Here is a 233,045-nt window from a genome sequence, read left to right as displayed (position 1 = left end):
ATAGCTGGACTGGCCATCGGGCATACCGGGCATATGCCCGGTGGGCCGCTGGAGATTTTTTGTTGTTATGGGCCGATGGATTTTTTATTTTTTTTAATTTTTTTAGGAAGGGTATATATAATGAAAGGTGTTGGATTGGCCAATTGGTCATGATCGACTCTGGGCTGGACCAATTACAGCCGAGGAGGCCGGATGGACCCTCCCCCTTGTTTAGCAATCACGTGATTTTTGCGCATTGCATGCCGGGAACTCGTGGCAAAACAATCCAAGTACCGCATCAAATGCCAGCATTTGCAGCACCGCAAAACGTTCATTCTCCGGTTCCAATGCCTTCTTGTTTTTTCTTTGACGCACAAAAAAGGAATGTACAAAACAAAAGGAGAACAATGCCGGTCCGTACAAAGACAGACTCGACGAAAAGACAAAGAAAAGATACGAGGAAAAAATCAAAGGAGTGAAAGGGTCAGACCCTTACGAGCACACAGAGTGGACAAAAGACGTTAGCGTGTTGCCCAACTTTCACCACGCTCAGATTTATAATTACACGGTTCTTGGAGTGAGTGCATACACTCATGGAGTTTAGTAACTTCAGGTCACTGCAACAAGCCCAGGTACAGTTTACCGACGGATGGGTACAGGATCTTGAAATGCACCGTGTAGAACGAAAGACCATCGTACGAACAAAGGTAAGTTTACCAGTCTCACAAATCGTCGTCATAAATACACATTCGTTAACCGTTTATTAATAGGACCTTTGAGCTCAACGGTAATTAATTAGTAGTGGAAATAATTTCTGGTACCCATCACAGAAATGTAGCAGTGACAATAATATTGTATGCTGTAATCGCACTGGACAATTAGTGATACAAAACAACTGTTTTATCCTGTGAATAAAAGTATATGTTTTTGTCAATGTACCATAATAACAGAAGCGAAACGCAATATTGTGTCAGGACAATTCACTATTTATGCACAATAAACAAAGGAGCATAGCGCGACAATTTCTGTTCAGCGCCAGACTTGCTTGTAACCTATATCACCAATTATGTTAAGAAAAATGACGCATTAACGACTACAAAACTCTGACCTTTGTGGGAATGCTTGGAGCAGACTAACATGTGAGCTGGAGTGTTCTGGGACGTTATATTTGGTATATCCAGACCATCCGTGGCTCTTACTTCGGAAACATGGCTTAAAAAAATTTCTCTTCAACGACATAATCCGATAAAAAAAACCGATCTCTTTACCCGTCGGCTTCCCGTGGCTGTCATGCGACCGGCTATTGCAGTTAATAATACAACAGCTTCTTGCCATTTTTTGGGTTTCTTTTTATCGCTGTGTAACTGAGTTCAATTGAAAGCCTGGTGCGCTAGTACCTCTTGCCACAAGTTCCCAGAACCCTTTGCGGTTTTACCCCTGAATGACGTCACATTTTCAATCTTTATCCTGGTGGGCCGGTCTCCAGTCAAAATGCCCGGGCCGATTTTTTGTCCCAGTCCAGCCTTGCCTGGCACCCACACAGAACAACCAGGTCCCCCCACCCCTTCCTGTACACCACCCTCACTACTTCCTGCAGCCCAACCAAACATAAATCTTAAAGGAACAACAACAGTGTGCAGAGAAAACCAACATGTCACTGTCCAGTAACACTTAACCATCGTTACAGTAGTTTTAAACCTTGTGATCCACAAAACAGCATAACAGTAAAAGGAGAACTGACTGCCTTACAGTCAGTGCAGGAGCAGCGGATTTGCAGTTTGGACGCATAGGTGTTAACGTCTTCTGCCCTGATAGCAGCTGGGGAAGGACTATCCTCCGCCTGTGAGCGCCTTGGCACGGGTGAGGTGCCCATGGCAGTACCGCTGCTTATTGAGAGTAAGAGCGATACGCGTTTTCACGTCAAAAAGTCGTCATAAATAAGTCTCCAATAATACCAGGAAAAGTCGCCAGATTTGTCGCTAGTCGCTTTTTAGAAAAAAGTCGCTAAGGGGGTCTAAAAACTCCCAAAATATAGAGACAAAGTCGCTAAGTTGTTAACACTGCGCAGGCTTGCTGCTGCTAAAATTAAACAGAGCTCCCTGAAAGGCACAGCCAATCACATTGGCCATATTTGTCACGTGACGTAGGACTCCAGTAGCGAGCGTAATTTAACTTTTTCTGCACCGCTGGGTGAATGAGACGTTGACAGATCGTTTTTTCTTTCTACCGGTTTTCTTTTTATTTACTCGAAGAGATCAAATTATTGGTGGGGACAATTCAATCATCACTGGATATTGGTGGGGACATGTCCCTTCCGTCCATGCCAAATCTACGCCCTTGCTTTGAATACACAGGGAAAAGAAAACAAACTGGAGGCTGGCTTGGCTGCAAGTCTCGAATTGGAGGCTGGCTTGACACAAGTCGGTTTTGCGCTATACAAATCAGCCCTCTTAACACTGTGACCTTTCCAGGTGAAAGAAACGATAGTGATCACAGTGAGTAGAAAACCTGGGTGAATGTGGCTGGCTTTATGTCGGTTGAGGAATGTTGCTGAAATGTACAAGTTAACTTTGCGGAAAATGGTGCTCAGAACGCGGATAGTCTGGGAATCACATTTAAACTTAATAACTAACAGACCGCATTAATTAAAATAATGATAATTACGAAACACCGTAAATGTTAGTCTGTTTTAACGACTGGTCATCCTCAATAAATATTTTTAATGCGATGCATTTTTGTCAAGCACACTGACTTTCGAAGTTTACAATGGTGAAAAATGAGGAAGTAATATTGTCTCTTTAACGATGGAATGAAATTGCAACTGAATTAGAGAAGAAAAAACCCGAAGACGCTATTTGAAATCAAAACAGTGCATTTCCACTGCTAAAAAAATGAAAGAAACATATTACAATATATTAATTTCGTGACAGAAGTCATGCCGGTAACTTTTTTGTTTGTTTGTGTTTTTTCAGATGAGGGTGTTCTGCTGCTGTACTGCTTTCCTGCTGCTCATCCTTATTCCCACAGCCTGTGAAGGAGGCAACATTTTAGTCTTTCCCTCTGAAGGCAGCCACTGGGTAAACATGAACATTCTACTAAAAGCTTTACACTCCAGAGGACACAACATCACTGTTTTACGTCCCAGCAACAGCTGGTACATAAAAGATGACTCATCCTATAATACCATTACAGTTCTAGTGGAGAATCTCTTGGATCAGAAGTTCATCACAAGACTTGTGTCTGACTCCATACAATTTGAACGAGGGGCCCTCCCCTTGACGAGTTTTCTTCAAATGAGTGGAGGGATGATCAGCTTAATTCTTGATGTTCATAAAGCTGTAGCTAATTTTGTATCTGCAATACTAGATGACAATGACTTGATAAGAAAACTAAAAGATAGCAAGTTTGACCTGTTGCTTGCTGACCCCTGCTGGGGTGGTGGAGTCATTGTGGCCAAATATTTGAACCTTCCTTTGGTTTATAATGTTCGCTGGGTATTAGGTACAGAGGCTCATTTTTCCATAGCCCCGTCACCATTATCTTACATTCCTGTGACTGGAACTGGCAATACTGTCGAGATGACCTTTTTTCAGAGAGTTAAAAACATGCTTTTACACATCATAACTCAAACACAGAACAGCCTGGCGTTTAAACTAGTATACCAGAAAACAGCTGACAAATATCTTGGGCCTGGTCATGATTTTAATGAGTTAATGACTGATGCAGACATTTGGCTGATGAGAGTGGACTTTGTGTTTGAGTACCCACGGCCCACAATGCCTAATGTTGTTTATATCGGAGGGTTCCAGTGCAAACCTGCTAAACCTCTGCCTCAGCACTTGGAGGACTTTGTGCAGAGTTCTGGAGACCATGGCTTCATCCTCATGTCTCTGGGAACATTTGTGACTGAACTTCCTTCTGACATGGCAAATGAGATCGCTGCAGCTTTTGCTAAACTACCACAGAAAGTCATCTGGAAGTATAAAGGTGACAGACCAGCCAATCTGGGTAATAACACTTTACTGGTGGACTGGATGCCACAGAATGACCTTTTGGGACATCCAAAAATAAAACTGTTTGTGGCACATGGAGGAACTATGCTGCTTGTGCTTTTAGCAGTTTTTTTCTTTATTAAATGTTTATACGCTGCAGTGTGTAAATATAAAGTGAAACGTGAGTGATAACGTGAGGTATTTTAGTGGGGTCGTGGGCTGATCTTGACTTCCTGGTTTGCCTGAACTAATGCCATGTTCAGCTTTTTTGTAAATGATCATTAGCCATAATTATGATATAAAATGCAGCTGCATCTTTCTTTTTTGCGTCTTCTGCAATTTATTCTAACCTCAGCTCAACAGTATTGCAATAACAAGTTGTATTTGTCAGTTTCGGAAAGGCTCATTTTCTCTCATCACTCAATGAGTAAAGACAAGAAGGATTAATCCATACTGTAAGGCACCATTTTGTCTTAAGCTGAATAAAGGCAGAACAAAAACTGATATTAGTGCAATTTAAATTCCATTTCATATGCATTCATGAGTTAAACCAAAAAAATCCCCCAAAGTTCCACATATCATAGGGATCACTGTAAATAAACTGCTCACCTCTGGGAATTTAAAATATCTCCTGAGTTTGGTTACCTACTGCTTTCTTTGATGCTTGAGCAAAACTACTTTAAACCCTCTTAAAGGATAACATGGAGAGATTTACAAGGCTACAAGATAAGAATACAAGAAAGCCACTGGATACCTCAGTCTTCTGGATATAGTTTTACCTGAAAGCAGAGTCCTAACATACCCTGGTGTTCTTACCACTTTGTAGATATAGTTTTGTTTCTAGTTGGAATCATGCTGCTTGTGCTTTTAACTGTTGTTTATCTTGTAATGTGATGAAACACTGCATTATGTACAAATAAAAAGAAATATGAGTAATCAGAAAGTAAGGATTTTCTTAACTTTTTCAATTTTATATCATCATTTCATTTTCTTATGATATTTCAGCAAATTTAATAATAAATAAAACACTTAAAATTATTCATGGCTAAACCACAAAATTGAGCTTTTTTTTTAATGCAAACTCACCAGTGCACTCACCTGCCATCGTCTGTTACTGCTGTTTGGCTTACTGAATCTAATCCATTGTACAGATAGAAATGTGTTTCGTTATAGGAAGGACCCAAAGGTTTATTTTTTGTGTAATAAATACATTTAAGTCAGATTCACTGTAGTCAAAAGAACATTTCACACTGCAGTAATTAATGTGAAGTGTTGTGGTTCTGTTGTGCTCTGACCTACCTGCCCCTCCATGTAGAAACATGGAAAGCCTGAGGCAGGGAGATGGAACAGGTATCAACAACAGATGTGACCCTGATCAAGTTAGAAGGCATGAAAAGAAACAGCTGGGAAGGTGGTGGGCTGTAAAGTGGTCAGCACATGTGCCAGAAACTGTAGGCAAGATAAATCAGCTTGAACCTATGTGTAATTATCAGTAAGATCATTAGAAAGATACTTGGTATGGCAATGGGGAGGAATTGATGTCAGCTGTTATCATCTAGCCTAATGGGATTGTGGGTTAAGCCTGTCTTCGTGGGCTGAAGTAGTGGTATGATAAATTTGTTGTTCTAAAATAATTTCGGCTCAGAGAGACGAAATGTGTGCGGAGCTGGCGGCACCAAAACACTACTTGGTTTTCTGAGAGGCTCCATTTGATTACCATCATAAAACATAATAGTGGCATAAAATGCAGTTGCGTCTTTCCAATTTGCTACTTCTCCAACACATTCTAACTATAGCTGTACAGCATCGCAGTCACCAGTTGCATTTGAATGAAGAAAAGAAGGATTAGTCCATAAAATGCCACCAGCACACCGACAAGTTCTTTTTGTGTTCAGTGAAATAAAGCCACATTAATTTTAATCAGAACTGAAATGGCATCTCATGTGTTGCTTGTTCTGTATTCCATTATTCATTGCTAATAAATAAGGAGATTAATTTATTGTCTTCTTATAAGGAGTTTTGGGTAATATTTTTTAAAAATGGGGTAACTGTGATCTAGAGTTAGAGAACAAAACACACACAGTCACATCTAAATTTCATTGTAATGATTCAGTCAATGTATAACCTCATTATCGTATCACTGCTCTTTGCACACAGATTGATACCGTTATGCACTTTGCCTTACAAGGGTCTACTGAGGCAATCAGAATCAGAATCAGAATCAGAATACTTTATTGATCCCTGGGGGAAATTATTTTTTGTTACAGTGCTCCATTTTAAACCAACATTAAGACAAGACAGACAATACGCTAACTGAGAATAGTACAATATATACATATATATACATACATACATACATAAGTCACTTATAAATAAATATTTGGAAAAGAAACATGTGTAGTTGTAGCAGCAAACAGTGTGTTAAGTGGATGCGTTGTACAGGGAGATGGCCACAGGCAGGAATGATTTCCTGTGTCGTTCAGTGGTGCTTTTCGGTAATCTCAGTCTCTCACTGAACGAGCTCCTGTGACTGACCAACATGTCATGGAGTGGGTGGGAGGTGTTATCCAACATTGTCTTTATCTTGGACAGCATCCGCCTCTCCGACACCACCTTGAGGGAGTCCAGCTCCATCCCCACAACATTGCTGGCCTTACGGATCAGTTTATTAAGTCTGTTGGCATCTGCGACCCTCAGCCTGCTCCCCCAGCATGCAACAGCATAGAGGATCGCACTGGCCACCACAGACTCATAGAAAATCCTCAGCATTTTCTGGCAGATGTTGAAGGACCTCAGTCGCCTCAAAAAATAGAGACGACTCTGGCCCTTCCTGTAAAGTGCTGTGGTGTTTTTAGCCCAGTCCAGTTTATTGTCAATGTGTACTCCAAGGTATTTATAGTCCTCCACAATGTCAACACTGACCCCCTGGATTGAAACAGGGGTCAAGTGTTTCCTGGTCTTCCTGAAGTCCACGATCAGTTCCTTGGTCTTTGCCACGTTGAGCTGCAGATGATTCTGCTCACACCACGTGACAAAGGAGTCGACCACAGCCCGGTACTCTGTCTCATCATCCCTGCTGATGCATCCAACCACCGCAGAGTCATCAGAAAACTTCTGAAGATGGCAGGTCTCTGTGCAGTGGCTGAAGTCTGTGGTGTAGAGGGTGAAGAGGAAGGGGGAGAGGACAGTCCCCTGTGGTGCCCCTGTGTTGCTAATCACCTTGTCAGACACACACTGTGGGAGACGTACATATTGTGGTCTTCCTGTCAGGTAATCAACAATCCAGGACACCAGAGAAGCATCCACCTGCATCGCTGCTAACTTATCACCCAGGAGGGTCGGCCTGATGGTGTTGAAAGCACTGGAAAAGTCAAAAAACATGACCCTCACAGTGCTCGCCGGCTGGTCCAGATGGGTGTAGACACGATTGAGCAGGTAGATGATGGCGTCCTCTGTTCCGAGACGAGGCTGATAAGCGAACTGAAGGGGATCCAGGTGTGGTCTTACTATGGGTCGCAGCTGGTCCAGGATGAGCCTTTCCAGGGTCTTCATGATGTGGGAGGTCAGTGCCACGGGCCTATAATCCTGGGGGCCACTGGGACGAAGCGTCTTTGGTACAGGGACGAGGCATGATGTCTTCCACATCACCGGGACCCTCTGCAGACTCAGACTCAGCATAAACAGTTTATGAAAGACTCCACACAGCTGGGGGGCACAGGCCTTGAGGACAAGGGGACTCACTCCGTCTGGTCCAGCAGACTTGCCTGAGTGAAGTCTCCTCATTTGCATCTCAATGGGCAAGCACACTGACTTTCGAAGTTTACAATGGTGAAAAATGAGGAAGTAATATTGTCTCTTTAACGATGGAATGAAATTGCAACTGAATTAGAGAAGAAAAAAACCCGAAGACGCTATTTTTTTAAAAATGGGGTAACTGCCCATATGGAAAAGATATATATAAATCTTATAAAGTTTGTATCTGTCTTGTGTGAAACTTGTATGAAAAGCATACAAGAGTGAAAACAGATATAAGATCCCTTGAAAAATTATATAATGAAACTTGTATGTTTTGGATACTTACTAAAACAATGTATGAAAGTAATGCGAAAGTGGCCACTTTCATGAGTAAATCATGTAAGCCTTATATGATTTACTCATAAAAGTGGCCACTTTCATGAGTAATCACATATAAGTTTTTACTATTTCTTTTCCGTATGGGTGTGATCTAGAGTTAGAGAACAAAACACACACAGTCACATCTAAATTTCATTGTAATGATTCAGTCAATGTATAACCTCATTATCGTATCACTGCTCTTTGCACACAGATTGATACCGTTATGCACTTTGCCTTACAAGGGTCTACTGAGGCAATGGGCAATAGTGCCTTTTGCATGGTGGCTCAGCTCCTCCCCTCTGGAGAGTACAAATACACACATGTCACGTTCAACATACTGGTGCTTTGAACAACAGTTCTCTTATCACCGTGACCTTTGCTGGATAAAGAAACTATTCATATTACAGTAAGTAGAAAAGCTTTCAGACTCAATAAACTGTTTAAATGCAGCACTATGCATACATTTAAACATATTAACCCTTTTATGTGGGGGACTGACTTTCAATACAAATAGTATTCTGTAAAAAAAAAAAGTAACATTTGCTATAATAAAGTGAAAGCATACCATGTTTTTAGCAGCAATTTAAAAAATATAGATTTTATTTTTTATTTCTTGGAATGTTCATTTTAAAGGTAGGAAAATGCTCTCTAAAACATCTTAAACAATTATTAACAACCGTTTTACAATGCCTAGCAATAACATTGTTTGGACACGGATTTAAAGTTAAATTTTTCTTTATTTTTTGACATTTTTTTGGCCTTTTTTGGGTTGGGGCTTCTACTACACTTGAATTTGAATGAGACCAGGAATACACACTGGGCATATAGTCTACCCACAGAGATAACACAGAGAGACAGATAAACATTCACACTCACATTCTCACCTACAGCCAATCTAGAATTTCAAAATAAGCCCTTTGTTGTACCCAGAGAACCTATAGAGGCACAGTTAGAATTTTTCAAACATTTTTTTAAAAAGATTAGGACATTATAATCTGTTTTTCTGTTTGAAAACTTAATTCGAACTTGCAGATAGTGTTTGCAAATTGTGTGAGAACATCCCTGTCTAGCTATCTTTATTTTTAGGTAGGTAGGGTAACATATCACTACATTTACACTCTGATTTTACAAATGACCTTCTTTATGCCAGTAAGTTGATTTTGAATTTCAGATGAGGGTCGTCTGCTGCTCCACTGCTTTCCTGCTGCTCATCCTAATTCCCAAAGCCTGTGAAGGAGGCAACATCTTGGTCTATCCTTCTGAAGGCAGCCACTGGATAAACATGGAAATTCTACTAAAGGCTTTGCACTCTAGAGGACACAATATCACCATTCTGCGTTCTAGTAAAAGCTGGTACATAAAAGATAACTCATCTTATTACAGTGCCTTTACAGTTCCAGTGGAAAACACCTTGGATCAGACATTCATCACAAGGATTGTAGCTGAGATCATAGAATTTGAACGAGGAGCCTTCCCCTTGATTAGTTTTCTCCACATGAGTGTGGGAATGTTTGGCACATTTATTGATGCCCACAAAGGCGTAGGTGCAGTAGTAACAGCAATGATGGATGACAGTGAGTTGATGAGAAAAATGAAAGACAGCAAGTTTGACCTGCTACTTGCTGACCCCTGCTGGGGTGGTGCCATCATTCTGGCCAAATATTTGAACCTTCCTTTGGTTTATAATGTTCGCTGGCTTATAGCTGCAGAGTCACATTTTTCCATAGCTCCTTCACCATTGTCTTATATTCCTATAACAGGAGCAGGGAATACTGACAAGATGACCTTTTTGCAGAGAGTTACAAACATGCTTTTGCACATTATAACCCAAATACAAAATGACCTCTTAGTTAGACTAGTATACCAGAAATTAACTGACAAATATCTTGGGCCTGGTCATGATTTTAATGAGTTAATGACTGATGCAGACATTTGGCTGATGAGAGTGGACTTTGTGTTTGAGTACCCACGGCCCACAATGCCTAATGTTGTTTATATCGGAGGGTTCCAGTGCAAACCTGCTAAACCTCTGCCTCAGCACTTGGAGGACTTTGTGCAGAGTTCTGGAGACCATGGCTTCATCCTCATGTCTCTGGGAACATTTGTGACTGAACTTCCTTCTGATATAACAAATGAGATCGCTGCAGCTTTTGCTAAACTACCACAGAAAGTCATCTGGAAGTATAAAGGTGACAGACCAGCCAATCTGGGTAATAACACTTTACTGGTGGACTGGATGCCACAGAATGACCTTTTAGGACATCCAAAAATAAAACTGTTTGTGGCACATGGAGGAACAAATGGAGTCCAAGAAGCTATTTATCATGGAGTCCCATTTGTGGGTATACCTGTGTTTTTTGACCAACATGACAACCTGCTACGTCTGAAAGAGAGAGGAGGAGGCAAAATACTTACATTAGCTACAGTGGACAAAGACTACAACTTCCTGAAGGCCATAGAGGAAGTCCTGAATGATCCCTCGTACAGGACGAACATGCAGAGACTTTCCAGGCTACACAGAGATAAGCCAGTAAAGCCACTGGATAACGCCCTCTTCTGGATAGAGTTTGTCATGAGGCACAAAGGAGCAGCTCACCTGAAAGCGCAGTCCTACAGAATGCCCTGGTACTCCTACCACTCTGTAGATGTAGTTTTGTTCCTGGCTGGAGCTATGCTGCTTGTGCTTTTAACCACTTTCTACCTTATTAGGTGTATATACACTGGGATGTGTAAACGTAAAGTGAAACATGACTAATGATCAGTGCACAGATGGATTTGATAATGCATTGTGTCATTTTAACTTCTCATTCTTGTTTGAGTACCTCATTCATATGAGGTTGTTATAAAAAAAACTTCATCATTATTAAAAGTCTGTGTTTCAAAATAATTCTGAGTGGATTAACTCTAACAAGATAAACATAATCAATGAAAAAAAATCCATTTTGTATCTTTACTTGAATATATGTAGTTTTGTTATATTTTGCCTTTGTTTAAAAGGGAAAACAACTGCCTCTATGTTTGACAAACAATACATATCTTCTTAATGAAGAGATTTGAGAGGAATTCTCCGTTGATGGGACTTTAAATGATAATCTCATGCCAGGCAAATCTGAGTAATGATCCCATTTGAATTACAGAAAATGTTCTATTTAATTTGTAAACGCTGTCAGATCAGTCACTTATTAATGCCAAGAATGACAGAATGGCACTGGCATAATGCTCTGGACACGCGTGTTTTTAGTCTTAAGAGAAAATGAATCAATGAATGAACAACTGAATGGTTGTCAGTTTTACTTTAATCGAATGCAGCATTCAGTTGAAATACAAAAAATGTCGGTGTAAATGTAACTTAAAATTGAATCAAGACCGGTCATGTCACATTGCAGAGTAACGCATTCCTCTCGTCACATTGCATTTTTGTCATAACTCATTAACGTGACGCGTTACAGTACTAAATTCGGTAATCACATCGGGTAACATTTAGGCCTTACTTTGGTTACAATGATTATTCAGTACGCCGAGCGAATAAAAAGTGCAACAAAAAGCACAAAACGTGTCTTCTTCCTGCCCGTTGACACTATGATTTTGGTTCCTGTGTAGGGAGGAGGAAATGGTGGAGCCATAGACATACATAAATGTATGTCCATGGGTGGAGTAGTCTACAACTTTTGAGGAGTGGAGGTTTGGACAATATGTTTCATTTTTAGTTAAAGGACAAGCACGTGATTATTAAGAGCAACAGGACGACATAAAACACTTGTATTAGATTGTCAACACAACATCGGCTCGTTCCAAGCATCTGCAGTGACAGCATGCTGGCTCAGAACTAGCGAAGATCTTCAACAGGCAACAAAGGTAGTAAGGAGCACTCTGTAGCCTCCATTTCTACGTCTTTTTAATAGTAGCTTTGAGGTTTCTTTAGGCTGGTATTCAGCTTTGTGTTGTCGGTTTTGTGGTCATGCAATCAGTAAAGAAAGCGTGTCTCTCTCCCTCTCTCTGTGCGCGTTTGTGTGTGTGTACAAATAAGGAGCAATGTGTAACGCTTTACTTTTTATGAGTAACGATCCCAGCACTGGTCAGGAGTGTGCACACACATGAAGCCTATCAGCTTCAGTATGAAAACATCGAATCGCGGAAGAATAGTAACAATAAAGCTAAACAATAAAGCGAGACTCGGGTTTGGATTACACAATGTATTAGTGACACAAAGAAAGCGCAACATAGGAAAATGTAATCACTACGGCCAAGGCGAGAACACTGATCAGAAGAATAAAAAAATTAATTATTTCTTAAATAATTATATGACCTTATATATTTTGCAAAAGAACTAAAGAAATTACATTACTGAGTATTACCGAGTATTCAGTATCAGTACCCGACTCAAATGTTTTTGAGTCGGGTTTGTTTTCCCACAGCTGGTGGCGGTAATGCACCAATTCATAGTTTTCTAACCAAGACGAATTTCAAGTAAGTTTAAAAAGAAGAAGTGCTGTATGAAACTTGTGCAAAGCTTAGTGGAACGCTTGTAGTAACTGCAAGGCTGTTGTCACGCAGTAAGGCTTGTTAAATTGAAACTGAAGCGCTTATACCCATTCTTATTAAAGTTAAAGCTGATTAAAGTTAATTGGATAGATGGGTTGGTGATTTGATAGATTGCGCTCAGGCTAAGTGGTTAGACATAGTGATAATGACCTTTTTGACTTTATAAGCGTGACTTATTGAATACAATAAACATGCTTCACAAGTGGAAGAGTCTCTATTTACAACCGTGCACAGGTCTATATGAACACATAATTCTTGGATCAGTGCCTGCCTTTTATTCTAGAGCCAAATTCAAGATAGTCATTTTAGAGATAATTGTTTATTTTTTAGTGTTAATGTGTTAATATTTTGCAGACTGGTTAAAATCTCATCGTTTCAGATCAGCATAGTTATTAATATAATATATTTTGGGTTGAAATGTCCAAAATGCAACTTCCTTTTAAACAGACAAGAACTTAACCGTCACAGGCTTTGCACAACTGCAGGGGTGCGGCCAAAAAAAGACAAAAAACACAAAACAAAAAAACCCAGAAAGTCTTGTTTTTTTCTTCCACCTTCACTTGTTTCAACTTAACCCACTCCAACTGTGCCTTGTCAGTTTGAAGGAGACGTACAACAAAACTAAGAGCATTTAACTGTAAGTTAAGTTGTTATTCATGCTATTATTTGGCTGTGTTTGTTTTTTGTTGTACTGATTGAGTAGGTTTATATAACACATGCAGCATGACTCGCATTATATATCAAACACACAGCACTAACTGCCGAGAACATTTTAGTGAGTGTCTGTATGTGTGTGTTCACACAACTGTCATTGCTAAGATATGCTTGACAAGTGTCAACAGTTACCCTTTTTTATATGCTTTGTTGGTTAATCTGCTATCTAAATTCTTCAATCTTTGTCAATATTTCAGTGTCATTTTTAGAGACGTGCATGTAAAGGAATCACTTTTTAAGTGATTCCTTTACATGCATGTACTGGGGGTTCTAGTGCACATGGGCCCATTGGGTTTTATGAGACACTGTTCACTTGCTGTGAGAGAGACAAAAATACCTAACCATATCTACATAGCTACTGTAAGTCTTTTTTTCAGTTCAGAACACTGTATCTCTGGCTCATTGCATACTTATCTGGTTAAACAGGAACACCTGAAACCAAAAAATCATCAGTCATCTTCAATGACTTGCATTCAGTGCTTTTATCTGGGTCACAGCACTTTAAAGAGACTTCTTTGTTGACATGCCAACTAAGTTTGTGATGTAACCATAACATTTATAGCTTTTGTTTTTGTTTTGACACAAAAGAAAGTGTGGAAAACTACCCTTACCAGTTTTTTTTGTTTTGTTTTGTGTGTGTGTTTTCTTTTTTTTCTTTTTTTTGTGCTCCACTGCCAGATAGTGCCATGACAGGTAGTGGCGAGATTATAAATCTCCTAAACTAAATCCAAACATTTTAAAATATATAAGAAAACAGATGCATTTGATCTGTTAAACATGCAGAGATTACTTAATTTCTTAAGAGGAAGATGCCAAACATAGTCACGCTTACAAAATAATTTCTGTTCAGGGACACTGGGATCTGACACAGAATGCACGCAGAGCTCTTGGCACCACACAGCACTCTAATTTCCTGAGAGGGCTCCATGTGCTACATACACGTGAGGGCTGTCAGAAGGAATTTTCTCATGCAAATAAAGAGACAATTGAATATAAAATCACTGCAGCTCTCTGTTATCCTGATATATCATTGGCCACTGTGCACACATTTGCTGTGATATCATTGTAACAACTCTCTGATATGTGTGTCCTGTTTTTCACCTCTGTTTCTATTTCAGAACACAGCGCTTATGAAGATTTGAAGATGTTTTTGTCACTGGCTTCCATCCTCTCTTTTTTGACTGTTTTTATTCCTGTCGCACATTCTGGAAAAATTCTGGTATTTCCACATGATGGAAGCCACTGGGTGAACATGAGAGTACTTGTTGAAGAGCTCCATTTGCAGGGACACAATGTGACAGTGATTCGGAATGCAGACAGCTGGTACATCAGTAAAACGTCTCCACGTTACAATGTAATCACTGTGGATGTTGATGGTGGTGGAAATGAAGATTTTTTTCGTGCATTTGTCTCTGAGGTTATTAAAATTAAGCGAAGCATGGGGTCTGCATGGTCTCACTTTGCTTTACAAATGGAGTTAAAAGACAAATTCTATGAACTGCACAAAAAAGTCTGTGAAGTGATTGTGTTCATCTTTGAAATAGAATTAAATAAAAGTGTGACCAAAGCATATTTGTACTGTTCATTAATTTCTGTGCTGTGGAGAATCTGCTCTCATTTTCTTCTAATCATCTGACTTTACGAGTTTAGTGACTCCATGTGACTTCACTCTGTTCAGCTATCTTTGAAAGGTTTTCTTAATTGCAGTGTTTTCCCCTGCTGTGGTCTGGAATCCTATGCACACTACAACTATTACTAATGGGAATATCTGGAAAAACACGCATGCATCCATTTTCTGAACATGGATGCATGTTAAGGAAATCATCACTTCAAGTTGAAGGGATGTTGGAGCCTATCCTAGCTTACATATTGCGAAGGCAGGGTACACCCTTGACAAGTCACCAGGGTGTACCCAGGGTAAGCGCTTAGAGACAAACAACCTTACAATCACATCTATAGCCAATTTAATCACCAATTAACCTAACAAGCATGACTTTGGATCATGGGAGGAAGCTGCACCTGGAGGGAGCCCACACAGGCTCAGAGGAGAACATGCAAACTATGCACAGAAAGGCCCCAGTGAACCAGAAAAGTTCTTGCAGTACTAACCAGTGCATCACGGCACTGCTCTTGTAGGTGAGGTTTCATAACAAACAGCTACACCATTTGCCATTTTATCACTGAAATTACTAGACGTTACAAACCATTCATCCTGTGTAAGGCAAATTTACCACTCGTTTCAACAAAAATAAGACGGAAAGAAATGAAGTAGTTTGAGATTCTTAGTTGTGTGACTACATTAGTTGGCCAATGAATATGACATCCTGCTGTGTCTAAGAATGAGGGGAGTGGATTAGATAAAGGCAACAACGTCCTCAGGGCCAAACAGGAAGTTTTGAATAAGCCATCCCTCAGGATGAACATGCTACATTTTCAAAACTTAATAGGTTTAACTGCCACTTGGGGAACATTTCAAAGCGAAAGAAAATACAATTCGCAGCTAAACTACTGCTATTACCATCAGCTTTGTGAGACCTGGCTAGATCTTCACGCTGCAGAGGTGCACCAGTCTTTAGGATAACAATTTTCCAATTGCTTAATTATTCATTAAATTTGACTAAAGTCCTAAAGAGTAATTTTACAACAGCATTTTTTAATTCAAATAATATATTTTATCTAGCACTACATAATTTTTGTAATGCAAGCTCGAGAGATGCTACGTTTTATCTTCAAGAGCCAATCAAACTGAAAGACAACTCAAATTCTCAAGACCGCAGGTTTATAAGGGCTATGACAAATGACCATACAGAGTATTTTACTTCAATAAATAAATTTTTTATTACAAAAAGATTAAAAAACATACAGGAAGTATTGTTATAGAAAGTATGTAAATGGGAAACAGGTGAAACATTAAGAATTTCACTTAACTCTGAATTTTTACTGTTACCAAAAAGTAAACATAACGGGGGTCTAACATCTTTTGCTACAGGAGGGAAAACAAGAAGTGAAGTTTCAGTTTAGAGAAGTGAAATTTTCACATTCTTCTTTTAGCAATCACACATTAAAAAAACAATAGTACAAGTCAACTAATGTTAGTCGGATCAATATTAGCTGCCTGGTGGATTTCACTTGTGTTAAGATAAAAACACAAACAAAAAAAAATTTAAAAACTTGATTACATGACAAAGTGAAATATCAGTTTTAAGGGCAAAAACAAACATGCTAAAAATTAAATGCACATACGTGTGCAGTAAAATAAGACTGGGGTTAAGAACTAGCTAACTAAGGACAAAAATTCAAAAAACAAAGAGACGTTTTATTGAAAGTAACGACGCTTAACAGTTTCTCTTCCTCCTGGCTCCTGCCTTGTCATCAAGTAGTCTAATAAAACAGATGAATCAGCTGAATTGGCGATCGATGTACTAATCCATTACTTTATGTAGCTTTTGCAGACAAGACACGAAAAGAGAACCATATTTCTCAAAACACACCACAAAGTTTAGGTAAAACAAACCCCCCCCCCCCCCCCCCCCACACACACACACACACACACACACACACACACACGCACACAATACATTACAGGACAATAAGAGTTTTCACTAATATTGATATTATATGCATATTTATGAGGCTTCATTTGGCAGCATCAGTGGCTATTCAAAGGCACTGTATATCCCGCTTCCATGAGGAAAATACTCAAATGGTACAGCAGTTACAAAAACTTATAGTAAATGTCTGTTCCAAGTATTTACAAGTATCCGTGCCAGCAGGGCAGGTGTGGTGGGCGGTGTGTGTCCCCTCAAGATGTCCGGGTCCTTAGAGAGCTCATCCTGAGCACAGTGAGCTCAGCTACATTTGCATCCTGCATCTCCACATCTTGTTGGCAGCTTTCTCTGATTACATACACTATGAGACCCATACAGATGAAAATGAGGAGGACTATGCCTATAACCTAGGGTACAGAGGAGCACCACTTTGTTTAGTAAATATCAACATAAAAGGCATCATGTTGGTCAATAATCTCTATTAACAAAGCTATAAGAATGTTCACAGATGTAACAGCAATTAATATGTTCTATAGAGTGCATACTCAGAGATAAGTGCTCTCATTGTGTTCATCATATGCAGTGGTTTATTAACAAAAAAGTAATCTACTCACCTGAGAAAACACAAACAGCTGTTGTGAGCGGAGCATTAGTTCTTGTGTGGTGACATCTCCCTCTCTAATTGGCTCACACCATTTCTGTGGAGCTGCCTTGTCAACTAGTACAAATCTACCCTCCCAGTCTGTCATAGCACAAGCAAAGTATTGGCCATCGAGGAACAATAAAATCAGCCACACGATAGCGGGAACAAAACTGGAGAGGGACACAGTTTTCCTGCACCACATATCACATCTGCATCCTTGAATGATCAGCATCAAAGTGAAGGCCATGACGGCAGGAATGATGAAGAATGCTGATGAAAACAATCCGTTCCATTTAGGACTGCAAGGACACTCAAACTCCAGCTCCACCAGCTTCTCTAGTCCCATGAGGATAAAGCCAAAAGCCACATTTGATACCAGAGGACTGTTACTAAGTTCATTTTTCAGCCTGGTAAGCCATTGTTGTCTACTTTCCATACTAGATTGACCAAAGAATGAAGACAGTCGTTGTAAAAAACCCAAAAGAGGATCCTCCGTTGTGAACACATTGGCAACAGCTAAGTGATGCGTAATTAACGCATCCAGGGGTAAGTTTTCCCCTCAGGCAAAATGCCACACTTCCACTCTGATTGGTTTTGAACAAAAGAGGGTGTGCCGTCTGCTCTGACATTTCTATAGCTGATTGGGCTTTGTGAAGTTTCAGGTGGGGTTACTTTTTAAATGTGGTCTTCCATGGACAAACTGGAGGGAGGGCTGTAAAGTGGAGGGAAGTTTGTTCTGCAATTGAGCAAAGATTGGCATTTTCCAACAAAACACCCATGAAGGGGTAGCCATATATCCAAGGGCAGGCTTTTACATTGAAGAATCAATTTGCAATCCCCAATTCACACTGCAACAAAACAAAAAGGAAGGGATTTCAAAATGAAAATCATATTCAGCTAAATAAAGGACACATAATTTACCACACATAGCTACAGTTGTTAGTGCTTGAAGTCCTCAAGCGTTTCCCCCATTTGCTACAAGTGTTTGGAATTACAAAAATGGATGCAAGTTGACACTTTTCTCTTTACCTCTACTGACCACGGGAGGTCGCCCATGCAGCGGGACAGCGCAGATTAAGGATAGAAGAGGATTACAGGAGGCCATGTTGAACTTTCAAGGGGATGTGGTACATACAGCTCCAGAGCACCCAGGCTAGGGATGTGATGACATAATTTATAAATGACCTCAGTGAGCTCAAGAGCATCACCATAATCTCCTCACGTTAAAACCTGGCAGTATTTAGGCGCAATGAATAAAGGTCAGGAAAAACACCACTGATAAAAACTAAATTGCTTTCAGCTGATCTTCATATACACCTCAACTTATTTATAAAAAATCAATTATTCATACTCGTGTTATGGCAAGCACTTGACTACTGACCTGTCACTTTATAGGAGACGTTAATTTTGCAAGAGTTGTGGAACAGAGTTAGGGAATCATTTAGATTCAGACTGTAAAACAGTTATAGAAATAACTCTGAGAGGGACAAACATCCATTTCTAATGAGACACTATGAACACGAGCACCTGTCATCTCATAGAAATAATAATAATAATAAACTGTAATGGCTAAAGAGGCACATAATTACTGTCTGAGTTGCCAACACCATCAATTAGCTACATAGGATGTGATTTTGTGTATTCGTTCACGGTCATAAGCGCACTGGGCACGCGCAGCCTGTCGTTGCTGTCGTCGGTGTCCTACCAGCATCTGTTCCTCTTTTGGTATTAAAAATAGACCGGTGCTGATAACAGACTTATGTTTCGACTGCATCATTTGCCGTCGGGAATCTTTTGTGCGCTACTTTCATTTTAATCACCGAGCCGTGACCGCGAGAGCGCAAATGCGCATCGGTCTGCGCATCTTTGAATCTTCAGAACCACACTGTGGACAATCTCCCTGACATCCAAAGACCTCTCCCCCGCAATCCTACGAGGCTTCTTCGCCGTTTATGGCCGCACATCGGCATCCCTGAGCCGCCGGCCTCGTTCCGGACCTTTCACTCATCGCTGCTCTCAAAAGCTCTCAGAATCAGGGAGACATTTCTACACCAAATTGAAACCGTCCTCGGCTGGCTATTTTTAAAGAACCCGGTGCGATGCTGGGCCCGTCTCTCTAGATCTTGTGATCACTAGCCTGCACGATCTCTCCTCCCACATTCGTCCGATCAAGACCCCGGTACTCTGATCGAGCCCCAACGATGCATCGTAACGCAGTGATGCTGGCTGTGGTCCTTTTGGGGAACTTGATGCTACCTTTCATCTCTGCTCAAAACGGTAAGCAAACAGCTGTGACCATGACATTACTGTTACCATCGCATTGAGGGAAAGTGACTTGGCTTGTGTGAGGACGCGGAGGGAATTGTTTCTAAAGAGGATTTTGAGACCGCGTTAAAGCCATAGTTTCACACCAAGACTGCAATTAGACAGCAACATATATAATTTACTTAATGCCACGTTAACAAACACAAATACGACTGTGTTGACGTTTTTACAATGTTATTTATTGCTGTATTGAGTTTTGTTGGCGTGTTTGTAGGAATAATTTACTGTCGCAGATTATGCTGTGGAATACTAGTAAGTTTTTTTTTAGTTTTTTTTTTTTTACTAAGGTCTAAGATTTGCAGTTTACCTTCACTGCCCACATGAGGTAGTAACCTATGGCTGTCAGTTTTAAGTTTGTTTAGTCAAAGGGGGAATTGGTAGTAAGAGTATGTCAGGCAAGACTAACATGCTCTGGATGCTGATCAAGTGACATTGTCAGCAGCAAACACAGGCAAAAGATTCACCTGATGTGTCTTGTAAACACTACAAATACCAGGCCCTTCAGTGTCAAAGATGTGACTGAGCTTCTGATTGACTGAAACTGTTCTGTGTTATTCCACATTTTTTTTGCCATGCCAGCATAAATGATCATTTCTTGTGCAAATAATTCTGTCTGTGGGAAATTCTATAGTAAAACAAATAACAGTCCCATTTTTTAACATCAGATCTCCTACCAGATAGCCACAGTAAAATAAATAAATAAAAGTATTTGGCTGATAAGTATCATTTACGAAGAGATGAAAGGATACTTATTTGGCAGTTTTTGAAAAAATCAGTGTCTGTTAATCATAATAAAACTAGCATGACTTGGTTTAAACAAATGTCAGCAACATGCTGTTGGGTGTTCCAGGCTGTCGTCCTCTGATGCAGCATGTCCTGACTCCAAATTCTGTTGAATCACATCACCCAGAGGGTCTCACATATCAGCAGCCATTCATGAAATCAAGGTGGAGTCTTTATATTTTTAATGTTTTTAATGTTTAAGTATTTCTTTAGTAAGCGTGATTATGAAGACAGCATTAAGATGATATACTTCTGGAAACAAAGTGTTTAATCTCATAACTGACTCTTTTACGAATCTGATGTAGCCACATGTCAGAACCCACGTGCTCACAAACGAGTGACACTTAATCTGCTATCACAGAAAACTGTGGCAGAGAATTATGATGCATACTCATAATTTTAATGCTTAACGTCCACCTCGGCTTTGCTGCGGGGGATAATCGAACACCCACTATGCAAGAATTAATATAACATGTGTTTAGATGGTTGTTTGAGAACACTGTGAAAATTCCAGCTCTGTGGTTGCTAATTTTGCAAGTATTTCAGATCGAACATTTTCAACATTAGCTTAGTCTAATCAACATGGGAATAACAGCTTGCACTATTTTTATATAATACAAACAACAAAAATGCTAAAATAAATAAAGTGCTGCAACAAAAATCATGATAGTTTAAAAAAGTGCAAAAACAACCTATGTTTATTTAGCTTGGGGTGGACAGGAGACTCAAATACCAACATAGTTATATAACAAAATTATTACTCAAATTCTTGTCTTTCTTTATTGTTAATTTCTTTGAAGTGCCTGAAGTGAGTGTGCATACTGTGAGGCATTCTCTCATCTCGCTATCTGGAAAATCAAATACACAATAATTCCTCTATTGTTTGACAAAGCTCAAGTAATGTCTTTCCAGACACTTCCTCTGGTCTCTGCCCAGTTTTATTACCCACTCACTGAGGTCCAGTTCACACTACAGAAACACTCACACACACAATAACATCCAGTGGTCAGTGAGAGGCAGAGCTATGCCACTCAGGCTGTCTGTTTCATCTGTATTATGTAGAAATCACAGGTTTGGTAAGTGCAGTGATAAACTACTGTTAATACCAAAGGTAATATTTGCTCACATTGCATGCAAAGGCCATTTAATTTCTCTCACACAGTTCAGATTTAGGGTAATCGGTGCATGGCTTCTTATGCAATCCGAAATTTTCCTGTGATATTACAGAGTTCAGACAGTGATGTGGGGACAATAATAATTATAAGTGCATGAGATGTAATCACTGTATCTAGGAAGCAGAGGGAATTCAAGTCATTTCCTCATTCCCTGGGAAAAGTAGGCCCACATAGGTGCACAGTTTCTGTGACAGAAATTTGGAGGGACTGTAAATAGCATCCGTCCATTCTGCCTCGTTTCTATTTTTACCACCGAGACACAGCACTGAGAACTGTGGCTTTAAGGTCCTTTTGTGAAAGTGAATCCATTAACTCTTAATGGATGGCCTCCTTGTGCACAGCTGCCCGGCCCTCTAAAGAATCACTAGGTGGCTGTGGACTATTTAAGCTGAGAGATGATGTGATCTTGATGCAAAGAAGGTACTGGCTGTTGAGAAGGTAACTAGAGCTGACCTAAGGAAATGCCTTTGCCTCTTACATAATTTCCCCCTACGAATCACGTAGTCTACTCTTTTTTTGTTTTGTTTTTGCATCATCTGTGTTTGCATGAATCAAAACGTGGAGAAGGCATACTAAGATATTTTAAATAATGAACTGATATTATCACTTACATGTTCAAATGTAAACACTGTTTTCTGTCATTGAGGGGCTCAGTTAAGACTGAGCATATATGGCATCGAAGATGGCTTCTTCTTTGGGGTTTACTATCTACGTACAAAGATAGGAATGCTGACAAGCCACACCTAAATGCATTCCAACATGTAAGCAACAACCCTCTCAAAAAATGTAATAATAGTTTTCTTTGTCAATAAGTGACCTTCTTTTTCTGCTTTATGTCACTTAGGCATTATCTTCATCTGAAGCAAACAAAGCATTTTAAGATGGTTCATTTGTGAGTCTGGAAAATATGCTGTGGGACGGAAGCCAAACTCGTACACTGAGTCATGCCTGCCCACTGTGAAATGTGATATGGCCTGTAGTGATTAGGAGCACCATTGCACTTTATTAAACACATTGCAGGCATACAAAATAATGATGCACATCTGTAACACACACTGTGATTAAAAAAGAACAAAACAAAAAAAAACCCCAACATATATATATATATATATATGTGTATATATATATATATATATATATATATATATATATATATATATATATATATATATATATAAAAACACCCAGCACGCCCCTGCGGGCGGTTTATCCTTCAAGCTCGGGTCCTCTACCAGAGGCCTGGGAGCTTGAGGGTCCTGCGCAGTATCTTAGCTGTTCCCAGGACTGCGCTCTTCTGGACAGAGATCTCCGATGATCTCCGATATATATATATATATATATATATATATATATATATATATATATATATATATATATATATATACATATACCACCCTGCTGTGCATTCAGATTCACTCCTGGCATTTCCGCAGTTTAGCTTCTGGCCTCTGATACTTACTGGTCTCGTAGCTGGGAACAACCCCAGCTATGTGTGCTGCACAAGGACTCAGGGTCAGAGAGAATATTCAATTAGGATGTTACTTTGATTTATGTGGAGCCAAACTTTCTAATGGGCATGAGTGTTTTTCAAGTGATATAGCACAACAGAAAACCTATTAGCTGATTTTCAGCTCACATTTATCGTGACAATAGTTCTAACTAAAAGTACAGTAGGAGACTTGGGAATAGCATTTGTCACCTTGTGTGGTAGACAGTACTTTGAGCACACTAGTGTAGTTCTTATTTCTGGAATTATTGTATTGTTACATCAAATAATTTAAACTCCCTTGCTTTCACTTTTGAGCAGAAGTAGGAAGTGTTTAGTGGTTTTATGGGATTAAAGAATTTTTACCCCCCGCACAAGGTTTATTGGGATTTAAATCTCATTAAACTGTTGCCTCTCGTCTGTGATCCCAATATCAGATTCAAGTGTTACCAGTAGAACTGAAATGGTGAGCCTGAGGCCTACCTTTTCTGAAAACCTAGCTTGCAAGTTTTAATTACAATTATATGTGAGTCAGAAAACATGTATTCTATAACTTGTATACTTTTTACTCAGAAATATGTGAACACTGAAAGAATTTTATTAGCATTTATACATCTTTTTATTCCAGATGTTAGTCCTGACCCTCTAGTAGCTATATACATTTCATGCATATATTCATTTTGGCATATATTAATATTTTAGAGACTCTGAAGCTTTAGTGAAGTGGTTTTAAGAGTAATTCTGTTTACTCTACTGAAGCATCCACAACCAATTAGCAATAGATTTCATATGTAGTAGTTATTTTACCAGACTCGATGTACAGAATTAATATTTGGGTTTTAGCTTTGATTTTCTAACAACCAAGCTTTTTAATGCCATATATTTGCAACAATGATAAAAACAGTTAAGTTTCAGTACTGCTCTTTTCTCAAACATGCTTCTAGCGTTTTAAAGATGAGTTTCATACATACACCACTTCGTGTTTGGTAGGTATTTAAAGCAGGACAACTTTTAGAAGTGGTTACTAGTGATGTAATATGCTGGTCATTTGGTAGGCGTTAGTGTTCAGAAACATGGAATTAGGGTTAATTAAAGTTTTAATGATCTCAGTGAAAAAATACATTCATAAAACCGATCCCATATGTATGTGGAGTCCTCAAATGTAAAGACACTGTTGCTGATCTAGGCATATGGAACTTACGCAATATCATGAGTCCATCTGCTAAGCTGTTATTAATGTTATATCTACAGCAGTCAAGAATAGCCTCTGTGCTGCAAATTTTAGTACCAGGGGATACTATCATTATCAGCTTTTACAATAAAACTGACTACAAGGCATTTCTTTGCTCCACTGAACTTAGGTAAAGTGTTGAAATATGCACCAACGTGAACTGGTGACTTAATTTCAGTTGGGGCCTGAATGGGATACTTCCCGTTTGTCTTGTTAAATGATTTATTCTAAATAGTGACTTTATCTAAATATGCACAAACTCACAGACCTGTATTTGATGTTTTTTTTAAATATATTTCTCCATTGCTTATGCTCCATGTTGTGTCCTGCACTTTATTTTAGCTCTGCGTTTTGTAAAACAGTTTTTTTCATTCATCCTACTAGATACCCAAAGCACATAGAAGCTCTTACTTAAGCCTAATCTGATGATCTCTGATGATTGCGTACAGAATTTGCTTGACAAATAGATTCCTGATCTTCCTCACTTGTTTTGTGGCACCTGTGAGGGCAGAACATGTTACAGTTTTATGATTATTTTTGATATTTGGAGATTGGTGACCTTAGCTCACTCTGAGGACGGCTAATCCTCAAATCACCCTGAAATCATATCTAGATTTTCTTTAAAAACTGGTGTTTAGATGATATATTCACACAGTTTTTTAAAATGAAAAAGTGAAAATCAAAATAAGTTATAATGTGACAAACCCAAGAAGTTTCCTGAACTTTAAAAATCCCCTTTTAGGCCACTATTGTGAAAGTTTTCAAGCATAACTGACAGGGGATTTCTAAAAATCACCCCGCAGTTCTTCAGCTGAGACACCTGAGTTAGAAAACACAAACACTGCAGTTGTCTTTACTCGCGAGGACGGTCATAGAGCGCTCGTACTCCAGACTCGCGCTGTATTACTGTCTGTGTTTTTTATTTATACAAGCTTGTGTGTGTGTACAAAGATCACAAAGTTATTCTAAGAACTCAGAGCTGAGGTTCCCCTTTTCTAAGTCTGCATGTTCTTATAAAAGAGGACGGTGTTAGTTGCTTATCACACAAGAGTTCATGTCAAAAGTCACATAGACATTTGCCTAGTCATCAATAAAAGAACACATTTCATGAAGCTGATCACACTATATACAATTTTCTTTTAACAATAACAAAGACAACCAAATACAAACACTGGGCAAAACTATGACACATTTCAAATGACCTGTATATATATATATATATATATATATATATATTTGTCACAGCATCAATTATGTAAAACAAAGTGCTCTCACATTCACAAACTTAAACGCTTGCAAATACACACACGCACACACATTATACATAACTAGTTCATTGGCCCTAGGGGGTTTCCTACCCTGTGCTTTCTCTGTCTGTGTTGTGGGACTGTGGACGGGGATCCAGGTTGTAGGCAGGCAGCTGACTCACTCTCAGGCTGCATGGCGGTGGTGTGGGGCTTGTTGTCAGTTCTCAGGGGAGCTTTCTTCTCTACCTGCATGAAAAGAGCATGTAGGCTTTAATAACTGTGACTTCCATTCAGCTTTAGACAGAGCGTGTTACAGACGACTGTAGGTTATTTTGCGATAGTACTGTACAAATGTCAAATGGAGGTTAAGTAAGCTAAAACATTTGACACTGTAGTTCTATGACATGACGGGTTTCATTATTTTTTTTAGTTTGGGATCATTTAAACCATTCAATCATATAAGATTTTGACTTTCCTGATTAAATGAGTAGAATTTGAGGTAATAAAGGTTGTCACAATAACAAACTTTATTTTCCCTGAAGGAAAAAAAAGAATATTTCGACATAGTATCAATTCATATTATTGCCCTGGTCATCCATGCCCACCTGCAGTGGTTCCACTCCCCATCAGTGAGCCCATTCCACAGTTTGAGTCCCACTGCTCATATTTGTTTCATTTAATGTAGTTTTCCTTTGAGGGTATAGCATATAAAAACATCCACAGCTGACTTTGCTGCTGAAAAGCAGACAGCTTAGGTTGTAGCCAGTTATGTCAGTTCAGCCATTTTGTTGGCTTTATAATTTGCAAAAAAGAAAAGAAATTGCAGGTACTGTTATAATGCACAACAACCTGATAAGACATTGGTGTGGGTAAGGGGAGATTGACTGAAATTAGTCACATTTAGCAACAGAGCACGTGAAAATGTACTGTGGTACATGAAAGTATAACTGTAACACAGATACCATCTCAGTTTTCGGAGCTATCTTTAAAACCTACAGACAGAATGTAAATGATACTCTAAAGATTTTTGGAGTAAACATTTCTGCAGTCTCTGCAGACCTTTCAAGTGCCTGAAATATAAGCAGAGCCTTTATTTGCATGCCTTCAGTAGCTGATGAGCAGCATACAGGATCTCTCCTCACAGACGAGTCTACTTCTTGTTAGACTTTTTTGATAGATCATTCCAGATGTCAGGCTGTTATCTACACCATGTTATATTCTGTTTTTTATTTGCATACACTGTGCACAAACAGCAAATCTGACTTTCTAATGTGATGCAAGTTCACCAAGTCCCTTGCACCAAAGTTTGTTTTCAATATTGTGTATTTTGAGGAATTAGACCACACCCAACCTCAGGCAGTATTTGTGTATAATGCATAAAATTAATTTAGACTTATTTTATTCATAAGTTTTGCAATTCTAATGTTGTTTGACTTAACATTAATAAATAACGGTTAAAAAGTTAAGTCATTTCCACATAACTGCAGTTCACACTCTCAGTTTTATATTGTTGGAACTTTAATGTATGTGCATTTTATTTTTAGTTGTGGACAGGCAGAAGTATAAATTTGAAATCATATCCCCCCAGGCTCTCAGCACCTACTTAGTAATATAAATACTGGTTATTATTACATGACTACAACAAAAATGGAATCAGCTTTGCAAAATGTGTTTATCACCAAGCTATCACCAAGCTGCTGAGATCATTCCACCAGTCATACCACCATTCTCTGTCACTTCTCGTCTCCCAACATGATTTGAAATGAATAAGTACCAGCTGGCTGCTTTGCGTTTTGTTTTCACTGCCAGTGTAAGCTCCTTGTTTAAACAACTTGAAAATTGGTCTGCTCATTGGCCTGGTGTTTGTGTAGTTTGTTTCTATGAGTATTTCTCCAGAGTCTCCCTGGGCTTGAATTTAAATTGAGTCGTCAGTTTCTTTACACCTTGGAGGACATTCATTATGTTTTTTTGTTTTTTTTGAGTAGTTATACTGTAATTTTGTGATCTCATGCATGGATGACTCTAGTTGTATGTGTCATGTGACACAGCCGGTTACTGAGAGTGAGATAGTAAGTGTTCAGTTATACTGAAATATTGCTTTAAATGTGTAGGTGGAAAGGCTAGGATTCACCCTGTGGGATAATGTGGTGAGCTTGATGGGCCCAGATGTTTCCAGAGAAAAGAAACAAATGCTAATTACTCTGCATATCTCTAGGCATTGCACATAGTTGTTGCACCTAATATCCCCAGACACATCTCTAGCAGGAAGACTGCATTTTTTTAAAGATTTTTGCTAAATTCTCTTCAAAAATTGTATTTTCTATTAGAAATGTTATTTTCGCTTGGCTTTATGTAACCAGGGAGTTGTTGGGTAGCACCCTTGAAATCATTTCATTAAATTAAATTAATAATTTCTTAAAACATTGATAATTTTTCCTTTAAACTAACAGCCCTGAAAAATGCTTTGTGTTTTGGCATTATACAAATGGACTTTTTACTCATTCACCTGTTAGTTAAACCTTAAATCAAATATTTTAAATGAAATATTAGTGGATTTATTGTGGGGGTGAATACTGCAGTTACACTCCTTCCTTGGGCTTCTACAAGCTTATCTGTTCGTGCGCCTAAGATACATAACTTTGAGGAGGACAGACAGATCTAGGAGGGCCTGTAAGCCATTGTATTTAGACACAACAAACAGTCTAGCACTCGGGAGACCTAAGGCTTTTCATTCCCATTTCCTGTAACAGAATTGAGGGCAGTGTTAAGGCAGCGTATTTTTCTAATGATTTAAGCACGTGTGGTTTACAGCTGACAAAGCTATAGGGCCAGCAGAGAACAGTGTCTGTGGCCCAGGTGATTTGTCATTAAATCGGGTTCATTAAGTTTGCCAGTGTTTTGCTGGGCTAACTACTGACATGGAACAGGGTTGTGAATCAGGCACAGATCCATGCCTATGGATGCCATGGGTGGATTATGGAATTTTTTGTGAAATTCACCATATTTCATGTTTCGTATATAACACACAAAGACAGTCAGGCAGTCTGTCTGAGCGGCAGACTTGGGAGATCGCATACCAGTATTGGAGAGATGAGGGCATATTCAAGTTTCACATTACGATGGAAAAGCTAGTTGAACTCAGACTGTGTTATACCACTGTGACCATATGTGAATTTTGAAAACCTGCTCTTAAAGTCTAGCTTATCCAAAATGTAAGCAGCCTGACCTAATTTCTAGCATTAGCAGGAAGAGCTGATATGGATGAAAAGAGATTATAATGCATACATACAGTTACATTTATTTAGGACAATTTTGGTGAAGTACTTTACATAGGCAATATGAAAATTGACAAAGGCAGATCTTTTATTTATTACTTTCCATGCTAAATGTTTACAAAATACAAAAAAAAAATCATTTCATTTACAAGCATTAGTGCTTGTTGCATTGCTAAGAGTGGAGCACACACAATCTGACGTATATTCAATTTCCTCCTACAGTTCAGTGGCATACATGTTTTGTGAACTGGTGTAAATACCCTCTGAGTGTGAAAGGGGGTGTGAATATGTTTGTCTGTCTCTATGTGTTAGCCCTGTGACAGACTGGCTGCACCTCACCTCTCAGCCAACATGTGCTGGGATAGACTCCAGCAACCTATGATCCTAAAAAAAAGATCAGTGATTTTGGAAAACAAATCGATGGTTATAGGAAACTGATATTTTTATTTATTCATGATACTTGTCTAACTAACGAGCTAAAATCTTTGTTGGAGGTAATAACTGCATGCAACGGTTAAATCTCCAATATTTTGTTATTTCGTTTGAGAGTTCAACAGTTAAATATCATTTCTTCCTCTGACAGGGTGGCATGAAAAGTGAGTTCAAGGTAAACCTTTCTTGATCATTGCGTTTGAAAAATCTGTTTTGGATTTGTTACAGTGTTTGCATTCAGTAGTACCAAATACATATAACATGATATTTTCACCTTAATGTTGTCAAATAGGTGTGATGCCCTGACTACTAGGACACAATAGCTGAAAATAGAGTTAGGTCATTGTTCAATTGGCAAACAAGCCATTAAAAAAACGATTAAGGTACATGGCACTAGGTGAACAGTTCCCCTTCTCTATATTCTTGTGTCTATGGACTGCATTTAATGTACTGATGTTGTCTTTTTGTTCAAGAATATACACATGAAAGGTACATCCCATATCTTCGTATGGTTACGTGTGAAAGAGACAAAAAGAAAAGGCAAACAAGATATCAAGCACTATTTGCAGCTGGCACTGTTTTGCGACTGGTTGACTATGACTTTGTGTGACAGTTGGCCTTAAGTGGGCCAGGGAACCTTGACGTTGAATGGACTGGATTTACAGAATCATTAACCTTTTTTTTAACCTATCAATAATTTCAGGCTTGCTGCTTTTTGATTTGCCTTTAATCATCCTCTCTTTTGTTTATATGTTCTCTGATCCTATTAATTTCCTTCTCTTTTCCTTGGCCTTTCCATGCCTTCCTTCTGCTCTAACCCTCTTCTACCCTTTCCTTCCCTGCCATCCTGATACGCTTTTCCTCTCTAGCTGGGTTTGTCAAGTCTCCACTCTCAGAGACTAAGCTTACAGGAGACACCTTTGAGCTGTACTGCGAGGTGGTCGGTTACCCCACTCCAGAGATCCAGTGGTGGTATGCTGAGGTCAACCGAGCTGACTCCTTCAAGCAGCTGTGGGACGGAGCCCGCAAACGTCGGGTATCTATCAACACAGCCTACGGCACCAATGGAGTCAGTGTGCTCGGTATCACACGCCTCACACTGGAGGACTCTGGGACCTATGAATGTCGGGCAAGCAACGACCCCAGGCGCAATGACCTCCGACAAAACCCAGCCATCACTTGGATCCGCGCCCAGGCCACCATTTCGGTGCTACAGAGTGAGTGGTCTATGTCCCATAGTATCTAGATGGTCAACAAACTACAAATCCCCACTCCCAACCACTCAAGGCTGTTAAAACCTCTCAAGAGCTCACCCTCACTGCAACAGTCACTGGCCAGGCTTGAAAAAAATGAAAAAAAAAAACAACATTATTCAAATTCCTTTCTTAACTTGATTTATAACTTTCTAACTCTTAACAGAAAAAAAATTTTCAAATTGTATAAATGGCTTTCTTTTTGTGTTTTGTTTTCATTAATATTAAATTAGATTTGGTAAATATTTCTGTTCTCTTTCTGTTCACTAGATTCCCTGTCTTTCCAAAATCCATTGAGCATCTTGTTGTAAATAACCACAAACCCAGGAACTTTACCCAGTCTCAATCTGCATTTTCTTCTTTCTACCCGCAGCAAACCTTTGTTCTTACTGTCTCATTTGTCCTTTTACAATATTTTGATCATTATCTATTTCTCTGTATCCTAATTCCGACCCATTTCCTATTCCTAAATTTATTTGTGATACTTATTGCTTTAACATTAAGCTGTGTCTCTTACATTGTGTGGCTTGTTTTGTTTACTTCAAAGACCTGCCTGCTAAATGCAGTGGAAATCTAGCGGTGCTTTGAAGTAATGGTGCTTTTCTTTTGGCTTTCTCACTCTGGGCACGGTGCAAATGGGACTGAAAGAAGACACAAGGAGGGCTCTGCTAAGGTGTAAAACAGTGATTCCTGCTGTCAACTCCTTCCTGATAAAAGCAAACATTTTCTGCTTTCAAATTTGTGTGTGGTAATCCAATAAAGGATGGAAATGTAAGGGAGCTGTGCATGTCTCTCTCCAGATGAGACAGACTTAACTTGTACACAACAGCCCCTCTGGACCTCCCTGTGCAATGTGTTACCTTGTGCCTTCTCAGCCATGAAGAGTGTGACTGTGAATCAGTAATGACATTATATCCTTTAACCCTCTACTCAATTCACTCAAACAGTCATACAAACTGAGTTTTAACTGGACCCTTCTATCCTGTGCATGCTTCAGTGCTCTGCCCACTAGAGCACAGGGACATGTGGAATGTTGTTAGTCACAGTGAAGCTATCGGAAAAGTTTAGATGAGTCTGATTTTTGCTGGCTCTTCTGATTGGACTGACATATTTTGATTCACGTGTGAGTGCTATTTGTTAGGATTGGGGCTGATCTAATTTACGCCCTCATTCAAAATGGTGAAAAGGGCACTAGGGTTGTGGTTAGCAGTTCACTTGGGTTATTTGCATGTTATTTTCTCTCCAAATCCTTCAGGTCCTAAATATATTCTGTCATTACTGAGGAGTAAATGTTTTATCCATATACATGTAGTATGCAAATATTACATGTATATTACAGGCTATACATTATAGCCTAGCAATAGTTTGTCATTCAGGAAATGTGCAACAGTCTGGTTGTCTTGTTTATTTTGGTCCCTTTTTCCCTTAATTTACTTTGTTAATGTGCATCACTCCAGAGAATATGCCAAAAAGATCTAAATATGTAAATATATATGCAGTATTTGATTTCAGCTACAAGGCTTTTTTTAATTACTGAAAAAAACGAAATCTACTGCAGATACATTTGTTATTGTGTATGTGCCTAATTAACATGTGTTTAAAGTGATACTGTACCCAAAGCTATGAAACACTCAAATATTTTTTGGGTTCATAACAAATGAATAGCCATTTGGGAAATATTGATGCCACCCATGTGACTATGATGAATGCTACAGCCAGTTAGCTTAGCTTCAAATGGAAACAAAAGCAGAAAGGCTAAAGCTGACACCTGCTTCCAAGTTCACATAAAAAGGCAGTAACTGCAACCTCATCAATTAACTGAGTGTGTTTACAAAACTAGTTATTGGTAGATAATCTTTATGCTTGGCAGCTGTCTGTAGCTTCATATATTTTACACCAACATGAAAGTGGTTTGTATATTCTCATTTGATTCTCAATGAGAAAGCGAATGAGTATATATCCCAAAATGCTGTTCTTTAACTGTGACTTACATTGCAATTCATGTAACTTACAAACCCAATAGTAAAGTTTGTCACATTGGGAAAAATATCAGAATATCTGGAACCCCCCCCCGCACACACACACACACGCCAAAATATGGCTAAATACATCAGTTTTGCATTATAAAGGACTTACTCTGCTGGAGTGGCTTGAGCATAAAAGCTGCATAAAAATACTTTTTTGTTTTTATAATTTTGACCACTACCAATTCAAATTAAAGTTTTTTTTTTCCTCTAAAAAAACAAAACAAAATACAAAACATAAATCTTTTCCATAGCATTTCAACGGTTGAGTGTTTCATACTCAGATAGCTTCACATAGATCTTGTGTGGAGTATCACTAAAGCTAACTACACACAACAAATCTCACTGGATTTTGAGCGCAGACATACTGTACACCCAGAAAGCAAGGTAGCATCCTAACTGTCATAATGGTACGAATTGCAAAGAGATATTATTATTGTTATTATTATTATTATTATTGTTATTGAGTTCTTAAGAGCATTTAGCTCCACCACATGCTCAGAATGTGGTTTTCCTTGACGGTGCACCTTTCCTGTTTTAATATGCTACAAAGAAGTTATGAGGCCTGCCCTGCTCTTTAAAATGACACAACACAACTGTGACACAGCCACTGCTAAGTTGATTAGTATGTCTAAGCTGTTAAGATTATTTGATTTAATAAATCTTGGCAAACTCCAAAGCTACTTAAAAATTAAAACAGATCTGTCAAGTATCTGCCAATCAGTTTGATCTAACCATCCAACCTCAAAGTAGCACTGTATTAGAGTAGCTGCCAGAGGAAAAGACTAGGTTTTGTGATTTGGTTACATTCTGGTATGACAATATATTATCCAGTAGTTACCAGATTTTAAGTAGTGACAAGGTGTCCTACAAACAACCTCTGGTTAAATTGCCTGTGGACCATTGTGCTGTGTTTGCTAAATGTTAATTTATGTACCTCATGTTGTGCGTTTGTACGCATGACTCGAACATACTATTAATAGTTCATGTGGCTCTGCTTGGTGGGGGAGAGAGAGAGATAAGGGGGGAGGGGAGAGACTTCCCCTTAGCTATTGAGTGTACAGGATTACAGCAAGAGGGTACCACAAATGCTAACAGAAGTCAATTGCTAGTCTCAGTAGCCCTTCTTTCCCCTCTCTCTCCTTTTGCCTTGCTAGTGGCCTTGCAGAAGCAGCCAGTAGTAGGATTATGATGCTTCTCCTCTCTGCTCCTCCCCTCGGGGGCTCCATTGTTGCCATGGTTGGCCAGCCCGGGAGGAGGAGGAGGAGGGGCAGTGGAGAGGAAGCTTCTCGCTCACTACTCAAGGCAGAGCAAAGGGCACCTCGCTCTCAGATGACACCTTCCCTGATTGTCCTTGAAGAATTGACCCTGGTATTGTTTGGTAACCAGTGTGGTTAGCTATTTAAACGTCTACATATACATTCAGCTCCATAATGTCAAAAGGTCTGTTCACTTATGTAAATTATTATCTCCGATGTCTCATTTGTAAGACTGTAGATCACAATTAACTGAAAAATGTGGCCTCATGTCATATGTTACACTTCCATAATTAAGCATATATGGTTAATGCAAACCATCTAATTATGTATATATTTTTTCCTGTGGATATGGGTTAGGTTACAAGCTCAGCAAAGTTTAAGAGGCTAATAGCTGCAACAGCTCTTAAAAAAACAGTCATACTAAGGGTTACCTCTAGAAAAAGTCAAGTTTAAGAATAGGTTAATCATGAAGCACAAACAGTTTATAACACTACTGGCCCGAGAACACTCACTGTCGATCATTAATCTGATTTTTTTTTTCAGTGATGAAGTGTCTAAACTTTTGTGCAATGCACAAGTTATGTTTTGTGATTACATGCTGGTTATGATTGAGGCCCCTGATCATCAGGTACATATAATGTGATGATGTTTTCAGACAAGTTGGCAGTAGTTTAATCAGGAATTTGGGTGGTACACCATCCAGCTTTATAATTAACCTTACTGCAGATGTCAGTTAAAACGTGTCCGTGTTAGTAGAACACAGTGTGAGAGCCACAATTCAAATTTTACCTTGGTAGATCAGTTAAGCCTTCATTTTACTGCTTAAAACAAATGAAACATTCAGGTAGTACTGTGGATAATTGCTATACACAAGATTAATATTATACGCAGAGCATCCTGGTGGTTTCATGTCCTATTATGCTTTTTGTTTATTTGTTATGTGAACTTCACTTCATAGACACCCTCCTACACAGATCATATAAAAACAGAATACAGCCTACAGCAAGTACAGCATGGGAGGAAGGATAGAAACAGATTTGAGCCTTATGTTCTGGGATAAGGTTTGACTCTCTGTCTTCCAGAACCAAAGATCAATGCCTCTGATCAGACCATCTTAACAGCAGACACCTCTAGTAAACAAGTTATCCTGCAGTGTAACCTCACCACTGCCCATACACGCCACAAGGAAAGCTTCTGGATGAAAAATGGACAGGATATCCCCAACACACGGACGGAACAGAAGGACACAATATACAGGTGACACAAAGATTTTCCTCCTAGTTCCAAGTTGGACGTGCAGCGTAGGAGAGAATAGGTAATGAGATTAAGTGATTTCGTTAATGTAAAGTAAATGAGAATTCACCTACAAATTATCTAAATGATTCATGTAACCTGAAGGTTATTATTCCAGTAAAAACAGTGCCAAGTTAATCTCGCCTTGTCATATTTGTCTCTGTAGGGGACTTGAGCAGTGCTTGAAGAGCAGCACCTTGCAAAGCCAAAGTCTTACGCTAATTAGGGTCTAAGCCTGAAAGGTGACTGTTGTACAGAGTTTCAGTTGTAAACCACAGTGTAGTGACATTTCCTGTCCTACAAAAAACAGTCAGTGTGACTGTTTGTGATGAGTTTCTGTGGAAAAAGAAGAGACAGGAACTACATTAAAATTAAAATGTACATACAGTCTTACTCAAAAATACAAAGAGACAGTATTAATTATTCTCAATTTAACTTGAGAATCCAGGTAATTCAGACTTCTGTATGTGCTTGTTTTCAAATATTTTACAATTACTTATTGAAACCTGGGTTGAAATTCATTTCTGACTTCCCATTTAAAGCTTATCACTGCGTTAAACCAATCTTAAATCATATCTCTTCGTTTATTTAGAAATGAAAAAGTGAAACCTTTATTATAGCCTAAAGTACCAACTAGTTGTTGCTTCCTGTTGTCACACAGTATAATCATTGGAGCACAAAGCTAGTCGCCCCCAAAGACATACCACAGACTCTCTCTAGCCACAAGATAAGACCAATTGGTCACTTCCTTGTCACATTACATCAGTAATACACTGAAGAGTACAGCTAAAATGCCTATGGTGCCCTTCTCTGCAGTATGCAGAGCTGCTGTTCCGTAATATAACAGCATAATGCCAACATTTGTCTCCAATGGCCTTCTGGGCTTTTACTGCTGGAGTTCAGTAAACTAATTATTAAAGTTAACCTGGAATTATTTTACATTACTTGACTGCTTACTGGTAAGTTACTGGTAAGTGACTGGTGGTATGGAATAATTGGTTTTGTTATATTTTTGTTGCAGAATCAACAAGCCGCGTGCTGACGATTCTGGGGAATACATGTGTGTTTACACATTTGACACGGCACCAAATGCCAACGCTACGATTGAAGTAAAAGGTATGATTTCTACATGTCATAAAACAAGTCAGTAAGACAAGAATAAGATTGCTTGATGTTAGCAAACATGATATGATTGAATAATGTTAGCTGACTTCCTCCCTGGTGTATTCAGATTTTGAGAAAGCACTGACATTTTAGCTCACTGCATGATGACATGGTAATGCCATTTGTGGTTTCCCATTGAGAGATGGGGGAGTGAATGTAACCTAAAAACATTAACCACCTAAAGCTCTGTAAAGAGAGCCCAAGTTTACGAAGGTGTTTGCATTCATCCAGTGCAGTCGTGATGACAGGGAGTATTCCTGAGGCTGCTGTCAGTCTTGGCTTTCACTGAGACAACACTCTAGAAAAATGGACAGGCACTGCACATGCTCTCCAAAACATGCAAATCACAAAGCCCACTTGGAGGCATCCTTATATACAGTTCACTAAAAAACTGGTTAATATTATTGTTTTTTTTTTGTTTGTTTTGAGGGTTTTTTTTTGGATGGAATCAACAGTAGAGAAAATTATGAAAATGAACTAGGTCATTAGACGTAACAGCAGGAAAGCTAACCAGAGAACAACTGTGTTGCTTTCATTCAAGCTGACAGTGAAGCCATCAACTTGAATAAAGGATTGAGTAAGGGCAAGTGAAACCCTCTTCAAGAGAAGCTTGCCTGTGTGTAGTGCTTAAGCCAATTTGCTGTGGCATGGCTATGGTGCATACTGAGCATGCCCTGCCTCTTACTCTGTGGCTGTCTTAAAGCGCTGCCTGATTGCATAACATGGATGATGACCGTGTGTGTTCTGCTTGCACTGGATCGTGAGATGATGGGACACATCACTATTCAAACTGAAGTGTCCTAGCCATCACTGGACTGCAGGCCTCTGACTTTTGAAGCTTGCTATCTGTCCTGGAAGAAAAATCAGTGGGCTGATGAAAAGACTTCATCATATGCTCATTATTATTATTTTTTCCATTCAATTTTCAGATATATCTTAAACAGCCAAACATTTTGGTGTCCAGTGTGAGTACCATTGCTGGATAAAGAATTTTCTTCAGTTCTTAACTGTTTTTGTGATTTTCTAGAGGTGTTTGAGATCTCTTGTGACCCAGGTAGCAAGCCCACTGTTAAGCAAGCCAGCTTTGCACTGCACTACTGGCAGCAGTTCACTGAGATCCCTCGCCTACAGTGTCCTTGGCACACTCATCCTTGCAGGACTCAGCTCAGAGGCAACAGATGGAGGGTTCTGTGATGTTGTAGGATTAAGGCTCTGAATCCGGTCCCAGCCATCTCTGTGGCAGGAGTAGAGTTTATTGTCTGTGACACTAAGCTTACCACAGATACATATTTGGTACCTCGTATTTCACAAATTTCCTTAAATTCTAAGCACATTTCTCCTATGAAATGTCTTAATTTGAATCCTGATCCCTTTCCTCAAGAGAAATTGACAATGCAGAAATCGAGAGTCACAATCTGTGCTGTAGGTAAAATTATAATTAGAAAGCGAACTAAAGAAAGATTTAAAACTATTTAACATCTACTATCCTGACCAACTTTTAACATTTTTCTATGACCTTGCTCTTTCTAACACAGACCTCTCGCGTTCATGTGTTACCTGTGTCTAGCACACAGAGATTAATAATCACAGTCAGGAGTGTGAAATGGAGGTTTCTGTCTGTTTTTGCACCACTCCGAGGGCTGTCTCTGTGCTGTCAGTCACTGACATAATACAGTCAGGATAAGGCACAAATGAGCATAACCACTCCCCTGCTGAGGGAGCACGTGTGCTCCATAATTAGAGTGGGATGATGTCACAGAAGAGCTCAGACCCCTCCTGCTCCATCCATGCGCAGCTGAAAAATGCTCACTCCAGGCCTCTCTTATCCTGCTTAATTGCATGGAAGGAATCATTGTAATTTTTGAGGATTAGTGAAAGAAAAAAAAGGAACAGCTATTTTCTTGATGCTGTGGAGAGTTAAAAGGAGAGTTCATGTTTCACCTTTTAGAAAGACTTCTTTTCATATATCAGTATGACTTGGCACGTGTTGCAGTGCTTTATGGCATATGCCTGAATTTATTAAGCTCATAACCCCTGTTTAATTTTCATTATCAGTTAATTCATTAGTCAGAGCCAATTTGCACATTTTTTTGTGGAATTCACTGAAGAGTTTTTTGAATGGAAACATCTGGAGGCACTCATATCATACTGATAACCCTGTTCCTTTATGAATTATATCCTACTGCTTTTTATCTGCTCCAATGTGATATTCTCTAATGCGTGTTTGGGAGTAGAGTACATGCTTACAAAATAACTAAACATCAAAAATGGCACTTCTTGATAAAAGCTGTATTTCTTTGCAAACCTCTATTCTACTGAGTGAAATGCTATTTTGCACATAGGGTTTATTTTATTGCAATGTTTGCCCAGCTGAAGAGTCACAGGTGGTTAGTTTGTTTCCATATTTAGGCTGAAAGGGTGTGAGATACATTTTCCAGTGTCTTAACAACATTTTTAATCATAAAAAAATCTAAATCCACAACGTTTTGATTGCATGGCAATGTTGTGTATGAAAAAAAAAAAGAGTAATCAAAAGAGTTAACTGGCAAATATATTGCAGATAACCATTTACCTTAGCATACCAGATCAACCGCTACTTAAGGAGAAAAATGCAAGCTTGAAATGTAAAATACAAAGTGATGTAAGACTTTTTTTCCCCAAATGTCTTCCTGTAATCTTTCAGAAAATTTCAGAAGAAACTGAAGGAATTAATCCAATCTTAGAGTACACTAGCCTCTAAATACCCAAATAGGAATCTATGTAATCCTCATTTATGCCATCTGGTAGAGGTTTAAATGTTGCATTGAATGTCTTACATCAATATTGTTTTTTAATTTATATGACCTTTTCAGCAAAACCGGATATCACTGGCCACAAGCGAAGTGAAAACAAAAATGAGGGGGAGAATGCAACGCTTTACTGCAAGTCTGTCGGTTACCCACATCCCACCTGGACATGGCGTAAGATGGATGGAAAATCCCCAATGGTATATAAATATATGTATACATATATATTGCATCTTTATAAAAATGATATATTTTTTGGACAGAGAGAGGGAAGGGACATGTAGCAAAGGGTCCCAGGTCGGATTTCAACCCAGGCCGCCGCTCTCCAGCCATGGAGCGTGTGGTTGCCTGCGGACCCACTGAGCTAAACTGGCATCGCTATATATTGCATAATTTTTAAAATGATAAAAATTGACTGAGAAACAGACCGACAGGTTTAAGAACGATGAGAAAGTTATTATAAATATAATATAAATGCAAATATATAAAGGTACAACAGGTATGCACGATAGGTAGGTTTTTGGACGTGCTTGCAGTTCAACTAAATTAAATGGTCATTATGTTTCAATGCAGGAGCTTGACAACTCGACTGGACGAATCTTCATCACCAATAGAGACAATTACACAGAGCTCAACATACTAAACCTGGATATTAACACGGATCCTGGAATATATGAATGCAATGCCACTAATGCAATTGGAAATAATGCTCAGACTACAATTCTTCGAGTCCGCAGCCATCTTGCACCACTTTGGCCTTTTCTGGGTGTTCTGGCAGAAATTATAATCCTAGTAGTCATCATCGTTGTGTATGAGAAACGCAAGAGGCCAGACGACATCATCGATGGTAAGACAACATTTGCTTTTCTAATGGCAGTAAGAATCCATAAGTAACTAGTAATATAGATACCGCATTATTTACATTCACAGTGCAACTCTGCAATTTAAAACCTGTGAGACATTTGTGTTGTTGCTTTAAAAATACCAGTAAATCAGAAGATCAGTAAAATTTCCCCATATATTTTAAGAAATGTAAAATAGTTCAGATTTTTTCAAATTCAAATTTTATTTGTCACACACACACAACCACACACAGTATGACATGGGGGTGAAATGCTTGTAGCTGTACAATGCCCGACCATTAAATGACAGAAGAAAAGTTTTACAATATTTACAATTTACTACAAAATTTACAAATTAACTTAGGAATTTACAGTAAAGAATGTGCAAATAGTAGAAGAGATTATGAATTATAGGATTATAGGAAATGTGTGGTGGCGCGTGTGGTGATGTGTGTGAGAGTCCAGTCTTATAGTGACGTGTGTGGGAGAGTCCAGTCCTACACCTGGTTCAGGGCCCGAATAGCCTGGGGGAAGAAGCTCCTCCTCATTCTCTCTGTTTTGGCCTTAAGGGAGCGGAAGTGCTTCCCAGACCTCAACAGTGAGAAGAGTCCATTGTTGGGATGGGAGAGGTCCATCATAATCTTCCTAGCTTTGGACTTGCACCGCTTGGTGCAAATGGACAGCAGGTCAGGGATCTCTGATTGAATGATGCGTGAATGATTGAATGAGTTGCAATAGGGTCAAAAGTCATCGACAATGGATTGCACCCAATTTTAAGTTACTGGAACAAGGAGACTTTCAAACATGATGTTGCATTTGCTGTCAGATGGGATCTAGAGTGGCCAGCTGATTTGCCTCCTTGCTCTTGAGTGGTGTAACAAACGGAGAATGGAAGAACATATAAGGATTATATTAAGTTGGCACATGGAAATATGGCATAAATCCACATGTAAACAACAGAGGGGGGGCAGAGGGAGGGCACAACTCACTTCAGATAGTTGGCTATTAGTGTACTGTTCTCATGGCAAACATTTGCTTGTGAAGGCAGAATACAGGAGTTCATAAACATGTAAGGTAATCAATCCATTATCAGTCCCACAGTATATCTTAACTGGTTAATTCTTGTCCCCTTCCCCTTCTTTCCAAATGGCAACATAATCTAAATGGGTGGTAAGTGAGAGATCCTGCATGACATTTTTTTTGTCATTTTGAATGTTTTTACAAGCCTACTGTCCATCCCAAAATATCATGATGCTTGATGCAGTTTTGAAATTTTACCACAGTCAGTGAAGTTGAACTTATACAAAGTCATGGTAAAATAAAATAAACAGATAAATAAGTCTTATCCATTTCCATTAGGCTTTTTAGTTCGACAGGCAACAATTCTTTTTTAATGGATATGGAATCTGTTTTGTATGTCTCTAAAGAGCAATTATTTGTAATCAAAGTAAAAGCCCAATCAGAATGATTGGAATCATACAATGTACATTACAAGCATATCTAAACAATTTATATATAGCCAAGTTTGAATGTTGTACTATCAAACAAAAGACTATTATGCGTATGTCTGGTGTGGTGTGGAAAATTTAATTCCACACCATATATATATATATATATATATATAGATAGTACCCCATAAATAAGATAATTTGAAATAAAAAAAAAAGCTTCTCCTGTTTCAGCTGACAGGCAGAACTGCTTGATGATAATTTGTCAAGATGACAAAGTCTGCAAAGCTCAAAGGGATCTTCAGTCACCACGGGTTCTGTCTGACCTCTACTCATGTAGATTTGTCTTCTTTTCATTTTTAAATAAGGCAAGAACACAAAAAAAGTTCAATGCCTCAACAGTTTCCCTGTTTATGTGAATCAAACCAGCTGGGTACCCCAGTTCTATGTTACACACAGACTAAACAAATATTGCTTCTGGGTACATCCCACTTTTTATTGACATAGTATGAACAAAATTAGATTTACCAAATAAAATGTGCAAGCAATAGTTAGAAAATAAGCCAACTTGATTAAATTTACATATATTAAAGTGTTTTTCAAAGTCTTGATTCTGTGAAGACAAAGTCACATAGAAAGTGTTGTGTGACAGGCTTATGTATTAATCCTTAGATGGGGTCCAAAACAGTATTTGTTGATGCATTTAAGAATATTTTTTTATGTCTCAGTTGCATATATAAAAATAACCAAATGTTTTAAAATGACATACTATTAGGAGTTTATTTATTTAACAAACTAGAATCTGTTATATTGTGCTTAGTAATTAGAGAAGTAGAAAAAGCACGAAAATATTTCATTTTCCTAAAGTACAAACTCATAGCACATAAGAGATATGCAACTAAACCACAAGTCTAAGTAAGCTCTGTGCACAGCCTCTAGTTTGGTTTCATCTACTGGAAAATGAAGCGATTAAGGTAGATTATATTTGCCATGTTTATGCCATTCAAATCAGGAATGAGGACTTCCAGCTCACGATACACAGCCTTTTCTAAAATCTCCTTTTAGCATCCCATATTCCCAGAGGTTGCACACAGACAGGTTTTGGCCCCTGTCTGTGTGCATTATGAATTCTGGTCTCTTGATGGCTGAGCAGTTTGAACACTTTTTTCACTACACAGCCAAAGGCTCTGATGCAGGCTGACATTTCTATCCTATGTTTCGAAACCAGCTGCTAAAATTACAGATTATGCTGTGTGATTATTTGCTAAATAACAGCCCACTTTATGTCACGAAACAAATGTTGTGATATGAACCCATATCTATTTTCTTAGGTTTAAAAATGACACTTCAACTTCCACTTCAACAGACTTGATGTGTTACCATGATTATTAATCTCACACAGTAAAAATCTGTCATTTGTTATTGCATTTGTGCTTGCAAAGCTGTAATAGTAAACATAGCTTTTGTGGTGTATACATATGAGGTGTTAAAACAGTGTTATATGCTGGCAGTTGTTCCTCCTTTAAGTACTCCCAGAACCATGTTGTTGTCTAACATTAGATCTGCCATAATTTGCTCCATTTTAATGCCATGGAATGTTGCTAATGCTGCTAATCTCAGACTTATAACTGCATGGAAAATCTCTCACTGTGACTGGCTACTTACCTGTTAACACATTTCATCTGAATGCAAAGCACCAACCCCAAGGCTGTGGAACTAACTTTTCACTCAACCCAAATTATTTTTCACAAGTTCCTCTTCTTTTGGTATTTTTTATTGTTACAATGTGGTCTACTTTACTATGTTTTACTGCACTGCCTTAAAATGAATTTTGGCAATTTTGTATGACTGACACAATTATTTTACAAAAATATATACTGCCATAAAATCTATGTTCTACTTCTTGGATTGGATAGACTCTCTATATGCTGACAGACGGGTTAAAGAAGGCGCATGATTTTTCTTTTTGCCAAATCAGCTACACTATCACGCTCATGTACCAGGCCCCTTCAAAATCACTATGAAATCGCTGAGTGTAATTAAAAGATGGCTTTAAGTGAGCCATCTGCAATCCTCCTACACATATGCTTAGCCTGAGATGAACAGGAACCCCATGAGATTCAGATGGCGTGTGAGGTTAAGTTTACAGTGTTGGGTGTTAAAGATGCTCTTTAAGGGGCAATTCCTTGGTTTTAATTCACATTTCAGTTTTGCTACTTCAATTATGTCATTGCTGACCAAGCACACATTAATGTCCAGAAACACTTTTAATGTAAGAAGCTACTTATTGCACAAAGCATATACATGCATATGAAATTCAAGCAGTTAAGCAGGTGATGCCCATATCTAACTTTCAGTGTCTTATCAGTGCATGATTCTGTCATAAAGGCTTTTAGCTGTCTTCCTGCATTTTCTGAACTTTTAACATTTTTTTTTTACTATAGCGATATGAAGAAACATGCCAGTTTTTTTGTTTTTGTTTTGATCTCGCATTTAACTTCTCTGTGCCATTTTTGTCTTCTTCTCTCCTCTACCCCTCAAAGATGATGAACCAGTTGGGCAAATGTAAGTAAACAAGTATCTTTATTGCCACAAATATAATTCATATGGGGATACTGTGATCTGCATGCCCATTACCTTTATGCCACTAAATTGTAAGTGCTTCTTTCCTAGGAAAACAAATTCAACAAACAACCACAAGGACAAAAACATTCGCCAGAGGAATACGAAATAAGCAATTTACTCAAGTAAGACACTGTTGTAGAGGATTGGGGCTAAATATAGAACCCACTGTGAGGATTATCCATAGTCACGCCTTCTCTTGAATTTCTCTCCGCAGATGAGATGGCTAAACTGCATTTTTTTGACTACGTGAAGGTGTCAGAGGTGGATGGAGCTCTGGGCAGTTTTGAAAAAAGCATATCTTGTCTCATTTTATGAGAAACAATATCAGCATAACACTGGCAACAAAAAGAACATAATGGCTGTCTTAAGCATGCCTTATTCAGTCTTAAGTGGAGATTTCAGGATGAAGAATAATGACTAAAACCACCACAGAGGTGTACACATTTTTAATGTGCTGTTGATGTCTCCTTTCTTGATTTTATCATGTCCTCAAATGAGGTGATCCCTTTTGTATTACATATCATGTACAATGCATGCAAGATAATTACAACGCAATAGGATACTCAGAATAGACATTTTCTGTTGTTATCCCTCGTGTGGCTTTTTTGCATCCAAAATTACCTTTTTTATGGAGTCATCCTTGCATATACATATACACACACACATATATATATATATATATATATATATATATTTTATTCTTGAAAATTTGTACAGCATATCATGGTCATTTAACTATATTTGATTTGTGACAAGATGTCTACTTTTAACAGAACTTTTATTGTGAAGCAAGGGCTTCAATGTCTGAAGCAATGACTTCAATGACTGGCAGTATTTAAATTTAAATGAGAGTGCTTACAGAAAATGACTACTGTGTGTCTAACTATCTTAACAAAAATAATATACGTATTATTTTTATTTCCTTTCCAGAGTAACTTAGGTGTCTTGTATATGTTGAAGTATGAGTGTTCAAATGATAGGAAAGGTGTAAAAAAAAATATTTTTTTTATAATTCCCAATTTCATTAACTGATTTTTATTTTGTTCCTCTCTTTAACTGTATAGCATGGCTATAATCCTATGCAATATGTATTCTTAAATAGATATATGGAGGGCAGTTTGTTTTACTCAGTGAAGCTTTAATATTGTGGGATCACTTGGAAGCTGGCATAGCAAAATTCACTGCTGTAGCTGCATGACTCCTCTTTCAATACAATGTATCCATGTGTGGTGCAGTGGAAATGGACCTGCATTAAGGTGGGAACGAGGGACCAGAGTACATAGCCACGATCAAACATATAAGTGAGACCAATAGTTTTTTTTTCTTCTTTTTTTTAAATAAAAAATGTAAAAATGAATGTTTGTTTTGCAAATTCTTTAATCAACAAATGTAATGATATTCAAAGCATCCTCTTTGGCCCATGTAACATAACAACTAATGTGTAATATAATTTCAAAGAACACTGGCACCAAAGCAACAAAACACTCCTCCACCAACAGGCACTGCCTACACGAACAAGTAAAAGAAAAAGAAAAAAACACAAACATGTACGTACACACGCACACGCACACACGCACACACGCAAACTTGACCTTTCTGCCTTGAGCTCTTGTTAAGATTCTTTACTCTTCAACCAGTTTCCTCAGCTCCCCTTCCACCTTCTCTACAAATCCATAAAAGGTGGGATCCAGCAGACAAACACGCAGGAAATGCTCTAAGTCACCTTGTCCAAAAGAACTGTGTTGATATACTCGAGGTAGAGTCACAGCAGTGTCTCCCAAGCAGTGCTGTGGGAGGTCCAGAAAATATTTAAGTAAAATTGGAAAAAAAGAACTGATTGCGAACCCTGTGCCAGCCTTTATAATTTAAAAGAAAAGCCACTCAACAATCATTTTGCATTTTCAAATTAAGCCTACTGCAAAATTACAACTAACATGTTGCATAGTTGAAGCTTCATTTTAATAGCAGTTAGCTTTACTGCCTCTTATGTCACAATCAATACCTGGGTAAGACGTTTGATGGACACAGTTCCTCGGACAACCTCAGGTTTAACTCCCACAGCTTTTTCCTGACAAGTCTGCTGGCACATGATGAAACACAAAAGAAGAAAAGAAGATTTGATATGCACAGCTTGACACCAGAGGGTTAAGAGACCAATCAATGGCCTTATTACTAATTGAAAGTTTTCCACCCCTCAAATCCTTTCATCTCAGCTCCTTCATTCTGTCTGTTTTCTAAAGGTCAAATTCAACCCCATAGTGGAGTCCGTTCCTTTCCCAGTCCTTCATGTTAAATGCTCTGAAGACCAGAAGCAGAAGAATTTGGTTTGCAGTTAATCATATGTTATGAACGATTTCAAGTTTAAAAATAAAGAAAGAAACGATGACTGGCTTACTGCTATGAAGGACAATGAGTATGATTGTTAAAGAAATAGTCTCACCCCTACAATAGTTCAGTATGTTTATAGAGTTTAACTTACAACTGCTGAAAGGTTTTCAGAGCATGTTTTTTGTTTTTGTGTTTTATAAATGCTGGTTTGTTTTCTTAATCAGCAATTTCAATACTAAAGACATTATCAAGAAGTACTTTTATCAGGGCTTAAGGGTCGTGCATTTCAAACTGTTAAATTCATAAACTATTTAAAATCCTTTCCTGCATTATAGTATATGAATCTGTTTAAATTGCTGTATTCTAAACCTTATCTTTTACTGTTATTGGCTAATGATTGATATATATTTCATAGTCTTTCTCACATACTGTAGTTGCAGTGTGACCTCTAAGAATAAGACAGTATTGTCAATAGCACCATCTAGTGAGTGCAATCTGGGGTTTTTATATAGATGGAGCTGACTACACCCTTGTGATACCACTATTTAAAATGCACAGAGTAATGTCTAGGTGACAACTTTAATTATGGCAATTTACATTATGTTGATATACTTTTTAAATTTACACAATAAAGGATGCTCCTTTTCCAGTTCCATAAAAGACTATCCCAGGAAAAAGTAAAGTCACATATTATCTCTATGTTGTGGACATCCTGGTAAAATATTTTAAATGCATGGACATAAACTAGTTCTGTTTTTGATGTTGAAATTGTATTAAATGAAATAGAAGCTGGGCGACCTGTACTGCTGGTGCAGGTACCGCAGCAGGGGGCTGATTAGGCTGTGGTGGGGCGTAATCCTGAGTGGTGACAGGTATGTACTCCATCAGTTTTTCCACAGCACTTGAGCACTCATTTATAGCCTCTGCCATGCTGCATCCATCAAACTGCATCCTTATCATGCGGCTCTCACCCTGCAGAAATCCACAAACTCAGTCTGTATCTGTCAGTCAAAACTGCGCCAAGAAAAACACAATCTGTGGAAAACGAGCTCGGGTATTTAGACACTTAAATGTAATCTTCAAGCAACAAAAGAACAAGGCAGCCGTCACAGGCAAAAAAAAAACAAGAAACAAAAAAAACACCTAATCATTAAAATCTGTTGCTTTGTAAGTATTCCCCTTCAATTTGTTATGATGTTGTGAATGTAATGATCTTGAGCTTGTAAGGGGTTTAAGATATTGCCATGGACGTTGAGATAAATTCTGTGGGATTGAAATGCATCTCACCACTCACCTTCACAATAAATCGAATCATCAGATTATCAGATTTCTGGTGTACTTTAATAGAATCTGAGCCACACAGCAAAGGAATTGTATCCTGAGAAAAGATAAGAGAACAAAGCAGAGGCATAAAACAGTTCGATCATTTTGACATGTTAATATATAAAGAAAAATGTACACGAATACAATTTGAAATACTCTTATTTTGTAGCCAAATGCTTGAATTATTTAGAAAACCCAAAGTACAAAAAAAGAGCATTACAATTTAATAAACCTGTTAAAAAAAATTGCTACCAAAAACTGTCTGCAGGGGTCTCTATTTGCTCAATAACCCTAAAGCTTCCGCTCTGAGGCTCTTGTTAAGATTTTTCACAAAAGCAGATAAACACGCTATAAGGAAACATTAGCCTGGTATTACTTAAAAACCCTGTAAACATACATTTGCTTTGACTTAAAAAAAAACAAAACAATGTAGGTTAGTCAATTAAGGTTGACTTAGAACAACTGCACTATATTATGGAGCAAGCGCTCTGTAGTCCTATAATGTCATCATTCTGCATTATGTAAAATCACACATGGCAAGCAATAGGAGAACTATCATCCTCAAATGTCCATGAAAAAGCATCAAGTTTTAAAAAACTGCACTCTGTTATATTAAAGGAAAACTTGAAGAAACTGAAGAAAATACTTTTTCTTAAAATGATAAAAAGCCTTTAGTTCTTTTTAGAATAGTAGTAATAGTATAGAAACATTATTAAGGTAATTTTGAACTTGCATTTAGAAGCTCAGAGTGATATTTGGCTTCATGCATCCAAAACAAGTCAGTCAAATCCCCTCACATTTGGGCAGAAATGTCAAGCTCTTCAACAGAATATTTCATATGGCCTTCATTGAACCCTTTTGTCTGGAAAACAGAATACTTTCTCAGATCTCAAAAAAATCTGCAGAGGAAATTCCACACATTTTCTCTTATTATTATGCTTAAAGTTTATTTAGAATGACATTTATACTACATCGACTATGTTATGTAAACATTTTCATCCTTGTCCATTTTAACTAAAAAAAATTATCAAAACAAAGTATTATACATATATGGAAATGTATGTAGAAATATGTACATATGCTAACCAACCACTTCATTACAGCTTGCCAGTACTGGAATTGGACCCTTTTTTCATGGCCTATTATATTCATTAAGGTGTAAAAAGTGCATATTGGTCCATATTTGGTTGAAAAATCATGGATTTTGTTCCATACTGGCACAATAGCATCACACAGAGTCTGCATATTTGTCAGCTAGACATCCATGATGTTAATCTACTGTTCAACCACATCCCAAAATTCCTCTATTAGATTTAGATCTTGTGATTATCGACTCCATTTGAGTACAGTAAACTCAATGTCATCTTCAAGAAACCAGTTTGAGACTATCTAACCGTTGCAAACATCGTCATGCTGGAAGCAGCCACCAGAGAATATATGTAGTGTGATATTATTCTGTTATCATATGTTACCTTATATATGTAATCAAAGTAGTTGAAGTATGATACTGCTGTAGATCATATTATACCCTTTAATATAGAGTGTGTGATCTGTATGTAGTTTAGTTCTCATTATACTTTTGAGTTAAAAGAACATATTCACTTATTAGTTTATTAGATAAGTGTGCATCACTCTGTATCCTTGATCTGCTGTGAATGTATTACATGCTTAATTGTTGAATCATGAAGAGAAGGTTGTAAGCAGGAGACTCTGTGTCTAAGACAGGGGAGATAGACAGACCACATTCCACACCCCCACCTTACAGAAAGCAGAGAAACAACTGCCGAGGTCATAACTGAGGCGCCGTAAGAGAGAAAGAATGTTAATGTTTGGTCTTTTACGACTAGGTGGGGGCCACTAGAGACTATAAAAAGCTGAGCAACCCGTCACCATTTTGAGACTTGCTGTGACCCTCTGCAGGCAGGTCTCCCCATCATGATGGTTCGAATGCTCATATTGAATTGTATGGAAATAAATGATTGTTGATTGAGCATTTATACACCGAGTACTGTCCTTCCTTCAGCCCAAAGATTAAAAGAATTGGGAGATTTCAACAGTAGGTACACTGTAGGGCTGCCACAAACCATTATTTTGATAGTCGACTAGTCACCGATTATTTTTGCAATTAGTCGACTAATCAGATCATGCATCCATTGGAAGTAAAACGTAACGCTTATTGCACCAGCAGCATCTGCTCTTATATAACTACCATTAGCTTACAGCTTTAAGTGTTTAAGGTCTGTGCTAACTAAAAATGAAGACAAGATGATAGTTTATTAAATTTTAATGAAATCTGCAGACTGTTTCGGTGGAGTTTAATAAACTCAGCCGTCTGCTCCTTGCTATCTAAAATATAACAGGACACCGGAGTATATTCTCGAGCATCTCACACTTCTGATAATCAGTTGTCTGCTTGACGATTATTAACCTGAGTAGCAAAAGACGGCGGTGGGTTTGAAAACGATTTGCCGGGAGTCCAGTGTTCTTACCGGCTCTAGTGAGCCTTGAACCCCGGCTAGCTATCGAGCTGGTGGGTAACAGACGTCTCCGAAAATGTCGGAGCGCTTTTGAAAATATGTGGTGTCTTGATAAATTGAGCAAATATTTGAAGTTTACACAGCTACATTCTCGCCTGAAAATATGTTAAACGTTTATTGACCCAGAAGATAGATCCATGTTTTCATGTTGTTTTATGCCAAATTATGACCCTCCCATCTAAATATTGTGGAAGAATTCAAGAGTCATCAGACTAGGAAACATTTTTTCGATCTTCTAATGTCCAATTTTGGTGAGTTTGTGTGGACTGTAGCCTCAGTTTCCTGTTCTAAGCTGATGGGAGTGGCAACTAGTGTGGTCTTCTGCTGCTGCTATCTACTTCAAGGTTTATGTGTTGTGTATTCAGAGACACTTTGGAGCACACTTTGGTTGGCATTTATGCCCAGAGAACTGCCACTAACTGGATACTTCCTCTTTTCACACCATTTTCTGCAAGCCTTAGAGATGGTCATATTAGAAAATCCTAGCAGCAGTTTCTTAAATACTAAGTCCAACCCATCTAACACCAAAGTAACTTAAATCTGCTTTCTTCCCCATTCTGATGTATGGCTTGAACTTCAGCAGGTTAATAGACCATTAACTATTGATTGACCATCACAGGCCTAAATGTGATGAGTTGCTACCATGCAATTAGCTGATTAGACATTTGTGTTAACAAGTTGAACATGCTTGCATCCTTGCAATAATTTGGGGGTAGGACAAACAACAAATAAATAAGCTGTGATCTAATACAAACAACTATAATTTCAACAACTGTAAGTGTAATCATTTTTTGATTAACATAATTTGATAAAAAGGTACACCACAATAAACATTAGTTGCTAAACGAGAACTAGCATATTTAAACATGCAAACAACACAATAAACAACACAAGCAGATTACATTTTCTCTCATTTAGTATATTTTAATCTGTGATAAGAAATCTTCCAGATAAAACACTATTTGAACACAACCAAAGTCTTAATTCTTTAGGGGAAAAAATTTAAAGGAAGTCAAAATTCAAACCTTTTTTTTTATTAGACATATCTGATTTTTTAATTATTTTATTTCAACCAATTATGAATCACAACCACAAAATATATGGTGTACCGGGATCTAAAAACTAATGTGTAATCTTTGTTGTATGTTGTGTTCACACAGAGAAATCTATGAGAAAAAAACAGTAACCTACTCTACTTACCAAGCTTTCTTGTCCCTGCAAGACCAGCAAGTGTCCAGATTCCACAATTGTGAGGACAATTTCAGGTTTGTTGTCCTTTGCCTCAAGTACCTGATGAAGAGAAAAATATTGAATTAGTCATTGCTTTTCCTAGAAGTAACTAGATATATGCATTTCTAAAGGATGCTTTTTTTAAATCAATAACATTGTTATTTTTTACTGATTAAGATAAATAATGTAGCTTATTAATATAACAATGACAGTAATGTTTTTTTGTTTCTGCTACATTTTAAGTCTTGGTTCAACAGCCCAAAGGTATGTGTACCTGATACAATTTCATGAAAATTAAAAATGTTCTTAAAAGAGATGCACTACCCAATATGGCTCATGAGTATCTGGAATAGCTTATTATTATTATTATAAAGTTAGTCAGATAAACTCTTGTAATTCAATGTTCACAACTTGCCTTTTCACTGAATTTTACAATTTGCAATTGCAATCTTGTGTGATCAATGTAAATGCGACTTAGCTCAGTTTAAATAACATGCTTTGACTCAATGTCTCTGAGCTGCCCTATGATATAGATGTACTTTGGTTTCATTCATTGGTGTCATTAAGAAATACACAGCTCTAGCTTGCCATCTAGAGTCTGGTGCAGTTAATGAAAGAAAACAGCACAAGGAATGGAGTTTTTCAAACATGAAAAAACAAAAACAAATGCAGAAACAGAAACAGAAACAAAAAGATAATTATACAACCAGTAGGTACAACCAGTGAAATACTTTTATACTTTGAATAGAATTATTTTTAAAAATGCAGTAATTATCTAAATAAATAGGCTTTTTCTACCATCAGCTGTTTGTTACTTCATTTTCATGTTTAATACCGAAAGCATAAACAGCCCAAGTACATGCTCTATTTGATTGGGAATCTGGAGAGTCTGGAGTCTGGGTCAATGCCTTGGGCTATTAGTTATGCTCCTTGAGTTCTTCTTCAGCAGTTTTTGGAGTGTGGCAATAGGCACTGCCAGGCTGCAAACAGGAGGGTCTATTGCCAAGAGGGGTTGCTTGGTCTTTCGGTAGGTGGTTCCTGTCAAGTAACATCCATGAATTGCAGCACCCCTTGTTTCCTTGCAGAAACACTGAATTTAATGTTGCGGCTAATATGTCTATATTCCTACAGAGACAACATTAGAGCAAAAAGAAAATTAATGTAAGATATGGTGCAGTTGTAGTGTCTCTGTGCCTCAGCACTGCAAGACGTAACCCAAAGTACCTCCTGCTACTAGATAGCATAATGAAGGTAGTTTTAATGTTGTTTTATGCTGCAACTCATAGAAATTAAGGAAAGGAACTTTGAGTTAAGTTATTGTTCTATTTTTAATCTGTTCCCATAGATCTGATTTTATGTCTTGAAGGACATGTGACTAAGTTTTTATACCACACAATTATATGAATATCAAAACTGAATTTAAATTAGGGAAGAACTAAGTAAACCATCAAACAAAGGTGCTCCCAGTCAGCACATATTCCATCTGCTATAAAGTGGAAAGCCAAATACTGTAAATCATTTTTTTCCCTAGTTCAAAAAAGATCTTTGATGGTCGACTATGTAAAATATGTACAGAGCCCTAAATCAAAGCAGTATATAAAAACTTTTCAAAGTTGCTTTTTCAAATATGTAATCTCATTTATATTCATACAAAACAATAAAAATATATTTATCCATAAATTCATGTTAGTATATACAATGCTGTTAAAAAGTATTTTTTCCCACCTCCAGATATTTATTTACTTAGTGTTTGTCACACTGACATGTTTCAGGTATTCAAAGACATTTTAATATTAGAAAAACATAACCAGAGAAAATGCAAGACATACTTTTTAAATAGTAATTTTATAAATCAGGAAAAACCCTCCAATGTCATTTTTTACGCATTTATGCATCTGAATCAAATCTAAATCTGGATTCTGACAAGCCCACTCCAAAGCCATTCAGTGGTAAACTTGCTGGTGTGTTTCGGACCATTGTCCTGCTGCATAACCCAAGTGCCCTTGAGCTTCAGGGCACAAACTGATGGACCGAGGGGTTTCTGGTAGAAAACAGAATTCATGGTTCCATCAACTAGACGAGCCTTTATGGTCTTTATGGTCCGCAGTGATTTTTTTTTCCACCTTGGAAGCTTATCTACGGTAAGTGAAGCCTGCAGTTCTTTAGATGTTCTTATGGGTTCTTTTCTGACCTGGATGAGTCTTCAGTGCACTCTTGGAGTCATTTTGGTAGCCCAACAATTGTGGATAATGACTCTCACTGTGGTTTGCTAGAGTACCACAACCTTAGAAAACACCACCTGGGTCTGGGTGCAGTTCCCCCTCCAGGGGCAAGGGTACCTAGACCCGGTTCGTAGAGTACGCTTGGGGAGTGTGATTGTGTGTACAGTGTCTCTTTATGTCTGTCTCCACGTTGGTTGAGTGTGGAGTAAGTGCATATGAGAGCATGAGGGTGGGAATAGATGTTTGTATCTGTGTGTGCCTGTATGTCTGTGTCTATATGTCAGGTTGGGTATCAGATGCCACCTCTCTGGGGACATCTCAGGCCCTCCAAGGTTTGGAGGCCTATCTCCCCCCACCACCACTTCCCCTGCCAGTGGCGGACTCCCTCAGACATCGGTGCGTTGGTGGTTCTTTGTGTCTGGGGATGGGCGTCCAGGTACACACCGGCTCACTCCTTGGCGGCCGCTTATCGGGGCCTGGAGCCTGGGGCTCGCTTGGGCCACTTCGGAGGTGGGGTGCCCCCGGCCTCTCGGCCTGGGGCTCGGTCACTCAGGCACAGCTGGCTGCCGGCGGAGCTCATGGGCGCGTCACTGCAACTCCCCCTGGCTTCTGCTCCGCGGCTGCTGAGTGAGCCCTCATCTGGGACTCTCCTCAGCTCTTTCTGGGACAGTGGCGCGGCTGCCCCTCTGTTGGTCTTCCTTGGTCTCTTGTGTTCTGAGGGCCTCTGGATGTCTGGAGTTTTGATCTCCTCCATACCTGCTTCATGCCCTGGAGGACGGGGCTGTGGCCCCCCACACCCTCTAGCAGATCATTACATGAAGGACCCTTTTAAAAAAACAAGCGCGTCCATGCTCACAGGTGTACACACGGGTGATCACACCCACAAACTACACCCTTTTTGGCTCCTACCTCAAAGCACACTTTTCTGTTGATCTTATGTGCTGCACAATAATGTTTAATATTTAGTATTTACTGTCATATTCCCATATATCATTGTGATGTTGTTTATTCTATTACTCTTGTTCTCTTCTGCTTGTTTTCTTTTTTCTTTCTCAGCAGGTGATCCAGGTGATTGATATATGCATTTTTTTTCTCTTTTTTTTTCTGCCCGTTCTGTTGGTTTATGTTTTTTGCCCTTCTCCCCCGTCCCTCTTCTCAGCTGTTTCTCTTTCCCTCTTTCTTTCTCCCCTTCTTTCCCCCAGTCAAGTCTGTCCCGTATTCAGTAAGTGAAAATAAAATAAACAATAAAAAGTGAATCAAATGGACCATTATGGCAAGGCTGGGATGGTCAATTTGGTAAAGTAAATCCGTTGGGCATCTTTCTTTGCCTTTAGACAATAATTCTGATGGCAAAAGAGCCAAACGGGACAGGCAAAAAAGAAAAAAAGAAAAAGCTTTTTAATACTTTTCAGACTTATGGATGTCAATGATTTTGTTTCTCATTTACTCTGGAGTATCTTTAGATTGTGGCATGATGTGTGGCTTTTTAAGATCTTTCAGCCTGCTTCACTTTTTCAGACAGGTTCTATTTAAGTCTATTTTTTTTTTATTCAGCAAGTCTGACAGTAATCAGACAGTAATCAGACCTGGCTAGTGAAATTGAATTCAGCATAAAAATTAAATCATTATTTAAAAACTGCATTTCCTATTTACTCTGGTTACCTTTGTCTAATACTAAAGTTTGTCAGACTATCTGAAACATGTCCCGCAAATATTAAAAATTAACAATACCCCCCAAAAAAAATAAAGAAAGGGGGGGCTTTTTCACAATTTTGTAGGTATTATACTATAGCTTAACTAAGGCTGGCAGATAACTTAAAATGTTCGTAGTAAATGGTTGTTATTAGAGATAATTAACACCACTCTGGGGTTTCATCAACAGTTATGGTGCTAAGGGAAAGCTACTCTTTATGAGTCACAAAATTAGACACGTTTCCTTAACTAGGAGGTGGGTTCTAAATAAAAATCCTAATGAACAATATATTAAGTACGTTTTTTTATTCGTGTGTGTATTTGGCCAATACGCTGCACTGACTAAAGTTATTGTCAGGCAGAAAGCTAATACAGCTAGGCTAGCTTAGGAAAGTTTGGCTAGCTAGGGCAAGGTTTTTTAGTAATACGTAAATGAAGGTCAGTTACCTTCCACGGTGTTACACCTGTTTCCTTGGAGCCAGGGATGAAACGCCCATAGCGTTTTAACTTCCAAATACGAGTGGAGATCATTTCCAGCAGCGGAGTAGTTTTGTTTTGATATTTTCTGTCAAACCCAACCAGCTATAGCAGAATCCAGTGCCAGCAGAAGAGCCTGCAGCGGAAGCGAATGGATGGATGGATGGATGGATATTTAGAGTTCTAAGTAATGCAGACAGGTTGTGGTAGATTTAAGTTCTGCCCTAGAGTCGGTGTGTAAAGAAGGGGTGCCAAACTCTTAGTTTTGGGCCACAGCCCCATTTGAGCTTAAGTGGGCCGGCTTGAACTTTACCTAATATCTATAAAATAAACACCTACCTACAAACCACCTGATGTGTTTTACCTCTTTCAGCGAGTCAAATCTAATTACAAAAAATTGTGCTGTACTACATCAATGAATCCATCAGCATGAGTTAATGGACTTGCACTCTTAAGAAATCTATCCATCCATTCTCTTCAGGCTGGAGCCTGTCCCAGCTATCATAGAGGAGTGTTGGGGACAGTTGCCAATCTGACACAGAGAGAGAGAGAGAGACAACCATTCACACTTACACCTATAGGCAATTTAGAAAAAGTAATTAACCTAACCCAACAAATTACATACAGTTGGACTATTGGAGGAAGCAGGATACCCAAGAGAACCAGCACAAACACATGGAGAACATGCAAACTCCACACAGAAAGGCTCTTGTGCAGTTAAACTCACAACCTTCTTGCTGTGAAACAACAGTGGTAACCACTGCACTGCCCAGCTTTTAAGAAATAAAACTGTAAAATTTGTAAAGAAAGTGACAACAAACTTGGACTTTGTTCTAATGTTACTTCACAGAAAATCAAAAAGGAAGTCGTTGTTCATCAATAATAATAAAAAGAACTTTTCTGTCATTTAATGGAAATCCTTTTCTTTTATTTAATGGTTTGTGTTTGTCGTCTTTGTCTTTATCAGTCAGGAAGCTGTAAAACTATTTCAGATGAAATGACTCAGATGAAATCATCAGTTCAGTCTTTCATGATGTGATTTATTCTTAAGGACAAAAAGCAGTGAAAAGTCCAGAATTGTACCTGCTCTGTAATTTTCACAGTTTGCAAACCCACCCATTGGGTCGGCGGGAAGTTTGACATCACAGGTGTAGAGGGAAGCGTTTCTTACACACTTTACAAATTGATAATTTATTCTTTTGTTTGCTACAAATTGTATTATTCATCTTTGCATTTTCTTGCATTTTTAGTTAAGTTGGGTAATTAATTTGCAACCCATATAACTCACAGCCATTATTATTCAAAGGACATAATTGTTCCAATATGGATGATTTTTGAAAGTTAAAGTTCTTAAAAATAGTGACCTAGTAAATGGTCTTGTTAATAGAATTGCAGAAAGGCACTGCTTTGTATTAGTGTGTCAATTAGGGGGCTTTCACCAAATGCTGTAGGTATTTGTGGCTAGGATTCATTTCATTTCATTTTATTTATTTATTTATTTTGGGTATTGGAAGTTACATTATGTAAATCCAGCATAGTAAAAGAGATTCCCTAAATTATAATGTGGCTGTTTTGCATTAGCAAATTGCCTTCTATTTTTCAGTGTCTGCAGTTCTGCAATATCCACTAGAATAGTTGATAAAAGTTTTTTGTCTAAATTTGAATATATAACCTTTCTTCAGAAACTGCTGGCATTGATGTTTCTCAGTTTAGACATTGGGGAAGTGACACAAGATAAGATAATTTGTTAATAGTGAAAAAAGGCTTGTTTAATTAATGTTTTAATCATCTACAAAATATTGCTGATAAAATTTGCTTTAGCTTTAAAAGGCTTTTGTAAGGATGCTGCACACAGCTATCCTGGGTTTGTTTAAGCTATTACAGTAACAATGTAGCTTTTGTAAAGCTGTACCGAAGACATGCGCGAAAGATGTCCTTGCAGTGAAACTGTCATACTTGTGCTGCAGGCACTGAAAATGAATGAAATGAGACAGAAAAAAGGAAAACACACACAAAACGGAACACAAAAACAAAAGGACATTCATAATGAAGGCACTGATGAAATTAAAGAATCATAAGGCTTCGTTCACAAGACAAAATCCCTATTTTTCTTTCTTTATCATCCTAGGCTGAAAATAAAAAGAACAATAAGCACAAAAGGGTGTGACATCCTACGTGTTATAAATACACGGAATTGGAAAAATAATCTTGAATTAGGAGATCACAGATTTGTTTATTTCCATCTGAGAATCCACCCGTATACCAATAATTATATACAAGAGCTTCTTACCAAATTATAGACGAGTCTATTCTAGCTTCGTTTGTATTAGTGTGCGCAAATTACGCAGTAGATCAGACTGATTACAGCGATGGCAAGCAGGGTCCTTGGTCTCTTCCAACAGAAGACAACATCATTTTTTAACAATGGGCATGTTGGCTACCTGTAGCCTTAACTTAAAAGAACGGGAGAACATTTTAAGAATGGAGAGAGCTTTCCCCTTTAAACAAGGTGGGCTGAGCTTATTTGCAGTTCTCGCTCCTATGGCAACCCAATAGATCAGCATCATGAATATTCACAATTCACCAAAACGCACCCTGACTATGGAACAGTGATGTCAGCGGTCCCTGGAATGCTTTACTGTATTTTTGCACGATTGTGTTGCGTTGTTTTATGAAAGCTGACAAGACGTCTTGTGAAAAGAGCATCCTTCGTCGTGCATGACCTTTCTCTGGTCTCTGTATCACCGTCCGTCGGCACGTCTCTCACATGCCACGCTAAGGTGACTTTCAGGCAGTTTTTCCACTTTTGCGCACAATGTCGGAACGGCACAAAGATGTACATCGAGGACGCAGTGGCCAAGCGGACCGCCCAGGCTGTGTGTGAGGACATATGCAAACTGTCAGGTAGTCTGATTATGAAAAAGAATATCCCTCATCTGTTTCAGCAGAGCCACGGCGGTCCGTGTCATGTGTAGCAGGCTTTCAGGGATTCAGATTAGCTCCAGACTGATCGCTCTCACAAACAGATAGGGAGCGCGGGGCTTGTGGCAATAACCAGTACAATACAGGCTAACAAGCTGGATTTATTTAATATTTCCTGCGTGTTTCAATGTCATAATGGACAGGTTGCACTCCTCCATGCGTAAAAGGCTCTACAGTTTGCCACAGCACATTGGACAGAAAGCATCTATAATGGGTGAAGGAGAAGACGCAGACAAGGACACCCGGAGGAAGAGCATTAGGATGAAGCCTTTACCGTCACCGTCGCCGACCTCTGGAGGAAGCTGCAAAGGCATCGGCGAGACCAAAAGTGGGGAATCTGTGATCATGGAGACGGACATAGGGAGACCTATGAAGACCAGCTCAAATGGAGATTGTCGGAGATTTCGAGGCAGCCTTTCGTCCATCACAAGTCGACATGTGCACGACTCAGACTCTGCGGAGGAGAGACGCCTCATCACTGAAGGGGATGTTACCCCGAGCGAAGAGAGCCCCCCTGGAGCAATCGGTGACGGGCAGCCGGATCAAGGTGCGCAGGAGGCCAGCAGTGGCGCTGGCGGTGGTGCCCAAAATGATTCTCCAGACCAGCAGTCAGGGTTTATAAAGTTGGATGGCATTGATCAAATTCTGCCGGACGACGAGAGATTATATCAGGCTGGGTTCATACACAGACAGTTAGGAGCAATGCTTCAACCAGGGGTCAACAAGTTCTCCCTGAGGATGTTTGGAAGTGAGAAGGCGGTTGAACGAGAACAAGAGCGGGTTAAATCCGCCGGATTTTGGATAATTCACCCCTACAGTGATTTCAGGTAAATTTAGTCACATCACACTTGCTTATTTCAAAAGGGAAACGGTTCACAAAAACATGATGTTACTGTGACTAGGCCCAGATGTTTTTCATGGTATGTCTCATTTACTGGGGCATTCCTCAGCTCAGAAGCCCATTTTTTTTTCCTTTTTGCTAAATTTTCTACTAACCACCTTTCCACCTTACTCTTTCACATTTAAAGACTGTATCTCCAGTCCAAAACATTCACTTTTAAAAAATAGAATTCTTAGAATGAACCAATTTCACAGAGTAAATCAGATTTTTTTTTTCCGCATTCATTAGTTTTAGTGTATCGATATTGCTACAGAGGCCTGCCGACACATTTAGTTCTTACAGAAAAACCCATCACATGACACAACCCAGTCCCAATTAGGATTAAACCCTTCTTATATAATAAATTCTATATAGTATGAAATATTCATTCTTTTTGGAGGTTTCTTCAGCAGTTAGAGAAAATCTCAGCATGGAGGACATTTTTGCTTAAAATTCATGATTAGGTCTTCATTTAAATAATTTCTAAATTATTGTAATGCACTTTTCTTTGTACTTTAATTTAAAAATAGGGTTATTTTATTTTATTTACAGTTAATGTAAATCATATTTCATCATATTTCAAGAGTAGTTTAGAAATGATCATGTTTGATTCCTCCTTCAGTGACAGCAAACATGAATGGAGGGAGACAGCACTCTCTTTCAGGCCTGCAGTTTACTCTGTGGTTTTATTGCCATTTTTATTTTCATTTTTTTTTATTAGCCAAGTATCCCTGATTTATGGCTACACAGAGGCTGTTAACTAACAAGTAAGACTGGCTTCAATAGCCTTTTAAACCAAACTACATTCATGTATACTAAATGATACTGTAGCGTACAGGTGTGTATGTGAGTATTGGGTGGGCTTGGTAATGTGTTCAGTCACACACGTGCGCACACATGTGTGCACGCACACACACACACACACACACACACACACACACACACACACACACACACACACACACACACACACATATATATATATATATATATATTTATTTGCAGGTATACTCTACACTGTTGATGACTTTGTGTAAATCCAAACACACTTAGGACATGCCATCAGGATGATGTGAGATATGTATTAGACAGTTTGCCATTTTTGTTATGCTCCTCCCAGCTGGTTGTGTTTTCTCTGACCCCTCTGCTCTCTTACTCACCATGTTAAATGTCAGGTGAAGGGTGATTTAGTGCTTGGGGAGACTGTCCTGATACTGAAAGGTCAGAGATTTGGCACCAGCCACTGGTTCTGAAGTGTCTTTGAGCAAGATCCTAAAACAAGATTACAAGTACTTATAAAACAAGTACTTGTTTGACTCTGTCATTGAGATCTGTCAAAATAAACAGATGCACTGAGAGAGAAGTAATTAAAAAAAAAAAAGAGGTCGCCACCCACTTGTTTGGGCTGTGATGATGGATACTGTATATTATCATAATTAAACATTTTGGTGATCTGAGAACCATTTGCTTGTGCCACGAGCACTCAGCACTATGATTTTGCAATCACTCAACTGTACAATTAAAACCACAGATGTGGCACGCAATCAGGACAGGGAAAAGCTAAGGCTATGCTTTATTTAACTCTGCATGGAGTGTTGCATATTTTGCTGTGACTAACATGAAAAAGACAAAGGACACATTTCATTTCTTTCATTTCATTTTGCTAAATTGTTTATTGGAGTCAATATCAAGAGAACCTTTTGTTTGTTTTTTTAAAACCAGTAGTCACATTTCTCAAAAAGCATTTCAGACCAATTTGGAAGCAATATGGGAAAACATAGCACATTAGGCCAGAAAGTCTGTTGCCACTGAGTCAGAGCTAGTATTTAATTTTTGACAAAGTGAAGCTGAAAGAAGACACATGAATGCCTACAACCTCAAAATCAGGAAAAAGGACAGTGCAAGATGACTGTAATTAAAGTACACAAGGAGATATCTGGGACCTTTTAATGGGCCTGGAGAGGAGAAGGGTCTCTGTGACTAGAAGTTTTAGTCACAGAGCTTTGGCTGTATAAGCTCAAATTAGAGTGTCACGAGGAATCACAGTCATCACTGTAGCGGAATTCAGCAAAATCTCCTCTTGTCAAGTTTTGTATAACACTAAGAAGCAGGGGAGGAGCAATATCCTGCAAGGGAAAAAGGCAGATTAAAAATGGCATCATAATCCAATCTACAGCCTAATTTCCAGATCCAAAGCTGAACAGCCTCCTTCGATTCTGAGCAAGCAACTCACAGTGAGCAGATGCAGTCAGTTTCCCAGAGGGTGACCGAAAAAAATAAGACCGGTTTATCAATGTACCTTTTATATAAGGAAAAATATTAATGTTGTGATGGCTGTAAAATATATGTGGGAGTTTTATAGGTTATTTGAACAATACACATGATTGGTGCTGAGATTATTGCCTTTTATGTTCCAGTTCAGACTGGATTTTTTTTAGATATCCCTTCTGCAAGTTTTTTTCTTGTCTCAATCATGAAAAAGCGATAGAGCTGACACCTATCAATACAGCATGTCCTTGAAATAAAGAGCAATAAAAGTCATAGAATATTATAGACAGGATATTTTGGTGCTTGACTGACAGAACGACATCCCTCTCACAGAATGGCTCTTCTGTCTTCTTCTTATGATGGAAACCAGATGATTATTATTTTCTTACCTGTTTGCATAGAGCCTTTTGAAAAGAGTCTGTCAATGGAACAGCATTGTGGAGACTTCTACACAACTGATGAGGTGCAATATTAGTATGCAACCTTCTGATCAAGAAGAGCCTTTTAATTATCTAGCAATTCAGGGCCCACAGGACACATCTGTTGGAAACTCTTCTACAATTCCCTGGAGAAATCGAAAAGAAGATGTCATGCATTCAAACTTTATTTCTATTATTATTATTAAGCTTTGGAACTTTACCGCCATCGCATCCTCAGAATCAGGTCGGCTGTCCTGCAGTTTCTGTCAATCAGTTAAATCCCTTTGGAACAGTAAGGCAAATCTCTTCTGCAAGGTCCACTTTTGCAACAGCCTTTTATTCCTCATGTGCATTCAGTTGTGTTGTAGACAGCAGGAATAATAAATCTGAACTGACATGTTTTACAACTTTGCTTCTGATATTCTTTTGCAAAGAACATATAAGAGAGAGTAACCACCGTGCATATTAATGCAGAAATAAAGGTAAAGGGAGTCAACTTTTAGGCAATTTACAGCCTAGATAAAATTATACTCGTTGTTGCTGAAGGCATTTGCTGTATCTTACCATTTGCTATTTGTTAACTGGTTTTGGATTCAATGCTTGAGTGAGAATTTATTGCCACCCAATACCTCAAACTGATGACAGTAGAAAATTTCGCATATTATCATCATAGCTACAGTTAAACTGGCAACTAAGAACTCAGTGTACTTGATATGAGTAAAGCTGGTAGCTGTGCTGCCTCTACAGAAACTGTCTTTACACTTTGCAAGATATCAATGGAATAAGTATTTTCATCACTGTTCACTTCATGAATTCAGAGATATTTTTAAACGTTGTGCAGTTTAGCTTTACAGGTCTTATCAAGAATTAGCAGCCTTATCAAGCACTAGCAGCCACTAACAGCTGCTGGCTTTCTGTTGAGGATACAGCATGCTTACTGTACCAGTCTGAGTGCTCACATGCATTTCTGTGTGTACTATGTTTGTGTGTTGAGCGTAAGGGATCTGATTGAATAACAGCATTCTCTATTTCAGTCAGGTTCACTACAGTTAATTTGAGACTACATTTTGCCATTGATTTGTTTGGGTCTCATGGGACCTTCAGCTTTCCATCATTGGATGTATTGAAAAATGAGATGGAGCAACATACAGTACATGATTGGAACAACGATGACTCTCCTCCTTGTGGTGAGCGGGAGTCACACTCTTGGTGCCAGTTGCCTAAGGCCTGCATTTTTGTAGCCCAGTTTAATATGTTTTTGACATTCAGAGAGCAAAGTGTAAGCATAATATGTCACCAACCATTTCTTATTTTCTTATAGTGGTAATCTACATAGAAAGGTGGGGGGAAATGTCTGCTTCAGAAAGCATAGGATAATGACACCATTTCTCTTTCAGTCTCCATTAAATAATTCCTTCTTTAATGTAGTGATGGTAAAACATGGGGATTACAGATGGTTCTGGCTTGGCCTGAAAGTGGGGTAATCAAAATAGGCTTCTGTGCTCAGCCATCAATATTGGGAGCCAAGAGATTATTACAGCACAATTTATTTAATGGAGGGAGCCCAGGGAGGATGTGCATGGCCGGTGGGTGGAAGGTTGCCTGTCATAGTGGCAGAATGATTGAACGGTGCTGCATGACCTCGCCAGGCACACTTGTGTGGGAGTGTTTAATCAGGACACATGACCACAACTGTGGAAGAATGGCCCTTTTTTTTCGCATTGCATTTTTTCTGCACCTGATATGGCATTTAATTCAGCTTTATGTATTAGTCAGAGTTTAATCTTGGCAAAGTGATGGTATTGTTGTTGAGGTGAGATTATATCGATTGTCTGGACATCACGTGCATTTTGAAAATGGGAAAGCCTGTTGGAAATAGTATTTGCTTAGTACCACATGTGACCCAGCTGGTATGCTTGACGTGGGCCCTTCCTGGTTCACCATCCTTCAATGCAGCATCAGTTTATAATCTCTCCAGGTGGATGCACAAATCTAGCCAGCCAAGGCACACTTTTCTCTTTTAACATTTCAGTGTTGTTTTTCTTGACTTGACAATTGTGATTGTTGTCCTACTGACCAGAGGTAAATACAGTCCCCGACCGCCATATTAAGCGCACCTATTCTACTGGTTGTTAATAGAAATGTTTGGAAAATAATAAACATATGTAGTGTCACTGACCTATAAGTGCATTTTGCTAAAGTTCAAATTAAGCATCAGAATGGGAAAGGAAGGTGATTTAAGTGACTGTGAACAAAGCATGGTTCTTTGTGCCAGATGGGCTGGTCTGAGTACTTCAGAAACTGCAGATCTACTGGGATTTTCCTACATAACCATCTCTAGGGTTTACAGAGAATGGTCTGAAAAAGAGAAAATATCCAGTGTGTGGCATGTCAGAGGAAAATGGCCACACTGCTTTGAGCTGATAAGACAGCAAAAGTGACTCAAATAATCATATGCTATATTCATAAGAACTTCTATATAAGAGCTTCTCTGAATGCACAACACGTTGAATCTTGAAGCAAGTCGGCTATACCAGCAGAAGACCACACTGGGTGACACGCCTCTCTGCTAAAAACAGGAAGCCAAGGCTCCAATTTGCACCTGGTCTGATGAGTCTTGATTTCTGCTGCAACATTTAGATGGTAAAATCAAAAATTGGCATAAATAACATGAAAGCGAGGCTACATCTTGCTATGTATTAGCAAGTGGTGGTGGTGTAATACTGTGGGGGATATTTTCTTGGAACACTTTGGGTCCCTTTAACACTTGACCACACAGCCTATCTGAGTGTTGTTGTTGTTGACCATGTCCATCCTTTTGTGAACACGGTGTATCCATCTGAACACGGCTTCCAGCAGGATAATTCATCAGATCACAAAGTTCAAATAGTCTCCACCTAGCATCTTGAATATGACAGTGAGTTCACTTAACTCAGAATGCCTTCACAGTCACCAATTCTCAATACAATAGAGCACCTTTGGGATGTAGTCAAACAGGAGATTGGCATCATGGATGCCAACAAATCTGGAGCAACTGGATGATGCTATCATATCAAGATGGACCAAAATCTCGGAGGAATATTTGACGAATTGAGGAAGTTCTAAAGGCAAAGAAGAGTTCAACCTGGTGCTAGCAAGGGGTAACAAATAAAAACCTAATAAAGTGTCAGGTGAATGTAAAACATTTTTGCTTTTCACCATAGAGAGAATATGTTCTTAAATGGGTGTTTTACACAAGCTTTCCAAATGCCTACCTTCTATGTAACGTATGAATTATGTTCAAGGGGTGAAAGTCAATATTTAGGAAGTGATAGTAACTCTGATGATTTACAGTGACAGTTTACTATAGTCTTCATTATTTTTATCATTCTTTGTTTTGAACGTGGCAGATTGACAGTTATTATTCAAACAGTTGTGCTCATGATGCAATCAGTGCTGTTCAAAAAAGCAGTCACCAAAAAAAAACACATTAGGTACTGTAGGTGTAATCTTCAAAGGAAACCCAACAGGGCATTCTTTACTTTGATTATAGGTAATGCAGTGACACAGCCTTGAAAAATGAAAACTCTAAAAACAAGAAATCACTTGGTTTCTAGCAATCAAGCAGACACAGCACAGTGTATTTTATGGGAAATGTCAGCATGTTTGGAATTGCTAATTAAGACTTCTTGGATTTAAACACTTCCTGTAGGCTATCACTTCTCTCTGATGTCTCCTATTGAGCATTCAGGGACACTTTTTATACAGACCTGAGTAAAATACTGTTTGCAACTGCATTTCTTAGTCTGTGCTTTTCTATTTAAGTGCCATGTGTTTCGGATTCATTAATTTTACAATGCAATGAGGTTTCAAGGGGAAAAGAAAGCCATCCTTTTGTACCCCAAGCTCAATGACTTCCTGGTGTTTTATTTTATCCCTGAAATTACCCAAAGACTTTATTTATCATTTTACATATAATGGCAACTAAAACATGAACAGTGTATTCATGTTGAAGCACCAACCCTCTCATTTCTCCTCACAGAGATTCTGTTATTTGTAGTACATACAGATTGACCTTTTAAGCCCTGCCTGCGTCCCAGGTGGATCCACCCCTCGCCATCCTTCTGAAATTGAATTGAAACAGTCATCAATGCAGTACTCTGGGGGATGGACGCAATAAAAATAATGATTAATAATTTAATCAGAGATGCTAGTCATTAGAGAATCAACTACACAGATAAATTCTGTTAACTTCAGACTTAATTAGTAGAATATGCAAAATAAAACAGTAGGTTTAGGTGGATCAGGAGAATGACCATGTAAAGGTGACAGTTATACCATAATACAACATATTATAGGGACATTCAATACGTTTTATGTCACAGAAGATGAGGGTTTGTGTCTTACAAGATCAAATATCGAGATCACCTGCGATTGGCATTATCCCATTGCTAACATAACTCATTCACTTCAAGTTACCACTATATAGTTGAAGCTTCACAAATGTATAGAAGGCTAAAGTGCTTATGAAACAGTAGAGAGGAAATACTTACCTGGATCAATGTGCTTGGCCTGGCCCTGCCACATGCTGGGTGTCTCAAAGACTTTGACAAATGGCTGGATTATGAGACAGGCACTGGTGAGAGACAGATTGCTCACTCCGCTCTGCTATAGGGTGATTTATCTGCACCATCTCACAGAAGATATCACATCCCCTTTTTCTCCACACCAGTTTTGGCCATAACAAGTTACTCAGTTTTCAATCGCACAGAGGCTCCAGCAAAGTTAGCAGGTATAAAGCTAAGTCCTGACCATGTCTGGCATCTAGAAATTACAGAGCTAAGAAAAAAACAAAAAAACAACAACAAAAAAAGGATAAATCCTGCACATAAGCCTTTGCTTACTCACGCAAACCAGTGAAAATCAGATACAATGTAGCCTCTGAGATTTAGTTTCATTTCATGCTGAGGAGTTTCCAACAACTTTAAAGCTTTATTGACTTTGGTCTTATTTACCTCTACTTTTTATGTTTCCAGAAACAAGAGCTTTAAAAAATAAAGATAAGGTGATCAATTTGCATCTATATTATGTCCTGAAGACTTGGATGTTTCCTAAAACTGCTCCATTCCCTGGTTAATCTATCTTGTTGGTTGTCCAACTGCTTATTTTCTGTCACTGTTTTTACATCTTATCTCTACTGTGTTTTTTTTGGGGGGGGGTTTCATGCTCCTATCCTCTCACCCTTTGACCTCCGAATGGAGTTAGATACTAATGTTTTTTTGTTTTGATTTTTTGTGCGAGTTTTTCTTACACCATGTTTGAGTAGCAGCTTGCAAAGTGATGAAAACTTTGGCCCAGCACTGGTGCAATCCTGCAGTAAGGTCATGAAGTAATGGTGTACACAGTGACCAGTTACAGGTATTATAGTCACTCGATTATCGTAGCATCTCATCTGTGGTGAGAGAAAACCCATTGCTCCATCTCTCTCCAAGTCCCACTTCTTTATTGATGTTAGGTTCTTGCTTGTAGTGAAAAGAGGTTTTGAATTCATTTAAGGGGACACTGGCCAATGTTTACTCTGTGTCTGGCTGTCAGGAGACTCCTTTGACATGACATTAAGGACCCTATGGGAGATAACAAGGCATCATGATAAAACACAGACGCAATTAGTGGCAGGATGACAGTCTACAAAGGAGATAGTGGCACATGCTAGTAGGATAAATGCATGCTCATGACACAGCTCATACTCATAGAGTGCTCTCTGTCCTCTCTTTGCCATTTACATCCCTGTCACTCTCTCCATTTTCTCCCATTGAAGGTCTACTTTTTTGTTGACTTTAGACCACCCATGTATAGTTCTTCTTCTTTCAGAGAACAGGTTGCACTTTTTGAGCTTGGGAAGACTCTGATCCCAGTGACACCGAAAGATAGTATAAAAGACAGACTTGGCTAAATCAGAGCAGATGTATGAAATATCTTGACTGAGCATTTTTCTCAGTGGGCTATCTGATTACATCTGGTCAGTTTGCAAAGTGGATCTGGTGATTCTGTGATTTAGTCAGAGCTTTCAAGAGTATACTTTAGAGCTATTGAAACATCACAGCAAATTTAGGCTGGACATATCTCAGTGAGTGGCTCTGGGGCATATTCTTAAATGTCTGGAACTGACACTGCAGCATTTCTAAAGTTTCCCTAAGATGCTTAGCCAGGTTAGGGGCTTTGGAATTTGAATGGAGAAGAAGTGAAACGAAACAGGAATTATTGCATTACTGAAGTGTTTAAATTCCTTTTGAGCTATTTACAGAGAATGATCGATATATATGCTGTTTTTGACTGAGGTAACCTACATTATTATAGTGCCTCTTAATTATCTCCCAAATAATGCATTGCATACTTTAAGATAATAAACTGAGCAAATGAAATATCTTAACATACCTAAACAGAGTTTGACCTATAAATGAAAAAGTCCGCACCGAGTTTGGGAGCTGATGATTGCTGGTAATGTTGATCAATACAGGGTGCGTTTCCTCATATAAAGCTAATAAATGATATCCAAGTGTTGTGAAGTGCTATTGAAAGTGTTTATCAATTTCTGAGAGCAGGCTATATTCCATTGATTAGAATTTGGGAAGTCGAGGTTACATTTGCCTGTGTCTACTCGTAAAGGGCTATAGTTCTTCTCTTTTAAGAGTTGTTTACTGCAGCAGTTATGACATTGTCTAAAGCATAATCTTTCTTATGTGTGTTCAGTAACAGTCCCAGATAGTTTTAGAGCTGAATGAAAAAATCACCCCCTGTACCCTTAGCTTGATGTCCCACCAGAAACACTACTAGCAATCTTATTTATGGATCTCTTTTAGTGGCGTAATGCTGACCCCTTTTAGTTGATTTTACTTCTCCTCTACCCTTTGTAGGCATTTAGTAAATCCCTGTTTTCTCTTAGCCTAAGTTTGGGGAGATTTGCTTCTACCTCTGATGGAATCTTCTTAGCATAGGTCTGATAAAACTGCGTACCTCACCTAAATATAGCCTCTTTTAACTGCACAGCCCCAGTGTCAATGATGTGCTTGCAGTATGCCTACTGGCTGTGCTTAGCAAAGACAGCACCGTTATGACAGTTCATTGGAGCGGGTGACAACAAAAAATAGGTTTAACCCTTTTAACCTGATTTTTTTTCTCCTAAACACTTAAATCTTGCTGTGTTTGCCAACTGGCTTGTTTAAGACCAGTGGACTATGCCTTTATGGGCAGTAAACAGGCCTTTTTTGTTGCTGATGTTGTTCTCCTGTTATTTGTGAAAGGCTTTACCATAGATTGCATTTCCCTTTGGCTAAGCATAGCTTATGATTTTTTTCTGTTTCACAAGAGCATTCACACTCCGTGTTCACTAATTCACAACTGGCAGTGGACTAAGAGAAGCTGTTGCTCTGTCAGTTATCATGTGAGTTTAAGTTTAATATATAACTGTTCTGTTAAGTTGGTCCTATGACATTTAATCACACCTAAAATACAGCTCCCCTGCTATGAAACACCTGCATTTCTTTTGTTCAGGAGAGAAATATATATATTGTTTTTCATTATTTTCAAAACCAGAAAAAAAAAATCTGTCATAGTACACTGCATTACGTTTACATTTACCAAGATTAAAACACATTAAGGACCATAGGATTTAGGGTGATCTATTTCCAGAAATTTATTTGAAGAGTTTTCTATAACTAAGGTCCCAGGTTTCTACAGTTACTCAGAACTGCCATATCAAATATTGGTCCACAAAGGCTTTTTTCATGTTTAAGCGACAGTCATTTGTCTGTATTTCTGGAAAAGGGAGAAGTGAATGAAAGACTTTCAGTGTGTTACAATCTGTAATTAAATCCTTCGCACTACACCTCAAATGCTTCCTTTATCAGACGACACTGTAGCACAAACACAATTTATTTTGGTATGTGCCCTACAAAATTATAAATTAAACATTAAGTAAGTGGATAGAAAAAAAAGTGCTCCAATGTCTAGTCTGTAGAAATTGAGAAAAGGTTTTTAGATAGCAAGTCTTGTTTCAGACTAACTATACAGAAATAAGCTTTCCCTCAACAAAATCATGGCAGTAATGAATGTTCAGACTCATGGTCATTTAAATAATAATGTTTTTCATGACCTCCAGAAGGACAATTTTTACAGTCAGAAAAATAGGTTAGAGTGGGTGGTTTGGTGGTTAAGTGGTGAGGATTAGATGATGAACACCGTGATTAAATTCTCCTTCTTACATACATTCAACGCTTCTCACCAACACAGTGATAATCTCTCACCTTAGCCAAGTAATCTTAATGGTTATATGGGTCAACAAACCAGTTTTAATATATATACTGTGGGATTAGTGGGTTTAAACTGCTTAGCTAATGACAGATTAACAGCTTCAGTGAAATAACTCATACTGTATATGAAAACATACAAACTGACATTTCCACATGGAAGAAAAATCTTCATGTTGTCTTACACACCTGAAGTTTGTATTGAAAGAGTGTATAGCTCTGCAGTAATCAGATTGGACTGATATAGGGACTGACATTTAAAGCTAGTTCCTTTTCCAGCACTTGTCTTGTCTTTACTGACCACTCAAAGTGCTTTACAGCACAAGCCACATTCACATTCACAAACTGTAGAGCCATTTATCTATCACACTCACTCTCACTGGAGTAGCTGGGGATCAAAAGCCTTCCGATTCTGACACGACAGTCAATCCGATTGTATGGGATCCATCATTTTCTCAGCATGGTAGCCAGCAGATAGATATTTCTACAATCAAAATGTAAACAGGTGCGCAGACGTGCACACATACAAAATTATGAACATTTGCTCCCTGTATATTCAATCCCATACTGTATATACTCCATTTTCGTATCCTAGCCTTGTGCCTCCTCAATTTAGATATAAGCTACTCTGAAAGGTAAGCGTGTGTACTGTAAGGCTGTTTGTGGTGGCTCTCATAGTCCCTTTCAGGTAGCCTGGCTGGCAGGGTGAGGAGAATGAGAAAGGCTTATCGTGTAGTCAGATGCACTCTAAGGGTGACAACATGTTCCTGCTGTCCCTGGTCACCCCACCGGAGAGCATAGTGGTCTGTGACTCTGTCCCTGCAGACAGCAAAATGTCAGGGCTCCCTTCATCGGTACAGTGAACTCTGAGCATCATAACAAGCTAGGTGTGAGCTATCCCACGGCTATATTTTTTAGTTTTTAAAAAAATGCTTTTCTAGACTAATTAATAAAAAATATACATATATGTTTTACACACACCCATCAGACCTGCCTTCCTGTTATTTACATTTTTTGTCATGCAATCTCTGATACTCCTCAGCGGTCATGTAATTGCTCATAAAATGTGATCGCTGGCCACATATTTCCATAATTTGCTATAAACTTATAAGGCACTTTGTCACTGTTTTATTCTTTGTGTTTTACAAAAGACTAATTCATGTAGAACTGATGTAATGGACTCAGATCCAGACATAGAAGTAGTATTTCTTTACTGAATAAAACTTTTAATTTTTTGACATTTAGAATGGATTTCACACCTTGCTAGTTTTACATTTTTGTTTGTGCTTACGTGTCCATAATAGCCGCAGCATCAATCGGGAGCACCTTAACAATCATGTAACAAAATAAAAGCACTGCTAACCTAGCAATACTAGCTGACTTCCTTTTGCTTTTATTTTAAAACAGGTGGTATCCCATCACACAGGTGAAAATTCTGATTTTCTGTGCACATACAGATATGAGATTGTTTAATGCCTTTGAAATGTCCGTCTAACATCCCAGGCTCACCCAACTATATTTATAGAACAATGTCTCCTATGTCAGGGTCCTAGTGCATAATAAAACACAGTAAATGGATCCTTGCTATGTTTAGGTGGCCTGACCTCCATTAGAAGGCAGCTACAAGACTGAAAAAGAGAAATCATGAGCATTCATTCATGCATGCATGAACAAACATGCACATAAACATAGTCTATTGATAGAGACACACTGAGATCATGGAGATTTTTACACTGCTCTTTAAAAGTAACTGCTTATCCCAAAATATTGTATTGGGGCAAAATCAATAATTATCAGAGTCAAGATTTGCTTTTTATTTGTATTTTCTTTAATCAATGATTGTATCAATAGTGATAAGTGAGGTTTGATCAGACAGGTGTCAGCAGTACTTGGACAATTATCAAGTCTATATCTCTATAGCTTGCTTTCTCCTTTTCTCTGTAGCTAAAAGATACCCAGTTAAAATTCTGAGTGCATTTACAAAGCGCCTGCTTTGTCTGGTCAAAGTCCATTGTCCATTTGCCTCATATTTAGATTTATTTATTGTGCAGCAATATTTGCTCTTAAATCTGCTTAAGCATGTTATTATTGACATTGTACAGGCAAAGCACCACTCTGGCTGAATCCAGCTTCACAGACTTATTAGTATGGCTATAGACCTTTAGGCTCAGTTTCCCAGACATGGACTAATCTTAGTCCAAGGCCTTAAACATTTTAAACAGAGGTGTTCACTGAATTTATTTGTTAGATGGTACTAATTCAAAAAGTTGTCGTAAATGTTGTTATTATGGCATGAAAACCAGTTTTCATGCATGTTTTACAAACATGGAAAAAAGAAAAAACATTTCCTTTAAGCTTTCATTCATTGATTTTTATTTTTTCCTCAAAATTATAATGTTTGATCAGTTATAATAAAAACAGTCTTGCCTTTGTCGAGGAAATGAACTCAATCTTGAATTTTAAGAAAAATTTGTGTGTCTTGCTGCACCTTCATGACAAATATAAGTAGTAAAATGAAAGTTACAAATACTGTAAGACAAAAGGAAAACTTTATTTCATGTAAATAATATTTAAATTGTTTGATATTGGGGAAACATGGCAGTATGAAGCACAAATGCCTTTACCAATGTTTGCATTTCTTCCTTCAAAGTTTTACTTGTCCTTCTGGGTTTCAGTCTTAATGTGAGCACACAGTGGTGGCAGGGTCGGTCTAAATATAACTCCACTTGACAACAATCTGGAAAAGTAGATACCCTTTTACTTTGAAGAATTCCAATTACTGTCACTGTTTCCTCAGTGAATGTGTCTGTGTGCGCAATGCACATAAAACTGAGATGTAGTGTACATATCTGCATGGCGTAGAACTGTCTAAACACATTACAAACCTCATAACTGCTTGTGCTATTTTTGAAGAAACATTTTAACATTTTCACCCAGACTGATGTAAATTCTATCCATAGATGTGTGCATCAGAGATTGTGGGCTCAGACATAACAATGAGAATAAGAAATAGGGATACTATATTGCAAACAGCAGTGATTTCCAATGTTTGCTTTTCTGCTGCATCAATAAAAGTTTTTTGACTTGTGTACAGTTAAAAGGACTCAAACTGCTGCAATGTGAAAGATCAGTGAATATATTACAGGTGTGTAATGACAATATGTGCTTAATCACACATATGTCTCATATTTCTTAGAGAAATTGTTGTTTTAGTTGTAACTGTTTATCAAAAGAAATACAGAAACAAATAACAGGACAAATCTTACATTTTTGATATTGGTATATCTAACTTAACATGATTTGGACAAGGGATGTTTTTTGGATGTGACTGTGTGATTCTGTGGAGCAGCAATTCACTGTAAACACTGGATATATTTACTGAAACATACTGAGAATAAATCATGAAATCTACCGATTTTAGCTCCAACAAAGAAGTCAAACAGCAGTAATTTATTGTTGTAATTTAGCGAGCTTTCAGTAAAAATCTCTATCCTATCTTGTTTATATATGTAGCATCCATTCTTCTTCATTTTTATAGCCTTGCTCTTGGTGTAAGTTTTGTCCAAAGACAAATTTTTATGGCCCAGTTAGAAGTGGGTGGGTAAATCACCAATCACTGCACCAATGCACAATGATTCAATTACTGAGCCAGCAGAGTGCGCAATTTATATCCAAACTCTCTGGTTTGGAAGATTGACGAGGTCACAGTACAGTTTTTAATTAACAGTTAACCTCCGCTGACCTTTGAGGTGTGATTTAGAGGCATGCCTACACACATGTTTTCATATCAGGCCCCCTTTTTGTCATGGATACATATTGGCTACGTTCATAAGTGCAGAGTTTATTAAACCATTATTACACCATGTTCATGTAAGCTTGCTAAACACTACATACATAGTAATAAAAGCTTAAAATAGGTCAGTGATGAGAGAGAAGGAAAGGCAGGGACTCTGACAGGTAAAGGGAACTGGGTGATGTTAAATGCTGTCAGTGTGTATGCCCCACAGGTTTAATATCAGAAAGAGGAATTCTAATAAGTAAGTTGGATGAAGCAGTTGAGTGTTCCAAAGGGAGAGAGAATGGTGATTGGACCATTCAGTTTCCTTTCACATGTAGGTTAAGGAAACAGAGATGAGGAGATGCTGGCTGTTTGTGAACAGTTAGTGAATCAGAAAGTGCAGAGGTTTAAGGGGAGTGACGGAGAAGTATGTATGGTTGTTATAGGACAGGTATCAGGGCAGCAAGACAATGGTGAGATGTGCTAGGTGTAACAGATGGGTTCAAGACGTGGTGGTATTATGTCAGCGATCAACTCTGATCGCCTTCTTGTTTGAACTGGTGATGGACCGGTTGACTGATGAGGTCAGGCAGGAGTTTGCATGGACAATGATGTTTGCAGATGACATTGTGATCTTTAGTCAGAGTAGGAAGCAGGTGGAACAGAGAGCCCGGAGAGGTGGAGGTATGCTCTGGAGAGGAAAGGAATGAAAGTCAGTAGAAGCAAGAGATTTTGTAAATAAGAGGGAAATTGGTACAATAGAGGAGATCCAAGACGTAGAGATATATTGATAGTGGATACACTGAACAATAAATATGGAATGAAATATGGAGCTGCCAGATGGAAGAAAAAGAGGCCACACATTCCTTTTCTTAAAGTTTTATCTAACACAGAACAAATGTTGGTCTCCTCAGTTCATCAAACATGCATATTTTATTTGACTATGCCTTATGCTGTATATGTATATGTCAGCCCACTTTAATACTCACACTATAAGTTAAAAGAAAATGACACTATCGATATGTACAAAATGTTGTCGTCTTTTATTTTGTTTGCAGGCAGTTAAATTGTGCAGTTTATAGAACATTCACTCTGTGAAAGACAAACACAACAAAGTTACCTCATATTTTTATATTCTGACTTTGTTATTCATTATATTTCTGCATTTCTCCATGTCTCTCACCAACAAGGTTTTACTGGGATTTGACCATGCTGCTGCTGATGGTTGGAAACCTCATCATCATCCCTGTGGGCATCACCTTTTTCAAGGATGAGCACACCCCCCCGTGGATTGTGTTCAACGTTGTCTCCGACACCTTCTTCCTCATGGACCTGGTTCTTAATTTCAGGACGGGTATCGTCAAGGAAGATAACACAGAAATCATCTTAGATCCGCAACAGATCAAGATCAAGTACTTGCGGAGCTGGTTTGTGGTCGACTTCATATCCTCCATCCCCGTAGACTACATCTTCCTCATTGTGGAGACGCGCATTGACTCGGATTTCTACAAGACGGCACGCGCCTTACGCATTGTCCGTTTTACCAAGATACTAAGCTTGCTGCGCCTCCTGCGCCTCTCTAGACTCATTCGCTACATCCACCAGTGGGAGGAGGTAAGAAATCATTTTCAGGCTGTTAAACTGTATGTGAACAGGTCTGAAGAAAGTTTAGTTTATAATGTGTATCTTGTGAACTGCTTTATATTGTTACTGAGAAAACAGTATTCTTCATGGAGTAAAAATTTTTTAGCATACTACATCATTTGCAGTGATCATCATACAAGCATATTAGTTCATGAAGATAGTTAAACAGACAGGGATTCATTTCCCTAAGTCCGATTGCAATTCAGATTCTATTTCTGTCCTGGGGAGCCACTGCAAAGATGTTTGCTTCCCCTTTTCTTTCAGGAAAGAAATATGGATGGGTGCTGCGTCTGATTGCATCCACCCTTGAAAAGAGAAAAGAGACTCTTTGCTGTGTACCAGTCACCAATAAGTTGATGAAGGCAGGATGTTGATTAGCATTTTCCCACTGTGTGCCCGTCCTAGCAGTGGAACCCCAGAGTCCAAAGAGGCAGTGCTGCAGTACAAGCATGATTATGATTGTGGCAATAATTAGAAAAGTTCCAATTACTCTCACTGGATGAATCTTCTTGTTTAGTCTCATAGGTAAAAGGTGCAAAGTGAAGCATCAGAATCTCAGCATGGAGTCAACAGGAAGACACTCTATGCTGCTGCTCTGCATCATTGAGGAATTAGCCATGCAAAGGAATATTTCAGCTACAAGTCAGACCGTGAAATTCTAGGAACAACAACACTTAACAGATGTGTCGTCTAAATGAAATTATCTCCACAGAACTGAAGTGTGTCTCTTTGTTTAGTTTGGGGAAATTACTTTTGTGTCCAGGTACTTTCCACTTGATCAAAGAATTATTATTATTTATTTATTTTTTTTAATTTAAAGTAAAGAAAAGTTGATAAGGCATTTTCACTGATTTAAACTCTAAATTTAGCTTGTTATGTTTAGGTTTTAAAAGTACAATTGCTGTGAGAAGTTTACATCTACTCATCATCTGCATCATTGTCATGGTAATTTAATTAAGTTGTTAATTAAATTAAGTCGTTTAATGGTTTCTTTGAACTATTCTTTATCCAGGATGGAATGAGTGTACAGCATGTATCTTTAATAACAAGAATCACAAGTTTGAATTTATTTTGGATCTTTTAAATATTTTGCTGTTACCATGACAACCATGCCCGTGATGAATATATATACGCAAGTTACTGGGAACATTCTTTTTACATATACATAAAAATTAATGCCAAAACTTTAAAATAATTAAAATAAATCTGCTCGAGAAAAGTTAATAAAAGAACATCTTATCTTTAAGAGTTTGAATAAAAGGGAAATCCCAGCATAGTGTTTTAGTTAGGGCTACAGCGTGCCATCGGAGCAGCTTGGCAAGTTGTGGCGTCACTTCTCCAAGTTTCTAGAGCTGGAGGAAATACTGTAGCTTGTGATTACTATAATTTTCATATTCATCAAAACATTCAGCAACCGCTTGTGCTCTATGTATGGGACCAACTCCACTAGTACTCTGTTTAGCTCGAATTCATTCAGAAATATCTGCATTTGGGCTTCAATATAAATCAATAAACAACAACAACGAGAATAATAATCATAATCAACTAACTAGTGAACTAACTAGTAAATCAAAGAATGTTTCAGAAATCACCTTCTTATCCAAGATAAAATCTTGAGATCATAATTTTTATTTTTGTTTATCGCTTTTTGTTTTATTGTGCATCTTTTTTTCATATTCAACTTTATCCAATACAATATTACAAATAAACACTATTAGCTTATTTGCATAGATTGTAAAATTCACCACTGGAGTGTTACTTGTTGGGTATGTTCAGCTGACTGTGTAGCAATTGGAAACGCTGAAAATGCTCACATCAATCTATATCCAGACCTTTCACCATGAATTGGGAAGTTCCTGGTTTTCAAATATTTAGCTGGATAGAGCAGCTGGATAGAACAGTGTATATAAGTGTGATGACATTAATCATGCAGAGCCTCTGTGATGCCATTTCAAAGGGAGGAAAAGTTCAAATAAATCACTGGGGGAGGATTCCTTTGTCACCCTGTGTCTCTATGCATGCCTACTGCTGTGCTTCTGAACTTAAAATGAAGGCAGGAATACATGTATTACAAGCTAACCTTGATTTGAATAGCTCGGACAGTGGGCTGTTACATGTTCAGCCTATGCAATGAGATAACAGAGAAAACATGGGGTAAGAAAGGGAGGGAAGAGGGAAAAGAATAAGGAATAAAGGAGGATTGAATAAAACATCCTTCTACCTGCAGAACTTGCTTTTAGCCATGGGCCACTGATGTAATGCACCACAATCTCAATCTAGGAATTTTGCATTACTGGAAGTATTGGAAAACAGACTAATGGGAGAAAAAATATCCATAATGATGTGAATGGGAAAAACTTACAAGGACACTGCAAGTTACTGATGACTGCAGAATCTAAAACCATTGAAACAATACAACAACAAAAGGGGGCATTACACTCACAGAGCCAGTTGCCATTTAGATTTTCTGTTCCTGTGTAGGTGGTGTATGTGTGCGGATATTGTGTGTGAGCGTTTGCTGATGAATGCTAGTTAGGCAGACAGAGTGAAAGGCCAGCTTTGCCTCAGCGCCAGAGTACTCCAGATGAAATCTCACTGAAATGTCATCTGTCACTGCAGAATAACTTGTCGCCGAGATCTCACCACCCAACTGACTTTTTGACTTTTCCTATTGGCAGCTACATTCCAAACAAGGTGTATGTATTTTATCACCATTTGAATATTTTGGTAAACATCGCACTGACCTTATTCCCCCTTTGTCTATTTACCTACATATTGAACTTTGAAAGACTATAAAAGTGGAAAGAAGCACACTCAAACACTAACAAAACAACCACAAAAAAGGTAATATTTGTCCTTGTTTACAGAATCAAGGCAGAATCCTTTTGATCCATGAAAATGTGCAATTTTTGCCAATAAGTGCAATAAATGCAATTCAGCATTGCTCGGCACTCTAAATGTGGCACGATGAGATGTAACATAGCAGAAGCTGCAGACCTGTGATGCCCCAATGTCCTCCGAAAGGCAAAGCTGATTTATTTCACTCATATTTCACAAGTGTCTGCAAGCTAGAAATAGTTCCGCACAAATTCATTTGGTTTGTTATTGTTTGAGTTTCATTTCCTCTTCTGTAAGAAGTCACGCAGAGGACATTTCTTCTGGGAAGTGCTGGATACAGCTCAGTGAACTCTACTGCATGGTTTAATGCCTTGAAGAGTGATACTGTGGGGAACAAGTTTTTAAAATTAGAATCTTTTTTCCATGTACTGAATTGCAGTGGATGATGCTTTTTTAGGAATCAGAAGAAGACAAAGGAATATAATCATACCAAAGGACATAAACAGAGGTATGGTTCAGGGTGCAGCAAAAATTTTTTTTTTAAGCGTATTAAAAGTAAGGTGTTTTTAAGACATAAAAAATAAATGGATAAAATCTTATTCCCAGAGCTATCAGATTACTTCCAGACAAATTGCATAAAGGGACTAACTTAACTAAGTCATTTATTGCTTCACATCACCCCTTTAGAAAAACCGATTTGCTTTATTGTGACCTACACATTCTCAGCAATAGAATAAACGTCATAAGTTTGTTTCATAATCCTTTGGGGACAGTTAACTATATATGGCTCAATATCATTTGTCACAGAATCATCATTTTATAGGTGACATGGTTTCAACTCAGAGATTTAAAGAGACCAAATCTAACTGACGGTTCTTATGTGGGAAAAAATGTAATTTGTAAAGTCATCTTAGCTTTGGTTTAATTAAATTCTTGACAATTCAGGGAAATAGTTCTAACTTGCACATTCATGCATGCATGTGCAAATACATATTTGGTTTAGTATGGTGCAGTCAGTATACATAATCTGTCTATTGTGAACTCCTAAACTACCCCACATAGAGAGAAAAAAGGCTTTGCTTTAGGCTTCTTTGTTTGTTTTAGTTGATTTTATTTTTAAAGGGATTTAAATTATTTGTCAATAAGTCACATTATATATATAAGTAATAAACCATGGATCGATATAATATTGACAATAAACCATGACTGTGTGAAATGATGTATTTCACACAGTTGCTGGTTTGTATGTAGATTTTCCTGTTGTTCTTTGAAATAATGTGAAATACATGCTTTGCACTCATCAATGGAATAATTAAACTGTGAAGGAACCTGCTATACTAATTTCCTCCATTATTGTGGTCGTATTCCTGGAACATTTATGTTGCATGGTTGTGCAAAACTTCATCCACTGTCCTGAAAAAGCCATTTAAACTATTTGTCCATCACCGTAAGCCCACTTTCATCTGATTGGCTGCCCATCATCTTCTTCAGAATTCTGCAGCATGATTACTAACAGGGACTAGATAGAAAGAGCATATTTCTTGTAAATTAGCTGCGCTTCATTGCTTCCCTGTTAAATCCAGAATCCAATTTAAAATTATTCTTTTCACATAAAAGATCTTGAATAATGAGGCCCGATCTGATGTTAAAGATCTCACAGTTCCCCAGTAGAGCTCTTCGCTCTCGGACTACAGGCTTACTTGTGGTTTAAAGGGTATTAAAAAGTAGAATGGGAGGCAGAGCCTTCAGTTTTCAGCCCCCTCTTCTCTGTAACCAGTTCCCAGTTTGTATTTTTTTTCTCTTTGGAAATGCTTGTACCGTACTTTCTGGACAATAGAGCGCACCTGTATATAAGCCGCATCCGCTCTATTTTTAAAAAATAAAAAAAAAAAAAGATATACAAGCCGCACCCAGCTATAAGCCGCAGATATCTATGATGAAAAAATAGATATTTACTGCATGTACAGAACAATCTTGTAGTGCAAATGTACAAGTATGTACCTGAACAGATTCTTTCCGAACAATGCCTTTTAACACGGCAGCAACTTTGCTGATTAAAACGTAACAGAACCAAGAGAAAATAACCGCTATTTATTTACCTCCATTTTTCCTGCATTTGAAACCACATGTCACTTTAATCATCTTCGCTGAAACCCATGAAGTCGTCTTCTTCAGTGTCGGAGTTGAACAGGCTCAGAAGCGCTTCATCACATCTGTCTCCATCAGTCTCGCTCTCCGTGTCACTGTCATCCTCCGGTGAAGTTGGCTCTGAAGGTGCGCCGCTCTCTTCGCGCAGCAGTCCAGCCTTTCGGAACCCATTGGTGATGGTGGATTCTTTCACAGCACTCCACGCTGTTAGGATCCACTGACAGACATCAGAAAAGGATGCTTTTCGCATGCGGCCAGTTTTTGTGAATGACTTTTCACCGCTTGTCATCCAAGTCTCCCACTCAACCCGTAGTGCAGCTTTAAATGCCCGATTTACACTGATGTCAAGTGGCTGCAAAAACTTTGTTGTACCTCCAGGAATCACAGCTGGAATGGAGTTTGTTTTCTTGATCGCTGCTTTCACAGAATCTGTGATGTGGGCCCTCATGCTATCCAAAACAAGCAGTGCTTTTTTCCGGTGAAAAAATCCTCCCGGGCGCTTCCCATAGCACTCCGTTAACCATTCCTTCATTAGACCTTCTATCATCCACCCTTTGGTGTTAACTTTGACCACTATGCCTTTCGGGAGTTGTTCTTTCGGCATAGTTATGCGCTTAAAAATCACCATTGGTGGAAGTTTTTGTCCGGATGCCGTGCATGCCAGAACGCAGGTGAAGTGCGTCCTCTCATGGCCTGTTGTTTTCAACAACACGGATGATGCACCTGTCTTGTTAACGGTCCTGGTCAGAGGCAGATCAAATGTTAAAGGTACTTCATCCATATTGATTATGTCGTCTGGTCCGATGGAGTTTTCTTGTATCTTTTTTTCAACGAATTTGTGGAAGTTTTCAACTTTTTCCTGATAGTCAGGGGGGAGTTGCTGACAGAGAGTGGTCCGTGCCCTGACGGACAGGTTTTTACGTTTCATAAATCTGAAACACCATGACGGCCCACCTTTGAAATCTTTAATATTCATTTCGCGGGCGATTGTTTTGGCTTTCAGTCGGATCTGTACAGTGGATACACCTCGGCCACCTGCTCTCAGTGTGTTCACCCATTCCTCCAGGACATTTTCAAGTTCAGGCCACCTGCTTTTATGTCCTCTGAAAGCTTTTCTCGACTTTTGGCATTGCATGAGCTCTTCCCGCTGCCGCCTCCAACGTCTCACCATAGACTCATTGACGCTAAGCTTGCGTGCAGCAGCGCGGTTTCCCTCCTGGATAGCAAGATCGATGGCCTTCAACTTAAAACTTGCATCATACGAACTTCTTCGTGTGGTTTCCATGATGAAGGGGCGAGGATTTGAAAATAATTACTAGTTGGTAATTTGTTGTGCGTGTTCTACCTGCTAAAGAAAAAGTAGTGTATTCTTCTTTGCATTGATTTTTCATCTATCTTGTTTTTTATTCTAATTCTGGTTAGAGTCCCCCTAGTGGTGGAAGAAAAATCCACAGAATAGCCGCACCTTTGTATAAGCCTCATGGCTCAAAACCTAGGGAAAAAGTAGCGGCTTATGGTCCAGAAAGTACGGTAGTTAGGGCTGGATCAGGTGACCCTGAGTCTTTTCAGTGGTGTTCATGCACCACTTTGCATTTAAGCAATAGTTGTTATTATCAGTTATTAAACTCTCTCTCCTCATCCCCAACGGGTCTTTTTCCTTCTCAGTGCCAACAAACGCTTGCTCACAGGATGCTGTCTGATTCTGTATTATTACACTTTCATCATACTGTAAAGGTGATATTACAATTACCATGTTGACAGAATACATTTTACAAACAAAAAGGTGGCTACATGCCGGTGTTCAATATTCAATACAGTATGCAGATATTCATCAGACACAGACACAGACACAGACAGAGCAGAGTGTCATTATTCGTCTCTCCTGTCCTCATCTGGTCAGCTTCCTCTCGTCACTTTTCATTGGGATAAAAATAAGACTGTGACCGGATATTCTCTTCATTGGAGTTGTCTCCTGTTGACGAACCACTGACTTGGATGAGATTAGTCATCCTGTTAAATCAGATTCAAGGCAGCGCACTAATGATAAAGCTCCACGGGCTTCCTCTCACGATGCCTGATGCCTACAGCAAAACCGTTTCAATAGGGCAACCCAGCAAATGTTGCTTTCAGTGTGGATCAAGATACAATTGTTTGTCAAAGAGGGTTTTTTTAATTGATCATTTATTTATTTATTTAGTCATCCGAGTGGAAAGCAAAAAATAATTTAAAGTAATAGAGTGTGGGAAGTGAAGTTTATCAGTTGCATCAAATGCAAGATAAATTGTTGGTATATGGTAGAGCTTTGCTAAATGTGTAGGTTTGTGTGAAATGTGTGTGTGTGTGTGTGTGTCTATTTAGAGAGAGAGAGAAAGAGGGACCGACTTTTTAAAAAAGGTCAAAAAGTGTCAGAAATTGAGTTTCTTTTACTATTTACTGCTTGGATTATTAAGATTTACAGCCCTGTGGTGGCTTTGTGCTGCAGTTTCCAAGAAACAAAGCAATACGTCAGGCATTGTGATGGAAGTCAGTTGTGTGGCTTTCCCATGGGTCTGGTGATGGAACGAAGCACCTTTCATTTCCACTCAGTAGATCTATACAAAAATATTTAAATAAGTGAAATCAACTAATCAGCTCCCTGCTCACTGACCCATTACCTTAGCCAAGGACTGGTCTTTCAGAGATAAGAAAAGCAGGAAGAATAGATTTAATGGGCTATTATTGAGTGCACAATGAGGCTTGCCAGCAACAGTGACAGGTCCTCAACACTCTGAATGAGTCTTTTGCGATATGAATACCCACAGTGGGTTTGCTTAAAAAACTATTACAGTGAAATGTGTAATTCAGCGCAAACCCAAAGGCGCACCTTGGTACAGAGCATAGTCAGGGTGTTTTTTGTGATCTGAGCCCTCCAGGCCTGTTTAGACAGATGATGGAAGGGTGTTCCCTGTGGTCCACTACCAGGCCTACTTTGCATTCTCCTCATGCTCTTTGTCCACCATGACAGTATGTATGAGCATGACATTTTGGTCGAGGCATTTACAGTGAGAAATCTAACCCCTGCCCACAGCCTGTTCCCCCGAATCTGCCATCATGCTGGATGATTAAAAATAATACAGGAGTGCAGGGGTTGATCTAGTTCATAAACTGTGCTACTGTTAACATCCAGTAGGCTACTTGGACACAATTAGAACAATTTGCAGGGACAAGACAGATTGCACTAAAACAGTGTGTTTTCACCAAATATCTGCTATCTATAGAGCATTTTTTTTATGTGTAGCTAAAACTGTGTGCCTTTCAATTGGTCTATGGCAGGGCTGCCCAATCCCAGTCCTCGAGAGCTACTATCCTGCAGCTTTTAGATGCATCCCTACTCCAACACAGCTGAATCAAATGGTTTGATTACCTCTTCAGCATGCCATCGTGTTTGGCAAAGGCCTGATAACAAGCCATTCATTTGATTCGGGTGTGTGGGAACAAGGATGCATCTAAAAGCTGCAGGACGGTAGCTCTCGAGGACCGGGATTGGGCACCCCTGGTCTATGGCATACAAGGCATGTTTTTCTGATGCCATGTCTGCAACATGGCTTCCGAAAAACAATATGAGTGAAGGATTGTGTTTTTTCTCGTGTGTCAAGATACAATCATGCCAAACATTCATCATCATTAGCAGTATGAGCAGCGAACAACAGATGCTTCAGTATAGTGCTACAATGACTGTGTCTGGACAGCTACCATCAGCACCATGGGACAAATGCATCTATTCTCTCACCTGGATCACACTCCTCTCACTCCATCTGTTTGAGATGACTCTGCAGCTGCCTTCATTTTCTCCCTGCCTGTCTGGGCCTGATGCTGTTTGTGACTGTAGTGCCATATTTGATCCTTGTGTTTATTACTTGTTATATTTGTACGTATACAAGCATATGTGCTCAGTAAATAAGTGCCATTTTCTGTAGCGATAAAATGTGCTGATAGTTTGTACTTGACAGTGGTGGTCTTCAGCAGGATTATGGATTTCAGCAATCAAAAAAAATAATTGGTTATAATTGACTAACGGTGTTAGTATTGTTTCTATTGTGAGTATTTAACTTGTTCATTTTGTGCCTTGAAACACTGGCTTTGGTTAAAGTGGCTTTTCCCAGACAATTACAGCCTCCATTTCAGAGTACTTACAACCTTTTATACCAAGATCTAGATGAATAGTCAATTATATCTGGCTGCAGGGTGGACATTAATTCCTGATAAAGGATACCTTCTAAGTAGTTCCAGTGAAACGATCTTTTTATCATTCTAAATCAATTTACTTACATAGCCTGTATCGAAAGTAGTTAACCAAAGAAACCACGGAGTACTGAAAGCCTCTGTTTACAATTTATTGCAACACATTAAGCTAACTACTAATTAAATACGAAAAATGAGTGGCTTCGTCATTTCTATTAACCTTTTTGGGGAATATGACAAATTTGATGAATGGGATGGATGCAGCTGAAGAAAAAGAAATTGAATAAATGACACTGTACACTGAGAGATTCTAAAAACTAATGTTCTTAAAGTTTGAAACTACACCACTAATGCTTTGAATGCTCCCCGCAGGGGCCTTAAGCTGTTGTTCAATCCACCAAAGCAGCAGGAGTATAAACAACGAAAGCTTAAACAGTCTGGCGGCCATTGTTAACTGTCATTTAACTGAATTCATGACTACCAGCCTCGACTATTCTCATAACTCTGATTGGACCTTGAACTCAGTGTTTCATGATATGCCACTTAATCTAGTAAGAAAATACTGTTCCACATTCAACTCTGTTTGACAGCTTTGCATGCAGGGGAACTGGTAGCTCACCATAGCATTTTTTTTATGCTCCAGAGGATGTCAGCCTGATGCGTAATCCACCGACTACTAATCGTGAGGACCCAAATGACTCACACACTGAAAAATGAAGGCTTCTTACAATGGCAAGGCCCAAGGACCCTCAATGTCTAGTTGCAAGTTTTAGGAATTATAATTCAAAATGTTCATTAAACCTTAGAGCACTTTACCTCAACCCAGGGAGTACTATGCAGTCCTAGGCTATGCTGGACTTGTAGCTATATTTCAGTTGCTGTGTGTATTTGTTTTGTTGGATGAAAAATGATTCAGTTTTTTATTTTTGTTGATACTATTTAGACTTTTTGGAATTCAGTAATAGTAGTTATGTTTGGAGGAAGGGAAATTGTGAGGATGACCCAAAGATCACCATCCTCATAGTCGGTATGGAAGTGGAAAGATTATTCTTAGGTGATGCTTTTCTGGTACAGGACAACTTCATCACATTGAGAGGCCAGTGGACCGAACCGTGTACTGTAAAATCTTAACTAGCTACAAAAAACATCTTACAGCTGTCCTTTGCAACAAGGGTTTATCCACCAAGTCATATTTTGCTTGAGTATCACATACTTTTTTCACCCAATGACATGTTGTGGATTTTTGGTTGATATCCTGTGTCTCCAAAATGAAACTACCACTAAAATTAGAGAGTGTTTATATCTTTATAAGTGAGCAAACTTACTAAATCACCAGGGGCTCAAATAATTGTTTCACCCACTGTACCTGCCATATTGATGAGTGCCTGTAGCACCAGCTGTTGGGCCATGCAGTACTATCTTTCTAATTTGCAAATCTTATCTCACTGTCAGGAAACCTACATTTTTATTTATTTATTTATTTATTTATTTTGGGGGGGGGGGGGGGGGGTGTTGTCAGTTCAGTTCATTTTCCTGTATTTTTGAAGGTGTTCAGGTTGACCTTCTATAGGTTATGTATTGCATTAGCTAAAAAAAATACAAAAAAATATGAATTTAGAGTATTCTAATGAGGATTGTGAAAACTGAAAAAAGAATGGGATGAAACTGTTGGGTTGTATTTTTTTGCCCTAATCAATCAAAGCACTCTTGCTTATGCCAGAGTGCCAGGCTCACTCTGTGTTCCTATCAATTAAAAGGAAGTGGTCAGCAATTCATCATCCTCCATGTAACATGCCATGTTGTGTAATGCTCTGTATGCAGAGTGTGTGCGTGCAGATTTGTGTTTGCTTTAAATCCTGAAAATGTACATGATTTATTTTGTACAATTACGCAAAACACAGAGTAGACTTGCTTAACTATGTGCTGTTTTAATCTAGAAAAACCATTAGAAGTAAAGAGAGGATATATACACAGACCTCCCTCTCGCGCCTGAGAATAATGATTTTTTAACCACCTTCTAACAGAACCAATCTTGGGAATAATTTTTGTCATAACTGGAAAGTCTATTCCGTGCTTGGCAGGGGTATATTTGAATTGATTACAGCTGTGGAGGGAGATAGGGGAATCACCTTCCTCCACTGACAGTACAGTTTGGGTTACAAACCGGAGATTTGCATTGCATTATCCGTCACAGTTTCCATAGGCTTTATTCTGTTAAAGTGCCAGGGGTCTTTTGAGGACATATCTACAGTAGGAAAGTAGCAGGAGTTATTGTTGAACAGTAATAAGTCATTCAGGCTGTGGCACAAGATACTGAAGGGAATCTGTCATGCTTTAGAAACATGCTGACATTGCTGAGTTTGATAGTATTCAGTATATTGACAGGTTCAAGGACAGCCTGTATAATAATAAGAGATTTGTCCCAAGAGGAAGTAGTATTGTGCACCAATTTAGATGCTTGCAGTAACAGCTGCTTATCAAGGTTATAATGATGCATTTACATGTAGTTTTTAAAGGGAACACCATAAAAATGTGGCATTATTGGTCATCAGAATTGGGGACTTAGAAGAGGTAGAAATGTGTTGAGGCTTGGATAACCTGAGGGCAACACAAACTATACATAGAGAACTGGCTGTACTGTATATTTTCAATGTAAAATTATGAAAATGATTACATTGTAAATGTTATGTCTCTATAGTATTTCAGTTCAACTTCAGTACAGTTCAAATATGGTGGAAAATCTTTCATATGACAATCTAGTTTCCCTTCATTCTAAATATCTGCTACTATAGTGTATCTTTTTTTCCAAAATGTGTCATTTGACCAAAATGTGCTTTTCTTTCACAATTACTCTCAAGGTAAAGAAGCCTGATCATATCAGACATGACAATTCTAGTCTAAGTCTAAGCAGTTCATATGCTTGTAAGCTTCATATCTCTGTCAGTCCTTCATGTCCTAGGAATAGCATGCTCCGTGTTTGAATTTGCATATGACTTTGCGAGTTTTTATAGATTTAAAAGCATCCTGTGTTTTATGAATCATCCTTTTCCTGTCTGGAATACCATTTCACAAATGAAAAATATATCAGACTCAATGCAGAAGATGGAAAGGGCTCCTCATGATTTATTCATTCACACAGAGTGAATTTAACACTTTTAATGTTACGGAAAGCCATTACAGCTCCAGCAGGAAATTTGACATCACACAACACAGCATATTAACTAACGTAACTTATTTATGGCTGTCAGCAACCTTTAACACCGAAAGAGCCATTTGGACCCGGTTTCCATGCAAAAGAAAACACTGGGAGCCGCAAATACTTTTTGACATCTAAAATGAAGATAACACTGTATATATTGTTTTTTACCTTTATGCTTTTTGTGAACAACTAAGGTGTGTTGCTTATGAAATCCATGAAGTGCTACAGAGAAAGTTACATTTTATTTATGTAATTAACACATTTTGAACTCTTAAAGAAATATAACAAAAGGAAAGACACCCAGCTGAACTAAAATGATCCATGTAGCAAACAAAAACAGTTGTGAGCCGCCACCCTTATATCGCCTTTGGGCTTTTGGAGCCTTGACCTGACTTTTAAAAAATAATTGGAAAAAAAGCACTATGCTGCTAAAAAAGGGAAAAATAGATATTTGCAAAATTCTGTCTAAATATGTATTTTACCAGGTTAAGGTGAGTGGCGGGGCGTGGTCTGCAGCGCTGCTGCAGGGGAGGCGAACGCACCTGAGCGGCACCCGCAATCACGCCTCGCCGCCTTGCCGCCTGTGCTATCTGTGCTGTTGTGTTGGTGTGTGTCGGGCTGTGAGCTGAAAAGCTACAGCCGGCTGTGTGCGTACAACAACCGTGTGTGAAACGTGGTCAATAAAGAGAATCTGAAAAGCATGTTCATGCAAACATCGTCGGGTCTGCCGTGATGTTTACAATGGGACTTCTGCTCCTGAACCTCTGCGCATATCCCATATGAGCACAGCGTCTGCAAATCGGGGCTGTATGAAGTCACTTTCATCTTTACGCAGGACTATAAGCTGTCATCTGTGAGGCGTGAGCGGTGTTTGTTTGTGACACAGTGGAGAATAGCCGCTGACATAATGTGGATCCGAAGATCCATAATTGGCCTACCTGGGGTTGAAAGTCTCGATAAATGCACGTTTCGGCGGGTATACCGGCTTCCACGAGTGTGACGCTTATTTTGAGCGATGAAAAAATAATAAAATATAATTTTATTTTTATATTTCAATATCACAATAATCTTCCAATTTAGAAGTGCAAGTTTAAAAAGAAAGAAGAACTAACATAAATAAAACACACTTCAGCTAAATACTTCTAATTTATTTTCCCAAACCACGAGGACCGCACTATAAAGACTAAAGAGCCGCATGCGGCTCCGGAGCTAGGTAAATGATTTGGCTTTACTCATGTATAAGTGCATGAGCTTAAGAAATCCAAAGCAGAACAAAAACAAAGATGAGACAGGGCTTGAGAGGAGAGGAGTTTCACTGTGTATCTGCATGTGGACAGACAGAGTGCGTGAGTGAGGATGTCTCCATCCACTTTGAGAGGAGAGACCTGGAGAAGAGAGACACGTATGTGAGGATGCTGTTTGTAGATTACAGCTCAGCATTCAATACCATCGTTCCCTCGAAGCTGGACAGGAAACTGCAGGATCTAGGACTGAGCAGCTCCCTCTGCAGCTGGATCCTTAGCTTCCTGTCTGACAGACGCCAGGTGGTCAGACTGGGCAGCATCACCTCATCCCCCATCACACTGAACACTGGTGCTCCACAGGGGTGTGTACTGAGCCCTCTCCTGTACTCACTCTACACCTACGACTGCACAGCCACTAACAGCTCCAACATCATTGTGAAGTTTGCGGACGACACTACAGTGGTGGGTCTTATCACCAACGGTGATGAGACGGCTTACAGGGAGGAGGTCAGCGCCCTGACCCACTGGTGTCAAGACAACCATCTCACCCTCAACGTCGCAAAGACAAAGGAGTTGATAATGGACTTCCGGAGGTGCAGAGAAGTACACACCCCCATCACCATCAACGGCGCTGCTGTGGAGAGAGTGAGCAGCTTCCGGTTCCTTGGCGTACACCTGGCTGAGGATCTTACGTGGTCAGTACACACAAACAAAACAGTGAAGAAGGCGCAGCAGCGCCTCTTCTTTCTCAGGAGACTGAAAAGATTCGGCATGAGCCCCCGCATCCTCAGGACCTTCTATCACTGTGCCATTGAGAGCATCCTCACTGGATGCATCACCACCTGGTATGGCAACAGCACCGCCTACAACTGTAAAGCTCTCCAGCGAGTAGTGCGGTGCTCTGAACGGATAATTGGAGGTGAGCTTCCCTCCCTCCAAGACATCTACAGGAAGCGGTGCCTGAGGAAAGCGGGGAGGATCATCAAGGACTCCAGTCACCCCAGCCATAAACTGTTCAGACTGCTTCCATCAGGAAGGAGGTTCTGCAGCATCCGGTCCCGTACCAGCAGACTGAGAGACAGCTTCTTCCACCAGGCCATCAGACTGCTGAACACGTCATAGACACCTCAGCTTCACTACTGGAACTTCAACATTATGCACTCCACACTGTATATAAATGCCACTTGTTTTGCACATATTCAACTCTGTATATTTTATATATTTTATTATTATTATTATTATTATTATTATTATTATTATTATTATTATTATTATTATTATTATTATTTTATTTTTTTACTATTTAATTTGTAAAAATGTGTATACACACACACACACACACACACACACACACACACACACACACACACACACACACACACACGTAGGAAAATATTTAGTATACACATCCAGAAATGCATACACTATTATATATTGTACATATATTTATTAGTTTCAGGTTGGCCATTCTTGTATTTTGCTCGTTTGTGTTGTTGTGTTTGCACATCTCTGTTGCTTGTGGGGCTCGCACACAAGAATTTCACTCGCATGTGCTGTGCCAGTGTGCCTGCACATGTGATGTGACAATAAAAAGTGATTTGATTTGATTTGATTTGAGGTACAATTTTCTGGGCATACCTCTGGCTTCATGCTATCTTGTTGACAGAACTAAATTGATGTGATTTGATGGTGCAGCAGCACCCACACTGACAAACATAACACCACTCCCTGCCAGTTTCTTCCTTAACAAAGCAGAGATAAAATACCCAGATACACTTACATTTCGTATGCCTTCGAATGAAAACAGAAAAATAAACAAACAAAGTGCTTTAGGATCGAATGACTCAGATTAAACTTTCGCTGACATGACATGTCTTAGCTTCATTTCACATTTTTACCTATTGCTAAACAAGAAAGTAAAAATGAAATATCCCCTCTTAAACACAACCCCTTTAAAGGCACCAAGTGTATTTTAATAAGGAGCCAAGTGGTTAGCAATGCACATAGTCTTCAGTGGGATTAAGAGGCTTTGAATGGTTGAGGCCATTAAAATCTACACCAGCCCAGAAGTCCTGGAGCGCCTTATGAGTATCATTAGGATTAACAAACCCAGCCTGTGAAAGCTCTCACCCCAGGAGCATAGCCACCTCTACCCTTGCACCATTATTGTGTTTGGCTGAGTGCCTGATAAGAGTGATTCAGCAGCACACGATAAAGCTCTGGTCCCAGTTTATCTGTTTAAGCTTTCATTTCACTGGCCATCCCCAGTGAAATGTGACAACAGCAAGATCTGCATCCACCAACTCATCTGTGTAAAATAAAAAGCTATGGTTTCTATAGGCTGAGTACAATGGCCTTTAAATCTAATACTGCAAACACATTGCATGGCATGAGCGAAGAATAGAGCCAGAAATCTTTGAAATGCTTGTGGAGGAAGAAAATCTTCTTTGTGCATGTGTGTGTGCTTTGCGTTCTAGAGAGATTTCAGGGATTTGACCATCAGCATGTTGAGTCATCATTCACTAACTCATTTCCTGCTTCCTTCCTCTTCAACTCCTCAGATCTTCCACATGACCTATGACCTAGCCAGCGCCATGGTACGAATAGTCAATCTAATCGGCATGATGCTGCTGCTCTGTCACTGGGATGGCTGCCTGCAGTTCCTGGTGCCCATGCTCCAGGACTTCCCTGCTGACTGCTGGGTGTCCAAAAATAAGATGGTGGTAAGTGCTTCTCCTGCACACAGTCCTCCTGCCTGTTCAAATCAGATTATGCTCTGTCTTATCTTGTCTGTCAGCCTCAGTAATTACTGTTCTAAAACTCTTCAGCTTCCTGGGTAAGACTGCCTTCCATATCTGTCATTTTAAACCCTAAGTCAAATATGTTTATCTGCTACATTTGTCCACATTTATTCAATTTACTGATCATTTTTATTTATTTGGAGCTCTTGACATTTGTCATTATTGTGAAAGGAGGATGTGCATGGAACATTGACTTTCTGAGGGAGACAGCTATCCCTTATCCAATATTGGCTGGATATTGACAGTTTCCAGTGAGCACACATGCTGAGCTTTAATTTTGTTGTTTTGCTGAAACAGCTGCCAGAATAGTGGGTCACCGGAGATCTCTTTTTTATTAGCTCAAGGGAGTGGGCTGCATCACCGTGGATATTCTGTTCACCCAAAACTGATGGTCTCATGTCAACTTGTGACGTTATAAAGTCATTCAGATATTGTCAGATTTTGGGGGTGAGAAGTGGTCTGATTTCAGTGAATATTCATTACCACACTGGAGCTTGACCAATATCTCAGTCAGCTGATATAATTGCTTGGTATTAGCCTACGGCAACATCAATACTGACTCCAAAAATTCACAATTAGTGCGCTCAAGTCTTCTACAGCACCTTACTAAGGAATCTGATTTCACAATTAGCAATACCACCTACCCCATATAGGTACACTAGTGAATTCTAGTAGATTATGTACTCACTAAATTCTCAGACTGTGAGACTGCAGTGAAATTTAGACACAAAGGTTTTTACTGCAGCACTTACGACTCACTTGCTGAACAAAGCAAGTGAGTAATACTGCGTGACATACCATTTGATTATTTAGCAGTTAGCATTAGCTCTGTTCCCCTGGCTCATTGAAGTGTTTTGTGGTTTTTAGTACTGACAGATATACTGTATGTTCAGTCAGTGAGCTAATCCTGGGTGTCTTTTTAAACCAATTGTCTGTCTTTTCAGCATTTACAATTTTTTTAGTATTACAATTATAATAAATTGCAGCATCTACCTATCGTTGGCTTACACTCTTACCAAACAGCCCCAGTAATGAATCAATAGTGAGAGTTTAAACTGATTTCAAGTTTCAGCAGGCTAAAGTTTAATGTGTAAGGAAATATATGTTTTCTAGACAGAATAAGTTAAATTGGTTTGACATATATATTATTTTCAGCAGAATTTGATAAATATTTACTACTTATTTATTTACTTCAATAGTTACTAATAAAGTAAACAAAAAAGGAAATATTGAATAATCATACATTTAAGGACTAACAAAAAAAATCATACACAAAATCTCAGTTTGAAATATATATATAAAGCTGCTTCAGTTCAACTGTAAGTTCAGCTCTCTATGCCGGAACAAATGTCACATAGTTGCATTGCTCAAGGTATGATCTATTTGGTTAAGCATGCCTCGCTGCCTCCCTGACATGCTCACTTGTTTCACTGAATCTGCCTCACTTATATTTAAGCATAAGAAACAGCAGATGTTGAAAACTACTGTCCCTTGAGATGTTTCATGCTTAAGATAATTTTAGCTCGTTTTCTACATGTGTCTCATTGCAGAGATGCACACTCAAAACAGTGGCTCCATTTCGTGGACAGTGTGAAAAAAAACCTTTAATCAAGCTCCCAATCTAATCAAACTCTGTGTTTAATTATCTTTTCGAGAAAAGATTGAGATTTCTGTTGCATTGTTCTCTTCCAGTTCTATAGTTTTTTTAGCCCCTCTTTGCTACAATTATAAATACATTTCACCCCCACTTTGATATTTGATACATTAAGCAAATGTGCAAGCGGATTATTTTAAGTTACATAAGGCTGAGCTGTCAGGATACATAATGTAAACTGTGGCTCGTGATTAAGGTTCAAAAAGAATGCATGCATTAAGATACAATTTAATGTCTTGCTTTGCGGCACAGAAAACTAGGATATGATTGCTGTGCTAATCTCTTTGTTTTGTTCTGAAAAACATATTTGAACTGTGTATACATAGAAAAATCCGATATAACATCACAGGCTACATAAAAACGCAACAAAGCAAAGCAGATTTAAAAGTCATGTAAAACAAACCATTCAAATTTTCCTGCTATGTGTGAGTATTTTTAGATAAATGTTATTTATTATACTTAATACCAAAGCTTACTTTTACCCAAATCTAATTTAGATGTAAGTCAAATGATTTTCAAATGTAGTAGTACCATTATCTCTCCATCTCAGTGACTCTAGCATATGACCTGCCAAATTCCTTGTCGCTAGTTGATTTGATGCAGTTCTGACTAGATTATTTTTGGGCATTTACTCTTTGTCATGTTGTTACAGCTCAGAGTTCTGTATCCATAACTTCAACTGGCTGCTTCCTAAGAAGCAGCCAGTTGCTCTGGGAGCATCAAGAGCATTACACTGGATGCTCCCAAATGCATCCAGTGTAAAGAGGCCCGGAGATGTGAAGGAAAAAGATTCATAATGTACTTACTTTAAATCCCTGTGTGAGGGATGTAGCCTCTTATTAACATCAAAATGGAGTTTGTTTTGTTTCACACAGTAAACACTGTCTAATTAATTGCATTACGTACAACGGTTTTCAATGTGACAGAATAACAAATATATTTTTTTCTGAATTAATTTAAGCCTCAGGGCAGGCATTTCTCTGTTGGAAAGCACCTCGTGTTTTTGCTCACATTACCTGGTAGAAGAAGAGGTTGTTAGTATTGATAACTGTGATTCAGTCGTGGTTGGTTTGACTCTCATTCGAATGATTACAGATTTTTTTTTTTCCTTTTTTTGTTTTTTACAGTAGCTGTCCTATTATCTTGCTAGGTTATCACTCCTTACCTTTCCCCGAGGGCACTAATAAAATTGCTATCAGTCCCGGCTTTTCCACTGTGGAAATGAGTTTGAAAGCAATTTGGACATGTCACCCCCAGGAGAGAGTTGATATTGATTTGCCATGAACCACCACCGGGAACTAAAGGAAAAGGGGCAATTTATCTACAAATTAGAAAACTCACAGAGAAATCACATTTTTCTAAATAGCTGACCTACTTTATGTCATGCAAGCCTCCAGTGTCTCATGCTCTTTCTGCTGATTCCCAGGGCTCTGTTTTAGGCAGCTACCCAAATGTCTGCTTGCTCCAAATGTTTGCATACTGAAAAGTATATTTTACCCTGCCAGCTGCTCTGTACTGGACAGAGAGAGTTTGAAATGGACATCTGCCATTAGTTTTGTCTTAAGTAATTGCATGTGTCTGTGAATGTTCATGGGCTGCCAGGGTGTTCTTTGACCTGAAATGTGCCATCAGCAGCCGTGTTGAGATTGCAAGAGAGCAAGCGAGGAAGTGTTCAGATGTTCTCACCCTAACTCACCCTGTCTCCTCTGTTTCATCTAGAATGACACATGGGGACAGCAGTACTCCTACGCACTTTTCAAAGCTATGAGCCACATGTTGTGTATTGGGTATGGCATGTACCCCCCAGTGGGCATGACAGACGTGTGGCTGACCATCCTCAGCATGATTGTGGGTGCTACTTGCTACGCCATGTTTGTGGGCCACGCCACTGCGCTAATCCAATCTCTGGACTCATCTCGACGGCAGTACCAGGAGAAGGTGAGTCAAGATGACATGCTATTGATGGTTGTGTTGTCTTGATTTACTTCAAAGAGAGGACAGTGGTGTGGATGCAGGATGCTGGCTTGTGCTCAGTTTAATACTCGTTTTTAGCTTTTAATGTAGCAAGTTTAATTTGATTGATATTTACATATGGCCCTAAACTGACTCACAGACAAATACAGTATGACAGTATGGTTCTGCTGAACTGGGGGTTTAACAGTCTAACACTGTGGGCCACAACCCTTCATAGTTAATATAAAAAAATATAGATACTGAAAAGTATGAATTTACATCAGATCTAAAGTATATATGTTTGTCTTTCTGCTTTCTTGTCTGCTCTTTCTCTCACTGTGTGGAAGTGTGCACCCTAGTCAAAAACCTATTTTTAACAACTCTGATGAAACATAATTCAAATTTTATTGGAACATATGACAAGGCTTTACTCTCAATATTAATATGTCATAGATCAGTGATAATGAGCGTCGTCTCATCATCTTTTCATTACAGAAACAGCCTTTTATTCAGGTGAGCTTTAATGGGGTTTTAAATCATTTAACACCCTAAATAAGTATATTTTAGAAAGGCACTAGATATATATTGTGTTTTTTTTCTTTGCCAGCAAAAGTGCAAAAAGCAAATTGGTTAAAAATTTGTCCTCATTTTCTACATAATGTATAGACACAGAAACCCAGATTTCCCTGGTTTAGGGAAAGGAAAGCCCTGATGGCTGCCTATGAAGCCCGAGACATGTTCCACACTGCCATGCCCTCTGTGGGCCCAGCGTGGGCGATAATGAGCTGAACTGCTCGCCTGCCACATTACCCACCGTCTGTAGCGAGTAAGAGACAGGAGAGAACGACCTCCAGGGAATGGAGGCACAGGTTCGAGAGATCGCACCTAAATGGAAGAGGGAAAATGAAAGTGAAAGATTTCAGAGAAAACAGGACCAGGCACACAGGCAGAGGAACAGCTTAGCTAATGTAATGTGTGAGCAGGACTTCTTCAAAAGGAGAGAAACTGCACTGGATAAATTAACACTTTGTGATTCTAGGGAATGAGTAACGAATAGATTAATTTCCCAGTTAAAAAGTTGAAAAATCCAAAAAAGTTCAGCTTGTAAGTTCATGACTAATACTGATCTGAGAAGCTGTTTAATGAAACGGGGGCAAACCAGCTCCCACCACGACATGTCTGCTCCTCTGTTTTTGAGATGCCATGCTGCCAAGTAGACTGAACAGCTGGTCTGCCTCAGCACCAGTCAGCATGTGCTACAGAAGCCCTTGGCTGCCATTTCTAGGATCGCCCCCTAAGGCGCCTTAAGAATCCCCCAGCCACTTGAAAAGTTTCCCCTGTGTTCCCACCGGTTCCCACAGTGCCTGTGTGCAGAAGCGTTATTACTGCCAACTGCAATTAATTTTTAAGAGTCCAGATTCTCTCATTTTATCTTTCCACAAGGCTCAGTGATAACGCATGCTCAGAGTACACTGTCACTGTGTGCTCATTTGGCTCTGGGAGCAAGATAGTAGTGATTTCTACTACACAGCACTGGACCCATTTCTCATTTCTTCTTATCAGAGTTAGTTCATTCAAAGACATAAACCTTTTTCTCATATCCTGTTGCATCAATTGTGTGACAATGGGATCTGCTTGCTGCAGATTTTCCTTTTCCCTTTAATACCATAATCCACACGCTCAAGAAGCTGGAAATCCATTGGCAATCCATAGAGGTTTGAGAAGTCTGGTGGCTGTTGGGCTGCCATGACAGGGACAGCTGTTCTTGTCTGTGGGGACTCAGACTTCATATAAATCTCCTAGCAGAGCTGCCATCACCAAAGCCAACTGCCAGCCTGCCATCATACAGGAAGTTATTCTAAACATTTTGGTTTGACTGGGTGAGTCAGTGCTGTCCCATAAGCTCGGTTGCATCCCTTTAAATAATCAGGTCAGGGTGTGATGAAAGGTATTTGCATTTTCAGTAAAATTAATTGACCTTTAAAAACTGTTCACAGTGTGAGGCTTTGAATATGACAAAGATGAGGTTCAACTTAATAATTACAAATAGTGTTAGCCCTACATATTTGCATATGACATGGCAATATAAAATAAAAAGTGGTTGTTCAGGTGTTAGGTATGACATGATAAATAAGAGGAATTAAGGGAAAGAAAGAAATAGGCAACATAAATTAGAAAATATAATGGAAGCTTGGAAATATGCAGCTGTAATATATATGAGGCAAGATCTACAAAAACGTCAACACAATAATCATAACATTCATGTTCTAATTTGAATTTGTTTTAATCACATATTCTGTAATTATAACCTGAATAAAAAAATTGGACATCATAGGCATAAAATATATTGCCATGCATGCACATCTTTGTTAACTCATCAGAAATCAAAAAAAGGACCTCTTTTACTCAAGTGTTTCGAAAACGTAATTGAAACACATTTTTTTTATCACTCAGTTTATTCAAAAACTGGCAGCGTGGTGGTGTGCTAGCTGTGGCCTGAGATGAGATTATATTAAATGATGATCCTAAAGTGGCCATAACATTGAGTCTATCTCTCAATGTTATCTCTGTGAGAGATTGGCGACCTGTGCAGGGTGTATCCTGCCTCTCGCCCAGAGCTGGGATAGACTCCAGCCCAACTGTGACCTTGAATTGGTGTAAAGTAAAGTGACACTTTACAGTCTTCTGTTATGATTTATGATAGTTTACAAAAATCTTTCCTTCAGTCTGATTCACAGGCTTTGCCAATTTTTACAGAAGCCATTTCTGTTGTTTTATGAAATCTCTATCTACATATCTATTTATGGAATGGGATTTCTAAAGCCTTTGAGTATAACACATTTAAGAGGGCTGAAAAACAAACTCTGTTACAGATATGTAGGTATGTATTGTTGGTCTCTTGTAAAAATCACACTGTTCTATACCTAGTTTGGTGTGCTGATTTAAGCGTTGGATAGCTGATTTTGGACCTAAAAACTAAAAGATAATACATTTGGATTCAGTAGAAAATGTTGCCAGTAACTTGTGTTGATTGTTTGAAAGCTGAAAAGGCCCTCTAGTATTTTTCTTTTCTTTTTATTGCTTGGAAGCCTGACACCAATATACCAGCGATGTTGTAAACTACACTGCAAAACTGCATAATTTACATGCACCAACAGTGCAAAGTACTTTGAATTATGACTTATCTCTAATGCAGACACTATGCAGTCCCATTAATCATAATGTGCTTTATGCTTCCTATTATGCAGTTGTACTATCACGAAAAGCTGGATACATGCTCTAGTAAGCAGATATATTGTACTATATAGCTATTGTGATTGTGCTGCAGATGACACTGGACCTGAGCCATCCAGCAAACAACCACATGGCAACAGCACAAATATTGCTCTCACAGTGGGGCCGAAGTAGATAGATACTGACCACTGTTTAATGATTGAAAGAAATGCAATAATGGATCAGTGTCGAGCTGAGCAGCACTGATACCACATTTACCACATGTGCTCTATTTATCAGCTGCTAATCAGTTGTAAAAAAACAACAACAACAAAAAAACAACAAAAAAACAACCAAAACCAAAAAAAAAAATAAAATAGAAATCAGACTCTTGTTCATATAGCTATATGTCCAAGATGAGAGGCCACCTGTCCAGTTGGCATGCAGGCATGATATCCAAGTAACTGGTCAGATGGACAATGATTAAAAAAAAATACTTTATGCAGGATTCTCAGAAGTGTACACATGGGAAAGAGGAAAGGATGATGAGGGGAGCTCTGCTTGCAAAGATGGTGAAAATTACCATCAGAAAGCTGGGGTATAATCTTTTCTGAATAGAATTCTATTAAATGTGGCACCATGTGATAAATGGCTGGGCTGTCAGATGCTAGCAAGCAGACTCAAATGAGCTCTTATGAAGCAGGCAGCATGTTAACTGTTACACCAAGTAGAGAGCACAGCAATTACACTACATATTCTGGGAGTTGGGGGAGCTGAATTGTAGTTTCAACTGAGACAAAAATGAATAAATAAATAAATAAATAAATAAAATAAAATATATTCTTGTCGCCAGCTGTTAACTGTGTATAAACAGATTAAGTAGTTTACATTCATTATGTGTTTGCTACTCAGCAGACACACCATATATCACATGTCAGTGGAAAAGAGATAGATTGCAGCCAACTGGAGCTGAAATTGGGACAATCTTTATCATTTCAAGTCAGCACCTGAAGGATGGTCACTGAGTGGTTTCTTCTGGATATGCATTCTGTGGTGTCTTTATTTGAACTCTACCCTCCCTGGTACAACAGTGAGTTTCAATATTGCTTGTTTTTCAGATCAAAACATGAATAATTTGCTTTATGTTAAGTTTTACAAAATTATTATTAGTATTATTATTATTAATAATAATAATGATAATAATAATAATAATAATAATAATAATAATAATAAATGGGACAGCTTTTTAATATTTTTTTTACCAGCAATTTTATGTCATTAACCTAACTGTTGTTTACTCAGTGGGTTATAAAGAAGGAGAGTGCTCCACAACTGTATATCTAACTGTACTTGTTATTTTATACATTGACCAGCTATGTTATACCACACTGTAAAACAACATGCGCTGGAATCAACCAGCCAGTTCATTTTTTTTTAAAGTGCAGTATCACCATGCAGTGTAATCACATTACATTTTACACTTAAAGAAAATTCATGGCAAAAAATAAACTGCAAGTTTATATTTTTAATCAAATAAAACAAACTGCATTAAACATCAGTGTTAAGAGGATGTTGGAATCGGAGGGGTTAAGCATCAACCAGAATCCCACAAGAACTCTCCTCTCGTGTCTCAGGCATGTTGAGAATCATTATCACACAAAGAGAATTACATCTCTCCAGATTTGGGGCACAAGATGGCTGCACATGTGACTGTGCATACAGGGTATGCCTGCCACTCCAGCTCTCTGTAAGCTGCTGCTTATCTGTCACTTTGGCTCTCTACTGTGGTAAATTATATAGTACACAGAGACGGAGATGGAGACAGCAAACAAAAGAGATAATCGTGTTCATTTGTAGGTGGCTTGTGATCTTTGTTGTCTCACTTACCATACGTAAACTTTCTGATGTTCTCATCCTTGTGAGTCTTTATACGAAAAGTTTTTGTTTGTTTGTTTGTTTTTTTTAAATATTAACTGACTGACTGATGCTCTGTTTGCTGTTGGCAGTTGGTGATGAAATTAGGGATGCCCAGGAGATAGCATGTTGTGGCATGCCAGTCCCAAATGGCTTTAGAAGCAAATGGCAATGGGGTATTTCAGCCCCTCCTTTTTTAAATCTCTAATTAACACTTGGCAAATAAACATAGCTCTTTGGGGAATAGTTAATAAGAGACCCAAAGCTGATTATTTGTGTGTATAGAGGCTCTAGAGATCCCCCCCAGTCAAGACCATTGGAAATACAGAAAACAGTCATCAGTGGTAGACTGTGTCTGTACTTGATAGAGTTGTCCAATTCCTTGGGAGGAAGGAGGAACGAGAGCAATAGCATCAGAGAAGTAGTTAAAAAAATGACAGTTTTACAGATTTTTTATATTTAAGCTATCATCCTAGCATTAACGTGGTCTTGTCCTGTATAGGTTAAGTCATGAGTTTCCCATACAGCTCAATCAAGGACAAAACTGCCAAAAGGATGGGGGGCTTAAGTCTAATTCTGCCTTACAGTAAGAGCTGTTCCCATTAGTTGGGACCTGACTGATGGCATTAATCTGAACTCTGTTACATTCCTTTTCCTCTGTCTGCCACACAGCCTTTACTGCTGAGTCAAGGAGTGTTGACATGCCTCAGAGGCGCTCTAATTTTTATTTTTTATTTATTTTTTTATTGCATAACCAAAATCAAAACTCCAACCAGTGTCAATTTACTATATATTTTATGTCACATGAAATGTATGCTTTCTGCTTTCGGATTGTGTTGTCAAGGCTGTCATTTATCTTGATGCACCACTCTTAATCACTATGTATTCCTAATATAAATAACTATTAAGAAATCATACTCTCCTGACTATGTCCCTATCAGAGGTGTTACTGGCCTCTTGGTTCCTTTTGTGTGATAGAGAGTGTGTTGATTCCAGCACAGTCATGCATTTAATCTTGGTGATTTGAATCATTTTGACATGGTGTTTACAAATGGACTGCTCTTATTCACAGAAAAGAAAAATTGAAATTTCTTAATCATTATCATGGAATTCAAAGGTATATTGATCATAAAATATAATTACCCAATCCTCCAGATTTTGAATTTCTATGTTAGTTATCTCTTAAATAAAATAGTGATTTTAGAGCATTCCTGTAGCATTAATCTCTAATTTCTCTGTTACCCCGTTTTTCATCATTATATTAGTCAGTGAACATTTTTGCCTAAATGTGTGGCAGATATCTTTTGACTACACAACTCTAGGTTAGGAAGAAGGCAGGAGAGCACAGTGGAAATAAATACATTTTTAAAAAGTATAATTAAGTAACCAATATCTCTTTGGGGGAATAAATTATTCATGATTTCTTTGATAAGAATTTGCATCTGCTTAGCTACATGAGAGAGAAAGGACTCTGGAAAATAATTTGAATGTTTATATCAGAGAAAAGGCACAGACAGAAAAAGAATATTTTGAATGGGACCTAGAAGAAATAATAACCACATTATTTTGTCTGCATCGAGATATTTAACAATATAGGCAGCTTTAAACTTTTGGTTTTAAACTGCAGGAATTAGAAAACCTCAAAAATATGTCTCCCATACTACATGTCCACAATCAAAAACACAGACAATCAGGGAGACAGACAGATAAAAGCTGTATACAAATAGCTCAATTAAAACAGAACTGAAAATCAGTGTAAGTCTCTTTCAATTAGATTCAACCAGTGATGGAAGAAAACACACAACTATTAAGCATAAGCTTAATGACTCTATAAAAAACATGTCTGTAGAATTGTTTACTACAAGATGTTGACATGTTAGATGGTTTATGCTAGCTTCTAATTAGCTTCTAATAGCTAATACAGTGAGAATAGAAGCTACAGAATGGCATTTATACATTGAAATGTAGTATGTTCATACTGTGTGTGCCTTTTTAGATACAGCTGTGTGCTACTGTATGTGGTTAGTAGTTAAACTTATTTGAACAAGCCTATTAAAAGCAGAGATTGTTACAATTATAGCAATCAGGCTACATAAGTGCAGGCAGTTGCACTTGCGGTCAAGCTGAGGTGGTGTGTGGATACAGTGTGTGTGGATACATCCCAAATCACTAAAACACTGACTGTGGCTCCAAAAATGGAAGCTCAACTTCCCTATGTTAGAATTGTGGCTTCACTTTTTTACAGTGGTAAGGAAAAAATACTCAGATCATTCATCTTTTATTCAGTCAATGTATTCATTTATTTGGGTGAAATAGAAAATACATCAAAAGTATGCACCAACCAGGAAAAGATAAAAAGTGTTTTAAATCCATCAATGAAAGCTAGCACATCAACTGTCAGTTGTTCACTCCTGTGTCAGTAAAGCAGCTGTTAAAGCTGCTATGATGATGTGTTGCAATGTGAAAAACAGAGGAATCTGAGGAGGAAGTCAAAACCACAGTTTTTAAACCACAACGTGATTTGAAAACTGCAAGCGCCCTAAACAGTTGATTTACAGATCTGTGTTTTTTGTGTGTGTCTATGTGTCAGTTTCTAGTGATAAAATGTCATAAAAGCAAATTTCTGTTTTTACAAACACTTGTTAATTTATATTAGATCTCAGTAGGTCTTTTAGACGCTACTCCTCTCACTCAGCTACCTATAGATCAAGCACGTAAATTTGCTGACTCTGAAAATGACATTGTGGCAGGTGCGTCCGCCTCCTCTGCACGGCACCGCAGGCCACGCCCCGCCACAGACATAATTTCTACTTTTTTGGTGATAAATTGAAGACTATAGAGTAAATAAAGTAAGCTCAGCTGCAGGTTAGAGATAAATATTTCCAAAGAATTTTCTGCTTCTTCCACTCTGACAGTTAACTCTGAACATTCAACCCCAAAATGAAACGTTTTGGTTTGTTTGTTTGTTTGTTTTTTTGCAATAAATCTTCATATATTTCAGAAACTGTAACGTGTACATCCAAGAAGAGTAATAACACGCAGCAAATGAGCTGCTCGTCTCAGTGTTTCTTCAACAAACAGTGCAGGACTAATTAGGTGCCAAACGTCTGGAATTTCTTTTCCTGTAAAACAAGAAGAGACAAACGCTACAGTCACTGCATCTTTAAAACAACTAAAGCTGAGTAAAATTGTCAAAAGAAACAAGTTAGATCAGGACATGGATACTCTTTTCTTTAATTCTCAATAAAGAGTTACTATAAACAACCAAAAACATAAGGAGCTTGCCAGAACAAAAAAGGTAGCAATCTTTATTAAAGGTCAACATAGAAACAACACCACAAATAATCACTAATTAATCCACTATACCTGTACCACAGTTAAAACATATTTTATTTGGGCCACATCACCTTAGACTTTTGTCATCATCCTGGACTTACCAGAGTAAAGGAAGGTGGGAGGAAAGCTAAGAAACATGAAATAATCATTATAGACATTATAAGAGATCCATATTACAGCCAGAATCTTTCTAGCGTTCAGATAGAAGCAAGGAAATCTGATGGTGAAATAATTACCACCTAAATGCAGACTGATTTGATTTGTTCAAGTAGATCAGGAGAGCAGGGATCTTTGAGCAATAGAATAATTTCCCTCCCAGAGGGGATTTTACCAGCCCATCATATCATCGGGAAAAGAATGCCTTCCCTGCCCTATCCCTCAATGCCCCCCTGCGCCCCTGATGATCAGTGTCTTTGCATCCAGCACAGTGATTAGTAAATTTGAAATGCTTTCAAGTGTGATGCCGAGTTACTCCGTGTAATACAGTTATTCATCAAAACTGCAGAAGCAATAAGACATTATCTTGCATTTGTTCACTTGACTAATACTCTTTTGTGCTGGGAGAACCAGACTGCAATATGCTACAAAGCTGTACATAAATTAGATGTTGAAAGTTCAAATAAGTTTCTCAAAGTGTTAATACTTCATGCACAAAAAAACTAATTAAAGAAATACACTGTACTGAAACATGTCTAAAGCAGAAGACAACAGTGTTAGACTAATTCATAATTTGAGATACCTCTCATCTTCACCCTGCATCACATATAGAAATGCCACCTTTGGTGCAATACTCAGCAGCGACTGCTACTGCACCTAAAGATGTCTACGTTGGAAACATCTTGATCATCACCTACAGCATTTCTGTGAAATAAGTATTATCATTGGATCAGTACATTTCTTAATTTTATGTTAAAGGGATAGTGTGGATAAAGATTCAAACTCTTACTGTCACCCACAACATTTCTTATTCATATTCATACCCTGACATTGACAGAGAGACTGGATTAATATAAGCTCCAAATCTTGTTTATGCTTTTTCAAGTATTTGACCTTCCACATCAAATTACACAGTGTTGCTACACAAAAAAAAATATAATTTACTTTGTTTGACATTCCTACAAAAGTTGTTAAATAGAATAAACTATAAACTATTTAATATGATGGAACTGGTGTAAAACATATTTCAAGCAGTTTACCTAATCTGTAATCAGTTTTTTGTCCAGGATTGAGAGTGGAGCCATGTAATAGTTCATAACTAGCTGTTCACAGTCAAAGGAGCCTTATCATCAATATTCACAGGGTCATTCTAGATTGCTTCTCCGTCTGTGAGGGATTCAAGGGCCTGGTCAAATAACTCTTCTAAATATGGCAATAGGAGGAAAGAGAGAAAGTGGTAGAAAGTGAGGAATGTAGGTGTCAAAAGCCAGTGCAGAGATAAACGATGTCACAGTCAGAAATTAAAATCAAGCAAACTAAGGTCTTAAAATATCCTGCACATTTTATGTGGGCAGAAATATTATTGAATAACATAAATTTTAGTTTAATTAAGTTTTGGATTTTTATAGCACTCTTTTAAAATTGTTGCACTTGTTTTCCTGTACAAATATAATCATTTTACTACTGTGTGTGGTAAAGAAAAGCATCAAGTTCTTTATTGTATGGATTACTAAACAGTTCAATACTTGTATACCTGCTTGTTTATGAAAACCTGAATATAATTTAACTGTGATTTTTTTCTTAGGTTTTATTTGTAAAGGACTCAATGAAGGTTTAAAAGAGCTCTTAAAAATTTAGTTTATTTTTAAAATAGTGCAGGAGCCCTGGATGTTACTAGTAGGCACATTTTGTCCCATGGTCAAGCCTCGTGCACCATATTTTGTCTTGCTCGATATTCTATACTGCGAAACTCGATTTGTTTCACCTGTATGTGTTTCTTGTAAATTGTAGAAAACAGTTCTTATTTATTTTAACAAAGCAGGAGCTTTGATGAATTCCTTTAAGATTAGCGCCAACAAGAGTAGTAGTATTGTGAGAAAACAAAGAAGAAGGCTTCTGAGGTCAGCTGTGTTAGTCAGCGGTAAGTCTTCTGGCAGCTTAGTCATTGTGATCAAAGAGCACCACCAGCGTCACCCTCTGAATGGTTAATTTCTTCTTTTTTTCTTTTTCCTTATTTTCCTTCACAGCGGGTTAAGGATTCAGCCCATTATTATCTCCAAGGTGCTCCCAGTGTGCTTTGATCTACATCTCTGCTGCTACTGCTACAGAATCAGTCAAAGGCTTTTTGACACACACACTTAAATAGTTATTTCTTTCAACAACAGAGGATATTAATCCACAAGTCTGTACTGTAAAAACAGAAACACTTTGATTGTTTCAACTGAACAACATACACTCTAATCTATTCTTCTCTGCATGAACAAAATGAATATGTATTTAATAATTTAAGATCTACATTTACTTCATATTCACATTAGCTGCTGTAGCGCACTTTTAAAGGTCAGTTTGACTTTGTACTTCATGACTGTAGCGTTCCTTTCTCTCACCCTTATCTTTTAGAAGTTAGTACATTCAGTGAACAAATATTCAGGACAGTGTGACTTCCGAGAGAGAAAGAGAGACTTTAAGAGACCTGATCTAAGACTGGAAAAGTGCTTTCTTTTTGGGTGAAATTTGAAAGGGCACGGATAGCCATCCTGAATCTGTCTCCATTTCCTTGTGTGTCTGACCTCAGTACCAGCTAGGGCTGCTCAATTAATCGAATTTTAATCACGATTACGATCTGGGCTTTCAACGATCATTAAAAATGACTGAGCCGATTATTAGCCCCTCCCTCATTTATCCGCGACACCTTAAAGGCCGGTCCGTGAAAATATTGTCGGGCATAAACCGTCCGTGGCGCAAAAAAGGTTGGAGACCGCTGATTAAGAGGACCCGAGGGAAGCTCGGAAAGCTAAGCAGAAGTTATTTGGAGAGTGACTGCCGTTGGTTGAAAAGAGAGTTTAAAAAAAAAAACTTCAGTGGTGTTGCACACCATTTTATATTATTTTTTAAAGTCATTGTTAACCCTTTAAAGCCGGTCAGAGCAGCACGCTCCGTTTTGCGTAACTATTTTTAAATCCCTGTAGAACCTGAACCGTGTAAGCTAGCGCAATAATTTGTTTTGCATATGAAACCGGAGGAGTTGTACTTACATCTTATGCCATCAGCTTGTCCTCGGTCACGGTTTCGTTCCACATATAGCTTTGCAAAAACTGCATAAAAAGCGCTTGCAGGAACAAAAACATAATATTCCAGAAACATGCTTTGCCGTTCCTATCAGCTGTTCGTAACACTTCCCACAGTGAAATGATGCACCTGCTGTTTTCTTTGCAAATTTGCATCATAGGATTGTTTTTTGTTTTTCCTGCAGTATATAAAAATTGCTGTATCTCCAAAATAAAATTATGAAGACACTCAAAATAAATTTCCTGTTGTTGTAAACTATTTTTTGCAACTTTATTGTATTTAAAGTTTTGAGGGATAAACCTCTTAAATTTCTCCAAGTAGAAATATATGTAAACAAAACAAAAGCGATTTTCAATTTTTTTTGTAGTTTATTGCACTTTTTTGCAATTTATGTAATTACTATGGACTTAATGCATACATATTATTAAAATATGGGCTATAACAGTTGTATTGATGTATAGCAACTTGAAATGCTCCCACAAATGGCACTACAGCATGTAAAAAAAATAATATAAGCTCTGGTGGACTTGGTTCTATAGTAGGTCTTAAAGGGTTAAATAAATATCGTCAAATAATCGTGATCTCAATTTCAGTGAAAATAATCGTGATTATCATTTTTGCCATAATCGAGCAGCCCTAGTACCAGCTACTCCCTGTAGCAGTGTTTTTGTGCTACAGCCCTATGGCCTTTAGATAACCTGATTGTTGTGTGTCTCTATGTCCCTGCAGTACAAACAGGTGGAACAGTACATGTCCTTCCACAAGCTGCCTGCAGATATGAGGCAGAGAATCCACGACTACTATGAGCACCGCTACCAGGGCAAGATGTTTGACGAGGAGAGCATCCTGGGAGAGCTGAATGAGCCGCTCCGAGAGGTGGGACAAGTGTTTCTGTCTTGCTTTAAAACAGCTGCACATGCAGCTCTGATGCATTCGACAGCTTATGCACTTTTCGACATTCCCTTCATTTCAATTCACATTCACTGACATTTTAGCCTTACACAAGAGCACAGTGTGACTAAATAATCTCTTTTTTTTCTTAGAAAAAGAAAACTGGTGGGGGGGGGGGGGCTTAGAGAAAGAAGAAAACAGTAAATGATGTCTACACAGTTGGCATTTTTCCTGTTGTTACTCTAATATCCCTCATGTCCAATACTTTAAAAAGTCACTGCATTTTGTAAAGCCACGGCTCTGCTGTGCTGCTGTCACTAACCACTGTTTTTAATGTCTTTCTTTTCAAACAGGAAATTATCAACTTTAACTGTCGAAAGCTGGTGGCATCTATGCCGCTATTTGCCAATGCTGACCCAAACTTTGTCACCTCTATGCTCACCAAATTGAGGTTTGAGGTGTTCCAACCTGGGGATTACATCATAAGAGAAGGCACCATCGGAAAGAAAATGTACTTCATACAACATGGGGTTGTCAGTGTTCTAACAAAAGGCAACAAAGAAACCAAGCTTTCAGATGGCTCCTACTTCGGGGGTAAGATAAGCTGCTTCTGGTACAGCCAACCAAAATCAAAGGTCACCTGCCTTAATGCACACCTTTCTGTGGAGCTTAAGTCTACTTTGTTTTGATGATAATAATAATGATATCCTTAAGCACTTTAAGAGGTTGGCCTGGGATTTAATTTTTATTTGTGATGCAGTAGCATTTGAATAGAGCTATTCTGGGTCTAATGCTAGCACATTGTGAGCTTGAAGTAGTATATTATGCACCACTTGACACCTAACTTGAATATTCAGCTTCATGGTTTATGCAGGACCTTTCCCTTAATTCACATCATGAGCTGCCTCTTAAATTTAGGGCATATCCAAATTATAAAAACCGTGCTTGCTGTAGTGCAACTTAAAAAATATGCACCCTAACGTCAAAGAGGTCAGGAATCTGTGAAATTACACACTATCAACGCCGAATGCTTAGGGCTGCTATAACCCATAGTTGTTATGCACTTAACTCAGTGTTATGTTCTTAATCAGGGTCAGATAATGCTTAGCCTTCTCTTGGTCCCAAAGAGCCTATGACACATGTAGGAGACAATGCTGCCATACTGCCCTCACCAAATACCAATTAATTTGCCCAGTGACAGCATATCATTTAGACTATACTGTTAAGTAATTAGAAGTGGTGGCAAAGCATTAACAGCACATGACCTGCCTGTGGAAGTTTAATTATGTCTTGCCTGCTCAAGTCCATCTCCATGCCCTCTCTCCAGGGGGTTCTACAGAAATAATGAAAAGATGGCAGGCAATCTGTCTCTGCACATGCCAAAACTAATCAACATTTTCAACAACATGGCCCCAGCTCTCTCCAGGGCCATTTTGTCTCAAATGTTGTCCAAAATGTTCCAGCCTTTGGGCCCTCTTCAGCGAGACTCAGATTCAGAGAAATGTTCAGTCTGCTTAAAGGCTTTTTTCCCAGCACATGTATCCCAGTAATGGCACAGTTTGGGCGAAAGCTTGGCCACTTGAAGATGCTGAGTCAAAGCTACTCAAGAGGACAATTTCACTGAAATGCATTAGAGTAAATGCATCTACATTTAGGTTCTTTCGTCCTTAAGTAAACATAAGTATCACAAGTCTAAGGAGCTTGGAAAGAAAAGCGTCTGGACTTCTTTAAGTTGCTTGAAGATGTTTCACCTCTCAGCCGAGAAGCTTCTTCAGTTCTAAGCTCAAAAGGTGGAGAGTCCCAGATTTAAACCCAGTGGGAGTTTCCCCCCAAAGAGGGACAAAGGACCCCCTGATGATCCTCTACCTAATCACATGAGCCTCATGTGATTAGGTAGAGGTATCAGCTTCTCGGATGAGAGGGGAAACGTCTTCAAGCAACTCAAAGAAGTCCAGACGCTTTTCTTTCCAAGCTCCTTAGACTACAATGACATGGATGACTGAGAACCTTCACAGACATATTGCCGTACATTTTGGGAGGAACACCCTTCAACTGATGCGGGAGTATGAAAGGGAATCAAGAAAAATAGCAGATTATAGGAACCATCTCCGTTTCAACCTGAGATGCAGACAAAGCAGAGTTGTTCCTAAGAGCCTGCAACTTGGATCCACTGTCAGGGGATACAGAGCAGACTTGATTCTACGGAGAGCACAAAATCAGCTTCTAAGTGAAAGGATAAGACAGGTCCATTTCAGTATAGATGCCCTCCAGAGCAAGATTAGCCAGACTCTGCAGGAACTGGAAACCCTTCTACCCTCTCCAATTTTAGAACAAGTTTGTGGACAAGGCTCAGCGGGCCCAACACTCTAAAGGAAAAGAAAGACAATGCAGGAAATTCCACACCTTGCTTTCAAAAACACTCACTCCTCAGTCTGAATCTACACAACTCAGAGAAGAACACACACCTGAGGACAGTCAAGAAAAATGGGTGAAGAACTTTTCAGACCGGAATCTTACTGAACCTGAAAAGAAAGTATTAGCCAAAGGACTCAATTTTGCCATTGTTCCGCAACAGTTGCCCATAGTGGACCTCATCACAGCCACAGAAACTGCCATACGGATTAACAAATTATCACAGACAGAAGCAGAACAAATCAGGATGAAAGTCTCAGCCACCCTCTCCAGTGCCAAAGTCCCCCCGTCTAACCTCACATTACAAGAAAAGAAGGCCGTTGCTTCCCTGAGCAAAGACCACAACATCACTGTTTTACCAGCTATAAGGGAAGGTGCACCATGGTCCTAAACACAACGGATTACCACACAAAGATCACTACTCTCTACTCTCTCTCTCTTCAAGACCTTGAAAGGGACAAAATCATTGACCGCCTTTACCCAGTGGATGCCATACCCTGCATTTACTGACTTCCTAAGATCCACAAGGAAGGTGTCCCACTCAGACCCATTGTCAGTAGCATAAACTCAGCCACTTACGACATCTCGAAACACCTTGCTACCATCCTAGCACCTCTTGTGGGGAACACCCCACATCACATCAAGAACTCCACCGACTTCACCGACAAGGTCCAGAAACTTACCCTGGACCCAGATGAAACCATGGTGTCCTTTGATGTAGTCTCCCTCTTCACTTGCATACCCACCACGGAGGCAGTGGAGACTGTCAGAAAACAACTACAAGAAGACGGCTCCTTGGAAGACAGGACCAACTTCACACCCGATCAGATTTGCACACTGTTAGACCTCTGCCTCACCACTACATATTTCAAATACAACGAGGGTTTCTACAGACAAAAACATGGCTGTGCCTATTGTAGCCAACCTTTACATGGAGGAAGTGGAAAGCAAGGCTCTTGGCTCTTTTAAAGGGAGAGTACCCAGCCACTGGTACAGATATGTAGACGACACCTGGGTCAAAATCAAAAGACAAGAAGTGGAATCTTTCACTGCACACATTAACGCCGTGGATAAAAACATCAAGTTCACCAGGGAAGTAGAGCTGGGCGATAGAACGATAACGATATGTATCGCGATATAACTTTTACTCGATAGAGAAATTAAGCTATCGCGATAGACCTCGCCGCTCTTGTCCTCTTTAAAAAAATAAAAAAAAAAAAAAAGGTCAGCCGATCCAAATTCAGTAGCGCAGAGCCGAACCAATCACAGCCGCAGCGTCACGTCGCGTGACTTGTTACGTACAGCACAAGTGCCAAGCCGCACGTGTGTTTGTTTGGGAAGCAGCCAGCGGGTAATGGAGCCAGCGCATAATGGAGGAAATGAGTGTGCCGACTAGAAAAATCAACCGAGCGTGACCGAAGAGAAAACAGATGATGGTTCCAATGCCGGAGAGATTGTCGAACGGAAGAGCCATAGAAGTTCCGTAGTGTGAAGGTATTTCGGCTATTTCAAGTCTGACAAAAAACAGAGTAGCGCACTGTAAATTGTGCCGAAAGCAAGTCTGGAAATACAATAAACTGGTGCATGCGTCACACTGTGCGCCACGTTATTGTTTCGGTGAAATGAATTTCTACAATACTGTTACTGTTAATTCTACTCTCTGCAGTGTTTAAATGCTTACATATACACACAGTTACTGTCCGTCCACACATACGACTCGGTTCTGCATCTATGCCCCAGCTTTGTTTACTTTTTCCCACCGAGGCTTCTAGACTTCTGATTGGCCAACATTTCTGCACGGTTAGGAATCTAGCGCCACCTGCTGCTTTGGCATGTTCATAGCAGCGTTTTCCTTCATTTCTGCCTTTATGTGTGGACGGGATTATTTTTCAAAACGAAAACGGAAAATCTCCGTTTTCAAAAACACCCGTGTACGTGTGGACGTAGCCTCAGTCTCTGACTGGAAGCGCTAATTCATCATTCGGCTTTTGTCAGACTAAAGTAACTGTTAAAACTGTTTGAAAAGCTAAGCTATACAACAAGGAGAGATTGAGAATTTCCTTTTAGTTCTCAGTTTATTTGATATTGACAAAAGTTAGTCAGTTTTGTCTGTTCTTCTGTAAAACAAACTAATATTTATTTTTAGAATTAATACTTTATTTCTAAGTGGAATTGACAATTTAGTCTGTTTCATTTGTTCTATTTTGAAACTTAAACGCTTTAGCGGCTGCCTTTTGTGTAGTTTGCAATATTTGCCTTTATTTAGCTGAAAAAGTCTCATGTTCCTTAAGTACATCTACCCTGTTGAACTTATTATGAGAAATAAATATTTAAAAACAAGCTGCTGATTATTTCACATTTTACTTGTGAGCAACGGCACATTTAAATCTTACAAATATAGTTATTTGGCTTATATCGTGATAGATATCGTTATCGCCTGAAATGAAAAAAACATATCGTGATATGAAAAAATCTCATATCGCCCAGCTCTACAGGGAAGACACAAAGGATAACTGTTTGCCTTTCCTGGACTGCGCTGTGCACATTGAAGAGAATGGCAACCTCAACATTGAAGTTTACCGGAAGCCCACACACACGGACCAGTATCTCCTCTTTGACTCCCATCACCCTCTGGAACACAAACTTGGGGTAATCAGGACCCTACACCACCGGGCAGAACATGTTCCCTCTAAGCCTGAAGGGAAAAAGAAGGAACACACACACACATGTAAAGGAAGCACTTAAAACATGCGGTTATCCTAAATGGGCGTTCTTAAAGTCAGCAAAGATGCACAGAAAAGAAGATCAGACACCAGCGAGGGAGGATAAGAAGGACAGACGCAACAACATTGTCATCCCCTATGTAACCGGTGTATCAGAGAAACTTAGGAGAATTTTTTCCAAGCACAACATCCCAGTTTACTTCAGACCCAGCAACACACTCAGACAAAAACTGGTTCACCCGAAAGACAAAACTCCTAAACACAAACTTAACAATGTGGTGTATGCTGTACAGTACAGCATGGAATGCCCAGACTTCTACATCGGAGAGACCAAACAGCCACTTCACAAGCGCATGGCACAACATAGAAGAGCCACCTCCACGGGACAAGACTCAACAGTTCATCTGCATCTAAAGAACAAAGTTCACTCTTTCGAGGATGCCAATGTTCACATTTTGGACAGAGAGCACAGATGTTTTGAAAGAGGAGTGAAAGAAGCCATCTATGTCCACTGTGAGCGACCATCGTTGAACAGAGGCGGTGGTTTACGACACCAACTGTCTGCCATCTATAATCCAGTTTTCAGTTCCCTTCCCAGACACCTTAACGCCCACTCACATCCTGGGCCATCTGACCTCAGGAAATCACATGATAGGGTGGGGCCAGGTTTCACAATGAGCTCACCCGAAACCCTGGCTGATTGGGACCCACACCCGCATTCACACCTTGGCTCATGTGATTAGGTAGAGGACTATCAGGGGGTCCTTTTGTCCCTCTTTGGGGGGAAACTCCCACTGGGTTTAAATCTGAGACTCTCCACCTTTTGAGCTTAGAACTGAAGAAGCTTCTCGGCTGAGAGGTGAAACATCTTCAAGCAACTCAAAGAAGTCCAGACGCTTTTCTTTCCAAGCTTCTTAGACTACGATGACCTGGATGATTGAGAACCTTCACAGACATAAGTATCACAACACACAAAAGTGCGAAAGCACTGATTCTGAAACCAAAATTGGCTTGCTTGCTTTAATCTTAAGCCTTGGATCCGTAATTATTTTCCCTTTCGTGTAATATAGGCACAAGGCTTTTGACTCCATTATCCTGTGAGTATTGCTGGCAGTGCCACTTCTCCTGGGGTGTAAGGGTGGGGGCTAGTGAGGTAAGCCTAGAGCTACTGGGAGTTTGTTACCAAACATGAGTTAGTCATTCATGAAATTAATTGGTGCAGGATCAGCACAGAGAGTGTGCGGCACATGTGGATTTCAGTGTGGCTGTCAGTATCAGCAAGCAGAAGTCTGAAAGCAGTGAGTGTTTTTTTTCTGAACAAAAATATGGAGATCCACCCTGCATAGATTGTAATGTTTTGTGACTGTGTGAGCAAATGAATGAGAAACAGAAACCGTCCAGTCTTCTGTCTGTCTTCTTATTGTCAAACTGTGTCATTATCAGTGGATCCCAGTTTGCAATTCAGTTAATTGTGTATGTATTTGCTCTTCTGCATCTCAACAAAATTACATACCCTAACTCATTCACTTATGGACAATCTGAATTATTTACACAATTATTTACTCAGCAGTCTACTCCAATTTGTTAGCTGTTGGATTAGCTCAAGCCAGAGAGCCTAAAGTCTAAAGTGGACACGACATGCCCTGGATGGGAGCGTCTGCTGGGCACACAGCGATCCAGATGAGAGGGGAAATGTAATGTGACTGCAGTACTAACGCCAAGGGACACATGGATCGGTGCCAAGGCTGCTCTCTGGACGCTGCGCTGGGCTCAAAAAGAAAACATGCGCCCAGCACCACAATCCTCCACTTGCCTATTTCTCTCCTTATAGTACAATATTGAATCGCTTAGTATCCAAATAGCATCTCTGCTACCCACTTAGCGACCAGACTGAGGAGGTTATTGTGTTGTTATAGTTCATCCTTTGTTGCCTGCAGTGTTGGCAGTGCAGACTGTGGTCTCACTTGGTTAGAGTAAAGATCAGTAACCTTGTGGTGGCTGTGCATGCCAGTCAGAGGTGCTTATCAAAAACTGCCTTTGATTGTGCCTCTAAGATGGCTCACTTTGACTCTCAGTGAGTGGCTTGTAGTATCTCTAAGTTGGTTGAAAAAAAGAAAGAAAAAAAGACAGAGTCAGAGGGAGGGAGGGGACTGAAGAAGAGAGATGAGTTGACTGCACACTTTTCAATCTCCTGTGTCATCTTTTGGCTGTACTCACTCTGAGTGGTTCTCTGTAAATTGTGCTCTCTAAATCCCTAGTCTTGTGAAATCCTAGGTTAAGGAACTAATACTTCTCCCATTTATTCTCACTCTCAATTCTTTCCCTCACCCCCAATCCCACTATCAGTGTTCAGAGTGGCTGTGCTATATAGCTGCCAAATGGCCACCTCGACCGAGTGAGTCAGTGCAAGGGGCTTGCAGGAGCAAAGGCCCAGGTAATCCTTCAGTCCATAACCCAGCTAACACCTCTGCAGCTCTTCTGCTGGAGAAGTTATTTGACTGAATGACAGAATGGTTGATATTATATATAGAATAACAGGTTGGATAGGATGATATATTTCTGTGTTTTCACACAGTGGAAGATTTGATACAACATAATATGTTGTGACACATGGTTGGGCTGCATCGTCCAAACACTAAAGGTGCCATGCTGTCAGCTGTGAATATGATGTAATGCTGCAATGTTATGTGTACAACTGATCAGTCACAACATTTACACCACTGACAGGTGAGGTGTGTAACACTGATTAACTCATTATAATGCAGTGTTTCGCTGGGAAACCATGGATCCCAAAATTCGCATTCACATTACTGTGATACCAGACCAAGCAGAAAAAAAGCCATAGCAACACCACCCCCAACAGCATTGGCCTCACCTAGTGGGACAATATGCCCCACCACATTACAAAGATTACCCTGGAAAGGCTTGAGGACTGCAACAAAGAATCCAAGGCACTGACCCAGCGTTCTAAGTCCCCCGATCCCAATCTAATAGAGCATTCAAAAGAGATGCCAGATATGCCAACCCACAGGATCCAAAAGATCTACTGCCAACATCACTAGGTTGCCCTGTTGTGTCTGGCACTGCAGAACAACCAAAGAGGTCCTCTGTTTGGGGACGGGAATTGAGAACCGATTCTTGTAGAAATTCTCAGTAGAATGGAAATGTTAGTTTGCCTGCCTATCAATCCTGCTTATCAGTTCTTGCACTCGCACATTATGGATCAAAGTGTTTTTTTTAATGATTTTGTTATATTGTGGTTAAGGAGTATACACTGTATACACTAAGTAGTGCTTGCAGAGTAAAATATATGCATTATTAATCCAATTGTATTATTTCCTGGTCAGTAGCAAACGATATGTCATTGCTTTCAGCAGTTCCTGCACTAGATTTCTTTAAAGGATTTGTATTTAGTACTTTATTTACCAGGCTTTTTTGAGCCAAAACAGCTGTAGATTTGAATATTTTCTACAGTACTGTACAAAAAGCCTTGAGACAGTCCTCATTTCTTTATATTTTACTTGTAAAATGGAAAATATGTAAATTCATTTACTGATGCGTGCAGACATGCATGGGAATACATTGTATATAAGGCAAAAAAGGATTTTGCACAATTCTAAGGAGCTTGAAAGTCAGTACTTTGTAGGACCACTTTTGTTTTTCAACACAGTTTAAACTCTCTCAGGTTTTTCCCTGTTTCTAAAGAACATGACTTTCAGATATTATTCATCTGCTGTAGATCTTTTGTAGGTCTGCCACTTCTTTTGTCCTCCATTTGTCCAGTTTCTTCTGATTTCTTAAGGACATTGCCTGCATATAGAAATATGTCAAGTTGACTTATTGCAAATAGGTGCAAAACATTCTTCTTTGCCTGCCAAAGTGCATTATCTTCAGCATATCTTGTAGATTCTTCTAACGAAATGGGAACAAATTATACGACTTGCATAAGGTTCCTACTAACAAAGTGCCTAAAGATACAATTTCTTAAGTTGTATGTTATGTGTAAACACACTAACTGTTCATCCCCTAATTAGGTGGTCTTTTTTATGCTTAAATGGTTTAGTGTTTAGTCTAAAACAAACAAAATAATACAAACAAGCAAGCAAACAAAAAAAACAACAACATTCTTCTAAAAATGGCCAACAACAGGCACAATAACTGGACTGAAAATAAGTTAACAGTCAGCCAGTGTCCACAGAAAAAGACCTTTAGAAAGCCTGGAGGACTATCATTACAACAAGTCTGGTTCCTTAGAACTATAATCAAAAGGAAAGAGGGGTGGCTCAAGACTTTTGCACAGTGTTGTAAAAATCATGCAGCTGAAGTTCAAGATGGTGAAAAAGAGATGATGAGATGTGACAGGACCTCGGCATCAGCCACGATACTGAAAAGAAAAAATTCCAGAAATGTTTTACCTGTCTGTGGTTGCTAGCAAACAGAAGGTGTTCGTGTGGCTATGCTAATGCTGTGAGGGAGCGAACATTGCATGTCACTGGGAATCAGTGAGCCCGTTGTGGATGTTCCAAAGGTTAGAGAGTGTCCGCTCTGTAGGCTGGGGGCTCTGTCGGGAAGGGAGATGGGACCTGACAGCAGGACTCAGAGTCCAGGTGAGCTTTGCCACACCAGGCTGCAGGACACAAATTCTTTATCGCAGACCAAGGCGGCCTGCTCATATTTATTAATTCACACTCATACACACGTACTCACACACACACTTGTAACCACAGAGAAAGACGGGTACAACCACACACATGTAAACATCATGCAGATAGATGCATACTAAGACAAACACATTCAAAGGGCAGCATTTGTATTCACCTACATTCATTAAGTAGCTTTCCTGTACCTCATGTATTACACTGGTTCATCCCTTAAATGATTTTTATGCTTAAGTGATTTGAGGTTAAGCAGCTTAACAAATAAACACAGAACAAATTTCATGTTAAAATAAACCTTTGTTAGTTTAAATATGAAACCTATTCACTTACATGCATTGACTATTTTTTTTAATCTCATCTGAACATGTTATTGTCTTGACTTGTATCAGTCTTATCTAAAAGGTTTTTTCCCCCTAATTGACTGCATTTTATCCAGCTTCCTGCATCCCTGTAAGGATGGGAAAATTATAAAATCTCACAGAGAACATAATTAGTGGACCTCTACAATGTGTATACATGTTATGGACCATGGAATATTTTTCTTATAACAATTTTTTTTAATTAAGCTGGAGATGATGAGAAGCCTGATTTCAAATAAATTTGAGATAAAAAAAAAAAGAAAAAAGGACGATACGCTGACAAAAACCTCACAAACTGCCACATGAGTAAAACCTGAACCGCTCCACAGGAATGCCTTTATTGCCAACACCATGCTTCAGACAAAGGATAAGGACACTGTGGTCCAGTGTTTTGAAAGCATTTGTGAGAACAAAAAGCATAATCATAGAATTCCTTTAGTTAATAAATAAAAAATTAAATACTTTTAAAAGTGTCAGCATTAGAGGGCTAACTTAGACAACATTTTAAGAATTTTAATACGCAGCCAGCAAAAGTAGGGAAGATTGAAGAGCTCTAAAGATCAGAGAGCTCTAAAATCAGAGGCATGCAGAGTGGGAGGAGAAGCTGCAGGAAGTTAATGAGCCAATAGGTGAGCAGGAGGAGAAGGGAGCTTGCATTGGCAGCAGGGAGTGACCAGGCAGCTTGGCATTTTGGTGATGAAGTGAGCAGTGAGCAGAATGGAGTGGAACTTAATGAGAAATGTGGCTGGAGGTGGTGAAGCCTGGCAAATAGGTGACTGGGAGCAAAGAAGGCTGGCTGGTACACAAGGCACAGTCTAATGTACCAACCTGACCGTACACCTGTGGGTTACAGAACATTCTGGCAAAGACCAGCAGGAAAGTTTGGTTTGATATAATACAGAAGTTTATAAAATAACAATGAGCATGCGTGTCAGCAGCTGAAAGGAGCAGCTACGCCCAAGAAAGAAAAAAAAAACATGCACATAGACAGACAGGGAGCTGCAGGAGTCAAGATAAAAGGGGTTGGATATTTGTTGGAAATCACAGGGACATATGTTGTCCAGGTTGGTGTTTTTTTTCTCTAGTTGTGTAGCAATCATTATGACAAGCATGCCGGGTATATTAAAAACATCATTAATGATTCCAAAAACAAGACTTGTCTTTAGAGAAAAAATATATTCCCTTTCTAGTTTTGCCAACATTTTTATACAACAGCTGTCCTGTAAAATGTCAAAAGACAGCTGGAACTTGTCATTTCTTCTACTGGCATTCAGCTCTGCTGTATTCTCATTTGATGTGTGCCATTCAGTGATGATTCAGGTTTTGATACATGCTTTTAAATAATATTACAGTATCCAGAATATTTTGGCAAGTAGACTAAAGGAAGGTCAATTTAGGTAAGCTTTACTGCACAACATTCAGCCAGTTTTCATTCGCACACATAAAATCCAACATATGAGAATTGCAAACGTTGTCGTAAAGAAGATTTTAGCAAATATAAAAAAAAAAAAATGCTTTCCAGGTGCATTTTTTTCTAGATTCTTCCTTTCTTATTATTTTTCCCACACACACAATTTACTCTCCTCTTTGCCTCTTTGAGAGCTGGTGGAGGGGCTCAGGGGAGCCATCGTTCCTGTACTAAGAGCCTGGGACACATGGGCTGCATCATCCAACAGAAGGCTATATGTATCCTGACCTTGGTGAACACACATGGGCTTCCACTGGGTGATGTCTTCATCCTCTTTTAGCAGAGAAACATCCAATTTTAATTAGGCTCATTCTTTTTTAATGAATGCATTGTCAGTTAAGTGTGAAAAAGGAGTGTATCATGGTAATGGTAAAATGTTGTGTCTTCAGCACTGGCATGCCCAAATACAGTACTGGAAACAAGAATGACAAAAGAATACTATCACCATGTCATATATTGATCACAACCAGTCAGCTGTTTTGTATGTTGATAATATTATAGCTTTGTTCATTATGAATAACAAAGCCCAGAAATTGAACCGATAAAGAACTGTCTCAGTGTTAGTAAAGACCAAACAGTAAAGGGTAATTGTAGAAGCAGAAGTCAGTTTGAGGAGAAAACGCACACCCCTCAGAGAACACAGGCAGAGCGACACCATCTAAGCTTGTTCTATGCTTTCATGCAGGATTTGGGGAGCACTGCGATGAGTCAGAGATGTGAGTAAGCAATGGGAATAGAACATTCATAAATAAATTGAATGTAACTTATGAACCATCAACAAAAGCAGCCTCAATTTGAAATGGAGTGCAGAAGTGCTCATCAGTGTAGCATAGTTTGTGTTTTACATTTTAGAGTAGGCTCCAATAGAGACCCAAAGCATTCAAATTATATAAAATGAATACAAAATATATGCATAGAGAACAAAACATAAATACAGCAATACTATAATGCAGAATTATTCAAGTTTGTATTTAATGTGAAATTTCTGACTTGTCATCACAGAGAAGTCATATGGCCGAACTGTTAGGCTATGTTGGCTATTCTTTTGCTCTTCGTGGAGTTCTTTTGCAATCAAGTTGCTACCACCATTAACAATAGATCACAATTAGATATATATTAGTCCATGACTTTGATAAAGTCATATCTCAAAAAACAGCTCCTCAGTGGCCCAAGACGCTTCTAACATATAAATATTTAATACTGACCATCAAGGTACCGTATATGCTTTTAGCATACTAATTTTGTGGCTATTACATGTATATATTTATTGAGTTATTTTTATAACACTTGGAGTTCAGATGAACCTGTGTTTGGCTTCCCTTTCTTTCGGCAAACTCAGTTACAGGCCTGATAGCTAACTGTGCCTCAATACCTGACTTCCTGCAGAAACCCACAGAACAAGAGGATTTAATACAGAGCTGTGACACTCCTCTCCAAAGGGGATTACTGGAGCAGTGCTGTGAGAAATGGACCCCCCTTCCCCAGCACAGCTATAGCCAGGGCTACCCTGCCAGCACACACTCGCAACACATCTGCAAACAAGCATTGCAAATTTGTATATAGACTGTTGTTTTACTCAGTCGTTCACATCCACTCACCTCTCTTGCTAACTTAGGTATTGTCCATTCAGGCTCTCACACACAAACAGTAAAACACTGCATATGAGGTTATTTTTACGTTTCATATATAGTACACAGTAGGGCTGCTCAATTAATCGAATTTTAATCACGATTACGATCTGGGCTTTCAACGATCATTAAAAATGACTGAGCCGATTATTAGCCCCTCCCTCATTTATCCGCGACACCTTAAAGGCCTTTCCGTGAAAATATTGTCGGGCATAAACCGTCCGTGGCGCAAAAAAGGTTGGAGACCGCTGATTAAGAGGATCTGAGGGAAGCTCGGAAGGCTAAGCAGAAGTTATTTGGAGAGGAGAGTGACTGCTGTTGGTTGAAAAGAGAGGTAAAAAAAACTTCAGTGGTGTTGCACACTATTTTATATTATTTTTTAAAGTCATTGTTAACCCTTTAAAGCCGATCAGAGCAGCACGCTCCGTTTTGTGTAACTATTTTTAAATCCCTGTAGAACCGGAACCGCGTAAGCTAGCGCAATAATTTGTTTTGCATATTAAACCGGAGGAGTTGTACTTACATCTGATGCCATCAGCTTGTCCTCGGTCACGGTTTCCTTCCACATAAAGCTTTGCAAAAACTGCATAAAAAGAGCTTGCAGCAACAAAAACATAATATTCCAGAAACACGCTTTGCCGATCCGATCAGCTGTTCGTAACACTTCCCACAGCGAAACAGACGTCAGACGAACTGTCACATGTCCGCCATTTGCTAGCCGAAACCGGAAGTGACGTCATTTCGCGGAAATTGTAGTTTTTTTTACTTGTAGGCCTTAAAAACCTATACTGGTCATGTTTGACTTTTCTGAATAGTTGCTGGGATGCTTAGAACTCGAATTGCACTGCTGGAAATAGTTTATTTTGATGCACATGCTGTTTTCTTTGCAAATTTGCATCATAGGATTGTTTTTTTCTCGCTTTTCCTGCAGTATATAAAAATTGGTGTATCTCCAAAATAAAACTATGAAGACACTCAAAATAAATTTCCTGTTGTTGTAAACTATTTTTTGCAACTTTTTTTGTATTTAAAGTTTTGAAGGATAAACCTCTTAAATTTCTCCAAGTAGTAATATATGTAAAAAAAACAAAACAAAACCATTTTCAATTTTTTTTTTTTTGTAGTTTATTGCACTTTTTTGCAATTAATGTAGTTACTATGGACTTAATGCATACATATTATTAAATATGGGCTATAACAGTTGCATAGCAAATTGAAATGCTCCCACAAATGGCACTACAACATGTAAAAATATAATATAAGCTCTGGCGGACTTGGTTCTATAGTAGGTCTTAAAGGGTTAAATAAATATCGTCAAATAATCGAGATCTCAATTTCAGTGAAAATAATCGTGATTATCATTTTTGCCATAATCGAGCAGCCCTAGTACACAGTGTATTTCTTACTTGCTTCGCTGCCAAATCATGCATTCTCTCTTCATCAGTTCCCTTGTCTCAATTTTCAAACCACTGCACACAATCATAGCCACTTCACACTCAGTGACCAGAAGAATACAAGGGCTTGTTTAGCCTAATGGAAGCCAGGGCAGTCTCTGCGCAGTAGTTTGTGAAACTCATTGTCATCTTACGTTGTTTTTTTGTTTGTTTTTGTCATATAAAAGCCAAAATTGCTCTGTTCACTCATATATTTTTTATTTCTTTATTTCGCTAACAAATGGATAATGTCACAGTGGCTACATTTTTCTCTCTATAGTGCTATATGTCTTATATATAGTCTATATGTGCTTACCAATATCTGTCACTGACAACTGCTACACCATGAAGACTTTCATTTTAGGTTAATGAGTTCCTTTTGCAGATCGTGATAAGAATAATGTTTTTGTATCTGCAGTATGCAGTATAAGAGGGTTGGGCAGGGTAAAGGAAAATAAAATCTCCCCCAAAGAACATTAGGCTCTTATGTACACCAAGGTCATGGTCAATAAAATGAACTGAAGTTCAAAGTGTTAATGCTATGGTGATCTAACACCCTGTTTCTTACTGCCATTTTTGTATTGACAATATATAAGCATAAAGGGAATAATATATAGGCATTCTAAGCTAAATTATGTTGATCTTCTGACCTGTTCTTCAAGGCTACACGAGGTCATACTTTCATAAAATATCTTTTCTTTTTAAAATTGTGATAAAATTCTACTGCCCTTGTTTGAACAGGCAACATTTAGGAAAGTATACTGATATAGGGGATTCTAGATATCACATTATAGATTGCATTCAAATACCATGACCAATGATCTCACTTTTACACTTCACAGCTGCATTTCTTTTAAGTTGAATAGTGGCATTGTAAAGCGCTTTGGGTGCCTTGAAAAGCACTGTATAAATCCAATCGATTATTATTATTAAAATATGTTAAAGAAAATAGGTTTAAAGAAAGTATTGTCCAGAGAATGAGCTCCCTAACAAGCTGTAGTTTAACATTCTGTTTAAGTTTCAGTTATTCATGTTATTTAAAATTAATATATACTATCCATTACTACTACTCCTGCATAATGTTTGTGTAATCATGGTAAACAGCCAACATGCTACCCTTGCTCCATGCTACTGCACCCCAACCTTCCTCAAGTAACTTTAAAATAAATAAATAAATAAATAAATAAATAAATATATATATATATATATATATATATATATATATATATATATATATATATATATATATATATATATATATATATATATATATATATATATATATATATATATTGCACTTATGATAATGTAATAACAATAATGTAACATGGTTAACACTATCTGACTTTACCTGTGTCTTTACTGCTCCATAAGCAATGCATGAAGGTGAGCAGATGCAGGAAGATGAAACTAATGCAACTATAAGACAGCAGCAGACAGTAGCCTAAAGAGCCTAGCGCAGATAAGTTTAAATGAATAACGACATTACATTTGTTTATTTTCTAATTTGGTTTATCTTGGTCTGTCCTCATGTGATTGGTAGAAATATTAGATATTATATATATATATAATATACATATTATAGCTTTGTTGATATTTTGATATGAGCACTAATTTTAACAGGATGAAAGAAACTGATGTGATTAGCTTTGATTGTGTCTAGCCTCTAACAAGCCCTGGATCATTGACAGCATCCATTTTACATCATGCGCCCACACACAGCTCACTTTCAATGGAGCCACATATGAAAACTTGCACAACAGAGAAATTTACATGTTTTTTTGTTTGTTTTCTTTTCTCTGTCATGTCTCCATGTTGATGAAAGAGGCTTTTGATATGTGCAAAAAGAAAATCTAACACATTAATAGATAAAATAAAAGCACATGAAAAGTAGATTTTACATTTGAGAGTCAAACTATTCTAGTGGGATTTTTTAAACAATTTGATCTCATATAAAGAAAGTGTATAGTGTGGCATTATTGAGAGGATAAGTGTCAGAATGAGCTGGATCCTGGGTTTATAAGAAACAGGCAGTGCGATACAGACCACAGGAAGGGAGATGACAGCTTGATGTGATGATATAAATGTTAAACAGACAGGATATTAATAAACTATTAATCCCATGGTATAAATGACTATTATTAATATATATGTACACAAGTCAAAGTTAATGTAATATAAAGTTATAGAATATACTATATTTTACTTATGTATACATCATTTTTATATAAGCATATTTATATGCACATAGTGTATCTTGTCTTCATATATTGCCTTACTGTCATGATCAAACACACATATAGCACGCTATATTAACATGCGTTTGTGCAGCCCAGATGCACATATATGATTATTTGCAAATTCAAACTCTTCCACAGCAATATTCCACTTAAATAAACAAGATCTGCATGCAGCAGAGACATAGTTGTACCCACACACGGGACTGTGAATTAGAACTGTACAGTAGTAAATGAAGCATTCGTTTTCCTGAGTACTTCTGGCAGATAAGGGCTGGCAGACATGTGAAAAAAATAAGTATTGCACTGCTGCACAAAATGATTTTTGCTAAAACAGGAAAATATTTTCTGTTAAATTATATGTTACAGTTTACATGCTGTATTATCAGGTAAAAAACATGAAAGTCATGAAATTATATACTTCAGAAAATAATAAATATCTGTTTTTTTAAAAAAAAAAACTAAGAATACCTTTTTGTTTACTTTTTTAAATACGTGTATTTTATGTAGAGAGGATGGCTTGTAAAAAAAAAAGATAAAATCTATAAATATATTTAAACTTGAACATACATTGACTCATTTTGATGATGGTGGTGGAGAGAGCTGTGAAATACGCTGGATCAGAATCTCTTCAGAAAGGTTTTATTTAGTTGAAATTGTGTTTGTAATTTGATAATAATTAAACATCTGGCACCGTTCCTAGTTTAGCCTTTAGTAAAAAGTACTACTTCCACGGGTATACATTTTTTAAAAATTCTGGCTATATTGCAGGTGACCTCCAGCTTTAAACACCAGAAAACACTCATGTCTTATCTGTTGTATTTTCTTACAGAGATTTGTTTGCTAACACGGGGCAGAAGGACAGCCAGCGTCCGAGCTGACACGTACTGCCGCTTGTACTCATTGTCTGTTGACAACTTCAATGAGGTACTGGAGGAATATCCTATGATGAGAAGGGCCTTTGAGACTGTTGCTCTGGACCGGCTGGACCGTATTGGTGAGAAAATCACATCCAGTCTCATCCATTTAAGCCAAAGTGCAAACCAGTACTACATATTTTCATTTAGTGAGTTTTGATAGCATTTTCCATCAAGAGAGCAAACACTTTCAAACCAGAACTGGAGCTCTTAGACAAAACTTAGGGGGTTTAAAACTGTTCTCAGTGATACTCAGTGACTGAAATTACTTTCAAAGTCATCTGCATATAAACATGCAGATAGAGCTCCGGTTTTAAAATCCCTGTGTGACTTCTCTTACTCATACAATTGATATTCTCTCCATATCCATCACTGTTCCCAGGCTCAGCCTAGGCAGATGAAAAATTCACAATGAAACGCATGCCTGTATCATCACTCAGCCTTCGCTGCATGCTGTTTTATCCTCAGCTATGTTTAGAATGGTAGATAGCGAAAATGCTTTAGGGGGTCTCTTTGTAGAAAATGGCTGCTTTGAAAAAGATGTGGTGGGCTGATAGGAATGTTTCTGTGAAATGGTCTCTTGTGTCCATCCCTTCTCCTGGGCTTGATGCCTATGTACACCATGTTTCCTAATAAAGTAACTGAAACAGGTGAAATCTGCAAATTAATTACTCTCTTGATGGACTTGGCACAATCTGATTTGAAGTGTGCAGGTGATAAAAGGTCAAGAGGTGCAAGGTCAGGCTGGCTAAAATAGTTCCAATACGTCACAGAAAAAGCTCAAGTAATCTGACACCAGTCATAACAGAAAATTGGACAGATTGATCTGGGGCTTATAGCGTTTGCAGTATCATCAGATTTCACAGCCTTTTGTTAACACCAAATTGAAAATGGCAGTCATGTAAATTAACCCCATCACTGCTAGCGCAGCCACTGAACAATGACTAATGGACTCTAGCATCCAGACTGTGCACATTTTGTTAAGAGAGTAGTTTAGCAGTTGATATGCCTGCCATAATGACGCTCACCTTATTTCTTTGACCTTGTGCACACCTCACAGGTACTTCAAAGTACATACATTACCAGAGTGAAAACGTGACGGAGCACAAAAAGCTTTAGTAAGCAATAGTTAAATGAACAAATGAACACAGGATAATTGTTATTCTAAAATGGAATTTCAGATTTAGTATTAATATTTTTTCCACATAAATTTTTTTGTTGCATAGATGTTGCATTTTAGAACAAGAGCACTCAGAGAGCACAACTCCCTCCGAAGGACAAGGACTTTAATAAAGGCTATATAGTTAGCCTGTTATGGCATCATTGTGATGCCTTAGGACATAATATTTAAAAAAAATAAAATATGTGTTCTCCTCATGCTCTTTCATACAGTTCCGATCAAAAGACCACTTGAAAAATGGCAAAAAAAATCATATTTTGCGTGTTTGGATCTTAACAAGGTTCCAAGTAGAGCTTCAACATGCAACAAGAAGAAATGTGAGACAAAACGTTTTTTTAAACATGCAATTTATTGAAAACAGTGCTTAAACTGAAACAGGCTGAAACATGCAAAATATGATGTTTTGCCATTTTTCAAGTGGTCTTAAAATTTTGATCAGGATTGTATGATATATAACCTGGTATGGTTTCTGGAGAAAAAGTTTCAAGGTCAACTTTGACCTCGGCTCTAACAATGAAGGTCAAGGTCAAATGCTTAGCCAACCTAGGCACTCATGTCCCCCAAGGCCTAGTATGTTATTGTGAAGTTTTAAGGGAATCCATTAAAAATTTTTTTTTAAGTTTTTATTAATTTTCACATTTGGTGTGACCTTGACTTTGACCTGATTTTCATCACAGTTAACTCAGTTCGAGCTGCTATTGGTATCTACCGTCACACAAAATTTGAAAATGATATCTTGAAAACTATGGACAAGAATGCTAACAAACTGAAAAACAAAAACGAATCAATTACACACTCCCTCTGAGAGGGATACCTCCAGGTTTATTGTCTTTTTTTCTTTTTTCTTTTTTCTTTTTTACAGTGTTTATTTTGTATCAAGCATGTCACCAAAATATTGTTCACCAAAGTATTATGACACAATGGTTGTTTTACGATTTCCCCTTTTTACTTATGGAATCACACTAAAAGCTAATCTAATGTTTATCCTTTTCGTTCATACCTGTTATTATGCTAGCTTCTTCTTTTAGAAAGGGTTTTTGGAATATTCTTTCTTCTCTTACTTTTCACTCTTGTTTTCTGTGTGTCTGTCTTTGTGTGTGCATGGACATGCGCTCTTAAAGGCAAGAAAAACTCCATCCTGCAGCACAAGGTGCAACACGACCTCAGCTCTGGTGTACTCAACTACCAGGAGAATGAGATCATCCAGCAGATTGTGCAGCATGACAGGGACATGGCCCACTGTGCCCACCTCATGCAGAACGCTCCACCACAGACACCGCCCTCACCTACCCCTGTCATCTGGGCCCCACTCATCCAAGCACCTCTCCAGGCAGCAGCTGCCACCACCTCTGTAGCCATAGCCCTGACACACCATCCCCACCTCCCATCAACGCTCTTCAGACCTCCAGTTTCTGTCCTCGGTTCCCTGAAGGACCCTCCTAGCCGACTTAAAAAGTTTCACACATTTGTTCCTTCATCCACATCACCTGGCTCTGCTGGGGACTCTCCTTCTAGCACACCTTCTAAGCTGCAAACTGGGATAGACATGCCATTGCTGGCGTCTTTCCGGGCCCAGCAAATTACATCAGGTTCAGGGGCAACTAGTTCAAGCCAGCATGCTTCAGGTAGCGGAATACAACGCGGACCTTGCAGGTCTGGGCCTGTGTCCAGTGGAGGAGCAACCTCCGTGTTCCCGTTTGGTCAGTTTTCATCTTCTGGTTCACCTTCATCTAGTACGGCCCAGCTGCACCCTCAACCACAAAATCAAAAATCCTTCCGCTCTGGTACACCACCTCTCTCAAACCTCTTTCACCAAGGATCTATAGGTGGAAGCACAGGGTCAGGACTAAGTGGAAGTTTAGCTGGAGCTTGTGGTGGTGCTACGGGATGGACTTTAGGTGGAGCAGTTGGAGGTTTTGTGGAAGGGGCCACTGGTGGGGACACTTCCTGGGCGGGAGAGGACTATACAACTGGGTTGTTAGAAGTGACTTCTGGTGGGCACTCTGGGTTGGGAGGAGCTAATGGTGGATCAGTAGGAGGGATCTCAGGGGAAACCAAGGTAGGAGTATCTGAGGGAGCAGTGGAAACTGTTTGTAGCAGGTTATCAGGTGGATTGGTGGTACCCAATACATGTGGGCCCATAACTGATACGGCAAAGAGATCAATTGGGGGGACTTCCAGAGGATCACTGGTAATAGCTTCCGGGGGGTCAGTCAGTGGAACTTCTGGAGAATCACTGGCAGTGACTACCACTGGAGGATCCCTGGGACGGGCTTCTGATGGATCAGTGGGACTGGTTTATGGTGGAGCCTCAGGGGGAACATTTGGAGGATTTTCTTGTGATTCAACACAAGGAAATTCTGGCGGATCAATGGGGAGGACTTCTGGTGGATCAACAACTAGCCATTTAGGTGGAGGTTCAAGTGGGACAGTTGGAGGAGTGACTGGAGGACATATAGGCAGAGCAGTAAGTGGCACAATTGGAAGCCATATAGCAGGATCTACAGCTTGTTCTCTTGGAGGAATTACTTCTGGGCTTATTAGTTCCTCTCGCTGTCAGAGCCCTATATCTAATAATTCTCTATCTGGTCAGCTTCCCCAAAACCAACCACCTGCCAAGCCTCCTCAGGTGGCTCCTCTGCAGCAGTTTGCTGGAGGAGGCAGGACTACCAGTGGATTAAACCTTTTCCAGTCCCCTCCACAAGGTTCCCCATCCTCTGGTAGAGGACAGCACAGTCAGCAGCCTGCTGAGGGCTCCCCATCTTCCCTCAGCCATTCTAGCCTGGCAGGCCTCCAGTCTGGCTGCTTACCTCACCAGATGTCACTGGAAAGGTCTGCATTGGCTTCTCTGGCCCAGTATGGTTCAGCAAACGCCTCACCCTGCCTTACTCCAGTCGCACCCAGTCCCACTGTTCAAAGCCCTGTGGCAGGCAGGACTTTCCACTACAGTGACCCTTCTAGTGTCACAGGATCCCACAGTTCTTTGCTCATGCCTCAAACTTGTTTTCCTTCACAGCTTCCAAGCCAGCCACAAAGTACAGGAAGAGATTCCCCCCTGGGACGTTTTTCTGAGGACCTAAAGCTTTTATCTAGCTCCCATTCATCCCTGCCCCAGGAGGTGGCCCAGGTCTTAAGCCACCAAACTCCTTGCTCTTCAATAGAAACTGGGTATTACCCTTCTCCATTTTCCTCTCCTACTCTTGTACCCAAACCCTGTAGCTCAGTGCCAGGGCACATGACTCCTCCAATCCAGATGTCTCCGGGGCACCCTCACCAGACTTATTCCTCCGGGGCCTCACCAGCCTTGTCTTTACGGAGGGACTCTGCTGCCTTTTCATCTGATCTAGAACCTCAGTCTGTCCGCTCTAAACTCCCTTCAAATTTGTGAGGATTGATCACACCCTCCTGTGCTCCTTTGAACTAAAACACAAATGATCTCCATTTGTGGCATTCTTTTCTGTCTTCAGACTATTTTTCACTTTATTTTTACCAAGATTTTACATTTACTGTGATTTAAAAGACACTTCATAGGGCAACTCAGAGCTCTATAGTACACTTTGTTTGATTTATGCTTTTTCCTTTTATTATTCATTGATACTGTGTATATAGATAGAGTTATATTTAAATGATAAGTTAATCAAGGGACTAGGAGGGTGTGAAAATGATCTCCATTTAAAAGACAGTCATTTTATTTATTTCTATAACTATGCCAAATTCATGTTGTGATGTTTAGGTGATTCAATGGACTACCCAATAATACTCGTTTTCTGCAGGAACCTATGCACTAACACCTGCATGTATCAATGTTTTTGTCTTTCTTTCTTTTTTTTGCGTGTGTGTGTTTAAAAATTATCTACATTTTTAGCGAAAAAACATGCTTTGAGACAGTCTGACTCTTGTATTATCTCATTTAGGATCACATATTGTTGATCCTTAAATGTATCTATTAGATTGTACTTATTTATTCTCTGTATAATCTTTTCAAAACCTTGAGGGATGGAGAAGAGATTTTAGGAAACCAAAAAGACTTTTCCTGTGGGATAATACTTCACCACTTCTTGACCCATTATCCTTGCTTTCTACCACTTTCTCAAATTACTACTGTTTTTGAAGCAGGGGTACAGGGGTTCAGCGAGCTCCCCTCCGTCTAAATATTGAGACGTAACAGTATGTGAGTGACTGGCTTTCTGCAGAGTCCTCAATCATGTCCTAACAAGCTCACTTTGTCTTCCAAGCTCATGTTGCTAATGTGTGTAGAAAGCATGTGAAAGCATATTTTTTCCCCTGACTGTGAGCAACTGTTAATGTGTGAGTGTTAGTGCTAATATGTGTGAATCAGTGGAACAGTCAGATGCAAAGCAAAACTTTTTCCTAGAATGATCATCAGAGCCTTTTTACACAAAAACTAGGACTTCCATTAGCGTGTATGATCCACTGTGTAGCACGCAAACAATTTAAAGTAAAAAATAGCCAGATGTTTAATATCCCACAAACTAGACTTTCATGTAGGAAAAACAGTATATTCAGTACACAATCTGAAGTATTTGAAAAATGCTGGAAACTAGAATACACCTTGATATTTAATTACTTCTATTTTAGTTGTTATATGCTGTCAACAAAGACATTTTTGAAAGCTACTGCTGAGTTGGAGATGAAGTTGAATGTAAGTAAGTACTTTTGCTATTGTAGATTAACTGAAGGCACAATGCTCCAGGGGGTTAAGAGACTGTTCCACCACTGAAAAGGTCATGGATTCAATATCTTTAACAGATGTTTCCAGCAGCAGCAGCAGCAGCCATTTCTACTGCCAAAGTGTCCTTTACCAAGACACAGAATAAGTACTTGCTAAATTGTTTGTGAGGTTATTGGATGTGTTACTCAGTTAGGTTCTCTAAAACAGATTACTCCTCTGCATGTGTTCCTTAAAATATTGATGCATAACTACATTGCCAAAGTAAACCTGAGAAAAATTGTACAATTGCAATATAATCTCCAATACATAGATTACTTAACAAGTAAAGATAAGAGAGATTTTGACACACACACGCACGCACACACACACGCACACACACACACACACACACACACACATACACACACACACACACACACACACATATATATATATAAGTGAAAACGAGTACACTCATTGATTTAATAGCTTGTGGAATCAGCAGCTTTTATCAGCAACTTCAAGTAATCATTTTCCACATGAATTTATTGGTCTCTCACTTCGTTATAGAGGAAATTTGGCCCACTCCTCTTTGCAATGTTGCTACAGTTCATTAAGGTTTGTGAGCATTCATCCTAAGATCTTAAGACACAGCATTTCAACCAGGTTGAAGTATGGATTTTGACCACACCATTGCAACACCTTGATTCTTTTGTTTTTCGGTCATTCTGTTGTAGATTCGCTGCTGTGTTTGAGATTATTGTCCTGTTACATGACCCAGTTTTAGCCAAGTTTTAGCTGTTGGACAGATGGTTTCACATTTGACTCTAAAATACTTTGGTCCACAGAGGAGTTCATAGTCAATTCAATAACTGCAAGGTGCCCAGGTCTGCTGTAGGTAGCAAAACAAATGCAAGTCACCCCTCCACTACTATGCTTGACAGTTGGTATGACATGTTTGAGCTGATATGCTGTGTTTGGTTTTCACCAAACGTGGTGCTGTGCATTATAGGTAAACATCTCCACTGTGGTGTTTTTTGTTCTTCAAGGACATTGTTCCAGAAGTCTTACGTTTTGTGTTGCCATGTTCTTTGTAGAGAGAAGAGGCTTTCTCCTGGCAACCCTTCCAATTGTACTGTCATAAACTTTGACATTTGACATGCTAACTGAGGCCTGTAGAGTCTGAGCTGCAGCTCTTGTTTTATTTTTGTATTTTTTGTCAGCTTCTCTGAACATTCCAAGGCCTGTCCTTGGGGTGAATTTAATAGGACATCCATTCCTGTGAAGACTGTAGCATTGTGTTAACACACACCTGAATGAAGACCAGGAAACTGCTAAAACTTGTGCTGTTGTAAAGGTGGTCATACTTATATGATGCATTAATCAAATACATTTGATTAACAGGACCTGGCTCTTAGTGCATCAAATAGGATCAAAAGTATGCTTATGTACGTTTGCAATTATTTATTCAACAAATGTGTCAGTTGATGTAATAGTCTTGTGGAAAAAGTAACTACAATTCTAAAGCCATTTTGCACTTTTTTAAAGTAATTTTAAGCATAAATAACATAAAATTATATTAATTTCAAGATGTTTGATGTTTTTCTTCTATGTGCTTCCTATTTCACTCCCAATCTTTCAACAGGATTCAAATCTGAGCTACGACTAAGCCATTCCATAACTACCCCTTTTTCTTTATTTGAGCCATTCCTTGTTGCATCTCCTAATGTGTATACTACTAGTGTGAAACTTCAGACAGCCTTTCATTGTCTTTAGGCACTCTTCAATATAATGCAGAATTCATAGTGGGATGAATGACTGTAAAATCTGCAGTCAGGCAGCAAATTCCCTCTAAACACACAATTTGGTGATTCATTCACTGACAATAAGGTTTTTTTGCTCCTGAAAACTTGATTCTGATCTGTGTCAAACATGCATATTAATATTATTACAAAAAGAATAATATTTGATTTCTCTTTTCCTGAGCACATTGTTCCAAAAGGCCTGGTCTTTGCATATACAGACAATAACATTGTGACATACTGACAGGTGAAGTGAATTAGTGGGTGGGCTATATTAGGGAGCAAATGAAAATGTTGTCCTCAAAGTTCAGAAGCAGGAAAAAATCAGCAAGCATGAGGATTTGACTGAGTTTGACAAAGGACAAATTATGGTAAATGGGAAATAAATAATTTTTTTGTATTCAGTGTTTCTACTCCAGCTGAGCTTTATACAACATGTCTCATTCCCCCATTCACACACAAGCACTTTACAAGCAAGATGATCGATGTATCAGAGAGCAACTTGGGTTTCGTATCTTACTTAGTGGCTTCCGGTTGAGCAGACACCAGCAGATAACAAAGCTAACTGCAGATCCTTTGATGAGATCTCATCAAATGATCTGCTGATTGGCTGAATTCTCTGGGGAACAATTAATAGACAAATTAGTAGTCATTTAAAGTATATTATTACTTATAAGTAATTTAGCTTACAGTGGAATTATTTATTTCAGATTGTTTTGGAAATATTTTTACAATATTTCTTAGAGCTCTTAGAGAGCTTTTCAGATATTGATACAACAACACTACACACATGGAAAGTAAATGAAGACCGGATCTTATGTCACAGGTTTAAGTGAGACAATTTCAACCTGTCACTTCCTAAAGAGTTTGTAATTATCAGAGTATCCTGAACACCTGATTCCCATTTCATGGATTTGAAGGGTACATAAGTGATGTACTTACTTTTTTCAAAATTTTGATTTTGGTATTCTTATTTTTCTTTGTTTATTTTATTTAAATGAAATGGCTGAGAAAATGGCAATTAAATGCCTCAATTTTATTTTATTTACTAGAATTATTATTAAGCAGCGTCTCAAAAAGCAACAGTTTTTTGCTTGTTGAAAACTTTTTTAAAAAGTATAATGGGATATTGTTACTTTTCACATGATCATCTATGATAAGTAACGTTTAGATAATTTAGATTTTTTTTTTACTAGTGTTCAGTCAAAAAGCACGTATCAGAGTCTGTTTGAATAAAAGTATGCTTTCAAAATCTGTTGGCACTAAAGGGAGCCTTCAAGTGGTTAAAAAACGATATACACAGCAGAGTAAGGTATCATGAAACTCTCAAAGGGGAGGATCAGTGATATGTTTCTACATGTTTGTCTGTAGCTCATCACAAAGGCAGACCCAGGTTCCACCGAGACAGCTGAGTCCTTAACTAAGTCACAGCAGTCAGCCACTGCAGTCTAATTTAACAAGACATGTCTGTAATCCCTTGACCCTCAAATACTATCCAGGAGTCACGCACATACAAAGCTACCATGCCCTCCCCTCATTACAGTCATGTAAAGTTATACTCATAATGTATAGCAGTACACATGGCATGACACGCAGTTGCACAAATGCACATTTACTGACATGCTCATGTCCATTAGATCGTATTCTCATTTTCCAAAAAAATTAACTATTTTGGATTTCCAATTTTAAAAAAATTACATTTCATGTTGTTGAAAATGTTGAGCAAATTTTACGACCAACCTGCCCAGCCACAGCAGTTTTAACCACTTTTATAATTAGGAATTAAGCACATTTCTTTTTGTATTTGACTCACAATATTAGAACAAGTTATTGTTATTATTATTTTATTATTTTGCAAGTATGCATTCACTGAGTATGTATGTGTTTCACTTATCTATAACCTCTTAAGAATTATGGGAAACACTATGACTAATGAATATTTTTCCATCATCAGCCCAAAGGGACTTTGGGGCTAGTAAATGTGGAATATAATCGAGTGATATTGTGTTAGATAGAGACAGACTGGGGAGGGGCATCACAGAGAACGTAGCGTTAATCATTACAGCAATGTATTTAAACCAATATAATGAATTTTTTTAATGTTTAAAAATAAGAGTCTTCTTGCTCTAGACAGACAGACTGGGTTACTAATGGTTATAGCAGTGCTTTGTTCACCTCTCCCACATCTAACACCTTTTTTCATTAGCAGTAAACAGCTATCTGAATGGCTCTAAAACATTTATATTGGCTTCATGGCTCAAGGAGAAGGAAACAGAGCTCTGGAACAAAATCACAATAATAAAGACACAGAAATGTTTCACATCGGGGATATTGATTATCTGATTGTGTAGGCATTTAAAACCACAATTGTTCTGTACCTGTTTCCATCATAAAGTCAGACAGGCTACTGTGCCTCCAACATCAGGAAAAAGTTCCCCATTTTTTCTCACAATATGACCTTATTAAGGTATAGAGTTGGAGGATAGTTTGAAGCCTGCCTGCAAGACAAAGGTGTAGATGTGAGGCGGCATTGATGCACTGCAGGAATGACATAGTTGGACACTTAGCCACAGGGAAGACAAGTAGTCCGACAGGCACCCCATGTGGTACTCATGTTGATGGGTTACTTGCCCCCACTTTGTGATTGTAGAGCGCTAGTGGATGTTTTTCAACATTGATTAGGAGAAAATGAGAGAAAGTTTTGAGCGGTGTGAGTGCACATGCAAGACAGTGTGCCCCTCAGTTACAAGGCAGAGTTGATAGCCAGAGGTGCTGTCAGACATGAGTGGGACATGGGTCCTAGATTGTATGGAGAGGTAAACACTGTGGAGGGACTGACAAATTGGCTAACTCAGTCTGTTCCATTATCACAGATAACTGGTTAAAGAAGAGTCTGGGTTTGTTTTTAACTGAGTCTATTAAAGTTGGTTTGAAAACTGCTGATTACTGTGAAGTAAAAGAAAATTAGCTATTGATTAATCATCTTCTGGCTTGAATTATGTAATGTAAATGACGAGGAGGTTCATTATCCTTATGGTCACAAAATATGTTTAGCTTCATTCATCTTATCCTTCATTCAGACTAAAGGTATGAAAATAGCCAAAACTAGAGTAACAAGATTTTCACCTGACAGCGATGTTTATTCTTCAAGGGGATTTTCTGTTTCCATCCTGCTAGACTTTTTGCTGCATCTGTAGCATAGTGTAGTATAGAGGCAGTGTTTTTTTTTTTCTTAGAGGAATCGTCTGGGAATTAGATTAGAAGGCTTTGAAACTTTGTGTCGTTTGAGGCGAATAAAGAAAAACAACGGTGACTCACTCGCTCATGCAGAGACCTATTTTCATTATGTCTCCCTGTGTCACCCATCCAAACATGGGAAGAAAATGGCTGTTTGAGAGCAATAGAGAAAACAGCAATGAAGGGGCAGATGAAGCGTCACAACATCTGCCATCTTTCTGTACAAACTCTTGGAGCTAGTTTTTCAGAAATCTGTATAGAGGAAACCAAGGCTGGACTGGGACAAAAAATCGGCCCGGGCTTTTTGACTGGAGACCGGCCCACCAGGATAAAGATTGAAAATGTGACGTCATTCAGGGGTAAAACCGCAAAGGGTTCTGGGAACTTGTGGCAAATTGAACTCAGTTACACAGCGATAAAAAGAAACCCAAAAAATGGCAAGAAGCTGTTGTATTATTAACTGCAATAGCCGGTCGCATGACAGCCACGGGAAGCCGACGGGTAAAGAGATCGGTTTTTTTTTATCGGATTATGTCGTTGAAGAGAAATTTTTTAAGCCATGTTTCCTAAGTAAGAGCCACGGATGGTCTGGATATACCAAATATAACGTCCCAGAACCCTCCAGCTCACATGTTAGTCTGCTCCAAGCATTCCCACAAAGGTCAGAGTTTTGTAGTAGTTAATACGTCATTTTTCTTAACATAATTGGTGATATAGGTTACAAGCAAGTCTGGCGCTGAACAGAAATTGTCGCGCTATGCTCCTTTGTTTATTGTGCATAAATAGTGAATTGTCCTGACACAATATTGCGTTTCGCTTCTGTTATTACCATGGTACATTGACAAAAACATATACTTTTATTCACAGGATAAAACAGTTGTTTTGTATCACTAATTGTCCAGTGCGATTACAGCATACAATATTATTGTCACTGCTACATTTCTGTAGAAATTATTTCCACTACTAATTAATTACCGTTGAGCTCAAAGGTCCTATTAATAAACGGTTAACGAATGTGTATTTATGACGACGATTTGTGAGACTGGTAAACTTTGTTCGTACGATGGTCTTTCGTTCTACACGGTGCATTTCAAGATCCTGTACCCATCCGTCGGTAAACTGTACCTGGGCTTGTTGCAGTGACCTGAAGTTACTAAACTTCATGAGTGTATGCACTCACTCCAAGATCCGTATAATTATAAATCTGAGCGTGGTGAAAGTTGGGCAACACGCTAACGTCTTTTGTCCACTCTGTGTGCTCGTAAGGGTCTGACCCTTTCACTCCTTTGATTTTTTCCTCGTATCTTTTCTTTGTCTTTTCGTCGAGTCTGTCTTTGTACGGACCGGCATTGTTCTCCTTTTGTTTTGTACATTCCTTTTTTGTGCGTCAAAGAAAAAACAAGAAGGCATTGGAACCGGAGAATGAACGGTGCTGCAAATGCTTGCATTTGATGCGGTACTTGGATTGTTTTGCCACGAGTTCCCGGCATGCAATGCGCAAAAATCACGTGATTGCTAAACAAGGGGGAGGGTCCATCCGGCCTCCTCGGCTGTAATTGGTCCAGCCCAGAGTCGATCATGACCAATTGGCCAATCCAACACCTTTCATTATATATACCCTTCCTAAAAAAAAAAAAAAAAAATCCATCGGCCCATAACAACAAAAAATCGCCAGCGGCCCACCGGGCAAATGCCCGGTATGCCCGATGGCCAGTCCAGCTATGGAGGAAACAGTACAAAAGCGCCTGACATGTCTGTTTTCATGCTGAATAACTTAATCAAATCTAGGTCAGGGATACCTGGTCTTTATAGGGAGGGTTTCATGAAAAATGTTTTTCTGTAGCATAATGTACAAATGCATAATGCACAAAAATAGTCTCATAGGAGAAGAGTGGAATTGCATCAGATTTAACCACTAGCTAATTTCCATCTACACTATTTGGGCAGGTCAACACAATAATAAATATAAAATAGCACAAACATGTTTAATACTTTATTGACACAAAAATGTTCATAACTTTTGGCCTGCTTATTTACAGTAGATGTGCTGTGAAATGGCCAGCAGATTTGTAAGTTGCACCTCTCTTACCTCCAGCTTTGGTGGAGTTCCACACGGCATCTCTGTACCATTTACAATTCATATTTGCTTCTGTTCAGCAGCAACCTCAGATTCTGTTTGGTGGATTTCCAATTCCACTGGTTAATCTCAGCCTCCTTCTCCCTTTGTGCTGCCCATGAATATGGGTTGGTGAATAAGCAATGCACACTAATGAAATCATTTGCTGTGATTGAGGATTAGATGTAGCAGCAGCAGAATTGAACCTGCAATTTCTCGAGGGAAAGAAAGGAACTTTTTTTTTTTCCAAGGCCCTCGTTATTCATTCATGACTGCAGATTCCTTCTACCTTTCCATAAATGCTCATCATATTGCACACACCAGCACCAGAATCAGGTGTTTGAAAGGACAGGGTAGCACGGAGTCATTTGATATGATAACAAGATGGCTATATATGATGCTTTATATATATATATATAAAGTTGTTTATTGTAGCATCTAATAAAACTGACCTCATTTGCTGCTTCTCTAGTGAGAAGAAATAAAGGAACTATAAGGTTATTCTGACCACAAAGCAGGCTGTTAGACAGTATAACCTGTACATGAACCATTTTAGGAACAGCAGGGTGCGTATAGGTTAACACACCTACAGATTACCTGAAAGATTCTGTAGGGTAATGCCGCAGTACAGCGACGTGGCAGGAGACCTTCTTTGTAGCTGTCGGTACAAAAACACTCTTTCAGGCAGTTTTAAAAGTGATTCATCTGCAAAATATGACTTGTTTCTGTAATGCAACAATATACAAATTAGAAGCTTAGATTTGGAAAATATGTGTCGCATATGTTTCTCTGTTAGTTGCAGCTCATCAGAAAATCCTGTGTTGAAGCCAAAAGTGAGCCTGCTCCTCCCTGGATTAATGTGGGCAAAACAGAAAAGGGCACATTTATATTCTATTTGGAGAGACGAGGGTTTAGATTTAAGAAAGAAAGAAAGAAAGAAAGAAAGAAAGAAAGAAAGAAAGAAAGAAAGAAAGAAAGAAAGAAAGAAAGAAAAGAAAAATCTGCCTCTTAAAGCTGTCTTTCATTTGTGGAAGTACTATAACTCCATTTAATCTAATGTTGGCATCATGACGTTGACAAGTTACTTAGTTATACAGCTATTTCCATAGGACCTATTTATATTTCTGTATTTATTTTAGACTACTTAATAAGTAATGTCAACTCCATGCCAGATTATGATAAGCAATGTTCACCAAATTGTGTGTTTGTACAGAGTTCATAACCTGTCCATGATTTTTAAGGAATTTTGCATTGTATAAGCTCTACACTTTGGTACAGCGCAGGAGTGGGACATTTTCGTTACACGACGCTGCAGACGAAGTCTTTCTATCTGAAGGCTCAACCTTTTTGTTTCACGAAGGCAGTGACTGATTCAACACTTCTTATGAGGACTAACAACCTTTTGAGGAGGACAGTATTTTGATCGCTTTGCTATTGATCAAGGGATATCTTTTTTGTTCTGCATTTAACATGGGAACTATGAAAAAAAGCAATAAGGGAACTGGGAACTGTAAATGTATGGTGTGAAAGGTAGCTACGGGACATTGCGCTGACCCACACAGCAAGCACACGTACAGTAGCCGTGGCTTGCAGATTGTGTGGCGGTAAAAGGAGTGAACTGTTGATAAGCACATATACTGGATGAAATAAAACGGTATAGAATAAAATATAAGGAACACCTGCTTTGAGTGTTTTTTTCTCTCTCTGTATATCTCTTTTTGTATATTACATGCAGCATGCTCCCAATTGTAATTCGCAAAATCCCTTAGCAGCTATTTTTTCCCTCCCTCTTGTGAGATGTGTCAATAAGCAAAAGCCTTTCACACACACACACACACACACACACACACACACACACACACACACACACACACACACACACACACACACTTTCACTCGGATGAACACAAAGAACGGTCAGGAGACAGGTGAAGCTCCTCAGAATCCTGAAAATGTTGGCAGACTGTAAAAAGGAGGGCAGTCGGCGTCTGCCCCTGTGAGCTCGCAGCCATCTGCTTCATTAGAATTCCCCCTTGAGGTAACCTTCCCTTCTAGAAGAGGAACTCATCGAAAGTGAAGGGCTTTGTTTTAGAGTGTCTATTGTAATTACACATTATTCTCCTCTTCTGATGCCTGCCTGGTGAGAGGAAAGAGCTGGCTTATGGTTGCCTGCTTGGCATCCAACGGAGACAAAAACGCACACTTTTGCTGGGTGTAAATGCCGCATAGCTGCCGTTGCCACGTGAGCCCACTGTATGCTATCGCTGTGTGATTTTGTGCAATGGCCCAAATCAGTGAGGGCATAGTGGCATCCAAGCGGTTGAGGTGGCTGTCACTCTGCTATCATGGAGGGAAGAGACAACGCTAAAGCCTTCCTCTGCGGTATCTGGGATAATCTGCTCTAGTTCTCCTTGGGTCAAACTCAACAGTAATTAATCCTACCATTACCCTGCAAGCCTGAGGGTTAAAGCAATGTATACAAATCTGTCTTGAGTTCTTTTCCTCTTTTGCCAGATAGCCCTTTTCAAATTGACATTGGTGCTGAAATAGAGAGAACACATATCTTGATTTTTACATAAATTAAAACATTTTAATAGTGGCATGTGTGAAAGACATGGGGATTAGGGTCGATATCAGATGGTCATAAGGATGAAACTTGAGCGCCCTGAACATCTAGAGTCTGTGCAACCACATTTAATGTAAAACTCACTTTCTATATCACAAGAACTGTGTTATCATTTAAAGATCCTTTTTTAAAGTTTTTCCAAACCCAACAAACTTTTTTGTTTGTTTCTGAGAAGGAGAACAGTTTTACTTTCCATATCTTCTCACACTCATGCTGAACTGCGGCATTATGCTCAAGGATGCTGGCTTGGGGCTATAGCTTTTGGCAGCCCAGGACTCACAGCACTCAAAAACACACACAGTAACTACAGCATATCCGTATTAGTGCTTTTCCCCCCGCTAAAACCCTACCGTCAAAGCCTTTTGACATCTGCCAGTTTGTTCGCAAATACTGTCCAAATGCCAACTTTGCAATGCTCCAGCTTTTGATGCGCATGGCTGAAAGTTTTCTTTTTGTGTCAGTGCTGATGTGTGTACTCATGCACGTGCGTGACTCTGTGTATCTGTGTGTGTGTGCTTGTTTGTGCCTCGTGGGATTAGGTTCATGAAAGCATATGCATGGATAACATCAGAAGGATGGCCACAGGTTGCCAACCTGATGTCCTCTCTCAACCTCTTGCTCTGCCAATTATGCCCCCACCACCACAATCACAACCCCTGACCCCCATCACCCAACTTAAAAAAAACCCCAGTCTGCTGCTTACTCCTTCATTATGCTCCTACAATATCATTATGGTCAGAAATGGGATATATGTGCCCTACTTAAAGGTGGAGAAAGGTGTTGAGAAAAGTCTGCGTGTGTTTGTATTAAAAATAAAAAGGTGATAATATGATCTCTCTATGTCAGCTATTGCTTTTCATCATCAGAAGAAGACATGTGAAACTTAATTAGCACCACGGTGAATGTTGAGATGAATTATTGACTCACAGACTTTGATAACTTTCTATCCAAACGATGGAAAAAAGTAAACTGCATTTCTAAATTAGCTGCAAGAAAGCTCGTTAGGTAACAATAGCTTTAAAATATATTAATTCTTCAGTATTAAGACTCTATTAGGGTATTAGCTACTTTTAAGTAAAGATATACTTTTAGTTTTCACTTTGTAACAATGGTATTCTTGTATTGTGTTAAACACAATTTTATTTTTCCTAGCTTTTAATGTTCCATGCATAAATTACACTGGAATATATAAAATAATATTCACGTGCTTTTAACATTTTCCAGGTCATCTGATGAGTGTTAATCGAAACTGAGAGAGTTGGACTTTGATGTGATGATGTGCTGCCTTGAGCCATGTCAACACAAGAACCATTAGCTCAAGTTGTCACCCTGCCATCTGCTAACCGTCTGTCCTAAATGTCTGTTTCTAAGCACAGCCAATCCCCTCTCTAGACACTCTCGGAGTTAGCTGCCTATTTCTGACTACGAGGGCTTAAGTCCATCTTGCAATGCTCATAAATTGTTTAAATACTGTTTATTGAATCAGTCCTTGAGATTGAATTGCAGAGATTAATTCCAAAATGTGGTATCTCTTATTTCCAAAATATGACCCCTACCCCGCTTAACTGATTGCTCGCATGACAGTAAAATATTTTAGTAGATATTTTTGGCTTTCAATTTAAAGGAGAGGGATGCTTAGCAGTGGTTTTTGAAATGTGGAACAATAAGCTGATATTTCAACTCGACAACACACACAGGATTTAACAAAGAAACCAGAGAAATCTGGTTATATTAGCATGCAGTGTTGTTCAGTGGATGACTCTTGCATATTTTATAAATCCCCTGTCTATTCTAAAAATAATGGTTTAAAAAGAAACCCAGAGGAACTCATTTGAAAGAGAGGAAAATACTATTTCCTTATATTTATCATTTATAATCCTCCATGACTGGTGATCTCTGCAACACTATCCTCCTCCTCCACCTCCTCCTCATCTGTCTCCTTATACCCCAGTGAAACTTGATGGGGGTGGGGGACTTCCTTCCTCACGTCCCTCTTCCTCCCCTTGGCTATGTAGACGAACCATCCCTTGCTTTGCCATTCCTCACTTTTCATAGGGCAAGGGCAAACTGTAAAAAGCAGAGAGCCCAACCCCCAAGCCTGCAAACCACTGTTCCCTGTTTATCATATTAGCCTGTGCCCTTGAGAATTTCGCTGCCAGGTTCAAGCTTTGAACTAAGGAGAAAAAAAAGACCACAGTAACTATACTATTGGCTATGTGTTTAAATTGAAACTGTAAATGGCCAGGTACTAAACCATTTTCAGGCTTCAGAATAGAACATCTCGACTCTTGCATGCTTTGTTGTGCAATGGCTCCCATTCCACCCTTGAGAGAAATCTTAAAAACGTGGCCCTTGTGTATGCGTATAGAGTTTATTTTCTTGTTACCATGGAAACCAAAATGTCGTCTGATAAATTTTAGCAGAACAACATATTGTGTCTCAAAGTCATCTTGATGTGAGACTCAAGTTGGGGAAGCCAGGATCAAATTATCCACCATATGTATTTAGAAAGGCTTAATTACACCAGTTCATGACTTGCCATTGTTCAGAATAATTATGATAATTTGAAGTGTCATTACTGACAGCCATAATTATAATTTTGCAGAAGAGCCGGTTTGTCAAATCACTCCTTGAGAGGAACACAGAAGAGGAGCAATTTCAAGCAAGTGAATGTTCTAAATGTCACACTGACCCTACTGACCTCCATCCTTCATCTCACCTGCAAATGAATGTCTTGGCTATTGGTGGTAGTGGTGGGGGTGGTGGGGGTCTATCCTCTCGTGAGGTAGCCATGTTATAGGGACAAGCTACAGATTCATGAACAAAATGTTTCTCATTTGTCAGGTAACAGATGGGACACACATGGTGAACGCAATCATCCTCCTTTTGTTAAGTGGCCTGTATTGTTATGTCATACAACCCAGGAGAGCTGTTACATATACCAGCACTCTCTGATATCTAAATCAACTGTGATTGCTACCTTTAGTATCACTGAAGCCTGAAAGGCCTTGTGTTGAATGAGTTCTTTTTTGTTATGAAACTTAAAAAAAAACTCTGTCACTGGCCACCCATGGTGTGTTTAAGAATCAGAAATAGATCTCACTGTGAGACTTAAAAGACTGCTGAACAATTGATGGCACATTCACAAAAAGAGGGCCGTGATGGCGAAAGAAAATGGGCCGGTGAGAAAAAAGCAACGGAGGCAAGACAAAAGAATGAGAGGTGGGTAAAAATTCTGTGCACAAAGTTAACCAAGTTTATTACAATGGCTTCAGAGTCAAATTATTATGCCTACTTATTAATTGACATTCCTATCGACCAGCTCTGGTCCTCTTTTGGCTGCCGTCTGCAAAGGGCACTTTGAAATGATTTCTGTGCTATTGCCAATATGGCTTCAGAAAGAATCAAGTCACATGCCGCTCTAGGAGATGAGAGGATCATTCAGGCATTTGGTGATTCTCTCCTTCTGCCTGTCAGCACTGCAAAGTTGTGCCATTTATGTCAGTCTGTTGTCAACGGAGAAGAGCTACACTTCAAAAAAGCTGAGGAAAGCGCAACAGCTTTCACTCATTTAAAACAAAAAAAGTGCTGTAAATATGCACTTTTAGGATCTTATATGAATTGGTTAGTTTTAACAACACAAACAATTTGATAAGGTGTCTTTATATGACATGAAGGAGGCAAATACCAGCTGTGTAAAGGATGACTCACTTTCATTAAAAGAAAAGGATCCTTCTGAGCTTTGATGTTTCCTCCTCAGGTGTGTCACAGGGAATCATTTTTATTTGCAAAATGTGCAAGATTTATATTGCCTGAATTTGTCTGTGTAGGTTTGTAACCACATAGCTCACAGCAGTGGGTTCAATCGACAGTTACAGTATGGCGCCAACTCACCCAGAGCAAAATAGAGCACAAATAACAGGAGGGAGGAGTGGGGGAAATTATCTTGTGTGTGTTTGTGTGTGTGCTTAAATGTGTGACTGCGCCTCTCTGGCTGTGTCTATGAGTGTGTGCATTCTTGTCTGCCAGGACACAAAGGCTGTATATATGCCAGTATGTGCAAATGTGTGTGCTTTGTGGGTGATAAGAGGGCTACAGGAGGGGGTGATGGAGAGAACCCAGAGCAGAGATAGAGCAGGAAGGAGGAGGACGTGAGGTGGAAAGAAAAGACTTGGTGAGGCGATGGGTGATCAATGGAGTCAATGGAGTGTATCTGCGCCCAGGGTGACTACTTCAGGTTTATATGATACAGACAAGGAGACAAAAAATGTTTTGTCTACTACAGAACAGCCTTGTTTAATCCAATTTTTTCTTCTCTTTTTAAATTTTTTTAACCCGTCAACCAAAACACATCTAGACAGTTATCTAGATAATTAGTGATGATTGTTAAAGTCACAAGTCTTAAATGTTTTTCTTTCTTGACCTCTAGTTTTCCTCTTTCCTAGCTATTACCTCATTTATGATTCAATATCAACTGAATAAAATGGGAAGCCCTGAGATTATAGGTTACCATCCATCCATTTTCTTCCACTTATCCAATTCAGGCTCAGGGGGAACCTGCACCGTATGACAGGGCAAGCGGCAGGGTCCACCCTGGACAGCTTACCAATCTGTTACAGAGATAACAAAATAGAGACAGACAGCCAGTCATACCAACAAATAATTTAGAATCAACAGTTAACCTAACCCCGTGAATGTCATTGGATTGCTAAGGGCATTCTGTTTAATATAGGGCCAGGATTTGTTGCCTGTGAGTGAGTTTGGTTTTCAGAGAATGAAGTCTTGAGAACTATCTGCAATGAAACACGTTTGAAGCTGCGGTGGTCACTGAGCAAACTGTTATTCAACATTTGCACCACTTTACCGGCTGATTCAGCTAAGCTGTGACAAGGACAGATGCAAGAAACGTTTTATACCTCATGCAACAATACATCTGCCATTATGCATCTATTTAATTTTAACAGTGTATTTTCACAACACTTGACACTAACCCGTGTTGTTGCACCACACTTTCTACTGATATTTTTAATGCTGTTTTTACAACACTTATTAAGCCATTTAACTTTGTTTTTGTTTTCATTTTGAAATTCTTTATTTTGTTCTACATCACATTATTACTTCATTTTTTATTTAAATTGATTAACCTATTTCACACATTTGTTTGGTCAAACTGTATTCTGTTTTGCTGAGCTACATACCATTCTGCTTTACCATTCTGCTGCTTTAAGCTATTTGTTACATGTTTCTTGTGTTTAACTTAATTTTTAACTGCTGTAATAAAGTAATTTTCCCAACGTTGAAAGAAATGGATCATATCTTGATAAAATGAGCCACACAACTGTCACGGATTGCCGGGGCAAGCCGTGTGGAATGTAGAAAAGGACCCAAAGGGCAGCAGCTCTGGAGCAGGTGAGTGTTTATTTAACAAAAGAAAATACAAACAGCAATGGCGTGGGTGAAGGTGAAACAGGAAAACCTAAACTGGGTAAAACTAACAAAACAAACCAGAAACGAAGATGCAGAGGTCCGGGGAAATACATACGGAGAGACGCAGGGAGACCGAGGGGAAACAACACAGACGAACCAGCAATTACTAAGACAGAAAATACAACTTAAATACACTCAGAGAACACAGGGAGATTACACACAGGTGGGAAACACAGCTGGGAGTGATTAACATAACGAGACTAGGGAGGCAAACTGAAAACACTCACATAAGACGCAGACCTTCACAATAAAACAGGAACACACGGGCAGAACAGGGTAAACACTAAACAAAGGAAGAACAGAACCAAAATCGAAGAGAAAACACAAAATGCTGGGTCAAAAGGACCCAGGATCATGACAACAATGGTCACATGACTTTAAGATCACCACAAAGTTCATGATTTGAATTAGCATGCTGTCCCCCAACAATGTCTGTAGTGTTATTTGCTACCTTTTAGTAAACCTTTAAAAATTTGTGAGCACAGTATTTACTTCCTTGTTTTATATTGTAGATTTAATTTAATACAAGTGAACCACCCACCAATGCAAATAGGTAGTTCATTTCTTTGATTTTAAGACTAGTTTCTGCAAAACTCTGTGAGGAAAACATTTTGTTAACATAAACTTGTAGTTATAACTTTGTCTGGGGGTGGACAGTATTTTCTATTTTTTTCTTTGAGAGTTCTTAGTCTTTGGCAAAGTATAAATTAAAGCGGCGGTCGTGGCTCAAGAGTTGGCAGTTCGTCTTGTAATCAGAAGGTTGCCGGTTCGAGCCCCGGCTCGGACAGTCTTGGTCGTTGTGTCCTTGGGCAAGACACTTCACCTACCGCCTACTGGTCATGACCAGAGGGGCCGATGGCGCGATATGGCAGCCTCACTTCTGTCAGTCTGCCCCAAAGCAGCTGTGGCTGCAACTATAGCTTCCCTCCACCAGTGTGTGAATGTGAGAGGGAATGAATTGTAAAGCGCTTTGAGGGTCTCAAAAAGCACTATATTAATGCGATCCATTATTATTAAAATCCCGTAATTATTTTGTTGCCAGTAATTAATTTGCTTCACCTTATTACTAATGCTGTCAGATGAGAAATTAAAAAATAACTGAAATGAAATGTGTTACTTTCTTCAATAATACATTTCTGGTTTCAACAAGACTTTAGTGGGCTTCAGTGTGCTTGCTGTGTGAGACTGTGTGAGTGAAGAGCTCCAAGCAATCAGTGACCACAGTGAATTGTCTAAAACCACATGGAGGGAGTTGCAGAGTGAATTCCAAAATTCCCACAGAAGGTTGAGCTTGTGCTCAAAGAGATATCAGCACGGTGAAATCCACCTAATCACCCTCCAAAAAACTCAGCTGGAAAAATGAGAGAATTGGTTTTCCCCTGGTTTTTGTTGGTCGGTAGTTACTAGGCTCTGAAGCTCCAATAAGGATCATGTGCTGTCTCTTTTGCTCTCTCTCTCTAACTCCCCCACCTCCCCCTTCTCTCCCCCCAAAGCCCTAAATCACTATTACTGTGAACAAGCATGCAGTTAATAAACCTAACAGCCAGCAGGGAAGTACCTCTGCGTGTGTGTGTGTTTGTGTGTGTGTGTGTGTGTGTGTGTGTGTTTGTGTGTGTGTGTGTGTTTGTGTGTGTGTGTGTGTGTGAGGGAGAGAGAGAGAAACAGAGAGAAAGTGCAAGGGCAAGGATAACTTGTATATCTATATATTAAGTCGCTTGGCAAGAAAGCACCATATGAGATACTGATAGCAGCCTGGTGCCATAACTCCATCTAACATTTTATCTAGAGCAATTTTTCACCTTGCAGCGCTATAAAGACATACTCCAATTTCATACTGAGAAGGAACAACAGCATAGTGTATGATGGAAAATATTTATCAGTAAAAAAAACAAACAAAGCTCCAAATTCCTGGAGATATGGTTCATTATCATGATCCACAGTGATGATGAGGCATCAAAGTCAACGTTGTATTTCGGTGTGGATGCTTTGCGCCATGTCACATATTTTGATATGCAGGTGCACAGAAGCACAGGGTTTCCTGCAGCAAGCAGGCAGCTCTCTTGTCAGAGGTGTACCCAGGCATGACACGTAAAGACACACATGCATGCACACACGCACACACACATATGTGCACACACACACTTCCCCTCTTGGCAGCCATCCGCCGCAGGGTGGCTGATAAAAATATCACAGGCCCCATCAGGCAATTAAACAGGGAGACGCAGCAGAGTGTGTTGGCTGCTTAATGGCTTCGGCCTTCCCGCAGAGAAGTCAGTGTGACTGGCCAACAGGGGGGATACAGACCACTGATGGAGTAGGAAATCAAAAGGTGGGAGAAGTAGCTACATTGGTCACAGTCAACAGTTATGCTGTCATGTGGTGGAAGAGGATTAAAGAGAGAAAGTTATATTTAAAAAAAAAAGAGATTTAGATGTAAAGTTATGTTGAAAAATATATTTTAAAAAAAGAGATCATTTACTTAAAGTACATTTCCATTATGTTCAGGGTAAGAATTGCAAACCATAAAAAATAGCAAGAATTTGTTGGTACTAATTTGTAATGAGTTGTAACTATGAGTACTCTTAGTTTGCTTTTGTTTTGAAATAGTTAATGTAATATGGTAATTCCACATGGTAAGGTTAGGTTGAGAAAAATAATTTCTCAACCTGTCATGCTGGACTTCAAAACCTTTGTATTTTTAGCTTGTAGCACATTATAAATGAGTTGTAACTTATGGGTTTATGAATAGTTGATAATTCATTTGTCAGTGCCTTAAAGATTTGTTAGGAGAATAACTTTAATTTCCATATACTTTAGACAGTTCTACCATTTGCTTTTTGTAAAAGTGCTATAGCCTTACAGAAATCTGACTAATGAAGAGTGTAGTTTTTATAGTTTGTAGTGATAGGCTACTTTTGAAGTCATTATGGGTATGGATACTTGGATTTCTACACTGTATTTAAGTCCCTCTGAGAAAAGCTCTCAATAACTACAGTCTCTGAGGATGCTGTTGTGCACCTATCAATAGTTCAGCAGTTAGATTTTGCATTGTCATGACTACCTGGCGATAGTGATAACTAGGTTTCACAATAAGAAACGGCTTTGCTATCTGAGATCACATGCACTTTCACCTCAGCAGAATGCTTTGTGTGTGTGTAGCTGTCCTACTGGACATGCAGAACATCATGGGGGTGACAGATCCACACTCCACAATGGACATTCCTCAAACACTCTAAGGTATTATCAGCTTGTTGGTAGAGGTTAGTATCTGCTCCATATCTCAGTTCCAGCCATGTCTACCACTCTCACCTCAGAAGGGGCTCTGTGATGCAGTCCATATCACCTCACACAATCTTGCTGATACAAGGTGGAGACCCAACTTCGGTTCTTTATAGCACGTGTGTCTGAGGGAAACAGATACAGTAACAAAAAAAAAAAAAAAGCAAAGTGAGTGAGTGTTGTGTCATGTTTCCTAGATTGACTATGCAGTTAATGGAGACAGTAACAACTCCACTGGAACAACAGAACCGATAACTCAAACAGACATAAACGTTCACCAATCATGGGCTTGAAGGACTTTATTTGGCAAGAGCAATTGTTTCAAGTCCAAATGTAGCAGAAAAATGGCAAAAGAAATTGTGCACTGGCAATCATGAAAAATTACCTTGTATGTCTGCCTGCAGGTTTAGTTCAAATTTTGATGAACTCTTTAACTAAATAAATATCATACAACAATGGCATAGTCCAACTGTAAAATAAATTTACCTCAGACTGAATTTGGGTTTAAAATTAGAGGATTTGACAGAGGTTATGATTGAGTACTATGTCAGTATATCAGTAAGTGTGCTAAATTTGGTGTAATAGACAACTAAGCACCAGTGACTACATATACAGTGCTCAAAAAAAAAAAAAATTAAAGGACCACTTTGAAAACATACCATATCCTAATGGGAAAAAAAATCATGCTTCATTAACATCACGGCACAGTTTGTTAGGAATAGATGGATTCCACAATATTTCATGGAAATGAAAATGATCAGCTACAGGAGGCTGAATTCAAAGACATCCCCAAAATCAAAGTAAAAGAATGAGGCAGCAAGCTGGTCCATTTTGATGAAATTTCATTTCAAACTCAAAATCGCACTCAGTAGTTTGTATGGCCCCCATGTATGCACTGTCAATTTCGGGGCAGATGGTGTTCTGGGGCTCTCCTTCCAGATCTGGACCAGGGCATCACTGAGCTCCTGGACAGTCTGGGGTGCAACCTGATAGTTTTGGATGGATCAAAATATAATGTCCCAGAGGTGTTCCAGTGGATTTATGTCAGGCTAGCGTAGCATCTAGTCAGTGGTAGCAGTGCCTTTGCCTAGCCTTTAGTGGTTTGTGCATGCCTTCATTGATAAACTAATTATAGGCAGCATAATATGTTGGAACTGCCAATTCTAGTATTCTATGGTAAGCGCCATTAAGGCTTCAGGCTGCTGGGCAATAAGCAGAGGGCCCACTTAGGGATCTCGGGTCCTCAGGCCACCCTAATTAAGTCTGTTTCTCATTGTTTGGTGAGAGAGATTCATACCAGTGGCCTACTGGAGGGCCTATGTAGGGCCCTGGCAGTGCTCAACCTGTTCCTCTTGCACAAATAAGCAAATATAGGTCCTGCTGATGGTTTCATGACCTTCTACAGTCCTGTCCAGCTGTCCTAGAGTAACTGCTTGTCTCGTGAAATCTCCTCCATGCTGGTACCACTGTGCTGGGAGACACAGCAAAGCATAGGTGTTGGCCTAACTGCGCAACCTCTCCTCATGCTACCATAGAGACACTGACCCTAGCCAAATGCAAAACTAGTGCAACTTTGGGGTTTGAGGCCTAATTGATTTAATGCTAAATTCTGAAAAAAAGTGTTCCTGTAATTTTTGTTGGAGCAGTCTATAATGTAAAATTATCAGCCATATAATAACCTGCCTGCTGAGTATATTCATTATCATTTTATATGGAGATAAGGCACCTCACCATTGAAAATGTGAATTTGAATGGAATAAAAACATGAAAACCCAAAGAAAGATGATTGAAATTGAAAACTTGAGATAATAGCTCTTTGTGTGTGTGAATTTAGTCTTCATCCTCCCCTCCTCACCAACACTAACACCCAAATCATGTGCTGGTAAGTCAGCTCTGGTCCAGTCGGCGTTTGCTCCATAGTTCAGCCTCCCTGTGTGTGTTTGTGCGGCAGACAAAGATAGGACTCTCAAAGGGCCAGCACAATGCTGGGTGGCTCAAAGGCTCCCATTTTTGCTTGCTCGTCTCACTCCCCCTCTATCACACTTGTTCTAGTAAAAAAAAAAAAAGTCTAGCCCACACATCAGAACATGCAGTAGCATTGACAAAATGACTTATTACCCCTCGTTGCACACCTCCCTCTCCCTTCCTAGATTCATCAAACTCCTAACCTCCCCTCAAAATGGCTGGCACTCATCTAGCCTGTCACTCGTCCTCTGCAGTGACCTTGAGAGAGAGATGAAGCAGTGATGGGGCTCCCATAACTGCTGCAGTACAACCCCCCGACTCTCCCCTACAAGAAAAAAAAAAAGCATCACCAAGATGGCTCTCACTTTCCCAGCTGGAGGAAGGAGGGGGTAAAAAGCCCTCTGCATATCTACTTCAATCAAAACAGGATTAGGGTGACTTTCTGTGCTCCTTTCCCCCCTTTACTTAAAGTTGGTGATGAAATATCAAGCAGTTTAATGGTAATCGGGTTTGCAGAATCCCACTGTAGCATTTACTCTTTTCACAAGTTACCTTAAATTAAAATTAATTAAGTGTTAAACAAAAGAAAAAAGCAGATAAGATTCATTCAGCTTGTCTTACAAATTTTAAATATTTCACGTGCAAGCCTAAATAATTCAATCATTCAAGAAAAACTCAATTAATACTTCTGTGCTGTTAGTATTACAGCGAGGTTGGGTGGTGGAGAGGTTGTTCCTGACAGCAACACAGATGAAATGATATGACAAAGTGTGAAACAAAGCTGTCTGCTGTGATCAAATACCTTCACAGGGAAGTTTCTCCACCCACTCTAAGGAAACTTGTGACTGGTCACATGACCCATCGACTGTCATTCTTCCATGTCTCAGTGGAATAACGATGCAGACAAGAGATGATGCATGAATTCTTAATCAAATAAAGAGAGTGAGAAGTGATACGAATGGAAGGCAATCGCCATGCCCGTGCTGAATTAATGAGTTTCCTGGTTTCCTCCTGCACGCCAGTTTTCTGAATAACTTGACAAATCAGCTGTCTTTACCATCTGCCTCTTTCCAGTCCAGCCACAGCAGGTTAAGAAATGCAATTTCAGTTTATGTGGCTGAAGAGTATATGATGGCCACTTTTTAGCTTTTGCTTCATTAAAAGCAAAAGTATGATTCACTATGACCTAGTTGTCACGTTCTACTCGAAGAGGTGGCATTTATGCATCCTGAGGGTGATACTGGGTAAAGTCCAAGTGGCATACAGTTGGGCGAACCTGTCCAAATCCCAACCAAAGCACCATTCTCTGACCACCTGAGCCTCTGCGTTATGCGCCCTTCTGCTGGCAGCTGAGTCAAACACCATGGAACCAATTCATTGCTTCACACCAATTCAAAATCTACTTGCACTTTCCCATTCTGGTTACACTTCCTCTATCACACTTCTACCTCTCTTTTCTTATTACCTGTGGTGATGTCACAGAATCACCCCGTTAAAGAAATGCGGATGTGTGTTTTACCCCAAAAATGTAAAAGTGACTCAAGGAGGAGTTGGGCATTCCCATGGCAACCAGGTCTTTTGGTATAGGCAAGGATATCAGGCCAAGCCCAATGCCATTTGCATACAAATTGCCCAGCTGATACCTTGTTGTTATGACAACGGCACACAGCTCCCAGAATTCATTTGGAAGTGAAATACAAAAAGAAAGCAGCCAGTGAGAGGCCATTGATAAAATTCCCTTTTCTTTTATAATGAGGATGTTGCAGACATGATGATTGGCCTTCCACTGAATTCCAATCAGCATGCAGTACCTCCAGGAAAATAAATCATATACTTATGACAGGAATTAATGGAAAAGATGGACTTTTAAGTTGAATTTGAAACAGTTGTCAGCTAACCTGATTTGATGTTCTCAGTAACCTCCATTGACTCCTGGCCGATACTTTTGAAAGTAAATTGTCCATTTGCATGAGTCACCTGATTTTGCAAACCTGTAGATAATTCCTTAGATAAGCCTTGCCAAATCCTCAGAGCTTGACGAAGAAAGTAATCTCTGCTGACAACATAGTGTCCTCTACTGGCAGCATGTTGCAGGAAGTTTACACAACCACCTGTCTGGCTAAATAGATAATTATTAGCTCAAGGGCAAGTGTGCTGATGCTTTTCCATAGTCATCCTGGCTCAGCTTACTGGTCAGTTAAATTACCTTGCGTTGGGCTCCATGAGCATTCTGTGAAGCCAGCATATCTATTTATTCCAGCAACCCCCACAAGACTCTGGTTTAATCATTGGCTTCTCTGTGGCTGTCAAGCCATTTCAGGTTAATCAGTTTCTCTCCCAGTGGAAAACAAAGCACCTCCTGGTTCCGATACTTGACCTGAAGTACTGTGGAAGACTGCTGATCTATGGGCAAGGTGATCCCTCACCCTGGCCTATACACATTAAACTCTGCACTACTTCATGTTAATGATGGGCCCCGGTGATCCCCATGTTACAGATTGTTGGACACAACCGGTTCAAACAACTTCAACCTGGATTGAAAGACCTGTATCAGCAACAATGTAGCAAAACAGCAAGGTGTGTGTGTGTGTGTGTGTGTGCGTGTGTGCGTGCGTGCGTGCGTGTGTGTGCATACGTGTATGTGTGTGTGTGTGTGTGTGTGCGTGCGTGCGTGCGTGTGTGTGCATACGTGTATGTGTGTGTGTGTGTGTGTGTGTGTGTGCATACGTGTATGTGTGTGTGCATGTGTGTGTTACAGTCACTACCTCTCCAGCATGTAATGCAGGAGCCTTCTATCTGCTATCACAAAGGCACAATAGTTTAGTGGGATCCTTCCTCTGAACGTGCAAACTTTCCAAGGTTACATCTCGCCAGCAGCTGAGATCTTTACTGAAGCAACACACTACTCATTTGTCACTTACCATATAATTCAACATGGCAACTCGATGGGGACTCTGTGGAGCTGGAAAGATCAGCCATGACTTCAGTGTGGCCATTAAGACTCTGCCTCCTGGAGATCATCAGGTACGCAATATAAACAAGCTCAGTGCAGCTGCGCTGTCACACAGGATATGTCCTTTCAACTAAATAGATCTGCAAGGTGTGTGTGCATTTTTTTCTTGTTATGCACAGATTGCATAACAGTTTGGTTTTTTCCACGTTATTCCCACCCCCTTTCTTGCACCACCGCTAGAAGTCGCTTAATATCAAAAAGTATGTATTGTTTCTAAAAATGGACTTGTGCTAACAAGCTAAGAGGCAGTTATTTTTACAGGGCAGTCTCGTTTAGTAGGTGTCTTCTCCCGATTTGCAGGATTTCCAAGAGGTCATAGCGCAGGCTTTTTTTTCTCTGAAGCAACACTATAGCCTACTCTGTTTAACAGGAGTGGATGAATCAGTGGTTGTGACGATGAAATTCTCCAGGAAGAGGATGGCCTTGTGTGCCTTTTCAATTGCAGCCCGACTACCAAATGACGCTGTCATTGCGGGCACTAAGGGTCCATTAAAGTATGCTATGCTCGTCCTTTGCAGGACCATTTGAGTTCATTAAGAAATTACAGGGACATGCAAAGACTGTGCTGACTGATGATTAATTTCACATTTAATTAAACCAATATATTCAGACATAGATTTCACTGTATTTGATGAATCACTGTATTTGATGAATTTGCAAATTGAGGGACTGAAACAAAAGTTTGCTTCCTTTTCACTGTACAGGTTCTTGGCCCCATGCACTGCCCCACCAAACTGGTGGTGAATGACAAGGAAACAGAGTACCCTCTGCCTGAGCCGTGTCTCCCTCTGAATTTTACCAACTGCGCCAGGCTGCGCTATGAGGCAGGAGAAGTGAGGCAGTGCCTGCTTAAAGGTAGGTCATGATAAAAGGAAATGTGTGTATTTCTCTCTGAAGAGACAGCCTAAACCACTGCTTCAAAGGAAAGCTGAGTTTGTAAGAAGGACACTGTGGTTTAGACAATCACTTGCATTCTCAGGGCGACAAATGAAAATGTAGAAGTATACACCAATTATACTCATCAGATTATGACTGAATGTAATGAGTGCTTGGAATGTCCTTTAGCTCACAGAATATTACAGTACTGTTACTTTTACTTCTAATAATAATTTACATAATCTTTATATTCCTGCCTTCTCATAAATTACAGTTCATTCTAAATATGTACATAATTTACACTTATTATAATTTAACATCTGTCCATGAGCCAGAATTTGGATAAAACTTCTCTTCATTTGCAGGACTTAATTAGAGCCCACGGATGCCTCTGGCAGATTCTGTCTTGCTGACAGAGATCATGGCTGAAATCAGGAAACAAGTGGGAGTTGTCTTTAACCAAGACAGCCAGTGAAGCCACTGTCAAGCAGAGTTGTTTCACCTGACCAAATCCTACTAAGATGTAACAGAAGGAGTTGCTTGAGGCAGCTGGAATGAGCCGATCAATCAGAGCACCACGTGACAAAGCATGGCAGCTGTGAAGGACTCAGTAAATTTTTGGAATAGGTAAATGTTGGTTGCATTATTAGGCAGTTTGCTCTCCGTGTAGTCTTTTTAGCTTCAATATAGACCCATGATAGCTCAAAACATAGTTATCCTACCCCAGATCTACTATGTAAATACCGTGAAATACACTACATGAGAAACATTGCCAAATTTTGTATTACACAGATTAAGCAGAGAGATTGAAAATATGATTTAAACCAGATGAATCGCAACGCAAACAGATAGAGCAACTGCCTTGTGTGTCACCATCCTGTAATGAAGTCCTAGTCCTTTAAAGATAAACTCAGCTGTCACTGTGAGGTGTGTGATTGATGAATCCAATAAAGGGCTGATTGTGAAAGCCATGTTTCATTTCAAATATCATCCGCTGGAGAGAAGAAGAGACTTCGAGTGGCACATTTGAATCAAAGTGTTCTGTCATGTCTGACCCTTGCAGCGGTGTACAAATAGATTCAAAAATAGGTTGCACTGTCTGATTTTCAAGGTTAAGACTTAGAAAGGTTTTTATGAGTCAGCGAAGGGTATGGCTCATTTAATACTTCGTCTCAACCTTATAGGCTCACATGACTGATAAAAACTGAAGAATGTTTCACTGATATAAAATTTACCCCTTAAATTCAAAATGATAGATTTTGATTATTTGATTAATGGATAATATAATTATATACATATCTCTCTATACATCCTGTGCTGTGTGTCTTAGTTAAAATAGGCTAAATAAATGTGACATGCAGCTTTAAACAAGGTAGTAAGAAATATCAGCTCTAACATGTCCCCTGTTTTTTGAGAAACAAGTGAGCTCAAGTGATTTATGTCGTACAAACAAATAAATGATGCTTTCCATTTTAAAATCAACAGTAGCTCAAGATATAACTAGAGCAGTTATTATGCCATGAACCAACGTTTAGACTGCAAAATATACAACTAATTTACAACTGATGTAATTGTAGTAGAATAAAGTTACATCAAACTAAACACATAACAGACAAATTAAAAATATTGCAAGTATTATCATAGGTACTTTATCAATCCAAAGGAAAATAAAAATGCCAGTGCAGCTTGATTAAGACAAATTTTTAACATTAGTCAGCACAAAACATAAAGCAAGGAAATAAAAGTCAATGTAGTGTTATTACACATCGATTGAAGGCAAAGAGCTCCCCTTAGTGGGGTAAGACGAGATAAGAAATTGGAACAAAAAAGCACATTGGTTTAAATGCTCTCCTTTCATGGCTAATATTAGAATTCGGTTTTTAATACCACTCCGTCTGCATGGTGTTATTTTTATTCCACAAATGCAATAAATTTTAAGAAGACACATTATTGGTTCCAATGTTGGCAGCACTTTCTGGAAAATATCTGGATGGCTGCTAAAAATGTAACAGAAGCAATCCGCTGTATCGTTCAACAATACTGCAACAATATGGCTTCAAAATTTAGATAGCTGTTGCATTTTTAGCTTTTGCCTTTATTTCAAATGTATTTTAAATACCTTCATGTGGTGATTTTGCATTTTTGTAATCCTAAAACATTTAAACTGTTTTTATGAATGTTTTTAATATTTATTTATTTATTCCTTCTTTTTTTTTCTTTTGTAGCATTTTGTTTCTTTTCATTGATTCAAAGCTATATTATATAACACTGCAATGCCCGTATCTCCATATATCTCCACTGTGATGCAAAAATACTGGCAAACTTAAAAAGTTACGTCATAAAGTCCACATGTATGCTGTGTCGCCACTCTGAGGCCGAGTACAGTAGCTGCTGAGTTGAACTTAATCTCGCAATCAGCGGTGTCCAATATGGCAACCAGGTGGGGAAACTCATGACCTTACGGTGGCCCTGAAAACTTCCATTTGCTGAACAACAGATATGTCTTTTATCAAACCACTGTTCACAAATCTACCCAGTCATTCAAACATAAAAATTTCCCTCATCATTCAGCGGTTAGACGTGCTGTTGAAATCAGTTTCTTACATCATTTTATTGACACAGTGTTGTATATCTGGAGTAACACGACAAGAAATCCGCAAAGTATGGTAAGAAAGTTCCGAAACTCCCATCAGCTACGCATGCGTAATCGGTCACGTTATGGTCACTCGTATGATATACCATAGGCTATTTTACTTGGGGGGAAAATGAACAATAATAATAATACCTGATTTCATTTATGACATATGACATTGAATTAGAATAATATTAGAAGAATATTAGAATTTCATGGGCGTGATTTAGATGTCACGTACAAGAAACAGTAAGTATAATGTTACCATGGATACAGTGAGACACGCTACTCTGTACACTGTTTATATATTTTTGAAAAGGTTAATGCGCTAAAATAATTAATATCAGTTTCTTGTGGTGATATGCTGATATATATCATGGGATTACATTAATAGTGATGAAATCTTAAAAATGAGCGGAATCTTGGGCAAGTTCTGTTGCGTAACCGTTGCTGTCTTAGTACACATCTATCGTCAGTTTTAAGATTTTAAGAAAAATATCAATACGCCCAATAATGTGAAGCAAAAATAAACTGTTAATGAATATTGCGAGAATCTTTCCTACGTGAAGAAAAACTATACTTTGTAATGGCCGAGAGTTTTAAAAAGACAGGTCAGATGAAATCCATGTTTGGTTTTTTCCACGTTATTCCCACCCCCTTTCTTGCACCACCGCTAGAAGTCGCTTAATATCAAAAAGTATGTATTGTTTCTAAAAATGGACTTGTGCTAACAAGCTAAGAGGCAGTTATTTTTACAGGGCAGTCTCGTTTAGTAGGTGTCTTCTCCCGATTTGCAGGATTTCCAAGAGGTCATAGCGCAGGCTTTTTTTTCTCTGAAGCAACACTATAGCCTACTCATTTGTCACTTGTCAACATGGCAACTCGATGGGGACTCTGTGGAGCTGGAAAGATCAGCCATGATTTTAGTGTGGCCATTAAGACTCTGCCTCCGGGAGATCATCGGGTACTCAATTAAAGGAAGTTCGGTACAACATTGTCACACAGAGTGTCCCCTATACACTGAACAGGTGTGCAGTGTGTGCGTTTGTTTGAGTTTGTTTTGTTGTTCTTTTTCTTTCCTTTTCTAATGTTATGCATAGATTGCAGTCATTGCATCGAGGAGTATTGACCGTGCCAAAGATTTTGCCCAGAAACATTGTATTCCTAAGGCCTATGGCAGCTATGAGGAGCTGGCCAATAACCCAAAAATTGGTAATAATCTGACTGCACAATTAGAGATAAGGGTGTGACGGTTTTATTGTTTGGATGAAAAACTTGTGTTCCCACAGACATTGTATATCTGGGAATGCTGCATACAGAACACTGGAGAGTTGGCATGCTGTTCCTCAAGGCTGGGAAAAATGTGCTGTGTGAAAAACCCTTTGCTATGAACTCCAGAAAGGTTAAAGACCTCGTTGCCACAGCTAAGAAAAACCATGTCTTCCTGATGGTGGTAAGGCTGAAGGGATGAAGTGCTGTCATTTATAGCTTTGCCCTGAGGACACTTGCTAACAGTAGTGGTAACTTAAGGGTCAGTTTTTACAGTGCCACAGAATAAGGAAAGAATTGTCCATTTCAGGAGGAAACCGAAGGCAATTATCTTAAATCTTCTAAATCTCTTTTTTTTTTTTTACAATTTACTAAGAAAGTGGAAAAAGGTACAATAATTTTTCAATTTTACAACAAAAAATTCCAAATATGCAGATCAACATGGTCTGGACATGGACATGGCAGATGGCTCATAGGGGGTAAAATGATTGGTGGGTTTTTTTTCTCTACTATTGTAGGGTCTTTGCCTTACAATTGAAAGCACTTTGAGTCAAGTGTTGTTGTGATAAATAAAATTGAATTGAATTGAATTGAAAGAGGAATTATTGTCATGCATGCAGCTGTTGTAAAAACAGCAATAAGAAAATATAAGTCACTAAACTAATGCCTTTCCAAAACACAGCAAAAGTTAATAATCAGTTTGGAAAATGTTATTGTTTTTATTATTATTTGAGGGTTATCAGCCTCACAGGCATGCAGTTAACATTATCTGTGCTCAGATGGAATGGGATTCAGGTTGCTATTGCAACCTGTGGCCACAGCCAGACACATCTGCACCTGGCTTGATGATCACATTTTAATTCCCATTTCGTGCACAATACACCTGCAGCTTTCAATGTTTTTCTGTTCTTGCTTCTTCTAAATTAACTGTTAGCCACATAAAATGCAACTGTGTATTTGTTTTTGGCTTACACCACTAAGAAACCCAATGGTCAAATTATATACATGGATTGTAAGAAATTGCCATTCCTATTATTTTACATTATTGACAGGAAAAATTATTGTTCACAGTACAGATTTGCCACAACAGTCATATAACTGAGGAGCTTTATAATAAATGCCTGCTCAGGTGAAACTTCAGTTTCAACTATTTAGTTCTGTAGCGAGACTGGATCAAAATATCTGGATCTGCCCTTTTCCTCATAGGCCATCTGGTCCCGCTGTTTCCCTGTGTATGCTGAGGTGCGCAGGCTGCTGGCAGAGGAGGCGGTTGGGGATGTGAAGCTGGTAAAAGCCTACTTTGGCTCCCCTCGGCTCAAAGTGCCTCGCTCAGAGCAGAAGGAGCTGGGTGGAGGAGCTCTGCTGGATGTACTGCCTGCAGTTTGTGTTGATGGTGTTCAATGGTGAAAGGCCAGAGTCCATCCAAGCCACAGGGGTGCTGCTTGACTCAGGTATGATTCAGATCATGTGGGAGAAATAGGATGTGTGTTAGTATCATTTACCACAGGGCGTGCTTCAGCAATCACAAACGCACGCTTGAGCCTTGCCATAAAAAAACAAATAGAGGAAGAGAAGCACACTTTGTGTGATACAGAGGAATCACTTTTAAATGAATTGTCTAAAATGTAAACACCCCAGGACAGAATTTCACGCAGAAAATCCAAGACTTATCATTAAAATGTCACACTAATCCAAATCCCCCCAGAGAATACAGTAATACGGTAAAACTGGCAGGAGAATATGTAACTGCATGTCTCACTGAAGGATATCTTAGTGCAAAACCATCATATAATATATGTATTAAGCATTTTCTTTTCTTCATGGAAGGCATTTGGCAATTTATTGAATAATAAAAAATAGTTTCTTTCATTGTGTATACTATCTTCTTAAAAAAACTAATAAATAAACCTAATTCCAAACTCAGTTTAAATATATAATAAAAAGATTTGCATCTGCAGAGGTCTAAAACAACATTTTAATGCTAATTTGTTTGATGCTTTCAATAATTTCATGTTTTTGAATGTTTAACAGGAGTGGATGAATCAGTGGTTGTGACGATGAAATTCTCCAGGAAGAGGATGGCCTTGTGTGCCTTTTCAATTGCAGCCCGACTACCAAATGACGCTGTCATTGCGGGCACTAAGGGTCCATTAAAGTATGCTATGCTCGTCCTTTGCAGGACCATTTGAGTTCATTAAGAAATTACAGGGACATGCAAAGACTGTGCTGACTGATGATTAATTTCACATTTAATTAAACCAATATATTCAGACATAGATCTCACTGTATTTGATGAATCACTGTATTTGATGAATTTGCAAATTGAGGGACTGAAACAAAAGTTTGCTTCCTTTTCACTGTACAGGTTCTTGGCCCCATGCACTGCCCCACCAAACTGGTGGTGAATGACAAGGAAACAGAGTACCCTCTGCCTGAGCCGTGTCTCCCTCTGAATTTTACCAACAGCGCCGGGCTGCGCTATGAGGCAGGAGAAGTGAGGCAGTGCCTGCTTAAAGGTAGGTCATGATAAAAGGAAATGTGTGTATTTCTCTCTGAAGAGACAGCCTAAACCACTGCTTCAAAGGAAAGCTGAGTTTGTAAGAAGGACACTGCGGTTTAGACAATCACTTGCATTCTCAGGGCGACAAATGAAAATGTAGAAGTATACACCAATTATACTCATCAGATTATGACTGAATGTAATGAGTGCTTGGAATGTCCTTTAGCTCACAGAATATTACAGTACTGTTACTTTTACTTCTAATAATAATTTACACAATCTTTATATTCCTGCCTTGTCATAAATTGCAGTTCATTATGGATATGTACATAAGTTACACTTATTAAAATATAACATCTGTCCATAAGCCAGAATTTGGATAAAACTTCTCTTCATTTGCAGGACTTAATTAGAGCCCACGGATGCCTCTGGCAGATTCTGTCTTGCTGTCAGAGATCATGGCTGAAATCAGGAAACAAGTGGGAGTTGTCTTTAACCAAGACAGCCAGTGAAGCCACTGTCAAGCAGAGCTGTTTCAGACCAAATCCTACTAAGATGTAACAGAAGAAGCAGTGGGATGTACTATGAAGGAAGTTCAACATAGCCAGGTTTATTTTGCAATGGGTGGTTTGACAAAACCTAAAATCTAAAACCGAGAGAAAATGCATATCACAACAGTGTTTAACAGCTTTCTCTGCTAAGCTAAGCTTTCTGCTTCACATTCACATGAAAAGGACAGGTTTAGCAACAGATGACTTTTTTCTATATGAAATTATCCCTATAACTGATTCCTTCTCTATCTTCTGCCGGGTACCAGGCAGGGGGTGTTATGACAGCTTCCTACCCCATTTTCAAGTACATTTTGTGACAAAGGCACACTCAAACTCGACACTCTCTCTCTTTATCTTTCTCACACTCACACACTCCACAAGAAGGTTGTTGATTTATGTACCTGTGCGTTTTTTAATGTTTGTGTTCCAGGTTTTGTATATTTGTTTTTCTTACAGGTGCGGCAGTTGGCAATACGTTGTGCATTTGTACTCTATCGTTATTATTACATGTTTGGCACAACAGTGCCTACAGATCATAATTCTGATTGCAAAAGCTGCCAGGCAGGACAGGATTTTTTTTTAATGAGCATGATTCTTTCATTAGTGTCACTTCATGGGCTCAGAAACTTTTCTAAATCACTTTATGTAAACACAGTTTGCTGCTCTATAAGCTCTATCAGGTAAAGAAGCCATATGATCCAGAAATAGAAGAAGAAATGCTGACATTTTCCTTTGGCTAAGTTCATCAAAATGGACTGAAGCAAAGTGCAAAACTGCTCTATGGTCAGATTAATAGAATTTCAAAATTATTATTACAAAACATGAACATCATATCCTTCAGACTAGAGAAGGGAGGTAACATCCAGCTTGTTATCATATGGTTTTTCTTCTGTGTTCTATTGTGAATAAAATTTGACAACTTCCTTTCTGTAAATAGAATCAAACAAGATGAAATATCTGTAAAGTATCTATCTATCTATCTATCTATCTATCTATCTATCTATCTATCTATCTATCTATCTGTCTATCTATCTATCTATCTATCTGTCTATCTATCTATCTATCTATCTGTCTATCTATCTATCTATCTGTCTGTCTGTCTGTCTGTCTGTCTGTCTGTCTATGTAACCTTATTGCAAGGTTTTTTAGGGGCTTTTTGTTGTAAGATATGACTTAAAAGTTGCTCATTAAAAAGATCTTTTAACAATAGAGAATCTATATTGCATTTAAAATGTATTATAAATAAAATAATCAGAGAAAAAATGGTTCTTCCAGATGATTTTAAACTGAATTTACAAACACAAATTAATACATTATACATAGCTGACCGGTCGGGCTGAGTTTTAAGTTCAACCTAATATATTGTTACCCCATTAATCTTGCTTCATAGTCCACCCCTCTGCGTGAGGCAATTGAAACGAGCAGATCTATCAGAGCACCACATGACAAAGTATGGGAACAGTGACTATGATTAACCACCAAATTAAAGAGTCATCAAATTTTTGGAACATGTAAATTTTGGTTGCATTATTAGGGAGTTTGATCTTTATAGTCTTTTTAGCTTCACGATAGAGCCATGACAGAGCAAATTATAATTATCATACCCCAGAGCTACCATTTAAATACAGCAAACTTCTTGAAAAACATTGACAATGTTTTTATTACACAGAAGAAAAAGATTTAAATCAAACAAATCGCAGTGTAAACAGATAGAGCTTCTGCCTTTTGTGTCACCATCCTGTGATGGAGTCCTAGTCATTTAATGAAAAAAAACCAACAGCTGTCACTGTGAGGTGTTTGATTGATTAACTCAATAAAGGACTAATTGTGAAAGCCATGTTCATTTGAAATATCATCCACTGGAGAGAAGAAGCAACTTCAAGTGGCACATGTTGAAGTGTTCTGTTGTGTCTGACTATTGCACTGGTATAGAAACAAATTCAAAAATAGGTTGTACTGTCTGATTTTCAAGGTTAGGACTTAAGAAAGGCTTTTTCAGTCAGGGAAGGGTATGGCTTATTTAATATTTTTACTTTTAATTTCAACCGTTGGGATTCGCAGGACTGATAAAAACCTGAAGGATATATAGAATTATATATAGTAGGGCCATGTCTAAATATATATAAAAACACACATTTATGTATACATACATACAGAATTTATCCCATGGCTTCAAAATGACATATTTTTATTATTTGATTTTGGGTAATTTAATCATAGATATATCTTTCTATACATCTGCTGTGTTTATACTAAAAACCTTTATGCTATTTAATGGGCAGGTTAAATAAAAGGACTGTGCAGCTTTAAACAAAGTAAATATCAGCTCTGCTCTAACATGTCATGTGATTTATGTCCTAAAAACAAACAAACAAGTGAATTCATTCAAAAACTGTGCCTAGTTAGGTCGTGTTCCACGCCCTATCATTCCCTAGGACAAAGTTAAGACTCCAGGATATACAGCTAAATTATAATTGACAAAAAATAAAGAGGAAAACACAACAGAATCAGTCAGCGAAAAAAAAGGCACATAAAATTTGGTGACTGTAGTGGAATCAGGTTATAACAGACTGGTTTTTTTAAAAGATAAATATATAATAGGCAAATAAATTAATATTAATTAACAAAATAAGTAAGCAGTATACACACTGTAAAAGAGGAAATCAAAGTTAAAACAATGTGGGGGTTATTATTACAAAGATTAAAGGAAAAGAGCTCCCCTTAGTGGGGGCAGATGGAATAAGAAATTAGAAGAAAAAAAGCGTTTTTAGTTCTTCCTTTATGGTCACAGTTACGACGCAGTAGTTTTAAAAACCACATCGTCAGCATAGTATTGTCTTTATTTCACGCATGCAATGAATTTCCACGTGCTGTGTCTGAAATGCTGGCAGCACCTCTGGGAAACCTGGAAAAAATCTAGCTGCTATTTTCTGATTTTTTTAATTTCATGAAAACGTGACTTTCTGTAACAGTAGTCTGATAATCGTCTGTTTAGTTCCTAATTTCGGTTGTTTGTATTTAAATAGCTAAAGAACAAAGTATGTTTTTACATATTTTTAAATGCATTTCTTTATTCTTTGCTCTCCCTGTTTTAGTTTACATTTATTTTCACTGCTTGCAGATTATATGCATTTGTCTTTACATGAAGCTACAACGCATGTAGGAAAATGCAACTTGTGTCTGAAAGTCCACATTGCATGCTGTGTCGCCACTCTGAGGCCGAGAACAGCAACTGCTGCTTCGAATCTGTCTCAGTCCGCCGTGTCCAATATGGCAACCAGGTGGGGAATCTGCAGCGCCGGGAAGATCAGTCATGACTTCACCGTGGCCCTGAAAACTCTTCCACTTGAAGACCATCAGGTATTTCTGTTAGCGAACTACTGTTCACAAATCTACCCAGTGATCAAACATAAACCTTCTCCTTATCACTCAGCGTGGTTTCCTGTAGCCGTGCTGACTGCCGCTCAGTTTCTACTGATTAGAAGTGCTTTTGAAATCAGTTTCTTACAACATTCGATTGACGCAATGTTGTATATTTGCAGTTTGTGTCTTTAACAAAGGCCGATACAAGTGACTCCGGCCGTGAACTTGCGAAAACTGCAAGTTACAGTTTGCAGTATGTTGCGTTACATGTATGCGTTACATGTTTACCGTAAATAACGCAATAAATGGGTATTTCAAATTCTTGGCACTCCACAAATCAACAGTTATGGTACATAAATATCTATAAGTTTCCCTAAAACTTCCGTTTTATTTGCAACGAAGTTTACAAAGAAACAGCAACTTGAGAAGTGGTATTCTGTATTCTGTAATGGAATACATTTTAAAAGTAACTTTCCCAACACATATCACACTTAACTGATGACCTTGTGGTGGCACTGAGGGAGCCTGTATACTAACAAAAGATAAAAATCTTACCTAATTGTTATATATCCAGAAGATTTATATAAACTGGAACGGGAAACAAGACAAGACTCAACAAGAAACTGCCTGCTTACTTAGTTATTGACAGGAGGAACTCATCTGTGACTGTATTACAGGTTGTGGCTGTGGCAGCACGCAAGCTGGAGGATGCACAGGAATTTGCCAAAAAACACAGCATCTCCAAAGCGTATGGCAGTTATGAGGAGCTGGCCAGAGATCGTGACATTGGTCAGTTTCTGCCAAAAGTTTGCTGATTCGGTTTGCTTCGCTGATGATTTAAAGCTCCTGCTCCGGTTAGGACTTAGATGTTTGTTAGACTCCATAATCATTCTTGTTATGGTGCTCTCTCTGGTCGGCATCTTTATGTATTTGCAGATGTGGTGTACATCGGAGTAATCCACCCGTACCATCTGAACACTTGTTTGCTCTTTACAAATGCCAAGAAGAATGTGCTGTGTGAGAAGCCACTGGCTATGAACACCAAGGAGGTGCAGCAGATTCTGGCCTCAGCCAAAAAGAATGGTGTCTTTCTCATGGAGGTACAAGTACAGAAAACCATAAAGAAAAAGGAAATTCTCCTCTTGGTGTTATTTTTCACCTTCACTATTAGTCATAAGTGTTTCTTTATTTCAATTTTGGTGCACGTCAAAGTGTCAAACCCTCATGTAAATAAGAGAATGTAAAAACATTTAGTTAATTTTTAGCTGATTCTATGTAATTTACTCAGAACCAAGTACGTATATGTGAGTGTATGAAATATCTACTGTGTTTTTGTTCCAGGCTGTTTGGACCCGCTTTTTCCCAGTCTCAGTTGAGATCAGACGATTGCTGGCCCAGGGGGAGCTGGGCGAAGTGAAGATGGTCAGATCAGAGTTTGGTTTGCCATTGATGCATGTACCGAGAGCAATGCAGAAGGAGCTAGGTGGAGGAGCATTACTAGACATTGGGATCTACTGCTTGCAGTTTGTATCCATGGTGTATAATGGAGAGAAGCCAGAGAGCATCCAAGCTAGTGGAGTAGTGCACGTGGAGACTGGTAATGACTTTTAAAGCCGTGTCACTTATTAACATGTAGTTTTGTACTTACACGATAATGCTGTTTATACTACTGTCCTGAGTCAAATGGCAATGGTGGAATAGCTGACTTGTTCTTTTTTTCTGTTGCTCGCTTAAAAACAATGAAAAAACAATCTTTGTTGACATTTTAGTCACTAAAATGTATTATTGTGGTCCACAACAGAGCTGACAGTGACAAAGCTGTTTTCAGTTGCAGCTTGTCATGTGATAACATTATAGGGAACTGAAATCTGAAAAAAGCTCAAGTTGTAAAGTTAATGTTCCAGCTTTAGTGACACCATGACATCTGCTGAGTGTGAACTCAGATTTTTTTTCTTTTACAGCATTCCTCTTTTAAGTCTTTATCTATTGTTGCCTTTATGAGGCACAATAAAGGTTGAACTGCAGCAGTTATTTATGGTCCAATATTTTCAGCCAACCATGTCTCCATATTCCTTCATCCTAATGTGTCTTTACCAAATGTACTTTCTTTGCTATTATAGTATATAATAACAAATATATAACAATATATATATATATATATATAATATAAATTATATTGTTATTATAGGAGTGGATGAGACCGTGGTCGCCATTCTGAAGTACTCCAAGAACAGAATGGCAGTGATTACCTGCTCCTCAGGTGTAAAACTGCCCAATGATGCCATTATTATGGGAACAAAGGGCACAGTTCGGGTAGGTCATCAAAGGTTAAATTAAATTTTATTAGTTTGAGCAAACCTTTTTTTGTTAATCATTAAGGATATACATCATACAAATCATTTCAAAGTCAACCAAGGTAATTTCTGAATCAAATATCTCTATATATATATATATATATCTATATATCTATATCTATATATATCTATATCTATATATATCTATATCTATATCTATATATATATCTATATATATATATATATATATATATATATATATATATATATATATATATATATATATATATATATATCTCTCTCTCTCTCTCTCTCTCTCTCTATTTTTTTTTATATTATTTATTTAAATCTATTTATTTCTTAGGTCCCTGCTATGTGGTGCCCCACATCATTAGTGGTGAATGAGAAGGAGATTGAGTACCCAGTTCCAGAACCCTATTTGCCTCTCAACTTCATCAATAGTACAGGAATGCGTTATGAAGCAGAAGAGGTTCGACAGTGTTTGCTCAAAGGTACTAAGACTTTTAGATTATTAGTCTGCATCCACACTAAGGGAAAAAAAAAAATCATTAATGGTCCAAATATTTTGGCTATTGGCTGACTTGTAATTCACACCTTTAACACAAGGTGGCATCAGAAACTACTTAAAAACATAAGCAAGCCTAACATTCTTTCTTCCCCCCCCCCAGGGCTGAAGGAAAGTACTGTCATGTCCCATGCAGACTCTCTCCTGCTGGCTGAATTGGAGGATGAGATCCGCAGGCAGGTGGGGGTGGTGTACAGCCAGGACTGCCAGTAAATGTTAAACACGTACCCATGCTGTGATTAACGGGAGCCAGATAATTTTCTTTTATTGGTTCAAAATTAACCTTTATTCCTACACCACTGCAAGGAACACATCAAGTTGTAAGGATAAAGACTATCCTTCAGCCAAACCCAGCCACTACAGAAGATGTTAAAAATATTGTCATTAATGGTCATATATGGAAAAACAACACTTTGCCAAACTGTACTTGTAAGTTCTTACATTCCTGGATACTGTTGCGTCTAGCAATACCCTGTACCACTGTGAAACCTTTTGGTGATTAGAACACATTTAAATAAATTTTAATAAAGGAGTCAAGTCTCACTCCTTTACTTTGTGCACGGAAATTGAATATACCCACAAACAATGATTCAAACGCATCACAACATTCAGATAGGTGCTCATCTCTTTTATTGATGGAACTCAAGTCTTGTTGGACAGCTCAGTACACCAGCTAAGCATTATAATACTCCTTTACATTTTGTTAGTTCTTACACTCTAGCATTACAATCAAAAGCATGTTACACACGTGGAGACAGTTACAGCGGGTCATCAACAGAGATAGAAAATCTGGGATCCTACCCATCACCACCATTGACTTAGAGGGTCAGGGCTTCATATCTTTACATCAGTCCTATACTCAATCACACAAGTCATCTTTAGTGAACCACACATTTTTCCATAGGTGCCAGCTTTGATATCATCTAAATGCAAAGAAATGTAAAGGCTTTGACACAACTAAACACACAAACACAGTAACTACCTCTGAATTAGACATCCAAAACTAGCTTTCTATAGACAGTCAAAATATAAGTAGTATTGGATGTCCCAAAACAAAAGTTCACCACTCACAAGAGTCAAGTATAATATTGAATGTAACATTGGAGTAAATTAGGAGTGCAACACTTACATATACACTGTTGTACAGTGAAAGCTGGCGAATGAGGACACTTCATATAGACAGCAATAGAGCAGGATTTGTTTGGGTGGAGTGGTGGAGCCACTGTGCGGGGAGCCCAGAGAATGCCACTACTTTGTTCAATTAACCAGCTGAGGAGTGTTTTTAGTATGCCCTTACAGACTCAAGGGGCTCTGGTAAGGTCAGCTGGCTCCACCACCAACCCCACCTAAACATGAGTCAGTACGCACATGCACACAGACCAGGAAGCAGTCACTCATAAAATTCAACTTTTAAAGTTATACAAGTGTTCTGAGTGAATAAATACAGCAGTTTCTGGTCAGGGTGTGTTACTGAGGCCCTGAAGACTGGTTTGATTTAGGTAATTGAAAGGAATGGAACATAGGTAGAACTGTGCGAAAAACACACTCCACTCACACTCAAAACCTCGACCATGAGGGTTGTACCTTTTCAAAAATCCTTTGCATCATTTCCTAAATGCTAAGTTGTTGAATGGTAGAGCATGTGAGCCCCAGTGTCTGGATTCCAAAGGCTGTGAGCAGGAGTGAGGTGTGGTGTTGGAACGCTATGAAAGATAGATGAAAGGGGAAAAAAGAAAAAGGAGAAAGCAGAGCTGCCCTCCTGGCTGTTCAGGCCACCAGAACCACACGCATGGTGTTGGTGTAACCAGAGCCCGGACGCCAGCCAGTCAACACGATGACAACGTCACCCTCTTTGAAGAAGCCTCTGGCTTTGCCTAAAAAAAGAAAGAAAAGAAAAAATCATTATGAAACAATACATGAAGCAGTGGTTATTTGATGTATTAAATTAGGTTTACAGTATACAGGGTATTAAAGGTAACAGCTGCTTACCCATTTCCATAGCAAAGTTGACACGCAGGTCTACATCCTCTGCCCACACTTCGTTTGAGGGCTTGGTGTAGAGGACAGGGAAGATGCCGCGGTACAGGTGGGCCTGACGAGCCGTTTGAGCATTACGGGTCACAGCGAGGATGGGGGCACGGGGCCTGTACCTGGAGATCAGGTGGGCAGACCTGCACGGACACAGAGGAAACTAAACACTTCATCCATATTTCATTGATGTAAAGACTGCAGTAGTACAAGTTTACTGAAGAGATTCCAAAAAGGAAATGGATGGATTTTAATGCATACTGAGCAGGTGAACCCATTACAACTGCCCAAAAATTTGTATTGATTGGTCCAATCATAGCCCAAGTCTCAAAGTTAAAATGATCAAGTAAAGATAACCACATGTTCTTAGGCAAATAATTGCAATATGGGGTCTTTAATGAGCATGTTTAATTTTATATCCATCTGTCCTATTGTAGCTACCATCTTTTTTGCTTCATTATGGAGTAACCTTAATTTAAAGTTTCATCAGCAAAAAAAAGGGAATTAAACAGTGTTTTACGATGTTTATTTGTGGAGTGTATTGTTATCCCAGCTCTGTGCTACTGTACCAATTGATGTGTCCCATGATTAGCATATGGTACACCTGTGAACAGCGACTTTACCCAACTCATCTTTTAACAGACAGCTAAAAGCTTCGCTCATCTCGGTCAAGGACACAGCCACAGTATTAAATCATTTTTTCTTATCTAACTTTTGTAAAGGACTTTGAACTTCTTTACAGCTTTATGGTATTCAGTGCTTTTTGATTGCAAGGCAGACTTCTTTTTGGAACACGATTTCACATTAGCAAATTCCTCTTGTAAAATGGCTGAAAGTTCTCCTATTATAAAGCCCTCCAGTCACGTTTCATTAATGGAACTCTTCCTTCATTTCTGATTCCAGTTGTTATACTTGATATCATTAGGGGTTAACATACTACTTCCAAAATACACTCAATGTTTCAGTGATCCATTTAACATGGGTGAGAATCCCAATGTTTTGTAAATTAGTAGTTAAAGGTTGTGCAGAACAATGAGGTTTTAATTAGATTTTTTTTTTCCAAAAAGTGCAAAACATTTAACCAAGCAGACATATCCAAGCATTTAACTCATAATACTTAGTGATTTTCAGCAATAAGTAAGAAACTAACAACTTAATATATGCAAATCATCTCCATACTGATGGTTTCCTGAAAGAAGCAATTCAGTGCAATTAATAATCCACCACCCACACACAAGTGTTCTCAGATAGTCTGGCTCATTTCTATTTCTCAGTGTTCTGCTCCCAACAGGTATGAGAGGCAAGGGAAGCAACCAGAGTCTCTAACATTTCCATAGTGAGTGGTCAGAGTAGCCCAAAATAAGTGACAACACTTATGTTTTAGCATCGATATGCAGAGGTTTAAAGTCACTGTCAGTAGCCCAAGATGTCCACGGTTAAAGACCAAGTGATCCTCTAATAGCAAAGACTGTTAAAGGATCACTTTGTTAAACGTGAACTTGGCGTTCTCTGAATAAACCAGCTGCTGTACAGCTAATAATGATAAGAGAAAAATGCTGGCAATTTTTAAAAATCTGCATATTTACACAATAGTGTGTAAATAAGTTATGGTTTTAAAATAATATTTTTGTCACAAGTTCTCAAACATTTTGAGCCAATACAACAATCCAAACTAAAATTTCACAAAACTATAAATGACAAGAGTCTAAAAGATGGGCACCTGGGCTAATGACATAACCGTCTCATTTTTTATAAAATTAGTTACTGTTATCACACACACACACACACACACACACACACACACACACACACTAGAAGGATGGGGATTTTCACAAGTACATTAGGTGTTTGAGGAAGACTGAGGAGCTGGGTTAAATGGGCGAGCACACGTTTGGCGACACCTTACCTGCGGACCCGAATCATGTCACCTCTATTCCACTTTTCCTTACCTTCCAGTCTTAGTGAGAACAATAATGGCACTAGCACAGCATTTGAAGGATGACTCAACAGCTCCAACAGCTACTGCTTCTGTAGGATCTCTGGTCAGCTGCGAGTGTCTCCTCAGCTCCACAAACAGCTTTCTGTGGAAGGTGGCTGCCTCGGCCTCTCGTGCTATCTGAACCCCGAAGGGAAGGGTTGGGGAGGGGTTACTCTCAATCACACACTATATAATGAGCTACTCACACCAATGGGATTAACTGGCAAATGTGTAGCTAGACTCCTGGTTAAACAAGGATGGCTAATGTAGCCAATGAAGATGTTCACACACACACACACACACAAATCAGTGAAGAAGAACATTGAGTAATAGGGTTGGGGATATGTTGTCTTTTTTCTTTAGGGTCCCCACACAAGCATTTAACTGCTTCTATAGAACTTCTTAACATCCAACCATGAGTCTAGTTATGTTTGCCAGCTCTCCCAGTTGTTCCCTTGGAAAGTCCCTGCCTGGCCCTACGCTGCCTCTCAGACTCCTTAAATACAGTTAGTGACCTCCACCAACTGGCAGACCAGATAACCTGCCTACCTTCCAGAGCCTGTGAGCACAATGATCGCAGAGGCCAAGCTCTTAAAGGAGGCCTCCACAGCACCGATTGCAATGGCCTCAGCAGGGTCTTTGCAGTGCGGTGTGGAACGACGCAGGTCCTCAAACACCTGCCGATGGAACATGGCTGCCTCGGCTTCACGAGCAATCTGGCACAAGTGAGGGCAAGATGCATCGAAGAAAGTTTTCAAACCAGGCAAACAGTTGTAAAGCAAGAATAAGTGACAAGAAAAGGAAAACAAATTAAGGAAGATGAAAAACAGGGGGGGAAAAAAAAAAAAAAAAGAAAAGAAAAGAAAAGAAAGGCAATATAAGAATTTAGGTGTGCAGTAAGTGGGGAAAAAGGGGAATGTCAAGATTAAATTACAAAAACTTTTACATGATATCAAATATGACATACAGTGAACTGCATATTAATTTTAAATTAAATTATCTAAAACATTAAATCACAAATATGTCCTAAAGAAGCTACTGGGTTAAAAACAAATGACAAACACTGAGTCAAAACAAACTGCACAAAAAGCTGAAGAAACTTAAGGGCAGCCAGGAGGAATAAAGAGGAACCATACAGAAATAACTTTTAACAGAGGCTTAGAAGAGGTTAGTTTTATTTTCCTTTTCCTTACTAAATAAGTGTTTTATTTAAATAAACAGAGGCTATTAAGAGGCTGTACTGTACATAAGATTCTAAAGCATTCCTTCCAACTTCACTGTGGGGGCAGCAAGTTCAAAACTAAGATCTGCAGGACTGCTGAGTCACTGCATCTCTATTGCAGAGTAGCTGTGAACAGTTGCAGTAAGCCAAAAAAAGGCATGAACAATGAACACAGCATTAAGTGCATACTTTAGAGCAAATTTCTATGGGGTCTAAGACTTCATCAAAGGTGCTTTACTTTTATTGTACTTCATTCAGACTGTCCCTAACTAAACAACACAAATGTGGGTATACAGTGTGCAAATTTTAAGGAATCTCCACAGTCCTTTGTTAATCAGGTCATTGAGTGTAGCATCATTTAAAAATGCTTTTTCTGTTCCCTTTTCCAGCAGCCACTTTTTTTCTCTCTTTCTGGAATACAAGTGATTTGCACTATGAATTATTTAACAGCTACCAAAGTTCCACAGATTTCCCTGAAATCATAGCAACTTTAGTAACTAGTAAACAATAGCAGTAACAGCCAATGTGTTAGATGAAGGGGTTCAGGCAACATGCATTATGATTTGGAAATCATGCAATGTCAGAGTTATTTAAAATGCCAAACACAGACGGAATTATCACTGGGATTTTGTCAATTATCCCAACTGAGAATTTTAACATGGTTCATTTGTATATTGATGATGTCGGCTGACATCTTAAAGTTTCACCAAGTGACAAAGTAAAAAGTTTATGCCAATGGGCATGAAAGTGAACACAAAAAAAAATTGAAAGGGGAAAAAAGGGAAAGAATGAAAGCATAACCACCCAGTAGCTATAATCTTTTCCAATTTATAATTGTAATTCATGCAATCAAATCACAAAATCATTACTTTAAATTACAGTTCTTTATGGCCTAATTTGAGATATTTTCCCCATCTTTTGATATTGTTATTATACATTAACTCACCATGTGCTGTGTGCGCACTGCCTCCAGAGGATAGTCTCCCTTGGCAGTCTCTCCACTGAGCATAATGCAGTCGGCTCCATCCAGCACTGCGTTGGCTACATCACTGCCCTCAGCACGAGTGGGTCTAGGCTTCTTGATCATGCTCTCCAACATCTGAATAATTTAGGAAAATAAAACCAGTCTGGTTAAAATTTACGTAGCTGAACACATTTAGGCCGACAGGATGATTAGTACACCGAGTACTCAGCAAACTAGATGTGCTAGGAGGAAATGCAACATTTTCTTTACTGTTGTCTGACCTGAGTGGCACAGGTGATTGGCTTGCCAGCTTTGTTGCAGCGACCGATCATCATTTTCTGGGCAAGGAAGACCTTTTCTGTGGGGATCTCAATACCCAGGTCACCTCGGGCAACCATGATACCGTCGCTGGCCTCCATGATCTCATCAAATCTGCAAAACGGGTACAAAAATTCCAGCTTATCAAATTCATCAAGTGCAACCATTTGTTATGATATATTGTCAGGACTATGGCATAAACATACACTCATAAAGACCACTTTAAAGCCCTTTAAAAAAAAGGTTTCAGCTTAATCTTTTATTTCTTCTCTACAATACACCATCATTTAAATAAAAGATGTTGATATAGCAAGCCATTTCCACACACCTGCGTACACCTTCATGGTTCTCAAGCTTGCTGATGATCTTAATGTTTTTGCCCTTCTCTCCTAGCACTGCGCGGACAGCATGCACATCATCCGCTTTGCGAATGAAAGAGGCAAAGACCATGTCGACTCCCTGCTGCACACCAAACTGCAGGTCTTGGATGTCCTTATCAGAAACAGCTGGCAGGTCTACAGCAGCACCGGGGAGGTTCACTCCCTTCTTACTTCCCAAGGTGCCACCATTCTCGATCTCACAACTGAGGAAATCAGTGCCTTTGGAGGTGAAAAATAAACATAAGTATTTTTTAAATATTATAATAGATCAGAAGAAGAGACTTTGAGGCTGGCCTCATTTATCATGGCCTGGCTTTTACTCACCAATCTCCTTGACTTGCAGGGATATGAGTCCATCGTCAATGTAGACCTTGCTGCCAACTTCAACAACTTTGGTAATGTTCTTGTAATCAAGCCAGAGAATGTCCTCACTGCAGTTCTCCTGGTAAGCATCATCTAAGGTAAGCTTGATCATGTTGCCTTTGACCAGCTCCACCTCAGCAGTACCACTCTGTCAAATCATTAACACAATCATCACATAAGTTATTGTTCTTTCTGGTTGGGTTTTATTCTACTGAAGCTTCGTAAAGAACAAGTGGAGCTGAACTCACTCCCTTAATGAGGCCAGTCCTGATCTCTGGGCCCTTGGTGTCCAGAGCAATGCCAATAGGCCTGTACTGGATGCTGCCAGGCTCAAAGCTCTCACATGCCTCACGAACGTTCTTGATTGTTTGTGCATGATACTGTAAAGCAAGGAAGAAGTCAATATGTTAATATTTCCAGTAAATACTCTTCCCCAGATGTCAACCCCAACTATTTCTTTCAGTCAAAACTGTCCCTAACAACCTCTTTCTATTCCATCTTGGACTGCAAACATGTTAAAGAGCAATACTACTTTATGCATTTATTCTCAGATAAAGGTTTTACAAAGCAGACATAAAAGTAACGCCAGACAATTAACAGATAAAAATACAACTCACATGACTATAAACTGGGTCATAATTATACGTTATCATCATGGGGTTAGAATAGAGAATAGAATAGCCCTTTATTGTCATTGTACACGTACAACGAAATTTTGGGAGCTCCACTGTGGTGGAATAAAATATAAATAGTTGGTAGCATGAATAAATAGCAAACAGGAGAAATGTATACTACCAAGTTGCAAAGTGCTTGGAAGTAGTGGAGAAAAAAAAAAAAACAAAAAAAAAAAACAACTTATTTATTTTTAAATGAGTGGCCTGAGGGATGGGGGTTACTCAATCCATGGCTCAGATTAGTAAAGTGGGTGGGCAGGAGTGGGGTGTGTGTTGGTTGGGGAAGGGGGGATGCTTGTTTACAGTCCAAATGGCTCAGAGGAAGAAGCCCTTTGTGAATATGGAAGTGTGGGAACTGATTGACCTGACACGCCGTCAGAGGGCAGTGGGTCAAACGGATGGTGGGCGGGGTGCACCGTCCTCCTGTCTCGTTTTCCTGAGACAGGAGTTCATGAAGCATGGACTGACACGGGCTTGCATTTTTAAGTGTGTATTTGGCTATAAAGCTGTCACGGTTAATAACTGGACGGGTGACATGCCACTGTGTGCGTCCTTAAACACAGGTTACACTTGATTATGACAGACACCTTCTGATACTGTGCCATGTATGATAAGTTTGAGTGTAGCGTTTCTCAAAAGGAAATTCCTCAGTCAAGTAGATGATGAAAAGTAGTACGCCAATAATGAAACTAAATCCTAGCACAAGCAGGAGTGCAAACAAACTAAAATACATTGTTATATCTTAAAGGAAGATAAAGAATGTAGGTGCACTTTTTCCCCCAGAAATCTTGCTACTTCTCAATGCTGGCCAACATTTGCTACAGAGCTGTGGGAAATGCTATAAGAAAATTAAACACATCCAGCTTTGCACCTTAGTGCATGCTAATTAACTAGCAGTGTATCGTTTGTGGTTTTATAAACAGCTACTGCCTGCCCACGGCTTATGCTGCCTACCTGGGTAACCGGAGCTTTCAATAATAACTTAAGTGGCAGGTAATCACATTGGCTGACTTTCAGCGTTACACCACAACCACTATGAGAAAACCATTATGGTTTTGCCAGCTGGAAAAAAAACCCCAAAACAAAGCCAGGTGTTGCTGCTTGCTTTTCTAGCACTGCAAAACAGCAAAGCTTTGATTTTGTTTTCCATTTTCAAATCTACAGTTACATTGATTCTTTGTGAAACAGCTAGATCTACTCAGTCCAAGAATATATTAAAGTCAAGTATGTTAAAAAAAAAATTTCAAAGAAAATTATTAATGATTTCTACACTGAATTTTCAGAATCTGCAACACCTTTAAAAACAAACAAAGAACTATATTTGAAGAAACCATCAGCTCAGATAAAATTTGATTTAACTGTCTGAAATGTAAACTGCCATTGCCCAAGACATTTACATAGCGGACCGAGTTGTAGGAAGACCCACCTCATGTGTGCCATGGGAGAAGTTTAAGCGAGCAATGTTCATTCCAGACTTGATCATCTCCTTCAGCATGTCCACAGATCGAGAGGCTGGCCCTGCACAGAGTTATTGAGAATTCTAACATTTAGGATTTTGATACCGTTTACTAGCAGGGAGGAACAAGTCATTGTGTACAAACTAAAGTCCAAAATGTAAAATTCCAAACAGATCTTATTTTGTTAAAAGATACGGTACTGTATGAAGACTCAATGGTGTGAACGGAAAACTTAACCAAACGTTGCAACGTTTGCACCACAAAACCAAAAACTAAATCTCCAGAAATGCAGTGTCTTAGCTTTTAAGCTGCCCCTACAACAGCGGCTTTAAAAACAGATGTTCTCTTTTAAATGTACAAAGAGCTTCGTTCCACATCTATTATTGTGTGAGTACAAGTTAAAAAAAAAAAAAAAAAAAAAAAAAAGGTAGGTTGGACCAACCAATGGTGCAGATAATTCCGGTGTTGCGCGCAGTGATGGGCTCTGAGTCGATATCCAGCAGGCACATGTGTTCCAGGAAAGTGTCGGCTGTAGCAGCATAGAGCTGCTGTGTCTGGATGAAGGCCGAGCCCATATCTCCTTTTAACTGAGGCATGGTGATTCCTGGTGCAACTGGAGAAGTCCTAAACAGGAAAGAGAAAAAAAATATATATAAAATTTATCTATTACTGAGGTTGTTGGATTCCACTGAAAGCATCATCCACATACCTGCATTTGTGTTGTAAAACAGGATAGCTATTAGTTAGGCTAGTTTATATCATAGAGTAACAGTAAGACTGTTAACAGTCTAAGCCCTTTTTGTATACCTTTGTATTAGACTGCGCAAGTCCAACAAAATGTGTCATGATATACACAAGTCATGGCTCAGTTTGCCATAAGGGGAAAACTGAACCATGGTAGTGCTAAGACAGACGGACAGATGGACGGACAGCTCACTCACTCACCTTATGAAATCTAAATATTGCACTGGGTTATTGTGAGCACAGAATTTGCACAAGACTATCTTGAATTTGAGGATATGAATGTTTCACGCTTCAATAATTAAGGAAAATAACTCCAACCTCTTTGGAACAGCTTAAAAACGAACAGGAAATATATTAACGTTGATCTGTAGCGCTAGAGGACATGCTAAGGCTTATACAGAGTAGTACAGCCCATTGAGCTGCTAGACCACCCACCCTTCTTGCTGAGTCACCGATGCCAACAGTCACATCTCAACTAGAAGGTTGGAATTTCTGTACTTTCAACATGAAACCATCACTCTTTTCTAGTTGTAAAACACAAGGCTGTATAGAACAGAGATTACCTAAAATCCTGTGCAGTGGGAAGTGACTCAATATAGTCAGTTGCACACAGGGAACTTTTATGTGTGGCTGGGACACTCCCTTCCTTTCAGCCTACGAATCAGAGTTATGAGAGGTACTGTATCAATGAGCATTGTATCATGCTTAATCCAACAAGGTAGGCATGTCTCAGCAGGGTGTAACATTACTTATCTATAGTGATTATGAGTGCAGCTTCTTTTAGGGCTCTGGTTGCTGTGGTTACACAACTAAAACAAATATTTCATTTAATAGGCTGGTTTTACAGACAGCAAAATTAATCAGATTTGATTAACTTCACTTCTAAGTAGATTTGAAGGGTTTATTTTATGTTTTTTTTTTAATCAAAGCAACAGGCTGACAAGTCACTAAAAGCCACCTTTAGTACCAGTCTTAATTCCCTGCCAATATACACAGAACAGGATACAAAGGCTAATGCAAAAAAAAAAAAAAAAAAAAAAAATCTGGAAAACACAGACAATTTTTAGATGCTGCAGCTACAACTGAAGCCAAAGCCATCTTTGTGGTAATTTCTCAGTGGAAGATTTACTGCAGACACGTGGTAGTGGTCTGACTTTCTCTTACTCATAACATCCTAAATGCAAATGCATCATGGTGGGGGATTCCAGACAGAACCTCACTGCCAGCAGCCTGCTAACTGGTGATGTAACATTTCCATCAATGAGGCAGACTAATGTTGTACGTGAGCTCAGTCACACTACTGCAGCACACTCAACCCTTCAGTGGGCTGAACCACAAGGAAAAATCTCAGAGGGGGCAAAAGGAGCCTGTAATCATGCTAGCTACTGCAGCATGCTGTTTTTAAATGATTTCCTGGTGTGACCCAAAAAGCAATAAAACGACTTTAACAAAATGGATTAAATAGTACAATAGCATGATGTCGAACAAACACAGCCGATGACAATCAGACAATCAAAACATCTGAGAAAAATGCAACATCTAGATGCAATGCCATCATTGTCACTCTTTTCTACAGTCTAATTTGAATGTTACATCTTTAACGTTAAACCTCTTCAGTTTTGCAATGTTGGACTGTATTGAACTTTAAAGACATTTAGAAGGAAATGTGGAAATGAAGTTTTATGCAACTTCCTACAGAAGATGTTTGTTAGACGACTACAAATATGTCCAAAACCAACTCCCCCCCCAAAAAAGGAAAATTCTGTATTTATACAACAGATAGAGAGAATTCACTTGAAAAGAGATGCATTAAAAAATAAAATAAAAAATTTAGAACTGTGACAGAAACGTCAAGCTGGGCAGGCCCATAGGCCTCTCTGCACCATACAGCCAGTCTTGGTGCTACACGTGGGCACACATGTAAAGCCTTCTATATTTACTAGGCTGTTCCTTGCATCTCTGGAAAGCTACTGTGTTAAAAAGCTTTCCACAGACAGATATACTGACCCTTGCCAAAGTGCTCAAAAGCCCTGTTGCTGTAGTTCCCACTACATAATGTGTCTCCAGGACACACAAACAGTCATAGTTGGCAAAAACAAACAAAAAAAAACAAAACAAAAAAAAAAACACATAGCTGTATCTAGGAGTAGGAATAGTAATAAAACTACAGGCTTGCTTCTAGTGACAGAATTGCTAGCTTACCCTTGCTTGTTGAGGTTGGGGATTTCAAATGTGCATCAACCAAAAATGTGCTGAATGTCTCATCATTACTGTCATAAAATAGGGATCTGATAAGATTTTCTTCTGCAAATACACAGAATTATCTGCATGTGTCTTTTGCAGTTCAGGAGAAATGTCCTCTCACACTCACATACTGCCTGTATCCTCAAGTGAAGTGTTATTTTTGGACCAGAAGGAATGAGACTGGCCAAAGAACATGCATTGTTCCAGCTTGTATGCTCCTTGTTGTTATAGAGAAACACAATGACTACATAAAGAGGCATCTCTGAACCCCGGATACCTAGTGGACAGTAGTCACAGACCAGCAGCAGCTACAGCAACCCTGACACAGATACAGGACCAGCTAAGAGCAGAGTGCTGATAATCATTTTGTAAGACATATACTTTTGTAACATATTGTCTCACCATCTTATCACATCTTTCTAAACCATTTCTTATCCAACTTATCTATGAAAACAGCTGTGCAATCATAAGCAGTTACAGTAGCATTCCTGCCAGGGCGACATAACATTTTGTATGACCTGCTAAGCATGTGATGTAACACTGGGCTAATCCAAGGTGGCTCTTGAATGGTTTCAATCCTCCACACTCTCTCAACCAAGGCACCATTTGCAGGTTACACTACATACCCCCAGTAGATCTTCCTGTTCTTCTTGGGGACAAAGCATGTTAACACAAATGACCTCCATAGCCACCCCAGTGTGCTTGAGCTTCCAATGCCAGCGAACAAACTTCTCCTTGCTACAGCAGAACTGAGTGCGGCAGCAACGTGCGTGCATGTGTGCAACATTCCCAGGAGCTCAAGAGTAAATCCATTCAATGAGGATAAAGGATATGAAGAGCACCCACAGTGACTAGACAGTCACCACGATCTAATACAACCGACATACATGAGACTTCTGTGAGGAAGTATTCTGTATTCTGACTTCTGGTGTTGCTACCAGGCTAGGGTAGCCCCGAGTCTAAAAATGGATTTTTGGCTAATAATAACACAACATGGCAAGTCAAGTGGCAGAAAGCTAATCCTCAGAATACATGATGGTTGTTAGAATCTACAGATTATTACAAACTTTATTTAGGGTAGTGTGTACCTTTAGAGTGACCATTTTGTCAGGTGGTGGCAGAGGAATACTCATAATGGTGGAGTTGGCTCCATGCGGCATTAGCAAACATACATCTACAGTAGAGAGACCAACAGCTGTTTGGTCCAGATTAATACACTGACCACCAGCTTTGCTAAAGCTAAACTTTCTTATCAAAACAGCAGGTCAAGGACAGGAGTTCCTACTAGAAGAGGAAATTGTAGTTTTATTCATTAACTGTAGCAGCAGGTGGCATCCACGACTCACACTGGTCTTGGTAAACAGATAGGTGCCCTTTACAATGCTTTCAAAAGCAGAAAATTACTAAGTGATGACCCAGATGTTTGTCACACAGAACCTTCTGTTGAGGTATTTGTTGATAGAAAATAAAAATTAAAAAAAAGTTCTAGAGTCTGAAGTTTAAGTTCACAGGCTCAATTTAACTTGGGTTACTCTGCCTTTATGGGAGAAAATAATTACAACAGTGCCTCTAGAGTTCTGTGCTTTCAGTCTAGCTTTAAGTGGCAAAGACACTCAAGGTTCTCTTGTGGAGTTAATCACTTCAACAGAACTCAGTCAGTTGCCTGACAAACTGATTTGGTTGGGCTCTTGTAAATAAGACTTGAGACTAAAGAAGTCCAGACGCTTTTCTTTGCAAGCTCCTTTGACTACGATGACCTGGATGACTGAGAACCTTCACAGACTAAATGAGACTTCATTTTGTAAACAGCTCATTTGCCCAGGAAGGTCATATCAATGACAATTAGTGTTATACAAATAACTGCATTTCAGAAAATAAAGCATATGCACGAGGTGTATTTCACAATTATTAAGGATATCAAACTGCAGTTTAAAAATTCAGCTAAAAGACTTCTTTTTGTGGAAAAAAAGAAGTGTTCACATACCTGGCAGGATGAGACCTGCCTTCATTCCTATGTATCTAGTGTCAATAAGGCCTTCCACCACTGCGGAAAATTACTGTAGTCAAACAAAACCCATATTTCAAACTAGATCTACAGGACGGTCATGCCATACACAACATCTAACGTGGCCGGCATTTACTTAAGAGAGGAAAGACTGATGAATTAAAGGATGAAGATGCGCATCGTGATGAGTTTAGCTTAGCAGTAACGGGCACACGGAGGAAAAGGAGAACACATACCACGCAATTCTTTAATTAAGTATCATTACATTACCAACAATGAAATTAACTAGATTTTTTTCATTATTTAAAAGCTACATCAGCTATAAAGCTTCAGTGTTTTATAAAAATGCATCAAGTTATAGTAAAGACGATGCGCTAAAGGTCACGTTCTCATCCTGCGTCACATTTTCCTGAGCTAGACGCATCACGGAGATTGACCAATGGGAAGCCGAAAAGACGGAGGGGCCACACCCACGTCAAGAGGCAACAGGAAGCGATTCTACAACGTTTCACGCGAATGAAATAAAATGTTACTGGTATGCATACATTTTCTGGGTTGGCTACAAAAACAATACTGCTACTTTTTGAGAGTTTGTAATATAAGCAGCTGCTCAATTTACACATACATTCCCTCGGTTTATCCGTTTATTAAATGCACTGCCACAAGGCTGTTAAAAGCATTCTAAGTCCGCATATGAGGGGTTTAAAATGGCTGATCTAAGTCGACTGTATTCATCTAGCTGTATTAACACTGTTACATTTTGAGGCTTTAAAATAGTAATCAATTAAAATACCGGTAAATGAGAAAGACAGGAAACCACATGTCGGTGAGCAACACGCAGAGTTACTCGGTAATCTTACCAGAGTGTAAAAAATAGCTACTGAAAATAAAAGTCTTACAGGTTTTAAAAGCTGTGACACGTCCGATGGATCGACAGACAATGCAGCTGAACCCCCTGTTGAGGATACCCACCTTTAGTAGCTGTTGAACCGATGTGACTGGCGTATCACTGAGCTCAGCTCAAGGTGATCTCTTTAGAACCTCAAGCTATGGCACTACTTTCTAGGGATGCTACGATATCCATCCGAGAGAACGTGTAAAAAGGGAAAGGGGGTCTTTAGAGTCTTATATCAATCGCTGCGACCATTATAGCATCAAGAACACGAAAAAGGAAGATTTATTTCACTTTTATATCGGGTTTACGCCTTTTGAAAGCCAGGAAGTGGTAAATTAAAAAAAAGCGCGGAGGGATACAGAGATGCGTATGGTAGTGGTTGGGACGCGTGAGGACCTGGACATGTGACTATGTGTGGCTTTCCCGAATAAAAGTGAGGAAGATGAAAAATGCAGTAGTTTGCTTAACATCGGCATTCAGTCTCCGTTTACAGGCCCCGTAGTATTTAAATGAATTAAATATTACTTGTTGTCTTTTGGCTTCATTAGTGCCTGGACGTGCTAACCATCTGCTGCTTAGTGTAACATGGGAAGCATCATTAGACGTGCTGTATACGGTAACCGACTTGTGTGCTGTCATCATATATTTTTTATGTTAAACTTAGTTGATGAAAGACTGTTAATAGAAAGAAAGAAAAAAGAGACCCAAATGCTTTTTAGTGCGCCTGCTGTATTTTGTAAGTTCCCAATCATTCAGCAGTAGACAGAAAAATCTAACGTGGGCCTCGGAAATTCTTTATAGACTCTAACTCCATCTAGCGATAAAAAAACGATACAGCAGTCTGGTTATGGTCAGTTATATAAGTATGTGCATTTTGTTACTTAATATTGAATATTGTCAAAATACGTTCTCTTAAAATATAAACATTAACTTCGATTATTTGTTATGTTATGTAAATATTATTTGCGCCTTATTTAAATTATTATTTTTAACTTTAAATCATATCCGTAGCAGGCATCCCCAAACAGTGGCTTGTCCCCCACGGTTGAAGCAGGTGGGGTAACGATGACCAAGGTAAATATATGACATAAAATTAAGATAAAAAACATTTTTTGGAGAAATAAGGAAAGAAAATAATAACATTCAAATTGGATTGATTTTTAATTGGTAAAAGTTGATAGAATGTGTTAGGCATAAACTGCTTCTGAAGTTGTGAATGTCATAAAACTTTTAAAAGCCACTGGACTACATTAAAAACCTTCCTGTGTTAGAGAGAAAGAGAGAATGTAAACTTTTTGGGGGTGGGGGTATACATTTACGTTTTACCACTTGGCAATAAATACACATAACACGGATTTGTGCCTTGCATACAGTACATAACTATGAAAAAAAAATGCTTGCCACAGTGATTAATTATCTGGTTGCCGAAAGTAAATCCTTGACACAGGCGCGAATACATTTTAACTGCAGTGAACAAAATGTTTAAGCTCTGCAACAAAACCTGCAGATAATCCTAAACATGTAGTTTACAACAACAATAAAACACAGATGCTATTTTTTTGCACTGCTACAAAAGCCTGCACTTCCCACTGCAGGTGTACCCCCTTTTACCATGTTACATATTTAACTCACCTGTTAACAGTTGTGGTAGCACTGCTACTCCCACTGCCCATGTTGCTGTCCCTCTGATTGCTGACTTCCTTTACTTGGACCCCATCTACTCCAGCGTCCTAGGCCAGTTGACACACCTTTCCAGGTGAGGAACAGACCTGCTGTTCAGTCTCTTTGTTCACTGCCCAAGCTCTTGGCTGTCAGTCAGCATTAATTGCTGCTAAAGCCTGTGCCATGTTGTACAGTAAGACAGTATGAGAATATGCTCAGATAAGTCTCAGAGATGAGCAGATAGAACACCTTAATGCTGCTAATACTGCTCTAGTAAAACTGCCTCCACCAGTGCTACCAAAATAAAACAGAATGTGAAGTACTTGGAACCACAGATAAAAATCAGTTGATACTGTTTAATATTATTTGCTTTAAAATATTGAGCTCATTTACAAAATGAAAAAAACAACATGTTTTACATTATGTTATTACAAACACATATCTATATATACGTATATATGTATGGAAGTGAATACATACATATATCCATCACCAAAACATGGTATTGTGTCTTTTTTCTCCTAACCCCAAATAGAATAGTGATGGTGTGGTCGCAGTTTTAGCAATCTGATTATGCTGAAAATGGAGTAAAGATAATGACCTAGACTAAAGACGGAGTTTTCAAAGTGTGGCCTATTGCCCAGTGTTAGCTGTTGGTAACCTGGTAACCTTTTGTGCAGGCAACTAGGTTGACAAGCTTGACAAACTTCTGTTCATTTCCTTCGTCCACTGTGATATAGCTCTTTAGAATAAGATCAGACGGATGAATTTGGACTCCTCTGTACTAGTCATCATAGCAGACTAAACGCTAATGAAGAAAAATATAGCTGCTGTCTGGAAAATGGCTGCTCAGTAAGGGTTAGAAAGCTTGTTTTTTAAAAAAACCAACAGAAACTTCCACCCTAAACTGAAATATTAGAAAAATGTACAAACAGACAAAGGGTTCATGTGTGCAGTTTTCTTTTGTAGACTTTAATCAAAAGCGATTCCCTTAATTTGGCAACCTCTTGTCTAAATAAGTCTGCATATGTAATTTAGACTATTTAGATTGACTTCTTAGCTTCACAAATAAAGTACCAAAAAGTCTAAACTCTGTAAGCTGATGAAATCACTGTGAATGACATCAAAACCCATATTTATAGTGTTTCATTGGAATCAGTGCCCTTTAGTTTGCATTATTGTGGGACAAATAAATGTCTTATTTTCTTCTTCTGGCAGCTGGTTCCTTTAGAGGTCACCACAGCAGATCAAGATTCAAGTTTATTGTCATTTCACATGGTATTTACAGAAATGCACAGGTTGAAACAAAATATTGTTTTTAACCAGCCTCTATAGTGCAGTAATCGGGAAAAAACAAGAATACACTAATAAAAAAACTAAAATGAGGATAAATACCAATCAAAAAGCAGCTTTCCAAGACACTCAGCAAACTCAGGTGTAAACAATCACACTCTTTCAGCAGATCATCTGTGCATCTGCCTTTATCTTATCCAATACCTAGCAATTGGGTGGGTAAGGGGCTGTCCCAAGCATGTCTGTCCAGACTACAGCCTCACAACAGGCAAGTGGATGGACACCTGTCCATTAATCTTCCCATTCTTCAGGTCAGTTCTTAAATAGATACCTGGAGATAAAGAGGTTAAAGACTGATTAGCTGAAGGGCCATTGTCTCACACATGCAAGTGAGTCTATTTTGGAGATGGGAACAATTATTTTCTTATAATGTTAATATAATATAAGTCACTTTTTAAAACATAATTGGAGTGTTAGTATATTATGTTGCATGAAATATTTATTGCATGTAACTGCATGCTATGTAGTATACATTGCAAATGTAGCTTGTGGTATAATTATACTATTTTTATGTTAAATAGATTTAAACAAGTCGTGAAGCATTAAAATATCAACCAAAAGCTGCCTCCAAAGTAAAAGAGCACACTAATGGACACTGACTTATGCAACCGCACACCACATGCAAACACACATGCAGATGCATACACATGCAGAGCCATTTTTCCCCCTTATTTCTCAGCAGCAGTGCAGTCAGCTGCAGGTCACATGACTGGCTTGCCTAGTCTCACTGAGCATGCTCAGACACCTCAGTGTTGTCAGGCAAAATATAAGAGAGCAGTAAGAGCAGAGATCTGTAATAGATAAACACATAGGCTCTTACACACACACACACACACACTAGCTGGCTTGCCTACGGACTCACACCACAAGCATTGAGAAATAGACACTTCAGAATTTAGGATTGTGGCTCTGGTTTGGTTTTATTTGAAAGGACTTATTGTCATCTATCATTTCAGTGGAAAGCAGCCGCCGAGAGAGAGAGGCAGGTGTGCCCTTTAAGAGGGAGAAAAGCTGAGGCAAGGACAGCATCCCAGTCTCCATCCTCTGTGGAGGTAAGTGTGGATGGATGGGGTAGGTGGGGGGGTTCCAGAGCATGGGGGGAGGGGAAAATACGCCTGACTGCCTCTGTGTTTAAGCTAAATAGTTATCAAAAGGAGGAATGGGGACGGCTAAATGTGTGTTTGTGTGGGGGTGGGCGCTGTGTCAGTAACTATTGGCATGTGAGACGACAGAGGCTCCAGGAATGGCGGTTAGGGAGCTGGGAGGATGTAGATGCTAGCACGGTTGAGAACAGCAAGGCAGCAGGCATATAGAGAAAAGAGAAGAAGCTAAAGAAGAAGATATGGTTTTGAGAGTAGCAATGTTTAATGAGAATTTACTTGTGTGCTATTGTTGTAAGAAAGGGTGTTTTACAACAATGAGAAGAGCATGATCATGACAGACTCACAAAAACAGATACCCATAATTTTCATGTAGACATACTGAAATAGGCCTTGTCAAAGAAGACATGAAAAATTGGTATCCTTTTTACTATACTGACCTATATATCCCATGAATGGCTTTGTGTATGTCTGTTCTTTTTTGTCTTTGTCTTTTTCAAGGCATTCAGTCTCGTACTGCTAAGCTATGTTGTCACCTTGCCGTATTTTACACCCCTCCTAGATCATTTTCTATTTTGTTAATTTTTTCATTCATTTTATTGTTTGATGTGGGCTGGACTATGTAAATTGTAATTTTCAGCAGTGCATTATTTACATATCTAACAGAAGGGAGCGACTGGATCATTTCGATATTTTTGGCAATCATTGTGACTGTTGTTTCTTTTGAGGCAGCTATTGTTTTCTTGCGTTAAAAATTACTTAAAACTCTAGTGCTCGGGGGAAATTAGCTCAGAAAAAATATTTTTTTTCACATTTGTTCCTCACACTCATAACAATAAATCGCAGTCTAACGGTGCAGTGAGATAAGTAAATGTGCTGCTTTAGCCTTGTGTCTACAACAGGTAAGGTCTATAAAAACCTCTGCTGCTTTCATATTTTTAGGTTAAATTCCTGGAAAAAAAAACAAACAAACAAAAAAATGGAAACATCCTTGGAACTGAACGTACTGCACATATCTCCCACACATTCTCTCTGCAGTGATTAATGCCACTCTGAAAGAAGGCAGAGATGGCTGTTGCTAGGATACATGGCAAGGTGAAGTGCAGAAGATTTAAAGAAAAGAGGAGGAGGGCACCGTTTACAAAGCATGGCGTCACTTGCAGTGGCCTCTTTGTTTCTTGTTTTATTATTTTTTTGTTTTGTTTTGTTTGTTTTTAATTTTATATTTGTATTTTTCGAGGTTGTGATACTGAGGAGTAATGTGAGACTGTCAATCAAAGCTTTTGTGTTCTCACTCCTTCCACCTAGAAACAGGCTGACATGGTTGGCACTAATCAAAGGCCCAAACCTGTCTGAGAGAGCCATAACAGCAGACCCAATGGTAAGACAACTGGGAACCTATTGGCGTAATCATTACTTATCATTAAAATGGTGTAAAAAAATGTTTGGCTTTGTTAATGATATAAAAAGCTTTAAATTAAATTATATTGACGTGACAAAATAAATAATTTCCATAGGCATTTAAACATTAAATAACCTAGATCTAAGTATTAAATATAACATATTCTTCTGGTTTATTCTGTTGGACCTCTGGGTTTCAGGCTTTGCTGGAAACGATAAGAAACAGAGTTCATTTTATTTATAAAATCCTATTTTTGTAAAGTCATCCTTTTTCATTGTCATTTGAGGATTCGTTTAAAAAGGGTTGAACTGAGAGAATATCCTGTCGGGAATAAATCGTGTCCCTTCATCTCTCTCTTTGCAATGCTATTTAAGCAGTATTTTGAAGCACACGAAGGAAGTCTAAATAGGGAAGTGGGAGATGAAAGGATGATAGAAAGAGGTTGCTTTTTCGTCCTACTGCACTATAATAGCTTTTTCACAATGTGTGGGCCCACAGGACATCAAAGGACAGTGTTGGACAGACGAGGAGTCAGATGGGGAGAACGAATCAGAACAATTCCTATATGGCATTCAGGTACAGCAAACACTATTACCATCGCAAAATCTCTGTTGAATCTGTTGTCAGGAGATTGGCATTGTGTTTTTACTACTTGTGCTTATTTGTGGTTATTTCTAGTTATTTAAAAGTATGTGTTTTTCTAAAAAAAAAGAAGAAGTTTTTCCCAATGTTATAATACATTGACACAAGCAAAACCACAGTTAATTTACAGGTTTTGAAATATATATTACTTGTTAATTTCACCTCACGTTAGGATAATGTTGGTAAGTCAAAAACATGTATGGTGTTTATTTTAAGCCTTCTGTCATTATTAAATCCTCAGCAGTAATAACAGAGAGTGTGTTATGAAGGAAAAAGTAAGCCTCATATCTTTGGTACAGTGCTTTTGTGTAATATTATAGCCCAGTTGATACAAAGGTAATCTTTTAACAATTTAACATGCATGAGCAGAGAGCTCTACTTTTCAGTATGCTAAGTTTATGTCAGGAGGAATTTTTGACCCAATAGTAACTGCAGACAATAAGTCAGAGGTCAGCAGAATCATTTGGGGTGATTCTCTTGGGAACTGTAAATATTCAGACCAAATGTCACGGCATTGTGGTAAATCATTTTTGACATGTTTCTCTCCGATGGGCCAAATGACTGACATTTGCATTCTAATGCTGTGCTGGAAAAAATCCAAATGTATTTTTAATTAATTACAGAATGTGATGCTGTGTTTTGTGAAGTTGTGTAAGTGTTTATATTACCATATGTGACGATCTGGGAATGTTGTGTTTTTATTCAAATTAGGATCATAGTATTTTCATTTACTATTTACACCTTACATAACCCCAAACAGCCCAAGTAATCCCAAGTACCTCAGTCAAATTCATTTCTGATGCAAATATTTAATGTGTCATCTCATCTCACAAAGTTCATTGCTTCACTCTCATATAAGACCTTAATCTGTTAGTTATCCTTTTTGTGGTTATCTTGCAAGTCTTTTGATTGAAATGTAAATCCAGTCTGGGACTTAACGCTCGTTTCAGTGCAGTCAGAGAACATGAAAGCAGTGTAGTGAAGATAAGAACAAAACTGTGTGATCTGTTCTACACACTCAGCTGAAGGGAAGAGATATCAACTCTAGATATCAGGAACATATATGACAGACATAGTACATTTTATTTAGGCTTTTTAATTTTTGTAATATAAAGATTAAATGCCACTCCATATCATATTGTTCAGATATCCCATATAAGTTATTAACTATAGTTTCATATAAAAAATTGCTGTGTTATAAAGATTTTATTTTTGAGTCAGAGCTTTGCAAGGTCATAGTAAATCATACTGTGGATGATTAGTTAAAATAAGTGTATGAAAGTAATGAGCAGCTAGTTGAAACCTTAAGCTGGTACAAATGCAAACTAACACAAACAGTGAATAAACTATTGTGTCTAAACTGTAGCAATATCAAATGTTAGATCATTCATTTTGATAAGCAATCTCTAATTTAAGGCTTAACTTGAAAACTTAAACTGTTTTGAAACACAACAGTAACGTGTACTTGGATTTTATCTGATGGGACTGTGGGGTGTGTGGGGATATGTTTGATTAAAAAAGAAAATAAGATTAGGAACCACTGAGAATTCATTCCCTGCTATAACTGTGACCAGTGCTGCTTATTGCAGGGGAGTTGTGCTGCTGACCTGTATCGACACCCTCAACTGGATGCAGACATTGAGGCTGTAAAAGACATCTACACTGACAGTGCTATCTCTGTCAGGTACAGCATAGATAGTAAGACACACACACACACATATGCAATCAAGCTGCTTAAATTTTGACTAGTTTTGAAAGAAATAACTAAGTAGAGATAAGATTAAACATGCTTGCACTCTGTTATAACTAGCTGGGCCAAAAGAGAAAAAAAACAACCACCCTCAGGGTATAACCACGTGAATTGGTTTGAGTATAACTTTGATTACTCATGATAAATTAACTCTACATGTTGTTGTGTTTATGAACAGGGAGTATGGAACCATTGATGATGTAGACATCGATCTTCATATTAACATCAGTTTCTTAGATGTGAGTCTTCACTGGAAACACCTCCTCTGATTTTGCCTATTACTATTCTAATATTGACAGTTTGCAAAGTAAAATGCATCATAAAATCATAATCTATTTATATTACAAGAAATGTCTTTAATTAGGATGCTAACTCTGCATATTTGTGTGTCTGTGCCCGACTCAGGAGGAAGTTGCGACGGCATGGAAAGTTATCAGAACAGAACCAATTATTCTGAGACTTCGCTTTTCTCTTTCTCAGTATCTCGATGGACCCGGTGAGTAAAGATGTCACTGTGGATGTTGGTTTTCTGGAAGGGACTTTGTATTTGTGCTACTCAATGAGTGTGAGAGATGAGTACATTGTGCGCCGTACAAGAGGGAGAATGGGGGGGAAAAACAAACACAGTTTGTGTCTATCTGTACACTATGTGTAATAATATTAGTCATCTTTATTTAGAGCCGTCAGTAGAAGTGTTCCAGCCGTCAAATAAAGAAGGTTTCAGCTTGGGCCTGCAACTTAAAAAGTAAGTGATGTCATCTCTTAAATTTGGGACCTAAAAAACATCTATACCTGTACCATTGTGAGCAAGAGCTGCAGAAACATTTCAGTTAGTTTCAGTAGCTTAGTTTAACGTAATAGTAATATTTAGTTTATGAGAAGGTATATTTGGCGCCGATTGAAAGAGAAAATTAGCGTCTTCCTTCCTCACTGTCATATTATCACAGGATCCTGAGCACATTCACCTCACAGCAGTGGAAGCACCTTAGTAATGAGTTTCTCAAGGCCCAGCAGGAGAAGAGGCACAGCTGGTTCAAAGCCGGAGGGACCATCAAGAAGTTCCGTGCCGGGCTCAGCATCTTCTCCCCCATCCCAAAGTAGGTATCTCTCTCACACTTTAGCTTCACCATTGGTAAATGACACTGGAATCCCGAGTAAGATTTAATTTCTGATTTCTGTCTTTTTTTTTTTTCATTCAACACAAATGCATGTTTGCTTTCTGTGTAGTCTGTTTGTACTTTTGTTATTTACTGACATAATATAGGCATAGTGATGGAAGACATTGACTTTTTTGAGAACATGTCAAAGCTGATCCAGACTGTAGTGGCAAGTGCTAATATGCTATGTTTCTCCAGTTAATTATCAAAGTTAGTTATCAGTCTTAGGCAGTAGGAAATAAGCATATCTGCCAAAATAAAAACAAAGCTGAAAGCACAAATCATAAATCATATGCAACTTAAGGTTTCATGATATAAAATACTGTGCGCACCTAAAGTTTAATGATTCATTCTCTACCTACGTTCATAAACAGGATAAATACACCATATAAATACTACAAACTATTAGGTGAACTATAGCAAAAAAGACAAACAGGAATGGTAGCTCTGACTCAGCATTGTGAAGACTGACTGAAATTCAAGCTTTGACAAGCACAACCAAATTCCCCTTTGGGTAACTACAATTTTTGGCTTCTGACTTCCTCAGACATTCTTTGACAGTTATTGGTGCATAGGGATTAAATCCCAGCCCACTCAGTGGAGGTCAGCTCCTCTAACTACTAGCCTGTCTTGACATCCTCAAAACTTGACAAGTCTCACGTCAAGGTGGTTCATTGATTATATACTGAGAGCAATGGTAGAAGTCAACACTGGCTCTTGCAGGTAACAGTTAGTGACTTGAGCTGCTGCCAGATTTCAGTTGTCAGAGCTAGTATTACCTGTTAGTACATGTGAATCACTAGAGCAGAGTGTGTACTTCTTTAGAAGATGTCACTATAAAATTGTCCAAGCCTATAGTCGACAAGTATATTACAGTCTAGATCATATATTATTATAGATAATATGATATTTAAAATGAGATTACTCAAAATTAAGATTTTGTTGTTAGCAGCATCATAGTAATACCAAAATGTGTTCTTTAACCTTAAAATCGAAATCCTTTGTGCTCTGAATCATATCCCCTTTGAAACTCTGAATGACAGCTTTCTTTGTATTTTGGTCTCTGTCAGGTCTCCAAGTTTTCCTCTGATTCAAGACACAGTTTTAAAAGGGAAGCTGAGTGTCCCTGAGCTGAGGGTGACGCGCTTAATGAACCGCTCGATCTCCTGTACCATGAAGAACCCTAAAGGAGAGCTATTCAGCTATCCACCAAATAGCCAGGTCAGAGCAAGTCTCGATAAATCAACACCCAAATGTGAAATACCTTTCAGTTAAAATGCTGACTTGTGTAAATTTTACTCCTTTCCCTCTTTCTCAGTAAATATATATTTTAACTGTCACATGTCAAGTTTTGGTTGCAGTGTTTAACCCACAACTCTGAGGCTCTTAACTTTACTTTCTTTCCACTCAGAAAAGTTCTGTTGTAGAAACCCGTAATGTTTGAAGTTAATATTTTAAGTACTGTAATTCTGGAAATTGTATGTGGTGAAATGCTGTTATTAAGAAATTTAAGTTTTTTTTGTTTTTGTTTTTATGTCTTAATCCGCTGTGATTCACTCTGACCCCCTTCTCAGTCACCCGCCACCTGCACTGTACCCACCTGAGTCTTTCCCTACCCTTACCGTAACATGGCTGGTGCGCCCTTTCCCATAATGCTTTGTCTTCACTTGACTCATCAGACTGTGGCTGTCCCAGCGGCCAGGGCCCCAGCGCAGATTACCACGAGGCAGCTGATTGAATTGTTTTTCTCATCCCAGGCGGGCGGCCACTGCAAGAACATTCCTACCTTGGAGTATGGCTTCTTAGTGCAGGTTAGAGCTCAAAAAGATGTCATTCCACTTACAAAGCCACTTCTACATTTTGTCTCAGTCATAGCTAAGAAGAAAGTAAACTAATTACCTGAGCATTAAAATACCACATGTTGTTTGAATGACTTAAAAATAAAAAATAATACCTGGTGAGTAATCTATAAATGGCTTCTGGGGATTTCATCATTGTTAGGTGTGAACCCACACCATACAGTCTGTAGATTCTATTAGCTCCTAGTATTGTGCAAATGATTGTTGAGCTCTAAAATGTAATGTTATTCTAGGACCCAAAACCATGGCATTGTAACAACTTTGCCAAAATAGCATTCCTTTGAATGGCAGTGCTGAAGGTGACAATTAATTCAGAATTAAACTGCTTTTCCCCCCAAACAGATAATGAAGTACTCAGAACAGAGGATCCCCACACTTAATGAGTACTGCGTGGTTTGTGACGAACAGCATGTCTTTCAGAATGGATCCATGCTGAAGGTACCAGAGGCAAATAAGAGAAACACATAGATGTATAAGTAAGAGATGCAGAAATATGAACCCTCATATAAGTGGAAAAAATATCAGTAACTTGAAACATGATCTATGATTTTTTTTTCTGTCAGTAATATACATATGCATATTTCTGGTTGAAGATTTTCTTGCTTACTTAATACTAGAGTAAGCAAATGGGAAGATTGTGTGAGTCAATGTACCTTTTTGTGTATGGGTAGTAGATTTCGAAATAGGTGTAGTTTAAACTTTGTTTATTCATGCAGCCTGCTGTGTGCACAAGGGAGCTGTGTGTGTTCTCTTTCTACACTCTGGGTGTAATGTCTGGAGCCGCAGAGGAAGTGGCCACCGGGGCAGAGGTGACCACAACACTTCGACAGTATATCAAATAATGCACATTATTTGGATTTTATAGTCCATTCCTTTAGATATTAGATAAAAGTGCTGAAATATAGATAAGAACAAAAATACCAATGTCAACATTTTGATCCAATTCTGATTACCTGTAGCTAATATGTGTTATTGGAAAAAACACAATTTCACTCATCAGCATAAACTGAAGGCACAAAATATAAATATATAATCCATCTCTTCCCAGGTCGTGGACCTTCTTGTAGCTATGTGTCGAGCTGCCCTGGAGTCTCCTCGTAAGAGCATCATATTTGAACCTTACCCTTCAGTTGTTGATCCCAACGACCCCAAGACTCTTGCCTTTAATCCAAAGGTCAGCATCCTCACTGCATTTCTAAAGATCATATTTAATTCCATCATGACATTTAATTTGAAAAAGACATACTGCATGCTTAAAAACAAACTTCTGCCATCAGAACAAACTAAAATTATTGTTACAATTCATTTTTCTATATCATATATTTCAAACTAATGATTAAATCTAAGACCTGTATGTCTCCAGTGATTTTAGATTTCTGTATGTTGTTCTCTCTCTTACTGCATACAATGGATGTTTGGCTCAACCGGTGAACACAGAAGAAGAATTATGAAAGACTACAAAAAGCACTGGATAGTGTAATGTCCATTCGGGAAATGACCCAGGTACAAGAAGGAGGTGGGCGGGAAAGAAAGGCCATAATAGTAGAGTAGCTTTTTTTTTCTAAATGGGTTGAAAGGCATGTAAAAAAAGAAAAAAGAAAAAGAAATGCAGATAAAAATAGCATCCCAATGTCTTTGGAAGTAGGCTTTTGTATCGAGATTACTGACAATGTCCGTTCACATTTTATTTTAATTTAAGGAACTGTGCTGTTTAATCTTCATGGATGCAGTTTTGTTAATCAAAGTGGTAGCATGGTCTTCTCCATGCTACATTTGTTTACCCACTTGTTACCTACTGTGGTTGGACTGCATCTATAAGATGATATCCTTATCTAATATTCACATCACAAGTAAAAGCTTACTCATTTGTTTTGGCATTTTTTCCAGGGTTCATATCTGGAGATTAAGAAACAGATGGACAAACTAGACCCTTTGGCCCATCCCCTGCTACAGTGGTGAGTAAAGACAATCCGTTGTGCTGTGTGTTTTCACCTTCTGGTATTATCTACATCACCTCACTGTCATATTGCCATGGGATACTTGGACACTTGAAAAAAAAGGAAGCATCTTCAGTGGTGTGTTGTTTTTACTTTGACAAGTCAAGATGTCTGCTGTGAGTAGTATTAACACGATGCTATTATGATACGATATAGTTTATATACATATTTGAATCTCTTCTCTATGTTTCTACAGGATTATTTCCAGTAACAGATCTCATATCGTCAAGCTGCCTCTCAGTAGGGTAGGAAACCAGAGCAATATTGCCTTATGTCCCTTCTATAAACATTTTTGAATGCTATATTGTGTAATTTGATACGTACTCATTCCCTGTCCACTTGTCTCTGACATTCTCTCGTCTCAATGATCTCACCGTAACAGCAACTGAAATTCATGCACACCTCCCACCAGTTCCTCCTGCTCAGCAGCCCCCCAGCCAAGGAAGCTCGTTTTCGCACTGCCAAGAAGTTATACGGCAGCACTTTTGCCTTCCAGTGAGTTACATTTCCATTATTTAACATGTTGTCAGTAAATGAATTTAAAATTTTAAAGCCTTTAATGCTTAAGAAGTAAAACCATTTAGGCTGTGCTGAAGTATCAGAAAACACTTAGTGGTTATTATATTTATAAGCGTGTGGCTGGTGGTAAATATTTTCTGAGGAATCAAATTCTTTTAATAATTGATGTCAAATCAAGCATAGCTGCTAAAATGAATGCATACTTTAGCTTTGGAGCGCTATACTTTGCAAACATGAACATGTCTCAGTGTAACACCTGGTCATTATGCATTTGCTGAAAGGGGCCACTTTAGCAGATTTTTATGGAACCATAACAAATAACAGCACAGAGCAATGGTCATTCTCCTGGACTGAGAAACCACCTTTCTTAGCCAGCACATGGAGCCAGCAATATCTATGAGATACAGATTTGTACTGTAGCAGATGGGGCTGTGCTGAATATTTTAGATACTCACAACCCATCTGGGCACGTGCAGGGTACAACTGATTCACCAACAGGGCTTACAGTCTTTCTGCATGATGGTTCCTACTAGAAATTTAATAATCAGATAACAATAAATGCCAAATGCTTAATTTAGCCTGACTGCAAATTTTTTTTAGATTGATATAAATAGAAACATGACTTTTTGAAAAAAAAAAAGAGAGACCATCTCACATAATGGTTCTCAAATCACCAAATAATATATTTGAAAAAAATCAGTAGAAAAGTAACCTTATACTGGGTCATGATTACTGAAAATAGATGTTGTTGCTGAGATTCGTGTATTTTGGTGTTTTGAGCAGCAGAATCTGGCTTCATCATATTCAAGTGAAATCCGTACAGCTGATATTTGCAAAACTTATCAACTAACACCAAAACAATCCAGATGGATAAACAGCACCACTAGTCAGCTCAAAAACACAGAGATTTGATTTGGGGGTGAACTGTTCTTTTAATTATGCTCAAAGGCTGATTAGTTAAAAATATTAAAAAAAAACTACTTGCCCGTGTTTTAAGGCTTAATTAACCAATATAAATCTGGAAGATTGTGATGTTATCTTTTCTTTTAACGAATTAAGTTGTAGATTTTGTAGAATGTTAAATTATTAAAAACCAAAAGATTTATAGCTTGTTTAACCCTTTCTTTTTAAAATTAAAAAAAAAAATCCTCTTATGCAGTAATTTACATGGTGATAAATGCAAGTATATTCAGCATCCAGTTGCTCATCCCTGTTGCTGCTCTCTCTTGCCAGTAATAACCTTCAATTACCCAGTTCATGAGAAATGATGAATTTTAAAATAGAAAAACTATAAGATTAAATATTTTGTGATAACATATTTTACAAAGATCTTTATGAAAAGATAGCAAAATATTTATTTTTGTTAATTTTTTTCCAGTGTTGAACAGCAAAGATCGAGCCAATTCGAAAAAGAAAAGCGATTCCACGCTATTACACTGTTATATTCACATGGTATTTGTTTTATCTTCTTATCTCTCCCTCTCTACACTTGCTCTAGTGGTTCCCATATAGAGAACTGGCACTCTGTTCTGAGAAATGGACTAGTCAATGCCTCTTATACCAAACTGCAGGTATGTAACCCTGGCAGTTAGCTGGAAGCATCTCCTATCGGACAGCAAACCTGCCCTTGCACAAAGCAGGCTCGCTGTCCGGCTGATTCATTTTCACAGTTAATGGATGCCAGCTTCCTTTTCATCAGCTTTGCAATTGGCATTTTAGCAAGCAGGGCACACTAGGAGATTTTCCTTGCCAGCGTCAGCCTCTTTCTGCCTTCTCTGCTGGCAACAGCAGACAGCATGTCCCTTCCTGTTGTGGGACAAAGGAAATGGGCTGTGGTGTCAGCTGAGAGCCTGTGTGCCCTGTTGGGGTCAACCATCTAGAGCACTGAGTAGGTTAGATCTGTATTTAAAGGACGCAGAGGACAAGTTCTGTGGCAGTGAGTACAGCCTTCAACAGAGTGAATAGGGATCTCTTTTGAAAGGTTAGTAACTGTCACTACTCTTTATATACTCAAAAATATTTTATATAAATCATTCAAATGTTTATAGAAAACTTGTTAATACCAAAGTGGAACAAATGACCATATAAGAACTATAGAGTTTCCCAGGAAAGAAGGGCATACCACCTATCCCAATTATATTTGTGATTTTTTTTTTAATTCTTATTAATTTCCACATTTGTTCTCACTTTTATTTTGTTGTAGTTGTAATCAATCTGGTCTTTCATAGATAATTCTTAAATAATACAAGGGAAAAGATTTGATCTTCAGAGAGAACAGACTGTCTCATTTGCACAATACAGCTGATAAAGACTGCTGCTCGGGAGAGACTCAGGCTTGTCCTGAAAATAGATTAAACACAATTAAATCTGAAATCTCAAGGATCTTTCAGCCATGATTGCTCTATCGTGCTGATGTGTTTCATTTATGCCTTCTTTATTCTCCAACTTTTTGAAGTCTTCATCTTTGATCTTGCTTTGGTGCTCGTCTGCCTCCCCCTTCTCTCTATTTCACCTTGAGCATTGACACTCTTCCTCTGTCATTGTGTTTCACAGCAGGAGGAGGAGGATGACTGAATCTGCCTTTAGCTCCAGCCATCACACAAAATCTCTTGTCTCTTGTTCCTTTTCATTTCTTCCAGATGTGCAATGTCCTGACTGCTGTCTCCCTCATGCATTCCCAGTCAAGTGGCTCTTTGTTCTTCCTCTTAATTTGACTCTCAGTCGTTACACATGTGGCCCTTCTGTTTTCCTCCCGGCAGACATTGCAGAGAGAAGGCTCACCTTATAATCAGTTATCTTTGTACTTTGCCATCTTTCCATTTATGTCTACATTTCAAGTTTCATGCAAGTATTATTTGAATACCTGGACGCTTATGCAAAAATTCAAAGCACAAAAATCAAGAGTATCACTTGATCTCTAATGCATAATGTTGAAAGAAGTTAGCAGGTGTAACTGTATATGAATTGCTTCAGATTCCTGGAACAATCTCTCTCTTTGACGCTTTCTTCTTTGCAGAATTTGGATTTGCACTTTGCATGTGTGGGTGTATTTAGTATGCTTGGTTGTTGAGGGGAACTGTCACATCCATTTTAAAATCATTGACATTCACAGGCTATTTTGAGTACAGTTGATCTGAGATGAATTTCACTGTATGTGTTAGCATTTCCAAGTGTACATATGTGTGTGTAAGGCTGTCCTGTGCACATGCTCAGTGACCCTTCCTTCCTGCTCTTTTCAAACCCAAGCTGCATGGGGCAGCGTACGGAAAGGGCATCTATCTGAGCCCCATCTCCAGCATATCTTTTGGATACTCAGGTAGGAACGGTTCATCACCATTCAGACCCCTGTGCCCCCACCCCCACCCCCCTTGCTTTTTCCACCATGTTCACCGAGTAGCCTTTGTGTTTGCCACATGGCCTAATTGACATCGTGGAACACTCCATTTTCACTTGTGGGTGCCTGCCATGTTATCCTGTTGTGCTGTACTGTGTTTCCATTTTTGGGTGCTGGGTCTCGGGCCTCTGAGCTTCTGTGCCACCTGCCATGCCATGCTTCATGTTGTGGCTGTATAAAAATAGGTTTGTCATTGGATTTGTGTGTTTTCACATTTTTTGGTTTTCATCTGGCTTTGCCTTTGTCAGTTGAGGGTTGCAAAGATGTTTCAAGGCTTATAGATTTTGCTGGCAATAATAAGGACTTCAGCACAGTGTGTTCCTAGTGGGGGCCAGCTATTAACATATGCTAACTTGGAGAATGGATGTGGAATTCTTAAAAGAAAGCAAAACGCTTAACAGATGTTACAGTTTTTGACATTACATCTACTTGGTTTTATTTTCCCAGCTAATTTTCTAAGTACAAATCTTTTTTTTTAATTATAGGCACACTCTAAAACAAGTACTGTTTGAACTGTTTATCAATACTGAAAATGAATATTTGTTTTTTTACTTGTTTTCCATGTAGCATGTATTTGGTACCATTTAGGGCAGTGAATTTTATATTAAAGTCGGACCTGTTGACAAGGACATCAAAAGTTCACCAGAGAAAGTTTTTTGTTTCTTTTTTTCCCCACATATTGGTTGAGTTGAGGTAAAGTTGTTCTGACTGTTTTTATTTGTTGTGTGCTGCTTCTTGCAGGAATGGGGAAAGGACAGCACCGCATGCCCACCAAAGATGAACTAGTGCAGCGTTACAACCGCATGAACACTATACCACAGGTGAGGGACAGTGAAGAGTCAGTTTTATTATACTGATCTCTTAAAAGATCCGATTTCTTTTTAAAATAACATTGATGGTTAGATGAGAGTTGGTTTCCAAAAGGCAGTTTGCATTTTTTGACGTTTTTCATGCTTTAAACACTTGTATCGTCACCTTGAACCTGCCTGTGGCGAACCATATAATTTCAGTATTTCTAAACATTAATTATTTGTCTTTTGGATGCTTCAGTTACATCATCGCCTTTTCTGTAACAACTAATTGAGTGATGTTTGCTTTTCAACAGAGCCGTCCTATCCAGTCAAGGTTTCTTCAGAGTCGAAACTTGAACTGTATTGCTCTTTGTGAAGGTAATATTATGTAGGAGGCGTAATATTATTGGTAGATGGGTTAAACTGAGTCACATCATTATAGCTTTTAAGAAATAAATTAACTACAGACTAAATGTGACATGATGTAACAACTAATACACACATTTTTGATATTTTCTACTCAACCCTTTTCAAACTTCACAAACCTTGATAAAGTAAAATACAAATAGAGTCCTATTACAGACTAAAAGATATTATAATGCAATTGCTCTTGCTATGAAGTCATGGCAATATGATCACTGCTATTATTAAAGGAGACAATAAAAATAAAGATTTAGATTGCATCACTTAGAATAATAAGGCCATTTAGCACTTAGGCTATAATACATTTTATGCTGTATCAGATAATTCCAAAACAACAGCAACACTACAATCAAAGCAGAACAAGAAGCACTGTTGTTACAGTTTACAATTTCTAATAACGTTCCTTTGATAAAACACAGTTCTCTGATTTTAACAGTTATCACATCAAAGGATCTGCAGAAGCATGGAAACATCTGGGTGTGTCCGGTTTCTGACCATGTCTGTACTCGCTTCTTTTTTGTGTAAGTATTTCAGTAACTTTCAGCGCCTTTATAATTTCAACTGAATTCTTGGAATTATTACAAAATCGAGTTGGCATACCCATCTAATTTTGTCATTGTCACTCTTGAATGCATCGTTGGTGTTTTTATGTTGTTTTGTTTTTTCTCGTTTTTTAATCTGCTACACTGCGTAAAGATGCAGGTGATTTAAAGATCGGATCAAATAGCAGATTTTATCAATATGTTCTCTGTTTTCTGAGTTAGAAAATAATTTTTAGATTTCTTACAGTCTAACTCAAATGACAGCTAAACATAAATGAACTCTTGTGCTATGTGTGTGCTTATTCTTATTTCCAGAATGGAGAGTGTGGTTAGAATAAAAACAGAAAGATGTCAGAACTCCTAAAATCATTTTTCCTTGCTCCCCAGACAGGAGCATCAAGCCAAACCTCAGTTGTTCCCTTTAAAGGCCTATTTTCTTAACACCTCGATTAAATCTTAATCTTAAAATGAAATAAGGTAAACTATATTTGGAAAAACTGAACATGATTTAATGAAATACAGAGTTTTAGTTTTTAATTATTTGGGGATGAGAGTCTGGTAGGGCAGGACACCCTGGAGTCTAGACACTATTGATGGTAGAGATGAAGCAGGTGGAGACTTGGATAAGCAGCTCTGGCCAGGTGAAGATGAAGAGGAAGTGGATTGCATGAATCTAAGTCTGAAAGGCAGAATGACAGAAACTCACTAAGATTTGAAGTGTATGTAAAAGTGGCTTGCAGAAGGAGGGAAAGAAAAATATTAGGCCTGATTGATGACAACAGAATTTAATTTGACAGCGTGGGAATGCGGAAGTGATGTAAATAGACGAGCAGCCCTGCAGGCAGAAGAATGAATACAGGTCTTCCTTATTAAAGCTGCGCTTAAGCACCATTAAGTTGGGCAGTTATATCCAAAATAAAGTGCAGTAGAAAGGGCAGGGACGTTATCAAGACCAGGTGTTAAGCAGAAATATAAAGTATTCTCTCTATGCGCAGATATGAGGATGGCCAAGTAGGAGATGCTAACATCAACACCCAAGAGCCTAAGGTGCAGAAGGAGATCATGCGTGTGATTGGGACCCAGATCTACTCGAGCTAATGGAGGTTCACCAGCAGTGTTTGGATCCATACGTTTCTCTGTGGAAGGCACACAGGCAGGCAGGCAGTTTTAGCGAATGTTTTCAGCTGGGCTGTCCTCAGGCTTGATAATGAAGGATGAGGGAGCTCTTAAGCACATTATTTCAGAAGTTGCTTTGTTCTGGTCTCCTTGTTTTCTTTTTCCCCCTTTTTCCAAATTGTTACACCTTACATGGTCATTTAATCTACAGTTAGGCTTAATTGGGGTAATGTCTTCTTTTCTCAGTTCATATCATTAAAACAAGTGAAGAAAAATGGCAGTAGTCATCGGATATATTATCAACACACACTCTTCTGACCTTGGTTTCTTTTTTGCTGCATTTTTACTGATCCTTTGAACTCTTCATCTCCATTTATTTATTTATTTCTCTCTGTGAATATATAGTAAAACAAATAACCATTCCAAATGATAATTGTTCCCTTTGTGGCAAACGAGTAAGTGATGGATTTACATACACATGGAATTTTTTATTTTTTTATTTTTGTGTTTGCAAAGTCTTTATCCCTTTTCTTATTATACAGTGTTCTTTCAGTAATGGTATGAATTATTGTGTGTGATATGTTTAGCCCCTGAGCAGCAAGTATTGCTCTGTCGTTTCATCCCCGCATACTCAATGAATTTCCCAGAATCCAAAACACGAGGTGTTGGTGTGGTTTATACTCAGATCACATACACATTAAGCACTTTGCTTTTGATGTGGGGGTTTACCATGATTAGAATTTTTCACAGAACAATTAAGACAGTTTTGATTAAGGATGCACTTTAAATCTTTAGAACCCCCAAATGTCAGAGCTCTAAAAAAAAAAAAAAGCTTTGTTCTCTCTGGAAAAATTAGTGACAAAAAGGACAAATGTAATAAAATTTCCTCAAGGATTCATATATTGAAAAATTTGCTGTTAATATTTTTATGAAATTAAGACATTGGCACTGTTTTTGCTCATTTTAAATGAATTCAGTTTATTGTTTTGGTAAAGATCTGTTTCTCTTCCTTTCATTTCACAATTATGATAAAGTGGACAGTGTTTTGTTGTGATGACTTACCGCTCCATCAAGGTTTTGTCTTTGTTCCTGTTTTGAAGAATAATGGGATTTGTAGTTCTTCAACACAAACAGTTATTTCAAGCATTTAAAAACCCAGTGGGGTGACTTTGGTTGTCAGGTTTGACCTTCAAAAACAGCAATATGCAGCAAAATATATAGGTGAAATTATACACATTACTCTTGTCTCACTTGATGGAAAAGAATGTTGATCAGATGTCATATAACATGTTACATCAACTACTTGAAGTTTGTTTTCTGTTTAAAAACTACCACAGTCTGTCATATACCCCTTTTTAAGTAGTCTTTACTACTTAAACATCAATGAATATCTCAATTTAAAATGAATATTTTTGTGTATGAACTACACTGACCAGTGGATCCACAAACAAAATCACCTGTACAAAAAATCATGGACAGTTTTCTAACTACAAACATTATCTAGTCCAGGTGAGCTCAAGTCCTTCTCACCCCTAACGCAATTGAGACTGGATATTATATAGAGGTGCATGAATGTGCAACTCTTTGGTTTCACGTTGGAGAATGGCAATGTTGTATAGCTAAACAAGTTTATCAGTTAGTCATGTACTGTATGTATGTATGTGTGGCTTTGTATTTTCTTGACATTATAATAGACATTGCACTTACTCAGCGTTCGCCTAAACTGGACAATTTGACTGTCCTTGGGCCTGCAGTAGACGGGAAGTGGTAAAAAAGATATGATAAAATAAATGTTAATGGAATCAGCAAGACTAAAATATCCAACATCTTAACTGTGTTTGTACTAAGATGGATTTTGTCTTCTGAAACTGACCACTGAATGGACTTGTGGGGCACAAAAACAAAACAGATTGTACATAAGGACACTGGAGAGCTTGTTGAAATGTATTGCCCAGAAAAAGATGGACACATACAGCTGACCCACTGTGGGACTTGGGACTCTTCTAACAGCTGATGCCTGTTTTTGCCAAGACACTGAGTGTCTCTGAGAGTCGTTTCTCTCGCTGACTGTAACTGGTGAGTAATGTTTTTGACGATGATGTTATGACAGTGATGGTGATTATGATCGAGATGAAAGGGGGCGATGCAGACAAAAAAATAAAAAATAAAGCCTGGTTTTGCACAGTCTTATTCTCGGCGTCGTTTTGTTTATTATATGTGTTGAAATGTCTATTGTTGCTGAGCTTTTGTGCGGCATTTTAAGCAGAAGGGGGCACTATTACTCCACCACCGCTTAGACTGCTCGAGTCCTCCGTTCTTTTTCAATCCTGTGTTGGTGATCAACATGTTTTCCTGTGTATTCGCGCTCACGTGTATATAAAGGTAAGGCAGTATGCTAAATATAAAAAAAACTGACATGTCAAAGAGAAATGAGGTTTCGTATTTGAGAAAACCGAGTCATTAATGTGTCAGTCTTTGATGATTATCGTGTAAAAAGCAAGAATGCTGCAAAAAAGAGAAGCTTGAAGCCATCGAATCAACATATACTAAACTGTACCTAAAGAAACACAAAAGAGATGTTTGTATGACATTTACTTTTGCCGTTTTTATGCAGTTACAGGAAGACCAAACTCGACAACTGCAAATAAATAAAAATATAGGTGATGAATTAGCATACAGTTGCAAACTACATCACACATCGCTATGCTGATATAAAAACAACAGAAGTGAATAGGCACTTGAGTGGCATATATTTTGCAGAATCTCGCGCCATAGGCCTACCGGTGCGATCCCGTTCCTTAAATTTCGTGTTATGTTTCTTTTTCGTTAGAAACAAAGTCTTTGACCTTAAACACCACCATTGAAACTAACTTTGCTTCTTAAAAACAATGGATTTAGTTTTTTTTAAATAGTAGTGCAATATACCAGTATACAGACATGCCGGTGCAAAAGTACTTACAACATCTAAATGTTTACAATTCAGGGCATCATAAATTCATTCAAGTTGCTATTGATTTCTTTTAAATTTAATCTCTCCTCCTCGAAATATTGCAGGGTATGCCTCCCTCTCAGAGAGGATCACTAATATTTGTTGATCAGCCAAATGCTCACTCTGTTCTCCCTCTCTCTGTCTCGCTTGCTCTGTCTGACCACAGAAAGCTCTTTACTTTCAAACCAGTTGAAAACAGCACATTGCTACTTTGCTGCAAAAGTCCAGTCTGATGGCTGTTTTGGCTCTGGATGTGCTGTATGTGTACGACAAGTGCTGGGTGTGTAGAAAGTGGGTATAATCATAGGGAAGCTGAAGCACTCATGGACCCTTGAAAGGCACTTTATGTGTGTATTTGTGGCTAAGGTAATTGGGCCCCTCCCCTTGGTAAGCTGACCCATTTGACAGGGCCTGTGGTTGGGCCCTTGTACTGATATTTGTATATATGTGTGTGACTTGCAGATGATGTGTATGGTTCATGTGTTACTATGATCTCTGAAACCCGGCCCTCATGTTGGACATGGTCCTCTGGTTTGGCTTTCTCCCCCATTACCAAAGCCAGCTGGCTGATGGCACACAACTCCAAATCCCTTCGATCCAACCGAGGGGATTTGGTGTGTAGTTTAAGCTTTGACCACTGAGGGGAGCTCTGGTGCTATTCTGCTCTCCCTTTGTTTCAGCAGGTTTCTTTGCATACTTAATTTACACACGGGTAAATACACATAGGGCATTAGCACACGCGCACACATACACACACACACACGTACACATAGGTAAACACACACTACGCAGTCGTTGTTTGGTCAGATAAAGGAGTAGTGACGGGAGGGCAGCGGGTCACTGAGGGTGTCTGGCCCTCAGTGGAAACGACTGCTCCCAGCCTCCCTTTCTCTTGCCTCAGTAATAAGTGTGACCGTTTGATTCCTGCACAAAAGGAGCAATTAAAGGGAGTTGTTTAATCACCCACACTTTTATTGAGCTCGGGGTCTCTTAGCTTGCAGCTCAGGCTCCCGTCGTCGGCAGCAGCGGGCGACAGGAGTGACAGAGAAGGTCGGTGGTTTAACGGGGCGCGAAGGGGTCTCGTTTGAGTTAAGACTTCGCAGGCTACTTTGCACGCTGTGGAGGCCCCTGGGACAGAGACAAAGAGGTAGACTAGACCAGAAGACAGGATGGCCAGCCAGGCAGAGAGATAGATAGACTTAAGATCGAGGGAGAGAGAGACTAGAGGGCAGAGTTTGGGGGACACATCAGAATCAGAATCGCTTTATTGGCCAAGTAGGATAAATGTGCAGGAATTTCTCTTGGTCGTGTTCTTGCAGAGACATGGCAACATTTTTTTGCAGTGACACAAAGCAAAAGAGGTATTTGAGCACATGACAGTGTGGTTGCACTTGTTGAGCAGGTGTGGAGAGTTCCCAGAACTGCAAGAGAGTCAGTATTTAATGATTTTGAAGAGAATTGCATCAGCCACAGTATGAACAAAGCCTGGATATGATTCTTGTACATTACAAGCAGCACAGCATGCACGGACTTGTGTGGATGCTGTGAATGCAGGGATTGCATACAAACACTTTTTTTTTTTAAACACAAAGAGAAAGAAGAAAAACAACAGAATTCGATTTTCCTACTTTACAGTCAGCCCAGAGCCCCAGTAAACCCAAACTCCCATTCAAAAGAGTACCAAGCACTGTCAGTGTCAGTGCTTTTTATCGAATTTTCAGCCTGGGTGTTACTCTATATTTGTGTGCATTGTGGAGTGCCTTCTCTACTTCTTGCCTGGGAATGAATGATGGGGTACAAGTCTGGTCTCACATAGATACAGGGATGGTGGTGTGAGGTGAAGAAGAAGAACAGAGTGACAATGGATGAAAAGCTGATGGCATGGTGACTGTCCCTGTCTTTTTCCCTTTTTGGGGGGGGGGGGGTGGGGGGGGGGATTTATATCACAAAATGTAAAACACTAGCACCACTGTGTGGTCACCAATGGGAGAAGGGTGTGCGAGCATGTTGGGTGGGTGGGAGGGTGGCATTAGAAAGAGATAGAGTGTAGATGAGGATGAGTGGGAGAGGGAGAGGGGAGGAAAGGAGCACACCATTGCTGCTCATAAAGCCAACAGCTGTGTGGGTAATGTTTTGTGACACCAAGCCTCTCCGAGCCCTTCTGTTTCCCAGAGAGCTAGGAGACGCCATATTCCGTCGTCACAAATGGCTCTGTCATTCACCCCCTAAGTCTTAATTATCGCTCCCGGTTTTTTGGCCACGTTTTGTTCAGGCGTATGGATCCATCTGCACGCTGTATAATTCCACTCCGCAATTTACAAGTGGCATTTATTACAATGGCCTCTGCAGCATCTCCTCTTTAACACTGGCAGCCCTTTCCAGAAAGATGGGGGGAAACAAAAGAGCAGTGCAATCTGGCAGCAACAGTGCCCACCCTCAGTTCCCTCAAATCTCTCTCGTCTTTTTTTTTTCCATCTGTACCCTTGCTCTCTGTACGACTATCTCTCTCCACCCCCGTACTACTAATTTTTCCGCCTCTATTTGTGTGTGTGTGTGTGTGTGTGTGTTTTTTCCCTTTGTTATTAATTTAATTTTTATGGGATTCACAGTACTTGCGCAAACCGCCCCCTATCTGCCTCGAAGCAGAGGAAAAGGAAATAGCTGATGTTGATTTTTTTCCCCCTGCCCCCCAACACCCCTTCATAATTCATTTTGGATTAATTCCCCTGTCTTCAGAGACAATCCTAATTCTTTATTATTTCCACTTCACAGGCTTGATGACATCCCCATATCCACATATCATATCCAGGGGAAACTTTACACCCAGCAGACCTTCTTGTTTTCTCTCCTCTTTTCCTGTCTACTTTCTCACTTCCACCTTGCTTTAATTTTCTCTCTCTCTACCTTTTGTTCATACGCATCTCGCTCTTCATTTTGATTCTTTCTATCTGCTTCTCCGTGTCCTTCCCTGTATGGTGTTTCTCACTAGAGTGAAGTTACTTGTTAGTTTCTACTCAGCGGCTGGCTCTATAGAGAGAGGCAACCAACAGAAGTCACCTGCTTGTCTCGCTCTTTCACACACACACACACACACACATACACCTTCATGCTGCACATGCTCCTCTTTGATTCGGTCACAACGCTCACTTGTCGATTTCTTTTCTTTTTGAAATGGTCAATGGCAAGAGGGCACTCAGGTTTTTGTTCTTTCTTTCTTTCTTTCTCTGGCTTGATTTCTTTTTGCATGTCATGTATAATTTCTTCAATCTGCCTTCTACAAATTTTCTTTGACCATTTCCACCACTGCCATGGGTGTTTTCCCTTTATGCCACATCTACTAAGAACACCCTCTCATTCACTCTCGCTCTCTCTCTCTCTCTCTCTCTCTCTCTCTCTCTCTCTCTCTCTCTCACACACACACACACACACACAATGCCCCATCTCCAATTCACTATTAAGTGGGCCCTGAATTTCCCCTGAGCTCTGGTATGGTGGCGGCTGCCTCTGGAGTCCGGCTGTGCTAGATGTGTTGTCTGCTCCGTTACCATTCAATTACCCTCCTGTAATCTGACAGGCTCCTCATGGCCTGCACTGGGACAATCACTAGTGTGTGCGTGTATGACTGTGCATGTCTTTTATATAAGTGCACTTCTCTCTCTTTCTTTCTCTCTCCCTCTATTGTATTTGGTGTGTGTGTGTGTGTGTGTGTGTGTGTGTGTGTGTGTGTGTGTGTGTGTGTGTGTGTGTGTGTGTCTGCTATTATGTCTGTCTCTTTGAGGGCATTCCTGCATTTTGGATGCATGCAGAAGCAAGGATGGTTTTTGTGTTGTATGCACTGCTTTTCTGTTTCTTTCCCTATTACTTCTCCCATTCAATGCCTCCCTTAAATCTCAGGCCTAAAGTCTCTTGACATCCTGCTGCACCCAGAAAAACACACACTGATAGATCAGAAGAGACTCAGTCTTGCCACAAATGACCAAACCCAACATTTTGTTCTCTTATCCTCTCCATTATTGTCTTTGTCCTCCAATCTCTGTCTCGTCTCTTATCACTTTCTTCCCTCTGTTTTTCTTCTTCATTTTATCATGTTCCCGTAATCAATGTCCTCGTGCTTTTTCCTTTTCATCTTCATCTGCTCTTACCCCCTCCCACCCCACCACGTCTGTGTGAGGCAGGCTGGCTCTCAGTGTTGACCTGAGAAGGACTGACATTCAGAGGCCGGTCCCCTGCCTGCAGCGCTGACATTTCTGCCAGACTTTGATGGCGCCTTTGAACAGAGATGTGTGGAGGGAAGAGTTGCCTGTCTCTCCGCCTTCCAGCAGCTCTAGCTCTGGCTCTCCACTACTCAGAGTGAGATGTACTGTAGCAGATTGCTCTACCATTGCACATGCCGGGACAGAAGCACAAACATATACAGGAACAGAACTGTGCATACATACATACACACACCTGTACTCTAACATTCATATATATCTGTACTGATGATGTTATTCGCATATGAAATGTACAACCACACATGCTCACACACAATCACATAGCTCCTGCTGGGATGCCTTCAAAGACCTTCATCGCGCCCCTGGGATAAAATTGGCACGGGTAGAGAGACAGAAGAGCAGGTTGTTGGATGGGACCTGGTTATCGCTCCCACCTCTCCTCTTTCTGCTGAGCACCCTGCCCCCTTCAAAGACACCCATGTCACTCTAGTAACGCTGTAGCATCTCCGCTTGTTCTCCTCTTCTTCTGCATCTGTTGTGCTTTCCAGTCTTCTAGCCGCTCCGCCCTGCATCACGTTCCCTTTATTACCAGTTTTTCCACAAGGTTACCAAAAACACAGGAGAAATAAATAAATGACTGAATGAATAAATAAATAAATAAATAGGAGAATACAGACAGAAAATCAGTTGATGGGTGTTCCTCTTCTGACAATCAGTGCAGCATGATGTAAAAAATGTAATTCTGTAGTGATACAGTGAATGCCAATGTTTTGCCATGTTTGTTGCTTTGGCAGATACTCCCATCTCTCCACTGTCACTACAGGGAGTGGGATTTTTCTTTTTAATGTGTTGGAGTCAGGGACCAAAGCATGGGGTGCACTTTGAATCTAATTAAAATGACTTGGCTATTTTGCCATGCATTGGGTCTTTCAAAGAGAGGTGGGTGAGAATTGAAAACCCTCAATTTTGTTTCACTTGGTTCCACTTCTCTGTGGAGTTGGACTGAACCAAGTCTTGATGAGAGTGTGGATTTGACAGCTGTGGATGCATGCTGATGCATATTAGAGGATGTGTTTATGTGTGCGTGCACACTGTAAAAATGCCCATTTTAATAAGTCACTTAATTTGTATTCAGTCCTATAGTCATAAATAATTTAACTTGCAGTGCAGGAGCATTAAATGACCAGACCACAAAGTGTGCAGATTGCAGTGCTCTTGTCAGGCAGTTTATCAGCTAAGTTTGACTTAAAGTCATTTTGGTCTTATTGACGTTCCTGGAAAGAAGTACGATTTTTTTAGATCCTGTGATAAGAGATATGCTGCCAAAATGTCCATCTCGTATTATTTCATTCTATTATCTTTGCTTAAAGCAGTCATCTTACACACTAAAACAGCATGTGACACTAATTCACTTGTGTCTAATGCAACAGACTCACTTTCAAGTGCTTTCTTGTATTAACTGATGTTTTCTTTGAAATAGCCAGAGTAATTGCTTTCTTTGAAGACTGTCTCTTGTTTTGAGGAACACATTAAAGACAGATTGTTCTAAGGCTGTGGCTATTCTAGTATCTGTTAGGGCACTGGAATACTAGGACCCCTCCAGTATTAATCACCATTATGTTAAATGATGTGACACCACCAGCAGCAGTCTTATAAAACAACGTAAACGTCCTCCTCAGGTTAAATATCATTTCCTAAACTGAAATCATAGCACTAACGTACGCAAACGTGTAGACGCATGCTTATTTATTCCTGATATTACTTATTGTCAGCAGATTAAACGTGCAACCCTTCTGTATCTGGACAGCTGACAATGAGCCAGCTAATCGACAACAACAGCTGGTTATAAGCTAATATGCCAGCTAATGTCAGGCTTGAGTGTCCTAAAAGTCCCATTTTGCTCTGATAAATGGTTTGATTACATTCTCACTTCGTTTGACAGTTTATTTGCTAAGTGTCCACTTCAAAAAAAACTTTCACTAACACTAGCTAACAGCAGCTAACAGAACTAACTCCTATTTGATGACAATACTGACGTCACTGACTCATCGACTTGTATCAGACTGCTTTCACACAGTCTTACAACTTCCTCCAGACTAAATAGTGGTGGACGCTTCTCACACAACATTGGAATGTGAAGTAAAAGTGAACTGACAGCCTACCCAGACTCTGGTCCAGAGTGACTTTGCTCTCTGGGTACTCTCACTACAGATGAATGGTGGCCAGAGTTTTTGAGGAAACTCTGGGGTAGAATACTCCAAAATATTTACATACACATATCTGTTTTTATCCCAGAATTTATTGCTAAGTGTTGATATTATTCTAATATGTTAAAATATATTGTATATAAAAATGTTTCTTTACACAAGCTTGCAGGAAGGATAAAGAAACAATTTAGTTGTCTGCAGTCTCCAATCCTTTGACATCCAGGGTTAAACACAATAAATACTTCACAAAAACACAAACTACTCACTCATCAGAACTCAATCTTCCAGGACTTGAGCTCAGCAATGTTACTGAAAACACTGTTCAAGTAGAAAGTCATGCCCTTTGTCTTTTGAGGACCACTTTTTTGCTTTGGCTCACTAAATGTAATTTACAACGCTGATGACTAATCTGCAAACACTTGCCGAAAAATAAATTGTTACATCTCTGATGCTAACAGGTTCATGTGCATTTCCCACAAATGACAGAGAACAAGGTCAGGAAGTACAAGTAATATTTTTCCCAGCATGCCCTCTGCCCTCTATGCATCTTTATTTTTGAGAAACTCTGCCTCTCTTAGATGCTCTTTTTTTATACCCAGTCATATTACTGACCAGTTGCAGATTAACCTAATTAGTTACGAAACGGTTTCTTTTTAGTACCACTTACTTTTCCGGCCTTCTGTTGCCCCTGTCCTAACTTTTTTGAGACCCGTTGCTGCCATCAAATTCAAAATGAGCTAATATTTGTTGTGAAACAGTGAAATATCTCAGTCTAAATATTTGATACGTTTTCTTTTCTATGTTTTTTTTCCTATTGTGAATAACATCTGTTTATGAGATTTGCAAATCACTGCATTCTGTTTCCATTTGCATTTTACAGAATGTACCAACTTTTTGGGGAATTGGGGTTATACTAGTTACTCACCATCATCTAATTTTTTCCCCTCTTCCCCAATTCCTCTTTATTTTTGTTGACTGGCTCTGTTGTTGTCTGTTGGTTTATTGAAATGAAATCATGCATCCCACTTTCCAGAGGAGTGAGTGAAGTCACGTCAGGCCCTCTTAGTAAGGTCGGGTCTCTCCTTCTGCAAACTTTGCACATTGCCACTGCTGTAGTTTAAAGTTTGCCAGCCCTTATAGACCTGTCACTTTCCTGTGGTCTGTCCCTCTGTTCCCTGTTGTGATTCATTGCAAATAATTTTCAATAAATTGCATGTATGTGTCGGGTAGAAGTGCAATTGTTATACAAATGAATCCATTTAAATCCAATTTAGAATTTAACTGTAGATTCAGAGTATTTCTTTATTCAGATTTCCTTCTTTAGACACATCTAAACACACTTTTAATTTCCTAGTTTGGACTGATACAAAGCTTCCTCTTTCACAGTTGCCAACGATGTGCAAAAAAGTACAATTTGACCACTGAATTTGCAGAGAAATTGTGTCTTGATGCATGTCTGGCTATGTGTATTTGTATGAGAGAGGAAGACAGGAAGTGACAGGCACCTCTCAAAAAGCCCTCCTGCCCAGTAGCATGGCATGATTCCATCTAAGTCTTTCTTGCCAGCTCCCCACCCTTCCAACCCTCCCTCTCTTCTCTGCAAGCTGGGGGCCCCAGGGTGCCTCCAGCCTTCCTGTGCTGGACTATTGATTGGGAATAGGGCTGCAGCTCACCTGCTAATTGAAAGCCGATTGGGGCCCTGGGGCAGAGCTGTAAAACAGGCCCCACGTGGCATTAAAAACTGAAGGCTGACAGGCCACTGTAAATCCAGAGCTGCTAATAGTCATGGCGTATATCCATCTGTGTTAGAGCTGTATGGGTGAGTGTGTGTGTGTGTGTGTGTGTGTGTGTGTGCCTGTCTTTGTGCTCCTCTAAACTAAGTAGACACATATACATAATGTTAATGGATCTGTGGTATGTGTGTGAACATCTTAACTAGTGCCTATTTGTAAGTGCATGTGCAAGTATATACTACTGTACACATGTTTGTGTTAGCACATACATTAAAATGTGTGTGCATGTTTGAGTGGTAACATTGGCATATTATGCACAGGCATAATATGGTAACAGCCTGGTTTCCCATAGCACCAGGAGGACAGTCTTGCCTGTAATGGACACATCCTTCCTCTTTCTTCAATTCTCCTGACAACAGAAGCAAACAGAAGCATCTCTCCCTCTCTTCCTCTTCCTCGGTCTCTCTTCCTCTCCCATCGTCTAGGTTTCTCTTCTGTCTTTGTCTCTGCACAAGTCACACCTGTGATCCTTCACTGAGACATCAGCTCTTGAGCTGAGCGTCATTTTTTCTAAGCATTTCTGTCTTTCTCATTTTTTTCCATAACTGCCTGTCTTTATTTGTGTGTTTATACCTGTTCGCGCGCGTGTGCGTGTGTGTGTGTGTGTGCGTGTGTGTGTGTGTGTGTGTGTGTGTGTGTGTGGCAAGTTCACAGTTGGTGTTCCAGTACATCCCAAATTTGTGTGATGGAGCTGAGACCATTTCCCTGTTTAGGTCAGTCTGACAGCTCTGACACCAAACAGTATAGCTTCACAGATCTTACTTTATATAGCAGGAATCAGGAAACCTGCTTCCCCAAACTATTGTTGCTGAATAGAAAGTGGTTTTCCATCATTTTTGATGTTTCTGCACACCTTTAGGCCGACAGCATATCTATCTGTCTATCTACAAGATCTTTGCCCTTCATGCATATTTTTTCTTCTATTAAATCTCACTTTACTTTTTGGTCAGCCTCTTCTCTGTCTCACTGCCTATCTCTATCTGAGCTGTGTGATTGAGTAGGGAGAGCGCTGGCCGTCCTGCAGCATGGCGTGTGGAAACAGAGGTTAATTGGATTGTAATTAGAGCAGAGGTGATTAATTGATAGCATCTGTAAATTTGGATGTTTCCATTGTAAATGTGACAAATGAAAATGTGGTAGGCCAGAGGAGAAAAAGCAGAGAGCGTAAGAGAATGAGACAGACAAAAAGAGAGAGAGATAGACACAAAAGCATAAGAAAAAGATGAAGAGTTACATGAGGAAAAAGCAGAATAGAGTTAGGAATAAGAAAGAGAGGTTTATTTTTAGTTATTGCTACAGCTGTTTCCCACTGTGTTATAGGCAGATAAATATGATTGAATGCTTGTTTAATCAAGCAGCATCTGGCTGGCAGCTGACATACTGTGCTTACTTTTAGTGGCTTACAATCTAGAATTGACTCAAATTGTTTTGTTCCACAAGTGTGCACAATAAAACTGCACACTAACCTGTATTTTTGTTGTACGTTTTGTGGCCTGTGACAATTTCAGTTAGTTTCTATATGCAGGATCATCCTGTTGTCTATGACAGTGAAAAGTATCAGAAAGCGCAGCTCCTCCACACAATGTAAATAATAATTTTGCCAGTGAAATTTCTACACAGATTATGAAATGTACGTTTAGTTATCATGCATAATTGTCTCTTTTCCACTGCTGTGGTGCGAGTCCGTGCCTAATCTAGCACCAGGTCCATTAATTTTCCCTGAAAACAGATCACAGCCTGTGCCAAAAAGCTGGCATTAGCACAAATTTGCAGTTTGGAACAGGTGACATTACTGTTTGTTTGAAAGCCCACTGCAAGAAATCCATGGATGATCTGAAGATGCAGCACACAGATTCTGTCAGTCATGGTTTTCAACTCATGAAAATGCACTCTTATAATTCAGTTCAATTCAGTTTATTTCAATTAAGTTACATTTTGACTAATATAGCACTAAATCACAACAACATTTGCTGCAAGGCAGTATATATTGTAAGGTAAAGACCCTACAATAATACAAAAAATAAACCCCAACAACCCCTTTTGATCAAGCATTTGGCAACAGGGGGAAAGAAAAACTCCTTTTTAACAGGAAGAAAAACTCTGGCAGAACTTAGCTCAGGGCCAGTCAGCCATCTGCCACAACTGGTTGGGGGTGATGGGACAGAGACAAGACAAAGCTCGATGTGTAAGAGTGTCAGAGATAAATAATAACTAATGATTAATTGCAGAGTGGTGTTTGAGGACAAAGAGACAACAGCAGCAATCACTACAGGATAAACTCAGCTGTAATTTAGAATGTTAATTATGCCCCTGTGACCGAGGATCTGCTATTATGGATGTTGACTCAGGGAAATGGCTGTGACATAAAAATAGGGTCTTTATTTTATGTTAAAGCAAGGCAAGATTGAGAGCATGTCAGTTGAAAAGAGGTAAATGTCAGATGAGTAATTCTTCTCTTTATATCATGCTCATTATGATGTGTGATATGTGACTTTCTGAATCGCATTTCATTAATGATCTGAACAGTTGGGTGCAAATTTAACCATTAATACAATTTCAGAATTAAATAATTCATTAGTAGAAGATGTTTCAGCTAAATATTGTTAAAATACAGTGAAGCTTTAGTCCATTAGTCTCAAATTTAGAAATAATGTCTGCACTTAACATTTTTCTTGGTTTGTGTATCCATAATATAAACTATTGTGCATTCTTTTCAAGTATTCCACTAAAAAAAGGCACATTGATCATGTTAGCCATCTGGATTGAGCTGTTACCCCAGAAATACATTAGCTGGTTCTGTGTTAGTGATGGGAATTGATAAGACTTTGCCAATTCAGGTTCCATTATCAATATCTCACTTGCTCCGCTTTGAGAGTCACCACCATCTCTAAGCAGCACATCAAAGACATTACATACATGCAAATTAAGTACATGTTGTGAGGTCAAATGTTTGTGCATGTTTCACCTCTTTGTTGTAAGCAGTGTTTGGGTCATTACTGAAAAAAAGTAACGTACTAGACATATTACACGGACCACTTTTCTTAAAAGTAATGCAGCACTTCATAGACACAGGTAGTTTGCGTCGTTTCTTTTGCTCTCTCTGGAATATTGACGACTCACTTACAGTTTTGCTGTTGTAGTAGAAAAAAAGAACACCTTTTATAATGGCATGTGACCAAAATGGCAAGGCTGTGATGATCCCCTTGGCAAAGTAAATCCATTGGGTATCTTTGTTAGCTTTCAGACGTCAATTCTGTCAATTCTGACAGCTAAAAAACCAAACGGAACAGGGAAAAATAAAATAAAAGGTCATGGAGTTTGGAAAGAAAAGTAACTGGACTTGAAGAAATCCAATTAAAGATTTGGACTTGTCAATCCAAATCATCAGCAACTTCTAAATTTAAATGGGTGGCTTTTCTAATAATTTTAGAAAAAGAGGCTGGTGAAAGTAGAAAGGATAATTAGATAACAAAAACAATTGGCATTGCATAATGACTTATTAACCCTTTAAAACCAGTCAGAGTGGGCACGCTCTGTTTTGCACAACTACTTTTAAATCCCGGTAGCACTGCAACCATGTAAGCTAGCGCAATCATTTTTTTTGCAAATGAAACCGGAGAAGTTGTACTGACATCTTATGCCATCAGCTTGTCCTAGGTCACAGTTTCCTTCCACATTTAGCTTTGCAAAAACTGCATAAAAAGCACTTGCAGCAACAAAAACATAATATTCCAGAAACACGCTTTGCTGATCCGATCAGCTGTTCATAACACTTCCTATGTTGGAATAGACGTCAGCGCGAACTATCGCATGCCCGCCATGACCTGCCCGAAACCGGAAGTGACGTCATTTTTGCGGAAATGTAGTTTTTTACCATCAGGGCCTCATGAGCCTATACTGGTGTTTTTAAAAGTTATGTTTGACTTTCTGTGTCGTTTCTGGGATGCTTAGGACTCATATTGCACTGCTGGAAATCGTTTATTTTGATGCACTTGCTGCTTTTTTGCAAATTTGCACTATAATATTTATTTTCGTTTTTCCTGCAGTGTATAAAAATTGGTGTATTTCAAAAATAAAACTATGAAGACACTCAAAATAAATTTCCTGTGGTGGGAAACTATTTTGTGCAACTTTTTTGTATTTACAGTTTTGAGGGATGAGCCTCTTAAATTTCTCTAACTAGAAATGTATGTTAAAAAAACAAAAATGATTTTCAATTTTTTTGTAGTTTATTGCACTTTTTTGCAATTTATGTAATTACTATGCACTTAATGCAGACATATTATTACAATCTAGGCTGTAATGGTTGTATTGATGTATAGCAACTTGAAATTCTCCCAAAAATGGCTCTACGCCATAAGCTCTGGTGGACTTGGTTCTATGGTAGGTCTTAAAGGGTTAATAAATGTTATTTGCTGACAGGAATTTTAACAGTATTGGCATTGTCAGTGGGAGACTGCACAGTCCATACAATGTCACCATACAAATACAGTATTTTTTACAAATACTGATACACATACATATGTAGTTACAGCAATCTTATGAATATTTGTCAATATGATTGGTTTTTATTGAGACTATTTGTGGGACTGTCATTGTGTTTTGTTCCCTCAGTCATGTATGAACATTCTTGCTCATATAATGTTATGACTCATACTATTCCTCACATAAGATGTAATCTGAAATGTAGCTTGAGGAGAGGATATGAAAGATGCCCCATGTAAGGTGAATGTGTATTGAGTTCGTGAGAAGTAATGGCTAAGCTCATGCTGAGAAGGTTTTGCGGCCTCAACCCTCCAACAAACCTTTTTTATGGGAGATATATATAGTAAGATAAAGTACTGTTTACTCTCCCAGGAGGAAATTCAGTTTACATGCACAGCAATGGACACCATGTGATACATACACAAGTAACAACATCCACAGTAGAGCCAAAACCTGCGCAAGTCATCAAATTAAAGCATCATCCAGGCACAGAGAAATTAACAAGGCTGTTTTTTCCATCATCTGAGCACAGAAAAATTAATAGGCCTGTACTTTTTACAATCGCAGGTTCTCCAGTGTAATTTCTTGGGCAGGTGTCACAACTATGAAAACCTTTTCAGAGAATATGTGGACAGCTCACAATTGCTCATGTGGTTCGTTGCTCAACGGAACAAATTGTTCATTAACTGTGGGCTTAATGCTCTAACAAATGTCCCAGGAACATTGCTGCGGTGGACCACACTACGATGGAATTAAGCTAATCAAATAAGCCTCCAGTCATGTCCTATCAGACAGCTCCAGACTGTAGCAAATGAGCCCACGTCGCAAAATTTACATTTCGTCTTCCCCAGGGGACAGGTTGGGTCCCACCTCACCACTACTTTTCGCCCCAATCAGCATCTGGCTCCTGGAGGACGAAGATGGAAATGGGGAAAAAGAGAGATGTGATCGTTCCTGGCTGTACAGTGAAGCCGCTGAACCTCTCCTGCCACTTCCTGGGCACGCTTCTGATGAATAAGGGAGAGAAAATAGAGAAGATGACAGCAGGGGAAATATTTGCTGTTGCAGTTGGAGTGCCACTCAGATCCCAAGAATGAGGGCCAGGCGTATTTGCGCAGCTGTCCATTTCCCAAGCGCCGAGTGCATGAGTGTGGGCCCGCTGGAGACTATTTGTTTGTCAAAGTCACTATGGCTGCGATCTGTAAGTTATTTGTGCCTTTGGTTTTGAGTTACTCTATAAGTGTGTTTGCATCCATGCATCTATGGGCCTACTGTGTGTGTGTGCGTGTGTGTGTTTGATTTACTGTGTATCCAGCGAGAATTGAATCCATCTGTCTTTCTTGGATAAAGATGCCAGAAACAAGGAAGAAGGAGAGCCTGTGCTCCAATAGAGAGTTGGGAAGCAAGGAGAGCCAAACAGATGCCCTCATAATTCCTAACTTGTCTCCTTGCTGCCTTCGTCCTTCCAGATGCTCACTAACTTGTCATCTCCCATTCTTTTGTGGAGTATAGGCCTATAGAGAAAATATATGCACCCCATGCAAATGTGTCATTTTCTTAACATATTATAAAACTGCTATTCCCTGCAGCAATAAGTAATTTAAATGAAAGCAATGCACAGATGCAACTGTAAACACAAAACATAACCAGCGCTAACACTAGAGGCAAACATGCAGCGCTAATGGTGTAATAATAAATAAATGTTGTTGTTTTTTATTGTGGTGAACCTCCTGTACTGTAATAAAAGCCAACTCCATCTACATGTTTTGTGTGTTCCCTGCTAAGATCTTTCTTTTTAAATGGATTTTCGTCATGTAAATATTGATTCCTGCAGTCTCCCAATTGTATGGCAGGGTTTCGGGAATAGTGCTACTTGAATTTTCATTCGGGTAAGGTGATAGTTTCAGGTATCTGAAACAGTGCTAAAAGCAAAGAGCATTTGTTTATCATTCATCTACCGATAGGATAAAAATTTGTTTTGTCATAATGTGGTCCATCACCTGCTAGATGAAGACTGGGATGCCATGGACATCCTAAAATTTTCGAATTGTGTTTCACAAATTGTGACTTTAACAATTAATTACAATGTTACTGCAAGTTAAGAAAATGAATAATTGGATACATGAGTATTTCCTATTTGCGAACTAGCTGGTATTGACCATGTTCAATAACAAAAGGAGCCAAAGAATAAATTATAGTGCTTTATGGCCTTTGCTTGGCTTCAAGCAAGCTAATCTTGTTACAAAGCTTGATGGAAAAAAATGCATATCAAATTAGCAATGACAAATGACCCATTATCAAGTTTAAATATGTTAATAGTGCAGCGATATGTCTGAGCTCCCTAAGACAGTGCTTGGTATTCAGTGAACGTATATATTGCTTTATACAAACCTTGTGCGTCTTGACCTAAATCGCTCCATGGTCAGTGACCTGTACTGCCCCAAGAGGTTCACCTTCCCTCTCTCTAAGACTTGCATTTTTCAGTGTATGAGAGAAAAAATCTAATTTACAGCAAAATATTGTTTTCAGTTCAATACATTCTGAGTTTGTGTTTATGCAAACCTTATCCTAATATCAATAATGTTAGCTCTACTCTTGGTGGTAAACATAAGAGAGTTTCTCAAATTTTGCTGACTCACGAAGATGCAATCAGTGCAACTACACTGTGTTTTACCCGAGACAGAAGTAGGTTGTTTTGAGGTAGAGTACCTGTCAGGGCTCAGATTAAAGGACCAAAAAGCCCAGCACAATAAATAAGCAGATAAAGGTAATACAAGTTTACTTGGATCGAATAAGTTGCTTGAAAGGGTGCAAAACCAAGGTAGACAGAGGGAGCTTCCACGATTACAGACAGGCACAAGAGTCAGGCAGAGTACAAGTATGTAAAAAGAATGCTGAAAAGCAGTGCCACAGTCCTCTAGCAGTACTGAAGGGTTGAGTTGGGAAGCAGCTGCAGGTGAATGGAGAAAAGTCAACTCACATGATTAACTAGTCAGAAAACTGTCAGGTAGGAGTCGCAGGGTCTGACGTGAGAAGAGAGTGGATGGAACAAAGACAACCGCAGGCAAAAACTGATGTAAATACCTGTATACATTGGAACTGAATTCTATAAATAGATGCAAATCATGTAATACAGATTCACTCAACACGAAGATACAGTGAATCATCTGGATAGGCTATTTCATAAATAGCAGCAGAGATGACGTGGTCTCGATTTCAAACAAAACACTGCAACCATTTCAGATGCTGATGTAAAACATTCCTATTGCAGCAGCGCTAATGATAATATTTAAACTTCTTGGGTGCTGTTTTGAAGTTTAACTGAAAAAAAGACATTTTCCCTACATATTATTTAGCATAAACCATTATGATTTGCCTGTGAATCATCACATATTTGCAGCTTGCATTTGTTATCTTCTCTCAGAACAACAACTACCCCTTTAAGTTTGACCCGAGGCAGTAACTTACCATGAGGAAGCTTTAGTTCCCTGTCATTAATATACACTATGACACATGGAGTTGAATTTCCAAGAAGGCAGAGTGCAGAGTACTTGTGATATCACCGAGACCCCAAAATTGCTTCAAAATGTTTGCATTATCTGATAGACATGAAAAGAGACTTGAAATATTTCCCTGGGTTTGCTCAGACTGAAGAAGGGCTAATATCACTCCTCCAACTCCCTTCATTTCTGCTGCACACCTCCCTTGCCCATTCCCTAATTTGCTGAATCGCTTTGGGCCGATTTCTTTGCATACTCTCACAGAGATTGTGTCACATGTGAGCCTTTCCTCTAGTCCCGTTGATAATATTCCCAGAAATTTATTCAGCGAAGTTATGACTAGTGTGGGCTCAATTTGCTTTTTATTCAAAACATATTTCTTTCATCTAGATGTGTTCCAGATATTTTGGGAGGGTTTGGGCTCAGAGGATGCAAAAATGGTCGAGTCTTGATAATTCTATTAGTGAAAAAGAAATTTAAAAATCAAATGGAACTAAATTATTGTTGCATTATGAAACGTTTCAGTCTCTCATTTTTGTTTATACTCGAGCTGTTCTTTTGTTTTGTTTGACCATTTGTTGATGGTTGCCAGTTCATGGAAGGTCATCAAATTGGTCTTGACCTTGGAGGTGGGTACAATTTACCCGTGCACGGCTCATCTGTCAAAAGAAGGCTTACTTCAGTTACTTAGCTTCTGTGACAGTAGGGATGGGTCATTAAAACAATCTGCAGTCAACATAATCACAGTCATAATACCTTCACATCTATTGGACAATCCTAGAATCCTGGATGATTTACTTCTTTCTCCAAGTGAAAGCCACTACCAGGGGACTATTTATTTATAGTTTGCGGCTGACTATGTTAAATGCCAGATTTTTGGTCTATTTTGGTCCATCAAACTAGAAATCATCATCATCACTAACAGTGGTTTCACAATATTGTATCTTGCTGCATCAACACACAGCGAGACCAAGCAGTGAAGCTGTGCTGTTTCTACATATGGCATCCACATTAGACTGTGATCTGGTCTGAAGGGCACTGTTGGCCTATTGACAGACTAGTCCTAAAAATAGTTGAAATTTTTCATTTGGTAGAATAAGCAGATGAGGAAATATAGCAAGACTATAGTGGATACATTCTTGAGCATGTTACAAAAGAGTGTTTAATTTATCATGCAGCTTGTGATATTGCTAAATTGGCATTGTTTTCTTCACCAACACTATAAGGCTATTACTCAAAATGATAAGTTCTGATAACAGAAATGATTATATATGAAAAATATTGGCTCTACCTTAGTTATTTCCCTGTTATAAAATAGGAGCATATATACACCCCTTTTGTCCTCAGAGGACACTTAGCTCTCTAAGTTTAAGTAATTTAGCTGTTCCTGAGTCAAGGTTATAATCAATAGATGTCCTGATTTAATTTAGAGTACAATTTCATGGATAATAATTGACATAATTTTAGGAACGCTCAATTTGTAAATATATTATGTCCTAGTTATGGCACTTACAAGCACAGAGTAACTATATGATTGTAAATGGCACCTTATACGTTCTCCTTTTAGTATATCAGTTGAGAAAAACAAGTTTTTAGCATGAAACAGAAACACTGTTGCAGACTTTAGTGAACACTGAAAATATGATATGCAATTTCCGCCCATATATCAAAGCCTTGTCACAAAGACATTTAGTTAAAGCAAGTTAAATGTAACATGAAACATGAAGTTGAAAATGAGAGGCTGGCTTGTATGTGTGTGTTTATGGCCCAGTTATTACTCATGTTTTGCAGACCTAAATATGAGGGTGTGTCCTCCATATGGGAACCTAAAGCCAGTCCCCATAATAATGTCACGTATAAGTGATGGTTAAGGTTAGAGTTAGACTCTAGGAAATAAATGTGTGCCTATATAATGTCATTGTAATGTCCTCTAAAGTCATTGATGCATGACTTTTTCAGCTTGTGTGTGTTTAAGTGGGTGGCAAAAGGTCAAGCTTCCTCTTGAATGATACGTGCAAGTGTTTGTTTATCCTTCAAACCTCTAGACTGACTTTTCATGTGTCAGCTGGAAAGCTTTTCCAAGAAAGCGGGAAAAAAAACATGTCAAAGCAGACAGTTACAGTGGACTGTAGCTTCACTAATTGCATACATGGACACACTTTGTGCTTGTATTGTTAACTGTGTTTGATGGTTTCTCAGTTCATTACTCCTGTGCACAGCATACATTCTAATGATATGCGCATAGCCATTATGCAGCAGTTGTAAATATTTATACCTGAAAAAGACAGATATACCTCATTAAGCTATGCTGAACTTAGAGGGCAAAGGACGAATGAGTTTTCATATCAATAATGTAATGATTGTGGGTTTCTGCATTGATATTCTGCTGTGTTAACACTGCTGACAAAAGGAAAGCTTACAAATGAATGGGATTATGTCTTTTTGTGTACTGGAATAAGCATTATTGGATAGTAATTCAATTCTGACACGGATTACAAATTTCTCATTCCTGCTCTATTAGTTGTTATAATTTCCTCCAAGCAGAGTCTCTAGTCCCTACTAAAAGTGAAAACTAGATGCTCGTAAAGACCCACACCAAAATAAAATACAACCAAATTCTTACATTCTCTGTTTAATACTGTACTTACACAGTCACCGTAAAACATGTCAAATGTACACCACAGTCTCTTACCACATACCCAGTGTGTGAGTGTGCATGCATGTGGTTGGGTTTGGTCCCCTCATCAATCACATCTGATACTTGCTCTCATTTGTACATTTGATATTTGTTTGCTTATTGCCTTTGCTGTTATTGTTGCTGTGGTTTGATACATTTGCTGACAGCTCTTATTTTCATTATAAGTCATCAATTAATAAAGAGAAATCTAATTATTGTGACAAGGTGTCTAACGCAGGCCATGGGGATGAAAAATGAATTGTGACAGGGTGTGCTTCAAGCTGTCACATGCAGTGGTGAATTCTCACCGGCCTTTCCTTAAAGCCCCACCCAGTGCATGGCTTTGTAGTTTGTATTCCAAAACATATGTTCATATAGCAGCTGCTCTGTGTCACCAAGTTCATCTTCAGTGGCGAAAAAGGAAAGTGTGTTATTTTATGTGTAAACATGGTAACAATTTATAGCTTTTTTATATTATTTAATATAAATATTTAGTATTAGTATTGTATTACATCGGTATCCGGTCGTTAAGTGATGACGTGACGAATCCTACTTCCAGGCCTAAAGTAGTCTGTGTTTAATATGGCTTTTGTGTTGTTAGCATGTTTAATGTTATGTATTTTCTTCTGTTTGATCTCAAAAAACTCCTAAAACAGTCAGTGATCACTGTTGACCTCCCTCGGCTTTTATTACCGCTAATCATTTATTTAAGCTCAGTTTTTAAAACCTTAGGATGTAACTACAGCCCAGCCCATGCAGCAGTATATGAATGACTAACCTCGTATTGTGAATGGATTATCGCAGTTGTTCTACTGGCTGAAGTTTGGTCCTTTTACAGCATCCTGCCATGCGATTACATTTGTTCCTGACCACCGAGAACACTCACGTTAACTTTTATCGAGTGGAAAAAAAGTTAGCTTGTTTATATTATGCTAACATAGCTGTGACGCTAGCGGTCACGTAGTACATCATTATATACCAGCTAGCCCAACTTCAGTAACCCTACAAACGTCACTGCTGTTTAGTTTTCTGTCTTCATTTTTGTTGGAAGTGATAACAGAGCTGTACGTTTTAATTTGTTTCCAAAACCCTGCAGTCAGGACATGCTATATTGTATTTAGATAGAAGCTAGCGAGCTAACTCCCTGCTAACTTCTAACTCCGTTAAATGTCATAAATTCCGTTTTCATGGATGCCTGGATGTTAAACTCAATTGTTACACCTGGTAGAGCAGAACGCTGATCATTTTATTAAAGATGAAAGACTTTAGACAGTTTTTCAACTCTCAGCAATGCCATAGTGATCGTTTGATATATGGACCTGCAGCGGAGTTTAGGCCCAGACACGGCTAGTGACGTCAGACTTTACGACCGGATAAGAAAAGTTTAAGTGGCAAAATGGAGGATAGAAAACAAACAGAGACTTTATGCATTTGCTGTTTCAAGACTTTCAAGACTTGTGTTGTTTCAAGGCCCTTATATTTCATATGATAAAAAAAGCCACCAAACTCTTATTGTCATGACTTTTCTTTGCACTCTTATTTCAAAAAGCATTTCTTTCAAGTCTTATTTTCATTGTTCATATAGTGCCAGTGGATATAATGTCAAGAGCTATGCCTTACATCAGATTTTTCTTTTGGTGTAAGTACATTTTTATTTCCAATGCATGTAAAAAAAAAGTTCTTTACACTAATTACACTAAATAGGGTCCTAAAATACTGATGCTACATTTGTTGACAATGTTTATATAATATCACCTAACAACAACCAATCCTCCAATCATGGGTGGAGTTTGAGCACAAGCTAGTGTACCGCTATACTCTTAATTCAAGACTGGATAAATGTATGGAATGTAGCATCAGGATGGGCATTTGACATGAAATCATTGCAAAACAAATGTGAATGAGGTACTGGGTTAGTCAATGATCACCAATGGTGCTGTTGGTGGAAAATGGTGTGAGAGGAGGAAAGAGAGGAGAGTAGGGCTGGGCGATATGGCCTAAAATCCATATCGCGGTATAATTTGAAGCATATGTGGTAACAATATATATCGCAGTATATTCTTTTCTTCTGTATAACGTATTTTCCACACTATAAGACACACTTCAAATCCTTTAATTTTCTCAAAAATCGAGAGTGTGCCTTATGAATTCTGGTTGTGCTTACTGACCTCTAACCGATTTTATGTGGTACATGGCGCTCAAAAATCTGTCACAAAATGTTTTAGTACGAAGACGCACCGCTTGATTGATTGTCGGAGCATTACGACTACCATAGTCAGGAGCCTTACAGAGTAATCCGGGTCCAAACTCTGCTTGAGATCCCAAACTCAAACAAACCAACAAATAAATTTAACAGAGTTAGAAGTTAGCAGGAAGTTAGCTCACTAGTTTCCACCTAAACATGATGTAGCGTGTTCTGACTGAGAGATTTCTGAAACTAATTAAAATGTACAGCTCTGCTACCACTTCCAACATAAATGAAGACAGAAAACTAAACAGCAGTGGCGTTTGCAGGGTTACTGAAGTTGGACTACCTGGTATATAATGTTGTTGCTAGCGACACAGCTATGTTAGCATAACATTAGCACAGTGAAGCTGGAGGATGAACGCCAACTTTTTTTCCACTCGATAAAAGTTAATGTGAGGGATTCTGGTGGTCAGGGACAAATGCAATCACATAGCAGGATGCTATACACGGGCCAAACTTCAGTCAGGAGAACAACTGAGATTATTCATCCACAATCCAAGGTTAGTTATTTATATACTGCAACAACATGGGAACAGAACAGCTGCGAGAGAATTCAACATTAATGAATCAATGTTACGGAAGTGGAGGACGCGCAGTTTTTGGCTTTCCCCATATTTCAAAAGTGCTTCATCTCTTTGCTATGACTGTCGCCCGGCATAATTTGCAGATGATAATGGTTGTAGCCGCTGCGATGCTTTCAACCAAAACAGGCGCAGCTTGATGACATCATCAACATGCGGTATCGCGATAGAGCGGTATAGTCAAAATCTCTATCGTTGGCCAAATTTATATCGTTTCTATCGTATATCGTTTATATCGCCCACCCCTAGAGGAGAGCGGTGGTGAGACGAGCCACTTTAAATGTAAAGACTATGATTGGTAAAAGGAGAGAAAGGAGCTAACAATCACCACCTCCTACTTTGAGGAGGTGGTGATTGTTAAACATAAGAGAGACATTTGCTTTGAGTGTTGATGGAGAAGTATTATGAAGGTCAAAAGGAGTTGCACTGTGTTTTTGTGGATCTAGCACAAGCATATGGGGTGCCAAGAGAAGAACTTCGGTACTGTATGACGAAGTCAGGAGTGGCAGAGAAATATCTGAGGCTGGCGGAGGAGATGTATGAGGATAGTGAGACAGTGGCAAGGTGCGACATGACAGATGACAAGGTGGGGATGGATTACATCAGGGATTGGCTCTGAGCCCTTTCTTGCTTGCAATAATGATGGACGGGTAGACAGATGAGGTCAGGCAGAAGTCTCTATGGCCTTCAATATTTGCTGATGACATCGTGATCTGTAGTGAGGGTAGATATTAAGCGGAAGAGAGCCTGACAAGGTGGAGGTATGCTCTGGAGAGAAGAAAAATGAAAATCAGTAGAACCAAGACAAAATACATGTGCAAAATACATACAAGGAGTAGTGATATTGAAGGTAGATGAATTTAAATACCCAGAGGAGTGGGTGGAGATGACTGTCAGGGGTGATTTGTGACAGGAGGAGTAAAAGAGGAGGTTTACAAGATAGCAGTGAGACCTATTTTGATGTATGGTTTGGAGACAGTGGCACTGACAAAAAGGCAGAAATTGGAACTGGAGGTGGCAGAATTAAAGATGTTAAGATTTTCACCAGGAAGGAATGGATTATAAATTAGCACATCATAGGGACAGCTCAGATTAAGCAGTTTGGAGACAAAGTTAGAGAGGCGAGGCTGAGATGATTTGGACATGTGCAGAGAAGGGATGGTGGATAAACTGGACAAAGGATGTTGAAGATCTAGCTGTCAAGTAGGAGGAAAAGAGGAAGAACTCAGAGGAGGTTTATGGATGTAGTCATGGAGGATATTCAGAATTCTGGTGTGACAGAAGAGGATACTAGGAATAGGGTGAAAAGGAGACAGATAATTTCCTGTGGTGACCTCTAAAGAAGTGAAAGAAGAAGATATTTTCTAACACTAGCCCTGGAATATACTCATTAGCTCTGTTTTGCCTTTGTCTGGGAGTCTGTTGTTTCTTAACAATGTTACTGTGCTGTAAGCTCTTTCCTGTTTATCTCCACTTTGGTGCAGGGATCATTGTGGTGTCTGTGGCTGTATCCCATAAGTGTCTTGGCTCCTCTTCACAGCACAGCTTGTGCACACATTTCGTTGCTCATAACACAAGTTTTAGACCCATCCACAAGTCTGTCTATACAGCGCACTAAACAACAAGATGCAGCTCCTGATTAAGGGAATTTATGTAAGGTATTTCTTTTTCAAATATCCTGCAAGATATTCTGAAAACCATCTTGACTGAAAGATGTGACAGAGGCTCCATTATGAATTTATTACTTTGTCTGCACCCGGTCCTGCTTTTGACCTCTTTGAATGTTTTAGAGACAAATCGAATGAGTACTGAAAGATTATATTTATTATTGTTGTGGAAGAATTTTCTGAAATTGATAAATGAAACTGTATGTGTGTGTGTGTGTAAGAGCGTCTGTGTGTGTGCGTCTGTGCATGTGTGTGAGAGAATGTGTGTGTGGTGAAATAATATTGTGTAAAACATTATCATTATCCTATGAGAGAGCACAGCTCTGTGTTTAGACAGAGCGGTGAAGTGTGTCTAATATGATTACATGACATTCCTCACATTTCGTACTGGGCCCAGAGGCCTTTGTTTGCCCTGATGTTGACCTCCCTTTCCTCACATGCCCTGGCTGTGACTCTTCCATGGCTCAGTTGCCTTGTCCTATGTACTAATTCTCCAACGAAATTCACATTTTCCCCTCCCACTCATGCATCATGTTGCATCTATCTCTTTCTATCCCTATTGCTTAGCTCTGTCCTCTCTTGTTTCATCTTGCCTTATCCTGCCAATCTCATGTCCTTGTTATCCCCCCGCTCTCTCCTGCAAACTCCCTTTCTATTCTGCTTCCTCCTCCACCCTCCCTTTCCTGTCAATCCTCCCTCTCTTCTTCTTCTCTGGAGGTCAGCTATGATGCAGGGCCAGAGAGCTCGGCCGTGTTTAATTACATTAATAAAACACCCTATGTGGTACAATGACCTCGCACCCAACAGCACCCCCTCCCTTGCAATCCTCAGCTCTACCCGTTTCTTTCCCCCTGTTGTTCAGCAGGCTTGGGTCTGTTGAGACTCCCTGCAGGCCCAGTCCAGTTGGTGCCAGGTTGCATTTCATGGCTGATTGAGAGGCATGTGTTTCTCCCTCTATAGCATTGGTTCCACCCCCCAATCTCCAGCGGTCCCCGACATGCTCACTTCACTGGAGGTCATGTCAGAGACTTCTCCCTCCCTCCCTGACCTGCTGTAGGTAGAGCATGCAGAGGAGTGCGTGCTGGCAAAACGAGACCTCTCCTCAAACAGCTGTAATGAGGGACATGCCCTCTGGACAAGCTCCTTAGAGGTGTAAACCATGCAGGTCACTCTCATGCAAATTTCCTATGGAGCCTCCTCTTACTCACAGTTTATAAGTAGGAAAGTCCACATGCTTCCCTCTGCATATAAGAAATTCCCCTGAAATTACCGTTTGAAAAGGAAATTATTGGCATATGCCAGGTTTTAGTTCACATTGCATTGGTAGAGGTTATGTGATCCTTGGATCATAATGCCTCCCATGTGAGAAGACAGTCATCATAGGCCAATGAATTATGGCCAAAGCAGGGTGGCATGGTGGTTACATGCAGCAGTAACTTACTCTTATTGCCTGCAACCAATGATGACAGTTCCCATAGCCAACAGGTCGAGCGATGCAATATGCATAGGATTCATGCAAATGAAGAAATGCCTGAAAC

The 233,045-nt window shown here is 39.0% G+C and overlaps 7 protein-coding genes and 3 pseudogenes across 19 annotated transcripts; 7 read left to right on the top strand and 3 right to left on the bottom strand.

Annotated features, from left to right (window-relative positions):
* The first annotated feature begins 2,951 nt into the window (after positions 1–2,951).
* LOC146718353 (UDP-glucuronosyltransferase 1A5 pseudogene) lies at positions 2,952–4,160 on the top strand (annotated as a pseudogene).
* A 4,255-nt stretch (positions 4,161–8,415) lies between these two features.
* Positions 8,416–11,174, top strand: LOC146718352 (UDP-glucuronosyltransferase 2C1 pseudogene; annotated as a pseudogene). The gene is made up of 2 exons (XR_014918791.1): positions 8,416–8,493; positions 9,259–11,174. The product of XR_014918791.1 is annotated as a UDP-glucuronosyltransferase 2C1 pseudogene (transcript).
* A 5,683-nt stretch (positions 11,175–16,857) lies between these two features.
* Positions 16,858–18,756, bottom strand: LOC146718351 (calcium homeostasis modulator protein 6). Of its 2 annotated transcripts, XM_085473789.1 has the most exons (3): positions 18,564–18,756; positions 17,506–18,382; positions 16,858–17,298 (listed from the first exon to the last, which is right to left on the bottom strand). In XM_085473789.1, exons 2-3 carry the CDS (start codon positions 17,968–17,970, stop codon positions 17,146–17,148), a joined length of 618 nt encoding a protein of 205 aa, XP_085329915.1. In that variant the 5' UTR covers positions 17,971–18,382; positions 18,564–18,756; the 3' UTR covers positions 16,858–17,145. The 2 variants fall into 2 exon arrangements, with proteins under 2 accessions (XP_085329915.1, XP_085329102.1); XM_085472976.1 differs by having other exon boundaries at positions 17,506–18,756.
* A 418-nt stretch (positions 18,757–19,174) lies between these two features.
* Positions 19,175–45,539, top strand: nptnb (neuroplastin b). 2 transcript variants are annotated; one of them, XM_085450741.1, is made up of 9 exons: positions 19,175–19,811; positions 30,358–30,705; positions 35,107–35,281; positions 36,339–36,433; positions 39,334–39,467; positions 39,841–40,114; positions 44,101–44,122; positions 44,231–44,304; positions 44,397–45,539. In XM_085450741.1, exons 1-8 carry the CDS (start codon positions 19,736–19,738, stop codon positions 44,289–44,291), a joined length of 1,185 nt encoding a protein of 394 aa, XP_085306867.1. In that variant the 5' UTR covers positions 19,175–19,735; the 3' UTR covers positions 44,292–44,304; positions 44,397–45,539. The 2 variants fall into 2 exon arrangements, with proteins under 2 accessions (XP_085306867.1, XP_085306875.1); XM_085450749.1 differs by lacking the exon at positions 30,358–30,705 and having other exon boundaries at positions 19,176–19,811.
* Positions 45,540–45,541: 2 nt separating this feature from the next.
* Positions 45,542–56,472, bottom strand: rec114 (REC114 meiotic recombination protein). The gene is made up of 6 exons (XM_085450761.1): positions 55,962–56,472; positions 51,571–51,660; positions 47,805–47,888; positions 47,309–47,482; positions 46,185–46,259; positions 45,542–45,969 (listed from the first exon to the last, which is right to left on the bottom strand). Exons 1-6 carry the CDS (start codon positions 56,043–56,045, stop codon positions 45,805–45,807), a joined length of 672 nt encoding a protein of 223 aa, XP_085306887.1. The 5' UTR covers positions 56,046–56,472; the 3' UTR covers positions 45,542–45,804.
* Positions 56,473–58,769: 2,297 nt separating this feature from the next.
* On the top strand, positions 58,770–134,160 carry hcn4 (hyperpolarization activated cyclic nucleotide-gated potassium channel 4). Its single transcript, XM_085450730.1, has 8 exons — positions 58,770–59,800; positions 75,794–76,217; positions 92,459–92,620; positions 96,072–96,290; positions 108,723–108,869; positions 109,238–109,478; positions 126,635–126,799; positions 129,021–134,160. Exons 1-8 carry the CDS (start codon positions 59,109–59,111, stop codon positions 131,285–131,287), a joined length of 4,317 nt encoding a protein of 1,438 aa, XP_085306856.1. The 5' UTR covers positions 58,770–59,108; the 3' UTR covers positions 131,288–134,160.
* A 21,857-nt stretch (positions 134,161–156,017) lies between these two features.
* On the top strand, positions 156,018–165,150 carry LOC146718347 (trans-1,2-dihydrobenzene-1,2-diol dehydrogenase-like; annotated as a pseudogene). Its single transcript, XR_014918780.1, has 7 exons — positions 156,018–156,107; positions 160,705–160,816; positions 160,894–161,057; positions 162,080–162,324; positions 162,905–163,022; positions 163,232–163,389; positions 163,776–165,150. The product of XR_014918780.1 is annotated as a trans-1,2-dihydrobenzene-1,2-diol dehydrogenase-like (transcript).
* A 1,982-nt stretch (positions 165,151–167,132) lies between these two features.
* Positions 167,133–170,710, top strand: dhdh.2 (dihydrodiol dehydrogenase, tandem duplicate 2). Its single transcript, XM_085450706.1, has 7 exons — positions 167,133–167,284; positions 167,965–168,076; positions 168,224–168,387; positions 168,629–168,884; positions 169,476–169,600; positions 169,946–170,093; positions 170,271–170,710. Exons 1-7 carry the CDS (start codon positions 167,195–167,197, stop codon positions 170,378–170,380), a joined length of 1,005 nt encoding a protein of 334 aa, XP_085306832.1. The 5' UTR covers positions 167,133–167,194; the 3' UTR covers positions 170,381–170,710.
* Positions 170,711–170,774: 64 nt separating this feature from the next.
* Positions 170,775–185,604, bottom strand: pkma (pyruvate kinase M1/2a). Of its 4 annotated transcripts, none has more exons than XM_085450693.1 (11): positions 185,517–185,604; positions 179,994–180,175; positions 179,521–179,612; positions 177,669–177,800; positions 177,382–177,568; positions 177,006–177,276; positions 176,641–176,791; positions 176,342–176,494; positions 174,723–174,889; positions 172,157–172,338; positions 170,775–172,041 (listed from the first exon to the last, which is right to left on the bottom strand). In XM_085450693.1, exons 2-11 carry the CDS (start codon positions 180,145–180,147, stop codon positions 171,935–171,937), a joined length of 1,596 nt encoding a protein of 531 aa, XP_085306819.1. In that variant the 5' UTR covers positions 180,148–180,175; positions 185,517–185,604; the 3' UTR covers positions 170,775–171,934. The 4 variants fall into 4 exon arrangements, with proteins under 4 accessions (XP_085306819.1, XP_085306825.1, XP_085306812.1 ...); XM_085450699.1 differs by lacking the exon at positions 185,517–185,604 and adding an exon at positions 185,444–185,510; XM_085450686.1 differs by lacking the exons at positions 174,723–174,889; positions 185,517–185,604 and adding exons at positions 174,145–174,311; positions 183,166–183,347.
* A 3,600-nt stretch (positions 185,605–189,204) lies between these two features.
* LOC146718344 (protein mono-ADP-ribosyltransferase PARP6) lies at positions 189,205–207,336 on the top strand. 6 transcript variants are annotated; one of them, XM_085450665.1, is made up of 23 exons: positions 189,205–189,506; positions 190,863–190,935; positions 191,455–191,532; positions 193,188–193,282; positions 193,527–193,587; positions 193,754–193,844; positions 194,027–194,093; positions 194,296–194,445; positions 195,576–195,726; positions 196,263–196,316; positions 196,707–196,802; positions 197,081–197,173; positions 197,413–197,538; positions 197,802–197,867; positions 198,252–198,319; positions 198,558–198,606; positions 198,744–198,856; positions 200,379–200,451; positions 202,127–202,196; positions 203,016–203,095; positions 203,380–203,443; positions 203,925–204,009; positions 205,026–207,336. In XM_085450665.1, the coding sequence occupies exons 2-23, from the start codon at positions 190,933–190,935 to the stop codon at positions 205,126–205,128; spliced, it is 1,836 nt and encodes a 611-aa protein (XP_085306791.1). In that variant the 5' UTR covers positions 189,205–189,506; positions 190,863–190,932; the 3' UTR covers positions 205,129–207,336. The 6 variants fall into 6 exon arrangements, with proteins under 6 accessions (XP_085306791.1, XP_085306778.1, XP_085306770.1 ...); XM_085450652.1 differs by having other exon boundaries at positions 196,185–196,316; positions 197,805–197,867; XM_085450644.1 differs by having other exon boundaries at positions 196,185–196,316.
* Positions 207,337–233,045: the final 25,709 nt, after the last annotated feature.

The sequence above is a fragment of the Copadichromis virginalis genome, linkage group LG1 (assembly GCF_057382275.1).
Source record: "Copadichromis virginalis isolate Kocher_CV1m ecotype Utaka linkage group LG1, C_Virginalis_male_GT1.1, whole genome shotgun sequence".
NCBI lineage: Eukaryota > Metazoa > Chordata > Actinopteri > Cichliformes > Cichlidae > Copadichromis > Copadichromis virginalis.
Note: the sequence above shows the minus strand (reverse complement) of the source record. Positions and strands in the feature narration are given on the sequence as shown.

Coding starts and splice junctions, on each gene's coding strand:
- LOC146718351 (XM_085472976.1), bottom strand. CDS start 17,970: ATGGAAAGTAGACAACAATGGCTTACCAGGCTGAAAAATGAACTTAGT. Junction 17,299..17,505: donor AGCTGTTTGTGTTTTCTCAG/GTGAGTAGATTA, acceptor TCTGTACCCTAG/GTTATAGGCATAGTCCTCCT.
- nptnb (XM_085450741.1), top strand. CDS start 19,736: ATGCATCGTAACGCAGTGATGCTGGCTGTGGTCCTTTTGGGGAACTTG. Junction 30,706..35,106: donor CACCATTTCGGTGCTACAGA/GTGAGTGGTCTA, acceptor TCTGTCTTCCAG/AACCAAAGATCAATGCCTCT. Junction 35,282..36,338: donor CAGAAGGACACAATATACAG/GTGACACAAAGA, acceptor TTTTTGTTGCAG/AATCAACAAGCCGCGTGCTG.
- rec114 (XM_085450761.1), bottom strand. CDS start 56,045: ATGATCTCCACTCGTATTTGGAAGTTAAAACGCTATGGGCGTTTCATC. Junction 47,483..47,804: donor TGATTCGATTTATTGTGAAG/GTGAGTGGTGAG, acceptor GGATTTCTGCAG/GGTGAGAGCCGCATGATAAG. Junction 46,260..47,308: donor TACCTGCACCAGCAGTACAG/GTCGCCCAGCTT, acceptor ATGTGCCAGCAG/ACTTGTCAGGAAAAAGCTGT.
- hcn4 (XM_085450730.1), top strand. CDS start 59,109: ATGGACAGGTTGCACTCCTCCATGCGTAAAAGGCTCTACAGTTTGCCA. Junction 76,218..92,458: donor ACATCCACCAGTGGGAGGAG/GTAAGAAATCAT, acceptor TCAACTCCTCAG/ATCTTCCACATGACCTATGA. Junction 92,621..96,071: donor TGTCCAAAAATAAGATGGTG/GTAAGTGCTTCT, acceptor TGTTTCATCTAG/AATGACACATGGGGACAGCA.
- dhdh.2 (XM_085450706.1), top strand. CDS start 167,195: ATGGCAACCAGGTGGGGAATCTGCAGCGCCGGGAAGATCAGTCATGAC. Junction 167,285..167,964: donor TTCCACTTGAAGACCATCAG/GTATTTCTGTTA, acceptor ACTGTATTACAG/GTTGTGGCTGTGGCAGCACG. Junction 170,094..170,270: donor TCGACAGTGTTTGCTCAAAG/GTACTAAGACTT, acceptor CCCCCCCCCCAG/GGCTGAAGGAAAGTACTGTC.
- pkma (XM_085450686.1), bottom strand. CDS start 183,326: ATGTTGCACACATGCACGCACGTTGCTGCCGCACTCAGTTCTGCTGTA. Junction 177,569..177,668: donor GGACTGGCCTCATTAAGGGA/GTGAGTTCAGCT, acceptor ATGATTTGACAG/AGTGGTACTGCTGAGGTGGA. Junction 174,312..176,341: donor CAGTGCGCACACAGCACATG/GTGAGTTAATGT, acceptor TTCGGGGTTCAG/ATAGCACGAGAGGCCGAGGC.
- LOC146718344 (XM_085450629.1), top strand. Junction 191,533..193,172: donor AATTCCTATATGGCATTCAG/GTACAGCAAACA, acceptor AACTGTGACCAG/TGCTGCTTATTGCAGGGGAG. Junction 197,868..198,251: donor CCATTCGGGAAATGACCCAG/GTACAAGAAGGA, acceptor CATTTTTTCCAG/GGTTCATATCTGGAGATTAA.